The 244,093-nt window shown below is 47.1% G+C and overlaps 5 protein-coding genes and 1 long non-coding RNA gene across 18 annotated transcripts; 3 read left to right on the plus strand and 3 right to left on the minus strand.

Annotated features, from left to right (window-relative positions):
- Window positions 1-22,235: 22,235 nt before the first annotated feature.
- Window positions 22,236-27,531, minus strand: LOC149857351 (uncharacterized). 3 transcript variants are annotated; one of them, XR_016444184.1, is made up of 4 exons: window positions 27,479-27,531; window positions 26,245-26,353; window positions 23,390-25,326; window positions 22,236-22,967 (listed from the first exon to the last, which is right to left on the minus strand). It is a non-coding gene; the product is annotated as an uncharacterized LOC149857351 (long non-coding RNA). The 3 variants fall into 3 exon arrangements; XR_016444185.1 differs by lacking the exon at window positions 27,479-27,531 and having other exon boundaries at window positions 23,390-24,021; window positions 25,061-25,326; window positions 26,245-26,558; XR_016444183.1 differs by lacking the exon at window positions 27,479-27,531 and having other exon boundaries at window positions 26,245-26,558.
- A 9,735-nt stretch (window positions 27,532-37,266) lies between these two features.
- Window positions 37,267-189,674, minus strand: CNGB1 (cyclic nucleotide gated channel subunit beta 1). 8 transcript variants are annotated; one of them, XM_090062699.1, is made up of 42 exons: window positions 189,544-189,674; window positions 163,510-163,586; window positions 163,116-163,237; window positions 162,295-162,485; window positions 155,077-155,140; window positions 148,679-148,835; window positions 134,194-134,303; window positions 132,311-132,471; window positions 130,957-131,096; window positions 130,189-130,243; window positions 129,648-129,717; window positions 128,890-129,010; window positions 128,707-128,749; window positions 127,789-127,861; window positions 125,899-125,974; window positions 123,720-123,767; window positions 120,393-120,435; window positions 119,171-119,324; window positions 118,521-118,590; window positions 117,944-117,980; window positions 111,200-111,365; window positions 110,569-110,625; window positions 108,176-108,232; window positions 104,388-104,670; window positions 102,316-102,370; window positions 97,345-97,498; window positions 65,821-65,907; window positions 63,055-63,212; window positions 62,001-62,183; window positions 61,006-61,214; window positions 52,431-52,481; window positions 51,665-51,751; window positions 50,376-50,440; window positions 49,418-49,540; window positions 47,510-47,651; window positions 46,989-47,148; window positions 45,574-45,671; window positions 45,397-45,480; window positions 44,296-44,414; window positions 42,912-43,058; window positions 41,791-41,986; window positions 37,267-40,275 (listed from the first exon to the last, which is right to left on the minus strand). In XM_090062699.1, the coding sequence occupies exons 9-42, from the start codon at window positions 131,083-131,085 to the stop codon at window positions 40,069-40,071; spliced, it is 3,807 nt and encodes a 1,268-aa protein (XP_089918825.1). In that variant the 5' UTR covers window positions 131,086-131,096; window positions 132,311-132,471; window positions 134,194-134,303; window positions 148,679-148,835; window positions 155,077-155,140; window positions 162,295-162,485; window positions 163,116-163,237; window positions 163,510-163,586; window positions 189,544-189,674; the 3' UTR covers window positions 37,267-40,068. The 8 variants fall into 8 exon arrangements, with proteins under 8 accessions (XP_089918825.1, XP_089918824.1, XP_089918826.1 ...); XM_090062698.1 differs by lacking the exon at window positions 189,544-189,674 and adding an exon at window positions 189,330-189,467 and having other exon boundaries at window positions 162,280-162,485; XM_090062700.1 differs by lacking the exons at window positions 127,789-127,861; window positions 132,311-132,471; window positions 134,194-134,303; ... (4 more) ...; window positions 163,510-163,586; window positions 189,544-189,674 and having other exon boundaries at window positions 128,890-129,717; window positions 130,957-130,980.
- Window positions 144,707-161,785, plus strand: SPMIP8 (sperm microtubule inner protein 8). The gene is made up of 7 exons (XM_090062712.1): window positions 144,707-144,938; window positions 151,349-151,410; window positions 154,287-154,461; window positions 156,024-156,085; window positions 158,472-158,536; window positions 158,623-158,655; window positions 161,755-161,785. Exons 1-7 carry the CDS (start codon window positions 144,716-144,718, stop codon window positions 161,783-161,785), a joined length of 651 nt encoding a protein of 216 aa, XP_089918838.1. The 5' UTR covers window positions 144,707-144,715.
- Window positions 176,510-189,673, minus strand: ZNF319 (zinc finger protein 319). Of its 4 annotated transcripts, none has more exons than XM_090062710.1 (2): window positions 189,544-189,673; window positions 176,510-187,063 (listed from the first exon to the last, which is right to left on the minus strand). In XM_090062710.1, the coding sequence occupies exon 2, from the start codon at window positions 186,648-186,650 to the stop codon at window positions 184,968-184,970; it is 1,683 nt and encodes a 560-aa protein (XP_089918836.1). In that variant the 5' UTR covers window positions 186,651-187,063; window positions 189,544-189,673; the 3' UTR covers window positions 176,510-184,967. The 4 variants fall into 4 exon arrangements, with proteins under 4 accessions (XP_089918836.1, XP_089918835.1, XP_089918833.1 ...); XM_090062709.1 differs by having other exon boundaries at window positions 176,510-186,971; window positions 189,544-189,650; XM_090062707.1 differs by lacking the exon at window positions 189,544-189,673 and adding an exon at window positions 189,330-189,468 and having other exon boundaries at window positions 176,510-186,971.
- Window positions 189,675-190,464: 790 nt separating the features above from the next.
- Window positions 190,465-197,709, plus strand: USB1 (U6 snRNA biogenesis phosphodiesterase 1). The gene is made up of 7 exons (XM_090062711.1): window positions 190,465-190,598; window positions 191,084-191,238; window positions 192,124-192,307; window positions 193,190-193,243; window positions 194,170-194,275; window positions 195,542-195,625; window positions 196,008-197,709. Exons 1-7 carry the CDS (start codon window positions 190,522-190,524, stop codon window positions 196,110-196,112), a joined length of 765 nt encoding a protein of 254 aa, XP_089918837.1. The 5' UTR covers window positions 190,465-190,521; the 3' UTR covers window positions 196,113-197,709.
- Window positions 197,710-201,811: 4,102 nt separating this feature from the next.
- On the plus strand, window positions 201,812-226,865 carry MMP15 (matrix metallopeptidase 15). The gene is made up of 10 exons (XM_090062400.1): window positions 201,812-202,129; window positions 213,164-213,312; window positions 213,670-213,792; window positions 214,970-215,277; window positions 216,653-216,814; window positions 217,522-217,763; window positions 218,285-218,423; window positions 219,480-219,630; window positions 220,849-220,964; window positions 221,756-226,865. Exons 1-10 carry the CDS (start codon window positions 202,052-202,054, stop codon window positions 222,262-222,264), a joined length of 1,977 nt encoding a protein of 658 aa, XP_089918526.1. The 5' UTR covers window positions 201,812-202,051; the 3' UTR covers window positions 222,265-226,865.
- The last annotated feature ends 17,228 nt before the right edge of the window (window positions 226,866-244,093 follow it).

Raw genomic sequence — 244,093 nt, forward strand, 5'->3', positions numbered from 1 at the left:
TGTCGGTGTTGAATCCCATCCTATTCTCGTCCACCCACCCCTGTAACCTGTCTAGGTCCAATTGCAGCCTATTCCTCCCTTCTAGCATGCTTGCATTCCCCCACATCTTGGTGTCATCAGCAAATTTGAACAGGGTGCTTTTTACCCCTTCATCCAAATCGCTGATGAAGATGTTGAACAGTGCAGGCCCGAGGACCGAGCCCTGCGGAACCCCACTGCCCACATCCCTCCAAGTCGAAAATGACCCACCCACCACCACTCTCTGGGTGTGACCCTCCAGCCAGTTGGCGACCTATTTAACTGTGTAGGTGTCGACACCACAGTCTCTCAGTTTCTTAATGAGAACGGGGTGAGAGATAGTGTTGACGGCCTTTCCGAAAGTCCAGGAAGACTTAGTCCACTGCTACCCCTGCATCTAAGGATTTGGTGATCCGGTCATAGAAGGCCACCAGGTTGGTTTGACAGGACCTGCGGCTAATGAACCCGTGTTGGTTGCCCCTAAGCATAATCTCCCCTTCTGGCCCCTCATGGATATGCACCAGAATAATTTTCTCAGAAAGCTTGCCCAGGATCATGGTAAGGCCTATAGTTTCCCGGGTCCTCCTTCCTCTGCTTTTTGAAGATGGGAACCACATTGGCCCTCTTCCAGTCCTCTGACACCACACCAGAGCACCACAAATGCTCGTAAAGCCATGCCAGGGGTCCCACAATAACCTCAGCCAATCCCCTCAGTACTTGAGGGTGGAATCGTCCGGACCAGCTGATTTGAATACATCCAGTCCCTCCAGAAGTTCCCTAACTAGATCCTTACTAACCTTTGGCCTAGGTGCGCCTCCCCTGTGATCTAAGGGGGGGCCCAGAGAGGGTGACTGTTCCAGTCCCTGCTTAGGAAAGTGTAGGCAAAGAAATCGTTAAATATATTGGCTTTGTCATCTGGTGTGACGACTAAATTTCCTAGCGTGTCCTGCAGGGGACCCACATTACCCGGAACCTTCTTTTTGCCCCCTATGTATTTAAAAAACGACTTCTTGTTGTCCTTGATCTGGGAAGCTAGTCCCAGTCCCATCTCTGCCTTGGCCTTCCTGCCTGCCTCCTGCATCCCCGAGCAACTGCAGCATAGTCCTCCCTGGTGATGGCCCCTCCCTTCCATTGGGTGTGCGCCTCCTTTTTGCTAAGAGACATTCCCGGATGCATTTGGTGAGCCATAGGGGCTTATGTGCCTTCCTGCTCCCTTTGATCTGTGTTGGGATTACCTCCCTTTGGGCTTGGAGGATCATCTCCTTAAGGAGCGACCACTCTCCTTGGATACCTGGCTCCCCTCCCCTCTGGGACCTCAGTGCTTCCCCGATTATTGTCCGTAGCTCATTGAAGTTCACCCTCCTGAAATCTAGGGCTGCTGCCTTGCTGTAGGCCTTTGCCACCTTGCGCTGGATGGTGAATTCCAGCAGGCGATGATCACTGTCGCCCAGGTGGTCGAGCACCCGCAGCCCCCTCACCGGGTCGTCGCCCGTGGCCAGCACCAGGTCCAGTAAGGCGTCTCCCCTGGTGGGGCTGTGCACCTCCTGGGTTAGATGGAGGTCCTGCATTCTGGCTAGGAACTTACGTGAGCGTTCAGACCTGGGTGACTGCTCTTCCCAGCAGATGTCTGGAAAGTTCAGGTCCCCCATGATGACCACATCCTTTGACTTCACTACCTCCGTGAGCTGACTTAAGAATTCCTGGTCTAGCTCTTCCCCTTGGTTGGGAGGTCTGTAGTAGACCCCCACCGTTAAGTCTCTTGCCCCTTGACTGCCTTGTATTCTATTTGTCTACGGAACAGTAGTAGTATTTGCAGTTCTTCTATGGCAAAGAACTCAGAAATACCATAACAGGTTAGAATGGTTTTGACACTGTGGATTCCTATCTGAAGTCTCTGGGTTTATTTGTTGAGTGTGTAGGTGTTTCACACCTAAGAGTGCTAATATTGCACAGCACCACATGGCACCCTTAAAGGAATCCCATGGCACCCTGGTTGAGAATTGCTTGCATAAGATTTAGGTACTTGGCTCCCAGCCACCTATGCAATGCATGGGGAGAACTTGAGATCTAGTAAAGCCACTGTACAGAGCAAGGATCTGCTTAAGGCCAGAAGGCTGAGCAAGGAGCCACACTTGGTCAGGGAAAAACTGAAGGCAGGATTCTGATTTAAATCCCATCTCTCTCCAGGGCTTAGAAGGATTATTCATTCAAGGATGTAGTTAGGCACTTCTCTCCACTGCTGAATTGTAGCCCAGAATCCTCCCCTGAACAGTGGTGTCCATTAGTGCTGTGCAAAATGGAAGCGTTTCATTTCAACCAGTGTTTTGACATTTTGACAGAACAGTGTTTTGTTTCAACTTTTGTTTCAAGTCAAAACAGCTGTTCTGTTTTGTTCCATTGAAACGTTTTCCCGTTTCGACCCTATCTTGACGTTTCTCCCATAGGATATAATGGGGAAGGTCAAAACAGGCTATAACTTTGTCATTTCCAGCCAGATTTGGATGAAGCTTGTAGGAATGATAGCCCCTTATAAGGGGATGATGCACGCCATGTTTCAAGATGATAGGGGCAGGGGATTCAAAGAAACTGCACCCCAAAATCTCAAGAGCAAAACTCATGTCGTGTATGTGTTAAGCCACAGCAGGGTCAAAACTGCAGGCTTACTAGCCCCTGCTAAGACCACAGAGCCTGGCACATTTCAAGGTGATAGGTTCTGGGGGTTGGAGAGAACTGTACCTCAAGCTGCTGACAGGCAAAACTCGTAATATAGATGACACTGTGTGTGTTAAGGCTGAAAACTGCAGGGGTGGTAGCCCCTGCTGAGGCCACAAAGCCTGCCAAGTTTCAAGTAGATAACTGCAGGGGTTTAGGGGAAAACTGCACCTCAAGCTGCGGACAAACAAAACTCATGACATGGGTGCTTGTGCAACTGTGTCTGTCTTGGGGCACTGCGGAGGGTGGGGGAGGTGGGGACTACTGCAGGCCTGGCTGCTAAGCTACTATGTTACCAGTTACCAATTAATCATGATTCACTCAGGGACCAGCTCAATACACAGTACTTAGCTACTACATAACGACTTAAAGAGTGTGGATTAACACCTACAAAACCACAGGCTAAGGAGAGGAAATAATGAATACAGACAATCAACTGCCCCAAGATGGACACACTCAGTTGCAAAAGTACCCAGGTCACAAGTTTTGTCTGTCAGCAGCTAGGGGTGCAGGGCCCTAGAACCCCCCTGAACTTATCTCCTCGAGAGCTGGCAGGCTTTGCAGCAGCAGCAGGGGCTAGCAGGCCTGCAGCTTTCACCCTGCTGCGCCTTAACACACGCAGTGTCACCCATGTCATGAGTTTTGTTTGTCCCCAACTTATCTCCTTTAAACTTGGCAGGCTTTGTGGCCTCAGCAGGGGCTAGCATGCCTGCAGTTTTGACCCTGCTGTGTTTTAACACATACATGTGGCATGAGTTTTGCTTTCAGGATTTTGGGGTGCAGTTTCCCTGAACTCCCTGCACCTATCTCCTTGAAACTTGGCACACTTTGTGCCCTCAAAAGGAGCTACCATTTCGGCAAGTTTTATCCCAATCTGGCCAGAAATGACAAAGTTATAGGCTGTTTTGACCTTCCCTGTTATAGTCTATGGGCAAAATATCGAAACAGCATTGAAACGCCGAAACATTTCGACTTGCCTCATTTTGTTTTGAGGCTATTTCGACCATATTTGTTTCATTTTGATTTTGCTGTTTCGACCTCGAAACAGGTCAAAACAGCATTGAAACAAAACTGGCGGCAAAATTTCACACAGCCCTAGTGTCCATGTGCACTCCCCCATGAGATGGGAAACTTGGATACAGTTCCCTTTTCTGCTTGGGGGGAACACAAAGCTCCATCCTTCCTCTCCCTCCCTGACTCCATAGTAGCCTCACCACCAAACTATGAACTACTTCTTGGTGGGGACACCCTCCCCACTCCTGTGAATCTGTTCCCTTTTACAAAAGAACTAAATATTCCCCAAGCCAGAAAGAGAGAACAATATCACTCACCCCAGAGAGTAGGGCCCTCAGCTTCTGTTTCTGTTCCAGAGATGGTCTAATATGAGTCACAGAGAACTTCCCTGGAACAAGGACTAGAACTTGGGACTCTTCCCGCCACAAAGATGCTCAAACTGGTAGGCTAAACTCACACTCCCTCTTGCTCTCTCTCACCTGATGAATCTTTAATTCCTTTCTGCATGCTGAAATAGCTTCAAAGTAGGGGTGAAGGATCTCAACCCAATGGCCTGGGGTTAGGACACTCCCTAGGGAGACTGGGGGGTGGGGTTGACTGTCCTCTGACTTTGGAGACAAGCTCTAACTACTGAAATACAGTGGTTAAGAGAGTTAGTATGTGGCTTTCACAATATATCTAAAACACAGCTACCATCTCAGTGTTCTTTGCCCAGCCTGCTCTGGTTGGTTGTGTTCAGAGCCTCTGGGATCAAGCCCCTGAAAACTTATGAGGCCAAGGCATGAAATGGACACTAAGCTGCTCAGTGCTGTCAAACCTGAGGCAGTTCTGAGCACACAGTGGGCATGCCTACATATGTGCTTTAATGTGCAGTAGCCTGTTTTCCTGCGCAGTAAAGCATCAAGTAAAAAAATGCGATTATGCTAATGCGCAGTAAAATAGGCTCTTGTGCATTAACCGTCACTTAAAAACTGTGCACATTTGTTACTGCTCAGTAGAGCAGACTCATGCACATTTCTTTGGTACCTCAGGGTGCCTATATATGAGCACGGAGGCTGTTCTGATGTGCTAGAATTCCAGCATGTTGGAGCAGACTCAACTGATAGAACCTGCTGGAGCGTGGCAATTGCCACACTCCCGCAGCCTTCTCTGTCCCGTCTATCAGCATCCCTGCACTTAAAAATGACAGTGGGGGTGCTGTTTGGTGCCGGCACTGCATTCCTCATTACGTGAAAACACTTAATTTTTATTTATGAACAAGCATTGATCCACACCTGTATATCTTTACTTGTTGTCTCAAATGTCTTGCAGAAAAGAACAGCATGAACAGTGAATACAAGCGGAACTCTATATGTTTCTTTACACAAACAAAACTTAAGCAGGAGAATAAGGACCTATTAATGTAAGAACTGCTTCTTGGGCTACTGAGATGCTGCGGTTCTCTCTTTACAATCAGTTGCTTTATAAGAAGAACATTGTGGGTAAGTTTTGCTACATGTTCCTACAGAAGATAATTTAATAGTTCTTATTTTATTACGTAAACCTACTCTCAAGAGACCATGCCAAACAAAAAATGAAACAGAATAATAGAGTCTACTACTGATTATTTTTTTTTAAATGTCATCTTTTACATTGGAAAATACAGCATTGTTCAGTTATGCACCTTGGAGAATGCCGTTTTAGAACTAATTGATGTAAATCCTGGAAATTACACTTCCCTGCTATTTTCTGTACTATATGTAATGGTAACAATATTTCTGGAATTCATGGAATAGCATAGACCCCAACAGATAAATTTGGTTTTTCATCGCAGCTAGTTGGTTTAGGCTTTTTTTTCTTCATGATGCTATTCTTCTCCATGCCCACGTGTCTGTCTACATCATTCTCTCTCACCTCTGTCAGGCAGGGCCATGCCTGATACTGAGCTTTTTTTTTTTTTCTAACAGAGTCTTCATGATGTTTGTAGCTGTATCTGACACCATAAAATGGCTGTTTGGGTTTTTCAGTCAGTTCTGAGCTTGCCATGGCTGGGTGCAGTGTTGGTGGTCTGTGTCTTTGTATGTTCCTCAGTTGCCTTTTTGGTTCCTTTGACCAAACTGTGCCAGAAAGCCCTACCAGAGTCCATAAAGCATATAATGAAGCAAGTTCTCTCTTTTCAGTTGATTGCAGCAGAGAAGCTGAGTGTTAGCAGTCCAAGTAGTAGGACTGGCAGTCCAAGCAGGAATATTTCCCATCAAATGATCCCTTCTTGGTTGCATATAATGTCCATTAAAATCATGCATTATTGGCAGGATTCCAAGTGCAATGCCAATATATTAACAGAATCTGCATTAGAAAGCTATATGCAGGTGTTCTCCAGGTTCATGGGGAAGATGCTGAAAGCTTCTGCTGCATCTTGTCTGTGGGGACATCAAGCACTCATTGCAACACTATGCTGTGCAGCCTGGACTGCACCTCAGCCATAACTAGCAGTCCTTTCCCCTGTAATCCTGGACTGCTTTAGCACACAGTCTTGCACGTCAGTGCATAGAATCCCCCCATGAATACTGTTTCTCTTTTTTTTTTTGCCTGAAGACTACAGCACTCACAGACTTCCTTTGACAATTGCCTTTTTTTCAGGCTCCAGTTCCAGGCAGATCCCAAGCTAGTGTCCTGACTGTTGTGTTTAATAGTGCCTCTTCAGTCAGCAGTATCCCTCTATGTCCCCAAACTGCAATAGGTTCCAATTTCCAGCCTTGAAGCATTAGTTCCACATGCTGGGAAGCAAAGCACTCTCCAAGTAGAAAGATTTAATTCATAATAAAAGAGTCATTCCTTCTTAGGTGAGATCTTGCTAGCCAGTTATAATGAGGAGACTCTGCTCACTAGCAAATTAACACTTGAAGCCATTTCAGAAAATTGCCTTGTGCCAGAGTTCACAGCTAATCAGAACAAGAAAGGGCTCTGATCCATCTGTGAGCAGGGGTAGGCAAAGCAAGCCTCTCTTCTCTCTGTATACAAGTCCATCCCCTCATGAGTGCCCCTGAGCTAAGTTAAGATGCCTGTTTATTAAACCTCTACAGTGTCCTAGCTTCCCAGACAGACAATTTTATACTTGGTTATTATTAGGGGGTAGACTGCTCTTTATAGCCAGAAGGTTATTTTTATTTGCACATCTACGTTATTTCACTGATATTTTTACCTTCACCAGTTAAGAGGTTAATGCCAAGCAGTTTCCTTCATTTGCTAATGTCAAGACTCATCCATCTTAACAGCAGATTTTCACCTGAAGGTAAGTTCACCAATGAACAACCTGAAAGGTGAACCTCAGAAGATCAAAAAACTTCTCAGCTTCTGTTACACCAATGTAAGCCATGATAAATCCATGGCTTTGCTGTTCCTGGACATTTTAAAAGCAACACAAAGGGATCCTATCTCTTTCAGGGGAAAAAGCTTATAGGGCATGGTTCTGTTCCTGGCTTGAATTTGAAGATTAATCCATCCTACCAGGAAGACATGTTGGAGAAACCAGTCAGTGACGGTAAAAGCATTTACATTTGCAAAATAAACACTGATTGTTTGAAAAGACTTAATTTACTGTTCTGTAAGGTATTTGCTAAAACACAGATACTATGATGTTAATTTACAAAAGGGAAAACAAAGATCATTAGCATTCGGGAGAATACTAGGAAGAACTGTATTAAATGTGCTTGAGCAGAAGTCTATTTAGTAAGTAAATATAAAGAAAAATAAAATGATTTAACTGCTGTGTCAAGATCATGTGTGGGGCAAGAATTTTTGAGAAGTGATATCTCTTACTGGACCAGCAGCTGTATAGTTGGGAGAAATCTTAGACAAATTTTTAGACACAAAGGTTCCTTTCCTTAGGTCTGGAAAAGAAGCAGACATAGCTCGAGCTAAGTAGCAGATAGAACCAATGCCCTGTGTATAATTCTGTATGTTAATGAAAATTGTCTGTTTAAATGAGTGGAGGATGGCTGTGAAGTAGAAGCAATGAGACTTTATATGGACTAGCTAACAGACAAGAGAAGTACAGGAGGATGGATAGCCTATTTGGTGAATGAGCAAGACTGTTCAATAGGGTCGTTATCACATGTGAAGTTCAGAGAGATTAGCGGAGATGGCAGGTAGACTGCCCACAAAGTCAATGTCTGTGTTTAGTCCCTGTTTTTTAGGGACCAGTAATGTCAAGATCATGCCAGTGATGCATCTTTCCTTAAGTTTATTAGGGAAATTTTAACTTTTCTTCATAACATGTACACACTCTATTTTGAAGTATGAGTTTATCATCTAATTGGGAAATTTATCAGGGGACAAGTGAAGAGACTGTAAAATGTATACCTAATATGAAGGGATAATGTGGTAGTATCGGGAATACATTATCTATGTCAACAGGCCTATTGCGTTTGTAGGCTCAGAGCACAAATATGCAATCTAACTTTAGTAAGCAGGGCTATCCAATTTCGATGTGGCCAGTGGTTGCAGGCAGTTCTGGTATATGGCCCCGGGCCAAACATGAAACACTGCACAGGCTACAAGCTGTGGGGGGCTGCCTCCCTCCCCCACCCCCCGGATCTCCCTATGTTGTACAGATTGCCCCAGTGACACACAGCTCCCCACTGTGTTGACTGATTGCAGCATCCTGCTGTACGGGCTGTGCCAGGGACGCACAGCCCCCCCAAGCCCTCCCCTGCCATGTGGCAGTAGGAGAGGCAGCTGCTGAGGGCCATATTTGAAGCACTTGCAGGGCAGCCATGTGCTGGGCCCTCGTGGGCCACATACAATCCTTAAGATACCCAAAGGCCAGCCTTAGATAACTTATATTTTTGTGTTCAGTTTTCAAGGGATTTTTTGTGTTTTTTATGAACAGGTCAAGCACCACTGTCCACAGGACAGCTTGTAGCATGGGTGGCTCTAAGCATGGTTCCATTCAGTGGCACTCTGCCATCTTATGCCTGCAGAAGTTTTGCTTTTCCACACACAACATGGTTAAAACTTGGTCAGTAAACCACAGCAATTAGTAGCTTATTACTCTTGCATTAGCCTGGGCTCAAACATTGTCTTCCTGTAAACACCTGGCAATGTTGTTCTTGCAGGACAGACCTCTTACCTTGCTTGTGGAACTAGTTTGTCTGGTCTTCATTCCTTCCAGTTATCTGTAAGGCAGGGCATCCCAATGTGCATTGCCCTCGAGCTGTTGAAGCTGTTTTAACTGTGTGCCCTTCAGGACTCCATCGCCTGGGACAGCTACCCTTATAGAAACAGTAAGATTGTTATGACAACAATAATTCAGCTGTGTGGAGACAAAAAGATTCTGTTACTTATAGCTGGTTATGGGCATGGTCATTTAACCTTTTAAAAAAAGATCTGGGTTGTGGCTGTAGTGTGGCTGTCACTATTCCATTAAAACAAATCTCTATATTGATTTTAGTATGCTTCTCCACAGTTGCATACACTTGACATTTTGTTCAACTGTAGTACTCCTGAAACAACAGCACAAAACTATTTATAGAAATAAAGACTATGTCCGGTATCTGTCACTCTATAATTCCACAGCTTTAAAGGTTGGGATCTTAGCTACTCTTTCATTTTTTCAATTATTTATCATTTGCTGATAGTAGTAGGCTCACCGCCCTTCAATGCAAATGTGACAGGTGGGTGGGACTGGAAATCCCATCCCTTAGCCCCGCCCCTTCCCCTTGTATGGTGCGTGACATCACCAGCCCTGCCTCCTGGCCCCAGTCATGTGGTCCATGATGTCACCAGCCCCCCCCGACCCCAGTCACGTGGTGCATGACATCAGCAACTCCGCCCCCACACCCAGTCACATGGTGTGTGACATCAGCAACTCCATCCCCAACCCCCAGTCACGTGGTATGTGACATCAGCAACTCTTGGTCCATGATATCAGAAGGACAGCCCATGCAGACCCCCAAAGCCCAACCCCTCATGCTGCAAAAACCAACCTAGATCACATGGTGCAGTTATGACCTATCAGGTCCCAGACTGCTCTAGCCCCTGCTGAAGCACAGGTGTGGCCTATGGGGTGGCAGGGTGGTGGTGTGACCCCTCTAACAACCTGCTTCACCACCTCCAACCAATTGGCAGGGGTTTCAGAGACCTCAGACCTCCCAAGAATGACACTGAACCAACTGGAATGAGTAGAGGGGGTGGGATTTAGGCTGCAAGCCCCCATCAGGTTTATTTGCTTTCCCAAACAACCCCTCTGTTTATCTGAGACCATGCTAAGGCAAGCAGGGGAGGATATAGATTCTTTCACAGCGCCGGTAGGCCCACTCACTACAACCCCAAGATGGCCTCATAGAAAGTGTTACTGTAGAAATAGTTTTAAGGAGGAGACCCGGCTCCTTGCCCAAAGACTCTTTGAGATGCCTGACCCTGTTCAGGAAGACCCAATGAACAGGCATATGGAGGAGGCTCAGGCCCTTGAAGCAGATGTTGAGAATTTGGAAGATGGTATCTTTGTGCCAGAGCCTGAATGCGAAGTAGAGGTCATCGCAGAGGAGAGACTGGTAAGAGACTTGGAACATGGTTGTGGGGGCACTTGGGTTTTGAGGGTAGTGGTGTGGGTTCACTTCATGGCACGTGTGTGTTTGGAAGTAGCTAAGGACTGATTAAACAGCAGCTAACCAAGTCCTTTATTTGAACTCCTTTGCAGTTAGACGAAGCCTTTTTAATGACTCCAAAAAACCTACTCACCAGTACACAATAAGGAAGTGTATGCTTCTGCAGAGAACAAAGACCGGATGAGGCTGAAGAGTTCAGAAGACAACTAGGCATTGAATCAACAGAAGCTGTTACAGCTTGTGAACGTAAAGTCTTCATGAAGTCTCTTGTTCGCATTTCCTTTTATGGCATAATGAAATACTCCTTGAGGAAGAGACTTTTTGACCTATGCTGGGGGTGCACATTTGACCTAGGGGGTCAAGAAGCCCACAAATGTATTACTTGGTTAGATGAAGACATAAATCAAATAATTCAGGAACTTCGCCAGGAAATATGTCTTGATAGCATTTTCAATATTGTTATAGCCATTGGGTTTGCCAGGACCATTCTCAGAATTACTGAGAAACATTTCATTCAGGTTGGAGAGCTTCTAAACACTGTGTATTCTGCAGAAGATCCTAGTGCTGACCGTCATGATTTGATCATTGAGGAAGATAAAACACTCATACCCGATATTGAACACTTAATTGGTACTAGAGATTATAAAACCCTGCTTAAAAGAAGGGCTTAGCAAAAACAGTTTAAAATCGGGGGGGCTTCTTTTACTGATCTTGGTGGGAGGTTAGGGGATGTGAGGTTGTAAAGCACATCAACAGTTTTCTACATCTAATGTAGATTAGCATTTTCTTTAGTGTCTTGGATTTTCTAATCACATACATATAGGGTTTTTTGTAAAGATAAAACCAATGAGGCATAATGGTCACTAGAAATGATAAAAAAAATCCTTCTTAGGAGAAGAGGTAACACAATAAATTAGTAAATATTGTAAAAGTTTTTGATGGAAATAAAGACTGAATTTAAAAATATATATTCTCACAGCTTTTGTACGGTATGGGGGTGGTGGGGGTGTGTTTTATAAAGATAAAACAGACCACACACAAAAAAAAAGATGACCATTGTGTTCAGAGTTTTTCCTGTTTTAAGACTAAAGGGGTGGAGTTGTCTTTTAGTGGTGACTATTTTAAAACAGTTATATTTTACTTTATACATACACTATTTTCCTTAATCTATTATTTATTTTTTTAATACAGAGGACTTACTTATTGTATCCTTTCTTTTATATTACAGAGAGCTTATCAGGTGGCAATTTTACCACAGCAAGGTAAAAATTATTTTAAAATGGTGGGTTATTTGTGGCTGTGTTACTAGAATCACACTAAGTTATAACAACTGTTTGTAACTGTTTGTTTTCAAACAGAACATCTTCTAAAATAGAAAAGCAGAACAAGCATATACAGTCATGTTGTTATCCAGTAGTAAAAGGTAATTTTTCTGAAATCAGCTTTTGAAACTTCATGAGTTTCTTGTGGGAGGAGAAGCTGTGTGGAGCGGTTAAACAAATTTTAAATTTGTAGTGTGTGAGGAAAGTGAATTCTCAATGCTGAGATGTAAATTTTATATTTCCTAAGTGATCATGCACAACACTCCCAAAAAAGAACAGGGGCCTGAGCAGAGACCTCTAAAAGCACAAGCAAAAAACCCCAGAAATGCTCAGCCTGTATATCATAACACCCAAGGATCAGAAGACCACCAGGACAGAAGGGTATGACTCCTCAGAGGAAAACAAGCCACATACCTCTGAGAAAACCATATGTAAAAAACCAAGGATTCACACCCTCAAAATAGGTGATATGGACCCCATGAATAAGAAACCTAGGACTGATTACTCACACAATTTAGAGAAAGAAGAGAGTCTTTCTCCTTTTTTGAAAGATCATGATTATTGTGAAAAAAGAGGGTGGGTTTTAAGGGTGGATGTAATCACCTTGTCTTGAAAGATCATGATTATTGTGGAAAAAAAAAGAGGGAGGGTTTGGGGTGGTATTGGCAGGCGTATACATCTCAGAAAGAGTGTGCAGAGCGCTTTGAAAGATCATGATTACTACCAAAGCAAAAGGGTAAATTTTACTCAGAGAGGAGGTAGTCCCGGCGAACAAATACACTATTACGATTTTACCAGTCTTTACCCCTTTATAAACAAAACAAAGGGATACCCAACCAGACACCCTGAAATCATTCATGACAATTTCCAACCCCAGTCGAGCTATTTTGGAATAGCCAGGGTAAAACTGTACCCACCGTGAAACCCTTTTTTCCCATGCTACCCACCAGGGTGAACAAGAAACTTACGTTCATGCTGTGCCACCTCAGTATGGAAACAAGACAGCAAAAATATGACCACACTGATGAAAAGAGGGCCCTCCTGAGTACGTGGTGCACACCAGAATTGAATAAAGCTATTGCCAAGGGGTACAGAGTAGCTCAAATCTATGAAGTCTGGCATTTTCCCGATAAGTCTAGCACCCTTTTTTCACGATACATAAAAATGCACCTCCGACAGAAGCAGGAAGCCTCAGGTACCCTGCCCGGTGTACCGACCAAGAAAAACAAGAGAGATATGTGGCCAATTTCTTGCAAAAAGAAGGCGTGACCTTATGCCCAGAGCATATCAAACCCAATCCTGCAAAGCGCCAAATAGCAAAATTCTTTCTAAATTCTTTGTTGGGTAAATTCGGTCAGAGAACCAACTTGCCCAACACCGGCATCGTTAGAGACCCCAAAGAACAATTTGGCTACCTCTTTACTCCTGCCTATGAAATTTCATCTTGCGACTTTATTGATGATGAGGCAGCCTGCATATCTTGGAAACACTCCAAAGAGTGTTACACTGTCTGTGGTAACACAAACATCTTTATAGCCTGTTTCACCGCCGCTTATGCATGCTTAGAGTTTTACGAGCTGTTAGACAGCTTGCAAGAATGGTGTCTGTACCATGACACAGATTCTGTGATATTTGTGAGAGGCGAGGGAGATTGGAACCCCCCACTAGGCAATTATTTAGGTGAGCTCACCAGTGAAATCCCACCAGATGAACACATCACAGAGTTTGTGTCGGCCGGTCCAAAAACCTACGGGTAGAAGTTGTCCAGGGGAAAGGTTTGCTTGAAGGTCAAAGGCATTACCCTGAATGTGGCCAACAGTGAAAAACACCTTACGAGTATCTGGTGGTTGATTTAAATGTTTCTACCCTGGGTGCTTTTAGATTAAGAACCGGGCTTTTTCCTCCCGACCAACCGGCTGCTTACACTTTTAAAAAAACAGCAGGTGGGAATAAAAAGAGATGATGTAGCGGCAGCCTCTTCTTAGCTGTCGAGATGGTGGAAGGGGAACATGTCTAACCCCGTAAAAAGAAATTTGGCTGTCTTAAAACTGCTTCTTCAATCCTCCCCACAGCAGAGAAAAACTATACTCTGCTCAGCCTCTGATGATTTAGTAGTGGCCTGTCCCAGGAAGCGAAGTAATGTGGGCACTCACCAGCAGCTCAGGATGAGATGCATGTGGGGCAGAAAGAGGAACCCACGTGGCTCGTTAGCCGCCTCTTTGTATAATTACGACTGGCCGGTGACGTCAGCGTCAGACGCCGGCTGGCGAAAATAAAAATGGTGGCCACAGCTGCAGAGGGGGCGGATAGCCAGGAGATGGAGCTGCAGCCAATGCCAGCGGCAGAGCAGGCTTCACGAGCGAACCCCAGGGAGCCTGACAAGCAGGAGGTAATGCTGGCTGGGGAGAGAGGAGCACCCCATCAAAGATCCCTGCCGAACATCGGAGGAGCAACTGGCTGGCCGAGTGGTGGGAGAGCAGAAGTGGCACCTGAGAGCACAGCAGGACCAAGGTGGGAGTGCTGGGACAACGGGGCATGGAGGACAACACACCAAGGGGTGAAGACCTGGGGCCAGCCCTGAAGGGGGTTGTAATCAGGGCGGGGATCGCCACCGGGGCCTGGTGTGTCAACTGATGGACTGGAGCTAATCTGGGGAGCAATGAACAGAGAGGAGAACCATCCCTCCCCTTAAGGGTCCAGGGATGGGGAATAGGTTACGGGTTGGTTTTGGTGTATTGGGTTTGTTTTGTTACCTCAAGCAAAGGGGGCATAGGCCATAGAGATAAACACCCCTGTGGCGGGGCTGCAGGGAAGCCTCAGTAGGGTGCCATAGTGGGAAAGGTACCCCAAAGGAAGGGACAGAGGTGAAGGGCTGTAGGGGCTGGCCCGCGGGGCAAGCAGAGCCTCTGGCCATTGGCTCCGGGACGTGGAGTGGTGAACGTGACCTGCGGAGAGGACTGCAGAAAACAGCTAGGCGGTCCACTGAAAGTGGCATAAGGCCAGAGTACAGGGGTGGTGGAGCCCCGTGAGCAACAGTCGGGCACAGTCCAGGCCACCGAGGGACCCCTTAACAGACCCCACCTACTGAAGAACACCAAGACGTGGCAGGCGAGAATAGGATTGGTGACGCAGGAAGACGAGAACTACCTCAATGACAAACAGGCCCAGAAGGGGTGTGACATCCGCCAGTAGATCACAAGCCGCCCAAGAGTGGCTAGTTGAAGTCTGGCGGTCGCACGGCCATTTCAGGAATTGCTCTGAACACCTTAAAAGGAAACATCCCTTTGACACCGTATCAAATTCATGTGCTGAAAAAGAGACGTGGGATCATAAAAAACCTAAGTAACAAAAGATTGCCTCTTAAAAAAAAGAAACAAATGGTAAAACAGTCTGGGGGATTTATTGGACCTCTGTTAAGTTTTGCTCTTCCTCTGATTACGGGGCTTTTGGCTAGCCAGTGATGGAGCACACAGAAAACATGTACCTGGTACCCAAACACGAACTGGAACAATTAAGGGCTCCCCAACCACCTCAGGAAAATATAAGAACCGAGGCAACCCGCTTATTGGATGCTGAAACAAGGGATATTCTTCAAAGACTGGTGTTAACAGAATATGATAAGACTAAACTGTATGCATCCGTGCTTCAGAAATACCTGACCTACATAAAGCAAGGTGATCTGGACAGAGGGAAGTGAACCCTGTTTCTGCCGGAACAGACCCCCCCTAGAAGCTGGATACCCCCCTAGAAACCCTCATGAACCCTGACACAGTCATTCAGGAAGTACTGGATAATGTGCATGCCTGATACAGGAAAAATGCTAAAGTACTGCTCACTAAACTGAGCCAGCACAAGGATATTTCTTCTTGGGATGATCAAGGGGGTTTTATCTACAAAGGGATGCTCATCAACTGGTTTAACATGCTTGACTCGGTCCAGAGAACCCTTCAGACTCATGCCGGGACTACTAAATGTCTCCCTAAAGGCTGGGACACCTTTATGAAGGCCATGGCCGAGCTGAATATGCCATCTTCTGTTATGGGCAACGTCATGAATCATGATCATCTGGAATGTCTGAAAGTACCTGCCTCAGACCAAGAAACACCAACAATGTCGCCTAAGAAGCGAAACACTATCTCTAAAAGCCATTAGCTCTCTCTATTCTATAGTGTGTGTCTGCCGGCCTTTCTCTATCCATGTGAACGTGGCTCCGACGTTCCAGCCAAGTGTTACTCTGCTCCCGGGCCCTTTAGAAGCTTCGAGGCAGCTCTCCCTCCTGCGTCAATCATCCTGCTCTCACCTGCCACATCTTGATGTTCCGCAATATGCGGGGTCGCCTGGTGGGTCCCTCCATGCCCGGGTCCAACCCAGCGGTTGTTCACAGGGCTCCACCACCCCTGCACCCCGGCCTCATGCCACTTTTGTCGGGCCACCTCAGCGGTGTCTTGAGGCCTACCTAGCGGATCCAGCCTATCCCACTCGCATACTGTCGCCTCATGGGGTCGGGTTGCATACACTTCTAGCAAGACTCACTGCCAACCCCGCTCCCCAAGAGGTTATTTCTGGGACCGGTTCTCTGGTCTCCCTATGCCTAGTACCCCGGGTGTTTTCCCCAGACTTCCCCAACGTGGGGACAATCACCTGTAGCCCCGACAACAGTGCTACTCCACCACTCCCCATGTATTTTACTTCACCCAGTCCCCTAAATACAAGCCCGTTCCTGCTTAGCCTCCAGGACTTGGGCGGTGACCCCACCCTGATCACGACCCTTCATCTGGGTCCTCCTGAACTCTTGCCTCCCAGCGTGCCGTCCTCCACTCCCCACCAGTCCGACCCTCCACCTGGGTCTTGCGAGGTCCTCGTGGCTGCCTCCGCTCTCCGTTCTCCAGGCCAGAGCTCACTTCCTCGGAGTCCGATGCCGGATGCCGACAGGGTACTTCTCTCTCCGACGCGCCTCGCTCGGCTCTCCAGCCCCTTCGGGATGCTTCTCCAGGACCTGCTTCTCTTGCAGTGCCTGTAGCAGCTCCTCCTTAGGGCCATCTGCCCCCTCCGCTGCTGCCACTGCCATTTTTAGCTTTGCTGGCCAGTGTCTGGTGTTGATGTCATCGGCCAGCCACAGCTGCACATAGAGGCAGCTCACAAGCTGCATGGATTCCCTGGCAGCGTCGTTCTGGGCTGCAGGTGAGTAGTCAGCATCACCCCGTTCCCCAGGACATACTGCTATAACATTTTTGTCTACAGAGGATTTTTTAAATGAAAACACATGCACACACACACATTTAAATAACAACAGCTTTATTTACACAACATCAGCCGAGTGTTTTATTTAGACAAAGCATTCGTGAAAGTCATAGCAAGAAATACATGTCTGGGCATGTTGAAACATGTTTTGAGCAGGCCTGGCCACATGGAAATTTTTATATTTACTTTTTACAAAATGCATCACCACCCTATCATTTTGTGCTAAATGATCAGAATAATACAGTTTTAAAATCTGTTCAAATGATAGCCACTTGCTACGGTGATGTAGGAAAAACACACAACCGTATCCGCAGGGGACAGATTGGGGGTCTTGTAACTGTTTCGTCTGAAAAGCTGTGTCAGTAGTGTTCTTGTTTAAAAACAACATAATACTTTGAGGAAACAGAGTGCTGTTTGGGGGGTGACCGTACGAGTCAAAAAATTCTCTGCGGATCTGATCCTCCAGGTAAGCAGCCAACCAGTGTTCTCCGGGCTGATTATGCGGGTGCGTGTTGACCACCAAGCTCAGGAGCCTTTTAGACAGTCGAGTCTTAGGAAGCCAGTTGCAGGGAAAAACATCTGAGGAAGTTTCTTTGGCATAAGAGTCTGAGGATAAACCCCTGACGAGCTGTTTGGTGTCCATCTTCATATGTAGTCAAACAGGATATTTCTCCTCTGATTTATTTTGTATGATGTTGTCATGATCATGTTAACCGTGGTGGACAAAGCCGCAGCAAAGTGTATTTCTGCTCTTGGGTTCCCAGTTTTAATCCACGAATAATGATCAGCACACTCCCGGTCAGGAGACAAGTCAAAGGCAAATAAGGTGTACCCCAGAGCAAACTCCTCCCGGTTGATTATCAGGGCCTGGTCCTTCGTATGTTTACCAGCTGTCTGTACCAGCTGCATGTATTCTCCCACACAGTTAGCATTCTCAAAGTCTGGTTTTATGGGGCTTTGTCGGGTTTGTTCTCCATTGACGCAGAAGGCCACAAAATTAATATTGTAATGTTTAAAGTTAAAGGGGTTTTTAGCATAATTCCCGCTAAAGACATCATTATCCACGAACCCGATGATGATGAGTTTGGGCAACTGCCCCAGAAACAGATTCTCGGCTGCCAGCAGGAATGCTAAACACTTTCATACCCACGCGGTCTATGGGGTATTTAGCGTTGGCTGTAAGCAAGGCCTCTGCGTGGTCCAGTCGGATGCCCAGGGCTACCTTCATTTTTTTCACAAAAAGTGATGCAGATGTGATTTTTAGTTTACATGGGGCAGCCGCTGTGGTGCCCATGAAGCAGAAGGCATCTTTGCTGCATGTCAGCTTAATTTTCACATCCACACCATTCAGCAACAGTTTTTCTTGAAAAAACAAATCGTTATGGAGATGACCAAGCAACTCTATCTTTTTGCTCCGGTCTGTCAGGTCTGCCCGTCTCCGAAACCCCTGATTATTGCCATCCCACGCGACCGTTTCATGATGCCGGGGGGTATCTTTGTAAAACAGGCCAGCAGAAAATTGGGTGGCAAGGGTGTCATCGCTGTAGTTGAGAACCAATTCGATGAAGGCTCGGTAAGGGTAACAGTTGTTGCTCTGGCTTATGAGACTGTCTCCCAGGGTGACATCCAGCTGACTGAAGACAGAGGCTAGCGGGTAATTCACCAGACCCACTGCTGCCCCGGCATCAAGATCAGTTCCATCGCCTTCTACAATCTTGCAGCAAAGGTACAGCAGCGTATTGTTCAAATCCATGTAATCTTCGCCATTCCCAGCTATGAAAAAGTCAAGGGGGCTGGACTCGGTAATAGCCAAGAGTGGGAGGATCTCAACATAGAGGCTTTTCTCAATGCAGGTCTGCATAGGGACTATTTGAAACACATCCAGTTCGGATTTGGCACATTCTTCAGACCCGCAGTGAACAAAGGCCATGGCGGTTAAAATATATTTCTGTTTCCTCCAGGAGAGCACCCCTTCTTTCTCCCAGGCTGCTGCTTGGTTTGTCTGGCTGCCCTGTTGACTTACCCTCTTCTTTTTAAGGGGTTGAAGAGGTCCTGCACGTCCGGAGTCTGGTGCATCTCTCTTTCTTTTAAGGCTCTTTCTTTGAAAATACATGAGGCCGGACCCCTCCTGTTTTGCTGGCTTGACCACCTTATCTAGGACAGCTCGGGAGACATGACCGATCACATCTCTGGCTATGTTTTGTGCTGCATTTTTAACGTGGGGCTTAATAATCTTCAGAGCCCTTCTCAAAAGTGGAACGGCTTTTCTAAAGAGGCTCAGAAATATGCCTCCCACACCAGCCCTGTACATCATGGGCACCCCGATATCCGGGAAGACCATACCCAGCCTGGGCTTTATAATAATTTCTGTACAAATTAGGGTCCCCATAGGTTTTTACCATCACCATCATACTTTTACTTATTTTAAAATCTCAAAGTCTTCTGGGGGCATAGGTGAAGCTTAACGATCACCGTACCAAAGTGAAATGAGACATGTTTGTTCTGATCTGTCCTTATTCCAATGCTGATTGTGTCAATGTGGTGCTGACTGATGGGGAAATAATGCGGTTGTCATATGTGATGGTGACAAACTTGCTGTTGCTCCCACAGACAGGGACGCAGCGTAGCAAAGGTACCGAAAACTCCCCAACAAGTTGATGTTCCACAGTGTCCATGTAGACATACAGTGAATTGCACCGACTGGTAATATCAGCTGGGAAGGGTTGTTTTTTAACAGACTCCAGGTAGCATTCCCAAAATATAGGCTAGCTCACCATGCATATAAAAACCATAAGAGTTATCTTTGGATTTAAGTCTCACTTTCCCCAACGCTTGGTCATAGTGCATAACTAATTCAGGCGGAGTAGGATTGGTGGTAATTTTATTGTTCTTAAGATCCAGTAACTCTGTGATGGTTGTATAATACCCCTGAGACAGGATTTTTTAGTCCCATTTAGTTCATAACCTTTTTCAAGCCTCCCTTTGGTCCTAGACACCCTCACATGGTCTCCTTTTTTCAACACAGGTGCTGCTGGGTTTATTTTGAAGTAGTCCCTGTACATGGCTTTCCACACCCGTGGAGAGTTTGAAAAGTTCACATCAACAGGCCTGGTGCGGATAGTTCTGTGAAAACTGTGGTTGTAGCTCTTTATAAACTCTGATGACACATCAATATGGCGAAAGGTGTTGCAGGCTGTAAAATACCTTCATGTCTTTGCTTTTAATGTTGTGTTAAACCTCTCTACCACCACCGCTTTCACTTCACTATGCGTCACAAAATGGTGAATATTATACTGTTTTAACAGCTTGCTTAACGACTTATTTAAAAATTCTTTTCCCCAATCAGTCTGTAATTTTTGAAGGCATACTTTGATAATATGTCTATTGCTGTTAAGATGAACTTAACCCCACCAAATCTGTGCTTGGAAAACTGCTGCATATCCTCCAAATCTGCCTGCCATTGGGCATCAATATCTGAAACAACAGTCTTGTTTCTTTTAAAACGTCTTCTTGCCTGTTTGTGTAGAGAGTAAATCCTGATCTGAAAGGCAAGCGGCTACCCCGCTTCTGCTCAGAACCTTATTCTGCCTTTCACCCTGCCAAAACTGCCAGCTTCACCAGGAGAATAATAAACTTCTTTTAACACAGCCTCCTGTGTAGCCATGTCTGGTAACTGCTTCCCCCACACCTACCCCCACGCTAACCCCCGCATGGTGCATTCAAACGCTTGAGGACAAATTTAAACCATGGGACAAAGATGCCATCTTCCAAATTCTCAATGTCTGCTTTGGGGGTCTGGGCGATAGGTCACAACAGTACCACATGATCTAGGGTGGTTCTTGCAGCATGAGGGGTTGGGCTTTGGGGGCCTGCATGGGCTGTCCTTCTGTTGTCATGGACCATGTGGTGTTGGTGTCACACACCACGTGACTGGGGGTGGGGGCGGAAGTGCTGATGTCATGCACCACGTGACTGGGGTCAGGTGGCAGGGCTGGTGACGTCATGCACCATACAAGGGGAAAGGGGGTGGGGCCAAGGGGGCTGGACTTCCGCCCCCGCCCACCTGTCAAATTTTCATTGAAGGGCAGTGAGCCTATATACTACTGCTGATGCATGATAAAGTGTGGTTAGCTTTGCTGACGATTTCATCACACTGACATGTTCATCTTGGAGTCCACTATGACTCTGAGATCCCTTTCTGCTTCTGTCACTGCCCAGCCAGTAGGTGTGCTGGATATTTTTGCACCCTAGGTGCGGCACTCTGCACTTGTCCTTGTACTGCATGGACAACATGCACCTTGTGTTACGTGTGTTGTATGTTAGAAATGTGAGAAATAAAGATACTGACTCTGCAAGTACAAGGGAGGGCGAAATTAAATAGTAAACTGATGGTGCTGTAGTTCCATTCATTTTAGTTGAAGAGTTGATCCTAAATTCTTATTCCCTTTTTAATTAAATACTTGGACTGGTAAACACAGAGCTGCACAATGGCCAATAATGAGGAAACTGGAGTAGTGCTCGTAGTAGTAGTAATGCCACTGCCAGTCTTGGACATTAAAAAAATCATGAATCAGTTTTTCCCAAACCAAATGATTGGCTTAAAAATGATGATAGAATTTAAATTAGAATAGACTTTGCCTATGCCGCAAGGTGACTAGTGGTATGCCTCAGGGGTCAGTACTCAGGCTAGTACTCTTCAACATTTTCAATAATGATCTGGATTCAGATGTCAGATGCAGACTGGCAAGTTTGTGGACGACATTACACTACACTATTGGGGAAGACGTATCGGGGGATGCAGCAAGGGACTGGAGATGCTCTGCTCACCGGGGTGCCTCTTGGGGTAACAAGGAGCAGTGGTCACAAACTGACAGAGAGCAGATTTAGGCTAGATATCAGGAAAAACTTCTTCACAGTAAGGATGGCCAAAATTTGCAATGTGCTTCCAAGGGAGGTGGTGCTCTCTCCTACCTTGGGTGTCTTTAAGAGAAGGTATCTAGCTGGGGTCATCTGACCCTAGCACTCTTTCCTGCCTAGGCAGGGGGTTGGACTCAATGATCTGTTGAGGTCCCTTCCAACCCTAGCATCTATGAATCTACGAAAGCGGCAGAACTGTGCCATAGACTTGTAAGGGGAGATTTGCAAGAAAGACTGCACCCCAAACCCTGAGAGCCCAATCCAAAACTATCCCAGGAAAAGCGGCAATACTGCACGAAGGCGGGGGAAAAGGTTTTACATTTGAAAGAGGGCAGTTTGCAATTTCTCAGGCTGAGCTCCCTCTTTGTTCTCCTGGGAACAAAGGGCCTTTCCTTTGTAAAAAGTTCTCCCTGTCCCCCAACTCAGCACCACTATTGCACTTGGTCTGAGCCTATGCTTGGGGTTTGATTTTTGCATTGCACACCACCCACGCCCACACCACGAGCAGAGATTTTGGTGGTCCTTCACAATTAGGGAGCCAGACAAAAAGGCAGGCTAACATGAGGCTTTATTGTAAGGAGCACCAACACAAGTAGTGTTGAAGCCATTAGTCTTGGGCTTCTTTGCCTTTATGCCACCATCAACCAGAACAGGCGCTGGCTTGTGCCCCTCGCTGACCTCACTATGGTTGGAGGAACAGGCTCAAATGTAATGCTCCTGGCTACCTCCTGGACAGACATAAGCCAAGTTGAGCTACTTTGCCCTTTCTGGGGTGAGAGCTGTTTTTTAATGCCATACTTCGGCAAGCGCTGCAGCATATCAGAGATCAACTCATGTGTCTTCTGGAATTCCACGTGGCACTGCATGGCCATCTCCAGAAATTGGCCCATGTGGTCTAGCAGATTCTCCAAGAAGCCAATTGTGTTGTCTGCGATTTGGTTCTCCTCGACCTCATCACACTAACGTGACTCCCAGACTTCATCCCACCAGCCATCTGCAGCTGACACCTGGGTTCGTGATGCCTCAACCAAAGCCTCCATCATGCTCTCTCAGGACTGTCGCAGCCTTCGGCACATATCTCTTGAATGCTCTGCTGTAGTGAAAGCTGGGGTTCAAGGTTCAGGGGCATGTGCCCAGCCAGCACTGGGTGTGGTAGCTGATAAACAAATGAAAAAAGTGTTCATGGTTTGGTCGCATTTCCTTCCCCCAAGCATTCAAGAGGATGGTGACAAACCTCCACCACCCCTTCCCCCTGCAGTAGAACAAAGCCTGCAAGAGTGCAGCACCATTCACATTCCCCAAAAATTACAAGTCCCCAGTTCAGAGCCACATCCCTGGCTGCCACTGCCCGTGTCAGCTGCAAACAATTAAACCAAAGCAATGAGTTTGGTGTCTGTTGAAACACCCTCTATTTACCCCCAAAAGAACATGGAGTATACCCTTCATCCACCCCCAAAAGACCATGGTGACCCACCTCCAGCGATACATACATTTCTCCTCCCCCCACAAAAAAAATCCAACCTGCACAAACCCAAGCAGTTCCTGCCAATGGCAAGAGGCATATTCCATGATACTTACAAGTCATCAGTTGCGCATCTTGTTGGATCTTAGGAACAGAAACTGAATCCAAACTGGTTTCCTCCTCCTCATCCTCTGATCCTCATCTGTGCTGGTCCATCGAATCGGGGTGCACACTGGGGTCAAGGTCAGGGTATACGCCTCTTGTTGGGAGTCCCTGTCATCCAGGACCATGGAGCAGTCTCCCCACTGCTGCAACATGCTTACAGTTTCCCACTCAGGACACTCAGCATCTGCTTCTGTCAGCATGCTCTCCAGCACAACAGTCCCAATAGACTGAAGACAGGTTGCCTTGCAGGCATCCTTGGAGAGAATGACAGACAGCTGGTCGTAGAAAGGAGCAATTGTGAGCCCTGCCCCAGAATGAGGGTTTTCATTCTTGGTATGATGAAATGCATATCTTAGGGCCTTGATCTTGCACTGACAGTGGGTCCAGTCCCGGTTGTGCCCTCGTGCCTTCATTTCTTTTGCAATGGTGGTATACACGGGCTTATTCCTCCTACTTTCCAGCTAGTCTATAATCTTTTGCTCCAACCAAATGTTGATTAAGTCCTTCAGTTCTTCCTGGGTCCAGCTGAGGCCCTGGGTGATAGAAGCATCAGCCTCCTGCTCTGTTGCTTGGACTTGTTTTTCTGAGACATCAGGAAGCAGTTTGAGGTCAACAGCAAACAACAGATACAATTCCTCAAATATTAAATATAAATCAACAGCTGATGCTTCTAAACCTAGAATATTTAGGGTCTTTCACAATGGTCAGTATATCCCAGAAGACAATTGTGGCTTTGCATGCAATTGCTTCTACTGGCAGAGCCAAGTTTGTTATTGCTGCATGCAACTAGAGAAGCACAGACTCTTTTTGCTGTCCTTGCAAAAGTATTCACCTGATACTGGCTCATCGTGACATATTTGTAAACATAAGCATTCTGTACTGAGGATTCTCAAGGCTTTGTCTGGAGCCAGGAGAGTTATTGCACGTCAGTCAGACTTTTTGTTGGATGAGATCACTAACCAAAGAATGAGGAAGCACATCCAACACCTCTGCTCCATTTTCTGGATAAATTGTTCTCAGGTGTGGGTATTCCTTGATACTGTATAAGCACTGGGCTGTGCAAAACAGCTGTGTTTCGATTCGGTTTTGGGTTTAGCCATTTTGGAGGATGGCAATTCATATCAGTGTTTTGGATCACTGTCCTGTTTTGCTTCAGCTGAATCTGCTTCAGAGGACCAGCACCACCCTGCTGTGTGACCTGGCTCAACAGGCAGCAGAGCTCTGCACCAGGGTCTCCTCACCACCGCTGCCCACCTCCTGCAGCCCCACGTCACCAGAGCAGCACGGGGAGGGCAGTAGCAGCGAGGAGACCCCCAGCACAGATCTCTGCTCCCTGCACAAGTCACGTGGCAGGGAAGCAGAGTACAGCTGTTTCCCTGCTGTGTTTCATTTCAGAGATGTTTCTGAGCTTTCCATTTTGATTCAGATTTGGTGTTTTGGGCACTGAAACAGCTCCAAACACTTCCAAAATGAAACGGCTGCCAAAATTTTGCACAGCCCTAATAAACAGTTATCCTGAAGCTAGAACACCATTGTTCAACATAGTAAACACCAACACCCACCACCAAACACAGTAATGGGGAAAGGCTCTGCTGCGTCAACAGTCAGTGCCTCAGGGTTACCTGTTGAAATGCAGATAAGAGGTCACCTGCAATAGTAATCAATTGAACGCAGCTAGACAGAGCTCCAGACCGCAGCCTCCTCCCCTCCCCCACTTGGTGGTGGTGCTGTGATCTGCTTGCCCTGCTGCATAAGTTCAATCAAACTTGCTTGGGAGAATCCATACAGGATGATGGAGGAGGAACAAATGGAGATTCAGGAAGAAATGTGTGAGGACTGGAAAGCGGAGAATGGAGAAGAACTAAGTGAAGTGTCTGAAATGGAGAATCTGGAAGACATGGATGAGGAGAAACTGTTAATAATTATCCTGCTGCTGGCCTTGGACTTATTACAAAACATGCAGGCACAGCTAATGATGACAGCGCATGCACCGAGTGTCTCTCTCAATGCTTGCTATGCGGAGATGCCTGCGCATACAGGCGCCTAATGAAAAGGCGGACTTAGATATGCGGTGCAGTGGGACAGCTGAGAGGCACGTGAAGAAGTGGAAGCTGAGAGGGCTCTGTGGATGAACCTCAGGAGCAGCAACCGTAGGATCTGGGTCTGCAAGAGCAGCTCAGACTTGTGGGAGTGAATAGTGCTGACCACCTGGAACAATCAGCAGTGGCTGGAGACATTCTGAATGACCAGGGAGACATTTTATCATATCATCTTGATGCTGGGGCCACAAATTGCAATGCAGAACACTAACATATGTCAGATCATCATGAAACTGGCCACCCCATCCAGCCTCTGCTACATCACGAACCAGTTCAGTGTGGTTCCCTGCACAGCTGGGCTGGTGACTCAAGTGGTATGCCAGCTGCTGCAGAACATGGCAGCAAACAACTTTATTTGCCTCGTGAATCCACAGGAAATCATGGATGGCTTCAGTGCCATAGGGTTCCCTAACTCCGTGGGGGCTTTAGATAGCACTCACATCCCAGTGCAGTCCCCTTTGGGAAGGGGGCAGTCATTCACAAACAAGAAAGGATTTGTCTCCGTGATCCTGCAAGCTGTGGTGGACCATCAGGGCTGGGTCACGAACATTTATACTGGGTGGCCCAGCAGTACGTATGATGTGTGCATGTTCAGAAACTCTCCATTGCCTGACCTCGTGGAAAAAGGACACTGTGTACCTGGAGTCCCCAAGGCAGTGATCCGTGGTATTGCCATTCCCCCACTTATAAAAGCAGATGCTGCTTACCTGCTCAAGTCCTGGTTCATGAAGCCTTATGGAGGGCACGTTATGGACTCACAGAAGCTGCTTCTCAACTACCATCTGAGCAATGCAGGATGAATGCACTTGTAGTCGGCTGAAAGCAAAGTGGAGGGTGCGTAACTGCAGGCTCAAGCTGGAGCCAGAAAACATCACGGCATTTATCGTGGAAGCCTGCATACTGCACATCTGTGAGACCCGCAGAGAGGTTTTCAGCCAGTCACGGTCTGATGAAGTGCAAGAGGCAGCGGCCAGACAGAGATGTTAGTGGGCAGCAGCACACAGACCGAGGCCATATGCACAAGGAGAAGCTGGTCGGGTGACCCTTGTACAGGATTACCCGACAACATATTACGGACACTGCCAACTAGCAGTGGTTGTTCTTGATTAAAATAATTATTTTAACTACTTGCAACATAAACCATCTGTGTCTGCCTGCAAGGGTGGAGGGGGCCTGGAGGATGAGCAGGGTATGGGGGGAGGTGAAGTGGGGTGGACTGGGTTGGGGGGGCATGGTTCATTACACAACACCTAGCCACCATGTCCTGCGAAGGGTTAAATAAACCTTTCATTAGCTGTGTGTGGGGGTTAAGCAGATGGAGAGTGAGTGATATGAGCAGCCTGCAGGAGTCCAGTTTTGGGGGGGAAGGCTGGGGGGGCGTTTCTTGCCTAAGTTTTTGGGAGGACCAAAATCATCCTGCAGGTGTCTGCTGTCTCCAGCTCCTTCTTGCCCAATTTCTATTTGAAACTGCAAAGAATGCTTTTTGGAGTAAAGAAATGGTCTCCGTTTACTACACCATTATTGTTTAGTGAGGTGCTTGCTTGCTGAGATGCTGACATGCGTCTACATGCAGAAAGATTGGGGAGGAGGATGGGAAGGGGCGTGGAGTCCATATTCACCACCAACATTGAAGCCTAACCCCAACACCCCACGATTTCACCAACATTTCACAGCACCCACCCCAACATTTCTGCCGCGCAAAGCACACGAGACCGCAGGCATTCACGACAACACCGCGTCACTGGGCAGGGAAAGGGGACGGGAGGAAGCAGCTCCAGTCAGGGGTCCCCATGGAAACCGGCACAGCTGGGGAATGCTGGGAAATGTAGTCCTAAAACGCGGAAAACTAACGACTGTGGACTGCACTATGGTCTCTGCTCCGCCCCCCGCGGTAGTATTACTACACCTTTTAGTTTTGTAGTAAGCGTTCATGGCACACACCTGTTTTGGAAACACAACTCCAACCACTCACCGCCAGCACCAGCAGTCACAATCACCAACGGTGATGTGGAAGAGGAGGAGGAGCCAGGGCAGCACCCACTCCTCTCACCCAATAGAAATGTATATTTCTGATATGATATATATAGTTAAAATACAAATCATATATACATTTGCTTTACTTTCTAACATGGGAAGGTGTAATATGGGACGGAGGGGGCCGGAGGGAATGATGCACGTGGCTTGGCATCAAGATCCCCGCCACAGGGTCGCTTGCTGGACACCAGACGGACCCGGGGGGGGAGGGGTACAAGTGGCAGGGTTTGGGGGCGAACATGGCTTAGTGGGGTTGGGGGGAGCTTAGCGTGAGGCTCCCGGTGGGAGGCAGGGACTGTGGAGGGAGGGGATCAGTAATACTGGGGTATTATACTGGTTTGCTGGTAGCACAAGAGTAGATTGGTATTTGGCTCCCCCCACTGGAATTTACAGGGAATTGCACACCGGGTTTAATTCGTTCGAAAGCCACGTGCACGCAAACACAACCCTGATGCACCAAAATGAACAAGTTTAACATTTTTAATCCTCGTTACGTTAATGAGGATTAAACACTGTGGCATGTAAAAATGCCCAGTTACATTAAAGATTTGGAAGTTCACAATTCATGATGACAGGGGCCATACTAGGACCTTTCTAGAGCAATGATTCACAACTGGGGTCCTGCTAGGCTCAGATTTTGCGTTAATTATAATATTATGATTTTTTGTGTGTGTTTTTCCCTGTTTGATTTTTACAAAGTTTTTCCAGTCATGAGGCAGACAGGGTTCTTTGAGTGAATCTGATATCTTTTATTAGACCAGCCCAGCTTAAATAGTTGGGGAAACAAATGTTAAAGCAAGCCTTAGGGTTTAAAAACCCTTCATCAGGCTAAGGAAGTTAACAAAGCTACAACCTACATCCCGGTTTCCAGTCATGATGTTTTTTATGCACCAGAATAAATACATATTTTTTTGAAGGAGTGCCACCAAATTCAGAATGGTATGGAGGGTGGCTTGAGTCTCAAAAGGTTGAGAACCACTGTGCTAGCATATCTGTCTGAACCACTGGTATCAGATGACCATACTGCTCCTGTTGCCTGTGGTGCCTGTCTGCAGCAGCCTAGGCTGGGCCCTCTGGGCACTTGCATGTGATGGGGGTTTAGCCCTTAAAGCTGCATTCTATGCCACCTAAATTGAAACAGTGGGTTTCAATTAAAAACAGGTTTCCATCACTGCTACAGCAAGCAGCCCAATCCTTTTTTTTTTTTTCAGTGGAGTCTGCCCACCTCTACCATGGGTAGAGGTCACGTGAGATGCCAGTGGGCTAAGTGGTCCCTGAGCTGAGATGGGCCCCAGTGCTTCCCTCCATGGCGGCGGTGGTCCCCAGGGCCACCCAGGTGGGATGCTAGTGAGCCAGGTGCTGCCCCAGCTCGGAGGCAACACACAGCCCAATCCAACTTTTCCCTGACCCCAAACTGGGGCAACACCCAGCCTGCTAGAAGCCTGCGCAGGCAGCCTTGGGGTGATGTCACTACCTTGGAGGGAAGGACTAGGGGCCCCCGCAGTTCAGGGGCTGCTTGGCCCACTGGCAGTTCACCTCCTGGCTGCAGGAGAAGCAGGCAGGCTCCACAGAAAAAGAGGAACAGGGCCTTCACCACTTCTGGCTTTACCAGGCACTGGCTGAAGGCAGACACAGTGAGGGGCCTGATCTTTTTTTCTGTGGAGTCTGCCCACCACTCCCATGGCCAGGGGGCGAGCTAATAGCTGCAATGCATTATTGCAAACTAAACAACATCTGGATGTAGTTTCATTTGCAACAATGTAAGCTTATTTAAAACACCCAAAACTCCTGCACGTGTACAGTGTGATCCCATTAAGCCACACAAAGTGACATTTTCATCATGTAAATGTTAATGGCATGACATGTACAAGCACCCTCTGTCTCTGGGCTGGGGATCATGGTGTCTCTGGCTCTACCCATTCCCCCCTTGTTGATCCAGTTCTGTTGTCTTTGCTCAGTGTTCTTGGCTGTGCTGTGTCCACCTCAGGAATTTCATCATTTCCTCCTGTGCAAGGAGCTGGGCTGTGTCCGCTTTCTCTGGATGGGTAAGGTTCTGGTTGCAGAGTCCCTAGATGCTCATTGCAGTAAAGGTGCCATCTAGGTTCTGGCTTGGTTAGTTCAGGTTTTCCCATCACCACTTTGCTCCCAGTTACTTTCAGCAGGGCTGGGGGAAACAGCAGGAGTATTAGAGACAGCAGAGAGCAGTGCCTTAGCCACACCTCATTTGCCCTCACACCCACTTTGTTCCCCCCCACAGTGCCCAGCAGATGGTAATGCAACCTGGAACTTCTCTGTGCTGGAGGAACCTGCTGGCCATGCAGTTCCCAGCTGGTGGAGACACTACACTGCCTCAGAAGCAGGCTTCTCCACTTGCTTGGGTTGCTGGTATCACCAGGCCAGCAGAGTGCTTCCTTCCTCCTGCAGTCATGTGCCATGTCCCCACCAGGGGATCTTTTGGTCTGGTCATAGGTGCAAGAACTCCCTGCTCCAGCCCAGCCCTTGGTGCCCTCCCTCCCAACTTATGGGTACTGGCCCTTTCACCCTATGCAGAGCCACCTGGGGTGCAACATGTCCTTTCTCCCCTCGCCCCAGGAGCATCTTTCTAAGGTCCTAGTGCTGGGACAGAGTTTGATCTGAACCCAGCAGAGGCTGTGCAGACAGTAGTGGCCATTTGGACCAAAAAAAATGCTTATGACCCTGGGCAGGAGACAGATGGACCAGCCAGACCCTTTTGTAGCATTTGGTACCCGGGGGGACACTGGTGTGGGGAGATGGTGCTATGCCCTCATGTACCACTACAAGGGCAAAATGTGCATTTTCAAGTAGGCAGGCAATGCCAGCCTCCCATCCCTACAGGTCACAGGGTTCACATCCTCTGGAAATGGCTAGCAGGAGCCCAGCTGTTGTAGCATTCTCTGTAGCTTCAAGGTGTCTTTCTGGTGAGTGATGGATGGGCAGTGCTGAGGAGACTGACCTGGTGTCAGGGTCACCTTTCTGTTCTCAGCTTCCCTTAGCTTCCCCCAACAGTGTCAGGATCCTCCAATCAACTGGAAGGGGGCGCGTTCCTGAGTGTGGTTGTAACAGGGCCTAGATTACAGGGAGTTTGCCTACCCTGAGGTTCTCCTTCTCTGCTCTCTCCCTTCTGCATGTCTGCTCCAGTGTTGTATCCAGCCCCTGAGCAACATCTCCTCCGGATTCTGGGGATTCTACTCCAGCTGCTTGCAGACGGTGGCATGTTTCACGCCTGGGGTTGTTTTGGGATCACCTGGGAGACATGACCAGCCTGGGATCAGGGCTGGGAAATGCTGGGTTCCTGAGAACAGGCTGGTAAAACCTTCCCTGGGGTGGGCGGGGGTCCCTGGTGCAGTGGGCTTTGTCACTGGAGAGGCCTCTGCACTAGTGCCCTCAGTCCCTCTGGGGGTCATCAAGCTCCCTTCTGTCTCCCCCATAACCTTAAGCAAATGGCATCATCCTCTGTTACCTTTCCTGCAGTAAAAGACCATCACAGATGCTGCCCCAAAAACAAACCCAATGAGGAGCACAACCTCAATCCCAATCCAGCTCCACAGCTGCACTCCAAGACAAACTTCTGAAGGGCCATTTCCGGTGGCTGGCATCAGAGGGAAAGCATGAGACTCAGGCTCGGTTTATGGCTGTCTCCCCTCCCAACCCCATGCAGTCTGGCACCCACCCCAGGGAACTCCAAGCACTTTCAGGTTTGTACCATGAGCCCTTGGACTGGGCTCTTTTCCCCTATCCCTGCAGAGCTGACGGCACAGGAGAAAGGACATGTTTACAGCCCAGCATGGCACTATCCCTGCTGCAGGACATGGTGCCTGGCCAGGGGCAGCCGTCTTGCAGGGAGTTCCCACTGTGCTGCTTGCCCAAATGAGGACCTGGGAACAGTGGTGCTGTGTTGGGTCTGTTCCCTCTGGGGCTGGCTATGGGGACATTGGCCCTGTCGCTGCTCTAGTCTTCCTAGAAACTGTTTCAAACCTGGCCAGGGCTTCTGACCCTTGTCCCAAGGGGAAAGAATTTTTTCCCTTTCAGTTGCTGTGGGTGTCAAGGGGTTTCTTTCACTTCAGAAACATTGGGTGTTGGCCTCAGCCAAAGCTGGGGATGTTGACTGGGGTGTGCCAAATCTTTGACTGAGGTTTGCCAATGCTCTTGTTGCTATTACAAAACACCCAGAGGTGTCTGGCCTAGGACCAGACCAATTGTCACAGTTGGGATCAAAAAGGGATTTTACCCCATGATCATATTGGCTTGGCCTTTTTCTGTCACAGGGGCGCAGTCCTCTGCCTAGGATCTCTGGGGTGTGTTTATATCAGCCCCTCCCTTCCCTCGCAGTGGCAGGACATTGGCAGGACCCCTGTCCCTCTGCTTAACCTGTGCCAAGTTAGAGGGGTGTCTTGAGGGTGTTGTATGAAAAGGTTACTGGTGAAGCTTCTAAGAGCAGGTTGGACAAACCCTTGCCTAGGATGGTTTAGACAGAGAGGATCGTGCCTGGAACAGAGGGTCTGACTAGATGTGACCTCCTGAGGGCCCTGCCAGCCTGACTGCTCTGTGACTCTATGATCTTCCCTCCCCAGTCTCAGCCCACCCTTACAGAAGCCATGCTGCAGCACACCACAGTTCACAGAAGTAGCGCTCGCACCTGACAGGCCAAGGCACAACAGGAATTAAGCCTTTTCAAGAACTGTGTCACACTGAGGACAGTCTAGATCTATTTGGGATTGTTTGGATAGCGACAGTCCAGCTGGGAGCAGCAGGGTTAGACTAGGCAACCTCTGGAAGTTCATCTGTGATTTCATAGTTTCATAGTTAGTAGGGTTGGAAGGGACCTGAGCAGATCATCAGGTCCGACCCCCTGCCATGGCAGGAAAGAGTACTGGGGTCAAACGACCCCAGCAAGGTGTACATCTAGTCTTGTCTTAAAGACCCCCAGGGTAGGAGCCAGCACCACTTCACTTGGAAGTTGGTTCCAGATCCTAGCTGCCCTGACAGTGAAGTAGCACCTCCTGATGTCTAGCCTAAATCTACCCTCTGCCAGCTTGTGACCACTATTCCTGGTCACTCCTGGGAGTGCTCAGGGGAACAGTAACTCCCCCAATGCCTGCTGGTCCCCCCTGACTAGTATGTAACAGGCCACTAGATCCCCCCTCCTTCTCTTGTGGAGGCTGAACAGGTTCAGGTCCCGTAGCCTTTCCTCATAGGGCCTGCCCTGCTGCCCCCTGACCATGCGAGTGGCCCTCCTCTGGACCCTCTCCATGTTGTCCATATCCCTCTTGAAGTGCGGCACCCAGAACTGGACGCAGTACTCCAGCTGCGGCCTGACCAGTGTCGCATAGAGGGGGAGGATCACTCCCTTGGACCTGCTTGAGATGCATCTGTGGATGCATGACAAGGTGCGGTTGGCCTTCCTGACTGCATCCCCACACTGCCGGCCCATGGTCATCTTGGCATCAATGATGACTCCAAGATCCTTTTCTGCCCCTGCACTGATGAGAAGGCAGTAGGTATGCTGCTGGTTCTTCCTCCCCAGGTGCAGCCCCTTGCACTTGTCAGTGTTGAAACCCATCCTGTTCTCATCCGCCCACCCCTGTAACCTGTCTAGGTCCAATTGCAGCCTATTCCTCCCTTCTAGCGTGCCCACTTTTCCCCACATCTTGGTGTTGTCAGCAAATTTGAACAGGGTGCTTGTCCAAGTCACTGATGAAGATGTTGAACAGTGCGGGCCCGAGGACCGAGCCCTGGGGGACCCACTGTCCACATCCCTCCAAGTCAAAAATGACCCATCCACCACCACTCTCTGGGTGCGGCCCTCGAGCCAGTTAGTGACCCATTTGACTGTGTGGGTGTTGACGCCACACTCCCCTAGTTTTGTAATGAGAATGGGGTGAGAGACAGTGTCGAAGGCCTTCCTAAAGTCGAGAAAGACTACGTCCACTGCTACCCCTGTGTCTAAGGATTTTGTGACCTGGTCATAGAAGGCCACCAGGTTGGTTTGACAGGACCTGCCTCTAATGAACCCGTGTTGATTGCCCCTAAGTATAATCTCCCCTGCTGGCCCCTCGTGGACATGTGCCAGGATAATTCTCTCAAAAAGCTTACCTAGGATCGAGGTAAGACTAACTGACCTATAGTTTCCCGGGTCCTCCTTCCTCCCCTTTTTGAAGATTGGAACCATGTTGCCCCTCTTCCAGTCCTCTGGCACCACACCAGAGCACCACAAGTGCTCGTAAAGCATTTCTCTGTGATCCCCTTAGCTGTCAGTATTGCCCATGGCTGAATCATTGCAAACACCCTCTAGTCAGGAAAGAAACTTCCACATGGGTTCTCACCTGTGATTTCCAGGGGGAACTCCTCCTGCAGGGGCTGCTTCAGTGCCAGGTGTTGGACACGGCAGAAGAGCCTGCCAAAGTCACTCTGGGTGGGAATGAAGTCATAGGCCAGGGTGACACTGAAGGTCCCATCTGGGTTCCTTTGGGGAGTGGAGTGGGTGGAGCTGTTCAGCACCTGCCCATTTCACAACCACACTATTTTCACATCCTCAGGGAAGAAACCCTGCACTGGCACAGAAGAAAGGTCTCCACACCAGCTACAGCTAGTGGTCTTGAAACAGAAATTCCTAGGGCAACTAGAAATGAGAAAATGCAACAGCCACAGTCTTAACAAAGAGACCCCCAGCTTGGACAAACACAGTGTCAGACCCTAAGCACAGCACATGCAAGAGAACTACCCAGTGTGACATCATAGTTGGGAACGTAGCCCCCCAAGAGGTGGGAAAAATCAAGGCCTGTCCCTCTTCAGTGAGGGCCGGGCTGCCATGGACCTGTGTTTGCAGCTCCTACAATTGTGTCTGACTACAAATGTGGGTTCACAGTAGGGCTGTGCAAAGCTTAAGTCCCTGATTCGATTCAACAGAGATTTGGCTTGATTCGGTGGCCAAATCTCCGAATCCAAATTGAACTAGAGGACCCTTTAGTCTCTCCAAATTGAATCAGAACCCTCTGAATCAATTCAGAGGGATTCAGAAAGATTTGGGGGTTAAGACGTAGATACAGCTTTAAATGTTTTTTTCTACATATCTCTAGGTAGCAGGCAGCTCATCAATGCTGTGAGTCTGGGGGCAGATGGAGCGTCCCACAAGAGCACAGGGGGGTCCCCAGCACGCTTGGCAGCAGACCCAGAAGTGGGCCAGAAGCACTTCTGGTCCACTTCTGGGTCTGCCGGGGAGCATGCTGAGGGCCCCCTCCGCACCTCCCCAGCTTGGTGACTGGTGCCTCCTGGGTCTGGGGCGGCACCCAGGGTCCCCCACAACCAATTGCTGAGCTGGGGAGGGCCCCCAATGCACTCCCCAGCAGACTGGGAAGTGGACCGAAAGTACTTCTGGTCTACTTCTGGGTTAGCCACCAAGCATGTGGAGGCCTGCCTCTCCCCCCCCCCCCCCCGGCACTCCTGTGGGACACTCCATGTGCACCAGCATCGCAGAGTTCATGAGCCATGCTGGTACCTCGAGGTATGTAGAAAAACATTTAAAGCTGTGTCTATGTCTGAATCACTGATTTTCCGAATCAGCATCAAATCTTCAGATTTGGATTCAGCAGAATCTAATCAGGGACAGTGAGCTGAATCAACAAATCAAATCAGTCCCTGATTCCGGCCGAATCCCAATCTCAATCAAATAGAGCCATGGGGGGAAGCTTGCAAGGAGTCCAAGGACCCACCAGTGACCAATAGGTGTAGCTCCTGCTCCTCCTCCTTGGGTGTGTGGATGAGGCTGCAGACATAGCTCCCAGTATCCTTCAGGCTCACATCCTGCGGTTTCCCTGGCCCAGCACCTCTGGGAAAAGCCAGGACCCTGGGTGGTACAGCTGTACACCTTTGAGGTTCTTGGCCAGGCACTGGTTCCCCGCATCCACTTTAGGTAGAGCTGATTCAGCTGGATGCTCTGATCTTGGACAGCAAAGTGGCATGGGAACAGGGCATTGGCACCCGCTGCAGCCTGCACTGGGGATGGTCCCAGCATCAGGACCAGCTGAGCCTCTGTGCGGGGAAGCATTGTGAGAGGCAGTGACTCACCACACTGTACCCAAGGAGGAACCACCAGGGCCCTTCTGGTAGGGAGGGGATCTGGACTTACCTGCTGTCTGAAGAAAGAGGAGGAAGAAGAGGAGGAGAGCCTCTGCTCCATAGGCCTCTGTTCTCCCCACCCCCTGAGAATCACTGTCTCATGCCTTTGCCAGGGCCAAAGGGCACAACACTGTTCCCATCACAGGTATTGACTTGGGTGTTACAGATTCCTGATGCCAGCTCAGCAAGTCCCCTCTGTGCGCCCCTTCCAGGGTGGTCAGATGCCACATGGACCCCCTCCATGTTATGGGGTAAGGCAGATGGAGGGGGGGACAAGATTGGTACTGCCAGCCCCACCCCAGCCCACATGGCTCCTTTCCTCATTGAGAAAGACAAGGCAGGGAGAGGGGTAATCCCTGCCCTGCCCAGCTCCCCCAGCCCAGGAGCCGGGAGCCCAGGATGGCACAGGGACTTGGGGGCAGAGTCTGAGGCAACAAGGAGGAGGGACTACAGAGCTGGGGGGGTGTTCCTTGGGGGCCATGATTTGGGGGTGACCCCAGGGGGGACATATGAAATGGAAGGGGAGGGGTCACTCACTATCCCTCTCAAGGGGCAGGATATTCCACTAGTGGGACTGGGCATGGGCCTGGTTTCTGGCTACCTTGAAAAAGCTCCTGGAACACAGGAAAGGGAGTGATGAGGTGTCAGGTAGCACCCTCCACACACCCCAGTTGCACCTGCCCTGCCACTGGCTGCACAGGACTGGAAGGGGGGTGAGGGAGGAAGGATCTGAGCATAGCTCCTCCATGGCCCAAACCCCTCCAGCACCCCACCTTGCCACCACACATCAGCTCCAGAGCCCTGCACCCCATGCTTCAGAATGCCAACACCTTGCCCTACTCCCCTGCCCCCACACTCTCCATGCCACACCTCCAGCCCTCCAGGACCTGGTTTTTCCAGCCCCAGAACTGCCACCCCTTGGCCCCGCTGCACACTGCTCTCTCTTGTCCCCCTGCCCCATTAGTGAACTCCTGCCTCTGCACAGCCTCCCCACACTTGTCCCTACCCTGCCCCTCCTCCAGTGAATCCCTATATCTGCCTGCCTCCCCATCTGCCTCCAAACCTCCCCCCATGCTCCCCCCAGCCCCATTCTTCTCCCACCTTCCAGTATACCTCCTCCCAGCCCCCCACAGCACAGAGCCTCCTCCACCTACCCCCACCATCCCTCTGTCCCCCCAGTGCACCCCATCTCCAGCTACTGCAGCCCTGAAGGAAAATGGGACCACAGAGATGGTAGAAATGGGGGGCCAGGTCCCCCCTTGGATGGGGGGGGGAATCCATGAGGAGTCTCTGGTGTGTGAAAGGAGACCTGGGGGGCTGTGTGGGGGGAGTCTTTTCATCTTTCCTTCTTTCTCCCTCTTCCTTTCTTCCATCAGAAAGGGAACAAGTCTGCTTTTAACTTCTTGTGAGAATCCCTCACATGTACAGCCAGGAAAACAAACACTTTTCCTTTTTGATTCTCTGCCAGTTTCCATAATGTAGCAATTTGTTCCAGTCGACATTTCTGACCAAAGCAAAACTTAGAAAGAAAAATTATGTTGGTGCAAAAGGATGATTTTTCCAACTTTCAACTAGTTTTTAATTGTTTAAAAATAAACCTGAAGGAATGTTAGAAACAGCGTGTTTTGCATCCAAATGACTATCAGAACCTGTCAGTTTTCAAGTGTCAAGAGACAACAGTTTGAAAAGGGAGGTATTTCTTCGTGTTCCTTTTAAGCAAATTATTCAGTCAAACCTAGAATTCAGGGAAGGTTTTGTTGTTGCTGCAACTTGCAAAAAAAAGGTTTTGTCCATTAAGTTTTGCCTTGCTGTATTCACAAGGAAGTGGAAGAGGAAGTGGAAGGGCAACCCCAGACTGGAGCATGGAAAGGAAGGGTAGGGAAGGGTAGGGAGTTGTTCTCCAGGATCAATGCTGGAGCCCTTCTCAAACATGCCAAAAACTGAGGGCTTGAAAACAACATCGAAAGCAATGCCTGTGATCAATCTCACTAGCAAACTTCAAGGGTTTGGAGTGTTCCTGCAGGGAGGGTACAAGTGGGCAGGATGTGCTCAGGCCCATTCTAGCCATGATGCACTATTGCCATAGGATAGACAAGTCCTGACCCACCCGTCCTATCTACCTAAAGGTAAAACAACACCCTCTACTAGTTAGGGGCTGGAGCTGACTCAAGTTCTGAGTCAATCAGACAGCAACTCAGGGAACCTAGAGCAGTGGAGCCAGGTGAACTAAACTGGGAAAGAAGCTAAACTCAGACAAGCGAGTCAGAGAGAGGCCAGTGGATATCCACAAGGAACAGTGGAAATGGTTGAACCTAATTGTGGAGCAGGCTGGAGAGGAAGCACTAACATGAGATATAGAAAGAAGCAAGGGGAAGCTTCTTGGATTTTTTTAGACCAGTGCTCAGCATGCACAGCACAGCATACAGGAACTTGACTGAGGGGGACATGAAGTCTCTGTTCACAAAAGCTTCATCACTTTGTCTTTTGTTGGTCAGAATTTGAAAATAGGTAGGAGGGAGTGAGTGAGTGAGTGTGTGTGTGTGTGTACTCAGGTTTCTGTATTTTCTAACTCACCCTTACCATACCCCTCTCCAGCTAGCAAAACAGAACCTGTTTCTTGACATATAGTGTAGTAGTATATGTAACAAGTTATGCTTGCTGTAAAGAAACAGAGAAATCTACCTTTTAGTTTCTTAGACTTGAAACCCAGTCCCACACCATCATTCCCCAAACTCTCCAAACAGTACATTAGTCTGTCTCAGTTCTTCAATTCCTAGGGATGACACGGTAGTCAAAGCTAGAATAACAAAATAGATGAAGCAGGGTTCTTATTTAGGAGGGCAATTTGAATGCTCAGCAAACCTTTGTTTAATTTTATTTCTTTGAGGGCTGGCTTGGCTACTGAGAGAGACTTCCATCTGCATCTATATTTAGAAAAAATAATTTACAGTGAAATACAACATAGAATATCACACTAGAATCTTTCCTTACTCTCTGGAAATGGAAATCTTTAGAAAGCCCAAAAGTTGTTTAAATGTTTGTTAACCTAGGTAACTAACAAAGTATTTTGGATTAACTACATTGCACGTTCACAGAATGATTCCTCAGGCTTCAAGCTAACTTTTGCTAACCTGTCCTAAACACAGTACTTTCAGTTGGTTGAAAAGTTAACTAAAGAGATGACAAGCACAGAATTGCAATAATAAGTATTATGCAAAGCAGTATAGCCTGATCACTAGGGACCTACTGAATTCACAGCAAAAGCAGAGTGTGTTGGCTCCTTTAATCTTGCATGTTCCCCCACTCATACCTTGCTTCTTGCCCAGCCCCTCACCCACTTGCTAGTGATTAGCAAAGGAGCCTGCTGCTCCTTCCTGATCAGCAGGGAAGCTAAGACTGCAGTTTTAGATATGGCACTGTTTTTGCCTCCCCACCAGTCAGCAGCAACAGCAGGGCCATCTGGGGGCCTTTAGCTAATCAGCGGCAGGAGGCAAAAACAGCACTACATTTAAAACCAGTTTTGTCCTCCCTGCTGATTAAGAGTGAGCCGCTAACAGGGCCCCTCCACCAATCACTGGGTGGGGAGGAGAGCAGGGGGGAACCTGCAAGATTAAAGGAGCCACAACACACCCCACTCCCACCATGAATTCAGTAGGTCCCTACTGATCACTATAGGCAAAGTGACTAAGATCCAACCCAGTAATATAAAAGAATTGCAAATGTGCAGTTTAAAATACTGATACATCTACAAAACCATGTTCTATGGTGTACATCTATTTTCCAAACTTGGGAGACACCCCATTTTTGATGGAGACATCAGTTACACTGTTCTTCTCTACTGTTCCTCAGACCTGCCTAGGCTTCTTCATCATTTCCACATCTTTGAATAAAATGGGTAGCAATCCTGGTTTTTATTTTCTTTGCTTCTAGTAATCTGAGCCATATTTAGAATAAAAAATAACAGCGACCATCTGAAGTGGCAGCAGTGATGTCTACTGTAAGTAGACAGTTTCGAACCATTCAGAGCTGTAAAAAGCTAGTTTTCATTACTGCAAGGCTCCCTCACTGTAAGGCTGCATTTGGAGGCAAGAGGGTTGGCCTGGTATTTACTGGGAATGCTTATAAAGGAGTTCAAGAAAATTTGACTTCTGGAGGGCAGAAGCTGTGTACCCTTCTAAATTATGTGGCAGAGCTTCATCAACAGTAGTGTTGTGGGCTAAGTACACAAGAATGGCAGAGCCTATCAAATTAGCTTAGTTAGCAAAGCCTCTAGCCATTGTACAGAAACCTTTTTCCATCTGACACATTGGCTGAGCTGAAATACATGGCAGCAGTTTTCTAGGAGAGAGGCAATCATTTGCTCATTTCTTTTCTTCTGGCTCTACAACCTCAACAGTGAGAATCTGTTCCCCACTTTGTGGGGCAGGAGTCATGCGGAAAGAGACGGAATCACCTCCCGTCACAGTGACAACTTCCTCAGTTTGCTGTTCTTCTGACTTGCGGCGGGAGGCCAACGGGGATCGATGGTGCATTGGTGATTTTGGTGGAACTGGAGTGGAAGCCGACTCCTGGAAGATACACCAAACAAAGTCAAATTTACAAGGCCTTAATCCATGATCACACCCTATTGGCCACTACTACTGTTAATTAATTCTTAATGCTTAGTGTAGTCTGGCAGAGAAAACAGGATGTCAAGAGTGTTTACGGCATCAGAGCTCTTCACTAGGATTTCACTTTACTGGTGTGTGGTTGAATTTTGTTTGTAGGGGAAGATAAATTATATGCTCAGAAAACACATTGGAATCAGTATCACACAAAACTTCTGTTACAGAGATTAGTCATTACATTTCAGTCCTTTTTGGAAATAACCAAGGGATTTATCCTGGTAACATTTTGCAAAAATATGTGGTCACTGGGCCTCAGACACCAAATGATCATCTAAAAGTACAGGTATTTACAATGAAAGCTATTAAAAAGAAAATGCAATCTTCAAAAACTGATAGAGGAGGATAAAAGCCCATACTAAACTAATGTAGACTAGGAAAGGAAGCTGGAGTTCTTGGTAAATGCATCACTTAACGGCATTTATTTTTGTGGTGGCTATCCAGAATGTGTAGTAAATCAGCAGCATTTCTGTTTGCTGCTGCTTTTAACTGGTTTTAAATTTTTGTTACCATGTTTAATTATCTGAAGCCTCACTTCTATGAAAGGCAATATAGACCTGGATTTCATTGTTTTGTCTCTTTCTGGATACTAATATGGTCCATTATCAGAGTTCTGAATGCCTGTTGGTGTTTCAATACCTGTGTTCTACTAAGAAAAGACATGGATATATTAAACAGTCATTTATGTTTAATTAAATGTGGCTCCTTTTTTACTGTTTGACCAAGAAAGCAAACCAGAAAATGTGAATATTAAGACTTCTAATTTCTTTGGTTCTAGTCTGACTTACTGAATTTGTGGAATATCAAAATGCAAATCCAGTTAAATGAATAATGCTAAATATTTAGATGGATATACTTCCCTGTAGATACTGGATATTTGGTTCTGCATTTGACCATTATTTTATTATATGGATTAACTCTGAGTAGCTCTGAATCTTATGAAGTAGAGGTTTTGTTATGTGGATATGTATACAGTAAAACTAAACTGTCACCTAGCATTTTCTCATAATTACAAGCTCCAAAGGTGAAAGCTAATGTGTTTATCCTTTTGGGCCACACTGCAAGCTGATGCCTGCCAGCAACTACACCTTCCTTGAAGGCTGTCTTTAATTCATCTACGACCACTTTTCTGTTTGTTTCAATCACTCTAAAACTTAGTCTGCCTTTATGTGAAATGTAATAGAGGTCTCAGTTCTGTTCCTTAAGAACTGACTTTATAAAACCATGATTATTACCAACAGCTGACTCCTTTTTTTGATTGTGGCACCAGAAAAGCAGACCCAAAAAGCAGACCGAGTTCATTATTGTTCAGCCGGAATATGTATTCTGTGCTACACCTTGCTCAGCCTATTAGCTGTATTACAAAATAATCATCCCATTGTGAATGAAAAAACAAAAATTCCCCTCCTTTGTGCTCACCTGCATTTCCTGCATTGCTTTCAACTCTTTCAGTTTCCACCTGATGTGGGCAAGCTTTCCTTTCCTTGCCATCTTTCCTGCAGCTACCAGAGCTGCTTGGAAGAGTTTAGGTGTCCCAGGTCTTGGTGGAATGATGAGCGTCTCTTTGGACATTCCTTTTTCATCTTTCTGTTTATTGTTGTTTTTCAGCATTTTCCTAGAGCAAGAAAGAAAACTAGTTCTGTCTGGGAACATGCCATGCTAAATTCATTTCCCAACACAAACAGATTCAATTTTGTAGCAAACAAGGAAGGTATTCTTAAAACTTTGGACTTGTTGTAGGTTAGAGCTGGGAAAGGGAGGCAAAAATAATCTGAATATTTTGTTCACATTGCTACATGCATGGGCAGTGAGTGCTCCCAAGCAGTTCATACAATATGGGAGCTAACAAGTAATACAGTGTTGTTCAAATCAGTTCATGAAATAAATGCAGTCACAACCATTATTTGTAGAAGCAAACTTCAAATGTATACACACAAACATGAATTACAGGCACTCTTCATATATGTTTTTATCAAAGGTAAAACTTGGCCTGACTAGCAAAGAATAATCTTCTAAAAGATGTAGGGACAGCCAAACTGCTTGACACATTTTAAATGAGGCTGTACAAAATATTAGCAAACAGAAAATACTTCTACAATATTGGGGTGGGGAGTTGAATTAAATGACCCAATTAATCTTTTCCAACTCTAGGTTTTAAAATGATCTGCTGAACCCCTCTAGGATGAAATACAGCTATGAATTAGGAAAGGAAATTAACAGCCATCTTCTACACATTAGCTTCAAGCTACCTCAAAGAGCACCCTCTAGCTTCTACTCAAATTATTGGAGATTCGGCAGATTTTTTTCAAGTCCTGATCAGGTTTGAGTCTGTATAACTTACGAGAACTGATTCAACTAAACCCCCTAAATGTGTGCGCGCGTCTACGCGCGTGTGTGTATATGTGTCTGTGTGTGTAGTGTGTTTACTTTGTGTGCAGCCCCAAAGATGCACCTGATTTCTCTCACTCTAAGGTTTGTACCATGTCTAAATATCGATTACACATTACAAATGACACTTCAAAAAACAATCTGTCACTCACTTTGCTTTTTTACGCAGAAGCTTCTCTGAGTCAGGATAATGCACCAAAATTTCGCTCAAGTCCTTCTTATCCAGAATGAAAAGATTAGCGAATCCATGAGCCACAACATTTGCTGTGCGGCGATTTCCACCTCCCACTGCCAGCAAGCTAATTAAAACAGCAAGAGAGGTTAATTTAAAACCAGATGTACGACAGGGTTTGCTTCTGCAAATAAGCTGTCTACGTATTCAGCGCAAGCCTTCTACCAACAATTCTACCAACAAGGACATTTTTACATGTCTGGTATTTTAAGTGTGTGGGGGGGTGAAACAGTAATATAAAAGCCCCTTTTTAAAAAAATCATTATTGCAATTTTGTAACTATGATTACATAAAACAACCTTCATACAGAAATGACTATAGAAAAAGCAACCACAGACTCACCAATCAATACAATAACTCTAAGCAGTTATGCACAGGTATTAACTATTCAAACAACAATAGGCATTATAGTTCACATCCTACAAGGAAAGCAAGGACCTTTATTGGGGATTGTCAGTGTTATGGCTCTACTTTTCCAATTGTCACAGCACAGCATGCAGATCTTTGCTAATAGAGATGTGTAGGCTTTTGTAATCATATTCCACCTATAACTAGCATTTCTGTTTCTTCTTGAAGTTGGCTGACCTGAAGAGCTCATTATAAATGCATGCTTTTCCTGAAAACCAGGAACTACTGTCATCTCACTTTACACTTTGATCTCACATTTTCAGCCACATGGATTCCCTACCTGCACAGGTCAGGTGGTTTAGTACAATAAGCTTGCAATGATTTCTTTTCACCTAACATGAGAAAGGGGTGATCCAAGTCAGACTAGAGAATTCCCCATTTTCTTTGGTTTATTTTGAAATCAACAATACACTTACTGAGGAGTTTGGCTTTTAAGATTGAATAAAGATGGGGTCACACAGATTTTCAACCAGGGTACAGAGGAGACCCACCATTTACAATCTAAGTCTCCACAGTGAGATCACTAATCCTTTCATCTGACAAGGCTCTCACAGGACCCTTTCAATGCTCTTCAGCTGGGCAGGAGGGTGATGGTGGTAGTTTGATCTGATGAGTTTTTTTCCCTCTCTTTTTCTTCCCCTCTCCCTGCCCCACACAAGTTGAGTCTTGCTTCTGCTACTGTCAGAGCACCAAGTCAGCTCATATCATGGAAGCTTATGAACAGACACCACTGGTGTCTGATCCCTTTCAGTAACAGCAGAAAATAGAACTCAGTGGTGTATCTGCCCTTCCCACCTGTGCTTAGCTCAACTTCTGCTATATATCCTCGAATTCCCTCTAATCCCAGTTGTCCTTCCTTTGTTTTCATGACTTCCCCCATTGATCCCTCCTCTGACCTGATTTCTCCAAACACCGACCCAGGTTTCAGTGTCACAAGCACAGTTTTGCCATCAGGTCCTCCAAGCACCTGCACCTGTCCAGCCTGTATAATGTACATCTCTCGGCCAATTTCCCCCTAAAATAAAGATTAGAACAAATTGTGGGGCATGCAGTTGTTGCACTGATACACTCCAGAAAGAAGGGATGATCAAATACAGAAAATAGGGGGACACTGTTCCTCCAGCTCTCTTTATTCACAGTATTTTTTCTCTCTCATATTATTCTATCCTATTTCCGCTTAACTGTTACTGTTACTAATGGCAACCACAGCTATAGTAAAAATAAATCTGTTCAAAATCAGGTTTTTACCCTCTTGATATTTTTACATCTAAACCAACAGAGGGCACTCATTGCACATTATAATCAGCATCAACAACAGTACGTGACATTTTTGGTATGAATTCCCTTACAAAAAGGTGCATCCTTCCTGTCATGTTTTGTTGGCCACATCTTTCTGCCTCAGATACTTCTCAGAAAGTGTGGCCCAGAGAGGGCAAAAGTGACAACTCTGCTCTACCTTTGTGCTTCTTAATTTTGTGTAGCAACAGTTGCAGCTTCTGGTATAAGTTAAAAAAAAACATTTGTGGAGGCTGCACTAATTACGGTAGTCTGGCATGACTGCCTACGGGCTGCTCCACACTCAGGAATATCAGGAACGCTTCCCTCATCTTCCCCATTCTCACTCCCATAATACCTCCCTCTTGATCCTATTCACACCCTCAGTAGTACCCCCCTACACACTGTCTATGCAGAAGGGTAGCATATGCTTGCATATATCAACCATACGCTGCTGCCTCCATTGGCTGAAGTTCCAAAAGGACCTTTATGGTCAATTTGTGCTGGAACAGTACCAATAGTGGGAACCAGAATATGCTCCTGTCTCTTTCAACATGTTTTCCCCTGCCAAATGTATGAGGTAAAAAAAAATACCCCACACCCATTCAAATAATTTGATGATGAGCTTCTGCAGCTGGCCTGTCTCTCCATTACCCTAACATAGCATCACTCTACTTTCAATTCTTTTAAGAGAATTTGTTTAAAGAGGAAATGCCTGTTACCTTCTTACATACGTAGTCATGAGGTAAGTAAACAACAGACTTGAGCCTCTTCAGCATGTCAAAAATCATCTGCCGATCACAGCCCTGAACCGAAGACAAAGAAGGAAGAATCATTATTTAGTGTGTGGGCACATGTCCAAGTTTAACTCATGTCAGAGCTGAGAAGGTTGGCAGTACCTGGAAGAGCGCCACCTTACTGACTATAGCATAGTTCACATCAACGGCAATATCCAGCCTCATCTTTTCAGGTAACTGCACCAACAGCTCGGTTTCATCTGTCACATTGGGATAGAAAACAAAATGCTGGTGACTTGCAGAAATTTGCTGGCCTTCAAGTATGAGTCTCAGCGCACAAGTCAGTGCAGAGTCATGGCCGTTAAGAATCATGGCTTCCACTTTTATACCTAGGAAGCAGGAAAATCTTCAACAATGACCTAGACTGTGTCCAGAGGAAGAGTGTATTTCACTTAAACAACAATCTCCTTTGGATTCTACAGAGGTTGCTATGCATGATCACTACAACTGGAGCTCTACGCTTTCAAAAGTTTGTTGGCAGTAGAAGGCAACTCTTTGCAGATGGATCCTGTCAAACCACAGGGATTTCAATATACAGGTAAGTATGACCCCATTGGCTTGATATTGCAACACTCTTCTGAGAAGGAAGTTGGTCCAGGAGTGAGTGGAAACCAATAAGATGACTGAATATGAGAGAACCAGCCTGCCAGGAAGGTTAGGGGGGCAACTTGGGGAATAACATGGAAACACTTGTGTAAATTCAGGTATAATCAACTACAGAGGCACAAAGCTGCAGCACTGCTTTGCTTCTCCATTTCGTGGAAAGCCCATGTTTTCCTGTGGTTTTTCCAAAAGAGGTGATTTGACAAATTATTTCAATTCAACTAATAGCACTGGTGGATAGGGGGTTGAAAACCTAAGAGCAGCATGCTATTGTATGAACATTCTGGTTCAACAAAAAGCTAGGAATTTGAATCCTGGTAGTGGCATATCATGCTGTATAGACAAAAATGGACATAGGCTGCATAGAAGCCTAGAAGTATGGGCAAAGAAAATCAGTGAGAAAAAAATGACCCCTCTCCTTATCCCCTTCCTCTCCCTTCTACTCAAAATGCTTGGGGATGGGACCTTCAAGCTGTACTGCCACTTACTCTGCAAAGTGGCTGCAGTGCCTTCAATGTATGGGTTTAACTGGAATATCTAAGTGCCACTGGGCACATCTACATGACACGTTACAGCAGTGTAGCATCAGTGGGCATGAACTGTGATGCCAATGCTACTGCGCAATAGCTTCAGAAACAACCCAGGCAGCACCGGAACCGTGCAGTACTAGTGGTTACTACAGTCAGATGCATGTGTAGACATTCCCACTGACTGTTAGAATGGGGAACAGGCAGCCATGTCTCTTGTTTTTTCTCCAAATAACTGAATCTGCAGTTGGTGCTGATAATAGTAATCAGCATTTTAGCTGCATGCGCAAACTGTTGTTCACTAGTGAGAACACTGCCATAAAAAAACCAGAAGGGCGTGAACTTGAAGTAATATTGGCAATAATCCTATACACGGCATGTTCTTACCTAGCATGCCTTGTGACTGCCATGTGTATTCATACCATGTTTTGACCCGGTTCTGAACAACTTTGGGAATTCTGTAGAAGTTCATGTACTTAATGGTACTGTCCATGCAACTCCGATAATAAGTTTGTCCTGCTGTAGCGGCACCAACTACATCTCTCATCTGGGTTGGAGGCAGGAGTACAAAACAAAGGAAAAGCATTTATTCATTGTTATTTAGAGTTGTTGAGGATTCTAAAGACTCCACACCTAGTTTCTCAGGCTGAACACATGTTGTGGATTGTCATAGAGATCTTTAGCATCTGCATGCTCTGATTTAGAACATATTTGGCATTCTGCAAGTCAGGAGCCTTTCTGTTAATAAAACAAATTTTGAAACTACCCTGACACTGTGGGAGGAAGTTGAAAAGTGCAGAGTACGCTTTTATAATCAAAGCATCATTTCAGAGGAAGAGGCATTAAAAAGAACACATACTGTCAATTTACAGTACAGGGAATGGACAACGGAGTGATTATTCGCCTACCTGACCTATCATAACAGAGAAGGCAAAGACTCCCGTGAAGTAGTTCACAAGCTGGAAGACTATTTCAAACAGAGTTCGAGGGTCTGGGAGGCCTCCAATGGTAATCAGGGTCTTGACAGCCCAGTAATAACAGCGGATATAACTACAAGGAAAAGAAAGAACAATGCTTCTGTGGGTTTCCTGCAGCATTACCTACTTTTTACTATCAGATTGCATGGGCACACTTATCCAGTCTGGAGTCTTTTGTCTCTAGTGTTGGGGGGAAACTAATGAGCTTAAATCTCTTTCCTTCAAAGATAATGTTCTTGGAAATCCCGTGGAAGCAAAGAGATTTAGCATTTACCTAGAAATCTCCATTTGTTAGGTAAAGTTATCCAACTGGGTTCTCTTCCCCTCTTTATCAATAGCACTAATAGCAAACTGAAAAAAGCAGTCACCCACATTTTGTGTGTGTGTGTGTGTGTGTGCGTGTGTGTATGTGTGTGTGTGTGTGTGTGTGTGTGTGTGTGTGTAGGGTCATTTATATTTTTATATATATATGTCTTGTGATTAATGTACTGGGTTGGGACTCAGGAGATCAGGGTTCAATTTCTGCCTATATCATATTACAAAACAAAACCATCCCCATAACCAACAAATAGCATAAATGTTGCAAAACCAGACACCAAAGTAGAGTAAAGGTTACCTGTTACCAGAATTAGGGTTACCAGTTGCAAGCTTAATTTGGCCCCCGTGTGGATATGATCATCACACACTCTTTCTATAGGATCCTTGCCTCAGTCAGTGTATAGGATGGATGAAACCTAATTAATGTGCACATTTTCAACATTTTGTGTCACCCTCATTGTTCAGTATGTGGCCCTCAGCTTTAATTATGGTAGAATATCCAGCTCCTGCTCTGAATACAGCTTTTCAGTACCGTTTTCGTACGGGATTTTCTGCAGTACTCAGGGGAGAGCTCATTACAATCATTTCATCTTCACAACAACCTTGTGAAGTAAATTCAGTGTTATCACCTTGATACTGAAGAGAGAAGCTGCAGCACAGGGAGATTAAGGTAAAAAAAAAGTCTCTAATTCTGGGTGCTTGATTTGAGATACCCAAGTCTGATTTTTCAGAGTAGTATTGCACATATTCCAGCATCCCAGTGATTTCAGTTGCAGACATGAGCAAAGATCCCAGATCTGCCAGCAGAGGACTGCGGAAACCCAGGGATCTTGGGCTTCTCTCCTAATTTTGCAGAAACATGTTCTCTAACACTCAAGGACCTTTTTAGCTGGTCTCCCAGGCTTAATAAGTTTTGACCCTATCCTGTGCAACCAGTTGATATTCTGTTTTTCTCCCACTCTTTGCTCCTCATCCCAGTTTCAGTTTCCTTGCCTATCCACTCCAGTCCCAGTTTCTACTCCTCAGACCCCTCATCCTAATCCTGGATTCCTTACTTAGCCAGCCCCACTCTCTTCTTTTAGTTTCTCATATCTCTCCCATTTCCTACAGTTACTAGCTCCAGTCTGTTATTTTTCCCAAGCTCCTCATCCACCTCAGTCTGTTACCCATCCCCCAGCTCCTTCCCATATCTTCACCCATCTCTTGTTTTCCATTATCTTCCAGCTCCTCTGATCTTTGTGTTTCCCCTCCCATAAGTCCCCCATTCCCTTACTAGCTCTCAGCCCTCACAACCCCCCATTCTCAGTCCCTGTTGACTCTGTGCATCTATGAATGTCAGTGGGTTACTATCAAATGTACCATAGCATGATGTTCTGGGGGTTTTTTGTTTGTTTTTTGTCCAACCTAGTTACTATTAAACGTAGCATATTAATCCAGCCTTGGCTACACCCTGGCAGTCTCTGTCACTCCTATCCTGCTTCACTGGATTACACAACAGAAAAGATCAAACATGGTAAGTACCTGTTTCCTTCCCCATCATACACCCAGTGTGTAGAACCCAGCCCTTCAAATGCCGATGCCCAATAGTATAGACAAGAGTTCACATGTAAGCAGTAGAGTAAATAGGCTGTGGTCCTTATCACTCTGTAAACCAAAGGAAGGGGAAAAGGGAAAATTGTAAGATAGCTGATAATGAGAAACACTTTAAATTCTCCCTCAAAATATCACCATTAAAAATGAAAGGCAATTAATAGAAAGCCAGGGTGGATGTTGATATTTCTAGTAATATTAAAAAAAAAGAAAAATGAATCCCTGTGAAGCCCCAGAGGTGAAAGAGCCAACACTCTGCACAATTCATGGAAAATGACGGTACCAGCATATTTCTTATCTATGGCTTTCCTGTAGTAACCCTTCTCCCATCCCCACCCCCCTGTGCTGTTCCGTTTGCTTTGAGATCAAAAATATCATCTCTAATAATGCTGATAGTACTTACCACATGCCACCAGCACTTTAAAAGCTTTAATAGAAACTACTGTTAATAAAGACACCTTTTCTGTGGTTATCTTTCATGCTGTCATTCTGGGTTGTGTCCTGCTAGCAATGGCACATACTATGAGTCAAAATCAGCTGAAGAGTGACTGAAAAATTAATCTTTTGCTTGGTTGCAGAGAGAACCAAGCGTTAAGCGCTTGGGCCATGAGGCCCTGTAGTATTTGATCCCACTGTTTCTCTGCCAATCATCTTATGATGTATTAGTGTTCATCTCATTTCCCACCACAAAGCAACTGACTTTTGTGATCAATATAAGGAGGAACCTTCTCTATCTAGACTTATTTAGTTGGAAAGGAGGGACAGTAAGGAATTGTTTGGATGAAGACTTTTGTATCTCCGTAGAATTACATCTCTCTCCACTCCAATAAAGAGGAATCCTAAAAATAATGTCCTACAAAAATAAACAAGCATCAATGGTTTATCTTACCTGTAAATATATGCCTTGCTCAGAATAGCTTCAAGTCGATTGTTAAACTCGAAGAAAGCCATGTACTGTTAAAAAGAATAAATGCAATGGGTGTCAGAATAATAGAAAATTAGAGTTAGACGGGACCTCAGGAGGTCACCTAATCCAACCCCCTACTCAAAGCAAGACCATCCCAAACTAAATGATCCCAGCCAAAGCTTTGTCTAGGCAAGGATTAAAAGGATTATCTATCCAGGGATAGAGTCCACAACCTCTCTGGCTGTGTCAGCTCCCTATCTTCTGTAACTGATAACTACTTTGGACTAAAGCTTAAATGAGAAATTATGAACTACTGGAACCATGTTTCACACTTGTATCCCTTCTAAAATAGTCCCATTCTCCTTTGCTTTTACTCCTCCAATAGTTAAATGGTATGATCTACAAAAGGAGTGATTTGGGAAAGACCTAGGCACCCCTGTTTTTTGAAACCTGTGACTGATTTTTTTACTGTATTTTGCATTCTAAAATGCTAAGTGCACTTTAGAGTTGAAGTCAAGTGCTAGTTTGATGACCTGGAGGCTCAAGTCTTCCATATACCTTCCAAGTCTTGGACTTTTTCCTATGTTGCAGATTACTGCTGGCCCATTGCTATTCAGGACTATCTATTCATTTCCCATATACAAGATAATAGGTGAAAAGCAGGACTGTGTTTGATAATATCTTTTCTTGCACCAACTATACAGTTGGGAGAAATGTTAGATAAGCTTTCAAGCATAAAATGCATATCATAATTACTTTCACTTGCTGCTAATCTGATGTAAAATTGGACTATTGTCTCCATAGCCAATGTAGTATCCCTTCAACCATCTAATCTTCTGAGACTGGTCTCGTGTTTATATACACTTTTTCATTGTTCTCATATTTTTAAAGCAATAATGGCTTTCTTTGAAAAACCTCGAATTGTTTTGAAACAATTTATCACAGAGGAGCTGTTTCTCTGCTTACATCAGGTTTAATAATTGCAATATGGACATACACATTCCTACTTCAGTAGGAGCTGGATCAGCCTCTCAGTATGTGTTTTCACAATCCACCTTGAAAATAAATTAAGGATATCCAAATTACAGCTGAAGCATGTGACAGCTTCAGCAAAACAAACTTTTTCACCATTCTTTCCTCATACAATTTTCTTGACATCTGCACTTAACCTATTTCTACAGCAAGCAATAACTCATCAACAATAGCCCAGTATTCAGTTACAGTTAATGGCAATGCATATTCTCCCTTGTTTTTGTAAGTTTCTGGCTTACCTTTAAACAGCGAGGCAAACGTAAGAGGGAATTTACGCCAACTTTTAAGTAAAATATATCCAGAGGAATGAGGGAGATCAAGTCCATCTAAAAGCCATTCAGACCAGAGAAGAAAACATGGTGGTGAACTAAAAACATCATAGGACTCATTTGCTTCAACCAGCCCTCAAGCAAATATTTCTGAAACCCACTTCTGCCTTTATTCCCTGGGAAGCAACTTCTAGTGAAATCAACAGTGATGATCCATGGATAGAGTAATGCAAGTCAGTGAACAACACAATCATATTCCACAGGCACAGGTAAACTCAACACCCTTTAACTTGTCTAGATAATAACTGGGGCTTCAAGGAGGCTCACATTACAATGGAAACTCCATTTCTTGAATCCTATGTACTCTCTTGCCCATATCCAAATCATGATACTCCTAGCTCCCTCTGAGGGTGCTATTGCTTCTTCCAGGACTTACCTACCATAGTGTCTGTGATCCCTAGTTATTTATGGTTAGTCCCTGTCCAGAGACAGCCATAGAGTGTGAGGAAAAGCACTAGCATTCCTTCTATTCCTTTCATACCCAAGACAGGGATATCCTAAGTCTGGTCTTCACTATACTTAAAGGCCATTAGCAAGATAAAAATCATATATATTAAATTATTGCAGTTTTTTCTTCAGAAACATGACCAATAACAGGAGTGAGTATATCATTATTAATCTATACTCTGACAAATACTAACATACATAAACAAAAGTCATATAAAATGCATTTTACCTTGAAGCGTTCAGTTTTCATGTAGTTTTCTCTCATTTCCTTTTTATCACACTAGGTGAAAACAAGAGACAGAAAGAGGTATCATCACTCTACTATGAGCTTTAGTTAACTGAAAAGGCAATAGAGTTACATCCACAGACCTGGCCGTATGCTTCTTTACAAATATGTACCACAAAGAGGATCAGAAAAGTCCTAATGACAAGAGGAATGCATGGAGGTAAGAGAGATGGAAGGGAATGTGACCACATAACCTTTTTGCCTGACTGACCTCTGCACAGTTAACATATTGGAAGACCTTTTGTACTGAGAGAAGGGATATGGCTTGATGATGGATAATTGCCATTTCAGTTCCCTGAACATTTTTCTTAGGATAACATAGACCTGTAGGTCTCCTACATTATCTCTATTCTAAACAGGCATAACTTCCACAAGCTGCCCCATGTTCCCAGCTGGTGGAGGCAGTGTACTGGTTAGATGAAAGGAGCCAATAGCAGCAGAGCAGTGTAAAAGGCACTTCCTATCCTAACAAAGAAGGAGCAATATGCAGGGAAACAGAGATCCATATGTTTCATTCCATCCATTCCCATGGATCTCCATTCTGTATGTGGTATTTTTGGCCATTTCTTCCTATTTTATGCCACTACAAGGACATGTCTACAAGTGCACTTTACTGTGTAGTTTTACTGCACATTAAAGCTACATGTAAAAAAGTGCAATTACAGTAATGTTCAGAAAGATAGGCTACTGTGCATTAAGCATCACTTGAAAAATGTGCACTTTTGGTATTGCACAATAGAGCAGCCTAATGCACATTTACTTAGTACCTCACAACGGAGGTACTAAATTTAATGCACATTAGGAAAGATTCATAGATTCATCGATTGTGAGGCTGGAAGGGACCTTGGAAGATCATTGAGTCCAGCTCCCCTGCACTGAGCAGGAAAGACAACTGGGATCAGCTGACCCCAGCAAGGTGACCATCCAATCTCCTCTTGAAGATTTCCAGGGTAGGTGATTACACCACCTCTGGAGGAAGCTTATTTCACAGTGTGGACACCCTAGCTGTGAAGAAGTTTTTCCTAATGTTGAGCCTGAAACTATCTTCTAGGAGTTTGTGACCATTACTCCTGGTTTTCTTCAAGGTTGGCCTGGTGAACAGTTGCTCACCAAGCCCTTGATGTACACCCCTGATGTAGCACTAAGCTACTACCAAGTCCCCTCTCAGACTTCTCTTTTTCAGGCTGAAGAGTCCCAGGTCCCTCAGCCTTTCCTTGTATGGCTTGCCATGCAAGTCTCTGATCATACGGGTGGCCCTTCTTTAGACTGTCTCAAGCTTTACCACGTCCTTGTTAACATGTGGCACCCAGAATTGGATGCAGTACTCCAGCTGTGGTCTCACCAAAGCTGAGTAAAGTAAAAGAATCACTTCCTTGGTTTTTGCTGGAGATGCATCAATTGATGCATGCCAGAGTATTATTTGCCCTGTTGGTTACAGCATTGCAGTGCTGGCTCATGTTCATACTGTGGTTTTTTATTACCCCCAGGTCCCTTTCATTCATAGTTTTCATCAGATTGGCATTGCCAAGTCTGTAGGTGTGTAGGGGATTGTTTGTCTCCAGATGGAACACTTTACATTTCTCAATCTTGAACTTCATCTGGTTCTGAACTGCTCAACTTGCCAGCCTGTGTAGGTCTGCCTGTATCTTCAAGTGTGACCATGCTTCCCCATAACTTGGTGATGTCCACGAACTTGGCCAGCGAGCTCTGCACCCCCACATTCAAATCATCGGTGAAGATGTTGAATAGCATTGGACCATGCACTGACCCCTGAGGGACACCACTGGCCACTTCTTGCCAAGATAACACAGATCCGCTACTTAGGACTCTCTGAGTCCTACCCCACAGTCAGCTTTCTACCTACCTAACTGTCAAGCAGTTAAGCCCACAATCCTCCAATTTTGTCGCAAGAACCTCATGGGATACCAGATCTAAAGCTTTTTGGAAGTCAAGGTATACAATGTCAACCTCCTCTCTCTTATCCAGGTGGTGAGTTACCTGATCATAAAAGGAGATGAGGTTGGTAATAGAAGACCTTCCCATGACAAAGCCATACGGGCTGTCGCTCACAATCCTATCTTCTGTAAACCCATCACACATAGACTCCTTAATGAATTTTACCAGGATTTTCCCAGGGATAGAAGTTAGGCTAATTTGCCTATAGTTACCCAGGCCCTCCCTTCTCCCCTTCTTGAAGATGGGTACAACACTGGTCCTCTTTCAGTCCTCAGGGACCTCTCCGGAGCACCACGAGTTTTGGAAGAGTTTCACCAGGGGTTCTACGATGACTTTGCCCTTCAGCACTCTCAGATGAAGTTCATCTGGTCCTGCTGACTTATATATGTCTATTTTTTTTAACTGATCACACACCAGTTCTATGGCAATAGTAGGAAAACATTCATTCTTACCCTGCTCATTCTGTACCCTATCTGACATGACTTTCCCCTTGGCCTGGTGAAAAACTGAAGCAAAGTAGTCATTCAGGAGTTCAGTTTTCTCCTGAGTGCCAGTAACCAGCTGTCCTGAGTTGTTGAGCAGTGGCCCCACACTCCCATTTGTTTTCCTCCTGTTCCCTACATACCAAAAGAAGGTATGTTGTCCTTGATTCCCATTGCTAATTTTAGTTTAGTTGCCACCTTAGCCTTTCTAATCCGCTCCCTACAAGTACAGGCCATTGTTGTATAGTCCTCCTTGGGGCATGTCCCAAGCTTCCATTGTCTGTATGCCTCTTTCTTCTTTCTCAAGAGGACCACAATTTCTCTGTTTAGCCGAGAGGGCTTCCCAGACCTCTTGCTACCTTTCCTCTGTGTGGAAATAGACTTCCTGTGTACTTCAAGGATCGTGTCCTTAAGGAATGACCACTCTTCATGTACTCGTTTCACCTTCAGTTCCTGGTCCTGCAGTACTTTCCCTACTGGTGACCTGAGCTTGCTGAAATTTGCATTTTTGAAATCTGAAACGTCAATCCTGCTATCTAATTTGTCTGCCTTGAGATGGACAGTGAACATGATAGTTTCATGGTCACTATCGCCCAAGCTTCCCTCTATGTTTAAGTCATCTCCTTTGGCCAGGACCAATTCTAGAAGAGCATTACTTCTGGTTGGCTCGTGCACCTCCTGAGTCAGAAAAAGTGCTTTGATGAGCAAAAGCACATTAATGCACATGAAAATGCAACCCCATAATCCAAATATTGAGGGGATGCTTCCATAATGATGTACACCACTGATTTTTCAAGCTAAGCCTCCCAATTTGTGTGTTTTTATAAGTAATGGGCAGAACACAACCTTTAGCTCTTGCTTCCCAGAGCTCATTTGGTTGGATACAGAAACTGAATCAAAGATTTTAACATCATCCTGTATTTCGAGTACATGCTCCAAATATTGATTTTGTGATCACTTTTGCCATATTCATTTATTCTGGCTCACTACACTCAAGAAAATTAGAAGTACTATTTATGAGACTGCCGGCCCTGAGTGACATGGCATATAGGCTGAAGGCTTTTTTACAGCAGCTTATTGGCCAGGGGAGCAGAAGAGTTAAAGGAATCTTGAAGCTGAATAATGTTAGCTTTACTGTGGGCATCACTACCTGGTGGAGCAGCCCTGCACCAAGTTAGATGCCAGCACAAAAAAAGCTATCAGTACTACTGCACAAGAATCCCAAATTTCAGAACAGAGTCCTTTGGGATGTGCAGCTCCAGAATGAGCAGCCTTTGAGACTGTGAGAGAAACAATTTACTCTTTCTGGAGATATAAGGATTGCTAATATATCAATTAAAGGGCCTGTAAAGTGATTGCAAATGAAGATCAAGCACTGGGAACTAGAAATGATAAAACATCCAGGCAAGGGGATAAGAAAATACCCTACTTTGGACTTAATAGGGCAGAGGTAAGCAATTAAGTCAGCTGGTGAGCCACTTAACGAGTCTGGGTGAGTTGTGGAGGGCTGCATACACAAAATCTTTCAAAAGGTATCATTTTAACAAATTACAGATAAAAAACAAATCATATACTAAAAATCAAATATCTACTATAAAATTTTAATTTTATTATGACATTTTTTTTGGTCCTTATTTAGATTTTTTTCATAGATTTTTGGGGTCAGAAGGGACCTCAGTAGATCATCGAGTCTGACTGCCTGCCCTGGGCTAGGTGTTTGTCCAGTCTTCTCTTAAAGACCTCCAAGGTAGGGGAGAGCACCACCTCACTTGAAAGCCCATTCTGGATTCTGGTAACCCTTACTAGGGCTGTGCAAAGCTTCGGGTGCTGATTGGATTCGAGAGAGATTTGGCCTGATTCAGTGACCGAATCTCCAAATCCGAATCGAATCAAATAAAAAGGTCCAAATCGATTCAAAGTTCTCTGAAAGTTCTCTGAAAAAGATTCAGAGAGCTTCAATGATTCCAGCAGTCCCTGCCCACTGCAGCAGGGAACTGGAACTAGACTTGGAGCTGGTAAGTAGGGGCCGCGGAAGGGGACCATGGGGGGACCCCTGCCAGGCCCCATCCCCTGCCCACTCCCCCAGCCCCAGCTCCTGGTGCTTTAAAAAAAGCCCCGACTCACCAGGTGCTGCCCGTGGGGAGGGGGGGGAATCCCCACTGCCCCCCCACTGCCCCATGCTGCATGGAGGGCTCTTCCACAACCCCAACCCCCCACTTTGCTCCCCCAGCCCCCCCTGGCTGCCCTGCCCACCCCAGCTTTGGCCCTTTAAGAACCCCCCCTGTAACAGCCAGTACCAAAGAAATTAGTAAGTAATAAATATGTGCTTCTTAAAGGCATTTGGAATTTTTGTCTAATATAAAGCTTGCATTATTGTAACCCGCAATTGTAACTTGTAACTGTTTGTGGAACTGACTAGGCCTCAAAGACAAAGCTATAGCCGTAAGATTAGCTGACCTAACGGTTTTTAGCTCAGAATTTAGCCTTGATGATGATAAAAACTGAATTCAACCACCTGGCCTACCCAGCACATTCCAGGAAAGCACATCTCAAAAAAGCATGGTCAGAGAGTTCTAAAGGGATTGGATTTAGGCAGAGTAATGTTCATTTCAAACCTGAAGATACTGCGTTGTAATCTGCTTATTGGATAAACCCAAGTTTGGGTAGTAACCTTTTATAATAATTTTTAATGCCTTTTAATCCCATAGGGTAACAGCTATAGGGCAAGATTGTGAATGACTCTAAAGCCAACAGATTAGCATAAGACTAGGTATAAAAAGTGTGCGCATCAGGTGACCAGCAGGAAGGAAGGAACAGAATGGTCAGTGCTGTTCCATGCCTAGACCCTGGACTCCCCGTGTGAGTGAGGATCGGATTCTGATCAGGGGACCTTCCCCGGTAATCCCTTCGACAGCATTGATCAGGAACTTCACTGGAATCACCTGGCGCACACTTGGCATTGAGGGACTATTGATAAGTTGCCAACCCACGTCTGTCTATTTGTTGTTTTAAACAGCCAGTGGCTGATACCCTCGCAGTGCCCAGCTGGCCTGCAACAGATTGATCTATTTATCTGTTGTTATTATTTACTATTAGCTCTTTAAAATCGCATTATCTGCTTATTGCATTTATCTTTCTGTTAAGTGTTGTGTGTGTGTAAGCTATAATAAATTTCCCATTGCTTTACTCCCAACTCTGCCTCCTTGATTCCAAACCAAACAGCCCAGTAGCTAAATTGATATACCCTCACAGTGCCCAGCTGGCCTGTGACACCTTGTAGCAGGGCTATTGAGTTGCCTGCTACTGAAGATAGGGAATGGCTTAGCTGCCAGGTAGTAAGGCAGCAGGTGTTAGCTGTTGGGAGCTGATTAGGTCAGCTGACCACCAGGGGGCAAGGCTTGGCCTTCATAAGGAAGGGAAGGCTGAGGCCAGTTCCCCTCTGGCAGCTGCAGGAGCAGGAGCTCTGCGGGTGAGCCGAGCAGCCCAAGTCAGTGGTTGCAGCCTGACCGGCTGCAGTGATGCAGGGGTGGAGAGAACCCTGATAGAGGTGGGTGAGAGAGCCAGCATAGTTTTGCAGAGTTGTGACTATTAGACCAGAGGACCAGGTGAGGCTGTAGGGGTGGAGGAGGCCTCAACAGGAGCTCCCCAGTAAGGTGGGGGAGTTCCTGGCACCACAGAGGGTGCCACGTTGTGGGGTTGTCCCGACCCCAGCCCATTGGGGCAATCCTGGCACCACGGAGGGTGCCACGCTGTGGGGTTGTCCTGACCCCAGCCCATTGGGGCGACTTCGGGAAGAGTCTAGGAGAGGCAGAAGCCCAGTAGGGCGCGGGCCCAGGAAGGTGGGTCTAAGCAGTGGGGGAGTCCCGCCCCCAGCCCTGTGAGCATTACCGGGACAGACCCCAATTGGAAGCCCCAATTGGGAAGAGCCCCAGTGGGGTGTAGGCCCAAGTTGGGCATAGGAGGCCCGAGTGCGGGCGGGGAGCGCATGAGGCGCGACCACAGGCCCAAGTTGGGCATAGACAGGCCCGAATGTGGGCAGCGAGCGCAAGAGGCGTGAGCGAGGGCCCCAGTGGGGGCATAGAAGGCCCGAGTGCGGGCAGCAAGCACAAGAGGTGCGACCAAGGGCCCCAGTGGGGGCACAGAAGGCCCGAGTGCGGGTGACGAGCGCAAGAGGCGTGATTACAGGCCCAAGTGCGGGCACGGAGCTCGAGAGGCGCGACCACAGGCTCGAGTGCGGGCATAGAGACCGCAGGGAGCGTGGGACGCAGGTCAGGACGCGAGTGGCCACGGAATATAAGGGAGGCAGGCCCGAGTGGGGCGCTGCCTGTGAGATACGAAGCCCGGGAGGGGGCACGTGTATTGAGTTGGCCCCAGGAGAGGACCAGCACCGGGACTCGGAGAAAATCCCGGTGTAGTAAAACCAGCCCCGTGCCAAGAAGGGTAGGAAGGCAGCCTCCTTCACTGAACTAAGAAGATCAAAGACGTGGTGGGTGAGACGGAGGATGTGTTAAAGACCCAGACTTGGCACGGTAGGCAAGGGCACTAGGGGAGGTCACAGCACCCCTAGGGGCCACCCTGCCACACACCTCCCACCCCAAACTCCCCTCTCCAGGACACACCAGCTCCTGCAGTGGCCTCAGGGCTTCAGGGGGCTTGTGGCAAAGTCCCCACGTGAAGTGCAGAAGGGATCACCCACCGCTGGGCAGGAACTGGTGAGGCCAGAGCTTGGGGGTATTTTTTTCCTTAAGGGCTGGAGCTGGGGCAGGTGGGGCAGCCATGGGGGTGCTGGGGAGTCGGGTGGGGGGGGGCTTGTAGAGTCCCCCACACAGTATGGGACAGTAGGGATCGACCCCCAGCCTGCAGCACCTGGTGAGTTGGGGCTGTTTTTTTTCAAAGTGCCCAGAGCTGGGGTAGGCGGGGGTTGGGCCTGGGTGATTTGGAGATGGTAGCCGAATCTCCGAATCAGATCTGGCCAAATCGATTCAGGACAGTGATTCAAATCAGTGAATCAAATCACTGTCCCCTGAATCAGCCAAATCTGAGGCAAATATTAGCCACTTTGCACAGGCAAAGAGGCTGTGCAAGAAGTTCTTTCTGATGTCTCCTTACCTTCAAGAAGTTCTTTCTGATGTCTAGTCTAAATCTATTCTCTGTCAGTTTGTGGCTGTTGTTTCTGGATACTCTACTTTGAGTAGTGTATATAGATGTGATTATATAATAGCTCAAAATAAAGTCTTACTCTTGTAAATTTCATGTGGGAGGGCGGGGAAAAGGTGAGTGGGGTGTATGGGGGGTGGGGGTGGTGTGTGTGTGGAGGAGTGAGCACATGTGTGTGGGGGGCTGCCTGCGTGTTGGGTCCTGAGAGGCAGCTGGGGTTGGGGAGAGGGAGGCAGGGGGTAAATACAGCAGAACTCACCCAGGCGGTTCAGTGTGGTCTACCCTCCCCCTTCCCTGCCCCACCCCCCCATGTGGCCTTTGGCTGCCCCCACAATGCTCAAACCTTACCTGTTCCTGCCCAAGGCAGTCTGCACCATGTTCCTGCCCACACCTGCCCCACGCTCACTAACAGCGCTGCTCCAGACCTGGTCCCAGCCACAGCCCTGACCAGTACTGCTCAGTTCTTCCCACCTCCAGCAGTTCCCTGGGTATCACATGCCCAGCTAGTCAGGGGGAAGCTACAGCCAGGCAGCTCCTGCCCCAGCATACAGAACTCTAGGCCCAGCTCCTGGCCACCTTCCATCCACTTGGCCCACCCAGCATGATAAGTAGCCACACTAGCTGGGGCTGGGTGGGAGTGGGTTGGTCTCAGCCCCATGCAGAGTGCCATGGGGGCAGCTGCAGGCCAGATGCAATCAACTGGTGGGTTGGGTTTGGCCCGTGGTCCATATTTTGTCCACACCTGCTGTAAGGGATACAATAGAAGAGCTGCCTCTTAGTCAGCAGTTCTTATCTCCAAAGGTTTATCAGAAGACCTTTTTATAGATTTGAAGTATCATTGATTTTAGAGATATCCCAAGTAAGTCACATTGCTGCTACAGAATTCTGCCTAAGAGGAGAAAGGACTACCAGTTGCCACTTACAATGATGTCTCCTCCTCTGACAAACTGTAGGCGGGCCTGAAAGACAAGGATGTCCAGAAGGTAGATGAGGTCACAGAGATAGTCCATAAGAAGCCAGTAATGGATGTTATCTGGTGTCTGGTATGGAAAGGTACAACGGACTGGAATCAGCCAGCAGTTCCAGTTCCAGGCCATTACAACGAAGAACAGCCACAGCACGTACATCAGATCTAAGCAGAGGAAAGCAAAGGTGAGAAATAAGAAGCCAGCAAGTCTTCTCAAATAGTCACAGGCTGAGTTCTGCTAATACCATGTCCTGCTTCAAAGCTGCCAAAGATCTAGTGCACAGCAAAAGTAACACCTTCTGAAAAGTGCCTCGCAGAAGATTTCTGAGTTCTGTCACCAATGGCACTTGATCAGAAATACCTGCCTACTGCTAACAGGATTGGCTTTATGTGTGAATGAACCAGGCACTAAAATGATGGGTACCAAAATCTGCTAAATTCTCAGCACTTTACCTTAAGAATTAATTTCTAATTTAATTATTTCAAGGTTACTTATTTCTTTGGCTATGATTGCGGGCTCTTGGAGAGAGGTGATTCTTAGAAATGGGTGAGGTATGGGAGGGAAGGGGTTGGTTTTCCAGGGATTTTTCACAGTGGTCTAACCAATTTTCTGTTAGATAAAGGGGCTAAAAGTACTTTGGCATGTTGCCACACACTGACTGAGAAACTTCTTACAGACACAGCTGTGGAAGAAAACCTTTAGCTACCAACCATATCTAAAGAAATGTATTGCTTTCTTTTGCACTTCCAAAAGAAAAAATCCAGTCATAGGCACATCCATATACACATTAAAATTGTTCCTTTCTTCTTTCCCTGGTTTTCTTCCGCCTTTCCATGACCTCCTTCCTTTTCTCCTTCTCTCATTCCTTCCTTACAGTTCTCTCATTCCTTTTACATTCCTGAAGACAGGGGTAGTCTATCTCAACTAAACGATAATTTTCAGTTACTCACTGGTGAGAGGGTCTATGCTACTTGGGAACTGGTAATTCTTCAAGATGTCAAACCAGGGACGGCGTTTGAATTTGCAGCAAAGCATCTCACAGTAATGCTCCTCCTCTTCAACTTTTGCAGCTTCAGATTTTAATTCAGCAGGAGGTGGAGGTAGTGGTTCTGGAGGCTTTTTCTTGGCAGGGGCTAGGGGAATCCATAGAAACATTGAAAACAGTGCAAATTTTTGCCAAACTACTGGTCTTATATTTGTTTTCTGATCTTTAAGTGTCTATTAAAATGGCCACCTTCATGAAAGGACACTTTACATTAACAGTAAGGAGTTCTTGTTCATGGCTTCAGGCTACCTTCATAGACCAGCCTGTCATAAAGACCTAGAAGTATCTCAGTTTTCATATTAAACCACTCTTGTGTCTTTAACAACAGGAATAACAAAATATATTCAGCCTCTTCATGGTGAAAAATTCAAAACACTGTTAAGATAACAATATATTTAGTGTTACAACACTTCTTTGAGTTGTGTAGGGGGGTTGTTACTCCATTTTATACATGGGGAAGTGTATAGAGGTATTAACCTGAGATGCTCACTAGTCTATTGCAGAATAATGAACAGAATCCAGGTCTCCCAAATCTTTCCTCTGAGCTTTGGTCAAGATGACCACCATCCCTCCCTTTGTAGAGGGTCAAGATTGCTAGTTATGGCACTTTGTATGGGGAGCAAATGGGGAGTAGGGACTAAAGTACATTTTTTTTGCATAGAGGATTAGACTGAAATTGTCAATCATTTCACTGAACTCTGCTCCAACAGTATTACTGATATACACAAACCATCTAATCCAAACACATCTGTTCAATAATTCCCTTTTAGAATATATCCCTTTGCTATTCTGGAAGACCAGCTTTCAATGTACAAACTCAAACAATTGCTTTTGTTCCGTGGGCTTTATAAAGCAACAAAAACTATCTGCGTTGCTACAATTTCTGTCCTCATTGACTTTCATTCTTTGACCCACATTATACCCGTCACCTAGGAGCTTCCAACTCATCTCTAACTCACATGCCACGGGGCTTTCATCTTCAGAAGAAACATCTGGGTCAATCAGCTTCTCCTTCACTTTTTCAGTCCTGTCCTTAAAGAGCTTCACTAGCTCCTGCAGCCGGTCATTGATGATTGCACTGCTCTGGCTGGTTGGTGAACCCATGTGATCTGGCATACTGTAGAGAAACCAACACAGAATTTCCTAATTGGTGGGGGGAAGCAAGGGATCTGTTCCAAGATCTATTTTTAAGCTGTAGCTCCCCTTACTTAGAATTTAGCCCGGCCAGAGTTGCCATTGAACAGGTTATCATATCACACATGATCTTGTATTAGTTCTCAGATTTCAGTCAATGTCACAGGTTCATGAAGTACAGATGTTTCAAAGGGTCTCTACTAGAAAAGACTTGGAAATTCCTCAGATCAAAGGCTGCTATCTGTCATGTATCTCTGTGCTTCTGATACTAGGAGAAGGTTTTGGTTGTATAACATCAGATGGAAAAGTGGGGGAAAGTCCAGGAACACCTAGGGTCCAGCTTCTTGGAACTTATTTTTGCTAAAAATTAGGTCAGGTTAAAATTAGATTGCATTATCTGACATAACTGCAAAGTCAAGTTTAACATATGTGTAGACAAATACCAGCCTTGTTTAACTTAATGTTAATTGCTCATTGTTCATCCTAAAGATCCTACATGGTTAGCTGATACAACAGTCCCTATCTATATGGATTGTTAAATCCTACTTTAAAATGAGTTAGTTAAAGTAACTCCTCAATGTCTTTTATTGCACTATAATATTCTCTGGGAAGGAAGAACCAGCAGCATACCTACAGGCTGGGGAATTCGCTTCTCATCAGTGCAGAGGCAGAAAAGGATCTTGGAGTCATTATTGATGCCAAAATGAACATGGGCTGACAGTGTAGGAAACCGGTCAGGAAAGCCAACCATACCTTGTCATGCATCCACAGATGCATCTCAAGCAGGTCCAAGGAGATGATCCTCCCCCTCTATGCGGCACTGATCAGGCCGCAGCTGGAGTACTGCGTCCAGTTCTGGGCGCCGCACTTCAGGAGGGATGTGGACAACATGGAGAGGGTCCAGAGGAGGGCCACTTGCATGGTCAGGGGGCATCAGGGCAGGTCCTACGAGGAGAGGCTACGGGACCTGAACCTGTTCAGCCTCCACAAGAGAAGGCTGAGGGGGGATCTAGTGGCCTGTTACAAACTAGTCAGAGGGGATCAGCAGGCACTGGGGGAGTCCCTGTTTCCCCGAGCACTACCAGGAGTGACTAGAAATAACGGTCACAAGCTGGCAGAGGGTAGATTCAGACTAGACATCAGGAGGCACTACTTCACGGTCAGGGTGGCTAGGATCTCGAACCAACTTCCAAGCGAAGTGGTGCTGGCTCCTACTCTGGGGGTCTTTAAAAGAAGGCTGGATGAACACCTGGCTGGGGTCGTTTGACCCCAGCACTCTTTCCTGCCATGGCAGAGAGTCGGACTTGATGATCTGCTCAGGTCCCTTCCAACCCTACCAACTATGAAACTATGAATACAAGCTGGCGATGGTCCTTCTGAAGACTGATCCATTTGTACATCATAAGGAGATCCAACACTAAGTGTATGTGATAAATATATTCCCTTTGTATTCCAGAAGAAAGAACGAGGATGGCTGTGTGGAATCAATAGAAGTTGGCAGCAAACCATCTCTCTAATGCTCTTCAAATTAAAAATGCAACTCCACTTCATGTTGAACCAAGCCTTAAAATCATAAGAATACAGGGCTGGAAGGGACCTCATGAAGTCATCTAGTCCAGTCCCTTGCTCAAGGCAGAATCATCCCACTCAAGTATCCATCTAACTTGCTTATTAAAATTTCCAAGGATGGAGATTCAATAACCTCTTAGGTAGCCTCTTTCAGTACTCGACCACCTGCATAGTCAGAGATTTCATTCTAATCTTCAACCTAAATTTCCTATGCTGTACTTTTATGCCGCTGCTCCTAATCCAGTCCTCTTCCGCCACAGGGAATAGTCTATGTCAATGATTGTTAACCAGGATACCATGACTCCCTGGGATGCCGCAAGATCTTCTGAAGGGTGTCATGAGGTGTGAGAGAATAAGCAGATAAATGCAGACTCAGACTCCTCCCTGCTTGGCTGCTCTCCCGTCCTCACTGCCCAGCCCCCCTGTTGTAATAAGTGTTGTAATAAATAAAATTCATTTTTTTTAAATTCGGATGCTAATCAATTCACAACAATTAAGGAGGGCTGCCTTGAGTCTAAAAATGTGAAGTCTAAAAATTCTCTTAATAATCTCCATTCAGGTATTTGAAGACTATTATAATATCTCTCTCAGTCTTCTCTTCTCCAGACTCAGTAAAGCTAGTTCTTTCAACCTTTCCTCATAAATCCTGAGTTTCATAAAAGACTCAAGTCTTCTAGTGATGCTTATGAAGATGGCAATATTTGGCAATGCATAATTTAAAATAAAATAGATATTAAAATCAACTTTAAAAGAGGTTCTTAGATCTTTGATTCAAAACTATGTTATTTTTTCACCACATAGTACATGTTGTATGATTTTGGATGCAAAAGAACCAAGTCAGTAATAATAATTAGAACATTTTTACCTAATTACATGCAGAACTAAAGGAGCAGTTTCTACTCTGGCAAATGCATGCTTATTTCCATATTCACTGCACACTCCAAGCACTGCACTTGTACATCTTAACTAAACTGATTAGAAAGTGGCTACATAAATCTGGGTTTCTCATTTCAGAAGGTTACCTTCCTTGCCAGTCTCTGGATGGGGATGGCAGCGGAGAGGTAAAAGTGAGCTGCTCCAGGGTGTCATCATGGGATTCGTGCTTCTTCCTAAAGAAAAAAGTAACAACTGATACTTAGCAAATGGAAGCCAACACTCTCCCTTCCCCTCTTGCTTCCTTTGAATTTATCTTTATGTTCTTCTGCCTATTTCTTTTTTCCTTGTTCTCTCCCTATTTTAGGGAAAAATATAAATAGAAAATTAAAAGCAAGATGATGATCTTAGGAAGAGGAATAGTCAGAAGGAAAGTTTTCTTTGCCCCTCCTTTCACTTGCATACATACATATAAATCTCTGTGCAGGCTTTTAAAAAGGAAACAGAAGATCAAAATGGTTTACTATGTAAAACTACAGAACTTCACAGAAAGCTGCAGTCCTGGCTCTTGCGTTTCAGCCAAAGAAAGGCAGTCCATAAATGATGCCTGTTGAAAATACATCATTATCCTTATGAAAGCAACAACTTGGTAGGTAATTATGTTAAACATAATATTGCTGACTCTTATTATTAATATTTTTTTCTTCCCTATCAGTGTCAGACAAACATTTACAAACGTTTCCCTCTTTGAGGAAGAAACTCTCTTCTAGGTATCACCTAACACAACAAGAACCTGATCTCTCTCAAGGTCTCTAAGCACTAATGTAATGCAAATACACTAGTGTGAGGCTGTCACAACATCTGAATGGGACCTGGGGGTCACAACCAACCAGAAGATGAATATGAGCCAAGGGTGTGATGAAGTCGCCAGCAGGGCAAATAGAACTCTTGTGTGTATCAGCTCACGTGTTGCCAGCAGATCCAGAGAGGTGCTTCTCCCCCTCTACTCAGCACTGGTGAGGCTGCAGCTGGAGTACTGTGTCCAGTTTTTGGCACTGCACTTCAAGAAGGATACAGATAAGCTCAAGAGGGTGCAGAGAAGGGCCACCCACATGATCAGAGGCCTGGAGAATAGGTCCTATGAGGAAAGACTAGGCTTCTTCAGTGTGTGTAAGAGTAGGCTGAGAGGTGACTTGATAGCCACCTATAAGTATGTCTGGGGAGAGCACCAAGATCTGGGGGAGCAACTCTTCAGGAAGGCAGCTCTTGGGAAGATGAGGACCAATGGCCACAAACTAACAAAGGGAAGATTTAGACTGGACATAAGGAAGAACTTATTCTCCGTAAGGTTAACTAAAACATGGAACACACTCCCGGCACACATGATACCATCGCCATCCTTGGAAGTGTTCAAGAGGAGGCTAGATAAGCACCTCGTTGAGCTAGTTTGACCTCATTAACCTCCTGCCTATGGCAGGGGACCGGACTTGATGATCTTCCAGGTCCCTTCCGGTCCATTGATTCTGTGAAATAATAAATCTTCATCCTCATCATAAAATAAAACCAGCATGGAGTTGCTCAGCGTATCATTTGGTAGTAACCTGCACTGTCATTTAGGAAACCAGGTTCTAGAGCAACCATAGAAATACATGTATGCAAAAAGAAGAGGTCATTATAATACCAGAGAACAAAGTTCTCAGTCTCTGAGAAGTGGGTTTGCCATTGTTAACAGGTGTTAGAGCCCACTATAACAGGCTGAACAAAATACAGTTATGAGCATAGACACAGCACTCTAGTTTGCATTTGTATGTCCTATGTGAGAAATCTGGTTACATGAGGAACAAGATGACCCCCTAAGTTACACAGATCATAACGAGTGGCTAAGCAATATTCAGACAAACTCCTTATGCAGATCATTCCTAAAATATATGAAAAATACCTTCCTCATTTTATGCCTTGGTCAAAATTCACTCCAGGGAAACCTGAGTGAATCCCATACCCCACTTTTTCTAGCCATCTCTGCTTGTAGGGACAAAAAACCACAAAACTTTGATTTAAAAGACAGTGAGGACCAAAATTCTCTCTCAGGTAATTTCAGTAGATGTTTTAGAGCAGGGGTGTCCAACCTTTTTGAATGTGGGGCCAGATCGTGAACTTCTTATCACCCAGTGGGCTGGGGAGCCATATTCAAACACCCTCTGTCCTGGGTCAGGGAGACCCTACCTGTGTAGCCCTATTGCACCTGCCTGTTACTGCAAGGCTCATGGTAGCTGCTGGTGGGCAGGGGCAGGAGGGACCCATTCTGCATCCAGCCAGCTACTGCCCCAGAGACTGAAGGGGAGAAATAAATAGCTCCACATCCCCATCCCCTGAGCAGCGCAGCCCCACAAGCTGGCGCTGCCCAAGGGGGGCTGCAGTGAGGCAGCCGCTGCACCGCAGCCCCTCACCTGCCCACCCACATAGCCCTGCCTACCGGGGTGCCCGGCCGCCTGAGCACACAGCCCCAGCGGCCTCAGCACTGCAAGCCTGGAGCGCAGGGTTGGGCAGACATCGGTTCCCACTGCCTCACCCCGCAGAAGTCATGCCAGGACCCTGCCTGCTGAGGGCCCCCCAGGGCTGCCCTGCTGACTGCCTGTACCAGGCGCCATGCCCAATTCCTGCCCCATAGCCACCAAGCCCAGTGGGTCCCCAGAGGCAGGCAGGACGCCAGGGACAAGGGGCCAAGCCGGAGAGAAGTAAAAGCAGGCACTGTCCCCAGCTCATCCCATCAGGCATGGCTGCGGCAGCCCGGCACCGTGCTGCGCTGCGCCGCACCACGCCAGACAGCCCTTGGGGCAGCAGCGGTGGGACCCAGCTCACATGACGAGCCTGGCCCCCTGGGAGTGAACAGCTCCCCTCCCTTCCCCCACCCGCCTGTCCTGAGCGAGGGAACTCGGGCCTCAGAAAATGGCTTGGCAGGCTGCACGGCGGCCTGCAGGCTGTATGTTGGACAAGCCTGTTTTAGAAGTAAAACAAACAATAACTTGAACCAGATTCTCGCTCTCTCATGTGTGGTGACATCAAGACTCATGCAGTTGATAGTTCTGAGCTAATTGATAAGACTAGAGAGCTGAAAACAAGGTGCACTGGGCAAGATTTAAATGTTAGATGCAAGTAATTCCTGTAGCAAGTACCTAAATGTATCAGGTGAATCTTCACTCGTCTCCTCATTATATAAGGATTAATTTCAGGCTCAGCAAAGTCTTAAGCTTGAACTGTACTTTGGATTAAAAAAAGTAGTTAATAGTTTCCTGGCAGAACAGGACTGCAAGTAAATGAAGCATATTAAAATACAAACGTCACATTATTACTTATCTCTAGGGAAAATAAAAATAAACAGGTACAATGGGCAAAGAAGCAACATGAAGAAATGGATGAAACAGTAGTTTCCCCAAAGTGCAATGGTGGACACTAGGGCTGTGCAAAGCTTCAGATCACGATTCAGAGATGATTCGGATGATTCGGAGGCCGAATCTATGAATCCAAATCAAATTGCTGGAAGCTTTAGGCTTTCTGAATCGATTTGGAGCTTCCGAATAGATTCAGAGATTCGGCCATAGAGTATAATGGGGAATCAATGAAATATCTATAACTTTGTTGTCTTTTGGCTGATTCAGATGAAACTGCCGGGATCGTAGCCTCTGCTGAGAGCATGATGCATGCCATGGTTCAAGGTGATAGGTGCAGGGGTTTCTGGGAAAGTGCACCTCAAAATCCCGAAAGCAAAACTCATATTGTTTGTGTGTTAAGCCACAGTGGGGAAAACTGCAGAGATGGTACCTGTTGCTGGGGCCATAAAGCCTGCCAAGTTTCAAGGAGATAGGTGCAGGAGTTTGGGGGAAACAGTACTGCAAGGTGCAGACAAGCAAAACTTGTGACATGGGTGACACTGTGTGTGTTAAGGCACGTTAAAGTGAATTTAGTCGGCTTTTGGCCTCTCTGACTAGAAAAACAGACAGAGACCAGAAGTGCTGATACTGCTTATTTCAGTTATATGTTTTGAAATAAAAAATCCTGCATTATTACTCTGTGGACAGATGTCTAATTAAGTAAGTTTGTTTTAGTTTCTTCAAGGTTGTATTTTTTTTCTCTTTATCTGTCTTAAGTATAAAAACGCTTAGAAACTGAGGAAGGGGGAGGATTCCTTTGAAACAGACAAGTGAGTGATTCCCCTTGCTGTATGAAATCCTCCCTGTGATCACAGTATAGCCCGAAATAAAGAAAAGCTGGCTCTGTCAGTTCAGATTCAACCACAACGTGAAGTTTGATTTCTTCCACAATTCAGTGTCATGACTCGGATAGAGACGCCTGGAGTGATCAGTTGGGACACAGACATCTCTTCACTGAAGCCCTGGTGCCAAACCAAGATAAGAGACCTTTTGAAATCTCTACTGAGGCTTTTCAGTGAGAGGCTGTCTCTGTGTCTTCCTGATTCACTGCTTGAGGCTCACCCTATCCAAACTTTTTCTGCCAGAACTGTCAGACCCACTGTGTAAGTAATAACTGTGAGTAGAAAGAGTTAAGGTTAAAGACTGTGTGTTGCTGTTGTCAATGAAAGTATTCCCCATGTGAATTGAGTTAAGTTCTGTAAAGAACTAGGAGGTCTCTCTGAGGCCAGGAGTGGAAACCTTGTGCAGCCGCCCCGAGGACACCGGACTTGTTCTGTGTGCTCTTCAAAAGCAAGGGTGCAAGGTGGAAACTCTTAGAGTGTGAGTGTTTTCCACAATAAGCATTGACCAAGGCTGAGACTAAAGAAATGCTCTTGAACCTCAAATTCTGTGCTTGTGCAATATGTTGATGATTTGCTCTTGGCATCTACCTCCCTTGAAGCCTGTAAAACTGATTCTTTAACTCTCCTCACCTCTCTTGCTCTAAAAGGCCATAACGCATCTAAAGAAAAGCTGCAGCTTTGTCTTCCTCATGTCCACTATTTAGGTCATGATATTTCTGCTGGAGAATGACTGCTTTCCTCTTCCAGAATAGAGGCTATTCTTAAAATCCCTAGACCAACTACTGTGTCCCAAATGAGTTACTTCCTAGGCATGGCTGGCTACTGTCGTCAGTGGATACTCGGCTATGCCTCTATAGTCAAGCCATTGCAAAATCTGACTCTTGTTAATACCCCTGAGCCTTTACCCTGAACTTCAGAGATCGAAGCCGCTTTTGCCTCTATTAAACAAGCTCTGTCGCAAGCTCATGCCTTAGGCCTTCCTGATTATACTAAACCTTTTATTCTTTTTTATCATGAAAAGGATGGATTTGCACTTGCAGTACTTACTCAGACACATGGAGACAAGCACCGTCCCATTGCTTATTACAGCTCTGCTCTTGACCCTGTTGCAGCCAGATTTCCCCCATGTCTCTGAGCTGTAGCTGCAGCCACTGTCATTGTTGAACTTTCCTCCATGTATTACATTCTCCCCTTACTGTTACTGTCCCACATGCTGTAGCAGCCCTTTTACTAAAAACAAAAACCCAACACCTTTCAAATGCTAGATTAACTAAGTATGAAATCTTGCTTCTCTCTGCTAGAAATGTCACCCTAACTAGGTGCCCTGTTTTAAACCCTGCTTCCCTGTTACCTACCCCTTCAGATGGGGAACCCCATGATTGCATTTTTGTTACTGCTCACCTAACAATGCCCCGCACTGATCTAAAGGACAACCCCTTGCAAAACCCAGATCTAGCATTCTATGTTGATGGATCATGTCAACGAAACTCAAAAGGTTCCCTTCTTGCAGTATATGCAGTATGTTCCCAATATGATGTTATAGAAAGCCATCACTTACCTAATGTATATTCAGCTCAAGTTGCTGAGCTTGTGGCCCTCACCAGGGTTTGCACCCTGGCCTTTGGTGCCTCTGTTAATATTTACATTGATTCTCGCTATGCTTTTGGTATTGTACACAATTATGGTCAACTCTGGAAACAAAGGGGCTTCCTCACTTCAGGAGGTGCCAAGATTAGTAATGGTCCATACGTAAATGCCTTGTTGAATGCTTTACAATTACCTTCTGCTGTTGCTATTACTAAATGCCAAGCTCACCTGAAACCTTATGATGATGTTACATGTGGGAATGCTCTGGCAGATTCCACTGCCAAAGCTGTGGCTATTTCCACTCCTCAGCCTACACCTGTGTTTTTGTCTATTCCGACTGACCAGTCTCCATTGGCAAGTCTTCACGATGTTGCCCTCCTCCAAGATCAGGCTCCAGAACCAGAGAACATACATGGAGACTGGCTGGGTGTTTGTTACACTCTATTTGTGGCGCTTCCCGGACAGCCACCTGGTTGCCCCAATGGTCTTTCTTCCTCATCTTGCTCGCATACACCATGGCATGGCACATGTGAGCAAAGGGGGATGATAGAAGCTGTTAAGCTTGATTGATTTGCTCCAACTTTTCCATCTGTGGCTCAACAGTACTGCCACACCTGTCCTATTTGTCAAGCCCATAATGTGGGAAAGCCTGTAAAAACAAAGAAGGCAGCACCCCCCCCCACCTTGGGGACTGTTTGTAAATTTACAATTAGATTTTATTCAAATGCAGAAATGTTGTTCTTATGAATATGTTCTTGTTATTGTATGCATGTTTTCTGGATGGGTAGAAGCCTACCCATGTGCAAGACCTGACACCATCACTGTAAGCAAAAAGTTGCTCAGAGACTTTATTCCAAGGTTTGGTATTCCTTTATCCCCAAACTCTGATAGAGGAACTCATTTTACTGGACAGATAATGAAAGAAGTCTGCAAAGTCCTGCAGATCCAACAGAACTTTCATTGTCCATACCATCCTCAGGCCTCGGGCCAAGCAGAACACCAGAATGGCATTCTGAAAAATAAACTGGCCAAAATTTGTGCTGAGACTCACCTAAAATGGCCGGATGCACTTCCCATTGCCTTATGAGTATGAGATCTACTGCCAACCGAAAGACTGTGCTTAGCCCACACATGAAATTCTAATGGGAAGACCCATGAGGCTCCCCGCCTCGCCACCTGTTGCCTCCCACTTTTGCGATACACATTCACTTGATGATACTATTCTAGACTATTGTAAGGTACTAATGAAGTGTGTTAGGCTTTTCATTCACAGGTACATGCGGCTCTCCCCAAAGAACCAGATGAGCCGTGCCATTCTATCCTGCCTGGAGATTCGGTCCATGTAAAAGTCCATCAACAAAAGTCATTGCTGGAACCTTGCTGGAAAGGCCCATTTCAGGTACTCCTGACCACCAACACTGCAATAAAGTGTCAAGGACTCAGACATGGATCCATACTTCACACAGTAAGAAAACATCAGCCCCATTAGACCCAGAGTCTCCTCCATATCAATCTTGTAATCAGCCTCCACAGACTGGTAGTGATCCTAGCGCCTGCCAGCAGGAGAGCTCAAGACCAGTAGTGAGCCAAGCACCTACTGGCGAAGAGGATTTGCGACTACAGAGAGAAGAGGATGTGCCCCAACTACACCACTATGCCCTTCGGGACAGGAAAAAGACCTCTACCTAGTTCCTGCTTCTCGAGGTGGAGTTGGTTAGTCATGATTTGGGTAGTTCTCAGTATTTCCTTTTGGGCCATCTTATATGAACTTGATTCGTCAGTTATAAGAAACTCTGTAAACCAAACTACACTTCCGCACCGACAAAGAAGATCATTTCACAAAAATATGTTCTTGTCTTTAGTTAATCAAACTGGGATAGATTTAAATGTCCCTCGTTGTTGGATATGTAGTCATGTCCCTATCTATTCTACCGGAGGAATACCCATGATACCAGTACCCTTAAATGCAACTTAGATGTTAGCCCCTTACTATTCAGATTTTCATGGAAATGAAACTTGTCAGAATGTAAGTTGCAACCAGTCTGACTATGTACGATTGGTATATGCCACTCCTTGAAAGTTCTGTTGGACTTATAGTAGATCTCGTGTTGCAGCAGGAGTCAGTAAGTGCGAGGTAGAATTTAAGATAAATGGTGCTTAGTTTTCTAATAGTTTCTGGATATCTAATTACTCCCCTGCAGGTCAATTTTCAGGCTATTATTCACAATGGATGATGTCCCCACGCTGTAATACAGGTGGATTCACTGCATTAGCTGGTCACTATTTTGTGTGTGGAGATAAGGCCTGTAAAAATCTTCCCTCTGGTTGGAGAGGAACATGCTATGTCTCCGCAGCATATCCTGCCTTTACTATTAAATCTCACTTACCTAAAGGAAGAATTCACAATGTTTGCAAAATTACAAAAAAATCAAAGGTTTTAGGGTATAATATTCCTCAGCTATGGCGCAAGCTTAGCTATGTCCGAGATAAAGAAAGCTGCAGCATCTCTAGAAAAGATTGCTAATGCTACTGCTGATAGTTTTAATAAAATAAATACAGAAATGAAAGAAATAAAGCAAATGATATTGCAAAACCGACTTGCGTTAGATTATATACTAGCCAGCAAAGGAGGAGTCTGTGCTTTAATAGGTAAAGAATGTTCCCAATAATTCAGAAGAAATCCAAGATTTAAGTAAACTTATTCGAAAAGAAGCAGCTAAATTGCATGAGTCAGATAGTTAGAATTTGAGTTCTTGGTTTAGCTCTATTTTCAGTTCCTTAGGCTCTACTGTCATTCATAGTTTGTTAATATTGTTTGTTGTTTTCACTGGAGTATGCCTAGTGTTTATGAAAATGCTATGTTGCTTAAACTGTGCTGTTAAGCAAATGAGGAATAGCCCATCAACCAGAAATGAAGTATATAATATGTATGCTGAAATAGCAGAAAGTAAAGAAAAAGAAAAACTAGAAGTTGAAAGGTTAATGGCTATAAATATCTAACTTGTTGAAAAAAAAACTTAGGGAATGTTAAAGTGAATTTAGTCAGGCTTTTGGCCTCTCTGACTAGAAAAACAGTCAGAGACCAGAAGTGCTGATACTGCTTATTTCAGTTATATGTTTTGAGATAAAAAAATCCTGCATTATTACTCTGTGCACAGGTGTCCAATTAAGTAAGTTTGTTTTAGTTTCTTCAAGTTTATTTGTTTTTTTCTCTTTATCTGTCTTAAGTATAAAAATGCTTAGAAACTTAGGGAGCAGGAGGATTCCTTTGAAACAGACAAGTGAGTGATTCCCCTTGCTGTGTGGAATTCTCCCTGTGATCACAGTATGGCCCGAAATAAAGAAAAGTTGGCTCTGTCAGTTCTGATTCAACCACAGCACAAAGTTTGATTTCTTCCACAGGTGCAGCAGAGTGAAAGCAGCAGGCCTGCTAGCCCCTGCTGAGGCCAAAAAGCCTTCCAGCTGTCAAAGACATAGGTGCAGGGGTTCTGGGTTCTGGTACCCTGCAACTCTAGCTGCTGACAGGTAAAACTCATGTCATGGGTGCTTGTGCAACTGCTTCTGTCCAGGGGAGGGGAGTGAGGGATGGAAACTATGGCAGGCCTGGCTGCTATGCTACTGTGTTACCAATCAATCAGGATTCACTCAGGGACCAGCTCAATACACAATAGCTAGCTACTAGATAATGAGTTAATGAGCAAGGATTAACACCTACAGAACCTCAGACTAAGGAGAGGAAAGAATCAATACAAAGCTGGGAGCTGTTTCTGGCCCAAGACAGAGACAGTCAGTTGCACAAACACCCGTGTCACGAGTTTTGCCTGTCAGCAGCTAGAGGTGCAGGGCCCCAGAACTCACCTGCACCCATCTGCTTGACAGCTGGCAGGCTTCGTGACTTCAGCAGGGGCTAGCAGGCCTGCAGCTTCCACCCTGCTGCGCCTTAACACACACAGTGTCACCCATGTCACAAGTTTTGCTTGTCCAGCTTGAGGTGCAATTTCCCCCAAATGCCTGCACCTATCTCCTTGAAACCTAGCATGATTCACAGCCTCAGCAGGGGCTACCATCCCTGCAGTTTTCGCCCCCTGCCCCCACCAGTGGCTTAACACACACCGTGGCATGAGTTTGCTTTCAGGACTTTGAAGTGCAGTTTCCCTGAAACCCCTGCACCTGTCACCTTGAACTGTGGCACACATCATGCTCTCAGCAGAGGCTACCATCCCTGCAAGTTTCATCCAAATCAGCCAAAAGACAACAAATTATAGATATTTCATTGATTCCCCATTATACTCTATGGCCAAATCTCTCAATTGGCTCTGAATCTTCTGAAGCGATTCAGCCGAATCAAACTAGAAAAATGATTCAGATCTCCAAATTGAATTTCTGGCATCCTAATCGACTGAATCTGAATCCAATAGTTCCCTATTTGCACAGGCCTAGTGGACACATCACAGAAATAAGGGGGCCAGTAGGGGGTAGACTGCATGTAGCAGCAGTCTTCTGGAACACAGTCTTCTTGAGCCTGTGACCAGGGAGCCAATAAACAGAGACTGCCAACAGGGGAGCCGTTTGCAGGCAGTTGCTGGAGGCAAAAAAAGGAAGGAAGGAGAAGGAAAGAAGCAAGGTCCTGCCCAAGAAAGGTGCCTGTACCTTTGATCCAGCTGCCTGTACCTTTGGTTTAGTGACTGTTTGTTTGTTTGGGGGGTTGTTCCAAGAAGCTGGGAGTGAGTGGTGACTGCTAAGTGAGTGTTGATTGTTGACTGCTGTGTGATTGCTGCCTGGGCCTGAGTCAGCCCAGGCCCAGAAGGGTATAGAAGGAGACTCCTCTGGGAAACCAGGGAGCCTGTGACCAGGGCCTGCCAACAGGAGAGCAGTTTGCAGGCTAGTTCATGGGTAGGAGCACACACAATGTAAAAGTATATGGGAGCTTCCAACAGAGACTTTAGGTTAAGTGGATGATGACTGGGGCTTCTATGGGGGTGGTGACAGAGAGTGCAACCAGGGACCCTGCCCTGCTGCTGCTTCCGGCCCAGAGCTCCTGTGAGGCCTCCACCCAGACAGGCCCCTTGGATGGGCCGGTACTGCCCTGGCCCCCTGTCTGCAGGGATTGCCTGGCGGGACCTCTGAGGCCTGGGGGTAGTGTAGGGGCTGGGGGTTCCCTTACCTGGCGGGGCAGGTGAGGGAAGTCCAGGCAGAGGTGAGCAGGCAGCGGGGGATCAGGGCTGCAGAGGATGAGATTGATGGATACTTTCATTTTCTGCAGGACCAGACACCTAGCACAGACGCATCACTGGAGAGTCCCAGGTCAGCTGAATGGAGGACGGTCACCTCCAGAGCTAGACAGCATGCAGCTGTGACTGCCTCCCCAATGCAACTGGGGAACAGATACAAAGCCCTGGCAGCACTGGAGGATGGTGCAGCAGAGGAAGCCTCAGGGGAAAACTTTTTTTTTTTTTTTTTTTTATTAAAAACATTTTATTAGAAAAACTGACACTATGAAACACATTAAGAAAAACAACAAATAAACGAAACCCACCTGAGGTTTCACAAAGTTAATACAAACTCACTTTCACAAAATTTCCTAACATTCACAGGAGAAATAATATCACTTGTGACTTGCTGAAAACCCATTTAGAAATCATTTAACTTGTTTCTTATATAATTCCAAGTTCCCTCACCCACTCTTGGAGCCCCTTATCCATTTTATCAGAGGGGAAAAACAAAAACAGGCACTATTAAACACATTGTGGAACCAGAATCCCACCTTATTACATAATATTCACATATTCAATGTCACATTCGACCTGCTGAAAGCCCCCCCCGCCCCCTTGCTGGCAAATATGCTGTCCCTTAAACTATCCTATGCCTACGCGGGGCTGAAACAACCCTCTGAAGTCCAGCCCTTCCCAGGGCGTTGTATCCCCTCCTTGCGTTCTCTGCTTTCCTCTTCCGCTATAGAAATACAACTCGCGCATAGCTAATTGCAGACATTCTACCGTTGAAAAGCACAAGCCCTTTAGTGCTAGCAGGGAACGCACTTTCCAAATTGCTACTTTAATACATGTGACAAGCACCCTCACACCCCATGACCCATCCGTCCCCTCTGTCAAACCATAGAGCACGTTTTCACTTGTGATCCCCGTTGCCCTCCCTGTCTCCTTCAAAAAAACCCCTGCCCTCCCCCACACCTTCTGTGCATAAAAACAACCCCACAAAACGTGCACCACGGACTCGGGTTCGTCACAAAGTTCTCTTGGGCACTTGGGGGACCGTGAGAGTCCCCATCGATATAGTACTTGTCGCACTGGCAGTGCGTTTCTCACGGCCCTCCATGCCAGCTCCTCGTGCTCCCCATTCCATTCCTTCCCCACCAGCCCTCTCCACACCCTGCTGACTTTGTCCATGCTCAACTCCCCGACATCAGCCATTCTCTGCTTCCCCCTGAGGAACTTATTGACTTTCCTGGCATCTGCCAGTCCTTCCATCCCTAACCCTGCCAAGCCTTCCCTGGCAACAAAGGATCCAAGGCGTGCATAAGGGAGTGACATCCGCCAAGCCCACGCCCCCCGCCACCCGCTCCCAAACAGTCCCAGCCTCTGTAGGAGCCTTCCCCCCCAGAAAACGCAAAGGTTAGAAACCGGTCCCGCTGCGCCCCTCGCTTCCCTCACGACCATCTTCAGAAAGTGCACATAAACAAAAACCTCTATATTAGGGAGAGCCCATCCCCCCAAGCCCTCTTCCTTATATAACTCTGTCCTGGCCACCTTCTCTGTCTTCCCCCCCCAAAAGAAGAGGCATAATGCCCGCTGGACCCGCCGGGCCTGTAGCCAGGACGGGGGGTACGCCATCGTTGTGTACAAGATCTTTGGCAACAGGCACTGTTTGATCACTTGCACCTTTCCCCTTGAGGATAAATGCCGGGTGCTCCACAACCCCACCGTCTGGTTGACTCTCCCTTCTAACACTTCCCAAGCCCGCTTCCCTTTCCCATGGGTATCCATCCACACGCCCAGGATTTTCAGTTCCTCCCTTTCCACCCTCAATCCAAATTTCCCCAAATCCCCCCAGTTCCCAACCGCCAGGACTACGCTCTTGTCTGTGTTCACTCTCGCTCCAGATACCTCCCCAAACTCCTTGGCGTGCTTCACCACTCTTTCTAAGGACACCTTGTCCCGCACCACGCATGTCACGTCGTCCATGTACAGGAGGACTTTTAATTCCCCGCCCCTCGGCACTCGAACACCGCTAATCTCCCTATCACTTCTAATTCGTTGTGCCAGCGGCTCAATGGCGCAAACAAAGAGCCCCGGTGACAGCGGGCACCCTTGCCTCACCCCCGAATCCACCGCAAAGGCTTCTCCCAGGAAGCCCCTCACCAGCACCCTGCTCATTGCCCTCCCATAGAGCGCCTGCAGCCACCCCACAAATTCCCCTGGCATCCCCATCCCTGCCAGAACCCCAAACAGAAACTCGTGCCTGATGCTGTCGTACGCCTTTTGCAGGTCCAGACTCGCCACTATCGTATTCCACTTCCGGTCGGTAATGTACGACAGCATATCCCGTAGCAGCCAGTGTGTGTGTGTCGTCCGCCGCCCCGCCACCACGCACATTCGTTCCCCGCCCAGCACCTGCGGTAACACCTCCCCCATCCTTGTCGCTAGGATCTTGGAAAATAATTTTTAATCCGAATTCAGCAGGGTGATCGCCCTCCAGTTCTTAATGTCTTCCCGTCCCCCTTTCTTATAGATCAAGACCAAGACTCCATGGGCAAAGCCCTTCCCTACCCGACCCCGATCCATAATTTCCTTAAACAGGGCCAGCAGGTCCCCCTTCACTAAATCCCAAAACTTCCCATAAAATTCCACCGGGATCCCGTCGCCTCCCGGGGTCTTCTTTAAAGGCATTGTCCTCAAGACCCCCAGCATCTCGGTTTCCGTCAATTCCTTTATCAGCCCCTGTCTCCCTTCTTCCCCCACTTTGGCTTCCAAACTCCCCACCAGCCCCTCCAGGTCTTCTCGCCTCCCCGCTTTTCTACGAAACAAATCCCCGTAGAATCTAGTCACCTCCCGCAATACCCCATCCACATCCTCCACCCTCCCTCTGTCGGCCGTGCGGACCACCCCCATCACCCGCTTCTTCCTTCTCACCCGCAAGGCGAAAAACCTGCCCCATTCCTCTCCCTCCTCCACCCACTCCGCCTTGGCCAGGAACATCCACTCCTGCATCCTGGTCCGGAACCAATTTTTCACTCCCTCCCTCGCCCTTTCCCATTCTCCCTGTACCGCTGCCCCCTTCTTCCGCTTTTCCCACAACCTTTGAACTTCCCCTTGTAAACGCACTAACTCCTTCTTCCTCTGCCACGCCCGCTTCCTCCCCACCGCAGTGAACCACTCCCGCACACGTTGCTTGATTTCTGCCCACCAGTCCCACCGTGTTGGAAAAAGGGGCTGTAAGGATTGCCACTGGCGATACGCCCTTTGAAAGGCCATGCATTCCTGTGGGTCGTCCAGTAAGGCCACATTTAATTTCCAGACCCCTCTGCCCTGTTTCAGCCCCTGCCCGATGCCCACTTCCACCCACAGCACGCGGTGGTCCGAGAAGCTGACATCTATCAGTCACTTGCCATGGATTGCCAGTCCCTCCGACACCAGCACAAAATCGATTCTCGATTGGCCCCGCCCACCGGGATCCACTCTTGTAAAGACTCCTGTCCCTGCCCAAATATCCTGGAGCCCCTCATCTTGAATCCACCCCCGCAACCACTTCCCTGTACTATCCATCCCGACTCCCTCCCCAACCCCTACCCGCCCACCCTCTTCAAGTATACAACTGAAATCCCCCATCACGATCCGCGGCCCTCCACCCCCCATACACATCCCCATTTTGCAGAAGAAACGCACCCTCTCCGTTCTCTCGGCCGGGGCGTAGACGTTGTACAACGTTACCTCCACGCCCTCCACCTCAACCACTGCCTTTTGCAGTCGCCCTTCTTCCAGGACCTGCTGCCCTTTGATTTTCAAACCCCGCTCCCTCATCAAGAACCCTACTCCTGCCGCTCGATTCTCATTTGAGCCCCCCCACCACGACGGTCCCACCTCCCAGCGCTTCTCCAGATAGCCATAATTTCTCCCCCAGGGGATCCCGCACTCCTGTAGGCCCAACACCTGCGCGTCCAGACCTTGTAAGGTGGTATACATTGACTCCCATCTCTGCCTCCCATATACACTTCTTACATTTAAGGATGCTATAGTCAACGCCATCATGGCTATTTTTCAGACAAAAGCCTACCTCGTTAAACATCCGATCCGCTACTGGGATCTGAGCTGTCTTCCCCCACTTTCCGCATCCCCGTGGCCCTAGCCAGATGTTCGATAGCAGTCGGGCTGAGGTTGCCACAAACGTCCGCCCTCCCAGACTCCTCAACCTCTCGTCCCTTCACCAGCAGTTTCCCACTCTGCCCCTTGTCTCCTTCCTGTGCAGTCCCTTCTGTCCCCTGGACCGTTCCCCTTTCCTCCTCTATTCTCTTTTTCATAGGTTTAACCCTCCGCTTCTTCTTTCTTTTTACAGGGGAGGGTTCTTTCCCCTTCTCCCCAGACAGGTCCAAGTCCATGGTTGCCGAATCCGATTCGTGTGCCCCTTCTCCCGCTGCCTCGCTCTGCTCCTCCTCCAAGTGTTCCTCTCCTCCCGACTCCAAAAGCTGGTCAGCCACCTCGATCACATCGTGTCTCTGCTCCGCTTCCGGTGTTTCCTCCACTAGGAAGGTGTCTACATGCAGGTTGGTGGACTCCACCTCCTCTGGCTTTTCTTTATCCCTCTCCTTTGCTGCGTGTGACTCTCGGGCTTTGTTCGCGTAGGACAGGGGGCACTGGCGCTGCAAGTGCCCCTCACCTCCACAAACAGTACATTTCAGTTCCTCTTTACAGGCTTGTGCCCGGTGCCTCCTGCCGCCACACCTGTAGCAAACTGTCAGGCTACAGAAGGCGGCCAGGTGCCCCGCCAAGCCGCACCTGCTACACAGTTTCGGCTGGCCATGATAAGTCACGTATCCACGGTAGGGCCCTACGGACACAACAGAGGGCAGGTGTCTCACCCCGCCGGGATGACTGGGGTCTTCGTCCAGGATGACTCTGGCTCTCCATGGTCCAGATTTGCCACTGATCCAGGACCCGTTGAATATCGAGGATCTTTTCGACCCGCCCCTCCAGCCACCTTCTGACATCTGCATACTCTAGGTCATCTGTATACATTTTAAAATATAAAACTCTCTCCCGTGCCTTCTGGCCTGCTTCAAAATGCAGACCCCGTAAGTCCTCCTTGTCTGCTACTTCCGCGTACCGGGCCCAGAAGGCCGCGTACGCCTCTCGCCTCCAAAAGGTGATATTCCAGTGGCGGAAATTATCAAAAGCCACCATGCAACTTAAATCTTTAGGGTTCACATGCAACTCTTCAAAAAGCACCCTTGTCATAAAGTCTGCTCTCAGCATAGTTGTTTCTCCTTTGACCCCTTCTGGGGTCAAAGTGGCCTTCACCCGCAGCTTCAGCGTTCTTCGGGGATCTCCTTCTTCCCACAAACAATAGGAAGGTTCCGGGCCCTTCCGGGCAGATTTACTGCTCTCTGCAGAGCTCCACCTCCCTTCCGGCAGCGGGACTGCCCCCTCTCTAGAACCTTCTTGCCCAGCAACATTACCACTCTTCCTCTCTGAAGACATCACCTTGCCTCTTTGGCCCACCATGGACCAGTCCCCAACCACCTCCGATGCCATGCCGCCAGGACGCTCACCAGAAACGCTCTTCATTGTCGAAGCCAACAGCATCTTAGACGAAACACTTGCCGATCCATACTCTTCAAGAATCAAGGCTTGCTTCCACGCTGCCTCCTCCAGCAACCGAGCCTCTTCATCCTGCTCCACTACCTCCATCGCTCCAGCAAGTCAGCAGTCACACCACCTCACAGCTCATGGTACCCCCCGGCCGGGGGGAGCTCGCCTACGTGGTCACGCTGCTTCCCCTGCCAGGTAACACGTCTGCAACAAACACCAGGCAGGCTGAGCAACAAGCAAGCAGCCAGAGGAAGAGACCCCGGATCACTGTGGTGGGCGACTCCCTCCTGAGAGGCATGGAGGGGCCTATCTGTCAACTGGATCCCATGCCTGTGAGAGAGAGAAGGAGTCAGCAGGCTCCAAGGCTCCCGGGCTAAGCAGGGGGTCAGTGGCTCCAGGCCCACAGGCCCAAGGAGCCCGGCAGAAATTCCCCTTACCCAGGTGTGTTGGGAAGGGAGGGGCCGATATCTTCTCCGCCGGCATAAAGAAGAGGCCGGGACCGGAAAGCAGCAGCAACGCAGGACCGGAAAGAGGAGCAGGCGCAGGTGCACACTGAAGGGAATGCTGAAGGCGACGCTGAACGCCGGTAGGAGCCTCTGGCAGAGAGCAAAACCCCAGCAGGGTTTTGGAACCCAGTTTACTGGCCCCTGCCGGGCGTTTTTATTTACCAGCCGGGAGCTGGCTGAGCCCGGCGGGTGAAGGGTACCGTAATAACCCTAATAGAGGGCGCTATTGACTTTGGGTACCGTAGTCCCTGTAATAGGGGCACAGTTCAGTAGTGAACTTAAGTCATTAAAAAGGAATCTCGTCAAGTCCTACAAGGGGACTCTCTGAGAGCCAACAAAGGGGTGCTTGACCCCTCGAAGGTCAAGCTTGAGTTGGAAGGCTGCATACAGACAGAGCAGCTACACAGATCAGGGGAACCTTCTTGGTTGTCGTGTTTGTTTTAATTGACCTTTCTTTTGTCAATTATCTGGGAGGAACTGAGGATACGTGGCCAGACCAACCGGTTGGTCACCACCCAGTGGAATGGGCGAGGGTGTAGGGGTGGCAGAGCCGACCTCACAAGATGCCAGGGAGACTCATAATTGGACTACACACGAAGGCATCTGAACCAACTCCATTAAGATCAAGTCGTGGCAGGAAAAACATACGCGTGTGAGACCCCAATTATAGCTGATGACACCCTAGGCAACTGGCAGGTGGCGTCTGTTAGGTCCACTGGGGATGACGATCCCTGACAATGACATGGGAGGTATGCTGCCTACCTGGAGCCAGGATCTGGGATGTCACGGTGAGGATTCCCGACCTCATCTGACCCTCTGATTACTATCCCATGGTCCTTGTCCATGTGGGCATGAATGATGAAGCCAGAAGTAGTCCAGACTGTGTCATGAGTGACTACAGGGCTATGGGGGCCAGTCTTAGGAAGTCAGTGGCACAGGTGGTCTTCTCGTCCATCCGTCCGATCAGCGGTCGCTGTCAGCATCAGGATACCTGCATCAGGGAAGTCAACCTGCGGCTCTGGAGTTGCTGCCATCATACAGGTTTTGGTTTCTACAACCACAATCCGCCCTTCCATGAGAGAGGCATTCTGGGATGAGATGGTCTTCATCTCTCTTCTTAAGGTAAGAGTCTGCTCTCTTACAAGTTAGCTGATCTCCTCCAAAGAGCTTTAAACTAGGTTCATTGGGGGATGGGGAAGCAGAAGATAAGGATAAGGAGAACCTAGGATCAGCAAGCCGCAAGCAATGCACTGGATTAGCCCAGGTAAGCACTAAGGGGCCCAACAGACAACAGGATAGGGGGGTACCAAGAGCACCCATCAAGGGGATTAAATGTCTCTACACTATTGCTAGGAGCATAGGGAACAAGCAGGAGGAACTTGCACTCCTGCTTGCAAGCTACAATTTCAATCTGGTTGGACTAGATGAAACCTGGTGGGACCCTACTCACAATTGGACAGTAGGCATTGCGGATAACAGGTTGTACAGACGGGGTAGAGTTGGGGGGGGAAAGAGTGAGGGGGGGTCTATGTTAAGGAACAATATACATCCTCAAGATGAGATAAGAGGAGGGCCAAACCAAGGTACTGTGGATCAGGATACAAGGGGGTCAGAGGGAAAGGGACTTGGATAGTTGGGGTCTACTATAAACTGCCACACCAGAAGGATAAGCTAGACCTAGAATTCTCCAGACAGCTCTCAGAGCTGTACGATTGAGCAATATGGTTGTCATGGGTGACCTAAACTACCCTGACCTGCTGGGAGGAGCAGTCAGCCAAATCTAATCACTCACGTAGGTTCTTAACCTGCATACAGGACCTCCACTTAACACAGAAGGTATACGATCCCACTAGGGAAAACGCCTTGCTAGACTTGGTGTTACCTACAGGGGATGACTTTGTGGGGAATCTGCAAGTACAAAGTAACCTAGGGTACAATGACCATCGATTGACTGAATTCACTATCTGGCAAAGGATGGGTAAACTAACCAGCAGGGCTGAAGTGCTAGACTTCAGAAAGGCTAACTTCAGTGTGCTTAGAAAATTACTTAGTGAAGCATTAAAGCTTAAGAGTATCAGTGAAATAGGGGTCCAAGAAGGGTGGTTGTTCCTTAAGGGAGCGATCCTACAGGTGCAGAAGGAGACAATCCCATTGCACATAAAAGGGGGCAGAGAGGCCAAGAAGCCCTCTTGGCTGAACAAGTAGGGAGGGAAAGATTGCAGTAAGATCTGGATAGGTTACAGGAGTGGACTAACATAAACAGGATGCGTTTCAATACTGACAAGTGCAGGGTGCTGCACTTAGGCAGTAGAAACCAGCAGCCCACTTATAGAATGGGAAACTCCCTTGTTGAAAGCATGGAGGCAGAAAGGGATCTTGGAGTCATTATTGACTCCAAGATGAACATGCGCTGACAATGCGAGGTCACGGTTGGCAGGGCTAACCGGAACTTGTCGTGCATCCACAGGTGCATCTCAAGTAGAGCCAAGGAGGTGATCCTCCCCCTCCATGTGACGCTGGTCAGACCGCAGCTGGAGCACTGCGTCCCCACTTCAGGAGGGATGTGGACAACATTGAAAGGGTCCAGAGGAGGGCCACCCACATGATCCAGGGACAACAGGGCAGACCCTACAATGAAAGACTGCGGGACCCAAACCTGTTCAGCCTTCACAAGAGAAGGCTGAGGGGGGACCTGGTGACTGTCTATAAACTCACTAGGGGGGACCAGAAGGGTTTGGGAGAGACACTGTTTCCCCTAGCACCCCCTGGCATAACAAGGAATAATGGACACAAATTACTGGAGAGTAGGTTTAGATTAGACATCTGCAAGAACTACTTCACAGTTTGGGTGGCTAGGATCTGGAACCAACTTCCAAGGGAAGTGGTGCTGGCTCCTACCCTGGGGGTCTTCAAGAAGAGGCTTGAATTTGAGTCCAGTTTTTCTCCCGCCCAGGCGGGGGGGTCGGACTTGAAGATCTACAAGGTCCCTTCCGACCCAACTTCTATGAGTCTATGATTCTATGAAGTCCAGGAAAGCTGAAAGGCAAAGAAAGAGGTGTATACAGGCTGTGGAAACAGGGGGTAGCTACCAAGGAGGAGTATACCTCCTTGGCTCACACTTGCAGGTATTTAGTTGGGAAGGACAAATCAGGATTAGAATTTAGGCTGGCAACAAAAATTAAGGACACCAAAATTTAAAGACAACAAAAAGTCCTTCAGGTATATAGGGAGCAAAAGGAAGATGCAGGATAGCATAGGACCCCTACAGGACAAACTAGGGCAATTGGTGACAAAGAGGGGGACAAAGCCAAGATCTTCAATGAGTTCTTTGCATCTGTATTCCTAGACATAGACCAAGACAAATCTCCCAACTGGATCATAGATAGACACAGGAGGGACACCAGCGCACCAACAGTTAGCTCAGACTTAATGAAGGGGCACTTGGAGGGGCTGGATGTGTTCAGATCAGCAGGCCTGGATGAATTTCATTCAAGAGTGCTGAAGAAATTGGCCAGCCATAACAAAGCCACTGGCACAGCTGTTCAAACACTCATGGTGACCAGGGTGGTCCCAGAGGACTGAAAAAAGGGCCAATGTGGTCCCTATTTTCAAGAAGGGGAGGAGGGATGAACCATGAAACTATAGGCCAGTTAGTTTCACCTCTATCCTTGGGAAAACTCTGGAAAAAATTATTAAGGATCACATTTGTGGGAGCCCAGGAGGAGAAATAATGCTGAAAGGAAATCGGCACATATTCATTGCAGGTAGATCCTGCCTGACTAACCATGATTCTTTTTATGACCAGGTCACAAAATGCTTAGATACAGAAGTTGATATAGATGTCATCTACCTAGACTTTAAGAAGGCCTTCGATACAGTATTGCATTCTGTTCTCATAAATAAACTGACAGGCTGTGATGCAGATGATTACACAGTCAGGTGGGTGGCAAAATGACTTAGGGGTCACACCCAGAGAATGGTGGTGGACAGGTGGATATCAGCCTGGAAAGATGTGAGCAGTGGAGTCCCGCAAGGCTTGGTCCTTGGTCCGGTGCTATTCAATGTCTTCATCAATGACTTGGACGAGGGCATAGAGAACACCCTGTCCAAGTTTGCAGATGATACCAAATTATGGGGCAAAGTTAACACAGCAGAGAGTAGGGAATGGATCCAGGTGGATCTGGGCAGGTTGGAAAAATGGGCAGAAGGAAATAGGATGCAGTTCAACAAAGACAAGTGAAAAGTGCTGCACCTGGGCAGAAAGAACCACCAACACACTTACAGGCTGGGGGATGACCTTCTCAGCAGCACAGCAGTGGAAAGGGAACTTGGAGTCATAGTTGACTCCAAGATGAACATGAGTCGTCAATGTGACAAAGTGATCAACACGGCTAACTGCACTTTATCATGCATTAGCAAATGCATGACAAACAGGTCCAGGAGATGTTTCCCCTCTATGCAGCCCTGGTCAGGCTGCAGTTGGAGTACTACATCCAGTTTTGGGTGCTGCACTTCAAGAGGGATGCAGAGAATCTTGAGAGGGTTCAGAGGAGGGCCACTCGTATGGTCAGAAGCCTGCAGACAAGGACTTACAAGGAGAGACTGAGGGACCTAGATCTCTTCAGCCTTCAGAAGGGAAGGCTGAGAGGTGATCTTGTGGCTGCCTATGAATTCATCAGGGGAGGGCAGCAGGGAATAAGAGATGCTATATTTACTAGGGCACCTCCTGGAATAACTAAGAACAATGGCTTACAAAGCGACAGGCAGCAGATTTAGGTTGGACATTAGAAAGAACTTCTTAATAGAAAGGATTACCAGAATCTGGAATGGGCCTTCAAGAAAAGTGGTGCTCTCCCCTACCCTTGGTGTTTTCAAGAGGAGACTGGACAAGCACCTAGGTGGGGTCATCTGACCCCAGTGCTCTTTCCTGCCCAGGGCAGGGGGTTGGACTCGATGACCAAGTGTGGTCCCTCCTGACCCAAACATCTATGAATCTCTGACTGCAGGGGAGGTTATCTTCCTTACAAGTACAGTTCATCCATTCATATAAGCGTTTTCCTCTTGCAAAATAGCAAGGTGGTTGTTTTTAATGCATGAAAAGACTGCACAAGCAATCATTTTAGAACCGTTTAAAAGTGTGTGTCTAATTTCTTTGAAATGGGTATTTGTACTTTCTTAAAAGACTTCTACTTAAGGTATGCAAATTATATTCTATCACTAAGTGGCACAGTATTATTAATCTGTATTTTCAATTAGAAAAGTTAGGAAAAATATAACCAATATGAGATACAGGAGACTATAAAATGCACAAAATGAACTTTAATACTACTAAGAATTACATAGGACATACTAAGTTTTGTAACAGCTTGTCAGCATCTGAGGCAAAGAATGAACTCCATTACAGATGAGAGGTACCTGAGACATGACATGGAAGTAGCAATGACTGGTGAGTGGTGTGAAACAGAACAGATGAAATGACAGATGATGACTACTTGGAACACAGGAAGAGCTCTATAATATCTGCTAAACATTGTCCTTGAGTACTAAATCAGCTGACTACCTGATGAGACCATGAATCACAAAAGTGGCTCTGCAACTGTCCAGAATAAAGATCCAGAGGGCGCTAATTTGATTTTGACAAATAAATCAGTTTCTGTCACCCTAGATTCTGATACCCTAGATTCATAAGGATTTCAATTAAAACACACACAGGCAGGATTTCCATACAAAAACAAAACACACTCACATCAAGTCTCAGTGTGCAAGACATGGAATGCTGGAGTTCTGATTACTAACAACTAACCTCATATTATCTAGTTTGGAATTTCAGGAATTCAGCAAAACCAAGCAGTTCGCATAATTTCCTTGCAAAACCACAAAAAGAGAGAAACAGGATAACTATAAGGTGTTAATCCTACAGTCAAAGTTCAGAAAGCTGAACTTGGCAAGAATTAGATATATCTAGTTTTACTGGATCTTAAAACTAAACAAATGGATGGGCTGGCTTCTCCATTAGAGATGTCAGTGGACTGAAAAAATGGTCTTTCTACCAATCCTTGGTTACTTCAGTTTATAAATACAACTGAAACAAAAGCAGATTAACAAATAATGTTACTTTAATAATAGGTAACTATTTTTCCCTTGATACTTCACTTGATTTCTCATAATGTCAGCAGAAGTCTGGCACAGCTGAGGTTCAGGGCCCACAAATATAAATTGTGGGGGAAAGGGTATGAAACTTGAATTAGTTTTACAAACACAAGAAACAGTCAGAGGTTCACAGAAGTCATACCAGGTCTATCCATCCCTGATAAAAATATTCCTCACAAGCACTTTAATTCTAATTGGACTGCCCCAGTACATCCTACTTTCCTTCTCAATGACCCTGCATATGTAAAATCTTAAGCAAATTGCTTTCCAGCTTTCCTTTCCCTTCCCTTTATTCCTTTATTGAGACAACAGTCTCTTTCCTCCCACTGGATCCCTATCTAGCCCAGGTTCTTTCATGTGCTTCACTATTGTTTGTTAATTCACAAGCAGCTTGACACCTTCAGGTGCTAGATGTGCTCTTGATTCTTGGACATTAACAGCTGCTTTACTTTAAAGGATGAGCCTAAGGATTTGGTGAAAATATCTGTGCCTCACATTTGCAGCTGGCGTCCACCAAGGTGTTTGTTATATAAATAGAAACAGAAAAGGGCTTGTCAGAACAGATCTCAGGACATCAAGTTAAGGAAAAATGTAAAGGGGAAGGTGCTAGATAGGAAGGAGAAAAAGGTGACAGCTCTGAAAAAGGGTTCTGTGGCTGAACTTAGGGAGACCCTTATATTTTTTTGCTAAGAGCATGTGCTATTTATTCAAGCCCACATATTTCCAAAAGCATCAGTACTATAAAACAGTGGTTTTAACACTGCAGTCTCTGGAATCTATCAAATGACATTTAAAAGTAGCAGTTAGTCATTAATGAATGCCTTGATGGAGGGATACAAACACCTTATCTCACTTCCTAAAAGATTTTTGCTCCTCACCCTTTCCTTCACATCCACCCAAATGTACACTCTGTCTTTCTGTGGAAGGTGAAGCTTGGGGAAAAATTTATCAAAACTTATTTTCAAATGGACAAAAGATGCCCTTGGAAAGATGAGGAAAAGACAGCTGTCCTCTGAAAGGCTGAGCCTGGTGACTCGAAGAAATGACTGATAATATGCAGCTCACCTTCTTTCCTGGCAGATGGTACAGCTGGAGGGAAGGCAGATTCCCAAGACAGGAATGTAAAGGTCAACTGATATTGTGGGAAATGGGTATATTACTTCTAAACTCCATGGGCAATTGTACATGTGACAATACACATAGCAAAAAAGTCATTTTGGTGTGGCTTAATGGCATCACACATTAGATATGTGCCAGTTTTGGGGGTTTTAGGCAAGTTTGCATCATTGTAAACTAAACTATATCCCAATGTAGTTTAGTTTGCAATGATGCGTTGCAGCTATTAGTCAGCTCATCCCCTGGCCGTGGGAGAGGTGGGCAGGCTGCACAGAAAAAAATGATAAGTCCCCTCGCTGATATTGGCCTCTGAGTTGCAGGGGTCTGCAGATCTTTGCTCTGCAGCAGCAGCACCCCCTGGGAGCCCCCGGGGGGGCTGCTAGTGGGCCGGGTACTGCCCTAGTTCAGAGACAGCACCCGGCCTGATCCAACTCTTCCCTGGGGGGTGCCACTGCCACAGAGGGAAGGACCAGAGCCCCCTGCAGCTCAGGGACCACTTGGCCTGCCAGCAGCTCACCCCCTAGTCACAGGCAGGCTCTGCCAAAAAAAGGAAAAGAGCTTGGCTCCCTCACCATAACATAATGGAAAAATAAAACCCCTAAATTGAAATGGTGGGTTTCTATTAAAAACCCACCATTTCAGTTTAGTGGACACAGAAGACTAAACTCCCACCGTGTGTACAAGTGCCCCAATGAAGCTATGCGGGTGCTTGGGTTGCAGAAGTTAGTGGTCTCAATTTCTTATTCACTTGTGAAATAAATGAGTCATTGTGTTATATCCCCTCTACTCTGGGATATTTCTACTGTTAGATACATTACAGTTGCCTCTTCAGTGGAAGTCAACAGGAATTGTGAATCCATAGCACAGGTAAAGCTTGGGCTCTAAAGGATCAAGGTTTTAAGCCCATTAAAATCAGTACAAGTCTTTCTATTTGCTTCATTGCTTTGGATCAGACCCCATCTTGTTTTAAAGCCATAATTATCTAATAGATGAAGTGTGCTTGTGTGAAGGAAAAGTTTAAGATGAAAAGGAATTACAGACTGCATCTCCACAAAATGCTGGCTGCTCAGTAGCTCGTTACTACTGCGCAGTAGCATTACATGGCAGGAAGCATGACATGATACTAGTGTGCAGTAGTAATGAGCTACTCCACAGTCAGTGTCACGTAAAAGCCATTTAGCAACATTTATACAAGTATGAAATGACTGTGCAGTAATGACTGTGCAGTCAGTGTCTCATGTAGATGTGGCCACTGGCAAGTAAATCATCAGGAGTGAAAACTAAGGAAATAACTCCAGTCTCTTGTGCACATACAGAATTCTGTAAACTTTTCCACTATCACAATAAACGTGCTTATTAGTACCTAGATGAATAATCTAAATAGCTGTAGTATATGATCACTTATTGACCTTTGAGAAAGCTGTACAGAATGAAAACCAAACTCAGCAGAGCATACAGCCATGAGCCTAAAATAACTACAGAAAAAGAACATTTTAAAAGAGGGAGTATGTAGCACAAGTAAGAAGATACGCACAAACCAAACTTATACAAATGTGGAGGAAATGAAGTATGAAGGAATTTGCATACAAATGATAAAAATGTAAATTGTATCGTCAGGCTCACAGGTAGCTGGCATAATTGCCTAAATAAAGACATAGCACAAGAAATATGTGGGGAGAAGGTGTGAAGGGAAGTCAAGCATGTTATTGTGTTCTGAAAGAGTGAATGACAAAGCTGGGAGACCAACCAAAAATCATTGCAAATGGTCCAGTGACAAGATAAAAGCATGCATTTCAGTAGAGTCAGAACTCTTTAAAAGGTAGAAATAAGATGCTGTTATTGTGTCAGTATGGGAGGCCAACAATAACCTATTTCAACTACTGAGGCTATTACACTATCAGGCTTGCCCTTCTGGCAGAGCCTTTAGCTTGTATGGGCTGCATGTTTGGACTGGATGCCTTATTATTTTGACATCAGTACTGTATGAGGTTTGATGTACCATGCTTGGATGCTTACGATAGACAACTTCCAAATATATTATTATTTGCATTACAACTAAAGCTTTCAATGAGATTGGAGACCTCCATGGTGGTAGGCACTGTGTAAATACAGAGTTAGAGACAGTCCCTGCTCTGAGGATCTTACAAATAAGTAGACAATCCCTAATTTACAGGTTGGAAACTGAAATAAAGACAGATTAAGTAACTTGCTCAAGGTCACACAGGTTGTTTGTGGCAAATTGCATTTCCTGAGTTCCCATCCAGTGCCTGACAACACAAATCCATCTTTCCTCTCTCAAATATGTAAACAGATATAATGCCTGCCAGTGTGGCAATATGGAGGTGATCTAGGTGTTGCTATATATCTGTAAATATTTATACTATTCTCATTGTTATTCTATGGGAACAATTTATAATCTAAGTTTTATTCACAGTGTTGACGCAGCTTTCCTTTGTGACTTTCACTAAGCAATTTAATTTTGCTGTGCCTCTGCTTGCACTCATGTAATGCAGATAAGAATTCTACTCTACCACATGGGGTTGTTATGACATTTAATGCATTAGTATCTTTAAAGTAGTTTGAAATCCTCTGTTGGAAGGTATGATAGAAAACCAAAGTACTAATATAACATCTGAATTTCAGTCAAACAATATTTGGGATTTGCTTGGTAATAAGAATAATTTATTTCCAGAAGGTAGAATAAATTGGGTTTTTGTTTCAAAGGAAAGCAAGCAACAACAAAAAAAACATTTAAATTTGGAAATGGAAGCCATACATCTTGGAAGATCTTACAGCTGGGGAATAACCAAGGAGGAGAAATTCGGAAAAATTCATGGTTTTGTGTCCATTTGTTGGTATTTGTTTCTCACCCCGGTCTACTTTTATGGAATTAATAGCCACTGTGCACTGATTTTCATCAAAGATTGCTCAACAAACAATTTATTTGAACATATAATAGCAGCAGCAGCTGCCAACTATAGCAACTCAGCTAGACAAAAAGTCTGATTTCAGGTGCAAAAATTTTGTGCAGATTCAGTTTCCAAGACACCCATTAAACAAAATGTCAATCATCCACTGTGACATTTTTGCTGTTCCATCAAAATGATGTCATCCCAACTAGGAGTGTACAAAGCAGTCCCTGTTCGATTCGGATTCGGCCCGAATCAGGGACAGTGATTCGATTAATTGATTTGGATCACTGTCCCTGATTCGATTTGATCGAATCTGAAGATTCGATGCTGTTTCAGAGAATCAGCAATTCGGCCACAGATATAGCTTTAAATTTTTTTTCTACATACCTCGAGGTACCAGCACAGCTGGTCCCACAGGAGCACAGGGGGCCGGCCCTCTATGTGCTTGGCGGCAAACCCAGAAGTGGACCAGAAGCATTTCCAGTCCACTTCTGGGTCCACCAGGGAGTGTGCTTGGGGAGCCCCCCAGTGCCCTCCCAGCTCAGTGATCAGCCACAGGGGGGCCCCAGGTACCCCCCTCAGACCCAGGAGGCACCAGTCCCTGAGCCAAAGGGGGTAACAGGGGGGCCCCTCAGCACACTCCCTGGCGGACCCAGAAGTGCTTCTAGTCCACTTCCAGGTCTGCTGCTGAGTGTGCTGGGGAGCATCCCGCACTTCTGTGGGACACTCCACATGCCCCAACATCACAGCATTCATGAGCCACCTGGTACCTAGAAGTATGTAGAAAAAACATTTAAAGCTGTTTCTATGTCCAAATCTCCGAATCTCTCCAAATCAATTTGGAGGGTTCCAATTAGAATTGGAGAGATTAAAGGGTCCTCTGATCCAATTCGGATTTGGAGATTTGGCCACTGAATCAAGCCGAATCTCTGCCAAATCGAATCAGGGACCAAAGCTTTGCACAGCCCTAATCCCAACCCCTTTCAGTCATTGCATCACAAAGGAACATCAAAATGAGACAAATGGAAGATGAGCATGGACAAAGAGATTATTGGCAGTAAGGAATTTACACCACATGATTTCAAAGAAACCAACCAAATACTTACAAAGTGCCCATTGGCTACTAAGCAAGCTAACTTATTTGATTTAAGACTGCATGTGAAGAAGAAAGAAAAATCTCAGAATATCTGAAAATAACTACCCCAGAACCCAAAATTTTTCAAGAAACATCAAACCCTTGATGCTAACATGAATCTTTCTTGTGATCAGATAATACCTGACTTACATGTACAACTGCTGAAAAACAGTGCATCTGTTGATACCTAGCTTTGGACTCCCCACTAACTAATTAGAGAGACTCAGAAATCTTGAACAATCTCAAAAACATTGACACACAACTGAGATGTGGTTTTCATTTCTCTAATGGTTTTGTTGCAGATCATGACCTGCAAATAACTGAACATAAAAAACCCTTAGTTAAGTTCACTATTAAATGGGGTTGACAAATATTTGTTCCTTAAAAGTGTTTCTATAGTGTCTAATAAAGATATCATAAGTAATAATTTACTGCATTTTCAAAATATCTTAGGACCACTGGTAATATTGAGGGATTTCTAGGACTCATTTTAAGGTGGTTTACCTGGAAACTTCACTTGAGCAAGACACAGCTTAAGTATGTTCCCATCTATGACTGAAAATATACTATCTTTTCCATTGACAAATGGTTAAAGAAATAGTGCAAAAAGACTGAAACAGTCCTAACTGTAAGAACATTGTGGAGTAAAAGTTATTTTTCTTACACTCTGGATTAGGAATGGTCATGCCTTAGACAGCAATCATAGCAGTTCTAATCCAACATAGGCTCTCCTACCCCTGTTCCTACCCTATCTAGTAGGTGTCACCTTCATCATGAGGTGCCTCACTAGAACTGAAAAAACCATAAAGAGAGAATTTTAAAAGAAGGAATGAGCATACATATGCTAAACAACATTACTTCTGAAGATGGGTGTGTACATAAAAGTATTAACCTAAATAACTAAAACCTATTGCTACAAGAATAGATGGGTGCAAACTACTTCTAAGGATTTAACCCCTGAGCATTTTGTGGAGCTTCATCATCTGTTCTGAAATTTTTGTCTAGTTCTTCCATCTACAGTAGCCCCCCAAAAAATCAGAGCCCCTGATCTGGTGGGGAGGGGAGAAGGGAAGGGTAACTGAGTATCTGGGCCAAATTTTGGTTCTCTGATAATAACAAGATGCCATTTGAATGCATCGTACTGCAGAGGGACTGTAACACACAAGAAGCAGGCAAACCACTTAGATGCCTATTCTGCCTTCAGTAAGTGTAGGAGTTATGCAGCTTTACTTTCTATGCAAGGAGAAGGGCATAGACTTAAACTTTATGTTTTTTACGATAGGAAATAAATCTCAGGGAATAGCATCAAAAACTAAATTCTGGTTTTGAAAGCACTTATGCCTCATGATTTCTAAAGGGTTGATGATGCAAAACAAGCCCAACCTGATTAGCTTTATGGTCAGTTCAAGAACTTGAAGGCTCTGACCTACTGGGAGAAAGGCAATTACTTGAATATGAAATACAGACACCCGGACTACAGTCCAGGTTTTGTAACACCTCTGTATGGGGGTTGCAGGTTAGAGGTCCAGCTGAGTTAGGCTCTGTTGCTGCCACCCACTGTCAGCAAGGCTTAAGAGTATCCCATGTCAGCAGTGGATTTCAGTAACAAATGCAGTTAAAATGGTGCTCAGTTTGGTTTAGCTGCAATTGTAGCCAACTTCAAACCACAGTTCATGCCTTTTTGGACACCCAGTGCCTTTGAAATCATCCAGGGAGTAGGAAGCTTCACAGAGGGAATCTCCCTCTTAAAAAATAATAAAGCAAACTTATTTACATATTTTAATTGCTTACCCATGGTCCTGAAGAGCAGGAATGGGAACAAGGAAGTGCCCTTCACTCCCCAGGACTCCCAGCCTGAGGCCAAGGGAGCAGCAGAAGTGACAGGTGGGGAGGGGCTCCTTGTTCTCTGACCTGTTCCTAGTGGCAACATGTAGAGGGTGCACATGCATCCCCTGAGGTCGCTGGTGCCCCTCCCGACAGGCAGCATTCCCCACTTGAGTGATGGTGGGGGGAGGCAGGAGCGCTGGTGCTCCCCTGAGGGAGTCGGCCGGGGTGTGGGGGTGCTAGGAGAAGTGCTGCTGGCCCTTCCAGGCGTGTCCCTGGCTTTTCCAGGCGCGCCACTGGCACTTCCAGATCAGCACATGTGACCCATGGGGGGACCGCCCCCCACAGTCGGCACAATCAGCACAGGGGGACCCCCTCCCCCCGGTCACTGACTGGCCACTGGGAAGACAAGTGCCCCTGCAACTCAGGATGCACCACTGGGCTTGGGGGTCACAGCCACTGACCTCCTGCCTCCCTATCATCAACTTTTTCTCCCATTCTTGTGATCCTTTGGAGGACACCCCCAGTCCTTCAAACACTAGGTAGCTGATCAGAAGACCCACACCTGGGTTCATCTCCTAGCCTCCATATGGGAGAAGTCCTGTTCTTGAGGACTGAACCAAATGGGAGATGGTGAATGTGGCTGAAGGAGATTTGGCAACCAACTAAGATCTCTTGAGGTTTTATGGTTTGGTTGCCCACCTACTGAACCTATTAGAGTACGGAGGAACAGAGCTCCTCTCCAGAAGATTTTGGGACCCTTATTTTTAAATCTGAGCCAAATGTAACAATCTTTGTTATGAAAAAGTTAAAGTTACAGGTACATTTCAGTGATGTGAGTGCTTGAAATGTAGAATTCAATTTGCAATCCTCAAATGATCAAGAAGACTTTACCTTTGGCTGCATAGAAGCCTACCCTCCTCCATTCTTTACATGTACTGGTAGTTCCACAAATCTGCATCACAGAACACAGGTTTTATATATAAACTGTCTCATACAACCTTTTGTCTGATACTGAATGAGAACACTTTTTGTCACATTACTTATCTTTGCTCTTCTCACACAAATTCTTTAATATGAATATGAAGTTTGCAAATGAAGAGATGTCAAAAGACACTTGGAAAAGAGGAGTTTATGCTGCATCATCCTTAGCTTGTGGGTATCTATAGACACCTGTAGTGCTCCAAATGAAAGACAAACACCTGACTTCATTCTGGACAGAGTTGAGAATAATGGTTTAAAAACAACCCAAAGTAACTGCTGTTAAATGGCCACCTCATCAGTTTGGGATGCCCCATTGAGCTGAAATATAGCAGAACACAATATATTTAATGGTATTTTCCAGATTCTTACCTACTAGATCCTGGCCGGCCAGGTACAGTGAGCATTTGGGATACATTATCAGAGGGTAGCTGCAGAGGAGGGTGACTTGTCTCTTCTGCTGGAGCCTCACCTTGGGCGTCCGCATCCTTGATGCTGACAGTGGGGTAGGTAATTGATGCTGGCCCTTGGAAAAAAAAGAAACATATAAAATGAATCAGAAAAGGAAAAAGAAAACATTTGCAACATGTTTTTTGGCTCAGCATCAATATTAGTCAACCCACAGCCATCAACTTCCAGCCTTCATTTGTGCCTCTACTTATTTATATTAAAAGAACATTCAGTTTGGAAAAACTCCATAAAATTCATAGATGAGGTCTGGGCTGCTCTAAGGATGGTTTAGAAAGAAAGATGTATTAAGCTAGTTATTCGGTAGGTGTAAATCAGCATGTGTCCATTGAGTTCAGTGTCCTCCCACCTGAGAATCTGGCCTATGAAGCACAAGAAACTGAGTTAACATCTCTCAATATTATCTTCAGTGGAGATCTGTATCATAAAAACCAACATCTCCTTGTGTGTTTAACTTATTTTGTTTATTTATCTGTCACACAAGAGACCACAATGAACCCTTGTTTATATTTTTGCATGAGTTTATTCATTTCTTTTTTTTTTAACAGATAAGCAAAAAAGCCTGAAAATGCATGGGTGCTTTTCTTACACTCTCAGACTTTGCAAATATTTTTTTCTTTTAAACAAATTGAATAATTTTCTCTACACTATGGAAAAATATATTCTGAAGTCACTACGACTATCAGTGTCATAAGTAAAGTTTCTTACATCAGTGTGTACATACATGGACCCATAAAGTTTCCTAATAGGTGCGACACCATAATTGCATCACCTTAGTATGGATTTCAAATTACATCACAGCACACACTTATACCACACAAGGAAATATTTAAATGATAACCTGACAGGGTCTCCCTTTTTATGAGGTGATAACTACTTCCTGGGCTAAATAAAGGTAATGGCTGAAGGCTGAGATAATAAAGAGAAAATAAATTCAAAGGCCAAGAGCACAGGGAACTACGTAATTGAAAAATAAAGTTCAGCTTGGATTCTAGAGCGTGTGTAGATGAAACAGGGGCCTTAAATTGAAGCAGTGGGTTTTAAAAAACACCACTTCCATTTAAGGCTGATTAAACCCTGTGTCATGCACACACCCCACTGACTTACCTGCCTATCCAACAGGGAGGGGAAGGCAAGCTGCCAGCGGATAGCGCATTCCCTGGGCTGCGGAGGGGCTGGTGCTTCCCTCTGTGGCAGTGACGCCCTTCCCCCGTGCCAGGCGGCACCTGCCCACAGGCACCTGGCTCAGGTGGTCCCGGGCACTGCAGCCATGGAGGGAAGCACCAGCCCCCCGCACAACTCAGGCAGGCAGGCTTGGGGGGGTGGGAATCAGGCTTGCCACTTCTCTTGGGCGGAGCCGCTTTCCCGGGTTGCCGCCAGGCTGCCTGCAGGGCTTCCTGCAGAGCCGCATGGAGCCCCATGCTATGCTCCGTGGCTGTAGGGGCAGCAAACTAAAACTCCTTGAAGGAGTTTTAGTTTGCTGCGCCCCAAGTCATTTAAGGTGCATTATACCATCGAATTTCCTGCAGCGGCTGGAATTAATGCACAATACACTTCAGAGGCATGCAAACACTGACACCATTAAAGCAGTGCAAAAGCATTTAGCCAGCTTTAAAGTGCCATGCACACGTCCCTCATTTTGTCTACACACAGCTCTAATGTCTAGTATCCCCACATTCTGACTGGCTGAGGCACTTACTCTCATTATGATATGTAAAATCACAGCCCATGAGTAAGTCTTTGATATTTTCATTTACAGAGGGTGAAACTCACCCCTGAGCAGGTAACTGTGCACCACTTACACTGGGTGAACTGCCTTCGCACAGGGCAAGAGTCACCAAAAGGTATAAAAGCATTCACAGACACACACACTCCAAACCCTTGTTGATTACTATATGACTGAGTTGGCTGAGTGGGACAAAGCAAACACACACAACAGAGAACATTAGAATGACATTAAGAGGCAAATTCTGACATACTTAATCAGACAGAAATGTATTAATGTGGTTCTAACAAATCCAGCCCAGGAAGATTAGAAAAGCACCAATTCACATTTGTGGACTAAACTGTTTATAAGAGGGAACAAGACTCCACTTTTCCATTCCCTCGCTCTCACTGATTAGCAAGAGAGTTCATGCATAATAGAGATGTACTCCTTTACCTGAAGGTTTTCTTTTGGGATTATTTAGCAGGGAGAGGGTTTTACTTCCAACCCAGACATCCCCAAAATGCACTTTGAAACCACAGTCATTCTAATACAGTGCGTTAACACAAAATACGTTCCATATTAAAAAGCTGGTTCTTATTGTATCGCTATGTTGCAATAGAAGAACATAGTTAAGGAAGAGGGAAAAAAAATAGCAACAGAAAGGATGCACAGAGATCAAGGCCCCCACACAAAGCAGTGCAAGCACATCACAAAAGCCGTAGGTTCTACTACCCAAGGGACGAGGAGGGGGCTGTTCCTCTCTCAAAAAATTGGGGTTCACCACACCAGCCTTTCCCTTTCTGGTGATGAGGATGGGGATGCGTGAGGTGGTGGAAGATTGGTAGCTGGGAACATTGGGTAACTGCTCTACTATGCTTTGGGAGAAAGGGGAGGAGCTTCTGCGATCAGGTGGCTTGTCGTGCACCAGGCGGTTTAACTCAACGTCTTTGGCTTGCTTGGACATAGTGCTAGGAGCCTAGGCACTTCAAGCAAGGGACAGCGCATCTGAAGCTGCAACAAGAAACACAGAATCATATGAGAGAGTGCTGCTTAGTCAATAAGAAATACAATGCTCAGATGAGCTTTGTTTCAGTACTCACAAGTGTGGAGTGTGGTGGCAGAGTGATTACAAAGTCCCACTAGGGCCCCAGAGGGTCCAACTGGAGAATCACTTCAAGCTTATGCCGAAGGCCCTCCCCAACTGACCCAGCTGTAAATGGATACCTGGCCATTTTGGCTGAGTAATCTAGGGCAGGTGCTAGTGATGATAGCCACAGCACTCCCTGGTGTGCCACTGGCATACTTTAACCACACTAACCTGATAGGCCACTAGGCTCTGATGAATCTCTGGCCTTTTGCACTCTCAGATGTGAAAGATAACACCACCAGGAGAGTTGCATCTTACCAGGCTGGGCCTGCATCCTGACATTCAGCATCCTCCTGTTTCACTACTGAGGCTCTTCTCCACAAAGACTGATGGACAGAATCAGGCATGGTTTTGTGACTGTGTTCACAGCATTGACAATTGACAAGCAAGGAATCAGGCTGTCCAACCACACACATTTCTCTTGTGACTCAAACAATGCTTTCCGGAAGTGAGAGGGTAAGTAACATCTTCCATGGCTTTAATTGTTCTGCCTGCCCCCAAACTTACAGTTTTCACTTTAAGGCTGCTTCTAATCTAGTCTCTCATTTATAAATTCTGCAAAATATGAAATGCCCAGTCTCCAAACCACAAGCCATAATGGAAAATGAGTTGTGTTAGTCCAGAGATCAGACATACACCTTCCTTCTTATAATCGAATGGAAATTGATCCTTCCCACAGATAAGTGGAGGCCTAGTGTTTAAAAGAAAAATCATGGGACAATTTGGCAAAAATGTCTATAAATTCTAGATGCTTCTATTTTTGGGTGCCCACTGAGGACACTGACAACTGCTATCAGCTCTCTCTTTCTCAGTAAGTTAGGGCAATATGAGAGCTGCTGTAACCTGCATCAACTGACAACAGTCCACAAAAGACTGCTTGCCAATTTTGGATAGTTGAGCACAGCACGTTCTAGCCAAGCTTACTTCCTGCCCCAACATCTGTTCCAGGGTCTATGCAGGGATGACATGCCAGTTCTGGTCCCAGTGCAGACTCCCTCACACAGCTGGAATCCCAAGCAAGGGAGATCAAGTCAGGTTCTCCTATTCAGGCTGCTAAGGGGACCAAATGGAAAGGGGACCAAAGAGAACTTGCACCCACAGTTCATGTAGGGGCTAATCGCTACTGGGCATGAATGCTGATTGCTTCTGATTTTGTGTAGAAAGGAGAGTTTAGGAGAATTATACGAGAATATCCTTTGGGAAAATTTTATCTAAATGCAAAAGCCCCTTGTAAGATTTGAAGATCTTACTGCAAGGCGTATGTGCAACTTAAGCAATATATTTCATAGACATCAGGGCTGGAAGGGACCTCGGGAGATCATCGAGTCCAGCCCCCTGCACTAAGTGCTTCTAAGTTCTACCCACAGAAAATACACATCTGTTGACCCATAGCATTGTTGCTGAATTGTCAGGTTTGTGCTATCATTATAATAATAATGTAATATTAAGCATATCTGCAAGAACACACTGAGCAGTTAAAAGCAACTCTCAGAAATGAAACAAGGCTATGGGTCAAATCATCCTTTGACTATTTCCAGAGACCTTGAAGAAGCTGTACTAGAAATAAACACAGACCTTTGAATTAAGTTCCCATTAAATTCCACTTCTAATTTTTATTCAGTCATTCCTAAAAGTTTAAATTAAAATACATTTTACAAAACAAGTTATTCCCCAAATTGAATGAGGGAACAGAGAAAAAAAAAAACTTTTCCCCTTCTCCATTTCTCCCTCAGCTGAAGAACAACTTCCTACATCATGAGAGAGATTATTTTAATTAAGAAAATTAACTGCTGCCTAACTCTCACCTTCCATATCTGGGTATTACTGATGGCAACTCTGCCACTGTTTCTCCCATAAGATGCTTTAAATGAGGTAAGAGAAATTTCAGAAAGCAGGCCCATCACACACAAGAATCACATTGAATAAGAATTCTAAAAGGCGAGTTTTCCTCTGATGAGGTATCTCACTGTCCTTTTTTGGTTGCTAGAAACTGACTGCCATTATGTGTTATATATGGTACCTTCAGTATCTGTTCCAGCAGGCTCCAATTCAGGTTCTACTTGCACTTCTTCCACCTATACAAAACAATCAGTCCACTGTAAAAACATCCCATTCCCTTACCAAAGTAAAACAGAAAAACAGTATTTTATACAGGCTGAAATCTAATGCAGTTTTAGTAGCAAACTGGAAGTTAATATTACTAGAATATTTCAGAACCTTTCCCTCTGTCAGGTAAAAAAAGACAGAGATGATCTAACATTATCATAACAGCTGTAGGCTATTTCACTAGAGAAGTCGTAGACTAATTCATTCATTGTAGCGAAAAGACTTCAAGGGAAAGACATGTCAGGAGATTTGCCTGCACACACACTTTTCATTATTTTTTCACAGCAACTGTAACCAAAATTGGCCACACTGGAAATACTGATGCCATTTGATGAGTATGAAGTTTACCATGTCACTTCCACAGGATTTGCGCACAGTGCTATCTATGCATTCTGCTCTAACCTTTATGATGTTACTTTTTTTATTTCTCCCAGTAGGACAGTATGTGGGGCCACTGTTGTTTTATACAGAGAACATTCTGACTACTTACTTCCAGTTTAATGCACAGAAACGGTCCATCTCCCACATTTGTTTTCCCACACTGCCTTATGTCTAAGTTCTACTCAAAGCTCACCATGGAGCAGTACACTCCTAAGTACTGATATTGTGAAATTAAGCAACTTTCTTAACATCACTGAAGTGACTGAGAAAACTGAACAAAGGACATATAAGTTAGCCTGGTGCCATGAATATGACTTGGGTCTTGTTTTTCTTGACTACTTAATTGCAGAGCTAATACAAGGATCTCCCACATTTCTGGTGCTGCAGAATGCGATACAAGTGCTAAATGAGAATGCAATGACACCAAAGATCCAACTTCTAACACAGAAGAAATTCCTGGATACTTTACAGGCTGAGACACATCATGGAGACAGCCCTACCAACCAATTAAAAAAGACTTCCTCAAGGCAATGGATAGAGTTTGTATCTCAGCATTCATTTCACTGTAACTCTTTGGAACTTTTAGCACAGTCACTCAACAATGTACTGATGACTATATTTGCTGAAGTAGATCATTTTGTATTAAAGTGGCTGAATTCATTCCCATTTGAAAGGACCCAGATAGTTATAATGGACAATTACTCCAAAAGCCTTTAAAGCAGGGGTGTGCAATTATTTTGGTTGGATGACTGCTTAACAACTTTTGGTGAGCTGTCAAGGGCTGCAAGGGTGGCCCCACTCCTTGACAGGTGCCCCACCGCCTGGTCACCATCTTGGGACCAGAAGTTCTGCCCCTAAGACCTGACCTTTGCCAATATAAGTCCCTCCCCTTGCCCCTGGAAGTCCTCCTTTTGGGAAGGGGGTTTGCTATCTTGGAACCAGAAAAAAACAAATCATATACTAAAAATCAAACATCTGCTATAATATATTTTAACTGTATTTAAAAAAAAGTGTTTTCCTGATTTATGTATGTTGGCTTAGTGTATATAAAGGCAATTGCATAATAGCTCAAATAAAGTCCTGCATAATACTTCAAAATAAAGTCCTGCTCTTATACATTGTGTGTGGGGGAGTGTGGCGTGTGGCTGGGGGGGGGGTGTGTAGGGGGGTGAGCTGAGGATGAGGTGTAGGTGTGGGGTGTCGGTGTGGGGTTTGTGGGGAGAGTGGATATGGGGCTTGTGGGGGAATGTGGGTATGGTAGGGTGTCCGTGTGAGCCCTCTGCCACATGCCCCCCACATGCTGCACAGCCCCCGCCACCAGTGGCAGCAGCAACAGGTGGTAGGGTTTGGGGTGCTTATGGCCCACAGCAGGCAGAGCACCCTTGGCAGGACTGAACAGACACTTTTTCCCTATACAAGGGGCAGCAGCCAGAGAGGTTATTTGAGTCACCGCGTCACAGTAATTCAGCTACGTTTCCCTGCAGAGTCCTTTCTTAACATAAACCAAATTACCGTGTCTCCACAGGGATAATCCTTCAACTGTTTCTGACTGTGGTGATCTCAATCTGAGCACCTGAATTACAAGGAAAAGATACATTTTCCTACCTTTATCAATGGGTCTTTGACCTCAGTCACTTGCTCTTCTTCTATTTGGTAAACATCTGGAGCATCATTGAACTCAATTGGCTGGTTATCTTCTGGCTGGCAAACATCTGGAGCAACACTGAACTCAAGTGGCTGGTCATGTTCTAGCTGGCAAACATCTGAAGCAGCAGCGCTGAACTCAATCACTTGTTCTTCTTCTATATGGTAACTATCTGGAGCAGCTACTGCAAAAGAATGCTCACCCACGTCCTCATTAAAAATAATACAAGAGTGAGGCAGAAATCTATAGAAAGCAAAATAAAGGTAGTGAAATATTACAGGAAGCGTGCTGTAGACACAGGTCATCATAGCACTGTGTATCTACCCACTGGGCAAAGATTTTTAAATGTCAAAGTTGAAAAGCCATTGCTTTACTGAATCCTGCTTATAGACCAGAAAGGATATGCAAGTATACCCCAGATGTAGGCAGTGGAATTGAGGGGCTGAGTCTTAGGGCCCAGACAGGTAGGACATTTATGCTGGTATAGTTTGTATGTTTTGTATATCAGGGTAAATTTATATCAGTGTCCAGAGCAGACAGAGGAACAGCCAGATTTCAGTACAGTAGACCCTATACTGCTGTCGCTGTACCCACCACAGGGAGTAACCCATGGACACGTGACCCCTGCACTGCCATAAACTTATGCCAGATTTTTAACCTAATCTTTCAAGGGTAAATTCTACATCAGATCTAGGGCAGTTACCACAGTATAGGCATTTATGTCATCTCTGCACTTCTTGTTTATATCTGTGTAAAGTAAGTTACAGCATTGTAAGTCTGTCTTATGTACAGGCTCTTATTAATTGCTGTTGTTAAAAGCAACCAAAACCCATTTAGCAAATTGGAAAGCCTTCTCTACACATAAGGACTATTAATTGTTTACTGCACCTGTTTCCTGGCACAAACATGCAGCCTTTTACTAGAAATAGATCAACCTTGGTTTAACATATGAGCTATAAAGTTAACTACCATGATTGAGGAGACTGACTTAAAATGTTGGAAAAAATATTAACTGGTCAAAGTAATATAAACTATGCAAGTCATGAGCAGGAAAATGAATGTGCCTTGCTAAATATTTCTAATTTAATTAGGAACCACCAAACAAAAAACTGGAAGCCAAATGTTCCAGCAGCAAGACCTGCAAATATCACCCCATGTTTGTGTGGTGAAACTAGTAAGATGGCAAGTGCTGCTTATTTTCTGTTCTCAAAGGCCAACTTCAGCACCCAAATACAGAATCTGCAAGTCCTAATCTACTATCCATTGTTGACAAACAGGGCTCACAAGATAGATATTATTGCTTTAACAGGACTTTAATGAGAAAAAAATGGTCCCTTGGTGCTTGGTGATCATTTTTCTTAATGTTTCTATAGCTTTAATAAACAAATTACCCTGGAATCAGTTGCTACTTGGAGGAGAAGGAGAAGAATGAAGAAAAGACATCAGAAAATAGCTGAGTATTTGAAAACCTAAAAGTCACGCTATCGCATCTGAGAATAAATGTTCTCACTGCATTGAGTGAAAAAATGTTACTTCACAGGACTTTTCTTGTATCTTTTGATTTATTAGAAACTCTCCCCAAACCCAATCTCAACTCTTTTCATCCTATGTTAGGCAACACAACCATCCTCTCTCTCTCTTTTCCAGTAAAAATCCCAATACATTGAGTGTTGAAACAATATCTCAATTACCATAACTGAAATTATTATAAACTGAAACTAAAAACCCCAGAGAGGATTACAGAAGCATAGAAAGCTCAGTAAATTACAGCACAGTAGAAATTAAAAGCGGGTTTTGACACAATAACCAGCAAAAAGATTAAACACTGATCAATCATGCATTTTCTGCTTCCATCTGAGAATCTGGGCATTCTGTTTTTTTAGGCAGAAGGCAGAGTACAGCATTTTGATGCTAGTATATGACATTCTAAATGTTTACAAGCAAGTGAAACCAAAGTAAATTAATCAATTAGGCAAAAACACTTCCTAAGCACTGGTTAGCCCAAAGATACTATTTCTAATGGGTATGGGCATCTCAGTAATTTTCTCCAATAGAAAAATGATTTTAAAATTCACCTACTTGTATTAAAGTATATTTGCAGATACAGCACACAATCTCATCTTTAAACCCAGCTTCATAATATTCATAACGCTCCTGAATACATTTAGTTAACATACATGTTTTTAAATAACCGGGAACCACTTTGAAACCAAGATTTTTCTCCCTCGTTTTTGAAGTCTACAGATTAGCTGCAAATCCTGTTTTCTGTTAATCGGATTGAGCTGCTGTGTGGACAGCTTCTCAGAACCCCCTCTGGAAACAGGCAACAGTGTAGGGACCAAAGGACTGTGTTGCTAGGGGAAGCTGAGCAGTTGCTAAGAAAGAGAAAGTGTCGCTAGGAGACACTTGCTGGTTACTAGGTACCATACGTCATCAGAAAGTCTTTGAATAAACCAAGTTAGCTAAAACATCCTTCCTGGCTCATCTCTTAAAACAGTGTTGCCCTCTAGACAGAGATGTGCGTATGCACTGCCAAGATCATATCCACTGTCATCAGGAAAAGACCAAAAATTCAGGGCACATTTAACCTAAACTCCAACAACATTCAAATTCCACTGAGGGTTAAGTGTAAACTACATCTGTTAACTGGTGTTTGTGCCTTGAAACTTCTTAGCAAATATGGAAATAAATGGTGTTGCTCTCTCTAGAGTAAATGCAAACAGTTTTAGTCAGCTGCTTGTTGGTGCATTTCAAGGTCAGACTTAGTTCACACAGAGCAGACACTTGGACCAAATCATGTCACCATTTTCCCATCATGGCTGTAAATCTCCTCTAGTGCAGGCAAAACAGTTAACCCATGCAAATAACCACGAACTCAAACCTGAATCTTGCCTGTGGTTCTGCTATAAAAAAATCAGCTCTGTGAAAACAAAGTTTATTTAAATCTGAGCCTTTTTAATTCCATGTCTTGACAACTCACATAGGATCATAGGAAAGCAGGGTGGAAGGGATGTCACAAGGGATGTACTTTAGCACTCTGTTCAGCCTGCTCTTGAAAATATCCAAGGACTCAGATTTCACAACTTTCCTAGACAGCTTGTTCCAAAGTTTGACTACCCTCATAGTCAGAAAGTTTCCCCTAATCTCCAATCTCAATTTCCTCTGCTGTAGCTCAAGGCCATTGCTCCGGGCTCTGGACAGCTGCAGCAAGCAGCAGCCAGGCTGCAAACAACTGTGCCAGGCTCCACAGCTCTGGCATCAGCTCTATGCTGGCAGTGACTGCGCACGCACCTCAGGGCGGTTGCTCAGCCCTCCTGTCTGCCCCAGGTCTGGGTAGTTGCTGCCAGCTGGGAACCTGAGCTGGGGAGCAGGGGCTTTGGGTGGGGGCGGGGGCAGCAGGGCTGGGGGGCAGGGGCTTTGGGTGGGGGCAAGGGGCACAAGCAGGGCATCCTGCCATGTACCCCCTGCCTTCATTTTGTTTTTCTGGCATGCTGGCACTCCAGCACCTTCCAATGGAGGCATTGTGGTGTTTTTCGGCACTCCTGCCAAAAAATGTTGCCTACCCCTGCCCTATGGTCACAGAGAAAAGCCCATCTTTATCCTTTCTATAATCACATTTCTGTTATTTGAAATATTTACAATATTTACAGTCATGTTGATATGTTGTTTATGAGCTACTTCTCATTAAAAGATAAAAACATTTCAAGTGAATCTTGAAAGAATGCTTACAACTCTGAACACCACTTACTTTGCAGTCTTGGTTTCTTCCTCCTCGCTACCATTCTGGAAATAGGATGTCTGCAACCTTACAAGGGAAGTATTTTTATGGTAAATATAATGTAGAGATTTTGAATTTCAGGTGGCTATTTGAAATTACACTCTATGGATGTAGACATTTCTGCCAAGATGATGTAGGCAAGAGGAAGATATGTATCACCTCAAAATCTCAAAAGAAACATTTGGAGATGACTGACTTGAGAATATTGGCTAGGCTTATTTCACAGTATTTCATGGCAGGTACTAACATGTGGGAGAAAATAAAGAATATCTACAAAAGAATGATGTAAAATATTAAAGAAATATAGGGGCAAACTATATTGGAAACTTCAAATTCTATTTGCTCTGCAGGAAGTCTTCTCTCTTCCCCTCTCCCCCACCCCAACCTTTTTTTTTTTTTAACAAAACCTCCTACTGGAATTCGTGCTCTAGGGCAGGAAATTGCTGACTGGCTGTGTGGAATGCTACGTTTCCTTCCAGGACTGTGTATTAGGGGGAAAAAAGCCTGTGTAATGAATGTTCATAAATCCATTTATCTTTAGTAGGGTGGAAGGAAGCACCAGTAAACAGCAACAGAAGGAACAGAGCTCTGGGAATCATTTTATGTTAGCACAGTTGCTATTTATTCTAAGGAAAACTAATCAGCAAGAAGGAATGAGCTTCTGACATGCAGAGCAGCAGTATTTATCCAGGACCTGGAGGCTGAATTCACTTGTAAAAGACAGTCTTTTACTTCTGAGCTAAATTCTCATGCATAGCTCTAGGAACACCAGAGTTGTTATCCCAAGTCAGCGTTCCCACCGGTCACCCCCTCCCACCTCCGGTCCTGTGCACCTTACTGTGCAAACTGCAACAGCCAGAATCCATGATGGGAGCTTTACCCCTTCTTCTGAAGCTAGTGGCTAGTGTCAGTCAAGCAGTGGACAAGGTAAACCACTGGTCTGTGTTGATACAGACTGGCGATGCCTTCTGGAGACTGTTTAGCCTGCCATGCTGGCAAGCAGCCTCCCAGAGGAATGTTGACTGACTTAGCCAGAAAGCCTTTCAGGAAGCCCCAAAATACATTGACTCCCATCTTTCAGCCAACAGGCTGCTCAACTCCCTCACTGTGTCACATTTTAGCTGCTAGCATAGAGTAAGCGACACACCTATTTCTTAAGTGCACACAGAATTGCTGACATCCTCTGGCCAACTAGGCTCATTAACTAGTTTCCTTCTCTGTGGACAGCTTCAAATGATAGCTTGTTGATAGTCCAAGAGATAGATCCCACAACCAGTTTCCTGCTCAAAGGTGGAGCGCTGATCAATTTTCCAGAGGTTATCCTACTACAGCACATAGCACAGACACTGTGCCTCCTTTTTCTAGACTCAGCTTGCGATTCTTCAGAAGGTGATACCCATCATGATATTAACCTTATGCACAGAGTCAGGTAAAACAAGCAGGATTTAGCCATCAAAGTCATTTCCCTTTCCTGTCACTCCTGTGAGGAACCTCACCTTGTCCCTCAGGGTAAGAAAGGAAAACAACCTCAGACTCCTTCCCATAACCAAATTCCTGACTCCACAGACCTGATCCCTCTGATAGGCCAGGCTGAACTCCTGCCGCACAGGAGAACAGATTTCCTTCCTTCATATTCGTGTCATATAGCTCATAATGTGAAATCCTGGTGCACAGCATTTCTGTTTGAAAATCTCTTTTATAGGATCAGAATCTGTGACCACAGGGGAGCCAACTGTAGCCAGGATATTCAGCTGGGCAATGATGTTTTATTGAAAATCTGAAATTCAGCAGGTGAAAATCTCTCCTCGCCTGTAAATTCTGTTAGAGGGCTCAAAGGCACTTGTACAATATACAACAGCCTATGGAAGCATATTAATGACTAAACACTTTTTGGCTGGAAAATGTTATTTACTGTTTTTCAGATGCGTAACTGCTGAAGGTTAACAATCAAGTCCTTCCAGCTTCTTAAGCATCGTTTCAAATCTGGAGACTGGAGCCTTCCACAAGAGTGAGGAGAAGATGAGTTTAGTAACTCGTCAGTTACACTGCAGTGTAAGCATTTGATTCTGCTCCACTAAAATCAATAACGAAACTGAAAAGCTGCAGGATTGTGCAAGGACATTGGTGGACTCATCCTTGCGCTTATCTAGGAGTAACTGAACCACAATATAGTTCAATGCGTCTGAGATTCTGCACATCTGACATATAGTTGCCTGAAGGTACGAGAGCCCAGAAATGACATGTATTAGAATAAATGCAAGGCAAGCTGGCACAGCAGTGTCTTTGCTACCTATTCAAGTAGTTTATACCTGGAAGGACCCCAAACCCCTTTGCACTTTGCAGATATGGGTCTCTGAACTCACCGCTGAGCTGCGGGTACCTCTGGGGATGGACACACATACCAGTCACCACAGACAACCCTGTAAGTGAGAGGTTTTAGGAAGAGATTGAGATAAATGATATGGAGAATGGGCCAGGCATTGTCAGTGATGATAACACCACTTTAAGAACATATTGCAAGGGACCCAGCCCCTCCTGCTTCAGGTAATAAGTCCACCTCCAACTACTAGAGGATAGAAAGAATCTTTCTTCTTAGCACAGATGGTCTCATTATTGCCTACACCAGTTTGTTACAATACCCTCTCAAACAGCTGGTGCTGTATCCCGTCTGAGACAGAATACTGCACTGGATGGAGCTCAGCCTAGGATTTCCTGTGTTCTTTTCATCTAAATCTCACAGAAATTGGAAGGAAAGCCAATTGCTTGTTTTAGTAACTCTGGGTCCTTGCAGTGCATATCACTTTTATAGCTAGTTGTATAAATCACCAGGTGCTAAGTAACCCACACAATATATTGAATGGATGTAAGGAAAGAACAAAACACATATGGATCATATTCCACCCTCTGAGTCCTCCACATTGGAGGGCTTGATTCCTTATAATATAGGATCTGACATACAAGGTGGCTTTTCCAGTATGAGCTTTCTCTTCTTACCTCTCTTCTTCCTCCTGAGTTTCCTCTTCTATTGAAGGGAGAGGAGCAGAAGACAGTTTAAGTTCCATCTCAGTGTCACAAGGTTTCACCTCTTCTAGAACTTCATTGGATTCAATGTCTTCAATGACAAGTTTGGTCTCTCCCTGCTCCTCGGGGAAGATACAAACTGTAGTGGGAACAGGGGAGAAAGCAGTGAAATGAAGGCAGCACATTCATTACTCAAATCCATCTACATTATTTTTTAAAGCTCTCAACATTTAATACAAATATTGCTCAGCACAGGGATCATCAAATACACCAGACTGCCAGCATATCCCAGTGTTCCCCAACTTTGTATCACTTTCAGCCCTGTTGAAGCTGCAACAGGTGTTCCTAACAAGTGTACACGTGGACAAAATAAAAATACCATAAAAATATAGGTTTCTCTACATTTATATATCTTACTACTGGAAGAAACCCTGTGACGGAGTAAATTGGAGTAGAATTGTTGATTTTACAGGAGCCGCACTGATTGACATGAGGATCTGGCCCATCCATCTCTAAGCCATGGTCTGATTGCTCTTACATGAGGACTCAATGGTAGGAAAGGACCCAGAAAGCTCTTGCCCCCTTGCACTCCAGTGCAGGAATGGCCACAACACCATCCTGGAAACTGACCCCAGTGTAGAGGCTGGAAGTGGGGCTCAAATGAGCCTGCTCTGCACCTTGTTATAACATCTTCTCCCATAGGCCTATTCTCCCTGTGTTCTCAGCAAGCAGAATACCATCAGGAGCTGTTATTAATGATGTACATGTTCATGCACACCTGTGACAGCAGCACCTGCTGAAGTCATGAGCTATCCCCAAGTAGTAATTAAGCCTGTGACATGGCATTCTACACTGCAAACAGTAACTACCTCTACAGCCCAATCATTAACCAATGCTGCAGGGAAGTACATGGGGGACCACATTTCTGGAAGGGTCATCATGGGTCTGCTCCAAAGCCCAGTGAAGTCAATGAGATTCCTCCCATTATCTTCAGCCTCCATTAGGTCAGGCCCACTCAGCCATTGTTATCTCAGATACATGCTAATTGCATGCAAGAAAAACAAGAGGAAGAACTAAAACTACCCAAATCAGGTGTTATAAAAAGAGAAGGGATTTTTGGGGTCCCATTAACACCACCAAGACTACAAAGAGTTCAATAAGAAAGTGTGGACATTTAAAAATACACAAAAATAGAAAAAACGACATTTGTGATCAAAGCTTGGATTTTATTTTTAATTCCAATACACATTCACTCAACACTACCCCAGGTGGCATTGTACTAATGCCACACAATGTATTTAGTCAATTTTGTTCAGAAACAGGTTTTAAAATACAAAGGAGAAGAAAAAGAAGACACTTCGCTAAAAATACTGGATTTTGTTCGCTAGGGAAGATTCAGAAATGTTACTCAGTTGCCATGTAGCAAGCACATTATAAATACACAGATAAGAAACATTATTTCAGCTGCATAGATAGGAACTCCTCATTATGGGTGCCTGGCTTGTTGTAAAGTAAATGATACTTGGGTGGAAAAGAGTACCTAATCATAGTAATAGAAAAGTAGGGTTAGGAGGGATCACATGAGATCAAATCCAACCCAATGTTCTTTAACAATCCAGCCCAGAACATGCATGAGTGCATGTGTGTGCCTGTGCCTCTGTGTCTGTATATTGGAGGTGTTCAGTTCACACAATAGCCTCTCTTGGAATGTTTTAACTGCTGAGAGTTGCTCTGAAACTTTTTAGCAGGCTAGACCAGAAAAGCTACATTGTCTGTGGAAAAGTCACAATTGCTTGGGATACATTAAATACAGCCCTGCTCAAAGAACAGCCACAAAGCCTACGTGCCACTTAAACCTTATTTATACACCTAATATTTTCTGTTCCAGACCAGGTCCCTTCCCACTTGCTAAGTCAGAACTACCTTTTCAGTGGGAGAAAAAGAACACAAGTCTCTGATGATGAGAAGCTAGGTGCTATTTGGGTATTGTGCTAAGGTTTTCTGACAGAAGTAAATTCAAACTGTCAGCAGGTTTCAAGTGATAACATTTTGGTATGCTGTGGCTTTAAAATCATTTTAGGAATTCAGAAGTGACAGTAGGAAGATCCATGCTTAGAAGGTTGTGCAAAGGATCTTTTTCAGCTCTTATACCCAGTACAAATTAAACCTTACAGCCATATTCTGAAGAATCAAAATCTCTGCCTCTGACATACCCAGACAAATCAATGTCAAGTGAAAACAGAAGAAAATGACAATACTATTGACTGGAATTGGTATTAGAGTCAGGTTCTTCCCAGTAGCAGAAATTCCTCTTCCAGTCAGCAGAGGCAGACAGTTACTGTGCATCTAACTCCAGCCAAGGGGGCATCCAACTTCAGCTACTGAGATGTACAGCTAAAATTCCCTTTTGAAAATGGAGCAACTGAGTTAGTTGAGCCTCAGCTTTTACTCCTGGTTTAAGTTTGGAATGGGGAGTAATTAGAAAGGAACTTGCAGATCTTTCTCTTTGTTTCTACCCCCAACTGTATTTTTCTCTTCAGGTTGGTTTAATTTAATTTTGTGCAAAGATGATTCTCCCACGTCTTCATTTTCCATTTGTTTCAGAGGCTTTAAGCCCCTTTCCCCCCTGAAACAAAAGGAGAGGGAATATATTAATAAAGATGTTTGCTGTTTTGGATTTGGAAGAAGCCTTCATGTGTCACATAAGGCTATTTAAAATACCACAACATACCAAATCGGGGATTTGACTTAAGCCAGTTACACATGAAGGGTGAAAGTCTCTCCTGTACATGCAGCTGTCATAAAGTTGATTCTTCGCTTAAAACCATAAAATAGGGCTTAAAAGATGCTTAAATAGAGCATTGGCCTTATGCTAGGCTTTGTGAACAAGGATGAATTGAGGAGCTTTGGTTATATGATTTGCCACAAACTAGAGTCATCAGTGCTTTTTGGTGACCAGCATCACCAATCACTGATTGTTCAACAGAGAGCAAATAGAATTCATACACCTGGGCCAGTGCTTCTCTGTATCCTGCCTAGTAGAGAGCCACAAAGAAACACACTACCATCTCAGCATTTCCCCTGTTCAAAATCCCATGAGAATAATTTTTCATTTTGAGAGTTAAGGCAAAGTGGACATAGCTGCATGATAAGACATTCCATGATGTCAACATTCCACCCTACCAAATGCCGGGGAAAGGTGCAAAGGAAGAATACCTCGTCTGAGACATCACCTAATGTTCATAGTGCCAGACCCAAACTGAGTAGCGGAATCCAGATCTCCTCAGGAAGATCCAGTCTCCTACCTAATTCCTCTAAACTACCAATGTAGGAAAATGAACCCATGCATTGCACAAAAGTAAGTTGAAATGGCAAAATGTTCCTTTATATTATCTATGCAGTCTATACAATATTTTCCTATATGTCACCCTGGGGAATGACTGATTAGGCTACAGTACTGCAAAAAGGAACGAGGGGTTACAGTATACCACAAGCTGAGTATACACCAACAGTTGCAAAACAGGGCAACAGTATACTGGGTTGTATTAACAGGAGTGTCACCAGCAAATCAAGGGAAGTGATTCTTTGACTGTAGTCAGGACTAGGCAAATCTACATGAGACACTATTGCACGGTAGCTCATTGCTATTGTGCAGTAGGGCTGTATGAAATTTCACCACCTGTTTCGTTTCAACACTGTTTTAACTAATTTTGAGCTCAAAACAGCAAAATCAAAACAAAACAAAGGGCTTCGAAACAGCCTTGAAACAAAACGAGGGCAGTTGAAACATTTCAAAAGTTTTGAAACATTCTGAGTTTCGAAGTAGCCCCTCTCCCCAGTGCTACGATTAGCTGGGGAAGGGAACTGAGCCCGATCACTCAGTTCTCCTCCTCAGCGCTGCGATCCATGCTGGGGAAGGCAACTCAGCCCAGCTAAGCTGAGTTCCTCTTCCCAGCCCTAGGATCAGGTTAGGGAGGGAAACTCAGCTCAGCTGGGCTGAGTTGCCTTCCCTAGCCTGGATCACAGCGCTGGAGAGGAGAACTCAGTCCAGCTGAGCTGAGTTCCCTTCCTCAGCCCGATCCTAGCCCTAGAGAGGGGAACTGGGCTGGGTTGAGTTGCCTTCCCCAGCCCAATCAATCACAGTGCTGGGGAGGAGAACTGAGTGATCGGGCTCAGTTCCCTTCCCTAGCCCTATGGATCACAGTGTTGGGAGGGGAACTGAGCGATGGGACTCGGTTCCCTTCCCCAGCTTGATTGGGCTGGGGAAGTGAACTGAGCCCGATCACACAGCCCTGACAGCCGTCCCGGGGTTGTGGCCCCCGATCTGCCCGCCAGATGAGAGAAGCTGGATGCTCCTGCCTGGGACTGGTGGTGTGCTGGCACTGGTCCCAGGCAACAACACCCAGCGTCCCTCCCTCATCTGGCAGGCAGATCAGGGTCCACAACCCCGGGAGGACTGGCACAGCCCCTGCAGCCCTCCCAGGGTCGTGGGTCCCAATCTGCCTGCTGAATGAGAGAAGCTGTTTCAAGCTTCCCCATTATAGCCTATGGGTGAAACTCGAAACAGCGTCACTGTTTTGACGAAACAAAAATGGAACAGAGGTTTCAAACTGAAACAAAATTCAAAATGAAACACTGTTCCATCACCACTGTTCCATTTCAACTTGTGTTTCATTTCACGCAGCCCTACTGCACAGTAGCATTTATGGGCACAGACCATGACACAAGGCTACTATGCAGTAATAACAAGTTACTGCATAGTAGCATCTGAAAAAACCATGCGAGGAAGCTACTGTACAGTAACACTGGTTACTGTAGTGTGCAGTCATTAAGGACTTGGTTATGCAAGTACTAAATGACTGCACAGTAACAACTGCACAGTCTGCTGCTCTTGTAGATGCAGCCACTGATGAGACCTTGCCTAGAGTACTGTGTTCAGTTTTGGTCCCCATACTTCAAGAATAGTGGCACAGACAGATTGGAAAGAATCCAGCAGAGAGTAATAAAAAAGGCCTGGAAAACATGATTTATAAGGAAAGGGCAAAAGAACTGGAGTTATTTAATCTGAAGAAGAGAAGACTGAGGGGCAATTTGAAAACCATCTTCAAATACTTGAATAATGACCATAGAGAGGATAGAAAAGGGTTTTCTCTGTGGCCATAGGGACAAGACTAGAAGCAATAGCCTCATGCTGAAGCAGGAGAAATTTAGATTGGAGAACAGGAGGAACTTTCTGATTATGAAGGTGGTCAAGCATTGGAACAGGCTACCTAGAGAAGCTGTGGAATCTCCATCCCTGAAAATTTTCAAGAGCAGGTTGGATAGACACTTGGCTGAGATGGCTTAGTCAGAGACAATCCTGCCTTGTGCAGGGGACTGGACTAGGTGACCTTGTGAAGTCCTTCAGTTTTGCCATATAACATTCAGGTGGCATTATCACACCTGATATCAAAGCATTCTTTTGTAGTATGTCTGCTTTGTGAAATCAGCCATGACAGAAATCACCTCACTTTTTATTACAAAGCTGTGATGTACAAGAGTAGTAGAGCAAGGCACAGACATAAGTAGATTCTGTAGTGCAGTGGGCAGCAGAGGAAGACCTAGCAGTGGGGCACTGGAATAAAGGTGAGGGGTGAGGAAGGGTTGGGGAAGGGGAGGGGAGGCTCCAGACTCCAGCCACTATGGGCTGTCAGTACAGAATTGCCAAAAGCCATGCCAAACAACAATATAAAAAGCCAAATTTGGCTTTGGGATTAAATACTTGGCTACAGAGGGTCCAACCTCTGCCCTCCAGAGACTCAACCTCTCCTGCTTCTACCCACTGACTGCTGGGTCCTAGCCATGTTCCTCTGTTCTGTGCTACTGGTAACCAGAGCTGCTGAAGTCTTGAGAAGCCCCTACTTCTGTTCCAGTAATCCGACTTAGTCAACACCTGAGGCTCATGTCCCTGTGACCCACAACTAGTTACACTACTAGTGAAAGGTTGTAGTTAAGGCTACATACTCTGCCTGTCAGTCTCACTAGGGACCCCAAATATGTCACCTATTGCAAGACTTATCTTCTTCCTAGTTGTGCAGAAGATGTCTTTGTCTGGGCACCTCAAGCTCCCAAAGGCATGACCTCAAACCTCATGAGTGAACTTAAAAGAAGTGGTTTGGAAGGGGCTATAAGTGTGTATCTGATCCAAATTCCAATAGCCTTTAAGGAATTGGAAAATTCCTTCTGGCGTAACCCAGTTACGCACGTAGATAACAAATTCACTCAGAAATTGTGTTTTAAAGTGCTTCCAACAGCACTAAGAAAATCACAAGGCTTCTCAGTTTGGGACATTCTTCACATTTGGAGAAGATACCCCCAAAATGCAAGTCTCTTACTAAGAGAGTCAGATAAAGGAAAGGCTTGGAGAGTCACAACAACATCCCAAATCTACAAGGAAGCTTTCAGGAGAGAAAAGGTTGATACTGATCAAGAATGTATTGCAAGTCAAACTGCACAAAGTGAACTAAAAAAATGCAATGGGGACAATTTAACAACGTTGTTCTCACTGCTTCCCTATCTCCCTCTCAAAGCTCTGCAACATGAAACCCAACCCAGGTCTGGTCAAGGGCATCTTCCTAACTCTGCTGCAGCCCTTCCTTCCATTTCATCTTGATCAAGAAGGTACACATCTCTGTTGAATGAAATAATGTAATGTAATGGGAAGTACTGATTACTTACTCTCCTCCACTGGGCACGCAGTTACCACTTCTCCTTCCTAACATGAAAAAAGAATAGAGTAAAATATTACTGTCATCTATTTTTCACCAATGTACGTGCAGGTGCATGTGTGTGCATGTACATGTCCGTGTATTGCCACTATTCTACTCTCTCATCCAGTACATCTGGCAATTCAGTAGATGGCACCCTTCCCTTGTGAGTCACAACAGAACCCCTACCCCAGCATGAAGCTAGCTATGCCATACTATTAAGAATTTTCTGTGTGAAATATAAAACAAAGGTCTTGACTATTTGCTAAAAAATGTATTTATAACACCTTATCATCTGACTAGCATGATTCCCAAATACTGCGGGAGATAACTTTGCCCAGTCCACATAGGCTCTGCTGAAGTCTCCAGAGCTAGGCTCGTAAAAGGCCTCCTCCCCCTCCAGTCTCCACTGAGATAGACAGGACTACACAGCAGCCCTCAGACAGTGCAGAACTCAGCACTAGGCCAGCTAACTCATCACCATGCAAGAGCCTACTTGCACTCAGATAAAGCTGAAGCACCAACTCGTTACCCCATTAACCACTTACCGAATCAGCCTGCTTGATCACAGGCTGTGGAACCATCTTCTCCAGTTCCTGAACAAACCAGTCAAACATCCTGCCAAGCAGAAAATTTCCATTACAATTTTTTCCCCTCTCCTATTTTTTATTTAACCTTCGTTTCCTTCATCAGTAGGGCATGCCGGCCCTTTAGGCTCCCCACCACCCTGCCCTGGGGCATACTTAGTGCCAATCTGTGCTCCCTGACAAGAAATGAATCCTCCTATCTACCGTTTACACTCTGAAGAGAACATCTATTAACAAGGAGTTTCCAGCAATGCTGAGTCATAATTTTGCAACATGTAAAGTGTCTCCCTTGTTAAGAGCATCCCACCAAGCAACTACAAGTAAACATACACTTGGATGCCAAGAGCAATGGAAAGCACCAGAGCCTCAGAGCATTAAGGAACATAAGTATCCAAGAAAACTTTTTTTTCTTTTTTTTTTTTTTGGGGGGGGGGGATATATATATACATACATACATATCTCTCTCTCTCTCTCTCTCTCTCTCTATATATATATATATATATGTATACACACACACACATATCTATATAGTTATAGTTATACAGTGTCTTGCATAAGCTTTCTTTCACACACCCTAAACCAAATTTACAGAAACCAAGGAGCTGCATTACCTGCTACCATCACCACCTAGAGCCCAAGGGAAAAAAGAGACTCCAAGCCCCAGCTGGCTAGCTGCAGTTGCCTCTTGTGTAGTTAGAGATTCACTGGCACTCTCTTTTGGTGGAGGCTCCGGCTTCGGTTCCAGTTTAGGCTCCAGCTTTGGTTCTTCACAAAGAGAGAGAGAGACAGAGAGAAGAAAAGCAGCAGAGTTAGTTTAATTTTAAACAGCAGCTCTAAAGGCCTTTAAGGGCAAAGCTCTGTGGGTAAAAGTCTTCTTTATGCTGAGGGTCAGAGCCAAGGGATTCATCAGAGCTACAAAGTCTCTTGTGAGGGTGTAAATGGTATTAAGATGGTACAGTCACAGGGCCATACCCAGCAGAGGGGAGAACTTTTCCCTGTATGAACCCCAGATTTAAAAGTCAGTCCTGTAAGACTCAGTCACCTGCTAGTAGCCCTCTGAGTGGATACGATCTTTCTTTTCTATTCTAGTCCCACTTAGTGACCCCAGTCAGATGTATTGTGCCAGGTGCTGTACAAAACACAGGGGAAACAGATAGCTACAGTCTTGATGAGTTTCCAAAGTACATGACCAGACATGCCAGTGTCAGCACTGGGGCAGTCATGTTTCTGTTCCAGGGCTCCCAGATGACCACCACCATTTTGAACTCTAGTTAACACCACCCTTCTATGGAAAAGAATGAATAGATAGGAGGCTTTTGAAATTAAAACTACAACATACAAAGGTCTATGTAAGTTTTGACTTGACCTTTTAAAGCATAAAGAGATGTTTCAGAAGGTGAAACAAAGTGCCCCAGAGCACTGAGGGACAGGATTGCCCTTTTTGTTCAATTTTGTAAAACTTTCCAATGAACAACATACCTGATTTCCTCCTCTATGTTCTTAAGGCATCAGGGCAGGTTTGCTACAAGAAAGCACTAACTCATCACTGTAGCAGTACAAATTTCCCATGAGTGCAAGGGTGGGTACTAGCCCATCAACCAGCACAGGGCTGCCACACACATTGGATCTCCACAGCACTAGTAAAAGTCTTCTACTGCTTTTCACTGAAATGCAGCTTCAAGGCTCCAAGACTGAGATGAAGAGGGGAAGTGCTTAATGAGAGTGCTTGTGAAGGGTCTTAACTCTTAGAAGACTTCAGGCAGCAAAGTTTGTATCCTCTTCAGAATGGATGACAGTCAAGCACATCCACTTTTCCCAAAAGAAATCACTTACCTTCTATTTTGGCAGTCTCCTCAGGCTTCTTTTCCTTTGCTTCCTGTTACACAGACACATAAGAAATCCATTTACACACTGACTCCTGAATTCAAATGAAGATGTAGCCAATAGCAGCCCCCACCCCAGCCTGCATCCATCTTTCTGAGCCTTAGCCTGACAGCAGAGATACTGGCAGAGGAATGAGAGCCAACACATACAAAATGGACAAATTGGAGGGAGTGACTTGACTGCCCAGCACTTGCTAATGTCACAATCCAGATCTACTTTCCCCAGTGCTGCCTTCTGATATCAAAGGGGAAGTACATAATGGAGAGAGATTAAAAAAAATTATCCTGGCAAAATGTAATACATCTTAAACAGTCACAAGGGGGTATGGCAGCCTGAAAATCCTGCAGAGCAATCAAAACTGTCCCTTTTCTTTACACTGAGCACAACAGCTAGATGTCCTGGTCTTGTCTGCTTCACATGAATTGGTGGTAGCGCTAGTGGAAATGTTTGGTCTCTATGAATAATGCCAATTCTGATCCTATACAGATCTAACACCCATGTTGTTCTATTGATTGAGTCCTGTGTGCAATGGTAGAACTGAGCAGTTGTGAGGATGAGGATGGGGATTAAAACAAAAAAGTGGTTTGTTTTGCACCCTCTGCCTCCCAAAATGCTCTCAACAGAATATCCTCTGTATTTCCTCCCTTAAGAGATCTGTGGCTAAAAAGACCAAAACACAGGAAAAGAAGGAACATGTTTCTCTTTGAACTTTTGCTGACCGAACTGGAATGGCAATGTTTCTTGCTCACTTTGAAGTGAACATACCCTACTTGAGCTAAAGGTGCTTCCGCAAGAGAATCCTGCCTTTCGATAGAAATCTGTTTATTTTCAATCCTAAAGCTGTTTGTATGTTGAAAAGTCATTCTCCCTGCCCTGGTCCTTTCAGGACAATGTTCAGCATCAATAGGCTACGCTCTTTCAAGAGCAGCAGGAAAACACTCCAGGGTCAATCCAATAAAGGATCAAAGGAGAATTGGTTCTTTATTTGCCTACCAAGCCATCCCTTCTTGACCCACTCTTCCATTAAGAACTAACCAGGAAGACTCTGTGATGCAAGCACTCAAGTTTGCTCTACATTGAAAATAAAAATGACACTACAGAGGGTTTATTATTCAGTTACTTTAAATAAGCAAAAGCCTTATGTTTGAGCTGTGACAGAAGGAAAGCAATTTCACCCTGAGTACCACTGGTGCCATATACAGAAACCAGATGGTTTAGCTTGTGGGAGGAAGAAGCAGAGCCCTGGATGGCAGTCTGTGCACTAAAAAGCTTTGAGAGCCTCAGCCACTTCAAGGCAGCAAATATGGCCCTGTGTGCAGTTTCTATAGAAAATGGGTAGTCTTGTTTTCAAAACACTTTACTAGCTCTTGAGAGATCTGGGTTCACTTCTCAGCTTTACTCCAATCTCCTGTTAACCCAGGGTAATCCACTGAGTCTCACTGGCCATGTCTATGTGAGATGCTGACTGCACAGCAGCCTGTGACTACTGCACAGTAGCATCACATGGCAGGAACCATGACGTGATGCTAGTGTGCAGTAGTCACAAGCTACTGTGCAGTCAGCATCACAAAAAAGCCATTCCTCAGCACTGGTAACTCCAGTTACTGTGCAGTCATTCAGTACTTGTTTATACAAGTACTAAATGACCATGCACAGCAATGACTGCACAGTCAGCGTCTCATAGAAACGGCCACTGGTTCAGTTCCCCACTGATAAGATGAAGAGCAGTGCTTGCTTTCTGTCCCACTCTGTCTTGCCTATTTATATTTATGTTCCTAAGGGTAAGGGCTGTCTTTTTGTATGTGTGTACACTACAGAACACAATGGATTTCACATGAGGCTTCTAGGACCTAGTGTAAAACAATAGTAATTATAAAAACTGGGTTAGTAGGAGCTTTGTTTAAGCCAAATGTGAATCTTGCCTAAGTAGGACCAGAGATGCGGTCATTACAACAGACCTGAGATATCTCCCATTTCAGTGCAGCTTCACTAACAACAAGTAGAGTGTTAACGCTGGTCCACTGGCAACTGTTGGGGGCAATAACAGTGATGATGTAGTATGTGACATACTAGGAGAACCCTTATAACGTTAACATTGTGAGCATGGAAACTTGGAAACGGTTCCTATTAGATGCCCAGATTAAATATGTAAGAAAGCCTTGTTGGTGCCGCTCTAAGGGCCTGATCCTAAAAGATGCCATGTGAGTCCATATAACTTCTACTGGCACCAGTGCCTGTTAAGGGTATTCAGCACTTCTCAGGATCAAGCCTTATCTGTCAAATGATGTTCTACACATCCAATGGTTGTTTTCTTAAGAACATTATTATCTGCATCCCAAGTGCCAGGAAGCACAAAGCTAAGACTCTCCCTATATTTATCTGACTACTGAATGTCCATATGTTAGGAGATTTGCTGAACAGCATAAGACTTTACAAACCATACTGTATTATCATACTTTAAGCCTGCTGCCCTTACCATGTCCTGAGCTATTTAACTTAATATTGGACCTTGATCACTATGAGTCAGAAGCTGTGTGTTCTTTAAATGCAGAATTTGTCTTTAATTTTTTTTAAAGTAGTCTAAGAAACTGGTTTGAAAACAAAAAATGAGGGAAATATCTCTGTAGGCTGGTCTGCATGAGAAAATTGGATCAAGAGGGACAACAACCTTGAGGAGTTGTGCAAGCTAACAAAAAGTTCAGTATAATTTCATAGTCCATGTAGACATGGATTATGATAGTCAACATTATGAATAAATCCTCCTGGAACTCTAGGGTTAACAGCAAGCAGTTGATACAACTTGTCCCCATCTACTCTTACTAAAAGTTGTATTAATATTGTGTTAGTTTACATGACTCCTCCAGCTCATATTCTAATATGACCTAGTTTATTGTGAGGACCAGGCCCAAGAAACTATAACAGCATCTGCAGCAGCTGAGCAGCTAGAAAGTCAACACAGATGTAGTAAAATATTCATTGATGCCTCAGGAAAAGGTCTGAAAAAGAATAACAATGAGACAAATACCAGTGCTACATCTTACATTTATATCTACTTTCTCATTTTTCATTACGAGGGACTTGGGCTAGAAACTATTTTGAAAAGGTTATTCTTCACCTAGCACATAGCACTGTACACAAATACAGCTACTTAAGCCATTCTAAAAAGTAGCACAATGGAGATTGGGGTGACAGAAGAAGTTGCTGGTGGAGGTCACCATGCCTCACTCATGGGTCCAGATAAGAAATGGGTCTATAGTAACTGGAACCCATTCTTACCTGACAGCTGTTTGCAGGTTGATATACAACAGGCTGCTGAGTACAGACCTGAATTGGGAGAAAGGCATTACTATCACAGTACTAACTGACCTCCTCATAAAGACCCCCAATGGAAGGCTTAAGGATTGAGCAGGTACCAATGCCCCTCTGAACACCCTTCTCTCTCCTAGAAGCAGCCCTTCCTTATTGGGATGGACAGTTTGTGAACCTGGCACTGATACTGTTTTTATCACTTGTATTTTCATAACACCTGTGGAGCCAGAGGGGGAAAGGCAGAGGACTTCAGTCACCAGCGATTTTAAATAGAGACTTTTCACAGAGAGTCATAAGGGACCAATGTGCTTGTCCAGCCTGACTCTTTCATAACCTATGCCATGGAATTCCAGCCAATAAAACCTGTGGTAAGAGGACATTTTCTGCCCTCCTGTATAATTGGAGGCTATTAAGATCAGCAGCCTGTAGTTGAACTGCAGCCTATCTCCCAGAACAACATCCAACTTGAGTTAAAGGCTCCAAGTGACAGTGCATTTATTGCATGCCTTGGTGAGCTGTTCCAATGGTTAGTACCCCTCACTGTTAGGAAACACATTTCTGATTGGAATGTTTCTTATTTAATGCCAGCTGTTTGGATCTGGCTGTTATTTTGATCAGCTTGATCAAATGGTGTCTTAATCTCAACTCTCTCTTCCCCTGTAGGTTTTTACAAACCATGATCCAGTTGCTTCTTAAGCTCCTCTTTGAAAAGTGAAATAGATTGAGCATTATAAAAGCCTCAGTATAAAATGTTACTGAGACCTCCCTTTTCAATAGCATAATATTTAATTATTTAGATAAAGCTACTTTAATACGTAACAGCTCCCTTAGAAAACAGCTTTTTGCAAATCACCCAAACTGTCAGTAAGTACAATTCACAGTGGGAAAACTGTGGGTGGACTAGTTTCACTCAAAAGGATACTAACATTTTTAAGGGTTAGAGCACTTGTGCATATGTGTGTAGGTGTGCGTCTGTATGTTAGACTATGCACTGAATATGCCACTCCTTGATTATCTGTCGTCTGACAGATCTGTGGAGAGAGCTATCCCACACCATAATTTTTGCAGCTTCAGAAAACCCAGTGTTTTTAAAACAAAACATTTTTGCAAGGGAGAAACCAGGAAATTTTAAGAAATATGTTGCTAAACTGATCAACAGTATCAAGGGTCTCTACCATCATGATATAAGAAGTCCTTAAGCTTATGAAGGTTTAGAGAAGAGGGAATTAAGAGGATTACTTAATTTTTATTACAGTGAATAAGTCCTCAAAAAGAATCATTTGGACTTGAATATGCATCTGTTTGAACCAAGTAACCAGGCAACAGTAGCCTTGTGCATCTTCAGGAGTGAAAATGTTTGGAATTCTCTGCCCCAAGGTGCTAGCAGATTCCACATTAGGTACATTTGAACAAAAATAAAATGAGTAACATGACACTGACACAAGTCATGGGCAGGAATGGACCAGATACTTAATACCACTGATTTCTGCTTCCATGGAGAAAAGATCCTGAGCTCTTCCACTACCATGGAAGTTTCACCTGCAGAAAATTCTGGATCAGATCTGGGGATGAGAAAATGTTTTCCCTGAGTATGGAAGATTCATTAAGATGAGGTGAGCCAGCTCCTACAATTGCTAAGAGCTCAGACCTGCAGTCCTTTGCCCTTCCCATTTCCTCCTTCTGTGTTTCAATAATTTTAAACAAGAAAACATTTTGGGCTGGATCCCAATTCATCTATTAGGTGCCCAAGGGTCCTTTGATTCCAGCCTGCTGGAGTGGCTAAAAAAACATGCTAATGCAAAAGCTGAATGAGTTCTCCCCCACCTCTACCTTCTCACAGCTTTTGCGAATTAGTCTTAGAGTTCTGATGGGAAAAAGTGGATGTGGTAATGTATTTCAGGCACTCAAGCAGGTTAGAATAGAATTCCACTTGGACACCTAAGAGGGAAATAGGATCTGCAACATGGTAACCATCCTGTAGTGCCATGGTTCTAAGTGAGTAGCTGCACATATTTTTATTTCCCTTTGAGTCTATGGAAGGGAATGATGCCTCCATACTCTAGTACCCAGTAAACTCCTGAGCATGTATTCAGACATAACTTGTGCTACAGTAACTAAGCACATTCTTGATCTTTGCTGCACCCACCTCAGGCTTTTTCTCTGGCTGAGGTACCATTTTCTCAAAACCCTGCACCAGCCAGTTAATGACTCCGCTTCCAAACCTGCAGAAAGAGAACACACACAGTCATAACAGCTCTCCCTACATCCTCACTACAACCATAGTGGACCCACTTTCCTTTCCTCTGCTGCCCTTGGGGAATTATGCTCAGAGACAAAGGAACATATTCAGGGCTAACCCTCAGAACCACGGTCCATTCAATGTGCAGGGAGGAAGGGATAGAATTTGCCTTCAACACACACAACTCAGAGCCAGAATGCAGAAGCTCTATCTAAAACTGCAGTCAGGAGTGAGACTGCGCTTCGTGGTAGCACACCGGCTACAGAAACACAGGCTTCAAAGTGGGCTGTATGAGCACACCAGTATCCTGGGTAAATGCTTTGCAGCTGGAGTCTGAACTGCCACAGCTCCTGGTTAGCTACTTAAACCTCTCTTGAGCATTAATAGTTATTAATAATAAGTAGTCTCTATCTCATTGTTGCTGAGTTGACATTGACTAGTAGTGAAAAAAATAGAGAAAAGCCCATTCTTGTGATGTCTCCACCCTTTTTTGTAGAACTAAGGGTGCAGAAACTTTGGTGAAGGTTCAGATAGGCAGGTGTAAGAGTGGAGACAGTGCTATCCAGTGAATAATGAACTAGGAAATCAGACAACCCAGTTCAATTCCCAACTCTGGAACTAACAGATCTTGAGTAAAGGTCTTGTGATCTACAGCAAATCACAAAAGTTCTCTTTATCTGTCAAGCAATGCCCACCCTGATATGTGAGGATGGGAAATGCCATAGGCTGGGCTTGTGGCCTAAGGGAAGTAGAGGTCTGAACTCTCTGAGGCTCTTTAGGAAGGTTGGCCAAGCCTGCTACTGAAGAGCTATGGGCCTCTCCTACTGGAGCCTCTCCTACTGGAGTAAACTAAACTAAAGAGAAAAAAATGGGCATAGCTCACTTCTTCCTCCTCCACCATGAGGGAACTGTTACCAGTTCTCCAACATCCCCTTTCTGATCCTGTAGCCCTGCTGCCTCCTTGCATCTCATTACATTCACTGCTCAAGGAGGAGAGCAGACCAATGTCAAGCCTATAGGATAGGACTAGCAAGGTTAGAAAAGTACAGCGTCAGCAATGACATACACCACTGAAGGGTGACAGTCAGAGAGCTGGAGGTAAGACACTACTACAAGTATTTGAAGCTCAACCATTTAAAAAAAATGCATCCTCCTTAGTGCTGTGAAGAAAGACACCCTTTGTCAGCCAGGATCCTAGTACTGACTTCTGGCTGTGTCTAAATTACATCTCCAGCACTCTCACAGAGGACTGCTGGTGAGTACATGCCACTCACACAACAAACCTGGAAATGCAGTGGTGAAGCTGCTCCAGGGACTCCTCCTCATTATGTCTTTTGGGACCTCTATCTCCAGAGAGCAGGAATGGTTGGGCACCCTTGACATACAGGGGATGTAGCACATACATACCCAGAGAGATTATCCCTTTATGCATTCAGAGTGGAGTCAAGACTCTGTATCCATTCAGCCCTTGGGGCTCAAACTCATATAGTTGGACCATCCTCTCTTATAACCAGAGACAGAGTTCAGTAAATAAAAAAGTAGATCTTTCAGTCAACATCTTTATTATCTTTCAGAGCAACACCCCTGCTCTCTCCCCCCAGCAGTATGGCTGTCACAGTCACCTTAAATCCAACCTGGTTGATAGTCAAGAAAACAAATGGTAATCCAGCATGGGATTTTCTATTAGATTGGCATTCTAGTGGTTAACATCACTTTACTTGAAATAAAGGGACAGCAACTAGGTCTACAAGCACTGCGATGCTACACAGGTATCTCTACACTGCCGGGAGAACCTACGTTTGCTCTGAGCTGGATTGCAACTCTTTAGAATCTTGAGGCTCCTTTTCCTCTGGTTTGGGTGCAGGAGGCTCTTGAGGAAGAAAGACAGTATGTGGAGAGTTAACCGTCTCACAGAGGTCTGCTAAATACAGGACTGTGAAGAGCTTCCTGACTAATCTTATATTTTGGTTTCCCCAACAGTGACCTTAAAACTGGACTCTAATCAGCGGCATCAAGCAAGGAAATGGCTACGAGGACCCAAAAGCCTGGGGAATTCTTCTCCCAGTCCTACAACATTTTGAGGAAGGTTAGGCAGTGACTTGTCCTCCTTTGGAAGTGGTACTGGATGGGAAGGCAAAAGACAGCTTTGTGTCTCCCATTACTACAGAGAGCTCAGTGCCAGTTACGTTTGCAAGGCATGAAAATGGAAGATCCTCTCTCTGTCTCTCTTACACAGAGACACTGTGAGCACTTGGGATCAGCCCCTGGAACTGCTTTGAGGAATCACAAACAAAACAGACAAGAGAAGATTGAAGATATGCTGGAGCATTCTGAAAACAATACAGTCACTCCCAGCACTGAGAGAGCAGCAAAGTGACAACTTCTCTCCTGACTGGGCAATCCTGGTTGTCCCAAGAAGGAGGAGGAAAGTTGCTCCCTTTTAGGGAGCCTTTGATGATACAGAAGAAGCTATGTCACTCTGTTCACACATCTATAGTAGGAGGGGTGTCCAACTGGAGAGAGCATTGGACAGGCACTTAGGAATCCTGGGTTTTGTGCCTAAATCTGCAACTGGACTTGCTCAGGGAAGCTGCTTTGCCTTAGTGTGGTTCAGTTAATTACACTGGCCTGCTCTGCACAGTGCTTTGGGGTCTGTGGGAAATAAAGTGCCCAAGGAGTTTGGCATCAATATGATGGTATCATTCATAACTTTACCTTGTATGACAACATCCAGTTCCTGGACAGGTGGGACTTCAGCCTGCAGAGTGCGCACACACAAAACACAATTAAAACCACCAGTAAAAATGATAAAGGCCATTTTTGGTCTTCTCATGACAGAAGTCAATGCACGAACACCAGACGCCTCTGCTGACTGATTCCACAGGTTGTGTGACCTACCTGCTGAACGATATCCAAACTGGTCTCAAAGCTCCTCCCAAGGCTCTGCAGCCTTTCTGCTGGTTGAGGAACAAACTTTTCCAGCCCCTGAGACAGCCAGGAGAGGACAGTTCCTCCAGTGCTGCAAGAGAATGGAAGGGCTCAAATACACCTGGTGAGGTGAACCCCAGGGACCAAATCATCCCACAGGGTTCTCCTTGTGAAGGCTCCCTGTATCATTCCATCAGCAGAGCGAGGGCAGCAGAATCCTCTAGAAATGTTGTGGTTCTTGTGAAACCTGGAGGAGACCAGGGGGAGCTCCACCAGCCCCTTCCCAATTCCAAGGGAACTACTCTACCACAGGCTCCTGAATGGGTATTTCCTGTTGCAGAGTGGGCTCCACAGTAAAATTAATGAAGTTCCAGACTTTCCTAGTCAGCTCCAGACAGCTCAGTGGGGAACAGCATGTGAACCTTTGGCTCTGCCCTTAACCTACCCACTCCTTTCTCCAATCCTTGTACCCATATGAGCTCAGGAACCAATGGTAGGTATTCCCTCGGCTAGGGAGGTGCCACAGAGGCAGCCAACTCCTTTCTGTATGTAAGCTAGAAACAAAGGACCCCTTTCCACAGGGATCTCCCCACCTACCACTACCACATCTGTCCACAGGCCTGTTTCTGAGATAGAGCCAGAATTCACATTGGTTTGAAGTCCCTTACCAGCTGGCATGTTAAATCCCAACTCCTAATTAGCAGGAAGGACACATGATAGACAAAAACCTTTCTGCTGCAGATGCTGGTGCTGGTCCTGGCTCATGGGTCATGGCAGGTTCTACTTTCTTCTCTACGCCTAAATGAAAGTAAAGCAAGGTCATGTGTAAGAAGGACCAACCATGACACTCACCTAAGTAACCATGTGTCATTTATCCAGGTCAACCCACAGCTACCTCCAGGAAAAGCATTTTAAAATACTTTGTTCAGATCTGCCACTCTTCTGTTTGTCTTTGTGTGGAGAGATACCAGTTCAACCAGGTAGCACCAGTGATTGTGTACGACATGCTATGATGGCAACTGGCAGAGCTTTATTCTTGCATATGGATGTTAGCACAGGTTCCTCAGGATATACCTGCATTGCCTCCCCAGTGCTCCCAGAGGCACACCTCACCCACACACTCCCACTCCCAAACATGAGTAGCCAATCACTGACACCAGGGTCCTTTCCACTGTGGCTGAATGGCTAACCTATGGATACTCCCACCAAGTCTCACAGTACCATGTGTGGTAGTTACATTCTGCATGGATGCTGTTTTCAGGGACTCACCTTCTGTGCCTTTGCTTTTGGGAGGTTCTGCTGCTCTGGTGTCTCTTTTTGGTGGCTTTAAAGGTCAAAACACAGAAGGAACAGCTTGAAGTGAAAAGTCACATATTGTAATATCCTTATCTTTGCTACTGATGACACCACCTGAGCTGACCCAAACTGAAATTATTTTTAAAATCCAGAGATCTTTCTGCCTTCTCTGTTCCTTTTCTACTGTTCATTCAGGTTAGACCATGGAAACAGAGAGGTTGTTGCCACTCAGTTTCTCTTTAAGCCTGTGCCCTGCAATTGGTCCTGAAGACAACCAATACAAGCACTCATTCATGTGTCTCCAGCTACAGGGTCATGTCCTGGTTTTAGTCAGTTTCATTTCCTGGATCACAAGGTCTCATACCCAGGCGTTCAAGTGCTCACGCCAAAGTAGTCATATTTCAAAGCAGCCAGAAAATTTGTTCATGAAAGAAAGAGAATGAAGGCATTAGCACAACTGCACATTATAGCACTGGCACAGACTACAGGCCTCACTAACACCATTTGCAAAAGTAGCTCACTCTTAACCAGCAGTCCCTCTGCTAATCTCTCTTAGCCAGTCTCCAGCATCTCCCTGACATCTGTTCAACCAAGAATTGCAGTTGACTTAGTTTGATCAGTATCAACTGGTCAGATGAGCTAGTGTATATGCATCACACACTTAATGCCCTCACTCGTCCCAGACTCAGTGATCAAGGCAGTGGTCAGCCCATCTCCTGGGGCTGCTTCCCCCCTACTCACCTGCTCCACCTTTGCAGACTGGGGTTCCACAATCACTACCTTGGGTTCCTCTTTTTTTTCATCCTTTTCTCCTGGGACATGGGCAGTCTCAGGAGGCTGAGGCACAACCTTCTCAAGCCAGCTAAGCATCCTGTCACCTGCTAAAGGTAGAGTTGCATCAGTGCTTCTTCCCAGAAACATGCATCAGTAAAGCCACAAAGACCCCAGGACAGCTAGCAAGACACCACCTAGCTCTGAATCTCCATTATGTCAACTGATAAGAACTCCATCCCCAAGGTATCTGGATGTTTCTGGAGGAAGAGCAGCTTATGGACATGGAACCCAGAGAAGACTGAAGTAATCCTACTGGGAAGCAACTTGTCAGCTCATAATCATCCCTTCCAACAAAAAGTCTGCCCCCAGATTGTGGAATCAGGCAGAAGCTAGCAACCCTTCCAGGCTCTGTTGTGCATTTGGACACTGGGGGAAATATGGGGAATTTCTTAATAACTTGCATGAAAGAAGTTTCTTCTTTTCCCTATCCACTTTTGTATTGTGAGATACCAGGACCCAATGGGTGGATTTCTTTCCTGGGACACCAGAACAGGAGGTGGGTATCAGCCACACAGTTCATCCACATCAACCCAGGTTTCCCTATCAAAGACTACTCACAGAAACACACTGGAAGAGAATGGCAGCCAAGGAGACAAATAATATAAGAGAAAAGACATGGGGATAACAACTCTGCTGAACAGTGCAGGGGGGAAGAGGGAGTTCTGGATGTTTGGGGCCTTGGAAGCAGATCATGCTGCCAGCAGGTACAGGCACCTAAATCTAGCTCTCCTGTGCAGACTTCTAAGGGCCCTGTCTCATTTTGAAAGCCTTTCCTGTGTTGCTGCAGAACATCTGCTGGATGCAGATCTCCCCGAGGAGACGAGTTTTTGACAGGAGCTTGAGTTTTTCTGGACTTGCTGAAAATAGCCATGATAAGAAACATCAGTGCTGACCCAGGGTTCAGCCTTGGAGTGGTAAAACGATAGGGCTCCCCCTTGCAAAAGGAGTCACAGAGTTCATCCAAGCCAACCCAGGCTTCCCTACCAAAGTCCATCAGCACACGGAAATGGTAAAGCAATGATAGTCAAACAGTGTAACTGAAGCTTGAGGCAAAGAATGGCAAAAGCCTAGCAGTAAAAAGCTGCCCCCTCTGAGGCACTAGATAAAAAGGATCATCTTGTGGACCTGTGGGGACCCACTGCATAATGCAGTACTATGCAGAAACCCGCAAGACTCTGAAAAAGCAGCCAAGAAACAGGTGAATTAGCCTAAGGTGAATTAGCTGTGTAGATACACCCCAAGACACCCAAGATATGCTCACCAACTGCAGCCAGCTAAATGCATCCACCTCATCCAATCAAATGCAGGCCTGGCATTATCTTAATTAGACTGTTGGATTTCTTCCTGGATGAACGAAGCCCTGAGGAAGCTCCAGCCTGGTTCACAATGAAGCAGCAACACTTCTCAGCAGCACTGGTCAACCTGAGCATGACAACCTGATGTGAAATTCTCTGCACTGGCTTCCCATTGCACACAGAGTCCAGTTAAAAGTCACTTCAGGCTACTTCATTATTAGTTACGTGATGGCTGTGGGCTCAATGTTATACAAAATATGGAGAATAGGGGGAGAGCCACAGATTCTTCTCTCTCCAAAGAACTCCTGAGTCTAAAAAGACAATGATGTTAGACAAAAACATCCTGGGAGGTCTGAAGAACCAAAATGTGACAGTTCTCTTGGAGGAACCTCAGGGTAAATGGGGTGATAGAAAGAACATGTGATGGGTTTATACGTGTGATGGCAGCTTAACCCTCTGGCTTTGAAATAGTCACATCACATACCAGTAGCAAAGCCAAGAGAAAGTTATTCAGTTCATCCCATCTGGACATGAATTAAACCATCCAGGGCCAGAGGTGAATACTGTATCGTGCAGGAAAACTTGAAATTTCTCTCTTTCCCTATTGCTATGAAGCCCAGTGGGTCATGGAATACTGGACCCTAAAGCCTTCCCTGTTGCACTGATCAAGTAGGATTCTGCAGGAAGATAGGCGGTGGGACTGGCAAAGCAGCAGGAAAGATGGAAGCATTTCTCTCTGGGGTCATTTACATGAAATACAGCTGCTATTGGAGGTTTGGAATATTAAAGTTAGATTCAGCAGGGACTTGTTTCACAGCGAGATGCAGGTGACATGGTCAGAAGTGCAGGAAAAATTGCAAGCATAAATAATATCACTGACTGGAAATTTCACTGTTTATCATGTGTGATGATCATCATCACAGCCCTACCCTGTGCTAGGTGCTGCACTGACAGGCAGAAACCAGTCCCTCCTATCTTAAGGGGTAGGTACAGTACTAAGAAGATAATGGTATGATAGAGAGGTAGGTTAATATTTGTGGGTATAATGAGAAGGTAGTTTTCAGGAGAAATATGAATACTGAAAAGCTAAGGATTTGCCCATGTGAACAGCCAGGAATATAGCAATTGAAGAACTGCATGGGAAAATTATAGGCATGATCAAGATGATATTTTTGCATACTCGGTTACATACACGCATTGTTAAATAAGCAGCTCTGCAATATCCGCTACTCCCCCCCCTCTTTCCCTCCCCCCCACATACACACTGAGCAGAGTATCACCCACTGGAGGTGTTCGATTCCAAGGTTCTGATTTAGGACCATCTAACTTATGCAGATCTACCTCCCCCCTCCAGTAGCTAATTCAGGCAAGTCGAGGAAAGGGGCTGCTGTGCAGTTTCTGCTTCTGAGGGAGGCCTCAAAAATGTCAGCCACCCCCTCCTCTCCAACATCAATTCCATTAACCAGTCCCCTTGCTGCCACTTGTAACATCCGGCTTTCCAGTTCCCCTGGACATGCAGGGCAGGAGGTCAGTCATGCTCCTGATTAGGGGGTGAGTCCCAGTACTGAACCTCTAGTCCAAAATGCTCACAGTCGCATATCACAAGGAGCACAGCAAGGTAGTCACCCCAACTGCATGGTCCCTCCCCCATTCCAGTAAACCCCTTCCTACCCCCTCCCACTTTCCCTTCATTCTCAATCTCAATGACCTTCTTTAAACAACACAGTTATGGTCCAAAGGCTGGATTCAGCCTGCACCATCTGCCCTGCAGCACATCCCAGTGCTACAGCCCCCCCAGGGATGTTTCCCCACTATCACTTCTGCTTGCTCTGCTCTGATTTTTACTCACCTCCCTGCTAATTCCAGACTCACAGAAGTCTTGATGTTGCAAGACTTGTGTTCAAGGATGATCTAGAGCAACAAAGAGGTCCTGTTCTTTCCTGTGTCATAGAAATCCACCTGTATAAGACACCCAGAAGAAAATAAGCTAAGGTAAGAACTGGTTTCCTTCTCTGTTGTTCCCTGTTGCAGCAGCTAGTAAAAGACCCTCAATCACCCTGCACTCAATACTGCTCCCCTGCTAACTGATAGCAATCCTCTCAAGGGCTCTGCTGGGGATTAGCAAACAGCACCATATGCAAATAGGATTAACAGGGCAGAGTTGTCCCATATCCACACAGATCAGAGCCCCGCACTGTTCCGGGCATAGCTGTGAGCAGATTTGTCACTCAAATGCCAGGGCACAACTGACCAACAGGGAAGTCTGATATCTAATCAGCCACCAGCCTCTGCTTCTCCCTGGGTCAGCCTCCAGGATCTTGTGGACCTGCAGATTCCTGTTAATCCGGGAGACTAAGGATCCACCTGTGCAGCAGTAATATTTTACACCCATGCCTAATACCATTGCTGTTACTTACAAGTCACCATTCATGAGGCTTGCTGGGGAGTCTCTGCCTCAGAACTGAACTCCAAGGCTTCCAGGCTTAGGGCTTGCACATAGGATGCCTGCCATGGATTTGGGACCATCTGAAGCCCCAGACTGATAAATCTGGGCAGTAGGATACTTGCCAGTGTTAGCACCACACAGACTTGAACAACTGAGTTCTGCTCAGTCAAAATTTGCAACTTAATTCAGAACTGATCTGGCCCTGGAAATAAAATTTTATTAAAAAAAAAACCATGGAGCTGACACAAACTACAGGAATGGAGGCCTGCTGTCATTGTCCACTACAGGGCTGCATTCCCAAATAGATATCTGCAAAGCTGTATCCCAAGCCAAACAAACTGAGGTACATGGTTGCCTCTGATTGTAGGAGCATGCAAGTATAAGACATTAAACAGGGGAAGAGAGTTGTCAGAAGAACTAGGGATAGGATGAGGCAGGGAGATGCAGGGCTCAGGACCACCACTCTCTGAGCCAATCCAAGCAGGAGAGTGAGCAAGTCTGGGGGCAGATTGAGGCTGCCTGTCATTGAGCTAATCCTTCCCTTGCTGAGGCTGGCAGTTGCAGGCTGATCCATTTACCACTGACACTGTGAATTATCTGGATTCCCCACTGTCCCTAATCCTCCCACTTTGGGGCCTACATGTTCATATTCTTTGTGGAGAGGTGCAAACCATGCCCATGGACCCCCACTGCAGCAGGGCTCAGGAGCCACCCCCAGCCATTCCCTGAGACCAGGACAGCACATGTTCCCTGAGGCCACTTACAAATAGAGCTGGTAGGGATTGGTGATTTGGGGGGTCAGCACCCAAAGCAAAAGAAGTCAGAGGGAGATTGCTCAGGATCCAAGCGAAATACATTTTTCAAGTTGTCAGGGAAGGTGAAACCAAAACTCAAATATTCCATTTTGTGAGGAACAAATTATTCCATCAGTGCACATTTCCTTGTGAAGTTCTCATGAGAACAGCAAAGCAAACAAAGGGCTGGAATCCTGAAAAGAAGAGGCATGGTTCCCACTCCTCCCTTTCAACCCAGTAGTTGAAGCAGTCAACCAGGCTGTGCAAGAGCAAGGCTCTGCTCCCCACCCACCCACCCATCATATTTGAACGCACATCTTGGAACTCCCAGAGGAGCACCCTAGGTGGTTTGCTTGTCTGTGATGGGTCTCCCTCAGTCTTTCTTGCTATAATTGTTCCACTCTGTATATATAAATAATTAGATATTCCTGAGGCAGAGAGATTGATGCTCTGGTCTGGTGGGCAGGAGGCTTATCTAGAAGGTTGGACAGCTTAGTGCTAGTCCCTGCTCTGGTGCATGCTTAATTATTTATGCAAAGTGAAACAGCATTGCAGGAGACATTAAGGGGTCTCATGCTCCACTCTGTCCCATCCTTGAAAGAGCCTACACGTGTGGGTAAAGCACCTCCCTGGGAGGTGGGTCCAAGTCCCTTCAGGAGAGGAGGGAGTTGAACCAGCATGTAAATGCCCTAATTACAAGAGAGATTGACCCACTAGCTCCTAATTCCAGACCTGGAAGCAGCTCAGCAGAGAAGGGCAAGGTCACTGTATCCTATGAGATCCCTGCATACCAGGGATACCCTCCCACCAACCTGCCCCTCACCTGGAGACACTGTAGATCTTCCCCCTCTCCCTCCAAACAGAGATCAGTTATTTCTCCATATCATTGTTGGCATCCACCTGCAACCTCCTACTGCTGCCCAAGAGTGCAGCTGCCCCTAAACAGGCCACTCCTTTGTGCCCTACAGCTGCAGCAGCTGTTTGACTCTTTGCCAGAAAAAGAAATAGGCTCAAGTAAGAGGAAAAAGAACCAAGTGGGAAACCTAAGAAAAAGAAAGTAGGGGGAGAAAAGAAGGGACAGGAGGAAGAGAACAAAACTACCACTGCAAAAGGTAACGCCCCCCCAAAACAGCTGCATGTCATGAAGAAGAGGATGGGATGGAGGACACACAGGGGTTCTTAAGCCCCAAAGCAATCCCAAACTTAGCTGAAGCAACTAACATGTGGCAAGGAGGGACAGCCAACTTGGCCAAGTCCTCTGCAAGCAACAGCTCAAATGAAGGTGGTGGGGGAGAAACTGACTTTTTAAATGCTTGACCACGGCTTTCACAATTGTATCATTAAATGTTTACAGCCTCATGAGAAGGAACCACTGGGAGAGAATGAAAGGGACTTTACAGGCACTTAAGGCGGACATTATATGTCTGCAAGAATGTGGAATAGCATTGGCAAGAGAATATACACATTTGAGAAAGAGATGGGATGGGGGACCATCTTGGTGGGCAGAGTCAGATGACAATAAGGCTGCAGGGCTGGGTATACTGGTTGATGCAGGGTGGGTTAATGTAAAATCAGCGCAAACAGTTATACAGGGTTGAATGCAGAAAATGAGGGTGGCAGTGGGGCAGGGGGTAGGGGTGGACATCTTCAATGTCTATGCCCCCACGGAGTGACCATAGCGAGGTGGGGGGGGCGTGTTTCCGGAAATTAGGAATATGTGCCGGGGGAGGTGGGTATCGAGTGCTGGTTGGGGACCATAACTGTATCATTGAGGAAGGGGACCATGAAGGGGGAGTTGGTGGAGCAAAACTGGACAGCACGAGGCAATGGCTGAAAGGGCGATTGTGGGAAGAAGGGTTGAGGGATGTGTGGGAGAAGGAAAAAGTTAGAACAAGGGTTGATCCAAGGGGTCGTAAAGTATCCCGGATTGACTATGTCTTTGTTTCAGAGAGTGTGGGAGTAGGCAGGAAAGAGGCTGTAGATGTGAGCTGTAGTGACCACAGGCTGCTCTGGGTAGATTTACAACTGAGAACCAAGCAAGAGAGAGGGAAGGGGGTATGGTGTTTAAATACACTCCTGTTGAAAGATGACCGGGATTCTGGGTTCTGTCAAAAGGAATATGAAGGCTGGCGTACGCTGAAGAATTTCTTTCAGTCGAAGTGGGACTGGTGGGTGGTAGTCAAGAAGAGAGTTAAGAAATGTTTTTTTGCCACCGGGGAACAGCGGGCAAGGAAGAAAAGTAGGGCCTTGACCAAATTGCAAGGAAAAGTACAAGGTTTACTCAAAGAAGCAATGAACGGGCGGGAGGTGAAACAAAAACTGCATGAAGCTAAACAAGCAGTTAAGAACTGGTTCAGAGATAGGGAACGGGGATGCATCTTTTTGGCACATGCACCATGGGTGGGGCAAGGGGAGACATGGGGGAAATATTTTGAGGAGCAGGTACAGAAAGGAGAAGGGGAAGTAGGGAAGCTGAAGACCAGGGAAGGGTTGTGGCTTGAAAAGCAGGAGGATGTATTGGGGGAGATTACTCATTTTTATGGGGATTTATACAAAGAACAACTGGTGAATAGGGCCAAGCAGGACTGTTTCACAGACATGTTGTAGAAGAACATTAAAAGAGGAGGATAAGCCTCTCTTGCCAACGGACATTACACTGGAAGAGGTAGCAGCAGCACTGAGCCACTGCAGTGAAATAAGACACTAAGGTTGGATGGGCTGCCAGCTGAATTTTATTTAAGTTTTTAGGACTTAGTAGAGAGGGATTTAGTGGAGGTATATAAAGAAGCACTGGGGAAGGTGGAAGCAGGAAAGGGTTTTGCGGTGGATGGGGTAGTTTTGTTACATAAAAAGGTGGAGAAGGAGCTTTTGAAAAATTGGAGGCCCATAACTCTACTCACTGTTGACTATAAACTCTTAGCAAAAGTGCTAGCGCAACACATGGGGCAGGTACTTGATCAGGCAGTGGGAGAGGACCAAACACATGCCATTAGAGGAAGATGATTGACAGATACTCAGTGGATCTTACGAGATGCACTGTGATATGTGGGGGACAGGAAATGGAAAGTGGTGGTGAGCCTCTTGAAGGCTCAGATCGAGCGAAAATATTTAGAGAAAGCTTATAATAGTGTGTTACACGAGTTTTTGTTTAGGATTTTGGCGAAGATGGGGTTCCTGGAACATTTTGAGTGGGTACGGGCATTGTATGGGAATGCAACGAGTTGGGTATTGGTGCAGGGGTTATTGGGAGATGAGTTTAAGGTGGACAAGGGGGTGTGACAGGGGTGCCCTTTGTCCCTGGCACTCTTTGTCTGTGGAATCAAACCGGTGGCCCAATGCATCTGGGGGGACAGTGGGGTTAAGGGGGTGATGGTGCCAGGGTGGAGAGGAGAAATCAAAGTGGCTCTTTGAGAGCAAATAAATTGGAGAACCCTGTTTAGGCCAGCTGGAGTAGGTTAAGCGAGTAGTCTGGTTTGGTGGGGGTTGAAGGGATGGAGAGAAAGGGATGATGGGAGTGTGTAGTTTTGTGTGGAATAAGGAGAGGGATACATAATTTGTCTGTGAGTAAAAATGGTGGTTATTTAAATTGTTTGTGATGTTTAGAAATGTTGATAATGGGTGTTGAAATTTAATTTTGATGTATATATGGGAAGGAGTGATGTGTATTATATTTGTAATTTATATGGTTTTATAATTTTAAAAAAGCTGTTTGACCCCTTGCCAGCAATGATGTCTCATTAAATGTGGCTTGTCATTATTCACATTAGGTCAGATACAGCAGAGGCTGAGAAAGACCCCAGCACTCTTTCCTATCCAGGGCAGGGGGTTGGACTCAATGTTCTAATAGGTCCCTTCCGACCCTAAAATCTATGAAATTTATGAAAGATATGTCCCCAGACATCCAAGGTACCCCTGGATCTCCCAGTCCCCAAGCCTCAAAGGAGTGAAGGGCACAGGAGGCCTGTTAGGGCACTGAATCAAGAGCCTGTGCACATCAGAGGAGATGTCTCATACAGAGATGCACAGCATTCACTGCTTCCAGTACCTGGGTAAGGGGGTAAGTAGCTAATTGCAGGCAGCCAAATGATGGCCCATAGCCTTCAGCTGTACAACTGCACACAGCTTTATGACATCAGGTAACATCAGTACAAAGCAGACAGTACTGTGGAGAGATATCTAGACTGTTTCTTGACTCTGTGTAGCCATGTCAGCACTGGCCATACTCAGAAACAGAACTAACTGTATCCCAGGTAGAGTTCCATACTGCGGTAGCCATACTGGTGCTGGGACCAGAACGGGTGAGTATGTTTGCACCGTAGTTTCTCACATGCTTGAGAGAGACTGCTGCAATCAAAGAGACTTTACCAGCTCACAATTGGGTTTAGAGCCCGCAAGCCAGAGCAGGTGGGCAGGACACACTTGGGAACATCCAGGCAAACACTGCAGGGTAGACAGTGAGGTAGACCCATACCCTCCATGGGGTAGAGGCCTCCACATCAGTCTGGAGCTGGCACATACAGTTGGCAGGTGCATTTATTTCATAGATTTCATGGACGTTAGGGCTGGAAGGGACCTCAGAAGATCATCAGGTCCAGCCCTCTGCCCAGGGACAGGAAGTTATCTAGGGTCAAAGGATCCCAGCAAGATAAGTGTCCAAATGTTTCTTAAGAGAGTCCAGAGCAGGTCCTTGCACCACCTCTGGAGGAAGTCTATTCCAGGCCTTGGGGGCTCAGACAGTAAAGTTTTTCTTTATGTCCAGGCTAAAATGGTCTTGGAGGAGTTTGTGACCATAGGACCTTGTCATCCCTTGGGGCCCTATGGTGAAAAGGCATTCCCCCAGATCCTCATGTATACCCCTTATGTATTTATAGGGTGCCACCAGGTCACCTCTGAGCCTGTGTTTTTCCAGATTGAAGAGTCCCATGGCTCTCAGCCTCTCATCATAAGGCCTATTTTCTTGCCCTCTGATCATGCACGTGGCTCACATCTGGACTCTTTCAAGCTTCTCCACATCCTTCTTGAATTGTGGAGCCCAGAATTGGATGCAATACTCCAGCTGTGGCCTCACCAAAGCCAAGTACAATGGGAGGATGACATCCTGAGATTTACTTGAGAAGCATCTATTGATGCAAGCCAGAATTTTGTTTGTTTTACCAGCTGCGACATCACATTGGTGGCACGTGTTCATCTTGTGGTCAATTATGACCCCCACGTCTCTTTCAGCCGTGGTGCTAGCAAACATAGCACTGTCAAGCCTATAGACGCAATGTGGGTCATCCCCCCACTCCCCCCGGAGGTGGAGTACCTTGCATTTTTCTGTACTGAAAGTCACCAGGTTTATATCCACCCGGTTTCTAAGCCTATCCAGGTCAGCCTGGATCACCAACCTATACTCAGGTGTAGACACTCTTTGCCAAAGTTTAGTATCATCAGCAAACTTGGCCAGTCCACTTCTGTCACTGGTGTCCACATTGTTAATAAAGACATTAAAAAGAACAGGTCCAAGGACGGAGCCTTGGGGGACACCACTGGTCACGAAACACCAAAATGATTCACGTCTGTCAACTACCACTCTCTGGATTCAACCTTGGAGCCAATTGCCCAGCCATCGGACTGTGATGTAGCTGAGGCCAGTTGGCCAATTCTTCCATGAGGAGATCATGGGACACCAGATCAAAGGCTTTTCTGAAGTCCAGATAATATGATGTCAATCTCTTCTCCTTTGTCCAGGTGATATGTCACCAGATCAAAGAGGGAGATGAGATTGGTCAGGCAAGATCTACCTGCAACAAACCCATGCAACCTACCTCCAACAAGCCCCTCAGGATGTTGCCGTCAGCTAGCTTGTCAAGAATGGTCTCTTTGATCATTTTTTCTAGAATCTTTCCAGGGATTGAGGTTAAGCTGATTGGCCAGTAATTCCCCAGATCTACTTTCCTCCCTTTCTTGAAGATGGGCACCACATCAGCCTTCTTCCAGTCTTTGGGTACTTCACCTGTGAGCCACGAGTTTTTGAATATCTTTACCAGTGGCTGGGCTATGACGCCTGCCAGCTCCTTAAGTACTCGGGGGTGCAATCTGTCAGGACCAGCTGACTTGAAGATGTCCAGCCTCTCAAGGTGTTCTTTTACAAGGTCTACACTAATGCTGGATATAAATTCACCCTCACCCTGGCTGTCCAGTATCATGCTACGCAGGGCAGTCCCTTTGGGCTGATGAAAAACTGATGCAAAGTACCCATTAAGCAGGTTGGCTTTTTCCTGGGTGTCAGTTGTCCCATTTGGTTTAGCAGGGGTCCAATGTTATCCTTGCTTTTTTCCTACTCCCCACATATCTGAGAAAGGACTTTTTATTGTCCTTGATATGTGTAGCTACTTGAAGTTCAGTTGCAGCCTTGGCTTTCCTGGTTTGCTCCTGACAGGTGTGGACCAGCGTGGAATACTCCTCCTTTGTGATGATTCTGGTCTTCCATCCTTTATATACCTCTCTTTTTTGGTGTATGAGGTCCATGACCTCTCTTTTGAGCCAAGGGGGTTGCTGTGCCCTTTTGACGCCCTCAGACCTGTGTTCACAAACTGAGAGGTCCCTTGCAAAATGAGGTGTCCCTAACAGGCATATACCTTATCAGTTTATTGGGACAGACCCTTGGCTTTGGCTCAGTGGGACCAACTGACCCCAGTGGGCTTGGCCCACTGATTTACGGTGAGGTCAGGTATTTTCCTATCCCAGCAGTCCTCTTCACTTGTCTGAGGAATAATTCCATGCTGCTGGCTGAGAGTGTGTATGGCTAAGTAAGGGTGCAGCTGACACCAGTGCAGTAGGGTGTCAGGTCCCTGGGACCTCTGCACTCCAGGGGGTGTGATAGCTCTGATTACAGGGCAGTGTGCTCCACCCATCAGCCCTGTGTTAGTCTCCAGACAGGGGATGCAGCCCAGCTCTGTGACTTCCCCCCTCCCCAAAAACAAACCAGCTTTGTCTGGACATGGCAGCAGCTGGCTGCAGGCCTGCAGGGCTTGCAACCTTCCTTTTGAGCCAGACTGAATGAGGGTCACCAGTTACCAGGTAACTGCAGGGCCACTGCTCTGGTTACCTAGCAACCCTGCCCTCATCACCTAACAACTACATTTGATATTGGTGGCCTGTTGCCATGGGAATAAGAGATCAGCAAACAGAATGACTAGAGCCCAAGTCAGGCCTGAGACAAGGCTCACACAATGCAAAGAAGGCTGAGAAAATAAGTATCACTTCAGTGTAGGTATTTATGACCATTTATTATTATTTATATTGCAGTGTGAGCACTCAAATCTGTGGCTGGCTCTACACATGTGTAAGCCCCAGAGAAATATTTATAATCTATTCTAAGTGCTCTTTCTTTTCCTTCTATTTAGCCTCACTTTCAGTTGGTATCACTCAAAGGGAAGGAAACTAAAAAAATAGAGCCAGTAAAACTTTCCCACCTTGAGATGGAAGTGTCTCTATTAAACTGCAGCAATGTTTTCTCCTGGGAGCCAAAGTTACTTCACACAGCCCCAGTGGGGCAGTGCAAGGAAACATCCAGTGAGCTCTATGCCAAGTGTTCACTGTTAGCCTGGGGCTAAAGAGCAAGCCTGAAAACAGTTGGGAGACAGGACTAAGATGCAGATTTGGAGCTGAACACTTCTGAGTTCAGAGGAATTAAGAGCCTGGGGTTTTGGCTCAGTCCTATTTTGGAACCCGGGGTTATCCATGAAATAATTTAGATGTGAAAGGGAACTTTATGTTTGGGGATGAGCAGATTTAGTGCTTTGGTTCTAGTCCATCACTAGTTTATGGCAAATTAAAGGTGCTTGAGAATGGAATCAACCCAAAAGAGAGAAGATGATTCTTGAATAAAAGTTGCACATTTTAGTGCTTCACTGTGCCTTTGTGTTCCAGGTTATTTTCACCATTAACTTTACTGATCCACAAGAGACTGAGGTTTTCCACTGACTTTAACAAAGTTCTTCTCTAGCTCTGCACATTGAATCAACTCTGCTTTTCTTCTGGAGGGCTTGCTTATTAGATTTCCAAGCTCCCATCAGTCTGCATTTCTTCTTCATTCTTGCTTTGGAAAGTGAAAGTACTCTACTCTGCATCCCTCCCTCCCCACCCCCTTCTCTTTCTCTGGAGGCATGTACCCTCTGCAGGCCCTGAGGAAGATTATAATACTAACGCAATGAGTGGGTGCAGGGCCCTTTCCAGGTGGAAAAGTGTGTAAGATCAGAATTTTTACCCTGTGAGGTTACAAACTAAGGACCCAGTCTGACCGCTACTGCTGCAACAGTCTTACAGTTGACATCAGGGACAGCTGGCTCAGGCCCTAACAAGATATAGAGTAGATCCATATCTTACAGAACAAGGCCAGATGTGTGTAATGGACCGTGCAGCTTGTAGGAGTCACGAGGTTTGGATCTTTGGGAACGCCTGGTTCACGTGAGATTGAAAGGGCAACAGGATAAAGGGCAACACTGACTGAGCTATTGAGAGAGGCAAAGAACCAGGGGAGCACCTAGAAGGAGTCATGGGCACAAACAAATATTAAAGGCCAGGTTTTGATACAGCAGCCTTAGATTTGGGCTGGCTTTGGCCTGGCTTCCAGAAGTGCCATGCCTTCACCACTCCTGCAGACTTCCCTTAGAGTGATATGTCTAAATATTAACCCCTTGGCACCTCCGGTCATCACTGAAAAACCAAGGAACATAGAAGCATATACTGGCACTCCTGTTCTCAGAGGGCATATACAGCCCACAGCAGAAGCGGAGTCCGGGGACAGAACTGGAACCACAGAGTGAGAGTATCCCTATGGTGCCTCTTAACTACTTGTGCAATGTGCAGCAGGATGCTGTGGGTCTCTCTCAGGCATCTGAAGGCTCAAAAGGGGCCACAAGATGCTAGATATACCCAGTAAACCACCAGTACTCCTTTTATTGCATGTGATTTGTTAGCACAGCACAACCAGGGACTTGAACAATGTGGACAGCCTGAGTACATGATGTTATTATGAGTTATAGTCTGTGCATAATGTCATCAGGAGATGCAGCCTGTCAGTCACTTACACATAAGCCTTGCCTCTACAGACTTGTCCACTTAACTGTCCTCTCTCTTCAGCAGCAATGGCCCAAATACTTGATTTGGTCCCATGGCCAAAAGATGGCCATCATATCGGTGCCATCCCTGCTGTTCTCCTGCCTGTGGAGCCGAGGACTTCCAGGCTGGCTGGAGTAAAGGACAGGCTTTACCACCCAGCCCTGCCAACCTTACGTCAGATGGATATGGACACGGCAATGAACAAACTCCCTGATGAACATTCCCGGACAGCCACTGCATGCACCAAAGGTAATGTCAGTATTGAGCTTTGGAAGGTAGCAGGACAGTCCTGGGTAGAGAACACTGGACTGGGATGCAGAAGACAACGGCTCTCTTTCTGACTCTGCTAGTGAGCTGCAGTGTGACACCTGCTCTCTGATCATCAGTTGTCCCGTCCATAAAATGGAGATAACAATCCTTACCCCCTATGCAAGTGCTTTGAGACCCTCAGTCTTACTATTGTAAGACAATATGACTCCAGCTCTGCTATTCTCCTTTCCTCTTCTTTAAACAAGCAGCCTAATTTTCAAAGCTTCTGAGATCCTCCAGCCTCCATTGAAGCTACAATGAACAGGGGACACACACTTTTGAAATCAGGCTCCTGATAATCTGTCTGCCTTAGACATTTACAGTACATCCATTGGTACTGTTGCAGCTGCTGCTTGCAGGAAGTGAGCTATAGGTGCACATGTGACAAATCCATACCTGATAAGAGCATAGAACAGGGACTCAGGGCACTTGAATGCTGCTGGCCAATCACTCCTCCTCTCTGCCTCAGTTTTCTCCCATATGTAAAATGGAAGCAATTATTCTGATCCACCTTTGTAAAAGGCTTTGAGATTTCCTTATCATTTGGACAAGCATGGCACAGCCAATAGGCTCCAGTGTCAGTTCTGCCCTACCTCTTCATACACATTAAGTCAGCTGAGGGCTGATATGCTTTCTGGGCTTCCAGAGTCTCCCTGTACTCTCAGCCAGCAGCTTTTCAGTAATTTTTGGAAGATAGGACCTCATTCCCCTTCTTTGGGGACCAGACATGGCTTGATTCCTTTGGAGGGAACAGCACCTAACCCCCAGTCACAACATGCAATTCCAATGATCAGAAACAAACCAAGATTCATCTGTCTGAGAAAAACATTCAAGTAAATCAGCATGAAGAAGAATAAGACAACTGGCTGGAGACTCCACAAAGCCAACATAGCTGGGCCATGTTCTGCAGCAACCACTATTGGTACAAGTCTTTCATCTCACCCATGGTTGAGATTGCTCTTGCGAAAGGCAGTGTAGATTTGCACCTTATAGACTAACTAAATCAGAGATGCACAAGCTTTGGTAAACAGCAGCTTGCTTCATCAGATTTTTTAAATTAGAATATCTATATCTCCTCGATCATAGACTTCCATTGCACCTTTTTTTTAAAAACCACCTGAAGAAATACATGCACCCATTACAATAACTGCACCTGCTCCCCTGCACCCACACACACCCACCCTCTGCTCTTCCCTAACCCAAACACAGTCCCTTAGTCGAGGGCCCGATTTGGGGTTTCCCTTCTCAGTTCATTCACTGTCCTTGTTGTTGTTGATGTCTCTGCTGTTTCCACTGCTGCTGATTTGGGCTGTGCAAAGCTTTGGTCCCCAGTTCAATTCAGCAGAGATTTGGCCCGATTCGGTGGCTGAATCTCCTAATCCAAATTGAAACAGAGGACCCTTTAATCTCTCCAAATCAAATCAGAACCCTCCGAATCAATTCGGAAAGATTTGGAGATTCAGACATAGACACAGCTTTAAATGTTTTTTCTACTTCCCTCCAGCACGCTCCCCGACAGACCCAGAAGTGGACCGGAAGTTCTTCCAGTCTACTTCTGGGTTTATTGCCTGCACATGGAGGGCTCCCGCACTCCTGTGGGATGTTTCATGCGCCCCAGCATCACAGCGATCATCCCTGGTACCTCAAGGTATGTAGAAAAAACTTCTAAAGCTTGTCTGTATCGCTGATTCTCTGAATCAGCATCGAATCTTCAGATTCAATTCAGCCAAATATGAATCAGGGACAGCAATTGGAATCAAAGAATCGAATCACTGCCCCTGATATGGGCTAAATCCACATCTGAATCAAATAGCACCCATATCACACACCCCTACTGCTGATCCTGTTGTTGTCTTCTTTGCTGTCTCCAGGCCCAGTTGAATCGTTGTCCCCTTCATTGTCCCTGTCCACTTCCCTTCCCAGGGGGACTTCGAATAGCCTGTGCCACACATCCCTTTTCCAGGTGGAGTTGGCTGCATCCTCTACATCCTCTCCCATCACTTTCTGGTAGTAGGGCTGGAGTTCACTCAGAAATAGTTTAACACAGTCAGTTTTCTCAAGCTTAATGTGACTGTACATTAGGAGGTTCCTCCATTACCACAGGGTGCTCCTGATCCAGGACACAGACTGGTCAAAGCAGGCTGCCTGGGACCCCTGATGTTTAGTCAGGTGTCCGTACAGCACCACCTCCCTTGTCATCAGCCTGACTCCTGTCACTTCCTCAAGGAGCCAGCTTAGCTTTTTCCACACTCCCTTGGCACAAGGGCAGAGCCAAAAGAGGTGGTCAATGTTCTTGCTCTCATCTCGGCAGTTTGCCCTGGGGCAGCTGGGTCTAGACTCTCACCTTGCTCTGTGCTTCCATGCCTTCACTGGGAGTACACCATGAGTTATGAGCCAATTCATGTCTCTGTGGTCTTTTCTTCGGTCTTTGTGGAAGATCCAGTCCCAGACAACCTGGCAGTCATCAGCAGGGAGCAGCTCCACGGTCAATAGCCTGTCTCTGTCTCTGACTGCCTTCTGTATCTTCCTGTGGTTAGACATGGTCTCTGGGCTTTCCTTCTGTAGCCCGTACCCACTCCAGAACTCCTTCAGTACACTATAGAAGCAAGGGTATTCCATGATACATGGTCTCCCTTTGGCTGGTACATACACCCCCCCACGGTCTCAGGAGGTGACCTGTAAAATACTTGGCAAGACACGCTATTTTGATTGCTGGCCCAGTCACCAGCTTGCAGATCTGGCTCGTGTACTGTGCCCACAGGAAGAGGTGGATGTCTGGCATCCCCCTGTCTCTGGCCCATTTCTTCATGTACAGGGTCTTTCTTACCACCTTCTCCATTCTGGATCCCTGGAAGACGCACACAGCTCTCTGGATTCTTTGGGTGACAAACTTGGGTGGGGGGAAGACCAGTGCAGTGTACAGAAGCAATGGAAGCAACACCACCTTCATGAATGCCACATCAGAAGCTCTTCCCTCTGCTTGTTGGGACCCACCATCAGTGCACGTCTCCCCTGGGCTTGTATCCTCCCCTTTATAAACAATGCCTCCTTTGTCTGGAGGTGCCAGAATTCCTCATTAAATGTCAGACTTCCAGTCAATCTCCGTGGCTCAATTAGCACCCAGACACTGTTAATACAGTTTTCCATCCCACCCCCCAAAACTGAGAATTCCTCTTTAATTAGCAATCGGGTGTGGTTACCATATCAAAGAGATCTTTTGATCCTCTCTAACACCTTTGGCAATATACAAACAATTAACAGTATCCTCCTGAAGGTGTTTTTTGGCATGGTGGTGAGGCAACTATTTCCTGCTGTGATTGTGAGCAAACTTCCCCTTTGAATAAGAACCATTAAGGTTTTCATGAATAATTATTAATTATTAAATACTTATGTAACACCTTTTTCCCTGCCTGAGCAGGGAGAGTAGCATAAGTTTTCACCTTGTCTACATACAAAGTTGAGTCAATTTAATTAAAGTGTGTAACATTTACCAGCCTACCTGTGCCATATAATTGTACAATGCAGCATAAAGTGGGAGAGACTAACATGGAAAGAAACACTCCTGTTTTGGAATAAGGGGATGTCATCAGTGCAGGGTTAACTCTTACAATGGGCTCCTGGGGCCTGAGAACCCTGGTTTGTAATTCCCTGGTGTGAATAGGAACATGGCAAACACATACCTGATTACTGCATCCTCACTGCTTTTCCAGTGGCTTGTGGAAGAGCTTGTCTGCCCTTCTGGCCACACAGAGGGAACTGTGGAAAGGTACTGGCAGATAGTTAGCACTCAAGTGGTTTAGCTTGCATCCATACTCTGGAGTAGGTGGGATACCCAATCTAGGAGAAAGCAAAACATAGGCTTCATCCCAGCAAGGTCGGCCAGCCTCAGTTTAAAACAACACCAAACTCAAGGTTTGCATAAAATCAGGGGAAGGAAGTCTTCAGGGTAACATTCAAGTAAAAGTCCCAATGAACTATAGTAAAGCTACTTAGCAGCATGTACACAGGACTTGTGCCTCTTTAATTATAGTGGTAAAATCACGTGGCAGTAAAATCATAATCTTCCCGATGCTGACAAACCTTCAGTGTTTGCTGCTACATGGGCAGACTTACATCCATTTAAAACTATCCCTCTGGGTTTGGCCTGTGCCTTTCAGGCCTCATTTACATGAGAACAGTGTACCAGTTGAACCAAACTGATTTAATGAAACTGATGCACCTCCCTGCTGTGCACACGGTGTATGAACACACTTAACTTCTGTTTCATGTCAGTTTATGTCTGTTTAACTGAATTCAGTTCCTTCCTGATTTAAGTTAAGTCAATTATAAGCATGGCTGAAACTGATTTAGAGGGTTGCACTGGTTTATTATGTAATTGCACTGCAGAAGCTGGATCAGGCCCCGATTGTGCTAGGTTCTGTATATACACTGAACAAAAAGATAGATGCTGTCTATGCAAACTTCCATAGATTCAGAGACTCATAGAGTTTAAGGCCATAAGGAACCCCAAAGCCATTTTGTTTGATCCCTTATTTATCGCTAGCCATTACATTTCACTTAGTTACCCCAGGATTTAATCCAATATTATTGCATCTTCCTGGACGGTGTCTGGCCTTGATGTGAAGAGATCAAGAGACGGAGAACCACCACTTCCTTTGGTGTAGAGTTAGCAGTCTAAAAATACTAAACTGTGTGTTTAGAGCAGGGCTCGTTCACCATTAAAATGTATCATCAATCAACAGTTTCAATAGTCTGAGCCCAGCTCATTCCCAGTGTGTCCGAGAGGACTCACCTTGCACCATTATGTAATTGATCCATATAAGGATACTGACAGCACCCCATAAAAGTTGAAGAAGTGAACTGCAGGACTTCCCATGGGCCAGCTCCTGTTTCCCCACCATTGTTGGTGTGAAGATGCAGAAATGTGTTGGGGCACTTCTATTAGTGGCAAAACAGTGGGAGCAGTAAGTGTGTTTAGGGGAGTGGCATTTTTACCAGTGCTGTCTAATCCAGAGGAGGAGAGGTCTAGTAACATGTGGTGCATCTACACGAGACCCTTTACTATGCAATAGCATAGTTTACTGTGCAGTAAGCGTGTGCATCTGAGCCTAATCTGCATATAAAATGAACTGTTCCAAACAGGAGATTTTACCATACCTTCAACTCTCCTATGAAATATGAACTTTCATTTGTACCCAGAACTTTTATAATCTTTTGTCCTATACCTGATGAAGAGTGTTTGTGCCCGAAAGCTTGCAATTAAATAAATTTTTTTTGCAACATCTAGTTGGTCTAATAAAAGATGTCACCTCTACCATGAGTCCCAATTTCTACATGTGCACACACTTACTGCACAGTAAACCTTGCTTTTTGCGAGTAATTTTTCTACCTACAAATGCAAGTAGCAAATTTACTTGTAATTAGTTACTGCGTAGTAACACTCGTGTAAATGCCTGGCCTGGAGCAAATCTGCTTCCCACTTCCCTGCATGTGTGGATATCTGGCAAGTAAACTGCTCCTGGATCTAATGTATATGTAGACACACTCAAGTAGGTTAAGACGCTTGCATGAATCTCTGTGTCCTGTCTGCACTCACAGCCTACTCTTATGACCACTGATATTTTTGCATCCAGTCTGGGATGTTCCCAGAAGATTAAAAGCCCTTGGCAGCTCCATCTGTTCAAATCTGACCTTAACCAAGTGCTGGCTAAACCAGCTTGCAACATTGCTTTTTATTAGTAGTACAAGGGAAGAGCTGTAGAGGCCTCAGCCAGTGACAGGGCTCCAGTCATTTAGGTGCTATACAGACATGTAGTAAGTCACAGTGCATGGCTCAAAGAGCTTCTGTCCTAAACAGCTAAAGGAAGGGAAGGAGGAACAGTGGCACAGAAACGAGAAGTGACTTGCCAAAGGTCACACAGCAGGTGGATAGCTAAACCAGGCACAGAACTGAGGTCTTTTGACCCTTTACCTTGGGCCCTATCGTATAGGCCACATTGCTCTCATTAGGGTTTTCTTGACCAATGTGGGCAGGGCCAGACTGTTTTAAATCATTTTCAGGTCCTGCTCTAAAGAAGATCAGAACTGTTCCACTCTGGGCCTAGGATAAAACCTATGATGTTTTCCCATGACATGTTTTAAATGAGTTGGCTTCTGTGCCTTCACAGGCTGGCAGAGCTGAGTCCAACACCAGTTCAGCTGAAACTTAAATCAGTTCAAAACCAGTTTTCAAACAGGCTTCAGAGCACAGTGCAAAGCACTAAACCTATGGGGAAGAGAAAGCCCATTCTCTGCTCACTGGAGGTGAACAAGAAGCCCATGGTCCTCATTTCTCTCCTTTCTGTTCCCAGAGGATTTCAACAATTCCACGTTCACACTGGTGGGAGTTCCCAACATGCGCCTCCCAAGCCTGGTAAGCCACATCAGCCAAAGAGCAGAGCACTAGGGGGAACACTCGTACCGTGCCGACTTTCTGTGGGTCTCTGTCGTGGTGTTCACATATCCAACTTGCACCTTTCCCACCCTGAAAGTGAAATTCTGGATCTTACCTGGGTCCATCTTTGTGTAAACATCAGTAGTGGTTTCCACATAATCCCTGCTATTGAACATCAGCCCTATGCTCATTCCTATACAAACAAATATGAAGATACAGCCTACATGCCAATGTGTACAACAGATACAGACAAGCCAATTCAGATAAACAGGGCCCTGCTTATGCTAGAAATTGTTCTGTTACTTGGCAGTAGGCATCAATTATTATTTCCCAGTTTTCCCTTCAACTGGGGTTGAAAATAATGTGGTTGCTACTAGACAGGGCCAAATCATTTCCAACCCCAACTACCCAAAGATACCAGATGCATCATTCCACCAAGGTACTGTTGGCATGCTGGCAGTAACAGGACGGGTGGGATGACTTGGGAAAGGACCACTGGCTGGCAGTCTTTGTCTGTTTTGGTATTAGACTGTTGCTATCCTCAGCCTAGTTCCACTGGTGAGAGTCTTAGGGTGGACATGACACCACCATGTCATTAGACCTGATCTGAGCAGGGCCAAATAGCAAGGTAGCTAAAACCCCAGCAATCTCACTGTGACTAGTAATTGACCTGAGCAAGGGGTACTAGCAGGGGAATCTGTAAGAAAAGGCATCTAGGTCCTATCTCTTATTTGTACTTACCAGAATGAAAGGATTTTCTGCCTACTTACAATAACATTCACACAAATGAGACTTAGGGTCCTAATGTGGACATATGGAATAATCACTGTGGGTGTTCTCCCATGAGGGTCATGACACTGGGTGCTCGGTGGGGCTGGAATGGGGCAGGACCATTGCAAAAAGCTCTGGGGAAGAAACATATTATACCAGAAAGGATTTAAAAGCTGGGGGAGAGGAGGTGGAAAGAGTGAAGGAAGGGGGTCAGGGGAAGCGGTGATATTGGGAACAGCAGTGGGAATAAGATGTTTAACTGCATGCTAAATGAAGTGGTTTCTTTCTGAGAGGCACAACCCTAATTTTTCTGAATGCTCTGTGTGTGTGTGTGTGTGCGCGCGCACGCGCACGTGCATGCCTAAAAAAGGGTTCTTGTTCTCCGTTTGGGCACTGGGAGGCACCTTAGGCTCAGTTTTGTTTCATAAGTCCCTAGCCCAAGGCTTCCATTTCTCCAAATGTATCTGCTAAGAGCAACTAAAAATAAAGATGTACTCATTTGTAAGCTTTGGTTATAAGCAGGATTCCCCTATGTTCCCTTCACCATAGCGTTTGATCCATTTGGCTTTGACTGAGCTTTGTCAAGCTTCAGACCTTCCTGTTTTGGAAGAGAAGCCAGTAGCTTGCAGTCTGTTCTTGGTTAACTCCCATGCCCTTGAATTCTTTGTTAGTGCATGCTAAACTACAGGGCACAGAGGGTAAGGCAGCAAGATAACCTCTGTGGGTCCCATTATTTAAGGATTGTAGAATCCAAAGCAAGCTCACAACAACCATTCATACAAGGGTTTTTGAGACATAAGCAAACATGGCCACTGGCAATTTTGCTGTGGAAGAAGGTAAAAGATGTTGGATTGTACCATAAAGAGCCGTTTGCTCTGAGCAGGGCACAGCAGATGCTGCTGCTCATTTTTGAAAGCTCAATCAATAACTCATAACCAAAAGTGGGATCATTTTCAGGGCAGACAAAGTGATGCCATTTATTAGACAAAATGCTTTGCAATAGGTTAGCTGGCAGACAATAGGATGAAGGAAGTCCTCATTATATACACACTGATGCTTTTGAATGTATCCCATTGTTTAACTTTCTGTTGGGACTGATACAGAAACCAAAGTTTCCTCTGTTTCAAGGCAGCATGGTGAACTGAGTTGAGCATAGGCAACAGCAACCCCTGATTTCAAATGGCAAATCATGATATGGGCCTGTGCCTCTGTTTCCCCATTGGTTAAATGGAATAATCATTTTCATATCTTTCTGGTCTGTTCTGTAGCACCTTCCATCCAAGGCTCCATAAGCACTTTCCAACTACTGATGAGTTGGAGGCCACTAAGTAATATTGGATTTACATAACAGATGAGGAAACTGAGGCAAAGTTAATGTGCGGTACTTCAGGGAACCACAAGCACATTTCCTGGCTCTCAAGTCCCTTGCATAAGCACAAAGTCACCCCTCCCCTTTTAATTAGTTAATGCTGAAGAGCATTTTGCCAAGTCCATAGCATTCCAACTTTGAGAAAATTACTGCATAAGGATAAACTAATCAGGCAAGGATCTGGAGCCAGGTCCCTGCAGCTGGGCATGGATGAGTGACAGGAAGAGGCTACCAGAATGAAAACATGGCTCTGGATTTTCTACCTACTAGTCAGAGGTTGGTAAGCTGATAACAACAACAACAACAACATGGTTATCATAATACTTGCCTTCCATGGATCTCAGCTCAAAGCTCTTTACAAAGAGAGGTCATACCACAAGCTCCATTGTACAGCTAAAGAGGCTGAGAACCAACTTGTCTGAGTCACCCAGCAGAGTAATGGAAGACCTGGGGATAGAACACAAGTCTCCTGGGCCACAGTTAATGTCTTCATCCATGAGTTCACAGTGCCCACAGGGAGAGAGAGGCCTAAAATATCTCTTGAAACCAGGGTGCAATTTATTTTTGTAGTTGCCTGCACACCTACATGAGAATGAAAAGTTTTGTCTTTTTGTCCTGAACTCTACCCCTCTCTTCTGAGCCCCACATTTGTAGCACAAGGCAAGGCCCAGGGTGGGGGCTTGTAGTAACATCTTGCCTGCCTTTCTCTGTTCAGGGGATGACGGAATTGGGCAGGTCACTGACTGCAAAGTACCAAGACAGGAAGATGGCTCCTTTCCTCCCTGGCACTACCCAGGATGAATGGCCAAGCTATACATGTGCAATGGATGACTGGTCACGATTTGTCTCTTCTGCTGGAGAGTTCAGGCTGCCCAGCATCAATAAGAAAGGTACAACTGGCACACGCTAGAAACAAAGCCTCCACAATCCCCGCCCCCCTCCATTTGGGATCGGAGACAGGCTGAGCCAATGTCTAATTCTCTTGAGGTCTGAACTAGGGTTAAACAAATGGAGTCTCCTCAAGTGAGTAAAGTGAAGGTAAAACAAGGCTATAATGTTACAACTCTGATAACATATGCAGCAAAGATACTGATGCTTTGCTGCATGTGCCAGTGGCCTGTCTATATGGCCAGAATGCTTTAAGTGCGGCATTTCCACAGTTTCCTGGCACACATGACACCTACCCACACAATGAGCATCTCTCTCTTTTCTGGAATGACCATGCTGTTGTATCAAACTGCAGATGGTTTCTTACTCCATATGTATCTGACGCAAAGACCTAGACTAGCTTGATGCAGAAAGCTATTTCCGGTTCCTTCAATAATTAGTTAATTGCCCTTTCTGCAGCCAGGCAAATAACTGCTGCTTCATGGCAGATTTTCAGTTTGGTTTAGCTGTCCGCAAATGGTATTCTTTATTCTTATTTTTCATCTGAAAATATCAAGTCTCTAGCCCTTATGGTTATGAAGACAACTTTCCTTGCTTGAAATGAATATAACCAGTACCTGGGTCAGAAGTTACATCATTCAGAAAGGTATGAAATTTCCGTGTGATTGCTGAGGCGTTAACCTGGTAGTAGGGTGATAACAAATGAAAAGTCAGTGTTAAGTATTTCCCTGCTGATCAGTTCAGCAGGAACATTTGATTAAAGTGCTTACACCAACCCCAACCCCAAGCCCTAATTATTCCCTACTCAGTTGGCTCAGCCTTTTCCTCCCCTCACAACTTCTGTGTCAGCCAGTTAAAGCGGTGTTCCAAAATGGGCAACAAACTGCCTAGCAAAGATATACTAAAACTAATATTAAAATAAACCACAGGTTCATAGTGGGAACCTGGAGGGATTGGACTGAGAAGGGCAGTGAATGAGGGGAGGGCTTGAGAGGCCATTTATTTTGACTACATTGCACATTAAAACCAGACCTTTTTCCACCTTGGTAGGCCTCAGAAGAGGTGCCATTCTGGCTCCCAGCCTTGGAGAAGACTGATCTGTGGAATCAAGGTTAAAAATCTACCTGAGTCTAGCAGCCTGCTGGGTCAGTTTGGTTAAGGCACACCAGTTTTCATAGCCAATGGCACACAAAGAAGTGATACGGCCAATATTACACCTGGCTATCTTTGATTCCCCCGCCTGAATGACCAAGTGCCCATTCACACCCGGGATAATGGGAATCAGCCTTTGGTATGATTCTGGAGGGAAGCTCAGACTCATCTCTCTGAGCCTTAGTGAGACTCCAAAATGCCAGTTACATATTAACAATGCAGAAATCAGTCTTTTCCATCCCCCTTCAGTTGCCTGGATAAGCTCTCCCAACACCTTCTACTGCTAAATGTTGTGTTAGTGCACAGAAGACAATGGGCTAAGCCCACAATTAAAGTATGAGGGTACAGGGCTGGGGAGCACAGGGGACCATCTCACCGGTGATGATGTGTGCACCTCTCTCTCTCTCCACAGTGCTTGGGTTCAGTTATTATGCTGTTAGATATCTAAAGCCTGAAGTCACACAGACATGGAGGGTGAGTGCTAGTGCCTGTGCACTGTGATGCAGTGCAAGGGGAATTTTGCCTGGAAGCTGTGTGTTGCACTGGATAGTATTTTTCAGTTCCTCCACAAAGGCTCTCAGCCTGTTGGGCAAGAGGAAGGAGGGAGGTGTGAGGTGATCCCACCTGCCCTGCTTTTTCCATGTTATTATACAAGTTGGAGGCCCTAGCTACAGAAGAGGGTAGTTCTGGGAGGTCCCTGTGTAGGGAAGATTGAGACCCACTGGTTTAATGGAGCCATGTCACTCAGTTCAGTTCTGGGGCTTGTTGGCCATCTATGGGAAATACTCAGATGGACCTGCATGAACACGGGAGGACAGGATGGTTCCTCCCTGGCCTTCTGGAATTCAGTGACCCACGTTAGTTAATTCTGTCTTTCCCCAGCTACAACCTTCTCTCATGTCCCACTCAGCTCCCCCACTGCAGACAGCTCAGCATCTCACAGGCCTCTTAGGATCCACTCTTGCAGATAGCAACTCAACACACCAGAAGCTGTTGTGCGCACTGCCCTCACACGGTACACACTCAAACAAGGCTGCCCCTACAAAGCCAGTCTCTGGAGATCTGTATCAATTGACACAGTTTGTCCATTTGCAAGGGGAGATCAAAAGAAGGAAGGGAAGGACAGTACAGATCATGGCTGTCAGGACCACATGTATAAAATTAGCTCCATCTCACCAGTAGCAGCATCTGCAACAGCCTAAATCACAGGAATGGAATGGGAAGACTGCTCAGAAGTTCTGCATTTTCTTCCCAAGGATCACCACCCTCATTGCTAGTCTGGGAATTTTTCCCTGGAAGCTTTACTGACCACTTCCTGTCCAACAAAATGTAGCTGCTTCAGGGGTGGAACACTGCAGCCCTGCTACACCTGCAACAAAGCTTTTTGTTGCTGTGTGCAGCAGGGCACTAAGATGCCTGCTACTTTGAGAGCAGAGACAAGGGCCCAGGTGCAGGTTGCCAGGACAACCAGTTAATGAGGGTAGTGACTGCACCTGCCTGGCCAGTGGGCCGGAAGGGGCAGGGCCTGGTGCCTATATAAATCACAAGCCTGAGGCCAGGGGGAGTTGGCTGCTGGCCACCAAAGGAGAAGGAGCTCTGCCTAAGTGAGTAAAGAGAAGCTGGACTGCACAAGCAGGCTGATACTGGGGAAGAGATGGAGTACTTGTGGGGTGGCTTGAAGGTTGTTACAGATAAGCAGCTAGAATTTATGTTATAGCCCAGGGGCTTATGTTTTGTGTTTGTTGTTACACCGGTGTTTGGGCAAGGCTATTAGGAGTTGGATGAGGCCTCATGGGGGTTCCATGGTAGCGTGGGGACCCTGGCGCCAGAGGGTGCAGCATTTTGGGGTGCATTGTCCCCAGCCCCAGGCAAAGGGGGCAGAGCGCAAGAAGCCCAGACAGGGGCAGTGCTTGACGAGCGCCAGAGGGCATGGTGAGAGACAAGGGCTACAGACAGTCCAAGTGCCCAGCGGGGCACAGTAAGACTGAACAACGTTCAGTACATCAGCGAGGCTTGGGGTGTGGTAAAGGGGCGGTTGGAGCCACGCATAGCCCATAAGGTTGGGGTGCCCAGGAACACCTATTAGCAGAGCTGGGCTAATGTACAGGAGGATAACCATGTCCAGGGAGCCAAAGAGGCAGCCTCCCTAATTGCATATCTGATATCAAAGACATGGCGGGCGATATTGAGGGTGCATTTTATAAACCGACCAGACATGGTAAGGGGCGCTAGGGGAGAGCACAGCGACCCTAGGACTCCCCTCTTGCTACACTGTGTATGAAGGAGGGGAGGCCCTATAGGATCTTTAGTTGACTACAAGAAGCCAGGAGTTGAGCTTTGCTGCATAGTTGATCTTATAAAATGTAAAGGCATTGGCTCAGAACTGGCTGAGTCAAGAGCGCCATCTATTGAAAGACCGACACCACTGCCCAGAACATCTTGGTTTTCCATGATTATCATTCCCAACCCAAAGTATGACCTGTCTTGGCTCTTCTCAGAGGTCTTGCCAGTTCACAGCAGGGGTACATTTTTTTCTTGGGAAACTGAATTTCAGTTCCTTTTCTCGAGGCATATGCACCCCTTACAAACAGCCCAGCATAATTCTGAAGTGACTTAATTGAAGTTAGTGAATTACACTGGCACAAAATGGGTATAGGAGAAGTAGGCCAGGGGCCAAGGGGGTCATACAGCACACCTCACAGGGCCTGCTCGGGAAAGCAGTGAAACATGCTTTACCTCCAAGAGTGTCTGGGTTCTTGTAGCTGGATGTATGGTAACAAAGTGGATTTGATGGGCAGAATGGTACAAACTGGTCATGGTGAACATGTCTCATTCTCCACTCTTGCCCGTGTAATTCCAGTACTGCCTCAATCAGAACCCCAGCCTGGATCAATATGGTCAGAAGCCCATCCCTTACACCAGCAAGTAAGTATCCCTGGGCTTGTTTTCTTTTGTTGCTGGTAGCATTGGGCTTTCCTGCTAGTCACACTTTGTCTTCTATTGCTTTACAGCAACATATTCAGGAGCTTTGGGACAGCATACAGGTAAGTGCTTTTGAGACCATCAGGTGGAACAGGCATAGTAGTAAAAGCTACCGAACATGAATAAGGGAGAGGCAGAGCTGGACTGAGCCTTTGGAAGAAAAGTGCATCAAAGAGTACAGAAGATAGGCGGGTGATCCAGGCTGACCTGGACAAGCTCAGCAAATGGGCAGACGAGAACCTCATGGTGTTTAACACCGATAAATGCAAGGTTCTCCACCTTGGGAGGAAAAACCTGCAGCACCCTTATAGGCTCGGCAGTGCTACGTTGGTTAGCACTACAGAAGAAAAAGACTTGGGGGTCATCATTGACCACAAGATGAACATGAGCCTGCAATGCGATGCTGCGGCTAGTAAAGCGACCAAAATGCTGGCGTGCATCCATAGATGCTTCTCGAGCAAATCCCGGGGCGTCATTCTCCCCTTGTACTCAGCCTTGGTGAGGCCGCAGCTGGAGTACTGCGTCCAGTTTTGGGCTCCACAATTCAAAAAGGATGTGGAGAAGCTTGAGAGAGTCCAGAGGAGAGCCACACGCATGATCAGAGGTCTGGAAAACACATCTTACGATGACAGGCTGAGAGCCATGGGACTCTTTAGCCTGGAAAAGCGCAGGCTCAGGGGTGATCTGATAGCCACCTATAAGTTTATCAGGGGTGACCACCAGGATCTGGGGGAACATCTGTTCACCAGAGCGCCCCAAGGGATGACGAGGTCAAACGGTCACAAACTCCTGCAAGACCGTTTCAGGCTGGACATAAGGAAGAATTTCTTTACTGTCCGAGCCCCCAAGGTCTGGAACAGTCTGCCAGCGGAGGTGGTTCAAGCACCTACATTGAACACCTTCAAGAGTAAATTGGATGCTTATCTTGCTGGGATCCTATGACCCCAGCTGACTTCCTGCCCTTTGGGCAGGGGGCTGGACTCTCCCGAGGTCCCTTCCAGCCCTAATGTCTATGAAATATGAAATCTATGAGTAATATGCTTGGTCTTACCAAAGGGAAGCTGCCAGAAGAGAAGAAAATCATTTGCATGGAGTCCCTTGTAGCCTTCCCTCTGTCTGGTAGTCAGAGAGGGCAGATGGTAAGCTCCATATTCCTTCTGCTGACACTACTCATGTGAGTAACCACTCACAAACGGGAGGAAAGTGAGCCTGGCTTGGAAGCACAGAACTGCCAGTCTCCAGGTTACAGCCACATAGGAAGGAAATGGAACACGTTTGTTTCTTCCTCCCTTTCTAGCATGCAAGTGCCAATCTGGATTTTTCATGCACATATACATGCCAGGAAGATCAGATATTTTATTCCTGCTTTCTGAATGATAGAGTAAACCTCTCCATGCTGCCATTGGCATTTCTGCCTTCTTTCATATGACAGAAATGGTGTCTGTATTTTTATTTTTGTGCATTTTTGTCAATTTGGGAGCTCTTGGCCGTCAGATATTACCAGGGATCAATGGCTACTTGGAAGTGGCTCTTGTTGATCTCCTGGCATTGCCTAAATAGGCAAGAAAGTGATTTACTAAGCAACTCTACTATTAGTCTTGACAAATACACCATTCCCATCAGGAACGTGTGCATACAACTAGTGCATACAGGGAATGCATGAAGAGCAGTCATTCATCCTCCATTTCCTGGCAGTTTAAAGTGTTTTACAGTGTTAGACTCCTTTTTTGTATGCAGCATAAATACCCTACAAGAAGTGTCATAGTGTAGCAGAGTATCAAATGCCACACCATGGTTATAAGTTTTGAAGCACAGTATTTAGGAAAGCTGAAAGGTTTGACCTTTGCAGTAAGTACACTTTCTGTCCCATATCAATAGGACATGTATCACTATAATTAACACAGTGCATATACTATAGGGAAGTGTACATTGTCACAATCACTGTGACAAGTTGTAAGTTTTCTTTTTGCTGAGTTTTGTGTTTAACTTCTCTGCCACTACATGTCATTACCATAGCACATACTTTTCACATTATAAATGAAATTCAGGGTACAAACTGAAAACAGGTGATAGTTCTACAGAACTCCAAGTCAGGCACATAATATAGTCCATCTATCAGACACAGAAATACATTTATTTGCAAATAGGTGTACAGTGACTGTGCATGTACAAGAAGAGAAAGGTTGGATTTCTTGAAATGGAGGGTCCTTGGAGACAGACTAAGAGCCAAGGTGAGACATGGGAAAGAAAGAGCTTAAGACGAGAAAGCTACAGCCTATCCACTGAGAGGTATTCACAGAGGGTGCATCTACATGAGACATTTACTGCCAAGTAGACTAATTAGCTGTGCAGTAAGTGTCGCATGTCTACATATATTGCCCTATTAGGCTGGAGAAAACTAAATAAGATTTTTTTTACTCTGCATTAGTTCATGTGTAGATGGTCCCCCAGGTGGCTGGGACACAAGGATGCTTCGTTGAGAGGGCTGCCCTGCTGTCTAGCCCCACAGTGGATCCTCGTGCCCCAGCCAGCCCCTCTACAGCACATTGAGCCTGGGGGGAGCAGCCTCGGGCTAGCAGGTTGGCTTCTGGGGCCCCCTACCAGCTGGGACTGCTCCAACCTGGCTCAACATGCTGCAGTCCCAGGCGTATGTTCAAATGGTGTGCCTGGGAGCAATAAGCTCCAAAGTTTATTGCATGTATAGATGCACCAAGAAGGGAGAAGTAGCTTCTCTGACTTAATGCACACTCTTATAAAGTTTTCCAAGGCTGCAAAGGCCTTTGATAGGTGAGTGGAAAAGAATATACAACAAAGAAACAGCTATGAAGAGCTGGAGGGCAGGTGGAATTCCTGGCCAAGGCCTTCCTAAGAGTTGTGGAGAGCAGCATATCACAGAGCACCTTATTTTCTGTTCATTTTGAAATCCAGGATATCACAATCCAGGGGACATGGGTCAGGGCCTCAGAGGGCCCCCCAACATGCTCCCACAGAAATGGAAGGTTCCTCTTCCCCTCATTCCAGGTCAGGAAAAGGCTCCTCTCAGCACCGCCAAAGCCCAAGGCCAGGATGTCCTTTGTTCAAGTTGTTCAGCTCTCATGGTGAAAGCATTTAAAGCCTGTTACTGGGGCTTTATCAAACACTGTGCCTGTTTTCCTTCCTAGCCGCTCTCACTACCTACAGCCTTGGCGCTAGACAGCAGGAAACAGGAAAGGGTGCGGAGCCCAAGGTGAACCTGGTCAGCATTTGACAGTCAGCTTCCACAAGTCTCATGAGAATAGGATCTAGCAGCAGCCCTGTGGATGACCAATATATACACGTGGTGCTTCCTGGTAAATAAAAATGTTTCTGAAAACAAAAGATGCCTAAATAGAAGAGGCTGAACTGGAAGGCACTTCCCAGGGATTTTCAGACCTTCCTCCCTTTCCCACCAGTGCCCTTTTAACATGAGCTATGAAGAATGGAGACAACAGCCCAAGCCTTTGTTTGTGGGGCACCATGAGCTGAAGAAAAATGTTTTCTGGGCATTTTCATAGATACTAATTCATTAATTACACTGCAGAAACCCTGAAAATCTCCAGTCAAGGAATAGAGCACCATTCAGCAAGACACTGGGCACATACAGAGATGGTCTCTTCCCTTTCCATTCCAGCCCCACCCTGTCCGTTACCCAGTGTCTAGTCCCTCACCTTTCCAGACCCTACCTCCAGAGAGCTCTGTGTGGCACTGGGATGGGTCTGCCTCTCACTCTCCAATCCAGTCCTCTTCCCAGAGCTTCTTTTGATCCTGTTGGGACAGGAACGTGTTCTACCACTGCACAGGCTGGCACCAAGCAGAAACTCTCAGTCCCAGGTCGGCTCTGAGTTCTCCACAGTGCAGCAGAATGGACTCAGCCCTGGGATAGATTCAGTATTTTTAGATTGTGGTTTTAGAATGGGTGCAGACCTAAAAATGGAACCAATGGATCTCTCAGTTGAGTCCATCAGTCTCTCTGAGCTACCAAGCACATAGATACATATTGTAGATAACAGAACACATAACCAGAAAGTTTGGATGCCAGCACTGGAATTTAACCCTGCTGAGCAAACAAAGGCCTCTGCATGATACCAAGGCCAGCGCACTGTTGTCAGACAAAGAGGAAGAAGCCACTTAACTTTGTCCCCACTGGCCTTTCACTTCTTTAAAAAGCTAATGGAATGTAGCTCCCCCTTCATTTTGGCTTACTTCAGCACTGCTGCTTTGCCTAAAGGGATGTCCCTACTGCAGCAGTAGCAGCCCAGCCACAGCAGTTCAGAGCTCAGCATGTGCTAATTTACTTTGCTCCTCCAGTGAGTTTTGCAGCCTGCATGGAGATAACATGCTGCTGCAGCCAGCCTACTATCAGTGCTCAAGCTAGCTAGTGTTAAGCAAACCCAGGCATCTCTACAACACACTGCAGTGACTGACTGCAGTGCAGAGGAAGTGTTATTTGCAGGCAGTTTGAGCAGCTGTGGCAAGCCACAAGAGGGAGACATACATTACTTACTAAGCCAGCGTATTTTGAAGTCCACCTCTTAACACAGTTGACTCGAAACCACGGTGCTGCAGCACCCTCAGGCGTCTTGAGATCCTTTCAAGGATATTGCAGGCTGCCACGCAATGTTAGCACTATTAGGTGTACAAAGAGATTCACAAAATAAACCCAGAGATTTCAAACAGCATTTCATAGTATTAAAAACAATCTGCCCTGTTGTGGCCTTTTGGAGTTCTTTGCAACAGAAACAATGCTCTATTATTTTTCCATAGTCAAAAAATAAATGAAAGCTAAGAGCTGGCATTTTACAAGGGGTGCTTGGAGTCTAAAAAGGTTGAAAACATTGTCTTAACCATTAGTACTAAAATGAGAAGTCTCAAATCTCCATGTTACTAGTATAACATACCTATTTCTGTGGCTTGGCTTTGAGAGTGGTGAGCTCAGGGCTGTATATTATTGTATACCAAACACACCAGGAAGACTCTGCAGTAAAGGAAAAGGAACCATTACAAACCAGATGTTCAGTTCGGTGGCCCAAGATTGGGCCCGCATTGTATATAGGAGCCCAACATTAGGTCATGCTGTATTGTTGGGGAACTATCTTTGGACTGAATTTAGCTATGGTTTATTGCATCAAATACACATTTGTTCATGTGGCATGCCTTCAACTAGGCTGTATGCACAGTTAAATATGTGCATTGTAGTGGTTTAGGGGAAGACAACATGGCCTAAGGGAGAGGGCACAGAACTAGTAGTCTAGGATACCTGCCGTCTTTTACCAGCTCTGCCACTAGCCTGCAGTGCAACTTGGAAAAGTCACTTCACCTTTCTCTGCTTTCACTTCCCCCTCCTGCTGTCTGTCTCATCCCTTTAGAGTGCAGGGCTCAGCAACCTATAGTCCACAGACTAGATCTGGGCCACAAAGAGGTCCAATTCAGCTCACAAAGGTCTGACCTAGCATGGAGAATCAGTGGGTGTCTAGACAACCCTTGGCAAGCATGAACCATGACGCCAATGCTGCTGCACAGTAGCAACAAGCTACTACACACTAGTTCATTGCTACTGCGTAGTATGGTTAGAAACAACCCATGCGCTTCCGGGACTACTCAGTAATGGCAGTTACTGTGGAGTCATTTAGTACTTGCTTTAGCAGTGCTAACACAGTGTAGCTGTGTGACATGCAGCTACAGTGTCACCCATCCCTTCTGCAGCACTCCCCTTGGCTACAAAACCTGCTGCCCCACCACATCCATGCTTACCCTCACTGCAGAGGGGATGTGCATCAGTGGCAAAGGTAAGTGCAGGCAGATGGCTGCACCTGGGGGTGGAGACTTGCAAGCCATGGAGAATCTGTATCACAAAGGGTATCCTGTACTGACCTAGGGTGACCACCCATCCCTAACTGGGCAGGACAGTCCCAGAATGGGAACCTCAAGTCCCAGTCCTGGGCTGCATGACTCTGGGACAGCATTTGTCCCAGCTTCGCAGTATCCTGCAGGGATCTGGGTCTTCTGTTCACTGCAGAAAACCATGGGAAACTGCAGGTTTCCCCTTGGGGGCTAGAAGCATTGCAGCCTGCAAGGTACTTTGGGGAGCAGGATGCAGGGGGCACCACATGCACATGCGTACCTGCATACATGCATATGGCCAGGGATACAGGCAGGCAGCGTGGAGAGAAGCACCCTGCAGGTAAGTCTATAGGGGGGAGGGGCATGGCAGAGTGCAGGGGAGGTAGTGTAGATTGAGGCCCCCACGGTGAGGGAGGGAGTGGGGCTGGGGGGGTGCTACCCAGTCAGGGCAGTGCATGGGGCTGAGGCGTGGAGCAGGTGAAGCCAAGGGCAGCTTGACAGAGGTGGAGGGGCAGCCCCCTGCTGCTGCGCACACCCCCTCAGGGAGGGTATAGAAGTAAATGTCCCCCCACCAAGATTTGTGCACAGGGTGGATGTAGGCTGCCCACTGTGGGCTTGGGGCTCCCCAACCTGCAGCCCTGCCCAGGGAGCCCTGCACTGGGTATGCCACCATGGCGAGGCAGCCCCTGCCTGGGCATGGAGCTGCACCCCCCACTGCTGTCAAACGGGCAGCAGGTGCACAGCCAGTGCAGGCCTCCCAAGGGAAGGGCAGCAGGATGGGGAACCCTGAGCTTGCAACAAGCAGCCCCCCATCTGCCCTGGCCATGCCACTGGCAGAGAGGGAAGAGGAGTCGGAGCGGGGCAGGGAGCAGGGAAGGAAAGGTAGGCATGTCCCACCTTTTCATTTTGAAAAGATGGTCACTGTATGCTGACCCATGATTTAGACAATAAGGTCTTCACTGCCTGTGTGGGCAGCACCTGGCAAATAGAGGTCCTGATCTTGATCACATCTTCCAGGTGATACTGGAACATTTTAGATTGTACAAAATATTATGAAGCTGCTAATGCAAGGGATGGGACCTGGAGGGGGTGGGAGGCAGGAGAGGGAATCAAAATAAGTTTTCAAAACCCAGCTAGACAAAGCTTTGGTTGGGATGATCTAGTTGTGTATGGTCTTGCTCTGAGCAGGGATTTGGACTAGATGTTTGTCTGAGGTCCCTTCCAACCCTCACTTTCCATCATAAGTAGTACAGGTCACCCTCCTTTATATGAGCCTCAGAGGTTACCCAAATGGTAACATAGTTTTTTCACTAACTTGCATCTGTTGGTATTGTACAATACACACTGTTTGCTTATTAAGCTTTAATACATTACTGTGTCTCTACTCTTAAGTTTGATACAGTTCTATGACTTGTAAGTGATGGGGTTGTATACTGTTCCCTGTTTTCTTTTAAGTTTTATTTCATCCACTATTCTCTGCGCCCTTAAGTTTGATACAGCAAATTGTAGCTGTTGGTACTGTATAACAAATGCTTCTCTTTCAATTTTGTTCTATTTAGTATCTTCCCAGTGAAGTTTGGTCTGGTTTTAACTTATCCGTCATATGTTAGCATGCATAATGCCTCACAAGATGCCACATTGTCACTGGTGAATGAATTCAGCTATTTCAGTAGTTTTTCATGGGTCCTTTCCGAAGACCTTAGGATACCTCAGAATATACAGTATGCATTTAGAAAAATGCCAGAGCTTGATGCCATATTTTTTTTAAAATACAACAACAGGTGATGCGGCCCTAGCATAGAGATCACAAGCTACTGGACTGAATACAGACACACTACAGAAGCACACAATGCAGTAAAAAACTATCAAGCTAATTCAGCTACTCCCACTCAGTGACAAAAGAGGTAGCTGGTTGGGAGAGTGAATGCCTGTAGCATAGCTTTGTTGTGGGCTATTCATATTCAGCTTCAACTGGCAAGTTCACTTGAACACAAGAGTACATTATGTAAGACTCCGAACAGCTTTTAGTGACCGATTCTGAATGGCTTTAAAAAGCTGATCTGACATTAGATCCAAGATTTGGCACAGCCAAACATTTTAACATCCCTGGACATTCCACTGCTGACCTCAAGGCAGTTGTTCTTAGCAAAACCTTAAAAACCAGCTTGAACAGGAAATTGCAGAACAAGAAATCACTCACACACTGGACTGCAGGAAGTATGGGTCAAACAGGAACTACAGATTCTTAGCCCATTACCTGGATTAGCCTTTGTGACCCTTTTGTCCTTATGGGTTTATAGCTTGTTTGCTTCTCCCAGCACTGCCCCACTTCCCCATCTCCCATCCCTGTCTTCTGTATTCAAATCATTCTTTTCATCTTATACCCAGGTCTGTGAATGTCTCATAGCTTCATAGTTGGTAGGGTCGGAAGGGACCTGAGCAGGTCCATCAAGTCCGATCCCCTGCCATGGGCGGGAAAGAATGCTGGGGTCCAATGACTCAGATTAGGTGATTATGTAGCTTCCTTTTGAAGACCCCCAGAGTGGGAGTGAGAACCACTTCCCTTGGAAGTTGGTTCCAGATCCTAGCCACCCTGACTGTGAAGTAGTGCTTCCTGATGTCTAGCCTGAACCTACTCTCAATCAACTTGTGGCTAATATTCCTAGTTACTCTTGGTAGTGTTCAGGGGGGAACAGGGACTTTCCCGTTCCCCACAGGTCCCCCCTGATAAATTTATAGACGGCCACCAGATTCCCTCCCAGCCTTTTCTTGTGGAGACTGAACAAGTTCAGGTCCCATAGCCTCTCCTCATGGGGCCTGCCCTGCTGCCCCCTGCCCATGTGAGTGGCCCTCCTTTGGACCCTCTCCATGTTGTCCACATCCCTCCTGAAGTGCAGTGCCCAGAACTGCAGCCTGACCAACTCTCTGGGTGCAGCCCTCTAGCCAATTTGAGCCCTATCTACCTGTGTAGGTATCAACACCACAGTTGCCTAATTTTTTTAATGAAAATGGGGTGAGAGACAGTGTCAAAGGCCTTCCTGAATTCCAGAGAAACTACATCCACCGTGACACCTGCATCCGAGGATTTTGTGACCTGGTCATAAAAGACAACCAGGTTGGTCTGACAGGACCTGCCTTTAATGAACCTATGTCCTTTCATAGCATTGGATGAACTGAGCTTGGGTGCATGAAAGCTTATGTTATATAGCTCTGATTAGTCTACAAGGTGCAAATCTATTTGCCTTCTGACTTCAGACTAACATAGCTAACTATCTCTCTCTGGCTTTAAAAAGTTATTAAATGTATATTATTGGACATAAGTTCATGCAATTGTGGTGGGGATGGGGGACAAAAAGTCAAAATAAAAACATATCCCTTCTCCACTTGATATAATTTTACAGGTACAAGACATGACAGTCAGAGAGGTCCCAATTCTGTCCCCCATGTGGTAGGTGGTACCTTAGCCCCAGATTTTAGCTAGATTCCCTTTAGGCCAAGGAGTTTCTCAAATGAGAGTTTCATTGGCAAAATAAGGCCAAGAGGAAGACAAAAGCATCTAGTGCTTGGAACATAATTGGAATCTCTGAAAATAATTCTTGGAAGACCCAAGAGCAAGATGACTGTTGTCCAAGACATCACTTCCTGGGACATCCTCAGTGATCTGAGACTTGCCAGGAGGATTCAACACAAGGGGAAAAAAAAATACTAAGGGTTGAAGAGCTGTTGCTCTGTTGACACTCCACCCCCACCAAAAAAATAAAAAATAAAAAAAGGTGTGGAGGGGGCTGTTGGTATAGAAATCTGTGCTTACCAATTCTGTCATGTGGCTTATTTTAAAACCATGTCAGAATATTGTGTTAGTTGAATTGTGTGCACGTGTTCAGTCTCCACAGGTGGCCTTCCTTCTGACTAAGTATCCCAACTATCTCATATCAGTAATGCATATCAGTGCTGATTTCAAGTGACATGCAGTCACATGTATACCTCCATGTACTTCTGCAAGCACAGTCTTCTGGTGCCAACGGTCAGTTTGCATACTGTGAACAGACTAATGCTGCTTGTCAAGCCTGGAGGTAGTTACAGAGCTACATGAGGGTAGATAGAAGTGGTAAAGCCAATGGCATATTCTATCACAGCAGAATGAATTAAAAGGGATAGCATTCCTGTAGTGCCTACAGACCATAAATAACCTGCATACTTTTCCCACTAATGCATTCTTAACAATCAGAATTCTTTAAATAAAAACCTTTTAGAAATTGTGCTAGAGCCGGTTTTAATGGAGAGAGAGAAATACTGACTTCTGAAGTGTTAACAGTATGAGAGTAAGCTTTGTGATCTCCAGCAGAGTCCAGAAAAAGTAACTAATTGTACCCATCAAGCATGCCTCAAACTCCAGGCACTAGCCCTAGGCAGCACCTGCATATAAACAGACCCAGAACTTCTCAGCCAAACTATGCCTTTACCAACTGCCTAAGAACAAATACAGGCACCCTACTGTGATAGATTCATAGATTGTTAGGGGATGGAAAGGACCCTGCAGATCACTGGGTCCAGCCCCCCTGCTCTACACAGGAAGACAATGAGGACAACTTGGGTTAGGTGACCCCAGCGAGGTGACTGTCCAGTCTTCTCTTGAAAACCTCCAGGGTAGGGGACTGCACCACCTCTGGAGGACGTTTATTCTACAGTCGGGACACCCTGACTGAAGGAGTTTTTCCTGGTATGAAGCTTGAAGCAGCCTTCCAGGAGTTTGTATCCACTGGTCCTAGTCTTCCCTGGGAGTGCCCTAATGAACAGTTGTTCACTGAGCTCCTGATGCCTTCCTCTGATATAGTGGTAAGCCACTATCAAGCCCCCTTTCTCTTTAGGCTAAAGAAACCCAGGTCCCTCAGCCTTTCCTCGTATGGCTTGCCTTGCAAGTCCCTGATCATACAGCTGGCTGTTTTCTGGACCCTCTCAAGTTTTTCCACGTCCTTATTGAAGTGTGGCACCCAGAACTGGACACAGTATTCCAACTGTGGTCTCACCAGTGCTGAGTAGAGCGGGAATATCACTTCCTTAGTTTTACATGAGATGCATCGGTTGATGCATGCCAGCATGTTATTTGCCCTGCTGACCACTGCTTCGCACTAATGGGTCATATTCATGTGATGGTCCATCACAGGGGTTCTGTGGTGACCTCAGCCAGCTCCTTCAGCACTCTCAGATGAAGTCTATCCAGTCCTGCCAACTTATAAGTGTCTAGCTTTTCTAGTTGGTATTGCACCTGCTCAGCATCCACAGTGGGGAGGCTGCCATTCCCAGCATGCCCCTTATAAGCCTTATATCGCTTGACTTTCCCCTTGGTCCAGTGAAATACTGAAAAAAAAATGGGCATTCAGGAGTTCAGTTTTGTCCTGAATGTCAATTACCAGCTGTCCTGAGGTGATAAGCAGGGGTCCCACACTTCCATTTGTTTTCCTTCTACTGCCTACATACCTAAAAAAAGACTTCTTACTGTCCTTGACTCCCATGGCCAACCTAAACTCAGTCACCACTTTGCTTTCCAGATCATTTCCCTACAAGTGCTGGCCACTGTTGTATAGTCCTCAAGGAGGACCACCACTAGCTTCCACTGTGCATACACTTCTTTTTTCTTTTTTAAGAGGACTGCAATGTCCCTATTAAGCCAGGAGGGCTTGTCAGCCCTTCTGCTCCCTTTCCTCTTTGCAGGAACAGTTTTCTTTTGTGCTTCAAGGATCATATCCTTGAGCAATGACCTTACTCTTTGTGCACCCCATTTGCCTTCCCTTCCTGGTCCCCGCATTACCTCCCCTACTAATGCTCTGAGCCTGTCAAAGCCAGCATTTTTGAAGTCCAGGACTTCAATCCTGCCGGTTGATTTGTCAACCTTGTGGTGGATGGTGAACCCGATCATATCATAGTCACTGTCACCCACGTTACCCACAATGTTCAAGCCACACACCAGATCATCTTCTTTGGCCAAGACCAAGTCTAGGAGAGCGCTACCTCTGGTTGGCCCTTGCACTTCCTGGGTCAGAAAGAGCTCCTCGATTAGTCAGGAAACTGCATGAACGATCAGATCTAGCCAAGTGTTCCTCCCAATCTATGTCCAGGTAATTGAAGTCACCCATGACAAAAACGTCCCTTGCACGCATGGCCTCTGTCAGTTCTTGAGAGAACTCCAGATCTAGCTCCTCTCCTTGGTTTGGTGGCTTGCAGTAAATGCCTAGTTAGGTTTCTCTCACCTTGCCCCCCTCCCCCCCTTAACCCCACCCCGCCCTCCCTCATAGCTTGACCCAGAGGGTTTCAAGCTGGTTATTTTTGGAACCAATATCAACTTACAGAGAGGTGTACTGCTCTCACATATAGAGCTACCCCTCTGCCTTTTCTCCCACTCTGTCCCTTCTGTACAGGGTGTAGCCCTCTACACTCCAATTATGCGAGGAGTCCCACCAGGTCTCCATGATCCCTACCAGGTTATATTGCCCACTGAAGAACAGGAGGGCTAGCTCCAAGCAAATTCCTGTTCTGGCAATGCTTCTCCCCCTCCCCACCCACCAGGGAGCAAGCTAAAGATGCACCTACTTTTAAAAATACTGATGCGTCCTTTCATAAGGAGACAAATGAGGAGAGTCCAATGGTAACTCACCTGATAAAGTTAGAGGCAAGAATAGACCTCTGGTCTTCAGCTTTCCTGAAATAAGATCATTTTGGGGATGAAGAGAATATCCCATAAACAGCCTAAAGGTGCATTGTGCAAAGGAGTTTGGAACAATGAGACTATCACTATGTGCAAGTAAAATTGGTGGAAGAATTTTAGCGAAGCAGAATGAAATGATTGGAACTGGTCAAATTGTGTGTCCCATAGATTTTGCTATGACAGAACAGCTCCTTTCAAATATCAAATGTTATGAAAGATTGCCAGCGCTGTGAAAATTCTCCCATCTCTATAGTCTTAGCTGACATATTTTACTCATTTTTTTTTAATTATGGAAAGTGGTCCTTTTTGACAGCCCTGTTTCCAATATGAAAATGGATTTTAGCAGATGACAAATTTCTATAATTGTTTCAAGAGCTGTTTCAATATAATTTCAATTAGAAAACTACAAAAATGTCTGTCACCCAGACAAATGGGTCTGATGTTGAACCCCAGTAAACAGGAAGAAATTCAAAATCTGAAGCAGTCATTTTCCCATCAGTTGACCAGCTCCGACACTTATTCCAGTTAGAATTTAACCAGGGCTTTCCAATCTGACCACTGCAAATTCTATGTTTTTATGGTCATTAATTCATTGTCAAAAGTCAACAGTTGGCAGTGGTTTTAGGTTGCATGCCCCAAAGACGCACAATATTATCCAACACTCCAGAACTGTAAAGTTAAAAAAGCAGCATTTTTTATGTGCCAAAAACACACAATATAGCTTTCCACCTTGCCATCTATACACTGGAAATAACCTATTGGAGAAAGAAGCACAACAGAAATGAAGGGTTTCACCCCATTTGAACTGGGCACAATTCCAAAGGTTGAAAGTTGTGCTAAAGAAATTATTGTGACGTGGCAAGAATGAGGCATTTTCTGTCTCATCCAAAGCTAGGAAGTTCAGTGGCACACGGCCCTCAAGCATGATACCATGGTACTGCTTCCATACTAGCCCTGGAGGAAAGAGAGCTACATAACTCAGTTGCCAGCCTCACTTTCCTGATATATTTAGGCCTTGAATTAGAGCTTTCCTAGCCATGCACAGGATGCTGCACTGGCAAGACACCTCTGCTGCTAAGATTGCAGCATAGCCATTGCCTCAGGCAATTGTCACTTCTACAGTTACAAAAAAAGTCTCACAATTAATGGCTCTAGACATAAAATATGCAATGGATATACTAGTTCTGTGCCAGTGTGTAAACTTCCCCCATCCTCACTAGGAGAAACTACCCTCCAGAGAGACAGTATACTGTTCCTTTATGGAAGTTCTTTTCCACTGCAGCGATCTACTCTATAGATTCTCAACCTGTGCTATGCATACCCCTGGGGGTACACGAGACAGGCAGGGGATACACATTTACCCCAACACTTGCTCCCTCTCTCGCCCTTTTTTCCTCTCAAAACTATGGCAAAAAATTTGGTGCGCAACACATTGAGCAGCACTTTAAACTCCCCAGTAATCTGGTTCAGCCCTCCTAACTTTGACCAACAACACCTCTAGCCCAGGTACATACTTGAGTTGTGCACCCCTGGTGTAAAAGATGGCAACCCTACCCACACCAGATTTCATAGATTTCATAGACATTAGGGTTGGAAGGGACCTCGGAAGATCATCAAGTCCAGCCCCCAGCCCGAAGGGCAGGAAGCCAGCTGGGGTCATAGGATCCCAGCAAGATAAGCATCCAATTTACTCCTGAAGGTGTTCAATGTAAGTGTTTGAACCACGTCCAATGGCGGGCTGTTCCAGACCTTGGGGGCTCAGACAGTAAAGAAATTCTTCCTTACGTCCAGCCTGAAATGATCTTGCAGGAGTTTATAACCGTTCGACCTCGTCATCCCTTGGGGCACTCTGGTGAACAAACATTCCCCCAGATCCTGGTGGTCACCCCTGATAAACTTATAGGTGGCCATCAGCTCACCCCTGAGCCTGTGCTTTTCCAGGCTAAAGAGCCCCATGGCTCTCAGCCTGTCATTGTAAGGTCTGTTTTCCTGACCTCTGATGATGCACATGGCTCTTCTCTGGACTCTCTCAAGCTTCTCAACATCCTTTTTGAATTGTGGAGCCCAAAACTGGATGCAGTACTCCAGCTGTGGCCTCACCAAGGCCGAGTACGACAGGAAAATGACATCCCGGGATTTGCTTGAGAAGCTTCTATGGATACAAGCCAGCATTTTGCTCACTTTACTACCTGCAGCATCACATTGCAGGCTCATGTTCATCTTGTGGTCAGTGATGACCCCCAAGTTTCTTTCTTCCATAGCGCTAGACAGCGTAGCACTGCCAAGCCTATAAAGATGCTGCAAGTTTTTCCTCCCAAGGTGGAGAACCGTGCATTTTTCAGTGTTAAACACCATCAGGATGCTTTGCCCCAAAAGTTTGGTGTCATCGGCAAACTTGGTCAGTCCGTTTCTGACTCCAATGTCCACATCATTAATGAAGATGGTGAACAATATGGGTCCAAGGACAGAGCCTTGGGGGACCCCACTGGTCACAGGGCACCATGATAATTGACTTCCATCAATTACTACCCTCTGCATCCAACCAGAGCCAATTTCCCAGCCAGTGGATTGTGGTGGACCCAAGGCCACACTTGGCCAGTTTTGCCAAGTGGTGATCATGGGATACCAGATCAAAGGCTTTTTTGAAGTCAAGATATATGACATTAATCTCTTCTCCCTTGTCCAGGCGATAGGTCACCTGGTCATAAAAGAAAATGAGATTCGTCAAGAAAGACCTACTCGCAACAAACCCGTGCTGGCTATCCCTCAGGATGTTGGCATCGGCCAGTCCATTAATAAACTTTTCTAAGACTTTCCCCGGGATAGAGGTCAGGCTGATGGGCCTATAGTTTGCCAGATCCACTTTCCTCCCCTTCTTGAAGATACGCACCACGTTGGCCTTCTTCCAGTCTTCAGGCACTACACCAGAAGTCCTCAAAGATCTGTGCCAGGTACTGGGCTATGATGCTCACCAGCTCCTTGAGTACCCTGGGGTGTAGATTGTCAGGGCCGGCTGACTGGAAGGTATCCAGCCTCTCAAGGTGTTCCTTCATGAGGTCAGAGTTAATGGAGGGCATGGGATCTCCCTCACCCGGATCTCCCTGTCCCATAGCGGGCATGGGCATCCTATGGGACTGATGAAAGATCGACGCAAAATACCCATTTCATAGATTGGCTTTTTCCTGGGCATCAGTTGTCAGTTGTCCCATCTGGTTCAGCAGGGGTCCAGTTTTGCCCTTGCTTTTCCTCCAGCTCCCCACATATCCTCCATCCTTTGTAGGCCTTTCTTTTTAGCCTCAGGATGTCTGCTAGACCCCTGGAGAGCCAGCGGGGTTGCTGTGCCCTCCTGCTGCCTTTCCTCTGAGATGGAATCGAATTAGCTTGTGCATTGAGGATCGCTCCCCTGAGGAGCAACCACTCTTCCTGGACTCCTCTCCCCCTGGGGTCATGGTCCCTTAGGGCCTCACTGACAAGCCTCCTGAGCTTGTCAAAGTCAGCTTTCCTTAAGTCAAGGACTTCTGTGTTGCTGACTGACTTGCCAGCTTTACGGCGGATAGTGAAGGTGATCAGCTCGTGGTCGCTGTCACCCAGCTTCCCATCAATCACTAGGTCACTGATTAGGTCATCCCCAGTTGCCAGTACCAGGTCGAGCAGCGCTTTACCTCTCATTGGCCCATAGACTTCTTGAGTAAGGTAGAGCTCATCCACACACAATAGGAAACTTTGCGACTGCTCAGATTTTGCTGAGTGGTCCTCCCACAAGATGTCCAGGTAATTGAAGTCACCCATGACAACCATGGTCCTGGAGCATGCGGCCTTAGCCAGTTCCCAGGCAAACTCCTGGTCAAGCTCTTGACTTTGGGTGGGAGGTCTGTAGTAGACTCCCACCATTGTGTCTGTAGTTGACTCCCAACATGTGCCATGTTGCCCATGGATTTTAACCCAGAGGGTCTCCAGTCATCCACCCTGGTCGCCACCATCAGCTTGCAGGGACATGTAGCTTTCCTTAACATAGGCAGATACACCTCCACCCCTTTTATCTACTTAATCTTTCCTGTACAAGGTACAGCCATCTATACCCGTGGTCCAGTCATGGGTGTAGTTCCACTAGATCTCCGTTATCCCTATGACATCATAATTATTTGCGTTAAGCAGGAGGACAAGCTCCTCCTGCTTATTCCCCAAGCTCCTGGCATTTGTGTATAGGCAGCCCACAGATTGTGCCAGGGCTGGGGCAGGGGTGGGCTCCCTTAAGTGCCTTGGCCAACTGGCTTTGCAAGGGTTGCTCAGTGGGCCAGCAGTGGCGGTAGTCCCCCCATCCCCTGGCAGGCTTAGTTTAAAGCCCAGTGAAGCAGGTCAGCCAGTCTGACTGAGAAGAGCCTCCTCTCCAGGGGAGAGAGGTTGAGGCCACCTCTTCCCAGCAGCTCGCCGCCTCTCCCGCCAAAAAGCGGGCTGTGGTCATGGAAGCCAAAGCCTTCCCAATGACACCAGCACCGCAGTATTTGGTTCACTACCTGGATCCTCCTCTCCCTCCTCAGCCTATACCCCGAGACTGGGAGGATCAGACATCTGTTATATCACAGCCTTATGTACACAGCTGTTCTTCCAACATATGGCACACATTAGTCTGTAAATATAAAATCCCCTAGAAAATTGAGTGTTGGGCTCCTTATTAAAATTTGCAGAAGTTAGGGGGTACTCGCTACTTAAAAGCATGAGAAACACTCATCTACTGGATCTTTAATGCAGCAGTGTTATTCATTCTCTCTTTACAGAATCAAGGATTTTGGTACAAGTGCTTCTCTGCCTGCAGACCTGGATGATCTCAGGCAAGTCACGCCCTCCCCCCACTCCCCCATGTCTTCAGTTTCCCTTCTACGTCACATAGTTAATGGCCTCTGTTTTATGAAAATGCTTTGAGATCAATAGATACAAGGCACTCTACAGTCATAAGAAAGAACCGTTTAGAAGGGGGTCAAAGGAGAGGTCTAAAGAAATGCCATGAAAAGAACTGTCACTTTGATGGGTGCCCTGAGTCTATCAAGGACTGCCTTATGTCTAAAAAGGTTGAGGACTGATGAAACCATTGCTATTGTACTGGTTTTTCAGAGCACCTATAGCAGTCACTGCTAAGTTGATATCCAGGAAAATCTTTGGCAATAAAACCTCTCACAGCAGGTGAAAACTTCTTATTGAACATCTTCCCTCCTGTTCTTTAACCCCTTGGTATCCTTTTTCCCTGATCCCTGGCAGAAAAGTTCAAGAATGAGCAGCACCAGGAATAGATTTACCAAGACCAAACCCCCAGCATAATGCTCCCACCTCTAGAAATCTTACACACCCACAGAAAGGTATAAATAACTATAAATTTATTAGTAAAGCAAAACCATTTGACACTCACACAGAAGACAGGTTAATACAATGTACATATATACACACACATATCGAATATAGTCTTATAAACAGAGAGCAGTGTTAAAGGCACTGCAAGCCACACAGAGACCTCATTGCTCACGGGTGCAACTTCACACAACCCTGTTAGGTCACAGGACTGGAGTTACAGGCATAGGTGTTGAGGAACTATCAATAACCTCACCCCATCAGGGCCCCAAAGATGCCTCTGCTATTGACCAGCTCCCTGGCAACGAAGAACTGCCCCTGAAAAGCAATCAGATCCACTGATCCTATAAAAGTTTAGAGACAAGCACATGGAGTCATGGGTTAGAATTCCACCTTGAGGTTCCAACAGGAGGATTCACTCTCACAGGTCTAGGGATATTGTGAAACTCAGTTCCCTGATGTTCATAGGGTGCTATCATGGAACAAAGAGTATTACAAACCTCAAGAGATGCTTGAGTGGTCAGAACCTCACAATGGAGTTGTAGCCCCAAAATTCAGACTTGCCTGTCATTATTGCATCTCTACATTATGAATGTGTAAAAAGGAACTTAAATCTTCCTATAAGCTAACTCATTGTGTCACAGCTTCATAAAAGAGAAACACTGGAGAATAAGACTGATTTTTTGCTTCGTTTGTTAAGCAATTTGTTACTAATTGCAGTTCTGGGTTGATGGTACAGCCTGAAGGAAATAAAGAGTGCTCTTCTCCAAAACACCAAGCAAGCCAGGTGTGTTAAGAGGACAGCCAAGAGACTGTAAAAACCTATTGTTATAAGATGGTTTCTCCCCTCATCTCTCCTGCAGATTTGCCTTTCATTGTCCATCTTCACCCATACCAACCCTGCCAGCAGCCACACAAGCAGTGAAAAAATATTTTCCTGCTCAGATCTAAGAGGGACACCCTTCCTCACCATCAGGCCTCTACACAGTCACCAGACATGGGACTGAGATTGTATAACTGTCACCAGGGAGGCTTCACATCTTGGTGAGACCAGAAGACTCATCTAGCTTATCAGCACAGCACACGGTCCACTAGTCTCCCCCCGGCTTCCAAATTCTCTCTTCCCAAACAAGACTGGGCAAAACATTTCAAACTTCCTCCTATACTTTACCACCAGTGCACACCAAGGCTGAACTGATGTACCTACCTGTACTATCGCTGAGGACTCCAATTGCCAAGGAACATGGCAACCGGAGCCCAAGCCTCTCCTAGCTTTGGAAGAGCCACTTGGTTCAGTGGGGCTTTGTAGGTATGGATTGAAAGCGGGGGGGGGGGGGGTGCCCATATCTTATCAGAATTCAACAGAAGCTGGGGGACTAACTCCTAGCTTAGCAGTCTGTGACCTTTAGATAATTTATTTTTGAAGACCCTTAATAGAAAAATAATACATGATTTACAAATAAAGAAGCCAATGTCTGGTGTAAAGAACTCTGGATGCTTATAATCAGCACACAAGAGGGAGAAAATAATGGATTAGAAAGCACACATGAGCTGTGAAGAGCTGGATACAGAATCTGCAAGTCTCTAACTGCTGAGGTATGATAGAAACATCTCTATCCTCCCCTCTTCTCTCTGGGTGGTTCAATGTTCCATCCTTTTATTCCTGTTCTTCTGGTCTCTTAGCATGAAGCCCATGATGATCAGCCACATTTAACATGTTGCCACCATTTATCAGATAATATCTCAAGTGCTCAGCTATTGTCCCTAGGTTCTCATGCAAAACATCCTGTACTTGAGTCTGCCAAACTTATTTTGCTAGACAATATTTTGTAAGGGCTCTGATAAACCTTGGTGTAACTTGTGCAACACAGGTGGGTAAGAAGATTTAGGAGTACCTGAAGGAAGAGAAAAGAGGTGTAGAGACACTTGGAGTCTCTCTCACCAAACTGAAGATGGGAGAGAAAGGAATGTAACACACAAACACAGTTTAACACTTTTTACTCCATAGAGGCTTTGGCAACATTTGCTCTTTGGTTTGAAAGTAAAAACACCAACTGAAAAACAGTTAATAGTGGAAGATCCCTTTTGCCCCATAGGATGGTGTCTGTCAATCACTTATACAAGGCAGCCACTGAACCAACACCAAAAACCCACCCCAGTCCCCACGCTCCCAGTCAATGTAGGTGGGTGCCTCACAGAATTCTCTTCCACACTATTTCTACCACTTTTTCCAATAAAGAAAACAAACAATCTCTGGAAGGCACAGCAATGGAGACCAACCATCTTCTCCCTGCTCAGAACATTTTTAATGGAACAGCTTGGACTTAAAACAGTTATTTTTACCTTACAAAAATAAATCAGGATTATAGTATCACTCTATAATCCACTTTGTCCCCCCAATCCTCCCTCCTCCCCCTTGCCCCAGGGACAGCATTTTAAACACTGTCAATGAAATGTGCACACATACCCACTCACTCATACCTGCTCCTGGAAGAGATGCCATCATCTAAGCTACCCATTTTCTTTCCCCTTTAAATAGAACAGAATTGCCCTCTGGCCAAGCAAAACACATCAACTACAGCCCTAAGGCCACTCATGTCCAATTCAACTGATTTGCACAAGGACTGATAAAGCTTAAGGCCAACTTCTAAAAACCCAGGTGCTTACAGTTCTAATTCCTTTTCTAAGTAACTGTATCAGTGGCCTTTTGTTTTCTGTGGCCTCACAAAAAATAATGGAACATGTTTAACATTCCTGTGGTTGGGCTGGCCATTTTTGAGGTACCTAATCCTTACTTCTGAAATCTTACCTTGAGCACCAGAGGCTTTAAATTTTGGGTTCAAATTCTTACTACCTCCCAGAAATTTCCATAGCCCTACAATACATTCCCCTTCATCAGAATGCAGCTGCACTAGGTGGAAGACTTAGATAACAGCCCACAATGCACACAGGCTTGATACATGCATCCCTCCAGCTGGGAATGTTGCAGTAATACTCTACATTTCTACACATTGAACATGGATTCAAGAAACCTTGAGCTTGATTTTATAACGTGATTTTAATGGTGTTCTGGCAGCATGAAATGAACTTATGCAAGTGAGAACTGCTACCAGAAATTAACCCTTGCCCAGGTAACACAGAACTAACCTGACGGCTCTTATAGCACATTCGTTCCCTGAGAAGGGGACTGAGCAGGAGGAGGAGGGCTGGAATGCATCGCCATTATCCACCTCAAGGACCGCAAGCCTATCTGCCACATTAAGAATCTTGGGCACAAGCCCACACAAACTGTTAGCCTCTCTAGAAACAGAGTGGGCTAGGAAGTGTGCACCAGAGCTCTTGGGACAAGTAATGAAAAACAGTGACAGAAGTGAGGGTCAGAGGTTAATATCAAGTGCTCCAAGGGGGGACACCAAGCACAGCATGCTGGCCAGAGCTCACTGGCCCTCACTCAAGGACCACAGGAAGCAAAATTAGTTAGAGCAGGAGACTGCTCTACCGTAACCCAGCAGGCCCCGTTCCGTATTTCTATCCCAAGCACAGGAATGTGCTAATAGAAGCAGCAGGCACCCTTTGACTGGTCTCATCCCCACAACACACACCAAGATGCACTGTATTGAGCCGCACAGGTCTCTGGAGAAAATAGAAGGCTGTTTTAAAATTTCATAGATTCATAGATGCTAGGGTTGGAAGGGACCTCAACAGATCAATGCGTCTGTCCCCCTGCCTAGGCAGGAAAGAGCGCTGGGGTCAGATGGCCCCAGCCAGATACCTATCCTGCCTTCTCTTAAACACCTTCAAGGTAAGGAAGAGCACCACCTCCCTTGGAAGCCCATTCCAAATTTTGGCCACCCTTACCGCAAAGATGCTTTTCCTGATGTCTAGCCAAAATCTGCTCTGTCAGTTTGCGACCATTGTTCCTTGTTACCCCAAGAGGTGCCTTGGTGAACAGAACATCTCCGATCCCTTGCTGCGTTCCCCTAATGAATTTGTAGGCAGCCACGTCACCTCTCAGCCTTCTCTTGTGGAGGCTGAATAGGTCCAGGTCCCTCAGTCTCTCCTCATAGGGCTTGTCCTGTAAGCCCCTAACCATATGAGTGGCCCTCCTCTAGACCCTCTCGAGTCTATCAACATCCTTCTTGAAGTACAGCACCCAAAACTGGACACAGTACTCTGACTGCAGTCTGACCAATGCCACAGAGGGCAAGGAGTATCACCTCCTTGATTCTATTCGTCATGCATCTGCTGATGCATGATAAAGTGCGGTTAACTTTGCTGACAATTTCGTCACACTGACGATTCATGTTCACCTTGGAGTGTACTACAACTCCAAAATCCCTTTCTGTTTCTGGGCTGCTGAGAGAGTCACTTCCCAGCCAGTAGGTGTGCTGGATATTTTTGCACTCTGCACTTGTCCTTGTTGAACTGCATCCTATTGTGTACTGCCCTCTTTTCTAACCTGTCCAGGTCTGCCTGCAATCGTTCCCTACCCTCTGGAGCGTACACTTCACCCCACAATTTAGTATTGTCCACAAACTTGCACAAAGTACACTTCACGCCCACATCCAAGTCACTGATGAAGCAAATGAAGAGTATAGGTCCAAGGACCAAACCATGCGGGACTCCACTACCCACATCCTTCAAGGTCGATACCAACCCATCTACTACCACTCTCTGGGGTGCGACCAGTAAGCCAATTTGCCACCCACTGGACTGTGTAAACATCTGTGTCTCAGCCTCTTAATTTATTCATGAGAATGGGATGAGATACTATATCAAAGGCCTTGCTAAAATCCAAGAAAATGACATCCACCTCTACCCCTATGCCTACGCATTTTGTGACCCTGTCATAAAACAAAACCAGATTGGTCAGGCATGATCTACCTGCTATGGATCCATGCTGGTTTCCCTGATTTCAACAAGGCTGTTTGAAAATTTCACTTGGCAGGGCCCTCACACCTACTCAAACCTTCCTCCACTTAGCAAGTAACATCCTGTACCTGCCACAGATAGAATGAGCTACCACATCACTAGCATCAGGGGCAGGCCTCTGGCAAGTGCTACCAGCAGTGACTTTCCAAATGAAAGCGCCCTCAGGCAGGACACAGCAAAATCTTCCACCTGAATGATGGAATACCAACCCTCATCCTCAGTTCTCAGTGGAGTACCAAACCTCAACTCCCCATGCCTGTCTCTATATAGAAGACCAACTTATACACAGGACAGACAGAATTACTGCTCCCTCCTGTCACCAAGAGCACCTGCTAAGGGCTGGAGCAGGTGGTCAGGATACCCACGATACACTGTACCGTCCAGACAGCATTGCCAGTCTAGAGAAGTCCAGCACATGACTCACTGTTTGGCTCCAAGTCAGAAGCACACAGCCAAACACAACCAGAATGGGCACTATTGCGAGGAGGAAACAAAATTAAGTGTAGCTTGGTTCCCTATTTCTAAAACTGGCCTAAAGCTTAGAAGAGGTACTGAGTTGAAAAGACTGAGAATGCTACAGTTTCCTGCACCCCTGCAGCAACAGGTCAGAAATCAAACTGGGACAAAAAGGAGAATTATTTCTTAATAACAACAGTATTGCTCAGCAATTGCCCCCTCCCCCTTCTGGCACCTCACAGCAAAAGTACTGAGATTGCAGGAACCACACAGCCACTCCCTACTATATATTCATATCCACACCTCTCTTATCTCAAGGGACTGGTATTTACCACCCATAATAAAACCTATTGTCTGCCATTTAGCTATAGTACAGCCTCATTAATCCAGATTTTGGTCTCTCCCCAGCAGTTCAAACAGCAGCTGGCACAGCAACTGCAAGTGAGGTCTATTACTGCAACTCTAGTGGCAAACACTAATGCAAAACATTGACTTGTATATTTAAACTGTCAGTAACTGCTGCTGTCAAAATAACTCCAACGAGAACACTGGGACACATTCTTGATTTGTTTTGTTTTAATTTTAAATTAATGCATTCACTTCTGAGTCCATTCAGAAGTGTGGGTCATTCCAAAAGGACCTCCCAAGGCATTTGTGCAAATTAGTGTAAAACACAGAAGGTTTCTGCATCTGGAACAATAAAACTCGCCTCCACGGCCAGGTCTGTTATATTTGAATGGACACTAAAATTTGGTTTCTTAGTATATTCCTCCTGAATCTAACCTTCCATTTGCGATGCCTCAAGCACCACCGCCCCCCACCCTCAGCCCATTCACAAAGACAGACCTGAACAAGATGAATTTGCCTGGATCTTGTTTCATATTTTACTCCTACAGTTAAACATACACTGAACTCACTATATATTAAACATCAAAAACAGCTACCTAGAACTGAACATCTCTTTTAAAATCCAAGTTATCATATCTCTTTTTTTAAAAATCCAAAATGACATCAAATTAAACTATACAGGATTCTTTTCTCTTTTTAATGAATATTAACAAACTGCTTTAAAAAAGCAAAATAGAAAAAAATAACAATGCAGACAGAAAACTTGATAGGAGGAGGTTCTATATATCTGAGGCAGCATGAAATATGATGAGCGTCAGTCACTCCTCCTTGGGCATCAGAGGACACGGTTTATTTTGGAGTTCTTAAAGCTGTGAATGAGGAAAAGAGAACTCCGCCCCATTCATTCAAACGGTTCCAGCCCCCTCAAGGAAACAAGCTCTGGTCCTCTTTGCAATGCAGGAAGTGAAACTGTAATAGAGAAGAAAGCCCTCCCTCCTCCATGTGAATCATTTGAATCTCTCGAGACTAAACAGGCACAACCCAGCCTTCTGCAAGGAAATGGAGGCATCTTGTTCCACTGTAACACTTATCATACAGACCCCCTCTCCAATGCAGACCATTCAATGGCCACTGCTCTCAATAATTACAACAGACTACAGCACTCCCAGTTCAAACAAACACTGGTCCACCAAGCCAAGCAAAGTGGGAGGAAGGAAACAATTATGGGTAATCCAATAGGCACGCCTCTTGCCTGGAAAAAGTGTCCAGATGTCAGTTGATGAACCTTGGTCATGAGAAGCCAACAATACTGTGCAGCTGGCAGCTTCATCAATCAGGATAATATATGATAGGGAATTTGTATTGGGATCTAGGCATTTATCCTAGTTGCAATAAAATGATCTATATCCTTCTCTAGAGAATTTGCAACGGGCAAGGGAAGAGGAAGATCAGTCCATAGGGAATCCCGCTAGGAAAAGTATTCATTCCCTTATCTTCTGCCAACCTGCCTCTTCCCAAAGAGACAATTATGTAAATATGGATTAGCCTCCACAAACAGAACTAGAAAAATCATAACCCTAAAGGTCACGATGCGATTCCCTGGACATGGAGTTTGGGTTATAATTTCAGAACTCCCGATCGGATACGCTTAAGCTCATTTCCAAATAAACATCTCTTCTGTAGGAATCCTGGAGACTGCACTTTAGCAGTAGCATCTTCCCCACTCCTTGGTGTTTTACTGCTACTTATAATCCCCTGGTTTACGCATCAATGCAAGTGCAAGGGCTACTATTTTACATCCAATCCAAGTGCATTGCTAAGTGCTATAAAAGGATCTGTGGGCTGGCATCAGTTTCAAGACCCTGCAATGGCACTGTCCCTCAAGACAGCTGTTAAGTCTTAGGAAAATCCAAGGTGTCTCTAGATGAGCAGCTTGGAAGCTTGAAGGTTCTCAGACTATTCCAGTCAGAAACACAGGTGGCCTGAGGGGTTAGCCTTAGGGGTTGCAGTTTCTTTACGTAATGTGCAGCATTCATGCCCCACCTCAATTCCAGAGTTATGGGGGAGAGGTGGGGAACAATAAGAGGAATAGAGCCTTTGTTCATAGCTACTGCATGACGTCAGCTAAGACTGCAAAGGCAACAAAGTGCCTTCAGAGCACAGCAGTCCCACGGCTTCTTCTCCCTGCATGCTACTAGGACATACAGTGGGGGGAGTGCCCGGGGGCATTTAATCAGACAGCATGGTTTTAAAATGGTCTTTATAAGCTACCTTGTTAAGATGGGACTAGTAAACGGGAAGGCCCCTGTGCCCCCAAGGAGAAGAGACCTGGGCCTCTCTCAAGAAAAAGTTGAGTTAGCCAGCTCTCTCAGGAGAACTTGGTACTGGGGGACATGCAAGAAGGACAACAGTTTACAGGCAGTGGCTGAGAAAAGACCTATGAGCTCACAACACTGAACTGCAGCTGCAAGGAAAACTATAAACCAGGAGAAAACAAACAGGAACAGGATTCATTTCCATCCTTTGCCTCCCTTTTCCTCCATGCCCCCTCTTGGGCTTTGCACGTCACTAAGACACCAAATGCAGGTGGAAATGTACAGAGGCCAGGGTGATGTCTAACTAGACTGGCAGATCTTCTCCCACTGCCCTCCCAAGGTTCAGGCATCTGTCTTTTACAAGAAAAGAGAAGGAGCTGTTGAAAAGGTTCACGTGCAAGCAGAAACCTATGGGGACAGCTCAGGGCAAGCACGCGGCCACCTGATATGCCCCCTCGGTAGTGTGCTGGACACTGTGCTCCTGCAGCAGGCCCAAGTCCAGGAACCTCTCACCGCACCACATGCACTTGTACTGCTGCTCCCGGGCATGCACACTGTGGTGCTTGTTGAGGTGCTCACGCTGCTTGAAGGCCTTCTCGCATGACGGGCACTTGTATGGCTTCTCGCCCGTGTGCACCCGGCGGTGGCGCTGCAGGTCCGAGGCATATTTGAATCGTTTCTCACAGTCCGGGCACTTGAGGGGCTTCTCACGCACCGGGTCACAGCGGTGCTGCACGAACTCTGAGGAAGAGAAAAAGCGTCTCTCGCACAGTGTGCACTTAAGCGGCTTCTCAGTGCAGTGCGACAGCTGGTGCTTCTGCAAAGCCGAGGACCTCTTGTAGGACTTGTTGCACACGGTACACTTGAAGGGGCGCTCAGCATTCTGCACACATTTGTGCCGCAGAAGCTCCGAAGACTGGTTGAAGCCCTTCTGACACACGTTGCACTTGAAGAGGTTCTCAATGCCATGCACATGCTGGTGGTAGACCAGGTGGGAGGGCTGCACAAAGCCCTTCTCACAGAGGCTGCACTTGAAGGGCTCCTCCACCTTGTGGGTGCGGCGGTGACGCATTAGGGCATACTGTTGTTTGAAGCTCATCTGGCAGAGGTCGCACTTGAAGGGCCTCTCCTCACTGTGGGTGCGCTCATGCTGCCGCAGGTCCGAGGGGCGCTTGAACGACTTTTGGCACTCACCACAGTGGAAAGGGCGCTCCCCACTGGGTGTGCACTGGTGGTGCAGCAGCTCTGATGACTCCTTGAAGTGCAGCTCACAGACATTGCACTTGAAGAGGTGCTCACCCGAGTGGGCATACATATGGCGGACCAGGTGTGAGCGATGCTTGAAGGTCTTTTCACACACTGTGCATTTGTATGGCCGCTCTGAGCTGTGTGTCCGCTTGTGGTGCACCAAGTGTGAAGACTGGCTGAAGCTCTTGTCGCACAGGGTGCACTTGTAGGGCTTCTCGCCCGTGTGGATGCGCTCGTGCCGCGACAGCTCCGAGAGGTGCTTGAAGGTCTTCTGGCAGATGGAACAGCTGTATGGCTTGTCTGATGGGTCCAGGGGCTGGGCATGCTCTGCCTCAGGAGGCTTGTAGGTCTTCTCACAGATGGAGCACTTCATGGCGTTGCCATTGTGCACGTTATGGTGCTGTGCTAGGGAGGTGAGTAGGGAGAAGCCCATCTTGCACACACCACACACAAAGGGTTTCTGTTCCACCTGGATGCACTGGTGTTCCAGCAGGTCGGTGGCCTGGTGGAAGATCTTCAGGCACTGCGTGCACTGGAAAGAGCGGTCGTGCCCAGACAGGCACTGGTGCTCATGTGGATTGGACAGGTGAGTGAGGTCATGGCCACACACGCCGCATTTGTGGGAGGGTTCTCCAGCCTGGATTGGTGGGTGCTGGTGGTGCTGCAAATTAGGGTCCGGTTGGAGCAGGATACCGTAGACTGCACAACCCAAGGCGTTCTCAGCCGTACTCGGAGGGATTGAATGCTCTGCGAGTGCCGCTGTCCCAGTGTGATGGGGTTGCTGTTGTGCTTGTTGTTGTTGTTGTTGTTGTTGTTGTTGCTGCTGCTGCTGTTGCTGTTGCCAGCTTTCTGACATGCTTGGGAAAAAGAAATGGGATTTCAGCACTGACAGCTTCAGCTTCTCAGTCAAAAGGATTTGATGAAGATAATATAATTCCCAGCAGCTGGCCCTGAATTTGGGGATGGGAAATCCAGCCCAGTCTCAAATCTCAGGAGGAGAAGATGGAAAGCACCTTTTGCAAGATCATTTCAAGTTTCAACAACAACAACAACAACAAAAGAATATATATCAAAGCCAAAAGCAAAAGTGTTTTGAAGATGATGGGAGGCCCTTTTCCGTGCTGGCCTGTTGCGCTCACATTTGTGAAAGGTGATGGAGGCACTCCAAGGAACAGCTCTGCAGGGAAGAAGACAGCTGACATCAGTTCCCAAAGGTAAGCAAGACACCTTCACATTCAATCCTTTTTCCTGTGGCTCAGTTTTACTATTCTGCAAAAAAACAAAGCAAATGTAGGGGTTCTGAAATAGGAGGAACATGGGCCAAGTTTTATTTGGTACTAGCAGGGGACCAATCCTGTCACAACCCAGTTAGACATTCTCTTCAGAGTCCCTAACTCACACTATATAAGCTGTCCTGCAGTGATGAGCAGCCTTGTTTTCTGGCTCCCTGCACTGAGTTGGATATGGTCTTCCAAAAGAGGATGCATGACTGTGTGTCAAGCAGCTGTTTCACTATACAGATACTCCTGGGATTCTTTCAGGCACATTTAAAGCATAAATTAATATCATCTAGTGACCTGTCAGCATCCCTTGCTCAATTATCTCAGCAGAGGACAGACTATGCAAGTTAATTGGATTAATATAAGCAAGGCTCAGATTTGGTTTCAATAAGTGTTTTTGTTGCAAAAGCTCTGGCTAGAGACCATGGCAGTACCTTTCTAGCCACAACACAAACCCCCAACCTTTTTGGATTATTTGATGTAAAGCTTTCTCAAGGGAGTATACAACTATTTGACTAAAAATGCTGCATTCCAAAAATGCTTACAAACATCTGTAGCAGCAACTGGAACAGGAGCTTCCTGAATTCAGGCATACTAAGCACACAATATTAGTTTCACTGTCAGGCAGACTGAAGTGCTGGATACATGCTGCTTTATGCTTAAAAAAAATCCCAATTTTATCAGTAACGCTCTCCGATTCAAGTAGGACTGGCTGAGTAGCACAAGCTCACTGGGAGAAACAGTCCATGGCGATGCTTCAGAATTTACTTCCTGTCCCTATCTTTGTTAGCATGCCTGACAATCCAGGTGCAGAAATGGAATCCAACCCTGAAGAAGAGATTCTCAGCTGTAGTTCCACTGGCAACAATCTATTTAGAGACTGGGAGGAACAAGAAAACTCCTATAAAACAAATATTTTTGCTTTATGGGCCCTTCTCAACATTAACCCCATTACAGGCAGAACACAGAATCCACATGTGGGTGGGTCTCTTAGTGAATCTAGCCAGGGCACATCATGTAAGTGATCAACTGCAAACAGACATGGTTAAAACTATGGAAGAAAAAAAATGGAAACTAAAAACTTAAGCTGTGTTTATACTCATTAGTCCAATAACAAGTATCACATTTAACAGCAAGAGGTTTTGATCCCTCTAGATGCATTATTTTTGTTCTACTACTAAGAGGACTAAATCCATTAGGAGACAAGGAAAGAACCAGCAAGGCCCAAGAGCAGGAAAAACCCTGGTGAATTCCCAGTACCATGCTGCAGCTGTTGAGAAGAATGGTACTGGTATTCCTACCAGGCCATTATTCCAAGTCCCTGTTCAATATCTACAACCTTCCTATCAGTTATTAAGTAATAGGTGCCTATGAGTTGAGCAAAAATAGCTGGCTTAGTCTTCCACTCATGAAGTAAGAAGACTTTCCCCATCAGTAGCAAGTGGCATTAAAAAAAGCCAGCCCCCAACTCCATATGGTACACCACAGACCTCACCACAGGACATGGGCAGACCAAACAATCATTCCAATGAAAAAAACAAGGAGATGGATGGGACCAATTGCATACACATTAATCTACTCTGTTTTGTCTGTCTGCTCTATCCTGTGGTAAGTGGAAGTTAAACTAGGGCAGAATACCCCTGAATGAAACTAGTCACTTAAATGACCATGGTTTAGCATTCAACTACCATGAGACAGAGGAGACAGATGAAGTTATAGCAGATCATCCTGATACACGTTAAAGAGCAAGGAGTGGTCTTAAATCCATAATGGTGTCATCTCTCCATATGCCCAAACGTATTTTGGTACTCAACATGATGCCTTACTACCAGTAGGATATTTCGCTAATTTGCCCTTATAAAATGGTGATGTTCAGAAATGACATAAAAAAAAAATCTCACAGGTAATGAAACCAGAGAAATTACTCTCCGCAACCCCACACAGTCCATCCTACCCCAGCTTTAAAATTAAGAGGCAAGAACATCTATATGAATCAAATACCAGTAGCTACAGTATCTGAAATAAAACAGTTTAAAGGACACAACATCCTTTCAGGACCCAACATCCTTTCAGGACCCAAACCAACCACCAACTCCCCTTCAGCAAGGTTATTTTATACATAGCTGTTATGGTGCTCAGCAAGTGGCCATTTCGTATTAGCAGATGTAGGATTCTGGGTGTTTAGACAGTGATCTGACACAGCAGGAGTATCGCACAGAATTTGCAAATACAGCAAGCAGCTAGAAAATACCAACCTGGGTTAACTGAGGACTGCGTACAAGCAAGCAAGGTAAAGCCAATTCCCAGTCAATATCACTCCTTGGCAGGATTCACAGGAGGGAATTCAAGGAACTTGAGAATGAAAGCAATACTCCCAGGCTGGAGCACTGCAGCAGAAAGGCCTGAAGCACAGGGAGGTCCACTCACCCTGTGCCTCTCCTCCCACCCTGGGGTAGTGAGTCTACCTGCCTTCTAATAGCCTCCCGCTTCAGGCCCAGCTTCGCTTCCTGCTTAGCCTCCCGCTGAAGTCACATCATCGCAGCGACGGTCCTGAAGAAGAGGACTTCATGGCGCTGGCTGGCAAAATAAAAGGTGGTGATGGGATGGGGAGAAGGGCTCAGGGTCCACGCAAAGTCATTTCACAGCAGTCAAGAAGAAACGGCAGAAGGGCCTGCGCTTTGACTCTCCTCCCAGCTCTGGCTTGCTCCAGCCCAGGGCTCCCGGGCTCCGACGGCCGGCCGGCCGCAGCACAACCTTGAGCTCAAACCTGTTCAACAAGAGCAGTCGTGAGGCGCAGCGCCCAGGACGGTGCCGCGGGCCCGCGCCGCCCCTGCCGCATCCCCAGGAGCCCCGAGTCGGGGCGGGAGCTTCTCCCCTGCCCGGGAGCAGCGAGGGCCGGGCCGCCTGGAGCAGCAGGACCTCCCGGGCCCGGCGGAGGGGAGCGCAAGCAGGGGGGCCGCGCCGCGCCGGAAGCCGGAGCGAGCCCGGGGCACAAAGTTGAGGACAAAACAAACGCAGGGGGCGGCGCCGGGCCCGAGGGCGGGGGATGGGGAAGCCCCGGGGCGAACGGGCGGGGACACAAAGGGGCCAGGGCCGCGCTCTCACCTGCGGGCCAAGCCGGTGGCGCTGCTGTCACCCGACCCGGCTCGGCTCGGCTCGGCTCTGCTAGGTTCGCGGGGGCGGACGCGGCCGGGCCCGGGGAGGCCCAGACGTCGGCGGGGCGGGGCGGGGCCCCCTGCCGGGCCGCGGCACAACTGCGCCTGCGCCGCCGCTAGCGTGCAGCCCGGATGAGCCTGGAGCGACATCCCCCCGGCGGCCCCGCCCCCCCTGCACGGGCTAGCTCCGGTGCGCCCTAGCGCCGCCTCTCCGGCCCGGCCCGGCCCGGAACTGAGCGGAGCCGCGTTCCCGCCCGGACGCCGCGGCTGCTGGAACGCGGGCGGCAAGCCCATGAGCGGGGCGGCGCTGGTGGGCTACAGCGGCAGCAGCGGCTCCGAGGATGAGGAGTCGGGCGGCGCCCGGGCCGGGTGGGTGCCGGGCCTGGAGGCTGAACCGAGCTGGGGCGGGGGAGGGTGAGCTCCGCAGGGTCGTGGGGGCTGGGGCCGGGCCCAGAGCACCCCTGGCGTCTCAGCCCTGCTCACGCTCGCTCCTTCTGGTCACCTTTTTTTTTTTTCTTTTCCTGAGTCCTGAAAAATGAGAGAGCAGCTTTTCTCTGGCGCAGACCTGGGAGCCACCACAACCATGGGTTCCTGTTTGAAGCCCAGTTCTGTTGTGGAGGAATTAGGAGGCAGGCCAGGCCACTGTGGCCTCAGTGGGGAATCGCTGCTCAAAAGTCTGGGGTCGCAGGCCAGCTCGGGAGGCATTTGGACTCTGCATACACAGGCCATGAAGAGGCAGCTAGTGCCTGGCATGACCCTAGCCTAGGACGCTTTGGAAACAAAGAAGTGCCCCACAGCTTGCTGTACGTATTGAGTAGCGCTCTTCCTTTCGCCATACCCCCATTCTCCTGCAGCCCAACAGCTCCCCGCCTTCCGGTACCATCCAGTGTGTTAAACATGTTCAGAGACCAAGAAGAGGAGGTCGTGGATGACAGCACCAAGCATGGCGGCCGTGTGCGCAACTTCCCGCATGTGCGGGGCAATTGGACAACATATGTCTATATGCCGTGTAGGTAAATTCAGCTCTTTCCTCTCTGTTCATAGCAACGGGATGTTGAGAGCAGCAGAAGGGGAGAGAGGAAAGGAGAGTTCCCAGAGAGGAGCTGTCTGTCCCCAAGTTGGGTATAGTGTGGTCAGGAGCAGAGGGTGGGACTGATCTCTGGTGCATGGAAACCCATGTGTCAGCACTGGTGCAGGTTTTGTGGGTGCTTTCTCTGCAGACTGACTGGCAGCAGAGTCACTAGTGAGCCCCTCCCCTCCCGTGACCTACACTGGCCTAGGCTCTCATCATCTGCTTTCTGTTGGTACAGACAGTAAATGGACTCGCCTCATAGGCAGATCTGGAATGTCCCATTTGTAGAGAAGTTCTGCAATGATTTTCCCAGCCAGATCAGCTGCTGTGTTTACATTTTGTGACTTCTGGGCTCCCCTTTGGTTCTGACTTCAAAGTTGTAATGGACATGTGAGTGAGAGAGGAGCCTGCACAAAATGTGTGTGTGTCCTATGAGATGTGTACTCTACCTGGTGTGTGACCTGGCAGTAATGGCTACTAGTGAATTCCTGGGTTGGGACTTTTCTAAAATTTAGAAAAACTATCTCTGCAAGGAGGCAGTGAAAGGGTGATGAGGGCACCTGGCTTTTATTCCCAGTTCTGTGTCTCAGCTTTCATATATGTACATTTTGGTTAAGGATCATTGTGACCCCCATCTTCTCATGGGTGGCATGAGGCTTCTCTTCACATTGTGATCCCAGGGCATGAGAGACTAGGAGAGTGCGGAGCACCCCACTGACTGGGGCTGTTTCTGCTTTCTACTTCACCTCCCAATAGACAAGATCATCGCTTCAGAGCTGTGGAATAGGGTATAGCTTGACTTCAGTGATTCTTTCCCTGCAGATGAAGCCTCAGAGGATTTCCTGGAGTTGCTGGAGCTCCTTATTTCCCATGCTCGCACATATGCTGTGTCGCTCACTGCCATGGAGGAGTTTCACATCAGCCTCTCGCAAAGTGTGGTGCTGCGTTATCATTGGATAACCCCCTTTGTGCAGTCTCTCAAGCAACACCTGGCCACTGCTTACAGGTGGGACTCAGAGCCATTGCAGATGCTCTCCCTGGGTGTCTAGCATCCCTCTGCATACTCCATGTTTTCATACCTTCCCATCCAGCCGTTGGTCTGCAGTTCTTAATTAGGATCCAAAGCACAGTGGGGAAGAATTGTTAATCCAGTGTCTGCTCATGAAACATCACCACATGGGGCCAGCGTTCCCTCTAAGTTGTGCGGCATATGTGGCCATGCAGGCACGCCTGACAGTGCAGCATGAGCACACCTGCTCGACTGCACATGCCACACAGCTTGCAGGGAACACTGCATGGGGCTGAACCTTCACCAGGGAATTCAGTTGAAGTTTTCTGCTGATTTCAGAATCAAGCGTCACACTAGGGGGTGGGCAGGGCTGCCTATCTCCATCTTTTCACCAGCTTCTCCCCTTGCCATCCTAACAATGCTGCACCTACAGCATGCCCGTGCAACTTATGTCAGCTTCCAGCCTGCACGCTGGAAGCAGTGCCAGGCAGGTGCTGGCATCAGCTGTGGACACAGCTGGTAGGTTTCTACTGGGGATCTAGACATCTCCCCAGGTACCTTCTCAGGGTAGAAGGGTGGCTGAGAGGCAGTGCTGATGGTAATGGGGCCCTGGCTGAACTGTCCCTACTGAAGCTGCTGCCCAAGCCCACACTAACTCCCTACCTGCCCTCAGACCCATCCCACACAGGGAAGTTTGGTGAGCTGTTGCACAAGGTGAGGGAGTGTTGACCCAGCCTACGACAGCTCCCTAAAATTCCCTGTGTGGGCCCAAATAATTACCCACCCCTGATTTAAGGTTAGGCACCTCCTTGCTTGGCTGTCAGTTGTCTCTCCTACTTTATTCCTTTCCCAGCTGAATTAATTTTTTAATCTGTTCAGGTTCTTCTGTACAGTTGACCAGGTGAAGGTTTACACCAACCAAAACAAAACCAGGTAGGTGAGTAGCACAGCAGCCCTGTCTCAGAACACTGGAGAGAAAGCGGAAGATGGTACCAGGAGGATGAGTGGGGACTAGCTCATACACACAACTTCATGTACCGCCCACCCTCCAATTGGAAGAGTCAGTGCCGGCTGGATGCGGCTTTGCCCCAGCTTCCTGTTACCCTGGGTTTTCATAAGCCCCCCTCTCCTCAGGGATGGCCCATAATTTTCATCTTGGGCTACAGCACTGGCAGCTTGTAGTATAGTGATAAATCCAATGATGTGATTAGGCTAGCTCAAGGCAGCTCAGTGAGCAGGTCCCTTTCCCTGGTGACTGTGCTCTGTGCTGAAGGATCTCAGCTTTCATTAAAAGAAAAGAATTGACTTATGCCCGTAGAAAATGTGACCATAGTATAATCAGTATAGTAACATCTGCATGAGTCTTCATGTGGCATGAAACAACAGTCCAGACAAAGGCAAGAGCCAGTTTCTTACCCAACCCACAACTTTTGTACCAATCTCCTCCTCACATGGTAATCTCCCACCTGACACCATGTTAAATGGTTTACAGAAGTCCAGCTGGATTAAATACCACATGTCTTTTGTCTAGAGACATTAATTTTTATCACAGAAAGCAGTTGGATTAGTACGATGCGATTTACCTTTTGGTAAAACAGGGCTGTACTTATGCCATTTCCCTTTTACCTCAAGATATTATTCTTTCTTGCAAAGCTTCAGAAGAAACTTTGAATGCTATAGAAGTCAGATGAATGGGTCAGTAGTTGCCGAGATTGATTTCCTCTTTTCTTAGGTACTGAGGATGGGGATTTGGTTGCTATTAGCACCCTCCCAAATTCAATAGAGGTGCTCAGATGGCGTATTTGTGGAAGGCTCCCAAGAGGCCCTTGCTACATTCAGTCTCTTTCTCTGTCGCTCAGGACCTTTGTAGGCTTGGAGGTCTCTTCTGGACATCCTCAGCTGTTGGAGCTGGTCTCAGGGGTGGACAGAGTTATGGAGGAGTTTGATCTCCCAATGTTCTACAAGGTAACTGCCTCTCCAGTGTCTTCTCCCTCTTCACCTCAGGCCAAAGCCAGACCTCTTAGCTGACCCCAGCTGTAGTGTTGGAGGATAGAAACTCTATGAAGGACTTAAATTTCCAAATCCCAAATAAAAGAGAAAGGAAAGGCATAATCTAGTGTACATTCAAATACTTGCCATGTCTTCTCTCCACTCCTTTAACTAGGGAACCTGGTTTTCTGCTCCCTTGTCATTCTTATGTCCTGTTTTTCCCATTGGTTACCACTCCCCAGTTATTAATTACTGCCTGCAGCAGCATTAAGAGTTCAAGGTCCAGCAGTCCTGAGTGAGGCCTTTGCTGGCAGTTAGTGACTGAGTGTATTGAAGGTCTGAAGTCACTGATTACCAACAATAATCAAATTGGAGATGATTATTGCTGTGTGAGAGCAGAGCTTGCACAGACCTTTCATTTCTGGATTACATCCAGCCCAGACCAGCAGTGCTTTAAAACAGTACCATATAGTAGCCGGTCTGTGAAATGTGTGCCCTTAGTCTGAGTCCAGGACTTAAGGCAGGAGTAAGCATCATACAAATTGCCCCAAAAGTGGTAGCAGAGAGGGCAATGGTTGCTGTTGAATGGGTGAGAGAGCTTACCCTGCTTAGGTTTTAGGCACACTGACAGGGCAGTGTGAAAGAAGTGGCACTGCTGGTGCCCATCTTGGGGACAGTTCCCTGAGTAGTCATTGACATGAAATTCACCTGTTGTGTATTTTAAAGAAAATCGATCTCTTTCTGAGCAGAGTAGGGCACTCGCTTCTGTCTTTGAAGTGTGATACATGCCCAGAGTGTGTACTTAAAGCTTAAAAATCCCCACAGCATAACTGACAACTATAGGAAAACCTAAGGTACCTGTGCTCATGAACAGCACCCCAAGCTAACAGCCCACTCTGTCTTCAGGAGAAGCTCATATCCCCGTGGAGAGTCTCTCTCCACATGCTGTAAAACCACCTTGCGTTGCTGAAAGAAGTTAAGGAAAGAGCCGATTGCTACTGATGTCAGAGGAAGATTGGAGCAGAGTAGCTGGGAGCCAGGCTTTGATCTCTGATGTTATATCTAATGCTGATTTGCATTGGGTCTGTGCTATAAAGTCACGATAATGCAGAGCTACGTCTCAGCATGAGGCTCCACTTATTTTTGCAAAGGGTTCAGGGGTTCTGGACAGTGCAGCAGGTCTCAGACTTTACAGCCGCCGTGTAATTCCTTTGCTATTCATTATGCCTCATTTCCATACAGAACCCCTCATTCCATATCAGCCTGGCTTGGTGTGTCGGAGACCTGACTGACAGGTTGGAAGGGCAGTGTCTCCAGAAGCTTCAGGTAACTGCTCATGCCAGCATATTTTGAGGTGAAAGTAATGCAGATAATACCCAGCCAGATCTCCCAGGGTGTGTGAGGATGGGGAGATGCAGGTAACATCCCAGCTGTGTCACTTCAGTGAGCAAATTGTAAACCTTACACAGTGAATTGCCTTGGAGGGAAGAGAGTCTCTTCAGGTGGGGTATAACTGTCCTTCCCCAGCATGTTCCCCTTGAGCCATATGAACACCCTAAAGCTGTCCAGCCACTAATGCTGCCTTATCTTTGCATCTCTGAATTACATAACCCATGGTCTTTGTGCTTTGGAGGCCTGACTTGAATCTCCAGCAGCCTAGTGGCCTTGTACACACTGACCCTTCCCTTCCACCGGTTGTATTTTGCAGGAGACTGTGGATGGCTTTGAGGATTCTGCATTCCTACTACGAATCCAGTGGGAGCAAATCCGCTGCAAATCCGGGAACAAGTTGTTCTCCTTTCCCTTGAGGTAGGGAGCAGGAAAACCACATATTTCAGCTGCCCCAATGCCTGGTCTCTGCTCGTGAGACGAGAAATCAGTGCTGCACTGTGCAACTGGACAATTTGAAGATTCACATGTATCCTGAGTTGCTGATCTCTGCTCATCACCCTGATGGAGTTTGGAAGCTCAAGCCAGCCTGCTTTTAGTTTAAGTTGCTGGCCCAGAATGTGGATATTTGCACTATGATTCCTCACAGTTGCTGTTAGCTTGGGGTGCTGTTCATGAGCACAGGTAGCTTAGGTTTTCCTATAGTTGTCAGTTATACTGTGGGGATTTTTAAGTCTTATTTATCTTTTGGTGAACTGAAAATGTTTGTGGGAGGGCATTCGCTAAAAAGAAGAATGTAGGGCACTGCATTGCTAAGGGGATATAGAGCATAGTTGCTGTACTGAGCTTGGAGCTTTTAACAGCAAGATGAGGGTTGCTGAGTTTTATCATTCCCATGACAGACAGTCACAGCATCTCTGTGCATGTAGCTGATTGGAATAGGTTCCCTTATAAAGTTTTATTTTTTTTCTACTGTCAATGCTGTAGTTGCTATATGGATGCAATTCAGCATCTAATCCTTATTCCAAATTTATGTGGGATTAGAGCTGGCAAAGATATGGAAGTTCCATGACTTAGTGCTAGTCAGTGTGACTCCAGGATGAAATTAATGGGAAGTGTTCAGTTTAAACTGATCCACAGACTCTCTGAAGGGTGAGGAAGGGCAAAGGCACAGATTTCAAGATTTTTCCCTGGGAGCTCCCTCTAATATGAATCCTACTGTTATACTGTAAAGTGCCCAAAAGAGGGCAGTGTTGGCTTTCATCACCAATCCTTTACAGCAGGAAACTGCAGATAGCAGAATGTGGTAGCCCTATGATCATCCTAGAGTCTAGTGAGCTTGCTGCTGTTTAGTTCCGTTTGGGTGCACCAAAAACATTGGTCTCCGGGACTAACGTCAACTTTCAGCCACACTGTTTGTCTTCAGAAAAGCAATTTTTTTGTAACAACGGTTCTGGATTCTCATCTGAGCTTCAGTCACTGGGAAATCCCCTGCAGGCAATATATTTGTTCTGAGATGAGGGGCTTTTGCCTCCCAGGTATTATGGATGGAGGTTGGCATGCTGTCCAGTATCTTTTGCTTTGTGTTTGTCTATTAAAAGACCCAGAGAGGTTCATTTCTAAGCACTGGCACCTGCCTTTTCAATGGTGTGAAGCTGTTTTCTCTGTGCATTATAGGCAGCTAGGACCTGATTTTTTCAGAAGTTCTCAGCTCCTGCAGCTCCCATTGGCCTCCAGAAACCCTCCCTAGTCCTTTCCAGCGTGACATCAGCTGGAGGATGAAATCAGTGATCAAAGCATAAAGACCAGAGGCACTGAGTCTGTCAGAGGGGCTTTGGTGCTCTTTAAAATATCTGTGTTTGGATACCCTTTGTTTTTATGAGCTTTATATCTACAGCATATCATTTTAAAACTGTAATTGGATCCCTAGGGGTAGACAAGGGATGGCAGATGGAAGAAAATGTTTTAAAGTTTGTAGTAAAAAAAAAAAAAATCTAAAAATAAATAACTTTCTACTTCTGCTTCCTGTCCTTGTGACTGATTTTTTTTTAAATAGATGCTGGAGTCTGTCTGTCTGAGCACTCCTTTTCCTTAAGACAGTCACCTGGCTGTCTCAGCAGCTCAGTGCTGGCTGTAGTCCCTGCTTCCCCCCAGAACAGAGCAAGGTCCTTTATGACCCAAGGGCAAATCCTGACCCTATCAAAATCTCTGAGAGTTTTGACTTCAGTGGGGCTGAGATTTTTGCAGCCAGTGTGCAGTTATAGCAGCTGTCTTCATTGGAAGATACTTGAGCTTTTTTTTCTAAATGCTCTGCCAGATACCTAGATCACTTTATCATCTGTTCCCAAACAGCAGTCTGTCTGTTCGTGGATATTAGAAATGTCTATGTATCCCTTCCCTTATAAATAATGAAATAATTATATTTTTTAAATCTTGGTTAATTGAGCTGTTTTTCCATTTTTAGCCTGGTGTTGGTATAACCAGACATCATGATTTGTATCAGTCTTGTCTCATGCAGTTACAACCCATATGCATGGTGTGCTGTGACTTACACCATGATATGGAACTTCCTAGTTAATGCTGTATGTTTTCATAAACCACAGGTTCCCTGATACAGCGACCCTGAGAGGGAAGGAGACTGTATCCAGATGCACTCAGCTGTAACTGCTGTGGGTGTGGGTGGTACTTTGTCCATTTCGGCAGCCTATCCTATGAGGATCTTAAGAGTGCTTTATAAGATCCCCTTGCTGCTGCACACATCGGTAACCATAGTCATAAATTTACGCCTAGAGAAACTAAGGCTTTTGAGTGAGTGATTTCAACAAGGTTTCCCAATGAGTCAGTTGCTGAACTGGGAGTTGTACCCAAATGACCAGTCTCCCAGTCCTTATCAGGACTCCATAAGCCTGCTTTCCCCCTGATGACACAAGCCCCAGTTGGGGAGTGGGTGAAATTTTGTCTCTGAGTTTGAAACTCATTTGCAAAAGTATCTTGGGCTATTACATGTTTTGCCTCTATAGATTTCCAGTGAAGCTCAGTCTCCTTAAAAAAAAAAAAAAAAGTGCTTCTGCTTTGTGTCCATAAGCAGAAGGGTAATGCTCAGTCAGTAACCATGGCAGCTAACAGTGTTGTTTCCCTCCTCAGAAGCCTAAGCTGGCACATAGTACCTTTGCATTGCTGCATTTTGCAGCTCAGCCAGAACTCCCTATCCATGCCTGTGTAACTAAATTGGCTAGTCCTCTATCTTCCCAGTACCCTGTGGAATAGGACATCCTAAAGTGCATTGCCCACTGTGTTGCTGGGACTTGCCTGCATGTGTAGCTCTTTGGGCACTCTCACCTCTGCTAATGGGGCACTATAGGATAGTTGCCTGTATTTCTCAGAATGCAGGAATCCAGATACACTTAAACAATGTAGTAGGTGCCTGGGGAACACACGCTTGGCACAAGGTTGTTTTGGGGGGAAAAAAGCCTTCTGTTCTCCTTAGTGAACTCTGTCTGCACCAGCTGGGTCAGATCGTGGCTGCAAACGTACATCTGCTCTTGCAGTGTAGATGAAGCATTAGGAACCACAATGAGGGGGATGCAAGCAATAAGCCACTGTTGCAGGGCTAGAGGGAGATAAGGACATCCGCCTTAGGGTAGTGGGGGCCAACTTTTTGGCAGGCATGCTAGAGATTAGCTGCTGCTCTCCCCAAGTGCCACTCTAATCCCCTTCCCCTGCCCAGTCTATTGCTCTGCTTTCTGCTCTCTGCCTTGTGCTCCCTCCCCAGTCACTGTTTGGCTTTCTGTTCCCTGCCCTGATCTCCCTGTTGCTCTGCTTTTTCTCCCTGTCCTATCTGCTGCTGTATTGCCTACTCCCTCCCTGATCTGCCATGTACAGAGTCTACGTATGCCACTAGTGGCACGTGCTCCAGGTTGGCCACCCCTGGCTTAGGAGATGCTAAAGTTCTGTGTCCTGATTGCCTCTGTGCTCAAGCAGCACTTCTCTCACCATCATTTGTGCAAGGGTCCTTCCAAATAGTGTTTGTGCAGTTTCCTGCCCCCCTGCAGGGATAAGGGAGTTTTTTCCTCTTCTGCTTATCCTTTTCCATTTGACGAACTCAGATTGCCTTCCCTACCAGCAACTGGAGCATGAAGGGACTGTAAACCTTGCACTCTCCTTTCTTTCCTTGACTGGTCCCTGAGGCTCTGCTGTAGCTAGAGGCATGGGGCTGTTTAGTCTCAGGAAGTGTCTTTCTGCAGCCAGCAGGGGAAAGACTCACCACTACTCCAGGGCTGACCACTTTGCCCCTGAGCTTCTGAGGTCCACAGAACTAACCAGCCTTCCAGCCAAAGGATCTCAAAGGTGAGATGGAGACACGGCCTTTATGGATGTCCTTCAAGCTCTCAGTCAAAGAGAGTTAATGCCATTGAAAGTAGTGCAGATGTTCTGGATTTACACTAGGGGTGCTAAGCAGAGCCCAGCATTGGATGCACAGGCTGAGATGGCACAGCAAGAGTTCAGTTCTATGTATAAGCAACATGGATGTGTTGTGAGGCATAGTCAGCGTCTTGTGATTCCTGGAAATTTCTGGGGACTTGGGCTTCCAAATCTCAGCTTTCATTTATATTCACAGCATCAGGCACTGCCCTAGCCCCACCCCATCCGCTGTCTAGTGAGGGTCCCGCCCTAAGCAGAGTTTCTGAGACCTGAAAAAGCAGAAAGAGCCATGGGTTCCAGAAAGGCCCTTGGGACCTGTGTTGTCAGTCTCAATGCCACATGATTTCTGCTCTTGGGTCATAACTGAAATTCCTCTTCCCCTAAGTGCGTTGTGAGATGACCCTCTGCTCATAAACAGTGTGCTTTTCAAATATACCTTTGGTATTTCCACATTGAAAGTCAAACACACCAGAGGCTGTTCTTGGAGAGGGGACAAAGTCCAGACAGTAGCTTGTATTGGACAAGCCAGGTGTATTACATATAGGAAAACCACTTCTGAAAAAAATCTCCTAAAGCTAGAAAGCCCCCTTTTCAGTTCTGCCTTCCCTCATGCAGCCAAGTACATTTCAGTACCTGAATATAATTGTTCCAACCTTTTCAAGAAAAGGTGTATTTAAGAGACAGCATATTGGCTGACACATTTTAGCTTATGCTGGACACTTCTGCATCAAACCACAACTGCTTTGCAGCCCCATTCACAAAAGTTACTGCTGCTTGTTTTACATGTTAATTTTTAGGTGCCCAGTTTGAGACACTGCCAGAGGGACTGAGCATTTACACTCCGGCTGCCTTCACCTGGATCCTTGGAGGCTCAGCATCTCTGAAAATCAGGCCCCAGATCTCTCAGATCAACGGAGCTTACTAGAATTAGCAGCCATTGTTTAATTGTTTTGACCAGAGCTTTCACTGGTCATGATATCTGATTTCACCTGTTCCTCCACAGCACTGAAGCCTCTGTGCTTACTGTCTGTGTGCGCATAGGGCTCTCTACCTGACTTGTCATGAGTGTGCACATGTTAGCAGTGTGCATGTGTGCCACTGGCAGGGAACAGAACAATCACTGATCCCTTCACAGTCAAGGGAAAATCCGAAGCTCCTCCTCTCGAGGCAGCTTCAGAGGGGTGGGATGTCTTTATTATGTTTGTGAGAAACTCAGAGGCAAGGCAGAAGGGACGTGTATAAGACTATAGGTTCCCTGTGGCAGCTGCCTGCCAATAAAGCCTCAGTGAACGGGGTGTGTGGGTGTGCCAGGTGTAACTAAGGGGCTGAGGGTGGGAGCATGATGGGTGTGTGTTCATGATGTGTATGTGTGTGCTGGTGTGTCAGGTGTGTGATGGAGGTATGACGGTGTATGATGATGTGTGTGATGTGATGGGTGCGTCGGTGTGTGTTTGTGATGTTTGTGTGTGCTGGGTTGTGTATGATGATGGGGGGGGTGCACGTGTGTGTGATGCTGGGTGGAGTTGTGTGTGTCCTGGCTGTGTGGTGGGGTGATAGGGGTGGGGTGCGTGCGTGTTTCCAGTGCCCGGGGGTGCGCGCGGCGCGGGTCCCGTGCGGGCGGGCGGGCGGGGCCGCGTGTCCCCGGGGGCCGGCGGGATCCCGCTGCCCCTTTAAGAGGCCGGGGCGGGGGCGGCTCCCACGCCTGGGACTGGCGGCGCTCAGTGCAGCGGGGCTGCGAGGGGGCAGCAGCTGCATGGCCCGGGCGCCGACCGCATGAGACAAAGGCCGGGCGGGCGGACTCACGGAGCCCCCGGGAGGCCTCCCCCCCGCGGGCCCGGGCGGGCAGGGCGCGCGGTGGCAGCGGGCAGCCGTGCGCCGGGAGCCTAGCTCGCCTCCCGGGCAGGACAGAGCTGGGCGCGCCGGGGCCGCCGCACCCGCACCATGCCCCGACGGAGCCTGCTGCCGCTGCTGCTGCTGCTGGGGGCCGGCGCGGCGGCGGGCGGCGAGGTCAATGCGGAGGTAGGTCGGGCTCGCAGGTGCTGTGCCCGGAGCCCCCCGGCCCGGTCCTGCCTGGCAGCGCCGAGCCGAGCTGCCCCTGCCGCTGCTCGGCCCTGCCCGGCGGGGGCACCTGCGGGTGGAGCCGGGGCTTGGAGCCAGGGGCACGGACTGGGCGGGAGCTGGAGGTGAGGGTTTTGCATCTGAGCATATGTCTCTTCCTTCCGCAGCACTGACTCCTGTGTTCCCCGCGTGCTTGCATGCATACGTGTGGCTGGGCACGCGGCTCCTGTCACCTTCGTGGTGATGTTACCTGTGCGGGCCTCTCTGGCTATGTCTGCTCTGTGTGCCTGGGCTGGGGCCCTTCCCTGGGCATCTGATGTGCTTGTTAGTCTGGCTTCGCTCTTCCTATGCCACCAGCTGAAAGTTGCTGTGTGGGGTGCTGCTTGCTGTCTCTTCTCTGTCAATTGCTCCGGCAGCCTTTCTGCTCCTGTGCCCTGCTGGCTCAAGGGCATGTGTAGCTTCCTCTGTAGGGAAGGGGGAGAATGTGATATGGGAGTGAATGGCAGGGCTAAACTGCAAAAGAAAATGCAGCCTGCTTGGAGCGTGTGAAGCTGAAGTCGGTTCCTTGTTTCTGGTTCCCAATTCCTCTTTCAACTTGATACATGATATTGTATTTTTGTTAGTAAATATACATTTCTGATGAAATTCTAACTCTCTGGCATGGCTAATTCATTGCTAACAACTTTTTAATTGTGTGAAGATCGGCTTTGAAAAAGGAATTGGGGAATAAGGAACCAACTTCAGCCTCATTTTGAGCGCGGAAGGTGAGGGACCAGGGCACATGCTGTTGTTGCTCAGCGTCCTGCACTCTGGGGGTCTAAATGCGCAAGGCGGTGAATGCCCTCATCTTAAGTGGGAGTGAAAGGGACTCAGCATCTTTCAGGGCGAGGCCCTTGGCTGGAGAGGATTAGGAATGCTACTCAGGGCCTGGGCCAATTTCCCAGCCTGAAAAGAAAGCTCATTGGTGACCCCTGCTGCCTGTCATGATAAGAGGTGTTGATGGAACTTTGGAAAAGGATCTGCTCTTCTTTTCCTGTGGTGGTAGCCGGGCACAGCCTAATTGGGGAAGGAAGAGACCAATTACAGTATACTGTACTAGGCCTTTGCAGAAGCCACTTGAATGTGAGCCAGCTCCACCACTTAATCTCCTACTGGAGCTCCACTGATTGAGATGCTGTTGGTGTGACTCAGGAAAGGGCTAGTGATGAAAAGGGACCATGACAAGAAAGAGCCTGATAATTCCACTCTTCCCCTAGTTGGCACTTCTCATGGCAGTATCTCAGCTGAGCCCCAGCACTGGCTTGGCAGTGGTTCTGGGATAGGGGGAGCAACAGATGAGGTGTGTTGATTGGGGGAGGCAATGAAGAGCTCATTACTGAGAGAGGGAAGAGGTGATGAGCTGGGGTGGAAGCAAAATTCCAGAGCTGTCTGGGGAAGAAGGAAACTGCTACCATTGGTACTGGTATATGGTCTTGCTTCCACATGTGGGCCTGAACCACACAGGAGCAAGAAAGGTCACAGTTGGAGGACTGAAAGTGGAGCAAACCTGGTCATGAGGAACCTGTTTAGACAGACAAAACACTATGCAACAGGCTCCCCATGGCAGGTAGGTTCCTGCTCCTAGGGAGCCTGTCGTCCAGCTCATTCCTGGGTTGAGATGCTTCTGACATTTCACAGGAGTAAGGTCTGGGGAAGATATAATGGAGAACTGAGAAGTGACTGGTGTTGTAAGGGGGGTAGGTGACTCTGGGTGGAGTGGGAGTGAATGAGTAAGCCTGCCTTTTCAAGACCATCCATTTTGAACCTTCTTTAGCTTGGGGTGCTAAGAGATCCAGTACATGCAGCTAGACTCTTGGCAGACCCAGGCAGACTTTTTAGTATCGGTCCCCTTTCACCAGAGATAATGATGATTTATAATAAAAAAAAAAAAAAAAAAAAAAAAAAATTGGGCCCTCTTTCTGTCTGGGCCCTGGGTGGCTGCCTGGTTTGCTGATGCCTGTGTTTAGCCCCAAATACAGGCTGGTATGTCAGTAATCTGTGTGACCAACCTGGTAAGGCGAGTGCTTGTTAGGATTAGGTGTGTCTGACCCACTGAGCCCCTAGCTGGCTTTTTACATCAGAGAGGTTAATGACTGACTGGGCCTGAGAGAAAAATGCCATCTCCCAAACAGAAGGGTGAAGGTGGGGTGAGCATGCTACTGCTGCTATGTCCCTAATTGTACAGATGGCTCCCGTTGCTATCTACAAAACATAGGTGTGGATGGCAGGCAACATCCAGATGGGGGAGGGGGAAAAAAATCTCTCTCTTACTACTTAACACCAATCCCTGCATCCAGCTGAGGGGCACCACATTGGCCCTAGCTGAAGACTGTGATCTTGGCAGGGCTGTGAGGGAATAAAGCAGCAGGGGGGGAGCACTGGGGGAGGGGAGGGAAGGAGAAGGCAGGTCTGCGTGGGGTGGAGAGTAGTCTGGCTGTGTAGATATAGCCATTTCCCTTGTACTGATTGTCTGTCTCGCTGCTGCCCTTGAGCCGTGTTTGGGGAGTGTAATCACTTAATCAGGCCCCTGCACACACCGAGATCCCAGAGCTCTGGAAGCTGATTCTATTTCCAGCTCCATCTGAATTCCCCCCCCCCCCCCAGCAGCTTCTGGGGGATCAGTGTGCTTTCCCCTTGCACCTCAGCCACTGGCTCAGAGGCACCAGCCCAGAGCTCCTTCCCCAAGCAAGCCGACCCCCCCCCCCCTTCTTTTAATCAGCCCAGCTGGGCAGGGCAGGCCCAGGAGTTCCTTCTAGGATCCAGTTAGAGCTGGATTTCCCTTCCACCCAACAAGTTCCTGCCACTTAGCAGTGCCTGCAAGTGCAGCCCCCGTTGGAAATGCAAACAGGCTCTGGCAGTTAGAGTGGGAAGGTGAAATGCTTAGGTGTCTGGCTGGCCCATGGCCCCAGGCCTAACCCTGAGTCACCTTCCAGGGTGGATGAATTGGTTTGACTTGGGTTTGGACCAGATCTCTGCCCTTCCTTTGAGCTGAACTCTTACGTGAACCCTTGAGGTTCAAACTGGGCTTTGTGCCTGTCTGCCTGCCACTGTCGATATATCCTAGGAAAGGTGTTATACTGGTTCCACTACCTGCAAAACTTGGCAGCATGGCATAGGGTAAGGGTATAGCATTCTGCTCTCTTGCTCCACGCCAGTTGCAGCATGTCTAATAGCCCTATCGCAGCAGCAACACCCACATTCCATGCACCGCCCACAGTGGGTCTGGCATAAAATTCCAGCCAGCCAGAAACTTTGGGAGACCAGATAGCAACCTACATTGGTGAGTGCACTTTCATAGTTGTTAGGGGCTGAAAGGGACCTTACACTTTAAAGGTAACCTTGCCCAAACTGAAAGCCTTTGAAAGCATTGGAGGCAGGCGGTGTACAAAGAGATTGAGACATTGTCTTGATCTGGCAATGAGGGTTTAATTGTGTGTCTAACCAGCATGCATTGCTGATTGCACATGCAAATTAGCACCTGTACAGTGACATGGCACAACCCCAGTGATTACACGTAACGATTTTCAGCGTGATTATGACTGATTCCTCAAACAGCATGATGGTATGGGGCAAACAAAGAGCAGCTTCTCATTTTCTCATGTCCGTAACATCTTAAACAACTTTTAGAAGGGAAAAGGCGAAACATGTAGCCTGCCAACATAATGCCTGCTACCATTCGGTGAAAAGCAGCTCACAGCACATGGTGAACAAGATTTCTAGCAGGGGGCAACAGACTATTATGCTTTCCAGAACAAAGGCTGAATTAAAAAGCAACTATTGCTTCAGTGGAAATTTACCAGAAACTAAGATTCACAAGTGATCATATGACCTGCTGAACTAAAGGTGTCTCAGCTGTTGGATGGATTCAGGTGACTTGCAGGTTACCATTATGTAATGGAAAGAAACCCGTGCCAGAAAGCTCAATGCTGTTTCTGAATACCAGGAATCGGGTAGGGGGGCGGATGACTAATAGGAAAATAGGGCTTTGTAGTCCATGTACCAGGTTGTGTCCCAGGACATCTGGGTTCTCTTCTTGGCTCTGCCCTATGCTTACTATGTCATCTTGGGCAAATCACTTAGTCTTCTTTGGGCCTCAGTTATCCTACTTAATACCTACCTATACAGTGTATTTTGCATTTGTAAAACAGGGGTCATGATACGGCCTCTTGTGAAGTGCTTTGAAGTTCACTGATAGTAATACCTAGCTCCCATATCCACTTTTTTCCATCAGGCTGTCAGCTGTCTGGGATAGGGCCCATCTCTTTGTTCTTTGTCTGTACAGTACTTGGTACAATGCATCTCTGGTCCAGAACTGGGGCACCAAGGTGCTATATAATATAATGCTATAATAATATAGACCTACCAGATCACTGGCCCAGGACTAGGGCCTGAAGGTGATTACTGATGTTGAAAGGATTTTCACTGGCCTGTATGCTGTCTGTAGCTATGGCAAGGTTTTGTGTGAATATTTTGTAATGGGGGGGTGACAGTACTTATTGTTTTGTTATATCAATTATTTACTTAGTAGTTCCTGAAAAGGAAAAGGTGAAGCTGGGGAGTCTGTTGGTTTTGGTGAAAAGGTGCTGGAGCTTTTGGAGCACAGTGCAAGCAAGTCCATGCACATGAACAGCTCCTAGGATGGGGACACTGATATTTAACACTTGGCCTTCCATTGGGTGGAGTGGGGGTCACTGCAAACATGGCAAATGCCTATGTCCAAGTGGAGCCTGAGTGACCCAGCAAAGAAAGAGTCACAATTGGGGGGGGGGGGGGAACGACAAGAATTTAGTAAAGTCTGATATTGTTTCCACTTGCTCTTTCAGCACTTCCCAACAGGGAGACTTGGGAGGGGTTTGCTTCCTTTCCATGCCCCACCATGAACAAAATCCTCCTTCCTATTCAAGTCCACCCATTGACGTGGCTGTAGAGATGCTCTTACTCTCACAAGTATAGTGTTATCCAGTAGTCTCAGCCTGCCCTTTGATTCCCTTTGAGGTCCTGGCCATGTTCTTCTTTATACTTCATTTTCCCCATTTGTCCAATGGGTACAATTCTTACACTTCTATATTGGGTTTTGTAAGCCTCAAAGGAAAAGGTCAATCTAAATGCAAAGCAGCATGATCCCATGGTTTGCATTGTCCCCAGGTTGCCCCATATCAGATATTGGGCATTAACTAAGTGCTAGGCAGTCAGAAAATAAGTCTAGTGCTTTTTATCAATGGGCTGACCATGAGAAGTGTAACCAATCCACTCCCCTCTGAAATCAATGCCATTTAGGGTTTACTTTTCCTCTCACAGTCAGACCCCACCTTAGTAGGATTCTTAGTGGAGTCCATTTTGTACTCCTCCATATAGACCTTACCCAATCACATGAGCCTGCTAATTGGGCTGGTGTCCAAAGCTCTTAAAAATCAGTGGGAAATAGGCACTAGGATCCTTAAGTGGCTCCCAGCCTGGGCAGTAGCATAGCTGCCCTGAAGGGCTATGTGCACATTCAGCAAGAGTTTTCTGTACAATCCACCACCCACCACAGCAGAGTGCTCATCTCGCATGTTTCAGCCTTAACTTCAGCTAAGACACTTTAACTAAAGATGGATTTGTGCAGGGCTGTGTTGCTGAATCTGCAGCCAGCCTGTAGAGAAGAATGAGCAGTTAATTGAGGCCATCAACTCTAGAACCTAACGCCAGTGATCACAGTGACTTGTTAAGTACTGACAGTGAAACAGTATTAGCAGAAATACTCAGCTGGAATGCCTGTCCCACCTACCTTGTATACCAAACTCCTTGCCCTAATGTTCACCCTCAACCTTCCTGCTGCTGGCTTGTGTAGCCCAGCCTTTCATTGTCAGGGCAAACATTTGTGACTCCCTGAATCTTGAAATGTGGGTGTAGAATAAAGTGAATTAAACTGAATCTCAGAATATGCAGCTGGGGGCCACCCCACTGATCCTGTTGTTCCATTTTGTATTTAACACATTAAAGCCCTGCATTGCTGAATGTAAATAAAGATTCTGCAGATATCCCTGCCCATCATATCAGAGCTGTGTTCAGTCCAAGGACCTGGCATAGAATCAGTTGTGGAGCACACACAATGCAAAGGGCTATTATAGAGTTGCCCACCAGACATGCACATTGGTTTCTATTTCAGAAGGCTCACAAAGCAACTCCATGAGCTGGCTCAAAGCTCATGTATATAGTCCAAGCTGCAAGCATGGTGTAGGCTTAAAAGATCTATCATCTTAGCTTCCCATGACAGTAGGGTGTCTCAGTGGAGTACTAGTGAAGGTAGGCAGGGTGAGAGGACTGTTTCAAAGCTCTTTGCTTCAGAGTTCAGGGTTTCATCCATTGGGAGGGCAGTGTGAGAGAGCCTGTCTGGGAGAGCCTCATGGCAAGAAGACATGAAGTATGGGGAAAAATGCAGGTGTCTGCAAGACCTACCTGTGCCATAGATGTAAGCTTACACCTGTATTGCTAAGGAATCTCTGCTCAGTGCAGTGGAACCTGCCAGGGACCACCTTTCTAGCCTGGGCAAGGGTGATCCTGAAACACAGCTGGAACAATAGAGAGGGGAGCAGTCACATAAAGATGGTGGCTCTTTGGGCAGGTAGCCTTGTGAGGTGGCGAGGGCCAGGAGGGGTTAGCAGGTGCAGTACAGACAGGCTTTGCTCTACAGGACTGTCAGGGAAGCAAATTGTTAAGTGACATGACCCCATGCTGCATCTCCTGGCCCATACACTATCCATTTGTCTCTGTGCCATAGCCCCCAATTGGCGCCAGTCCCAGCGTGTGGAGTCTGCAGCATTAATCAGCTGTATGGATGGCTGTTGAGCCAGGCCTACCTTAGCCTACTGATGATCTGGGTTCTGTCCTTGATGGTCACTCAATGCAAGAGCTTAGCCAAGTGTTTTGTGCTTCTGCCTCAAGAGGTGTGTGATGGGGTAAAACAAACCAAATCCTACAAAAGGTATGTAGGGGCAGCTGAGTCTACAGCCAGGTCTGTGATGGGGCATGGAGTACCCAACTAGCTCCATAACGGCAGAATGGAGAGAAAAGGGCCTGTCTCTGCAGAAGAGCCAGACAGAAGGCAGCCCCCTCCCTGCCAAGCTCAGTGTTAGCCACCCTTCATCATGCTCACCATTAGGGACCTTGGTCACATAGAGACATGTGATCACCCAAGCCTGAGAAGGTGATCCTACCTGCAGCTTTTCCTGTCCCCTTGCCTCTTTGGCCTTGGATTTTTGCAGTTCACAAGCTGTGTTGAGTGTGAGCAGGACAGGCTCCCTCAGACTCATCTGGCATTGGCCAGTACCATAGTCAAGATACCAGAGGTGACAAGCCAGTAGGCCAATCCAGTATAGCAGGTCTGCTTGGCTGTATCGTGGTTCAGATGGATTGGGACCGAACCTGGCCCTTGTGGAGCAGCCAGGCAGGATAACACCCCATTTCTCCAGGGGACACTTGTGGGCCCCAGCTACCTGGAACCCTGCTTGTGGGGGAGGAGGAAGAGCTGGCCCATGGCCCTGTGGCACTGTTTGTTTTCAGCTCTAGAGGTGACACATTCAGTTATGCATAAAAGTGGGAGCTGGGTAGGCCAGGTTCCAGGTCTCAGTGGGTGTGTATACATGTTTAAGTGCAGGGGGGCTGGACCCAATGATCTGTAAGGACCCTTCCAGCCCCTAACAACTATGAAGCTATGTGCTCTCAGGTGGGTGCTTTGATCAGAGTGGCTCCAAGTGTCATGTGCATCAGCATTCAATGAGCTTTAGTTAAAACTCCCCGAGCGCTATTATGAAGTACGGGGACACTGAATAGAATTGATGCATTAATTAATCCAGCAGACTGTTGTATCGAAGCAGACGTCAGGCATGTGTATAGGTGCCCAGTGTGCCCCAGCTTTTCATGTGCCCCTCAGTAAGATAGTGCTGGCTCAAGTTGTGGTGACTTCCTCTCTAGTGCTGTGGCTGGGGAGCAATGGGGTACTGACTACTGGGTGAAATGCTGATTCATCAGCGGAAGCCAGCCCCAAAGGGCCTCCTCGTGCACATACTTATCAGTCGGTACAAGTTCAAACAGCCCAACTGCTGTCAGCATTGAGACTTTCAAGGGCTGGATTCCTCTGCCAAGGGCTCTCCCAGCCCACCCCAGAAGACCCCTGTCATCTTGACCCACTGCCTTTAAACAAACCTGCTCTAATGAGCTGCATGACATGGGGATGTCTCCTCTTCCCTCCTCTGGTGCCTGATTGCACTAATCAGTTCATTTCAGTGCTCACAGCATGACAGAGATGCCTGGAGCACTCAGTGATAATAACCCACTCCTCAGGGAGGTTTCTGATTTCACTGGTTATCATATCACCCCTGTACAGAGGAAGAAGCTGAGGCATGGCAAGGTTAAGTGACTCACATATGGCCACACAAAGATGGCAACAGAGGTGGAAACAGTCTGGGAGTCCTACCTCCGATGCCTATCCTGCACTGCCAGGGCACTGTCACCTCACCCCAAACCCCAACTGGCAGAGAGGCTGTGGCTGCTGCACTGTTCTGCATCGTCTGTCACTGCTGGAGCCAGTGAGACCTGCTCAAGGACTAACAAGGATGCCATCTTTTAATGACAAAGGCATTATTATGCTTGCAACAGGGGAGTTGTCCATCAGGTCCAGAGTTCAGGTTACATTGGCAGGACATAGCTGGTGACAACTGTGGCTGTCTCTCTGTCCAGGGCTGTTTTCCCATGTCCTTCATTGGGCATTTTTTAGGCCCCTTGCAGTAGTACCTGAATGCCTAGTGAGCCTTTGAGGAGTAAGATGGATGCCCCTGCACCCTGGCAGCTGCCACAGCTGTTTGGGAGCCCTGCATTTGGTCCACTGTGCCCCTTGACTTAGAGGACTGGCTCTGAAGTACCATCCCTTTGAGCTCAACAGCTGGCATCCCAGCCTGTAGCTGAGCACTATTACAGCCCCGTGAAGGAAGGATTTGCCCTGATGGCCTTTGCCAGCTGGGGCAGGGATGTGTTGCACTTTCAGCTACCAGTGTTTGACCCCCACAGTTGTATCCTTGCTTCAGGCCTTCAGCTGCTGGACAGAACAGACTCTCAGACTCTGCTCAGCCTGGGCTACAGTCACAGATGAAGTTTAAAGAAACACAGCCCCCCAAGCCTGTAAGCATCTTGCTGTAAAATGCAACAGGTCTCTGTCCTTCCAAGCAAGGGAGGCCACCTGCAGGCCCAGAGCCACTCACCTTGCAGTGTTCAGAGCAGCTTCCTGCTAGCAGCTTTGTGGAAAATGATACGTTCTTTGCCGGGGTCCCAGTGGGTCTGGTGAAGCACAGACTCAGCCTGTAAAGAACCACCTGACCAATTACTGAGCACAGGCCCAGTGCACTCTGCAATGTGGCTTCCAGCAAACTGCACAAAAAAAATCCTCTTTGTCCCTGTACCATCCCTCCTTTCATCTCTACAATGTGGTCTCAATCTCCCACACAACCCAGCATGCACTATAAGCTGTGGAGCTAGTGGAAAGTGTCCCCTGGGAAAGTGACACTATCTTGACCTTTTGCAGTACAGGCCATGCTTCTGCCCCTTCCTCGTTCATTATCTTCTTGCTCTGTGTCACATCTTCCAGGGCAGGCATGTCGTCTCCCTGGTCCAGAAGCACTTTATATTGCTCCAGTGTTCTAACTGAGAGGTTGGTGGCCTTAATGCCCAAGTGTGCATTTCTGAACAGCCCATTTGAATGGGCCAGGTCACAAGTGAGATGCCACAGGCCCAGGCCCAGGACCTGTCTCAGAACTTCTCCCAGGTTGATGCTCAGTCCATACTTTTCAGCCGCCCTCTCTGCCAAGTACCACCCTCATTGCTGCTTGCAAGTGAACCACCAGCTCTTCTCAGCCTGTTTGCTCTGCGTTTTATCTCCCACCTCACCCAGCCCCCACCCCCACAAGAGCAGATGTGTAAATCTTCCTCTGCAGCAGCCTTCTGTCTTTGAAGTGTCCATACCAGGCTGGGCTCATTAGAGCTTTACAGCCTCCCTCCCCTGGATGCTTCAGGAAGCAGTTCCCATGCTAGTTTGGCCAGCAGTAATGACAATCCAGCTTAATGCATGTGGTGCCACAGAGTACCTGAACTGTGCCGCCTTCCCTGAGCTCTCCTCCCATTGGTCCCTCTCCAGTCCAGCTTGCCAACATGCTGGACTGTAATCCCCACCCCGCATGCCCTTGTGAACCGATGCCACGTGCTGATGCTTCAGAGAACTGTCTTGGCTGACTGGAATAGTTCTCAGCTTCCCTCCCCCTCCTGCCCATAGGCAGCCTCCCTGCTTCCTGCCAAGTGTTTGTTGGTAGAGCCCAGCGGGGCACCCTGCACTGAGACACCTGATCTGAGTTTGGGGGAGGGGGAATCAGCCTGTGGAGCACAGGGAGTTAAAAATAACAGGTAAATAAAATCAAAGCAATGGAAGAACAGGAGTGAGAGCCAAGCCCACCCCCTCCCTTGGACTAGATTGTAAGCAGCCCTGCCCTCTCCTTTGTGCTGTGCTCAGAGCTGGGGCAGGCCTGGAGGGGCCCCTTTCTGCTAGAAATATCTATGTGTATTAGGGCAGCAGCACCCAGTGAGATCAGGTCTCCCTTGTGCTCAGCCTACCTAACAGCAGACCATGCCCCTTGTTTCTCTGGGGCTGACTCTCACTGCAGCATGGAGACTAAGGCAGAGGATCTCCCTGCAGCCTTGCCATAGTAGCTAGCTAGACCAGACAGCAAATGAATTCCTGGGGAGTGTTGACACTGCCAGTGAGGCCACAAAGCAGGTGTGGCTCCATTGTGGGGGCTGGGTGTTTGTGAGAACAAGGGGCAGGCTGGTGGGCAGAAACCAAAGGTGAAAGGTTCCCTGTCCACTGCCCAGCCAGCCCCTGGGCTAGCAGGTCTAGAGAGAACTCAGTGCACAGTGTTGGTGCCTCCCTTGCAGGCCTGGCTCCGGCTCTATGGCTACCTCCCACAGTCCAGTCGGCAGATGTCCACCATGCGCTCGGCTCAGATCTTCAGCTCCGCCCTCTCTGAGATGCAGAGGTTTTATGGGATCCCAGTGACAGGCATCCTGGATGAGGAAACCAAACTGTGAGTTCCCTTGGGGCTGCCCATCTGCTTGCACAGCAGGTGGAGAAGTAGGACCCTGCCCAGAGACTGCCCAGCCCAGTGGTGTGGCTGGCCCCAGGAGCAGACAACTCGCTTCTTGTTTCCCAGAGTCACAGGTCCAGCGCCTCTTGCTGAGAACTGAGCCCTCACAGGCAGAGCTCCTCCCCACCCCCCACAGCACCTCCAGATATGGGCCTGGCCCCACAGCCAGGGCGCCTGCTCCACTCCCCATAGACTGTCCTGGTGCACAAGGCTGCTGTATGTGCCTTCTCCAAGTTCCAGCGTGGACCCAGTCCTCTCACCTCTCACTGTGGTTGCTGTGATTGGCCTCTTCCACAGGTGGATGAAGCGGCCCCGCTGTGGTGTCCCGGATCAGTTTGGAGTCAAGATCAAAGCCAACATGCGACGGAAGCGGTACGCGCTTACTGGGCGGCGCTGGAGCCAAACCCACCTCACCTTCAGGTACCAGCAGGCCCAGACCCCAGCTTCTAGCCATCTGCATTCTCAGTCACAGATCACTGGGGGCCAAACACATGACACAGGGGGCACATGGCTCATCACATGTTGCTTTGCACCAGTTGCCCAATGGGGTAATTCCCTTTGCCCCTGGGAACCTTACACCTGAGGAACAAGTGTGATGGGACAGTGGGCTGAGCTGGAGACCAAAATCCTTTCTGCAGCAGGGCTGGCATCTAACTGCCATGCATCAGCCTGCTGAGGGAGAGTATTTCAACTGACAGTGCACTACTGTGCATGGCCTGGTCCCACAGCAAATCCAGCCATTGCACCCTGGGCTGAGTGCCGGGAGCTCAGCGGCTGCCTTGTTGGCCTGCATGGGCTCTGCACTGCTGTCACCCTGTGGCTTACTCAGCATAGTGCTCTGCTGTCTGGCAGACTGTGGACCAGATCCTTAGCTGCCATGAATTGGCTTTGGTGGAGCTAGACCAAGTTACACCAGCCGAGGAACTTGCCAGCCTTGATGACTGTTCTCTGAGAAAGATGTTCTGGTGCCTGCTTGCTTCCTGTACTTTTAAGACCATGAAATAAGACCAAAGAGTGTCCCAAACCCTCTGCCAGGGGACTCAGACAAGAGATATCCTTTTCCATGGCATTTACTGGGATACCATGAAGGAGAGGGGCCAGGCATTCAGGATATTGTAGTCTCTGATTTCGCTCATGGGTCAAGTGTGTCTCTGTCCTCTAGTGAACCACAATGCTGTGCTACCCTCGACCTGCCCCCTGAAGTCAACAGGACTTTGGACATTGATATCCCGGGATGTAAGATCAGTTCCCCCATCCGTAGCTATGATGGAGGGGTTTACTTTGGAACTGAAGTTCCCAGATGTGGTCTCAGGTGATGATCTAATGAGGGCTGCTGCTCAGATTGTATTATAACAGGACAAATTAATGATCCCTTGCTAAATCAGCTTTGGGCTAGAAACGACTATCCATCCCCTGGCAGGCAGCAAGGGCCAGACATTGAGGTACTGAGCTAGCATGTGGGAGCTGGAACTAGAAGCCAGAGTGAAGCTGACCAAGCGTTCCTGCTCTCTAGGTTGAGTGGAACAGAGCCCTGCCCATAGTTTCCCACTCCTCCCACTCTAAGGAGCCCTTTCTCCCTGTGTTTGTGTGCCCTCAGCATCCAGAACTACACAGAGAAGCTGGGGTGGTACCACTCATATGAAGCCATTCGCCGAGCCTTCAGGGTGTGGGAGCAGGCCACCCCTCTGGTCTTCCAGGAGATTCCCTATGATGATATCCGGAACAAGAGGAAGAAGGAGGCTGACATCATGGTGCTTTTTGCCTCTGGTTTCCATGGAGACAGTTCCCCTTTTGACGGTGTGGGGGGCTTTCTGGCCCACGCATATTTCCCTGGCCCTGGGATGGGAGGGGACACGCACTTCGATTCAGATGAGCCCTGGACGCTTGAGAACACCGAATTGTCTGGTAAGGCAGGAAGGCTCCTTGGCATGGCTGATGAGAAAGAGTGCGAGAAGTTAGGATAATCCCAAGACATAATCCAGGTGGGAGATTCAGGGAAAGAAAGATTGTCTTTGCCAGAGCACAAGTTGGTCAGCACTCCTTGGTTCTGCCTCCAGCCCTGGGTAGAAGTGGATCTAATCTTGACAACAGGGAAACTGGGACACAGAACTCCTGCATTCAAGTCTTAGCTTAGCCACTGACTGTGGCAGGTTTTGGAAGCAGTCGTGCCAGTACAGCTGCAGGGAATGAAGCATCAACAAGGTTTGGGTGTATTTAACACCCTACCATCTAGTTTAGCGGGTCTGGCTAGATCTGGGATTTTTAGTCCCAAACCACTGAGCCCCATATTGATGACACATCTCACTAGCAGCTACACAATCCAGTTGCCAGCTTCAGCTTTTCTATTTAGCAGTTTAGCCAGTACTGTTAACCTTACCACCTCCCACCTGTCCAGCCCTGGTTATGGTCAGGTACTTATTGAGAAGGGCCTAGTATTGATTACTCTCTATCCTGGTCACCAGCAGGCAGAACATGGCCTGAAAGGGACAGTCAAAGGAGTTACTTCTGGTGGCTGCCAGAAGGACACTGAGTGAATGGAATAACATGGATGTATTACTGGAATGATGAATTCAGGCCTGTTGTCCTCACTCCAGAGGAGAGAGTGGTTCAGAAAGGAGTTGCAGCAGGGATGTGAGGCCTGGGAAGCCTGAGTGGGAAGTGAGGGACTAGAGGAGCTCCATTTAGTTCATTTGTTCATGAGGAGCTGATGAAGGGACCTGAAGCAGGTGCAGTTTCTGGTAACAATCTTTAATCTGGTTATGCTAAAAAGCCATGACAGGAACCAGTGGCTGGAGGCTGAACCCAGAAACTGAGACTAGAAGTGAGGTGCTGATTTTTAACAAATGGAGATAATTAAGGAGTTTAACAATTGGATGTGTAGTGGATCCTCCATCATTTGGTACCTTCACATTAAGACCAGCTGTTTTCCTAAAAGATCTACTATAACTCAGTCCCAAAATTGAAGGCCAGAGGTAGCAGTCACTATATCGGTTCATATCCTGACCCAAGACAGAGCCATTTCTTGTGGCCTACGCACTTTGATTAAGGAAAGCACTGGGGAAGGTGCAGTCTGCCCTTCATCCAAATGCACATAGTCATCTCCATGGCAAAGTGGGAGCCCTAGGAGAGGAAGTCCCTCCCCAGACACAAGTGAGTCAAGGAAAAGATGGAAAATAACATTACATCCTGCCAATGCTGAGATGCGGGAGACCTAAGCGTTGGGTCCAGTCCCCCAGCTTGCAGATAGTTCTGCTACTAACAGTGCTGTTCTCTATCCTAGGGAACAACCTCTTTCTGGTGGCCGTCCATGAGCTGGGGCACTCGCTAGGGCTGGAACATTCCAGCAACCCCAGTGCCATCATGGCGCCCTTCTACCAATGGATGGACACGGAGAACTTCCAACTGCCAGAGGATGATCTCAAGGGCATTCAGCAGCTGTACGGTGAGAGAGGCTAGGCCAAGTCCACACTGACAGCCAGACACCTGGCTTCCTGCATGGCCCTGCTAGTTGCAGCAGGCCAGAGGGGAGGTAGGAATGCCCAGCCCAGCTGGCACCTGTGCATGGCTCTGCATTGGCATGTGTGTCTGTATCCAGACACAGAGATATCACTGGGCTGCCTGGGAGTAGCAACAGGCATCAGTCACAGCTTACAGTGGGCTGGGATGGGTGCCGCCCCCCCCCCACAGGCTGGAGTGTGGGGGTGCTTTCAGTGGGTCAGGGAGGCACAGAAGCTCCTCCTGGCTCTTCTGCCGCAGAAGATAATGCTCTCTTGTGCCCCTGTCCCTTTTTCCTGGGAGGAGGTGTTTCCATGTCCACAGGGGCAGTAAGTGTCCAGAGTCTGTCCCTTAGTGGTTGTAAAGGCCAGGGGCAACACTGGGAGGTTGTAGCTAGGATAGAGAGTACCCTGCTGAGATGTGACATGAGCACTGTGCTGCTGACATATCAGTTCTGCTGTAGTTATGACAGGCACCTGCACTCTCAAGAGTAGCAGGCTCTAAGTTCTCCCCTTGCTGCCTCTGTGCAGTCCCAGCTGCCAGTGTCTATAAGGTTGTTTCCACACAGCCTGTTGGGTCCTGGCCAGGCTCAGGAGACTTATTTTGATACTCTCTTGCAGTTGCTCACTGTCTCCTTCCCCTTCTCTGCCTCAGGTACCTCTGATGGAAGGCCTCAGCCCACCAGGCCCCTCCCAACTGTGACACCCCAGAGACCCGGAAGGCCAGATCATAGACCCCCCAGGCCACCTCCCCCTGGTAAGCCAGACCGGCCCCCAAGACCAGGCAGCCCAGACCACCCCAGAACCACGGACCGCCCTGACCAGTATGGGCCAAACATCTGTGACGGGGACTTCGACACCGTGGCTGTGCTACGCGGGGAAATGTTTGTGTTTAAGGTATCAGGCACTGTCTCCCCTCTATTTCCCAACCCTTTGTCCCCCTAGATCACTTCCTCTCTGTTCCCTCCTCCTATCTCTATCCCTGGCATTTTCAACATCAACCCCTGAGGTCCCTTCCAACCCTGCAGTTCTGTGAGCATGCCCTGCACTGCTGACTGAAGCCGTTTTCCTCCCCCTTTACATTTTTTCTGTACACCCTGCAGCCTACTACTGAGATCCCTGGGTGCAGGGAGGCAAGGCAGGTGTGGGAGTTTGCTCCAAGCTGCTGCCGTGGCAGCACCAGATGCGAACCGCCAGCCAGAACCTAGAGCAAGCCAAGCCCTTGCAATGTGTGGGTAGAAGACCCATGCAGTGACAGGCTATATCCCACCACACAGATGGGCCCAGGGTGGGTGAGCAAGCTGCCCCAGCTCCTACTACCCCAGTAGCTTCTGCTGAGTCTTGGGGCTTGGACTCTCAAGGCAGGGAGGAGCAGAAGGGACTGTTATGACCATCCAACTGATGCTGTTTTCCTATAGGGTCGCTGGTTCTGGAGAGTTCGCCATAACCGTGTGCTTGACAACTACCCCATGCCCATCGGGCACTTTTGGAGGGGCCTTCCTGGGGACATTGATGCTGCTTATGAGAGACACGATGGCAGATTCGTGTTCTTCAAAGGTGAGGGACTTGGCCTGGGGGGGTAAAGAGCTTTCAGCGCTGTGTGTGACTGTGGAACTTAGTGCTCCTGCACTGAGCAGACTTCCCACCTCCAAGGCTGCCAGTGCCCTCAGTCTTGGCCCTCTGGGCCCGACACACACACACTTACAGACCATTGGTGGTCCACAGACTACATTTTGAGGGCCTCTGTTCTAGACCAAGCTTCCCCTCCACCCACAACTATCTAAGTCCTAGGCTGCTCTCAGGCATCAGGCCTCCAACTCTGAAGCAGAGCGTGGTGGCTTGGTGAGGTGGACACTAAGCTGAAATGCTCCCTTTCCTTGTTAGCAGTTTACTTGGAGTTGGTGCTACAGGACCCTGTGACTCTGGGTTGCTATCTGTCTCCCTGTCCTGTCCCCCTCTCCCCCACCCACCCCTCCAATGACAGACCCAAGGCTGGAGCCAGTGCTACTATTCATTCCCCAACAGACAGGCCACACCCCATCCTTCCACTATCTCAGTCTCTTTGTGTCCAGGACAGATCAGTGGATAGAGAGTGTTCTTGGCTGTTGGTAGTCTGGTCCCTCCTGCCAGTGTCCTAATGCAGAGCCCCAGAGCCTTGAACCCTGAGCCCTGGCAAGGCTCCATGAAGACAGAATGGCAGGGAGGTTTCCAGGGCTCAAGGAGAGCTCTGGCAAGGCTCTTGCTGCTAGCCATCTGGGCACTGGGACAGTTCCTGAGGTGAGGCTGGGGTAGGAGGAGCCATGGGGGTGGCACTGCAGGCTATGGGTTGGGGCCAGCTGAAGATGCTGCAGCAAAAAAATTCTACATCACAGAGGCCAAGCAGGGCCAGTGCTGGGAAGTGGTTGATGAGCACAGGCCCAGAGGGTTTAGCCAGGTCTGCCTGCAGCTCCCCTGGAACAGAGAATGTCCCAGGAGGCTGGAAATGAGGGGGCTGCACTCCATGTGTGCTGGGTGGAGGGCAGGGTGACTTATGGGGACACGTGCGCATGCACTCATAGGTTGCATCTCTTGCCCTCCCTTCTCGGCCTTATCTTCTCCTGTTTCCTTGCCCAGGGGATCGGTACTGGCTATTCCGAGAGGCAAACCTGGAGCCGGGGTATCCACAGCCCCTTACCAGCTATGGGCAGGGCATCCCGTACAACAAGATCGACACTGCCATCTGGTGGGAGCCCACAGGACACACCTTCTTCTTCCAAGGTGACAGGTGGGTTGGACCTGCTGTGAAATGGGGCACTGGTGAACCACATGGGCTTCCAAGGCCAGGGGGCTGAAGGAGCAATCCAGGATGACCTTGTCCGAGGTCCAGTTGTTCCCTATTGTATGTCCCCAGTGGCTTTGCCCAGCTTGGGCTTGGGGTATGACATCCCAAGCACTGCTCCTTCCTTTGCTTCCCCCAACTAGTCATACTGCAGCTCTGGGGGTCTTCTCTTGGGAAGTTCTGGCCTGTCAGGACACATAGCAACCACCCCTCTCTGCTCTGGGACAGCAGTACAGTGGAGATGATGGAGCCCTGGCAGGAAACAGGAAATGGGAGCTGAGGGTCTGAAACCCAAATGCCTGGGAGTGTCACTATGCTGGGAACTGTGAGGGAGAGGCAGCTTTTAGGGGGAGGGGGAGAATCTGGACTGAAAGTGAAATGGGCCGGACAGGGTAGGGAGAGGGAGGAAACAGGCTGCAGCAGGGGAGGAAGGGGCTGGCTTTGTTCTTACCAGCTCCTCTACTCTAGAGAGGATCCTGGAAAACAAATACTTGCTGGCCTCTGGCCAGGGCTCTTATCTCACTCCTGAGGTGCTTGCCCAGCAGCCTGGCTCATCTTCTTCCTGCAGGAAGGTAGATCCAGAGCGGGAGGTGTTGATGTATCACCCCCTCTGCTGCTGACCTCCACTCCCCACCCTGCTCTGCCCCCACCAACCCACCCACCCTTGCCCCCACAGCACTGAGGAGCAGAGCACAGTATAGAGGAATCTCTCCTCCATGAGTCATCCCTGGCTTGGCAGGATGGAGCTCCCTTAGGGGCGCTGTGACTGAAGCATAGACCTGGGATTTAGGATACCTGGGTTTCCTTCTTGGTTCTGCTGCTGGCTGGCTGGGGGCAAGTTGCTTCACCCCTCTGTACCTCAGTGTCCACTACTGAACAGCAGCGACAATGATGCTGCCCACAGGGATGCTGTGAAGTGCCTGAATCCTTGGGGTTGCAGCACATGCCAATGGCAGGTGGTTAAACTGGGATGGGGCATGGCTGAGGCATCCCACTGAGCTGCCTGAGATCTGAGCGGGTGAGGTGCTCCCTGTTGGCCCTCAGCATCAAGAGCTAGTACACTAGCCCAGCTTCCTTTGGGCAAGGGTACTTCAGGGATTGCAGGCAGTATGGATCCACTGAGTTGTATGCATGTCACTTACAAGGACATCCATTCCCATGCAGGTACTGGCGCTTTAACGAGGATGCCCATGCTGTGGATCCTGGCTACCCAAAGCTGATCACTGTGTGGGTGGGAATCCCCTCTACCCCAAAGGGGGCTTTCCTGAGCTCAGACGCTTGTAAGTGAAGATTCAGGAGACCTTCTGCCCAGACATCCACACCCCTTACAGGATCCCCACCTAGCTGGGAAATCCTGTATCCTGGAACATCAGTGTCCAAGGGACCGAGCCATGGCTGAGGTAGATGGACCCCAGCTAAGGTTCTGGCTTAGAAGCCACTGGATCAGTGTAACCGTACTACTTTGCTTGTTACGGTGGTGGGGGGCCATGCAATTTTGGTTACAGTGAGAGCAAGGACAGTACTCAGGTTTCCAGAAGCCTTTCCTTTAACATCCTGACCCCTAGCACCAGGATCTCCTTGGTCAGAGACTGCAGCCCTGACACCAAAGGGTTAATGCAGCAGTAAAATTAAACTATCCTAGTGGCTGCTGGTGCTGAAAAGCAGCCTGGCTTCATCCCCTGAGCTGGGAAAGGACTCAGGATAGCACTCTTGCCCTGGCAGAGCTCCTCTTTCCTAGTTAGAGGAAATCCAATTTCCTCTGCTGCTTTTCCTGGTTGCTGGAGCAGAACCTGGCTCACCCATCAGACTGCAGCTCCCATTCAACAGCGCACTGAGCTGCTGCACTTCCCCGGGGGTGGGGCGAATGCCAGGGGAATACCAGGGGAATTGGGGCATGGCAGGAGCTGGGATACTGGAGGGAGGTGGCTTTGTTTGTAGTCTGACAGGGAGTGACAGGGGACAGGATACCAGATGAGGCAGTTCCTTAATGTACAAGAACATGGTGAGCCCCTAGTACTCTCTAGCATTGTGGGTGGTACCTCTGGTGATGCCCTTTTTTGGTCTCTTCCAGCCTACACCTATTTCTATAAAGGCACCAAGTACTGGAAGTTTGACAATGAGCGTCTGAAGACAGAGCCAGGCTACCCCAAATCCATTTTACGGGATTTCATGGGCTGCCACGAGGAGCTGGTGCCAGACCCTGATCCTGGCCGCCGATGGCCTGACCTGGACAGGCCTCCCTTCAACCCAGATAGCGGGGGCACCGGCAGTGACCAGAACAAGGAAGAAGGGGAGGCTGGAACACACCCTGGTGGGAGGGAGGAGGAAGAAAAGGATGAAGGAAAAGAGGATGAGGAGGACTACAGTGAGAGCGGGCCTGGCACAGACAAGGGCAGCGACGTTGACATCGTGGTGCAAATTGACGAGTACACACGGACCATGAGCATCGTTATGGTGATGGTGCCTCTGGTCCTGCTGCTCTGCATTCTGGGCCTCATCTATGTCATCATCCAGATGCAGAGGAAGGGGGCTCCCCGGATGCTGCTGTACTGCAAGCGTTCCTTGCAGGAGTGGGTTTGACCCTGGATGGCCCCTGCCTTCTCCTGGATCCCTTCAGTGTCCCTCCCCCTACCACCATGGTGCTAACAACGAAGCTTGAGAAGAGAAAGCCCCCCGAACCATTCTCTCTTAGCCGGTCTATTTATACCAAGATTTTGCACATTGAGTTGGATGTGCTCAGCTGGGCCTGCCTACCCCTCAGTTGCTTTGCCTTGTGTGTGTGGGAGATGCCTCCTGGACCCCTCCTCACCCACCTGGCTACCTGCCTTTCCTCAGCCCAGATTGAGGAGCACAGCAGAAGAACTTACCTGTGGCCCCTTCCTGCCAGGCACTGGGGGCAAGGCAGCCACCCCACAAACCAGTTTGCTCTGTCACCCCTCCCTGGTAAGGCAAGCTGGCCTGTGCCCTTCAGCCATTGATTTCTTCTGGCTGCAGGCCTGGGCTTAGAGGCTGGTCTTTGAGGGTCAAGCATTTGTTGGGGAAGGAACAAGGAGTTCCTGTGTCTGCCTCACAGGAAACACATGGACCCCAGGCAAAGAGCAGGTGCTGTGCAGCTTCCCCTTACAGAGCCAAAGCCCCAGTGCATTGGTGGGCATTTGGACTTTGTGCCCTCTTCTCAGCTCTCCTTTCTGGTGCAAACTCTGTGCAGCACCCCATCCATGCCTAATGGGACAGAACTGTCAGCACCCCTCAGCTCGGTGCCTCCTTGACAGGGCTCCGAGCCCAGCACCAAGGACTGGCCTTTAGGATGTTTCCAATTGTCCTGTGTGTATTGTGTGTGTGTGTGTGTGTGTGTGTGTGCATTGTCTGTCCCCCTACCACTGTGTCCTGCCCTAAAACAGGAGGGAGATCCCTTCTGTGTGCCTGACAGGCAGTCAGAAGGTCATTCTCCAGGGAAATGTCCCCCAGCCTCACCCCATCCCCAGCCCACAAGGGAAAATAGTGCATCTGCAGCAGAACATCACAGGCCGTATTGGTATTGCCTCAGCTGCTGGGCTCCTAAGAGAAGTCCTGGCCCCTTTGGCAGTATCCAGGAGACCCTCTGGCAAGGGCTTTTGCTTCCCCTTCCCTCTGGGCTTGGTGAGAGGTTGGAGGTGCCAGCCCCAGCCATCTTCCTATGTTAGGTGAAGGAGCTGCTCAGTGCACTGATTCAGGGGTGTGGGACACCACTGCTCTGTACCCTTATCACATTGCCCCATTCTGACATTGCTAACTTCTAGCAGCATCTTTTCCTCATGCTTAGTGCACACAGCAGCTGGAGGGCTGGGGGTAAGGCCCTTTTTGGAGACCTTACCTCAGAGCCCTCCTTGGGCTTTGGACATTGGGTTTCCTTGGTGTTTCCGCACCAAATCATAGCAGGGGCCAGTGACATGGGGTGGGAGGTGAAGGTGGTTGTGTTATCAGCTGGAAAACTGGATTTAACAGCTGGTTTAGCTCACAAGTGACATGAGTTCAATGGTTTCAGTCTCTAGTGGGAATCTGAATGGGGGTTGGCCTGACTGAACCAAAGTCCCTGTTTTGGAGGGACAGCAGGGTTACAATAGCAAGGGGGTGGCAGGGCAAGAGTGAAGGGCATTGGCTGAGCTGAGGGGGACCCAGGACTGGGGTTGTTGCAGGGCAGGTTGAGGGGCAGTGGCAGAGCTGAAGGTGCTAGAGAAGCTGCCTCCACCTGTACTTGCCCCATGCTCCCCTCAGACTGCTGCCGATTATCCTCTTGACCCCGTCCAGTATAACTCAATGCTTCTTGGCTCCCGCAGCCTGCTGAGCCGCTTTCTGGCTGGGGGGGTGCCAGAGGGAGGTGGAGATAACATCATTGTATTTGTTTCCTGTTTAACTGTTTGTATATGGGAAACGAGGGGGGGAGGGGTGTGTATCCTAAAGATAGCCCCGAGGTCTTAGAGACCTGGGAAAGCTTGCTAGGAACTGAGTGGCCAGTGCTTTCAGCCCAAGCACTTCATGCTGCTCAATTCCCACTGGGGCCTCCACTGAGTTGGAAGATGCTCCTGTGTTTGAAACCACATACTAAACTGCTTTTCATCTGCTTCCTCCTCCCCTCCTTCTCCTCTGGCTTCTGAAACAAACAGAAACCTCCGGTGACTGTGGGAACAGCTCCGGGAAAGCAGCAGTCTTTGCTGCCCAGCCCCCCCTGCCCCCCTGTGCATTGTGGGTAATCAGAGTCTTGACCATACTCTTGCCTGGTTGGCCTTGCCTGAGAGACCTCTCTTGAGCGAGAGCAGCTCCCTGAGCAGTCCCTGATTAGATAAAAGTTTCTTGGGAGACTCTGGAGGAGGTGGGATCGAAGGCACTGCCTGGAATAAAGAGGCATTTTAGAGGCACTCAGGCCTCTGGGGACAGAGTTGTAGATGCTCTCCTGAGCAATGGCTTGGTCAGCAATCTGGGAAACACCACTGTCATGTGGATTAATGGCCACTGTGCAGGTTTCTTATAACTGCTGGAGTATTAATAGTCTAGAGCCTTTAAGGAGGTGGTGACGCTTCACCATCCAGCTCTGCCTCATAAGTTGGAATCCATGAGGACTGTGTAGTGGCAACAGGGAAGCAGCAGAGGGAGGAACGGTGGGCCCTCTCTGCTTTCCTTCCATCCATTTCCCCATTCTAACACCAGACATGCTGACTGCAGGAGGACATTTTCTGTGTTGGCTGTGAGGTAGAGAAACGGACCTTGGTGTGGGTCCCCAGTGCCTGTAACATGGGTCAGAGATGGCCTGGCAAAATTTTAGTTACCTGGGGCAAGTAAGGGTTATGCTGTGGTTGGGGAGCTATCAGGGTCCTGTTATCAAGGTAGGGGCTGGTGTCTAGGCTCGTGTCGTGTCTGGACTAATCCATTTCCATGAGGATGGCAGCCTGTAGACAAGATGAGGGTGTCCTGCCTACAACTCCGTCGAGGCAGTGTTCCATGCCGGGGACGTGCAATCAGCAAGGTCATTGCTGGGCTGTAGTAGGTATGCTCAGAAACTATCCCAGGTATACTGGTTTCTTCCTGGTATGCATCTACTGGGAAATTGATTATAGAATTAACATGGCAGAATCATCATATCAGGAGGCGCTACTTCACGATAAGGGTGGCTAGGATCTGGAACCAACTTCCAAGAGAAGTGGTGCTGGCTCCTACCCTGGGGGTCTTTAAGAGGAGGTTAGATGAACACCTTGCTGGGGTCATTTGACCCCAGTACTCTTTCCTGCCATGGCAGGGGGTTGGACTAGATGATCTACTCAGGTCCCTTCTGACCCTAGAAACTATGAAACTATCACAGCCTCCCAGGTAACGTGGCACTCTAGGCGTTTCAGTCAGCAGAGCACGTGTGCATCTCAGCCCCAAGCTGTCACTTTGACCTTGGCATAGAGCTATGAAGGGTGTAGAACTACCAAGCAGGGTTGCTGCTTGCTCTCAGGAACAGGAGCGGGACTAAGGGTATCCCTTTGAAGAACCCAGGCTCTGCTGGCAACCTCCCCTTCTTCCCATCTGTCTCTGCATGGGAAAGCTCTGTGTCCCAGTTTCCGTCACAGAGACCAGGAACATGATTACCTTTGTGTGGAAAAAAAGTATTTCTGTTGCCTCCTGCCTTACTCGGAGCCTTCCCAGCACCACTATGCCAAAGCCGTTCCTCTCCTTGAGTCCATCTGGGAGCAGGAGCTGGGTGGGAGCCAGGGGCTTGCATAGTCATCTGTGTTAATAAATGGAAAATTGTTCCATTTTTAATCACACAGGTGTGCCCTGGAGAAAGTGCACTTCAGGCCAGCATGGCTGGCATGGCTCCAGGGCTGAGTCCAGCTCCCTTCCTCAGCCCTGCCTTGTGGCAGGAATCCTATGCCCTGCCTCCCCCACAGACAGCTCTCCACTGCCTAAGCAGCACAGCTATCATGGAGCATGTGTCCAAGCAGAGGTCTTTGCTTCTCTGACCTACAGGAGGCGCTCCCCAGGGTGATCTCTAAGGAACCGAATCTATGCTGGGATTGGAGTCAATTTCCCCCTGCCTCTGAATGGGCTAAAGTAGGATTTAGCCAGAGAAGAGAATTGTATGGCTGTCTCACAAGCTGTTAGGATTACTGGCTGAGTTTGGGCATCCTAGGCTGTCAGCCTGTGTCTACCCAGCAGACCCTGTTTAAATCTAACATCCCCTTGACAGTCCCTCACTAGGCAGTGAGCCCCTCCATTTACAGTGTCCCCACATGCCTCCAGGAGCAATGAAGCATTGGCTGGAGCACAGTGTTGTTTCCCAGCCTCACCAGTACAGATGTTCCCACAGTGAGCCTGTCTGTGACCAGCTGTCCTTTTCCATCCCTCACATCTTAGCTCCCTACCTACCCACCCATCCCATCTCTCAGCTTATTCCCTCCATCAGGGCATGGGAAGGGGAAAATGGCAAAGGAAATGAATGGGGGTGTGGTTAGCTCCAACCTCAAGCAGCCCAGCTCTATGGCCTGAGAGCAGGGCATGTGGCTGGAACAGGCAGCTATCTGATGTGTGCCACAGCCTGTGGTGAGATCCTGCCAGACCATGTCCTGATCCCCATCTGTTTCTTGCGTGTGTCTGGTTTGTTTGTTTTTTTTAACTTCCATGCTGGTCATGTTAACTGCTCCACAATAAATCTTACTGAAGGACCTGCAGGCCACTGCCTCTTGCTCCCCTGCAGGGCTCCCAGCAGCCTCCAATGAATCTAACATTATCCAGCATCCATTAAACCCGAGGTCAGGGGAAATTAGCTGCAGCTCTACTCACTTGGCTCATGCTCCATCTCAGTGCCCTAGGGGCTCTCCGACAGCCATGTGCTCCATAGCCCCTCCCCCTGCATTACACACAGCTGGACTCATGGATACTCTAAAACTGGGGGGGGCAACTGGAGCAATTCCCAGTCTGGGCTGGGAGAGACCAGGCAGGTCCTGCTTCCTGTTGCCATGAGAATGCAGCCCCCTGGCCTTTGACTGCACCAGGCTGTCAGGACAGGAGTGATCCTGATGGGTGCTTAGCAGGCCCCAAAAGACACTCAGTACCCTGAATTCAAGAGACCTGACCCTGTGAGAGCCTGAGCACCATCAATTCTCACTGCAACTGGTGACTATGGAGGGGGCTCAGTACTTCACAAGATCAGAGCGTGAGGGAGGCAGGGAGCAGGCTGAGAGCATCCTGCAACCTGCTAGGCTTTGGCTTCAGTGGACATGGCAGGTGCTCTCCATTGTGTCCAGTCATGTCTGTACCGGATACAGGAATGGCTGGAGCTCTGTCTTGAGAACTGTGGTAAAGATCTAGCCCAGAAGCTTCCAGCTGGCCTGGTAGGGGCTCTTTTCCACAGGAGTGGGAGATAAACCCATTGGGCACCTATTTGGCTTCTGTCAGCATTTTCTGAGCCCAGTGACTGTAACCACGTGCGAATGAGAAGCCAGTTTTGGGGTCAGACAGATCTCTCTCTCTCTCTCTCTCACACACACACACACACACACACACACACACTCCCTTTCCCTCCCTCTTTCCCCTGGTTTTCTCCCACTAATTCTCAGAGGTGCTGCACTTCTGTGGCCCACACTTGTTTCCATCAGGGTTGTGGGCACTCAACATCTCTGGTGATCATGAAGTCCTAGACAGGAGCCCAGATATCCCCCTGATGCTGGTCTGAGGGGCTGCAGAGACCATGCTCAGCTGTTGGCCGGGGGAGGGGTTGGAGAGCTGGGTAACAAACTTCAGCAGTGATCCCTGTAGATCATTTTAAAATGCACCATCTAATTCTGTTATGCCACACAAGGGCAGCTGCCAAATAAAGCCTCCCAGCTGGGAAAGGTTAATGGAAGGATTAACATTACTGAAGCAGCAGAGCTGTATAACTAGCAGTATTGTTGGCATTTAGGCACTGTGGTGCTCTAGCCCTTCAGAACTGCTCTTGCTGGCTAAAGGATAAGTGACTGACCCCTAGTATTAGATAACTCACTAGTGCATCAATGCATTTGTGGGTGCCCCTCACCAGGGCATTTCTGACCTGCTATGCTCAGGCCTCTCCAGGGGTGAGTCAAGGGCGATGGAGCAGGAAGGAGTTGGTGACGAAGCAGTGACTGCTACAGAGAATGTCTCTGTCTGCTTCTTCCTGGCTCTTGGAAATGAAGCTGGCACCTTTCTGGCATCCTTCCCCACTTAGGGCTTCTGAATACTTTCCAAGGGGGGCCATCTTCAGCACCAGCCTGGCCTGGGGAACAGAAGGGGTGTGGGCAGCAAGGGCAGGAGCCAGAAACCATGAACTTTCCCTGCTGAATGAACTACCAAGTTGGAGCTTGGCCACGGAGCTGCTTCTTCAGGAAGTCACATCAGGAGCAGCACAGACCTGCCTGAATACATTTAGGTATGAAGGACTGTCCACTTGAAGGAACAATGAGGCTGCCATGGGTCATGGGGGGCCTTGTAAGGAAAGGCTGTTTTTCTTGTGTTTGGCTGCTTCCAAACAATGAGCTAGTGAGGACCAGCCAGCCCTACTGGGGGGGAGGGAGGAAGCTGTGGGGTGGGTGGAAAGCTCCAGCATTTAACTGTAGCTGTACAAACCCCCAGTTCAGTGTGAAAGGCCAACGCTGCTGGAATTGCTCCCCCTCTGCTATTCCACTTTGTGCCCAGGTCTGCCTAACCCCACCCCTCCCCTCCCTTCCCCTCCCCTCCCCCCAGCCTGAAACCTCCTACCCAGCTCTGCCAATGTCCCTCATTCTCAGTTTCCGACACCCCTTGCTCTTCCAGTCCTGAGCTCCCCCTACTGTTTTCCCATTGCACTTCTGTCAGGACAAGCAGGGTCTGCTGTCCCCCCATTTCTACCAGCACACCTAAAGCAATCCTGACCTACTACCCCTCACCCATTCCTCTTCCGATCCTGGGACCCCTGCCTGGCTCCAACAATGCCCCTGCATCCCCTTCTCCTAGTCCCAAGGTACCCTTGAGCATTCAGTGCCGATTGCACTGCATCCTACCCACTGATATCATGTGGTCACTAGGGGCGAACATTCCTGCTGACATAACTCATGATTTCAGTGGAGCCCCAGGGTGCTGGGACCCTGATCTTAGCCCCTCATTGCTTTGGTAACATAAGATATTTTTAAACTCCAGTCTCCACCAGCCCAGGAAAACCATGTAACTGCCTCCATCTCCTGTCCACCACTCCTTGAATCCACCAGCCTCTTATATTCCTGTGCAGTGCCAGATAGCTTAGCCTCCTCCAAATACTGTCAGGCAAGCTACCAGCCTCTTGCTTCCATGGTGCCTTTGCTTCTAGCTCAGCAAAGCCAGAGAGCAGCTGGAGGATGCAAAGACCAGAACTTTTTAGCACCTTATCCTCACTGACTTGGCTGAGGTCCCCTGTTTTCCAGCCCATGAGAGATCTGAGAAGTTTCAAGCCAAAATAAGCTGTTACCAAAGAGCCCAGCTGATCAGCACAGCCTGACATGGACCACAGAGTAAACAAAAACAACAGGTTTCAGGGCCGTTCCCTGTCAATAGCATCTTCCAGATACAGCAAGGAGGGAAAATGCTGAGGCGAGACAGTCTTCACTGGGTCAAGCATCAAATACAGATCTGGTGTTGTCTGCAGAACACCAGCACCTCTCCTGCAGCTGCTGGGTTCCAGGGACAACATGTGGGAAGGGAGCTGTAACAATGGATAGAAAGCCAAGTTGGGAGGCACCACGATAAAGGGGAATCATTTATGAGGCAATACAGCCTGTGTTTCTCTCTGCAATCAGCCTCCTGTGATCTCTTGCCTGCCTCCTGTGATCTCTTGCAAGTGATCTCTTGGTGTTGATACTGCATGGAGAAGAACCTGGATAGGTGGGTCTCAAGAGCAAAGCTGTTGTCTTCTCCAGGTCAACACCCCACCATCCATACTGCCAGGGCCCTGGGGGTTGCCAGGGCCTTTATAATGTGTTTATCCAGCTGTGCCATGGTCCAGACAGGGAGTCTATTCCCACAGCTGCTGCCAGGTCTTTCTATTGAAATCAGTTGTAGTTTTCTGTATGGAATAAGGCCAGTGTTGGGCATACAGAAGCTATTTCTGGATTCCTGCGAGTTCATCTCAAACCTCAAACATGAGATGGCAACATCACTTCTTTCAAGCCATAGTGCAGCCAGCCCAGTCTCTGACAGTGGTCAGCCCCACCATCAGAAAAAAGTGTCCCATGTCTCATGCTGGAGCACATTATTTCCTCAGGGAGAGAAGTTTCTCCCTGTCCCCTGTCAGCTGCAGGGTAACATGCACTGAAACATAAGGGTCCTTATCACTTGTAAATGTTTAACCCTATCAAACAGAAAATTGGACATTCTTATTCACATAATATTAATATAACTCATATGATCCCACTATGAATCCAGTTCACTTCTTAGCCTCAGAAATATCCAATGACTGCAGCTTCCTCCGAAACTAATTAAGCCTGGGTGAGGAAAGTGAGTGGAAACCCTTCCCTCAGTGTTCACCTTTGAGCCTTTGATTCTCTTGGGGGCCTAGTCATCCTACTTTCATAAGGAGCACAGGGTGGACCTTCTCTGGTAACATATACCATCCTCTTAGCCTTGCTGCAGAAATTATAGGAGAATGCAGCAGGGAAGCCTGCCCCTCTAAGGGTAAGAAGGCCTGGGGATGAGAAATGCCATTAGCCCTGCCTGCCACATCTGATGTGTGTCGGGCTTCTGAGAAAGAAGTGCAGAAATAGGGGCTGGCAAGGGAGGAAAGGGTAGCTGCTTTTATGGAAAGCTTTGGGGAGACTGGAAGGTGCTGGTAAGGGGCATGTAGCAGCTCCCAGTTCATGGCAAAGTGAGGTGAAAGGAAAGGTGGTGAGGTGAAGGAAAGAAAACATCTTCAAGGAGAAGTATGGAGGTAGCAATGAGGGGTGGACAAAGCTGGCTGAAGCCCACAGGATGAAGCAGGCCTGGGGTCTAGACCCGCTGCCCAGAGGAAGGGCTTCTAAGAATCCAGACAGGCTGCCTCATGCACGAGGGTGACCCAGCTGGAGGATCAAATCCTGGCCTGGACCATGGGAGCTCTGCAAAAGGAACTGAGACAGGGAGGCTAGAGGTTTCTGCTGAAGGAAATGCTCCAGAAGGGCCATGGGGCAATGTATTCTCCAGCACACATTTCTGTTTATAGAATCATAGAATCAATGGTGGGAAGGGACCTGGACAGATCATCTAGTCCGACCCCCTGCCATGGGCAGGAAGGAGCAATGGAGGTGGCAGGGGTCATAAGACCCCAGCCAGGTGCCTATCCAGTCTCCCCTTGAAGATTTCCAGGGAAGGTGAGAGCACCACCTCTCTGGGAAGCCTATTTCAGGCTCTGGCCACCCTTACCGTGAAATAGTTCTTCCTAATATCTAACCTAAACCTATCCACCCTCAGCTTGTGGCCATTGTTCCTGGTGACTCCAAGGGGGGCCCTGGTGAACAGACTTTCCCCGAGTCCCCGCTGGTGGCCCCTGATAAGGTTGTAGGCAGCTACAAGATCCCCCCTCAGTCTCCTCTTGCGGAGACTGAAGAGATTCAGGTCCCTCAGCCTCTCCTCATAGGGCTGGCCACGGAGGCCCCAACCATACGAGTGGCCTCCTCTGGACCCTCTCCAGGTCCTCCACGTCCTTCTTGAAGTGCGGCTCCCAGAACTGGACACAGGACTCCAGCTGCGGCCTGACCAGCACCACATAGAGGGGGAGCAAGACCCCTCTGGTCCTGTTAGTGATGCCCCTGTTGATGCAGGACAGGGTGCGGCTGGCTCTGCCTATTGCTTCGTCACATTGGTGACTCATATTCATCCTTGAGTCAAGCATGACTCCAAGATCCCTCTCGGCCTCTGTGCTACCGAGAGGGGCAGCCCCTAACCTATAACCATAATGCTGGTTCCCTCTCCCCAGGTGCAGCACCCTGCACTTGTCCTTGTTGAACCGCATCCTGTTCAGATCTGCCCACTTTTCTAACCTGTCCAGGTCTGCCTGGATGCGGTCCCTGCCTGCTGGTGTATTCCCTTTACCCCACAGCTTGGTGTCATCAGTGAACTTGAACAGGGTGCTCTCCACACCCTCGTCCAGGTCACTAATGAAGATGTTGAACAGCACCAGCCCAAGGACCGAGCCCTGGGGGATTCCGCTGCCCACACCCTCCCAGGTCAACGTCAACCCATCCACCACCACCCAGAGCCAGTTTGCCACCCATGTGACTGTGCATTCGTCAATGCCGCAGTCCCTCAGCTTGCCCACCAGAATTGGGTGGGACACTGTGTCGAAGGCCTTCTGCAAGTCCAAGAAGACGACATCGCCTTCCTCCTTCCCATCTAAGCTCTTTGTTACCTGGTCATAGAAAGAGACCAGGTTAGTCAGGCAGGATCGGCCTGGCATGAACCCATGCTGGTTACCCCTCAACATCACTTCCCCTGCAGGGCTCTCACAAATGTGGCCCTGATAATTTTTTCAAAGACCTTCCCCAGGATAGAAGTGAGGCTGACTGGCCTGTAGTTGCCAGGCTCTTCCTTCCTCCCCTTCTTGAAAATAAGGACTGCATTGGCCCTTTTCCAGTCCTCAGGGACTTGGCCCGAGCACCAGGAGTCCTCAAACAGCCATGCCAATGGCTCCACAATGACACCAGCCAATTCCCTCAGCACCCACGGATGAAGGTCATCCAGGCCCGCCGACTTGGACACATCTAAGCCCTCCAGGTAATCCTTAAGTTTATATCAGAGGCCCTTGTGTATAATCCCTGCCCTTATCTTTCTTCCTCCTGAAATGAGATAATCCCATTATTAAGATGTTGGGGTAGAGACACAACTGAACCACAACCAACTCAGGTGTGGCTTCATCACAGGGCTGAGGAGGTAGGAATAGTATGAGGGAGAATGCCCCAGTTCTCAGCACTAGCAAAACTAGCTTGGAGCCTGGCATAGAACAAAACGATCCCCTCAGTTTCTTTTGCTCAGTGAGAAGCTGCATGCCTGTCAGTTTTGGAGTCTAGCATTACAGGCCAGGCAGCCCGCAGCCTGGGAAACAGCTGGCTCTGAGAGCCACAGAACAAATGGTTTTTCTGGATGGTGTTGATTTCACCAGAAGCTGCACTTCCATCCCACAGGCAGGATAATCCATGGTCCTGCCTCAGCACTTGCTCCTACCCTGTCCCCTGCTCTCTCCGCAGCAAGCAATGGGGCTCTGACCATCAATCCAGGCATCCTCAGATTCTGCAGCATGAGCGGATTATCTGCATAGAAATTGCCCCTGCTGCAATGGACAACAGAGTTCCCTTTCACAGGGAGGCAGCCACCCACTAGATTTTCATCATCCCCAATGCTTGGGCAAGAAAGGCCTTTTTGTTACACACAGCAGCAGCTGTTCTCTTGTTGGTGCTGAGTGAATGAACTCTCCAAAAGGTGCTTCCCTGCCTGGCTGGGGCCCCTGCCTTGGCATTTACCCTGACAGAGAGGCCAAGGTTTGGCATGCAAGACCAGCTGTACTCCCCACATTGCTGTGCCAGGTCTCGCATACTGCTGCCTACTGCTCCCAAGTATGGGCTGCCTTTCTGACATCCAGGGTCCAGCAGCCACTGCTTCTTTGGTTCTGTAGGGGACTTCTTTAGAAGGCTGGGGTGCTGCTGGGCGTGGCAGAAGTGCCTGGTATAAGAAGCAATGTTATCACCTCCCCTTGAGCTGGATTGGTGGCTGGAAGAGACCTCTGGGAAACTGAATCCTGATCCTGCTCTCACTTAAGTCGGTGCAACTCCAGTGGCAGTACTCCTGGTTTGTACCGGAGTAAGTCAGAGGAGAATTGGGTCCTTGGCTTCAAAGATTGCTCCTGTTCCTCTTCCAGGCCTCCCACCAACCAGCATGTCTGGCCTAGACCTTGAGCTTCTGCCTTCTTCCCCAGAGCCAAGCTCTGAGTTCAGCTCAGTGGCACCTCAGGTAATAGCCAGGAAGGTGGTGACTCTGGAATACTGAGTTCGAAGTACACCCAAGGCCACAGGGATCTATGCAGAGAGCTGGAGGGCTGTGCAGACGTTCTGCACAGGGTGCTCAGCTGGGGCTTGAACCAGTGCCTGAGGGGGTCTATATTGGAAAACATGGTGTGCACTTGTAACCAGAGCATCAGCTGGCAGGGCCTCTACATGAAACCCTGATCAGGATACCAGGAGCTAGGGAAGTGCTATGCAGATGCTCCCCACCACCCCCAGGGAGACAGGCACTAGCAAGAAACTTGGGCAAAAGTCAAAGTCACAGCTGGGAGTGAAGCCCTGGGTTCCTGGCACCCACCCCCATGCTCAGCTCACTAGACCATGCCCTCTGTCTAAGGCAAGGAGGCTTTGTTCTGCCTCTGCACCATGGGAGAAAACAGCTACCTCTGTGTGTAGGGTGTGAGTGGTTCACAAGATTTCAGGTCCTGGGTTTAGACTCCACTCAGCCTAAAAGCAGGAGCCTCCTGTGAATCAGAGCAGGTTACATAGGCCCAACCAGCCCATCGTGACCACAAGACTGAGGAGATACCTCCCCTGTTTTGCCCCATCATAGCTCCTACCCCCAGCCCCACCTTCCCTATGCAACAATCTCCTTGAACACCCAATGCAGCAGTGACGTGCTTGGCCACTGGCCAACACGTCTGCTGTTAATCGCATTCCATTCACAACAGCACTCCGTGCAGCCCCCCTGCTCCCTCTCCCGCCTCCCCAGCCACACTGACCCATTCACTTCCTCTCACTTCCTCCCACAATGCTGAGCACAGGCTGCCTTTTCTGACCTCCAGGCTACTGCACCATTCAGTGGAAGCACTTAATGGCCTTCCTGGATTCTGCTCAGGAAGGGTCAAGGAAGGGCTCACTTTTGGGAGGGGCCAGGAATGGAAAGCAAGGAGTTAGCCCTCTCTAGTACCTTGGTGGGGGACCTAGCCTTCACTTGAGGTCTCATGTTGGCTGGGAAGACGAATGGGTTATGCTATGCCAAGGCACCTGAAGCCCAATGTGTAATAATCTTGACCAGTTCCAGACTGGGCCCCAACAGCTCTGCTACTGCCCCTCCATCCTGACCTGCAGTTTCCTCCCTCTCATATTACAGGGTTAAGCCTCCCCTGAACAGAGACAAAACTCATTCAGTTACTTTCTCATCCAGCCAAATATCCACCAAGGAATAGATCCGTAGTGGTAACTGCATTCATCCGGCTTGAGCAGATGTCTAAAGCAGTGATTCTCCACTGGTGGCCGCCGGTGGACTATGGAGGTGCTGTGGGTGGGCCACGAGAGTGGATATGGGCTGGGGTCAGCCAACCGCCCTGAACATTCCATTGGGGACAGGCAGCATCATGCTCCATATGCGTTCCCTCTCCAACTAGGAAGCAGGAGAGCTGCTTTAGTGTCCTGTTTCAGACGGGCTAATGTTCTGTTAACAGGCAGAGCTGTGCAGGGAGGGGGCTCTGAGGCTAGAAGCAGAGGAGCTGTCAGGCAGCAGATGGGGGGAAGTGGGCTGTGGAATCAAAAGGGTGAGAATGATTGGTGTGGAGGAGCGAGGGGCATGGACTGGCAAAGGGGACAATAGAGTGCAGTAGTAGAGTCAGGGCAGAGAAGCAGGGAGTTGGGTCTCCCCCTGGCTTCCGTTGTGACCATGGGCACATCCCCTCTTGATGCCATACTTTGCTCATTGGTGGTAAAATCCTCTCACCTGCAACAGTGCCTTGAGATTGGAGAGAGGAAAGAAGGTGTGGGATGGGAAAACATCTATCCCTACAAGATAAAGAAGCCTGGAAGCACTAGAAGTCCTGAGGATGAGAAGGAAAAGAATTAACGAGGACAAAGGCTTTTGATCAGTTCTGGTAACAGAGGAAGCAACCCTTACACCTGACACCACTAGATCACAGCTTAGGCTTCTTGAGAGTGATGGAGCCTGGCCAAAAGGTCAAGATTTGGACAGAAAGCAAGGAGAATTATATGCTCTCAGCCCTGCTCTCTCCAGGGCAAGTGGAGCTGCCTGGGACACCCCAGCAAGAGCCAGGAGCCTCCCTAAGACTGGGACAAATGGTCTCTGGGCTATTACTGATAGAGTGGCCACTCACTGAGCTCCATACAAGATGCACCCCCAGGAAAATAGACCTGGATTTCACCAACATTTGCCAATGGGGTTTCCATTTACCTAAAAGCTATGTTTGTCAGAGCATAGACAAAGTCCACCTGTACTCCCTCTTCCATTTCAGTCGGGGACAACACCCAACTCTGCTGATGCCCCACAATCCTTTTCTGTATCCTGTCCATCATCACTCCTATTCTGAGCAAGACCCAGGCCAGACCCTGTGGCTGGTTAACAAGAGACAGACAAAGACTAGACTAGAGTCCAAGCCATTATTTACTTCTCAGGTGATCAGACACAGTTTTACTAGAAGAATGTGGCAAAACCGAAAAAGAGGCAACTAAAGACAATAACATAAGGACTGAAGGACAAAGAGCTGGGGAGGGACACAGGCTCGATTTCCTATGAGGAATCACAGGTTAGCATTTATATCAGGATGGGGACCAATTCCATTAGGTACTGTCCAAGAAGAGTGGAAGACACAGTCCCTGCCCCAAGCTTGCAGTCTAATAAAGACAATGCATTTTAATTAATGAACCACAGTTTGTGAAGATGATCAGGCTAAGCTGTAATGGCCAAAAGATTCAGCTACACTGCATGGAAGAATTCTGCACATTTGGGCAGCAGGCTGGGAGCCCTGGGGAGGCAGGCAAGTTGCAGCAGGTTTGATAAGGCAGACAGCATCCTTAGAAAGGCTGTTTTGAGGTGGGGGTGAAGACCAGCATGAGTGACCCCAGTGGTCTGCTCCTTCCTTGCTATCTCTAATTGTGTGATTACCAGCAGATGGTCTTGCAACAGACAGCTGTTCCTTCCAAGAAGCCTGCCAAAATGCAGCCTTCCCACTCACAGACAAAGGCCATCCTCTGTCTCTGCTCTCACAACAATCCTAGAAATATTTGAGTTTCTCCACAATGGTAGTCTCTGTCAGCAACCTGCCAAACCCCCACTTCCCTCTCAGCTTCATCCATCAGTTCCCTCCTGAGCATTGGAAGGACTGCACCCAAAGAAAAGGCTATTATCATGGCTTTTTGCTCCAAGTTCATAGTCATCACTATATGTGTGTGTGTGTCCCCAGCACACTGAGCTAGTAAATAAAGCTGGTCATAGAATCATACACCATTAGGGTTGGAAGGGACAAATGGTCTCCTCAAGAGATCATCTAGTCCAACCCCCTGCTCAAAGCAGAACCATCCCCAACTAGATCATCCCAGCAAAAACTTTGTCTATCTGGGTCTTAAAACCCCCAAGAATGGAGATTCCACCACCTCTCTGGGTAAACTGTTCCAATGTTTTACTGTTCTCCTGGTGAGAAAATGTTTCCTAATATCTAACCTAAACTTCCCTTGCTGCAATATGAAACCATTGCTCCTTGTTCTGTCATCTGCCACCACAGAGAACAGTCTAGCTCTGTCCTCTTTGGAACCACCCTTCAGGGAGCTAAAGGCTGCTATTAAACCCCTCTCAGTCTTCTCTTGTCTAGACTACATGAGCCCAGTTCCCTCAGTCTTTCCTCATAAGTCATGTCCCCCAGCCGGCAAACCATTTTTATTACCCTCTGCTGGACCCTTTTCAATTTGTTCACATCCTTTCTGTACTGGGGAGGGGCGGGGGCCAGACTGAATACAGTACTCCAGATGTGGCTTCACCTATGGTGAATAGAGAGGAATAATCATTTCCATTGACCTGCTGGCAACACACCTACCGATGTAGCCCAGTATGCTGTTAGCCATCTTGGCAACAAGGGCACACTGTTCGCTTATATTTAGCATGTGGCAGGGAAGTAGGGGGTGCTCTTGCACTGAGCCACCCATCTCACTGTGCCCAACCACCTTCCAGGCTCTGAGTGCCTCCCTGGGGGCACCTCACATCTGGCTGACCCCCTTCCTGGAGCACACCCACCAGCCTGGGGGTATAGATGCCACCACCCAGGGACAGGCTTGATCCTGGCACTGTGCTCCCTGGGAAACACAGGTCTAGTAGCCCTCAAGGGTACTTGACTCACTTCAAGAACTTGGGATGCTTCCCTCAGTTGGAAGCACAAGTAGCAGTCTCCCTTAGTCAGCTGAACCAAGGGGACCCCAAGGCATAATTTAGACCCACTCCCAATAAGTCTCCCATGCTAAGTACAAAGGAGAACTTTATTGGTTACAAGGAGTGGGGTTGGAATAGGGTACAGAGTTGAGTAGTATCAGAGAAATCCCATAGAGCGAACAGCGTGCCCAGGATAGCCTTTGACCACGCGTCTGAGTTGCTGCAAGCTATATATCTAGTTAGATCTCAGGTAGCTTACTTACAAGTATCATTCAGAGGCAGGTGAAGATTCCCTCTGGAGGCAGGCAGTTTATTGATCATGAGTTTCAAGAGAGAGAGCAAGTTTCAGATGGTCCAGTTCTTCTCTCTCTCTGAATTTTCATCATGGCTGCTCCCCTCCTCTTGGGCAGTCCTTAACTTATATAGCCCTTATAACCTCATAAGGCATGGAGGCCAGCACCTGTTGGATGCCAGAGAACCAATTTGAAATGCATCACTGGTTTCTGGGCAGACTGGCAGAGTCTCTAGCCCCCTCCCAATCAAGTTGGCATTGCTTAACAATAAGGAGCATAAGCCCCTCACCCAGGTATGCAATTCCAGTCACAGAGGCAGAAGGAGCAGGTTTCCTCCCTCCCTCAGGAATGTACCCAACTCAGGTTACAACTCAGGGTTACCTAAAGAGCCCATATTAACCAAATTGTCACAGAACAGAGTTTTTGGGGAGAGACAGAGGAGGCATTCTGCCACACAGCTTACTGTCCACTGTAACCCCCAGGTCCTTTTCTGCAGAGCTGCTGCCCAGTCAGTCAGCCTCCAGCCTGTACCGGTGCATGGGATTCTTCCATCTGAAGTGCAGGACTTTACACTTGTCCTTGTTGAACTAGGAGAAAATGTCTTGCTGGACTTGGTGTTAGCTACAGGGGATGACCTAGTTGGGAATCTGCAAGTACAAGGTAACCTAGGGGACAGTGACCATTGATTGATTAAATTCACTATCCGGTGAAGGATGAGTAAATTAACCAGCAGGTCTGAAGTGCTAGACTTCAGAAAGGCTAACTTCAATGTGCTTAGGAGTTTACTTAGTGAGACGTTAAAACTTAAGAGCATCAGTTAAATGGGGGTCCAAGAAGGGTGGTTGTTCCTCAAGAGAGTGATCCTATGGGTGCAGAAGGAGACAATCCCATTGCACATAAAAAGGGGCAAAGGGGCCAAGAAGCCCTCTTGGCTGAACAGGGAAGTCCAGGAAAACCTAAGGCAGGGGTGGGCAATTATTTCAGGCAGAGGGCCACTTACTGAGTTTTGGCAAGCCATTGGGGGCCACATGACAGGTAAATATTAATTTTCTAAATTTTTTAGGGGCCTTGCGGGCCAGATAGAATGGGCTGGTGGGCCGCATCCGGCCCACAGGATGCATTTTGCCCACCCCTCGCCTAAGGTCAAAGAAAGAGGTATATAAGCTGTGGAACCAGGGGTAGTTACCAAGTATACCTCCCAGGCTTGCACTTGCAGGGAATCAGTTAAGAAGGTCAAAGCAGGCTTAGAATGTAGGCTGGCAACAAAAATTAAGGACAACAAAAAGTCCTTCTTCAGGTATATAGGGAGCAAAAGTAAGGTGCAGTGTAGCATAGGACCCCTACAGGACAAACTAAGGCAATTGGTGACAGAGAGGGGAGACAAAGCCAAGCTCTTCAATGAGTTCTTTGCATCTGTATTCCTAGATGCAGACCAAGACAAATCTCCCAACTGGATCATAGACAGACACAGGAGGGACACCAGGAGACCAACGGTTAGTGCAGACTTAGTGAAGGGGCACTTGGAGGGGCTGGATGTGTTCAAATCAGCAGACCCAAATGAACTTTCATCCAAGGGTGCTGAAGGAATTGGCCAGTGCCGTAGCACAGCCACTGGCACAGCTGTTTGAGCACTTATGTTGCTCAGGTCAGGTCCCAGAGGACTGGAAAAGGGCGAATGTGGTCCCTATTTTCAAGAAGGGGAGGAGGGATGAATCATGAAACTATAGGCCAGTTAGTTTCACCTCTATCCTTGGGAAAACTCTTGTAAAAATCATTAAGGATCACTTTTGTGGGAGCCCAGCAGGGGAAATAATGCTGAAAGTAAATCAGCATGGGTTCATTCCAGGTAGATCCTGCCTGATTAACCTTGTTTCTTTTTATGACCAGGGCACAAAATACTTAGATGCAGGAGTTGAGGTAGATGTCATCTACCTAGACTTTAAGAAGGCCTTCGATACAGTATCTCATTCTGTTCTCGTAAATAAACTGACAGGCTGTGATGTAGATGATTACACAGTCAGGTGGGTGGCAAATTGGCTTAGGGGTCACACCCAGAGAAGTGGTGGTGGACAGGTCGATATCGACCTGGAAAGATGTGGGCAGTGGAGTCCCGCAAGGCTCAGTCCTTGGACCGGTGCTATTCAATGTCTTCATCAGTGACTTGGACGAGGGCATGGAGAACACCCTGTCCAAGTTTGCAGATGATACGAAATTATGGGGCAAAGTTAACACAGCAGAGAGTAGGGAATGGATCCAGGTGGATCTGGACAGGTTGGAAAAATGGGCAGAAGGAAATAGGATGCAGTTCAACAAAGACAAGTGCAAAGTGCTGCACCTGGGCAAAAAGAACCACCAACACACTTACAGGCTGGGGGATGACCTTCTCAGCAGCACAGCAGTGGAAAGGGATCTTGGAGTCATAGTTGACTCCAAGATGAACATGAGTCATCAGTGTGACAAAGTGATCAACAAGGCTAACCTGCACTTTATCATGCATTAGTAGATGCATGACGAACAGGTCCAGGGAGGTGATGCTTTCCCCTCTATGCACTGGCACTGGTCAGGCTGCAGTTGGAGTACTACATCCAGTTTTGGGTGTTGCACTTCAAGAGGGATGCAGAGAATCTTGAGAGGGTTCAGAGGAGGGCCACTCGTATGGTCAGAGGCCTGCAGGCAAGGCCCTACAAGGAGAGACTGAGGGACCTAGATCTCTTCAGCCTTCACAAGAGAAGGCTGAGAGGTGATCTTGTGGCTGCCTATAAATTCATCAGAGGAGGGCAGCAGGGAACAGGAGATGCTCTATTTACTAGGGCACCTCCTGGAATAACTAGGAACAATGGCCACAAATTGATGGAAAGCAGATTTAGGTTGGACATTAGAACAGAACTTTTTCACAGTAAGGTTTGCCAGAATCTGGAATGGGCTTCCAAGGGAGGTGGTGCTCTCCCCTACCCTGGGGGTCTTCAAGAGGAGACTGGACAAGCACCTAGGTGGGGTCATCTGACCCCAGTGCTCTTTCCTGCCCAGGGCAGGGGGTTGGACTCGATGACCAACTGAGGTCCCTTCCGACCCTAACATCTGTGAATCTATGAACCTCATGAGATTCCTTTTGGGCCTGTTCCCCACATTGTCTAGGTCCTTCTGAATCCTAGCCCTACCCTCCAGCATATCTACTACTCCCCGCAGCTTGGTGTCATCTGCAAATTTGCTGAGGGTGCACTCTACACCATCCTCCAGTTTGATGAAGACATTGAACAAAATCAGCCCTACGACTGACTCCACTTGATACCGGCTGCCAACTAGAAATCAAGCCATTGATTACTACACTCTGAGCCTGATGCTCCAGCCAATTTTCTATCCACCTTACACTCCATTCATCCAGCCTGTACTTCCTTAGCTTGCCTGCGAGAATGTTGTGGGAGACCGTATCAAAAGCCTTGCTTAAATCAAGGTATATCACATGCACTGGTCTCCCCATATCCACAGAGCCAGTCACAGAAGGCAATCAGGTTGGTCAGGCATGACTTGCTCTTGGTGAATCCATGCTGACTTTTCCTAATCATCTTCTTCTTCTCCAGGTGCTTTGAAATAGATTCCTTGAGGATCTGCTCCATGATTTTTCCAGGGACTGGGGTGAAGCTGACTAGTCTGTATTTCCTTGGATCTTCCTTTTTCCCTTTCTTAAGTATGGGCACTATGTTTGCCCTTTTCCAATCATCTGGGACCTCTCCTGATCACCATGAGATGTCAAAGATGATGGCCAATGGCTCTGCAATCACATCAGCCAACTCCCTCATCACTGTCGGGTGTATCCCATCCAGCCCCATGGACTTATGTATGTCCAGGTTTTCTAAACAGTCCCTAACCTGTTCTTTCACCACTATTGGCTGCTCACCTCCTCCCCAAACTGTGCTGCCTGGAGCAGTAGTCTGGGAGCTGACCTTCGCTGTGAAGACTGAGGCAAAGGCGACACTAAGCACTTCAGCCTTTTCTGCATCCTCTGTCACAAGGTTCCCTCCCCCATTCAGTAACGGACCCACACTTTCCCTGGTTCTTCTCTTACTACAAACATACTTGTAGGAACCCTTCTTGTTACCCTTCATGTCCTTTCCTAGCTGCAACTCCATACCCTAATCCTTCCCATATGATAGAGAATGCCTTGCTGAGGTACTCCATGTCCACTCCATGCATGCTTCTCTCTAGTGGTGACTGTGAGCATTTCCTAGCTCAATGTGCTGGGCCACAACACACAGAGTAAGACCCTTTAGTTTAGGCAGTAGTAGACATCACTGTGTTAAGATTTGGGGCCAACAAATTCAATCTGCATGGGAAGACATAAGGAAATCTCATGCTTCAGAGCTGCAGCTGGTCACTCCCATAGAGGTCAGGAAGGAAATGTTTTCCCCTGCTACAATTTGGCTTCCAGTTTGTTTGTTTCCTTTCATCTTCTCCGGAAACATGAGCGCTTGGCCATGGCTGCAGATGGGATACTGAACTGTGCAGACCAGTACTCAGAGACTCTACCCAAGTGCCTCTTGCTCGTGTGCTCAGGGGTCATATTGGTTGCCAAATTTGGGATTGGGGAGAGGTTTCCCCCCTGCCACATCAGACTAGCAGAGACTTCGTATTGTTTTTTTCACTTTTCTCTGCATTGAGCAGGGTTCATTTGGGCATCTGTCACCTCAACCATATGCCACTGCAGAGGCCTCAGGCACTAGTGGAACTGTGATCTCTCCCATTCTCTCTCTGTGGTTCACATTTTAGGTATTTAAGGACTGAAATGTTTGGGAAAACTGAAGCCCCTGAGCCAAATATAAGGTACTTAGATTAAATTTGTGGGCCTGTGAACTAGAGGAGGACAAATGTGATGGCCTGGCTGCCCCTCCTGGTCTTAGTTTCATAGAAATAATGTTTCACATAAAAAGTAGGGTCCCATTTCACTAGGATTGGCCCAGAGCTCGTTTGTCAGATGCTATTAAATAAGAGATGGGAAATATGTTGGAGGAAGAGAGGTGACGTACTGTGTCTCCAAAAGCAGAAAAGGCAAATAGCACCTGATTGGCTCAGCTGAATGGCCTACTAGCAAAGCAATCAGGTAGCTACAACAAAGCCATCTCTTGCTCATAACCAACCTCTGGGCACTTCTGGCTGTCACACTTTCATCAGTAGCTTTATGCTTGAATTTTCAATACTACCTAAGGGAGTTAGGAACACAAGTCCCACAGGCTTTCCTTCAATAAGAATAATAGGTATTATTGTTCAATATACATCCTACAGTAGCATCTACATCTCTCTGTTGGGACACTGTACTGGACAGCTTACATTCTAGGGAGAAAAGTGACACAAGGTGAGGCACTGGGAGGAGCACAACTGAACAGAGCATATCTGAGTATACGTTTGCATCAATCATTTGTCTTGTTACCAAGTGTCAGCTACCAGTTTTATTTGGTTGGCTTTAGAACTAGTTGGAAAAGAGCAAC

This window comes from Crocodylus siamensis, chromosome 9, assembly GCF_052110815.1.
Source record: "Crocodylus siamensis isolate JL-2025a chromosome 9, ASM5211081v1, whole genome shotgun sequence".
NCBI classification, from domain to species: domain Eukaryota; kingdom Metazoa; phylum Chordata; order Crocodylia; family Crocodylidae; genus Crocodylus; species Crocodylus siamensis.

Coding starts and splice junctions, on each gene's coding strand:
- SPMIP8 (XM_090062712.1), top strand. CDS start 144,716: ATGGCCCAAATACTTGATTTGGTCCCATGGCCAAAAGATGGCCATCAT. Junction 144,939..151,348: donor AGCCACTGCATGCACCAAAG/GTAATGTCAGTA, acceptor TTCTGTTCCCAG/AGGATTTCAACAATTCCACG. Junction 158,656..161,754: donor AGCTTTGGGACAGCATACAG/GTAAGTGCTTTT, acceptor TTTCCTTCCTAG/CCGCTCTCACTACCTACAGC.
- MMP15 (XM_090062400.1), top strand. CDS start 202,052: ATGCCCCGACGGAGCCTGCTGCCGCTGCTGCTGCTGCTGGGGGCCGGC. Junction 213,313..213,669: donor CTGGATGAGGAAACCAAACT/GTGAGTTCCCTT, acceptor CCTCTTCCACAG/GTGGATGAAGCGGCCCCGCT. Junction 215,278..216,652: donor TGAGAACACCGAATTGTCTG/GTAAGGCAGGAA, acceptor TCTCTATCCTAG/GGAACAACCTCTTTCTGGTG.
- ZNF319 (XM_090062710.1), bottom strand. CDS start 186,650: ATGTCAGAAAGCTGGCAACAGCAACAGCAGCAGCAGCAACAACAACAA.
- USB1 (XM_090062711.1), top strand. CDS start 190,522: ATGAGCGGGGCGGCGCTGGTGGGCTACAGCGGCAGCAGCGGCTCCGAG. Junction 190,599..191,083: donor TCGGGCGGCGCCCGGGCCGG/GTGGGTGCCGGG, acceptor ATTCTCCTGCAG/CCCAACAGCTCCCCGCCTTC. Junction 194,276..195,541: donor ATCTCCCAATGTTCTACAAG/GTAACTGCCTCT, acceptor ATTTCCATACAG/AACCCCTCATTCCATATCAG.
- CNGB1 (XM_090062699.1), bottom strand. CDS start 131,085: ATGCTTAGCTGGCTTGAGAAGGTTGTGCCTCAGCCTCCTGAGACTGCC. Junction 130,244..130,956: donor AGTCTGCAAAGGTGGAGCAG/GTGAGTAGGGGG, acceptor TGACCTTTAAAG/CCACCAAAAAGAGACACCAG. Junction 62,184..63,054: donor AGATGAAAGCCCCGTGGCAT/GTGAGTTAGAGA, acceptor GGATTCCCCTAG/CCCCTGCCAAGAAAAAGCCT.